Genomic DNA, 258703 nt, shown 5'->3' on the forward strand with positions numbered 1-258703 from the left:
AGCCTGAGTGGAAGGCAAGATATTTTTGAAACCCCGGCCTTGATGAGACCGTTATTTCTTTTTTCTTTACCCTGAAGCACTGGGACATCGATGCTGTACAACACCCTGCTAAGACTAATGGCACACTCCAACCCCTGCACTCCACGTGGGAGCTGAACTGTTCGTGGTCCACAGCCAAACTGGGACAAGTGCCTGAAGCTTGGGGTGGTTTTGGTAAAGCATGACCTGCTGTCAGACCCGTCACCTCCCCACATGTCCCCAGAGACCTCAGTATCAGCTCATTTACCTAAGGCACAGAAGACCGCAGGGCATCTGAGCAACACAAACAAGTGTCTGCCACTGAACATAGCTTGCACACCAGCTCCTGAAGAGTTCTCTTCCACGTGCTCCATTCCTCACCACACTGAAAGATCACTTTCCACCCATGGGGAGATACATTTCTTTAGTCAACAGCTCTGGCAGAAAGCTTTTCACTTCAGGGGATCTAAGGAGTTGCAGCTTTCCTGGGCATGCCCTCTGCTAGCAAATGACTGTACATTTACAAAGAGCAGCTTGCAAGACACTCACTGTCAGTGCTGCTCCTAAGGGGGAAGAAGAAGCAGGCCAGTGCCTGCTGCTCGCTACACTACTCAGCAAACACCTGGAAGGCTCAGAAAAGAAACAGGCACACAACACAGGCACTGGTGCTGAAGAGAACAGGTTACAGAACTGTCCTCTAGTATGCTAACCCTAAGCCCCTGTCTCTCAGAAAACACAACAAGAAGGAAGTGTTCCCCAGCCTCTGTCCCTTGGGTCTCCTTCGGGCATCCTTACTCTGAAGCTCAGGCTCACCCCTAGCAATGCAACCATGAAGAGGGGCTGCGCCACAGGAAGGAAAGCTCAGGTGAGCTGGGACAAGGAGGCAACATCCAGCAAGCTCAAACTCACTCTGAAATAACAGCTACAGAACAAAGTGTTGCACTCAGCCTTGCCAGCCAGCATCATTAACACCAGGCAGCATTAAATACTCCTGCCAGCATGCACAGTTTTGATTTCAGTGGCTTTGCTACACTTTAGAGATGAAATAACCTTTTGGTACAAGGATGGGTCAGTCTGACTAACCAATTAGGGGATGAACAAAGAGTGAAATAGGAAGAAAGGAGGAACAAACCATACCAATTATTTTTCCAGCTCATTTCAGATCCTCTCTGTCCCCCACCTGAGTCTCTAGCTTTGTCCCTTGCAGCATTTCTCCCATCACACACCAGTTTTTATCACCTCTGCCATTCCGTTTCTCACGTCCCCCTCATCTAAACGGTAAAAACTTTATCTGTCTCTCCCTGAAATGAAGTTCCAGTGAACTATTTAAGAAGAGATGCAAAGCACATATCTTCTGCTGACAGGTGAAGTCTGAGAAACTGCCTAATCATGGCCCTGACACCCTACATGACAGTCTATTCCAAGCATTAACTGATGCTTCATGGCATTAAAGAGATAGCATAAGATGTTTTTAAAAAAGTTCCTGATGCCATACCTCTTTCCACATCTTTAACTACAACTGCCAAAAACTTCTGCTTACTCATCCACTGCTATTCTGCCACACATTTTCTGAATGAGAAGGCAAATGCTGAACATATTTTAATCTATATAATCATGCACTGACATCAACAGCAGCAACTGCTCTAAAACACTAACATGTTATGTTTTAGAGGGAAAGGAGCTTTTTGTACCGTATTTTCACTGGTGTGCTTCCCAAGGAGGGGCATCAGGAGAGGCAAGTCTGGGTCAGCGCAGGGCCAGGCAGCAGGGCCCAGGCAGGAGGACCTCACAGTGACTCTCAGAAGATGCACGAGCCTGAACCTGAGTAAGAAAAGCTTGCCTAAGTGTAAGGTAATGACATAGCAGTCTATACTTACAGCAGTACAATGGTAACAGGCTAATGTATTTATGGAATAAATATAAGCACTTCAGCTTAGAGTAACAGCAGCAGCAATCCCAGGTTCTTCATGCTGCACTGAGTCAGCCCCAGGCAGCTCTGGGGCTGCTCAGAAGCACATAAGGGAAAGATACACAGTATTTTTCAGTGGCTCCTCCACGTAACCTTGGGTTTCCCAGCTCAATGGCCACCCAGCACTGCTGCAGGGAGCATCAGTGGGGGCAGCTGGGCACAAACCCAGCTTTCTGGGTCCATCAGGGAAGTACATTGGTTGGACAAACCCAGACAGGGAAAAGCTTGGCCATCAGCTTTGCAGCTCATTTCCACCTGGATTATCGATGTAGAGCTATCCTCCACACTCCCCAGACACTTGGGTGTTCGTGGACACCTTGGGTCAGTCCCCCAGGTACCCCCAGGTCTGTGCACACAGCACTGGAGCCCCTGCACAAGCTACCTGCTTTCCCAGTCTGGGTTTACACCCAGGTTCAGAAGTTTGTTCCAGGATTACACCCAAGCTTACAAAGCCATGCCTCATTTCCAGCAGCACAACCCAGAGGACACAGAGCCCTGCCAAATGACAGGCCCTGCACCAGCATCACCCTGATGAGTCAGCACAGACGAGCAGCATTTTTCTTTAGGACAGGTGCAAATGCCTTAAAAACCTTAAAACCTGCAGCTGACTCCCAGACAGCAATGCCCACCAGCACACAGGGCTGCAAGGCCCCCCCCACCCCATGTTGGTGCTGTCACCACCAGCTTCGGGCAGCCCAGGACCCCCGGCACACTCCCCACAGCTCGTGGCAAAAGCACAATGCAATTTGTGCCTAATGACTTCTCCCCTGACAAAAGAATGTTTTGTATGTTTGTCCTCATAACATAACAGCAATTTCTAATCAATCACTAGTCAGTTAGAGCAACTTCTCATTTTAATTAGTTTTGATAATTAGCCTTGAATTTTCTGCGTGCAGTCTCCTCAGCTCTATTTTTCCATTGCTTTATGCTTTGTTTCTACAGGGAAATTCTGATGTTAAATATTTACAAGCAAAACACCCCCAGACAATATTGGTGTCTGCTTCCATAAAACTACATTTTCTAGGGAATACTTAGATTAAAATATATTTTAATCAAAATATCTTGTAAGAAAAAATATTTTTGGAGCAGCTCTTGCTGCTGGTGGTGCCTGTGTCATTGTAAATACATCCATGGAAACTTCTGTGGGTACAGGGTGGCTTTGAGCAAAGCAAGAGCTGATAGGAAAGCCCCCGTCATGCTGGAAGACAGAAAGAAAAAGTCAGAAATAGAAAGTCGAGCAGGTAAAGGAAAAAAATCTCCTTCCCACGGCTGCAAATTGCTGACAGAAGAGCTAATTACTCAGCAGGAGCGATGCAGAGGTGGCAGTGACATTCAGCAGCTGGTTTGCCCCTGCTGACGTTCAGCTGCAGCCCCCAGCCTTGCTGCGAGCTGCTCCTCGGGACAGGGGGCAGAGGGGAGAAGCTCCAAGGGCACACAGCGCAGGGAGGCAGGGGCGAAGGGGCTCTGCTCTCCAGTTAATTATTCTGAGCATGAGGGGCTTGTGATGGGAAAGTCAGCCCAAGGCTGTGGCAGAAGATGCCCCAGCAGGAGGCTGCCCTGACCATGCCCCTGAGAAGCGCTCCCTGTCCCAGTCCCCTTGGGCAGCTCCCGAGCCCTGCACACCCCAGCTCCTCACTCCTAACTCAATGGTGCCACCTAGTGCCACCGGCCCTGGCGCAGGACAGCCCAACATTCCCTAAAGCAATGCTTTACTCACACCCTCTTGGGCAAACTGGCTTCTCTTGGGGCCCAACCTAGGGCTCTTAGCAGACAGCCCTTGATGGGATGGGATCTATCCCACACCAGCACAGGTTGTGCCCAAGCAAGGGATCCATCAGGAGCAAACCCCCTGAGCTCCAGCTTGTTTTGGGTGGCTGTGGAAATGCTCCTGCCCATCATGATTGCAGACTGTAACCTGACTTCCTGCTGCCTGCCTTCAGCCCAGTGCCTGCAGGGTTAGCAGGAAGGATCACCCAGCACCGCACCTCAGCCAAGTTCACCGCACCCTCACAGGACGGCCAGCCCCTACTCACAGCCTCCAGGAGGGCCACGAATGGCCAGGAATCAGATCAGACATAACAGGTTAAAAACCTACCTTAATGGCCTAAAAACCTGCAGAATGTAATTTAGCTGCCAGACCTCCCTGAATCAGAGCCTTAACATCTTTAAGAGGGGCTGCAGGGCTGGATTTTGGGGGCTGGTGCAGGCACACTGGGCCAAAAGGAAATGAGTTTGCAATGACACCAGCGGCAGAGAGGCAAACCTCCGACAGGCCCATCCGTGGGAGGTTTGCATGTGACAAATGGAGTCATCGCTCAGATGACTGCAGCGGAGCCACATGAATAATGACACAGTTGCTCTGGGATTGTAAACAGCATCAATCCTGGGTGAAGGAGCCAAGATCCCAACCACTGGGGTCTGCACAGAGTGCCAGGGCGTGTAAGCAAGCCCCAAAGTTGTGGTGCTTTGCATGAGCAGGACCACGTGCAGAGCCCTATAGCAGTTTAGTGTTCCCGTGTCCATACAGGCAGGGGCACAAGCCCCAAAACCAGGAGGCAGAGTGAAACCCCAGCCCCACCAGGACCACAGCCATGGCTCACCGCTGCTCCCGTAAGGGCAGGATGCAAAAAAGACGAAGCAGCCTGGCTGTCCTGAAAGCTGTCCTGTGTGCCAAAGGCTGCCTCAAGACAAATTACTGCTCTATTCCCAGCTGAGCGGAGATTTTCCACTGGTCCCACTGTGCTACGAGTCACAGCTCGAAGGCCAAGTGCAGAACAAAGGAGTCCAGCTGCCCCGCTGAGCTTTCTGCCTGCCCCACGAGTACAATCCAACCATCACTGCTACCAGCACTCTGCCCCCAGGATGGCACTTCAGCCCACGAAACTGAGGATCATTTTAACAGACAGTTCTTTAAACTGCATACAGCATTCAACTCTTCTATTCTGAATGCAATGAGAATAAATCCCCTAGAAAAATATTAACATGAGAATAAAGCCAAAATGTTCTCAGTATTCCAAAGGGCGATCAGGTAATTTCAACTAAATTAGGGTGAATTGATCTTGACATTAGTTCCTCTACATGGAGGTGGGATCAGATTTTACTGTCAGCATCAGTTAGGCAAACTGGTCACTTCATCGTGTATTTGTATAAGGGCTCCCCTGGGTTTCTGAAGAAATCAACCTGAACAAATGACATGAGAAGGAATCACTTTGTTTCATAGCCTTGAAATACTGAGAAATGAAATTGTCCTTTTGTGAGGGAGTGGAGTTGGGTCTCAAAGATGAGGTGCCCGTCTAGATCAATGTCCTGGCCAACCAGCAGGGCATCATCAGCTCCGATCAATGCCTCACCTGCTGTTTGGATCTGTTAATAATGGGATTTAATCGAGGCTCTGAGAGGCTGTTCAGGGCTGCAGTGCAACTAATCTCAGAAGTGTTTCCTGGAGACAGAGGCCAGAAAGGGGGCTGGATAGCAACTTGATGACCTACTGGGAAGGGAAGTTCCATTTTCAACTTTTTTTTTTTTTTTGTGTGTGTTTTCATACTCTTCCCATTCTTGTCTTTAAGCACCATTCAACAACAGCAAATTCATTTTGTAGCACAGGCTTCAAGGACACAGTTCCCAGCTGGATGGGCACATGGAGGCTATGCAGGGTGTTTGTGCAGGTCTGTGCCTGCACTCACAGTCCCTGACCCTGGCAAGCAGCAGGGCCCTGCCACGACTCCCAGCTCCTGCCCCTTCCTGACCTCCTGTCCCTGCACTAGCACCTGTTCAGGACTAACATCCCTGTAACTTGGTGTCACACCATGGCACTAGGCACAGGATGTTCCCAACATGTTTGAGGCTGGAAAGCAAGGGACAGGCCCATCAGTTGCACCCACAGAAAAATCCTGAGTGCTTCTAGGAACAGATGTCAGAGCAGTGTGCCATAACAGAGCTCAGGGTAGATCACATCATTCCTTGAGTCTTTCAGGTCAGGAACAGAGGACCAGCACATGCCACACGTCAGAACCTCACCACCACACTCATTACCTGAGCTCAATGTTCCCTGCATCCCCAGCCCCTGTAATGATGCAATTAAACCAGCTCCATAATCTCCCTCCACATCCCGGCTTTCTCAGCCAAGCAGATCTGTAAGCAGATGATTTAAGTGAGCTTTGTCTAGCAATCAGAAAAGTATCTTCAGTGCCTAATAAGCAGAGAGTTGTAGTAGAAATTGGCAATTCCTTCAGCAAACCAGCAACTCCCACGCAGAGAGGTCTTGCAGCCAGAGCTCACATGAGCCAAGAAGAACAAGGCTCTCCCCTGCCCTGTGACATGTGTAGGCTGCTGCATTTCCAGTAAGAAATTGCTTGCTGTCCCAGAGTAAGAGTTTTGGCAGGTGTGAGCAGGCTGCAGTTCTGCTCAGAGCTGGCTCCATCCATCGGCACTGCCTGCCCAGGGCACCAGGGGCTGCTTGGAAGCTGAGCAGGAGGGATGGGGACTGCTCCTGTTTCAGGGAGTGGTGGGCAAGCCTCCCAGGGCAGTGACAGGCAGTGGGAGGACAGCAGGGGACACACGGCAGCCTTTAATTCCTGGTGGATCTCTTCAGGGCTTTGGAGGGAAAGAGGAATCTGTCCCTCCTGCCTATTCCCCATCACAGCCCTGTTTGGCTTTCCCTTCCTTGCAGTTTTACTTCTAATAAATAGTGATTTTTTAATATATTTTTTTTTAAGAAAGGAAAACCAAGAATTTGGCCCCTGTTCATCCTAACAAGCACAGACACCTGGCAGGGGCAATGGAAGACTCAAGCACTGAGCCTGAAGAACCCCATCAGTGTCAGGCCCCCTCCTGCTGACCAGCAGCCCCTCAGCACCCCTGAGGGCAGAGCATCCATCCAGGGGCTGTGCTGGAGAAGCACGGAGCAAGGCAGGAGAACAGACAAGAGCCTCTAAGTCAGTGTTACTTTAGAGCCACCACTGAGCAATCCCTAGGCACAGGCACTGCTGGTTTTGCCTGTGCACTCACCAAGACCAGGGGAAGAAGCAGAGTTTCTAGCCTGTATCAAAAAGGAGCTTAGTTTTAGTTCACTTTTCCAGGGTCATTCTTCGGCATCTAATAAAGATAATTTGGCTAGTTTGTGAAGATATTTGAAAGTACCAGGTCTTTGGGGAGGAAGAGAAATGGAAGAACAAAGCCAGTTTTAAACAACAGGGAAGGTAAGAAGCAAACTCGCACATGTTGGCCCCAGCAGCCTTTCAGAATCACAAACTGCACCAAGGTTTTCACATGAGGCCACCAGCAACTGCCCAGCACCACGCTGGGGTCTCAGCCTGGCCCAGAGCACATCCCCATAACTATTCCCCCACCAAAAAGGTGGAAACACTCCACTGCTCACAGACTTTTTGTTAGCTTCAATCCCCTACAACACTCATCAGATCTCACCAGAAGGAAATTGTTTCTAAAATCATGCAGAAACAGTACCTGAGCATGGTGAGCAGGGCAGGTACAGAGACCACAGCCAGGTTCCAGCAAGAGGTGAGGTTACCATATGAGTCCAGGGCAACAAAGCAGCTCCATGGCCAAGCAATGTATGCTTCTGACTGAGCCAGAGACCAGCAATCCTACAAAATAGCTCAGAAAAGGGTAAAAACCCCTGAGCTGACCTTAAATAGAGCTCCTAGTCCACAGCTGGGGGAAGGGGAGGATCCAGGTGAGGACAGATCAGGGTCTTTAGGACCAATTAGTGTGCTCAGGCCCTGACCTACAGCTGCAGAAGAGGCTGCCCTACCCCAGACTGCAGGCGTTAGGTGACCTTTTGAGCTCCCCAGTGGCTGCAGAGCCAGGGAAACATCTCCTGGATAAGGTGCATACAAAAGGCTCTTATCAGCCCTCCAGCAGGAGTGTAAGATTTAAAGGAGTGCATAACAAAAAGCTAGGAGACAAGGAACGTCCATCGAGGCATCCCATCAACACAAGGGTGGCTCCCTTGCCAATATGACTGTTCATTACAGCTCCAAGTGAAGGCCCTGCTGCTGCCAGCCCCAAAACCCACAGGTCTTCAACACCCTGAGACATCAAAAGCCCTGCCCCTGTCTCGAAAAATGACTCAACAACTTAAATAATATTTAGACAGAAAGAAGGCTGCCAATGATCTAACACTTAACTGCGTGGTACAAGAAGCAGCTGGCTGAAGCCTCTGTGTTGATGGCACGTGCTGGCAGTGGCACAGCTACTCCCACATCACGAGAGGTGGACTGCAGCAGTGGGGCCCATGTCAAGGCCGACCTGAGTCTGCAGTGGGTGACAGCTCAGCGGCAAGAGCAGATGGATTAGACCAAGGGACTGGAGAAGTGGAAGAGCTGCAGGCTCCTAGGCAGTGTCCTGTTGTGGCACTCCTCCCCTGAGGTCTGGGCAGCATAACTAACATAAAGCTGTTAGGAATAAACTCTAAAGCCAGGGAACATCTGTGCGGATTGTTGTAGGGAAACTTAGAAACACTACAATTCAACCAGGAAACCAGGGAGGGGGAAAGCATGGGGAGTAGGATACGCTCTCTAAAGCCTCTCTTCCTTACACACGTTTCGCTTTTGGTGGCATTGCAGCACCATCTGTTGGAAATGCATTACAAGTGGCTAGCCTACACTCTGTGCTTTCAGTGATGCTGAGACATACACAAACCGTTTCATGCTTACATGCATGAGTAGGCAGTCTGGGGACAGAAACCCTGATTCCCCAGGTCATGCCGACGGTAACTAACCAAAACCTGGGCTAACCTGCAAGCCGCTGGCCTAGAGGAGGTGAGCTGGTAAATGTGCGTTTCCCATGCAGGCACCCCTCCTGAAGCCCCACCGAATCTGGTGTCAGCCCCCACCTGGGTGGTCCCTCCTGCTGCTGAACCTGGTCGCCGTGTACGTGTGAAGACACCTGGTTGTAACGAAGGCAGTCCTCAGCAGAGAACCGCCACGCCAAGGAGTCTCATGAAGGAAAGTTGGGCAAAGGTCACCATGTCCTGAGCTACAAGCTGCACAGACAGCAAAGCTCATTGGAACCTGCATGGCAGACCATGAAATATTTGCTCTGTGGCCCAAATTTGGCCTGCTGAGACACCTTTGGTTGGTTGCAGTGTGGCCCTTACATCTAGGAAGGTTGACATAGGTGAAAGCACATGAAATATACGTGCAGTGTGGCTGTTCTCAAGGGAGATCTATGATTTATTACCTGCCATACAGTAGGATAGTCCAAGCGTACAAACCTCCTTCCCCTCTCCCCGCCTGCCAGCAGGCACGGTGCTGTTAAACCAGTGAAGCAATAACGATGTCCGAGCAAGAGCGATACCTGGAGAGGAAGGTCTAGCAGCGATGACATCGCAGTATGTCGAGAGGAGTCCACCTTTGGACTGGGCTGACAGTCCACTGCCTGCCCAGACAATTCTGAGCTTCTTTTTCACCGAGAAAAGCCTTTCTCAATACAATGTGTCATCTTCAGGGATATCAGTGCTACGGATCCTACCCTGGGGATGAGCTCCCACAGCCAGAGCATATGCTTCACTGGGCATTTCTGCGTACGTCCTCTGCTGTGCACACACTGAGTCACTAAGCAAGCACTCGTCCTTCCCCTCCTACCACTGCAGCGGCAGAACGGGCCATGCTGTGTGTCCTGCAGCTCAGTGAGAACATTTCTCTTAAAAATGTAACAAAAGCAACAGCTTTCCGAAGATTGCATCTTATTAACTGGGAGGCTTCGTGGCCTCATTCCTCTCCCCTGCTTGCAGATGCATTAACATATGGCTGCCTGTGGCCATTCCAGCACAGGGGCTGCAGCAGGAGGGTTCCTGCTTCGCTTGCTGAAAGTCAGCAGCACCTGGGGTCACTGGACAGGTGAACACCAGAATAGCAGAGCAGCCCGTGAGGAACCTACTGACCCTTCTGCTCCATTCCTGTCACCTGCAGCTCTACTGCTGCAAATATATTCCTTCCCTGTGTTCATTTACTGCCTTCCTCTCCAGTATTACTATTTTATGTAATTGGCTATGTCAAAAGAGCCCTTACATAACCACAGCCACCCTAGGCACATGTCTTGAAACACATGCATGCCTCCCTTCTCTGTCAGTTGCAATATTTTGCACATGGATGGACTCAGCCCTTCTCCAGGAAATACTAAAAATAAAGAAAACACACTGTCAAGTATCAGGGATTCACTGAGCATAGCATAATAGTTTTTCTTGTCTCCCACAGACAGTATCTGGATGTTACAACACAGAGACATAGAGATAACATATGCCAGTAGAAAAATAACTTGCTTTGCCCATAGTCACCTTCTCTGCATTCAAGCAGAGCGAGGTCTCTTAAGGAAAAAGCTTTTTTTTTTTTTTTTTTTTTTTTTTTTACCTTTGTAAGCGCCAAGCCATCCATACAGATCAAGGACCTGTACAGAGGCTAGAAACACTTCGGACAGAGTAATTTTAATCATCTAAGTGATTTCATTGATTTTCCCAGTGTACTCATGCAGCTAAATGAATCTGAACATTTGCATAACTGCTGCCCAAAATTTTACTGGCTAAAAGCATTGGCACAATAACATCCTGTGAGATCAGATCTATCGCTGGCACAGAGAACCAAATTGACTCGTTCAGCACTCTGCTCGCACAGATCATTTGCAAGGGGCAGTGTCACTCACGGACAAAACAAGCTGGAGCCTGTTTGGCAACAGCAAAGTCAAGGAGCACTTTGGCACTGGCTCCAGGGAAAGCGAGATCATGGCCTAGATAACAAAGGTCATGGTTTGTTCCCAAAGCTAAGAGACATTTACTCCACCTAAGCAGTCACTGCAATCTTACTTCACCCTGACAGCAATACTTCATCTTTTTTTTTTTTTTTTTAATTCATCTCCTTAGTCTGCCACTGCTTTGCATGTGTGGTAGGCAGGTGTCTCTTCTCACCCCTAGCATCAGTAACTGCAAAGCTGCTAACTCCAGGTTTACGCTAAAAGGAGTTGGGATCTGACTACATCTGTTATGCTGACTTTGGCTGAGAGCCCTCATGCATGCTTCTGAGTGCTGAAGGCAAGCAGTTGTTTCCTCATTTCTATATTCAGCATTTCATTTTACGAGGCTCATTATCACAGCCCTTTAATGGCCACATACACTGCTAGAGTGTTGGCTGGCCTGAACATCGTCTTAATTTATGAGATGATGTCAAAGTCTTGGAGTTGTGAGGCCCTGCTGACATCAGTCCAGCTAATGATGGTCTTTTTGGATGGAAATTGTTTTAATTTTCTCTCAGGCAATGATCACAGATTGTATTAGGGAAAACGATGGTGACCATGGAGTCACCAGATAGAGGCCAGTCAGTTAGTAATCATTTACTCACAGGAATGACTTTTCCAGCTCAGTTCTGAAGGTCTCTGTGTATTGCCACAACTGAAATAAATCCGCTTTTGCAGGGGCTGGCTCCACAGAGCAGAGAACTGACAAAGAAGTGAGGAGATGGTGGCTTTCTCCTGCCTTGATCTGGGTAGGGCTAGGGGTGGCTAGGCCTGGAGAAGCAGTGCTCCAAGCAGAGATTTTTTTATTTTTATTTTTTGATGAATTTCCTTTTCTTTAAAACTAAAAGGATGTGGTTGGAGTAGAACTTAATGCAAATAATTAATTTAGATGCTGGAAAAGTCACCACATTCAGGAAAACTGCCATGTTTCAGGTAGCACAACTCAGCTAACCGCCGACTGACAGCCCTACCTGAGGCGCAGGGATCCACGTGGCTGGTTGCTGGCTCTGGATGGAGTGCTGCTGTGACAAAAATCCACTTCTTGGCAGTGATAAATGGCTAAGGAAAAGCAGGCCTAACCCTGGCTCCGTCTCTGACAGAAACCACACTGCTCAGTACTCTGACAGAAAGTTTTCTGCCAGCTCTAGTGAAAATTCACTTCCCTTCCCCCTCCCTGCTTTTTTCCTCTAAAGAGCTCACTGCCTCACAAGCATTAATTAATTAAGTTCCTCACACACTTAAAATGCTTGCTGGAGGTAAGTAAGAGATTTAGGGATCGCTTCGCTGGCCACACGGCCTATGGCAGGACGGCTCCTGTCAGGAGCCATGTTCACCCCTAACGCCTGCTCCTGCCGCATGGGCCCAAACGCCTCAGTGGTGCAGTCACCCCAGCAGAAATTACAGGAAAACATGGGTCTGCATCCAGCTGTACCTGCTGGAAGGTATGGGGACAGGAGGTGCAGCTACTGGGGTTTGCATACATCCAGAACCTTCCTCCCAGTGAGGAAAGTGTACAGGCTTTTTCTACTTCAGCTGAGACTGCCAGCATGTATTTCATCCAGACACTTCTGCAAACTATCAGTGGCCTGAGATAAGAAATCTGCTGGAAGCTTTAGAAGCCCATTGCTCAGGATAATATAACCCTGACAGTTACTTTACCTAACAAGTAACACTTGGTGGAGTAAGAGAGACACATTCCGAAGGACTAACAGGCCAAGCACTACTCTAGGCATTTTCTTCTGCTGATAACACTGGGGCAAGATACTACATAAAATACTCTCTTGCATTTTTCCAAAGCATATCATATTCTCGTGCTAGGTCTCAGTTAAAGCAAAACAAATATTGGGCAGGGGGAGGGAAGTACAACAGTGTGTGCACAAAGCAGACCTCAGCAGAAGCCAAACCCTGCTTCTCTCCTGAAAGTGTCCTGAATTCCTGCAGCTCCTCCACGCCTCTGCTCCCAAAAGCACAGGACTGTTACAGAAGACTGCATGTGCTGAAATGCAGTGGTAAGAAGGATCAAGCACAGGAAATACCTAGTCATATTCACAGAAAAATGTATAGATTTGTTCATATGAGAGAAAACAGGGCTCACTTGTTTTCAAGCAGCATACAAGTGAGGCCAGGCAATCTTGCCTCCCAGACATAAGCTTCAAGCTCTGATCTCAGCTCTGTGTCCCTTTTCATGAGGAGTTCCCCATACGGGGCAGCTCCATCAGCACAGCTAAATGGAGACAGCAACACAGCCTTAAGACCTCCCCCAGGACATCTGGTTATACAGCAGCACAATCATGCACTGATGTTCTCCTCATCCTAGAGAGGACTCTTTTCATAGGGGAGGCTATTTAAGAGATGTATCACACCGCAAAAGAAGTTTCCAACCAACCCAATAATTCTTCTAATGTGATCATGCTCTGGTGGAACCTCCTCTACTGAGGCTTATAAAGGCCAGATTAAGCCTCACAAACAGCCCCAGTGGGGAACAGCATTAATCTTGTTTCACTGAGGAGAGGAAGGGAGCAGAGGCACAACGTGCCTTGCACAGAGCCTGCCAAGCAGTGGGAAACAAGGAGGGTTTTTAAGCATCTCCTTGTTTCTCCCTCATCTCTGAACCACCCATCCACATTCTCAGAAGTCATAATTGCAATTCAGGATCAGTATGTCTTTGTGCAAACATGCAGAAAGGCAATTATATGAGACATTACTATAAACATGCTCTAATGTCTCAGTCACACTGGGTGCTCAGCTACAGAAACCAAGGGTAAGTCATCAGAACCATCCAACAGGGCCGTCAGAAGGTCTCGGTGGAAGACAGCCTGCTGATTTCAGGAGAGGTGCTCAGTCCCTCAGGATGAGAAACATCATGTGCTCTTCCTGCTGACAGCAGGATTAGTAGGTAAATTTTAAACAAATAACTTAGTAAACAAACTGCATGGTTTGGTGAAGGCCAAAAGTATCAACTTTGGCCAAAGCTTGAGAAATTGTAGTTCTGAAAAAAATTACTTTAAGATTTTGCTTCCATGCATCCAGCAAGAAAATTTCTCCATTGAATTTCAATGTTCTGCTTTTGAACTGAGGAAAGTTTCAAGTTTTAGGCATTTAAAAAAGCCTGAAAAGGAACTGACTTTCTGGCTTATGTTAAAATGTTTGATTCACACAATTTTTTATATGTATTTCAGTGTGAAAAAGTCTCTTCATGATGAACAGAAAATAACCTTTTAACAAACAAAGTAGCTATCTTTTATTGCCAGTCACCAGCTTCCCTGATTACCCCATAAATCCCACTTGCTTACGCAACACTGCTCTTAAATTTTGCTATGGTATCTTTAAACCTGCACTTGGGCATTTTATTTTAATATCTCCATTTCCCACCTTCCTTTCCTTTCTCATGTAATCAATACCACAAGATCAAAGCATTGTGATTCGTTGTGGAACTGCACTTTTTTTCAAATCAAAAGCTGGCTGTTTTAGAAGTCTTCCTCAGCTATCTTTGTCAGCTTCCCAAATTCTGGGAAAGTAAAGCTAGGTCAAGTCAACAGCACAGCCTGTTACAGCACAAAGCACCCATCTGATGATAAACAAGTTATTTACATGCTTTTGCGCTCTTACAGCATCAGCTCTCCAGCCAAATACAACACTGTAAGGAGTAAAACAAAGCAACATTTCATCCTGCTCACTAAAGACCTTTATCTTCTGATGTTACAATGATAAACAACAGGCGAATGAAAATAACTTTCCCCCCAACATTAACAGAATAGTGGTTAAACCCAGATGCTTTTCTTTTTCTTTTTCTTTTTTTTTTTCCTTCCCATATGGATATACAAATCCACCTGCCAGACTAGGAAAGTACAAATATTATGTCTGTACATAGCTGTGTGCAGCACCTGGACCTGTATTTGCAATACAAGGACATCTGGAAGCCTCTTGCCCAAAATCAGAAATGGGACTCTTCAGTCTACTAAGATGTAAAGTCAGGGTTTGAAAACACTTGAAGTGCCATGACACCCATGGGGCTTGCTAACTAAATGCAATGCTACTTGAATAAATATTTGCAAAATCAAGATATCTTACAGGCACTTAGCTATCCTGATCTACCGGTTTGCGGCAGCCCAACTTCTGCCCTGCTGCAGAGTTCCTGGTCCTGAGTTCCAGCTGCAATCAGTGTGAGTCTGAGGTACAGGGGCCAATAAACGCCTCAAGTCTAAGAATGCTACAGAGACAGCCTGTGTGCACACATCCTAATTAAACCAGAAACCTTCTGCTTGTGCAACACCTACTTGGGTATCATTCTTTAAAGCCAAGAAGTTCATGAAAGTAAACTACTAATATTTCTAAAACTAAATTTATAATTTTCTTCCCGTTCAATTCCTTTTATCCCAAAGATGGAAAGGGCCTTTTATTTCTCCCTTCTGCAATACAAAACCCATACTAGAAACCGGACAAACGTGACCCTTTATGGCAAGGACTCTCAGAAACATCAAATGTTCTCCAAAGCCCCTTTGAACATTGGCCAGATTTGCAGCCCGACCCTGAACCTTAACAAAATAAAATTCCTCTGCACCTAGCATTTAGGAGGAAGACCAGATGGCCAAGGGGAGGGGAGGAAAAGAAAGAGGCCACATTTTCACAGCTGTATTTGACAGGTATCTTTTCTAATAATAATCTGATGAATAACTGCACTGGTCTGGCCGTGCCTCATGGTACTGTGACTCTTCAGAAGAAGAAGCAGGCTGTCTGCAAGCAGCTCCCAGGCACAGGAATGGGATCCCCCAAAATGTTCCCCTGAAGTAATGCAGCAATAGCTCAGCTCACAGCGCAGTGAAACAGCTCAAACCAGGCGTCTCAGCACTGCAGACACAGACCCAGTGCTCCCAGGAGGGAAGGTCCCCAGGCACTGTTTTCAGGATCTGAGCTGGGGACAGGGGAGTGCTGGGTCCCTGGGCAGCTCTTACATCCTGCAAGGAGCCTCTGGGTGTTGGAGTTCAGCGTAGGAGACCACAAAATTCCCACTCGCTCTGCTAAGTCCAGGGCATATATCTAAGGAGGAAAGGCCTCAGGCTCTTTTGTTAACTGACTGCAGCAAACCATGACCTGCCAAATCCAGGGGAGGCAGAGGATGGACCGTGAAGTCCCGCCTGGGATGCAGGGGGGACACTCTTGAGCCACCTCTCATGAGCATGGCTCTGACTCCTATACAGACATCCTGCTACAGGAACATCTCTGGTCCTTAACTACATCTGAGAATGTGACAGCAGTCGCATCCCGCACCAGAAAAGGTAGTGGAAGGACCCAGCTTGTCCAGAGCTTTGAATCAGATACATCTGATTCTCTCCATGGTGTGCTTCCTGAAGAAAACCAAAAAGGTTCTGAACTCCAACATCCAGGTTTTATCTGAAAAAAATCAAGAAACTTAACTTTCTGAACAAACTCAAAGTCAAACTATCAGTGACTGAACACACAGCTCTCTGCAAATCCTATTTCAAGACTTGGCTGCAAGTCAGGGACGTTCTGAGCTGCAGCCAGTTGTGCCTGTCCACGTGGATCCCCAGGGAGCCCTGAGCCCAGCTGCCTTCTCCCCATTTCTCTTTGCAGTTTATCTTTGTGCCCGAGCTGTTCCTGCTGCTGGGCTGTGCTCCTGGTGTTTTCTCCCCTGCTCATCTCTCATATCCTCCCTCTGAATGTGCTCAGTAGCACCCCAGGGAAAGGGCAATGGAGGTAGCACCTGATCCAGTCTCTGCCTTAAGGAACACAAACATAAGAGAGGAGGAAGGTACTGTTTGTTACAAAGGGCATGAAAGATCACTCTTTGAATCAACTGCTGCACTATACTACAGACCAGTCCTACTCGTCCTACTCATGACATGAGATGGAGATGACTTGTAACGAGGGGGTGGAAGCTGTGCTGATTTCTTCCAAGCTGCACAGCTCAGCTTGTGGGACTCCTCCCCAGCCCAGGGCAGAGCTCCTAAGGGCATCTGCAAAGGGACCTTCATACGACCCACAGAGGTGCTGCCCTAACAGAAGAGCTTCTTTCACCTTCCCTAACAACCTCAGTCAAAAATGCTTTGCCTCTACCAGGTCCCAACCACAACTGTGTGCAAAAATCAGCCCCAAGAGGTGAGGAAATGTTTATCATCATAACACAGAAATATGAGAGCCAGGAGGGAGCTCCTTTTTCTGAAGGGAGGGACAGGAGCAGGATCTGCCCTTCTCACTGCAAAGGCCCTCTCACCAGAAAAATCAGAGTCCAGATAAGCTTCAGGTGACAAAATCTATAATGCAGCACAAGGAATTTCTTTTTGACCTTCAGTTCTCCCACTTGTTAAGATACATCATCGTGTTTTCACAGCTTGAGCAGTCTCTGTTTGCTGGATTCGAGACTTGTAATGTTTTTACCCAAATTCCATTTCCTTCCTTCCAAAGCAGTAAGATCTGCTTATGACTCAGCCCTCAATAAAACGCACAGCAAGGACCATTAAAATGAGTGTGCAGTGCAATGATAAAACTCGAAGGATACATTTTGGGGGCTGGAATCTTCCTTGCCCTTTATTTACCCCCAAAACAACATGAATTTGTGTTGTGTCTGGGTACAAAGTAAATCCACCACAAAATGAGTAGTTTTGAGGAAATATTTCTCCAATGGTGAGAGAACATCTCCTTGTGACAAACAGAGTGACAGACGGGGCTGGAGAGGCTGTGCCACAGCCTCTGGAGAGGCAGCCCTCCTCAGCCTCCACAGCACTCACAAAGCACTCCAAACCATCCTCTGCCTGAATAAAGACATCACCAGCTTCAAGGAAATTATTTACCGAGAAGTGTGGGTGGATCACAGACAAGGAAGCCAGAGGGATTTTTCTCATTTTGCATTCATAAATTTGGAAAAAGAGAGCATTTCAGGCAAAGGCTTGTGTTCTCAATGAAAGTGGAAAGGCTGGGGCTGCTCACTGCTGATGGTTGTGAGAGCTGGCTCCAGGGTCTCCTTGGCTGCAAGCCAGAGGTTTCTAAGCCATCTCAACACTGCATGGCCTTGAAGTGTTTTACTCTTTTACAACAGAGCACGAGTAATGGGCAGAGAAGTAACTTAGAGGGGAGGAAAATATCATTATCCTTCCTGTACGGGGGGGGAAACTGAGACAGCATCCTCTTAATCCAGCAGACCAAAGCCTCTCACGAAAAGCATTGGAAATCTGATCCTAAAATCTTTGAAATGACCCTTTTCACTGAATTCAGTGGAATTTCAGACTCTAACCTCTGTAAAATCTTGTAGATTTTTTTTTTAAACTTCCCACTTTCTTTCATAGAAAAGATGTCCAGGCACCCAGTGTTCTCTGACAACAACCAAAGTTTGTAAGTGTCCAAGCACAGGAATGAATTGAAGGAAAATAATGTACCCATTTCACACACACACACACACACACACACAAAAAAAAAAAAAAAAAAAAAAATATATATATATATATATATATATATTCTTTTTTTCAAGTAAGAAATAAATATACGGCCAGTTTGAACATATTCAGCACTACATATTGGCTCCAGACATGGTCAAAAAGTATTTTTAAAGTACAAGAAATCTATTTTTCAGAGATGCACACTAAGAGGCATATGAAAAACATCCTCTTTAAAGTTTCAGTATGACATACAGCAGTGAGCTTGAGGGTTACTTTAGATGTGCTTTCTGGCTGCAATACCCTTGTGTAACACCCAGTGAGCTGAGGATAGTTGCCATGAAACTGCCTGGATGGCACCAGCTTCCCTTTCCTATCAGCAACCCTGCAGAATGCCAGCAATACAGCTCAAGTACATATAAGAAAATATACAGAATTTAAAAAGAGCTACACAGAAGGAAGCTCCATCAGAATAAATGGTAAAGAGGCAGTTTTGCAGTTCAGCACCTGCTGTCCAGCTCAGCAACTCATTTCTGTGTCTTAAACAGAAGAAAAACCCATCTGAAGAGCATCTTCCAGGCAGTACATACCTGCTCTCAGGTCTGGGGAGGAGCAGGGTCCTCCAACAGAGAGAACCGAGCACACCCCGGTCCCATAGTCCAGCCATGAACTCACACATTTCTTGTTTACATAGGTTGAGGTTCTGGCCCAAAGACCGGCAGAAAATGAACCAACAGTGAAAAGAGATGTGAGAGATGGGCTAGGACAGGGCTCAAAGCAATTCTCCTCCTTCTGTGTAAGAGCTACAGAGCAGATCTTCTGTAAAGGTCCTCTGATTCCCATTGAACTCTGCAGGCCAATACTGAGATCTGGCCCTTTCTTCAGGTTCTGTTGCATCCACAGCCTCACACAATGAAAATCCACCACAGGCAGAATGGCTGGTTTTGTTTGATTGATTGATTGTTTTTGCCTTTCCCTTCAGTGTTGGTTATGGCTTATTTTTAAACTACTGGTTGCTATCATTAAGCTTAAAGGGACAAGATTTTTCCCCCACTGTGAAGAGATCTTAGTTTCCTTTGCAATAAAACTCCATGAAACCTGGACTTTGTATAAAACAGGAGGACTTCTGGGTTCTTAATCCAGTTCCATTTACAGAATCACTGCTCTGTTTAGGGTTAGATAAAGCAGGACCATCTTGGTGGTGACATTTCGAAAGGCAAAGCTGCATCTTTGACTCATCAGATGCTGTTCCTGAGCTCGGTGGCCAGTAGGTGACAGTCTTTCCAACAGAAAAAAACCTGGGCAGCTCACAAAGAGGGGCTGTTGTTCCCTGTTCTGTGAGAATGCAAATGTTATTTATTTCTGCTTATACATATAGACAGTCTGCAACAGGGGGCAATATTTTTCAGCTAGCATGCCAATAAAAAGGAAGGTCAGCAAAGCTCTTGAGTGGGGTCAAGAGGGGGACATTAATGGTACTGTAGATGAGGCAATAACACGATTCTTAGCTGCATTCGGAAAAAAAAATACCTTTACATCTCAGTGTAGGTTCAGGGTTAGCATATATAAATTAAAAATAATAATAATCTTAAAAATCATAGAAAACCACCACACTCACTTAAAACATAAGCACATTCAAGCTGGCACAGTCACACCAGCTGATACCTTCAACGTGAGAGAACAGCACGTAGAAAACCTGTACGTGCATTTTAGGTGGCTGCAACATTTTCTTTGCAGCAGCCCTAGGCAGGGATCGTGTCTGGAACACAAACTCCTCCTATGAACACAGTCATGTGTCTACAACACAACTGATTGCAGTGACCAAGACAACCTTTGTAGTAAAAGCTAAGAAAATATTCTCTTGTTCATTTAGCCACCATACACAGTACTTACTGGAATGGCTGCACCTTGTTTAAAATCCAAAAGAATAATAATTTTTAAAAAAATCTTGAATGGATCAGTAAGAACCATGATGAGTGATTTAAGGAAAAAATGAGAATCCATGGGTAGAGCGAGGTTTTCTATTCCACGATCACTTCATTTACTTCCTAACGTAAAGCTGGCACTCTGAGACACCCCACTGCACCCACCAGCATCCACAGCTAATCTCCAAAAAGAAGCTCTATGGCATCAAACAGAAATTAGCAGTTCTGGCAAGGGTCACAAGCTCCCCAACATGCAATTTTAAGGCAATGTTCTCAGGACAGAAACAGAAAAGCACACATCCTTTGTCTGATCAGATCTATTTTAACAGATCTGGGACTTTGCCTGAGCAAAGGTCAAATACAAACTTTTAAAAGCTGAATGGTTTGGCCAGCTTGAGAGGTATCTGTCTAGCTGGAGCCTCAGACAGTGCGTAACTTCACAAGTCCACAAAACAGAGATGTACTTATTAAAATAGCTGTGGCAGCTTTTCCTTGTGAAATGAGGATTTGAAGGTGTACAAAAATAAGAGTTTTAACCACCTATGTCTGGTGCCACATAACACCTTGATCTGAATTGTGCATTAATCAAATTCTGCCAGGTACATTCAGTTTTAACTTGTCCATGTTTCTTTGCAGCATTTATTGAGCACTCATGTAGAAAAGAAATGTGTTGAGAAAACAAACAAGTATCATACTGACTGCATGGTAAGCCTTGCTTGCATTGCTGCTCTCTTGTCCTGGTGTTGAGAGCTGATTGCTAAGTGGTGAACACTCACTGCCTTTCTGTATAGAGCGAGACAAGACAAGCGATGGGTAGGTGCAATGCTATAAAAAGCGTGTTGTTACCTTGGTTTGTCCAACCCAAGTTGAAAAACAGGTGCAATTGGGATCTGAATGTGGATGTGACATCCAACACCATGGCCTTTTGCCCACACTATCCATGCTGAGTGCACCTTTCTTTTGTGCCATGAATACAAGTTGTACTGGATTACATTTATCTTTAATGTTTCAGTAATTCTTTCTCCTCCGTGTGTCCATCTCCTTCCTGTCATCCATCTTTTGCTTCCAGTTGATTTCAAAACTCTTTTCTTCTTTCATTTCCCTTTCTCCTCCCTGAATTTAACAGAGTCCTGTGTCTTGTGACAGCAGACTGTGCCTTGGCAGTGCAAGGAGCAATGTGTGAAACCCTCTGCAGTTATGGAGAAATCATCTTGCATGTTCATCACTGGGGCAGCTGAACATCTAGCAAGCAATACCACAGCCTGGTCACCCCGTGATTAAGCCACGTGGATTGTCTCAGGGTCTTCTTCCAAAGACTGCTTGAAAGGAGGCTGCTTCATAAACTGAACTGTGCTCAGGAGGGCTGGCTTCATCTCATGTGGTGCAGTCCCGTGTCTGCCTGGGGCCTCTCTACATGCTCCCATAATGAAAAGAAAGAAAAAAAAAAAAAAAAAAAGAAAGAAAAAAAGCAATGCAGACTTAACAATCCCCATCATTTCCATGTACCTATTGCTGATCTCGTAATGAAATATTCTGCTTAAATTACACCGGCACAAGCACAGTCCCATGCTGGTAGGAGTCACAAAATCACTCTACCAAGCGTACAGGTTCTGCAGGACTTGCTGTGCAACAGGAAAGCTGCTGGTGAAATACTGTTTGACAGCTTTTCAGGAAGCATGACACCTTCCAGGCTTGCTGAAGGGGAGGAGAGAATAGAGGATGGAAATTGCCTTTATCTCAGGTTGGGAGACAGAAGAAATTCTGAAACAAGGATGACAGGCTGAGGCAATACAGGTTTGGCATTTGTTGATAGGTGAGTGCCATCCTCTCAGGGCTGCTGTAATGCGCTCTCGCTCTCTGCTGTCACGTACTGCTAAAAGCACTGCTGCAGAAGAGAAAAATCTGGGGACATGCAGTGTCATACAGGCTCTCTGTTTACATATTGTCATAAGCTGGAAGTCAAATATTGAAAAAAGGTAAAAATCAGGTAATTATTATGTATGTGTTGTAGAATATAGGAAGAACAAAGTTACTGAAAAGCAGTGTTGTGGTTTGGTTTGTTTTGCTTTGTTTTAAGTTGAGCATAATATCTGCCCAGCGTAAAGAAAAATAAGTATTATGTGGTTTTATCAATCTTTCAGAGACAGACAAAAGCAAATGAATTTACTTCTTTTTAAATCCTCTGCTCTGGGAAGTATTACATGGCACCCCACAGCAGGGTGCACTTCACAGGCAGTCCTAGCAGTGGGGTAGGAGCTGGGAGCACCACTTACAACCAGGGAATTCCTACAGCCCACCTGGCTCACAGTGGCTACTCCACCCTTCTACCTTCTTGTTCTCTTGGGGGAAGGAAACACCGAACTTGCTGATGAGCTGATGGTTGACTGATGAAAATTCTTTTCCCCTTAATTAAAGCATATTTTCAGAACATATTTTTAACGTTAACTACCAGAAGAAAGTAATGCAAAGGGAGCTATGGTTTAGTCCATCTACTCTACAATAGTCCTTGGTAATTCTGTGTTCTATCCTTCACAGATTCATGGCAGCTAATACTAAAAAATATGCCTCACTGGGGGAGAAATCAGGCTTATTTGTTAATGTTCCACCAGTACTTGTTGAGAGGAGCATTATCTTCCCTGCTATGCCAGTAAAATGCAAATGGAGGAGGCCATTTCCTTTACTGGTACCAAGAGTTGTGGTAGGGATGCACAGAGGGAAGGGAACAATGACAAAAATTTGCATTTGCTGAAGGGCTCAGTACATTGCTCCATTGTGAGTGGGCCAAGACCTTTATCACATGAATTCTTGTGATTCATCCTCCCCTCTGGTTTACCTCGCTGTATCCAGCATGGTACAGAGAACTCTGTGTGTTTATCTATATACAAGAAGGTCTTTGCTTGTTACTGTAGTAGGCAGGCTCATGCTCCTGAGCCGGAGTGGGGGTACAGGCAGAGCTGGTGAATCGGTACTTTTTACTCTCCTGCCAGGCTGCCGAGTGACCTTGGGCAGCTCACAGCCACTTCACTTCTCACTGCCTCAGTTTCTGTAAAATTCCTGGTTTACTTTGTATAGCGCGTAGATATCGACTGATGCAAGGGCAGGGTATTATTGCTTACATGTGACTCAAATAACGCCAGTGCCTAAAATCCAGAATCAGCAAGGGAGAAAAGAGCAGAAACATGAAATTGTTCTGTTGCAGCTGTTCTCCTCTTGCTGCCCAGCCTAAACACAGGGAATCGCATTGCAACAGCACCATCTGATTTACTGCACGTCAACTACCCTGAGAAGTTCAGGTAACCCCCCAGGACATAACAAGTGACATCTAAATGAAGCCATGCGTGCTAGCATGAGGCTGGTTAAAGGTTACAGATCTGTGTTGGAGAACACATTTCGGCAGTTTCCCTTTGAAAGGCTCTGGATATGGAAGCCTAGCAAGATGCACAGCGTGCTACCTGCAGTCAGGAAGGACAGGTGTCCATCGCTCCCCGCTGACAACGCCATTGCGCTTGTGTCTGCCCAGTTTCCCATTAGCAGTTTGAAAGCATCAAAAGACTGACGCACAGTACACGGCGGCTGCCAGTCACAGGGGCGTCGCGCGGATGTAGTCTAAAGGCTTAAAAGGCAGACAAGTTTTTGCTGTGCAATGAACATCACCAACTGAAGCTGTCTTTCCGTGCTACAAATAACTCCTTCTGAAATCTGCAGGAAGCCCTGTCCTGTGAATACAGCATCTGCTTTCGGAGGGGTTGCAGCTTTCCCAGAAAGGACTGTGCAGAAGCTGGGAAGGGGGACGTGAGCTGCACATTGCGAGCTGGGAGGCACCGACCAGCTCTGAGCATCGCCTTTGTGGGGCCCCATGTGCTCACAGGGCCTGTTCCTGAATTGTGCTGCATAAGCAACCTGGAAAATGTCGTTTGCTCAATACAATTTCTCTCTTCTGAATGTCTAAGGTAGCAGCAGGTTGGACACGTGCACCGGAGGCAGATGGGGCGAATATTTCCAGCCCATCGCAAACCCCAGCTGCCACGGAGCTGCAAAGCCTCCCTCCCCTGCCAGCCCCAAACCAGCCCGAGGTGTGCACACGCAGCCGGCGTGCCGGGATGGGTGCGCAGCCCGGATTTCTCGCACCCCGTCCGCACAGCACCGGGGCGCGCAGGACCGCACGCTGTGCACGGTGCCCGCTCCCGGCTCCCCGTGCCCTGCGCTCCCTGCACCTCGCAGCAGCAATCCGGCCGGGCTGGGGGCGAGCCGTGCCGTGCCAGTGCCCGTGGAGGTGGATACGTGCCGAGCCCAGCCGAGCCGAGCCGTGCCGGGGCGGGGCGGTGGGAGGGGGCTCGCCGCCGGGTCGTAGCGCAGCGGGGCGGAGGGCGCAGAGCAGGGCGGGCAGCGCACCGCTCCGTGCCGTGCCGTGCCGGGGCCAGGCGCTCCATGAGCAGCCCCGGGGGGGCTCGGTGCTCGCAGGCTCCGGGATGTGACTTGCGGCGGGCAGGCGGACACAGCTGCCCCGCCGGCCTCGGCTGCAGCAGCCAGCGGGTGAGTGGGGTCCCCGGTCCCGGTCCCTATTCCTCAGCCCCCGGTCTCTATTCTCCGGTCCCCATTCCCCAGTTCCTGGCCCCCGGAGGTGCCGGCCCCGAGCTGCGCCCGCGGAATTAGCCCGGTGGCCGGCAGCAGACAGCAGGCTGCAGGGAGTCCGGCAGGGGGATTAGGGTGGATATAGGGCAGCAGAGGGGGGCGGAGGAGGGGGCTGCCCCCGCCTGGAAGGGCTGGCGAGGAGGGGGCTTTGAGCCAGGCTGGGGGAGGGAGGGAGGGAGGGAGGGGGGGAGGGAGAGCCTGGGAAGAGAGAGGGGAGAGCGAAGGGAGCGGGGGACAGAAGGGGAGCAGGCTAGGTGCGGGCGGGGAGGAGGCGGCGGTGCGGGAGGATTAAGGGGGAGCGGGGAAGCGGCCGCAGGCGGGGGCTGCCCGGCCCCGCGCCCCCCGGCACCGGGCGCTGTGCTCCGGGACCGGGACCGGGACCGGGGGGAGAAGCCTTTTGCTGGCCCCTGGCTGCGCCTTTCTGCCCGGTCCCGGCCTCAGCTGGAAGGTGGGAGCCCCAGGTCGGGGTGCAGCGCGCCTCGGGAGGGCTGAGCCCCGCCAGCTGTTTAATTTCCACTTAATAAAAAGCCCTCCCTCTGTATTGCTTCTCCCCGAAGCCAAAGAGCGATAGGATTTAGCACTTATGTGAACCCTTTGTTTACGCCTGACCTAATGTTTATCCCAAGGCTAACAGGATTTCCTGCCCGCTGAACCTCGACACCTCGGTGGGCTCTCGCTGCTGGAGCACGGAGCCTGTGCGGTGCTTTATGTGCCGCTTACCAGCCGGGGCTGTGGGTACTGAGGTGTTGTCTCCCTGCATCAGGGCCATCAGGTGAAGGGAACCCCTCCATCACGAGGCTGTGACATGAAGAGAAACAGTTGGAGAATTAGCAAAGCAAAGGAAAAACATTGATTGGTGTCATTGGTCGATAGTAGCATAATAAGAGCAGACTTCATAGTCATAAGCATTTAGGTACAGAGGACATACAGTGTCTGACTGAAGGAAATGGTGAGCACCTAGAACAGCTGAAAGCTCATTGCATATAACATTCAGCGTTGCAAAGTATTTCTAAATGAAAACACATTTTCCTACGTCTTTTGGAGAGGGGTCATGCTTTCTGTAGCTGTGAGCATTACGTGGGTTATTCCAACGCAGGGTAAATCCAAACCAGGGTTGTGTTTTTGCATACAAAGTGCAATTGCACTATTAATTATTATTCTAGAAATACATCTGCTCAGTAGACTGATCTTGGCTCGACTCTTGCTGCTCTGTTATCAGTCTTGAAGCTCATTCTTCAAATCTGATCAAAAGGAGCTGGCAGAGATCCCGTGTTGTGATTAATTCCTCACTCGCTACCATCTCTCCACAACACTTGGTGGTGGGGGCGGTTTTTTTTGGAAATGCTACAGTGAACCAGTCTTCTGCCTGTGCGTGGCTGAGCAGGTTACTATTTGTGCTACTACTGCTTTTATTTACTGGGCTGTTTTCCTTTTCTGAGATCAGATGCTTCCTCCTGTATCAGTTGATTAACGTTCGGACTGTAAAAAGGGGATCGGACAATGCATCTAACCATAAATAACATAAACCTTTACATGGTTACAGATTTATTCTTGCTATAGATATTCTCTAATGGCACACAGCAGCATGTGTTTGACTAGGTAACAGATTTGCAGTCTTTGGTCAGAAGGCTTCAGCTCTTGAAAGCCTCACTGATTTTTAACCATGACAACTTTCTGATGACAACTGTGAGATTTTTCTCTTTCTGCTCAGTTGCTTGCTTGCAATTGTACTTTGTACCGCTGGGGCAGCTCCATGTCTGCCATTTCTGTACCGGTTCTTGCACTGTCCCCTACGCCCGATAGCGCAGGGGACTTCACTCCGCTGCAAACAGCAGTTTGTGCTTGGTAACTGAGAACAGATCTTAGACTAAAAATTGAGGGCTGGATTTGCAAGCTGTCCTACTGTTTGCTTTCTGCTTTTGCCTGAAATACCTAAAGCTCCTCAATTGGTTTTATGTGCTTCTGATTGCTCTCGGGTCCAGGTATGTTGGCTTAACCAGTTGCACTGCAATCTGATTTTGGAGGGGGATCTGGAGACAAAAAAAATCAATCTGACTTCCTCCTGTATTAACAGTTTCATTCAGCTCTGCCGGAGACACGTTGGTGTCGCTGACTGTGTGTGCTGGAATGTTTCTGTGACATTTCTGCATTACTATCGCTGTAGCTCTCCGGTGGGAGTAGGAGTGAGGTGCCAGTCAAACAGAGCGCTATTGTTACTGCCGAGAGGTTGCATAACTTTGCTGAGAGCTAATCTAGACATAAAGAGGTAAAAATACTAATCTCCTGCAGTCACTGATTTATGTAGCTACTGGGAATAATGAGCAGAGATGAGATTCTGTAGTAAAATCGAGGCGCACAGGCTTCTGCCTCTCCACCCACAACACAGGCTTGAGGAAGGCACTATTTTAACAACAAACCCATACTGATACTTTGCTTTTCCAAAACAACTTTTCTGGAAAAAAAAAAAAGACTTTATAGTTTTCCCTTTTACTTACTGAGTCTGTGGTTTCAGCTAAAGCTAAAACTTCAGTGTTGTAATGCAATTTTTCCTTGTCTATATGCCAGTGTGAGTTCACTGCTGAGGAACAGTGCTACCAAGAGGATTTGGGCTGGTATCATCACAGGGTTTGCATATTAATGTTGTCAGTTCTTACCTAGTCAGGCAGAAGTATGTACTAAACTGATTGCAAACGTGGCTGTATCTATAGCAGTGACAAGGAGAAGATTCCTCATTTGGAGGAAGCCCAGTTTGAAAGCTTTGATGTAGAAAGCATTTACTGTTCAGCATGACTTGCTGACATGTGATGGGAATGTGATTGCACACCAAGAATACCTGTCAGCATTCCTAGAGATTTCTTGTTTTATGCTGTAGCTGCATTGGAGCTTTCTAAGAGAACTACTGTTTATTTCCATCAGCTCTCCCAAAAGTAATTTCACAGATGGAAGAAACTTGGGAAAACTCCTGAGTTGAACATCTCTGAATTTCTGTGTTTTCCCCTTTCCTAAAGAGACTACTCCTTCGTGGAGGGGAAACTACTCCAAATGTATTAACCCTCCTTTCGCAAACACTTCCAAATAGGAAGAGGAAACAAATGATGGGCTGACAATATGACTGCTTACCCATGCAGCACAATCTCCATGGAAACAGACTGTCCTAGAATAGCTCAATCACATGAGGGTTACATGACAAGAATAAAGTAACCAGAAAACTGGAAAATATCTTAGAACTAGAGATACTTGCACTTAATTCATTACCCCCCAGGTCTTTGGAGAGCAGTGAATAAACAAAGCTAGTATTAAAACCAATTTAGTGCATGTATATCATTATTTGTAAGTGGTAGGGTAGTGGAAAATTAACGTGATCCTCATTTAAAGGGCTGTTTATTGTTTCCCATTTGGGAGACATTGAGGATGAGTTTTGAGTAACTTTCCACAGGATCTCCTGCTTCTTGAAATTGGTACCCATGGTTCACAGCATTGCCTTAGATCCTAGTGGATTTCCTCCCTTTGTACCAGCAGGTGACCATTCCCCACTTTTATTTTTAGGATGTTTTGGATATCCTAAAAAGTAAATGCACTAGTTGGAGTAAGAACCACCTATGTGTAGAAGGGATTCCTAAGTTACCTTCGGAATGTTTCCTTCTAGTTAATTCTGTACTCGTAAAGATATTTATTGAGCATGACCATTTTCAATAGGGAAATGAATATATTTCACTGATGATTAATTTTCTTTGTGTAAAGTCAGTGTTTTTACCATGTCATGACAGTTATTGAGAAACCTGTTATACAAATCAGGTACAAATAAGTAAATCTTCTACCATTTCACCATAAAGAAAATTACAGTTAGGTAGGAAAAAATCTTTAGTCATTAGCTGCAAGTCATAGTAGCGTTAGAACATTTTAGCCCTTCCAACAGTGTGAGGATACTGTAATTTCTGTGGGCAGGCACAGCTCATTCATTACTTGTCTCTTGTTTGTCCGATGCCCTATCACCTTATTTGTCACAGCTTCTACTTCAGAGATGAAATTTTGTAATAAGCTTTTTTGTCTGTTGCATAAATGAAGACCATAAAGTCATTACACATTTATATTAGCACATTTGCTGTCTTGGTTCCTCTAATAGGAAAGTGTAATTTCCATCATTCGTCTCCTGGCAGTAGCCTAAAATGGGCACTGTTCATTATTCAGCGAAAGGGGATGAACATTAGCTTAAAGATTGCGATTCTCAAGATTTAACTTTGCCTGTTACAGGATTATAACACACTGGAAGAAAACCCATAGTGCTCATCTGTAATAGATGCTGCACTGTTTCATGAAGTGTGTGTAAATAGTTTTGGCACTGGTTAGGACTGATTATGTCCAATGTAACAACATTGCACTGTGACTTTAAAACATTTTCAACTCATTAAACTTCTTGATGTTTTCATTAAACACATTTCTGATTTATAAAACATCGTTATACGAGTAATCATTTAGGGCTTTGTGTAAGTTGTAAAAAAGTTACTGATAGCATCTCAGTTTCTTGCTCTATATCTTAAGCATGTCATGTGAGTTACATGAGTAACTCAGTGCCTGCTTCCATGGTGTTTTTCTTCCATAAAGTCTCCACACACCATATAATGAAATTCTTATTCTGAGCATTTTCACCTAGGCATGCAGTTCACATCACTGAATGTAATCCTACTGAAATCTGTAGCACTAATTAAGCAAGTGAAGGTTAACAGGATGAGGTTTCATATCTGGTACACGTAGTGTTTACACTCTCTGGGATAGATTATTCATTTAAATGTTACATTTTTAACAATCTTCTCCTTTGCCCCGCTTTGCTAAGTAAAAGCAAATGGCGTAACATGCATCTTTTAAAATCACCTAATCTGTGTTCTGCCTAAAACTAGGAATTTGTCTTGACTTGCTGGAATTTGTCCAGATTTTTGGTCCTGGTGATTGAGCATGGTATGTTGTGTTCCTGGGGAGTTTACAATTGTTCACTCTGTAGGCTGAGGAAAGTGAAGCTCTGTTTTTTGTTGTTTGTTTCATTGAATGGCTTTAGATTTGCTAAGAAGCACAAAGAGACATTCATTTTTGATGAGTTGATTGATGACGCTGCATGTGTGCACCATTGTTGCAGAATATGAGATTTCTCTAGCCAACCATTCCCATTTGCAAATGCAATCTAATACCTGGGCTTTGGAAGAGGATGAAAGGAATGAATATCATAACTGCCTATTGACTGAGGATGAAAACAAGATTTTCCTTTAAAAAAAAAAAATAAAGCACAATGTTTATTTTCCTCAGACAGCTTTGTCTCTCTCTCTTTTTTTTTTTTTTTTTTAAAGGGGAGGAAGGGGGCTAACTCTATCATTATTCCAGTAAAGGAGCAAGCCTCTGAAATAGTCTAATTCTGATGCAACTTACACTTGTATCAGATTCAGTGCAATTCACACATTCTTTAAGAAGCCAAATTTGAACAGTAAAACACCACAGTTAATGTATGATTTCACAACATGATAAATTGTTTCTTATGGTTGCGTTTTAGAATATTTGCAGGGGTGGTGATGGGAAACATTTTCAATCTATGCAAATGCAGAAACGAATCAGTTTGCACTCAGCGTACAACAGGCAAAAGTAACTTTCTGGGAGGGCAGCACAAGGGGATGGGGTAGGCTAATTCAGCTGAAAATTCAGTGCAAAAAACAAGTGTAAATGTGAGCTATTGAAACAGGCTGTACTTCCAATTGCTGTGAAATGCTCCGAAGTAACATGTAGCTAAACAAACAAATGTTTTATTGTCTCAGACAGAAAAATGAAAACCTACCCAGCCATTGGTTTCTTCCTCCTCTTCGTGATCAGCTATGGCTCTTCTGAAAACTCCAGCACGCCGAGAGGGTGCGGACTGGACCTCCTCCCGCAGTACGTGTACCTGTGCGACCTGGATGCCATTTGGGGAATAGTTGTGGAGGCAGTTGCGGGAGCAGGTGTGCTGACAACATTGCTGCTGATGCTGATTTTGCTGGTGAGGCTGCCCTTCATCAAGGAGAAAGAGAAGAAGAGCCCCCTGGGAATGCACTTCCTCTTTCTTTTTGGGACTCTTGGACTGTTTGGGCTGACATTTGCTTTCATCATCCAAGAAGATGAAATGGTGTGCTCTACCCGAAGGTTTCTATGGGGAGTTATCTTTGCTTTGTGCTTCTCGTGCCTGCTAGCTCAAGCCTGGAGACTTCGTAGACTAGTTCGACATGGGAAAAGTCCATCTGGCTGGCATCTAGCTGGTGTGGCGATCTGCCTGATGCTTGTTCAGGTCATTATTGCAACCGAGTGGTTAATACTAACAGTTGTCAGAGATAACAAGTTGGCCTGCAGCTATGAACCGATGGATTTTGCTATGGCTTTGATTTACGTTATGTTCCTGATGGTATTTACCATGGGTTTTTCTCTTTTCACTCTCTGTGGAAAGTTTAAGAAATGGAAGAAAAATGGAGTATGTCTCATTATAACACTTTTCTTTTCCATTCTGATTTGGGTAGCCTGGATGACTATGTACCTCTTTGGTAATGCTGAACTAAAGAGAAGAGACAAATGGAGTGATCCCACTCTTGCTATTGCACTGGTGTCCAGTGGTTGGGTGTTTGTTATTTTTCATGCTATCCCTGAGGTCCACTGTACCATCCTTCCATCACAGCAGGAAAACACTCCCAATTATTTTGATACTTCACAGCCAAGGATGCGTGAAACTGCTTTTGAGGAAGATATACAGCTTCCTCGGAGCTACATGGAAAATAAAGCCTTTTCAATGGATGAACATAATGCAGGTAAGAATTTACTATTTTTATGTAGTAGCAAAGAAAATAATCTGTATGAGATGTTTTTCAGGTATTCAGAACAGGGCTCATTACATTTTTATTTTTTTTATATTGCTTATAGCTCACTTTTAAAATTTTTTGTTAAAAATCAATTATGAAAGTAGTAGAGGAAAAACAATACAGAAAATATGTCTTTTGGTTAGAATGACTCTTGTTTTTTTCATTGAAAAAAATGAACAACACCAAAAGCGGAAGGAAAACACTGGAAAAATAACTTCTATTTTCAAATAACGTAAATAATATATATATTTTTGTCATTACTAACAACATTTTATATGAAGTGTTTTTTTAAAACCCAAGAAAAAATCAAGTAAGTTCTCCATGTTACAAAGTGTTCAGCCTCTTCAGCAACAAAATAATTATTACTAATCATACTACCTGTAGCATAATAATCATGCCACCAGTAATATCATAGGACTTTGCTATTTTACAACGCTGGAGGAAAAAAAAAAATGCAAGGTGGTATACAGGCAAGTTCAAAGACAGTTTTTTGTCCTGAAGACTTTAACATATGAACAGAATACACAGAGACAGGTTTCAAGGTAATGGCTGCTTTCCTTGTCATAGCTGTTTGGTGACACAGAACAATGTGTTGTTCTGACACACAATGAAAATTTGCAATGAAAATGAGTGATTACCAAAAGGGCCAGAGCCCAACTGGTTGTTTAAGAGATCCAAACCATTGCTGAAAGTTTAACACAGATCAGAAAATATACAGGGATGCTTATGTGACTAGCCTGATGGTATTGTGTAGGGTAGGTTGTGTTCTGGTGAACTCCCACAATTGGACAAAGGATTTTGGTATTACACAAACTGCTTTTTATTCACTGTAATTGAGACGAGAACTTTGGCATCCCAGCCAATGACTATCCAGGCACTTTACCTTTGTTTTCATCTTTACGTATCGTTGTTTTCCTCTGGTTTTGATGTTTCCTCTGGATGTACACCAGACATGTAGGAAAAGGGCACTCATGTTTGTGACAGTGTTGGGTAAGGAAAATATTTTCCCTCCAAGTGCTTTAGCAGGAACTTTAAAGGTTTCCTCCTTGTATGAAAGCTTTGAACAGAAAGGAGTGAAGATCTGTGAGTATGTAACACAGGTAGTGATAAAACAAACAAAAATCACGTGGATGGAAGAATGCTTATTTATTACTAATGCTACAAAGAAGTAGAGGCAACTTTGCCATAGACTGTAAATGCATTCATCTTTCTTTTTTTACTGCCCTCCAACTCCCATTAAATTAATTTCATAGTAAGGTAACTGCAATGACTTCAGTGGAGTTATTTCTGACTAAGGCAGATATAAGAAGAAAATTGGATCTTTCAGCCTGTATTATTCTCATTCATGCATACATTTAAAAAAAAAAAAAAAAAAAAACACAGAAGCTCCTTTTTTATCTAGTCATTAGTGATCAATTTTTTTAGTGAAATGGATTAATGTATGATAGCTATAAAAGAATTATAGTATCTATTATAGTGTAATTTATGATGTTATGTTTTAATCTAAATACAAAATAGATTTCCTTATCTGATACCCTTATTAATATTTATCATAATAAATGCATGTCAATCCTATTCCCATGGCATGTGGAAGAAGGATGTGTTTTTAATAAATCAAAACAGAATAATTATTCCTTTGTAGTTGTTCTCTAGTGTATATATAGAATTACAACAGGGTTTGGAGACAAAACGTACTCATGGTGGAGAGTAAAAGTAAATACAAGTAAAAATATTCAAGTCACATATTAAGGCTGCAAGTGTTAATTTAAGTCATATCACTGCACTGACGGCTGTCAGTGGCTAAGCACTCAGAATCCATTAGCAATTGGCTCTTTGCAGGTATACAGAGAATAATCTTTTCTGCTATTCATTTAATTAACCTCAATTCAAGAATTTGTCTTTAAGAGTTCAGGAATTAAAGGAGGGATACTTTCTTCAATAATAATAATAATGATGTTTAAGAATAACAATGATACGTAAATTTTGGAAGATGTGATTTATGGTTGGACTTGGTGATCCTGAAGCTCTTTTCCAACCTAGGTGATTCTGTGATTCTCTGACTAGAAACCATCTCGTGGTTTGCTGACTGTAATATTTGTTTAAATAAGTGGTTAGCATTAAATGGAAAACATGTTTGGTTAAACGTATTTTCCATTAATTCATTCTGTATAAAGCAAATTTGCTTTCCTTTTTTTTTTTTTTTTTTTTTTTAAAAAAGACTTTAATAATCATTCTAAAAATCTGAATAACCTTTAAACTATAGGTTCAAATAAGCATATGGTCTCATTTTTTCCTTTTTCTCATCACAACATAGCTCCAAGTTATACATACCAAGAGGTGTTCTATTCCAGGAATACCATTAAGTATTAATAAAGCAAAACAGTTTTAAATTCAGTTATTTAAACAACATACTAATCTGTAATTTTAATATTCATGTGATAGATATGTTGAAATATCTACTTAGAAGAATTATTCTCATTTCCATGTCTTCTAAAAAATACTAGTTAAGTATTTAGAATCCCTGGAAAAGGGCAACTTAAATGAATTCTCAGTGCTGTCTCAAAGTGCATTGCTCAGTAACAGGGCAACTTCTGCAAAGCAAATAGGGTTTGTCTTATACATGAAAAACCTGGATAAGAAATGTGGAGTGCTACAACTGTTGAGAAACCCAAGCCCAATAAGCTCTATTACTCACTGAATTTCATTTAATAACTTTTAGTACTAAAAGTCATCCTCTGAGCCAGTGCCTAAAAACAAAGCTAACTAAATTTAAAATGTGTGTTAAAAGGAGACTATGACATGACATTTACTCAAACCTTCTTGGCAACTTTCTCTCTGATTCTCATGTTGGAAATATTTTAGACTAACGGCAGTAATAAGGAAGGAAAACTCAGCAATCTGAAATTGAATTTAGTGTCTTTTAAAATAGTTTTGAAATCACCATGTAAATTATATACTAAAATGTGTAAATATTTTAACGATAGGATGCATTATAGAGAGATCTTTCTTTGTGTGTACTATCAAATATCAGAGCAATCAGTTGTGTAACACACAATAAGAAGCATAACTACAAAGAAGGAATACTACTGAGCCTGAGGTAGTTAAACATAAAATAAAAGATACATAATTCTAGTGTAGAGGCTTTCATCTTTTGTCCTCCCAGTGTTCTGCAAAATATGTTAATATAGCGTGATATATATATATAACTTTAAAATATAGAGCAGATAAGGTTCCATATATATGTAAACAGCTGAGCATTTGTAGGGCTGGATTTCTAAATATCTGTGCTAAATGAACACTGTTCTTGATCTCTGTGTCCAACGCCCAAAGAGAAGAGCAGCAGTGGATGGAGGAATGTGTATGTCTGTAGGATCCATTTAAATCTTGTTGCACACAGTGCAATGATATTAAATCCTGACTCCATTGAAGTTTATGCTGAAATTCCTCTAAACTTCAGTTCATCCTCAATTTCAGCTAGAGAGCTGAGTATTGTAATTTCAATTAAATCTCAGAGAATTTCTTGCCCCAGGTGCCAGATCCAGGCATGTTTCTATTTACCAGCTGACAGATGAGTATTGCCCGCTGTAACCGCTCAAGCAGCGTGTATAAATGAGCTCTGTTCCCTGGCCACATCTGAATTCAGTGAAGCCATTATTTACCCCTGAAGTAAAATAGAGTATGTGTGCGCCAATCCCCGGACTGGTTTAGAGGGAAAGAAGCACATCCCTAACTACGCATCACTCATTCAGAATATACATCTTGAATCCAAACTTGTGCTGCAATTAATGGAGACACTAATGTAGGTCTGCTATAAACATTCAGAAGGACAGTCAGCATCTCTTTTGCCTCAGTTAATTGCCATGTTTAAGCTGTTTGAAAGCAATATTTACTTCATATTTCTAGTTTCGCAGAGTAAATATAATCTGAAACATCTGGAAAATCCTTATGTGCTCGTCATGCTGAAGTAATGCTCGTGGGGACTGTGAGCATGCTTGCTGGCTCAAGCAATGTTTTGGATCTCTGTCCTCTGAGTTTGATAGAAAGCAAAGAGTAATATCATTTTACTTAACCCCACAGTATCCAGACTGATAGAGGAAGCATTTTGCAGAAAGCATTGTGCAAGATGCATCACAGGTTCTCTGACTGGAGACATTAAACACCTGGTGAAATGAGACTAAGCAAAGTTTGAGAAACTTTTCCCATTCCACAGCAAACAGTTAATTTTATGTAAAACTGATTTATTTCCTGCAATCCCTCCCCAATTCTGTACAAAAACCTGCTGTTCAAAAGCAATGTGAAAACTGGTATGGCAGCATAAAAGTTAAAATAAATGGCACAGTTCCCAGTAACTAAATTGGAGGATTAAACTTTTATGATTTCAAAGGAGATGCGCAGCACTGACCGGGTTCTAAGAACAATCTCTCTTTTCTAAACACAGCGCTAAGGACGGCAGGATTTCGAAACGGCAGTTTGGGAAGCCGACCTAGTGCTCCCTTTAGAAGCAATGTTTATCAGCCAACTGAGATGGCAGTTGTGCTAAATGGTGGGACTGTAAGTATCAAAATGTGATGATTTAAGAAATCTTTGCTTTGTACCAATACATATACAACTGCTACTAATTGAAAAGCCTTCTGCATTTAGCTTATTCATAGCAGGGTGACAGCTATACATGAAAATTCAGGGAGCAAGTATGCATGTAATGCTCCCCTTCCTCTCTAGAAAAGTTGTAAGTACAGAGTATTTTGCATTTCTTTACTTAGCCATTCACATTTTGGACTGTAGCTTGGGTGAACCAAGTTCTTCTCTAAACAACCCCTTTGAACCACACTTGTGTTAAGTTTGTTAACTAGCAAGTGACACAATTTCCCACCTGATTTTTTTTTTCTAGATTTTGTGAGTCACACAAGTGTTTCAAGCCAGTACTTTACTCTAAATAACAGTAAATGTTGCAGATAACGGTGGTCTCTCACCTATCTTCCGCTTTCTTGTAAAACGTCCATAATTCTTTGTAAGTTACATATGTATGGATCTCTGTCAAAGATTCATAAAAGAGGAGTATAGAATATTTTAATGATAACAACGTAGATTTTTCTCTTAGGCAATAGTTTGGCATGCTGTTATTCGATAGACCTGTTTTTTGCAGCCTTGCAGTTGTAAGAATGGCTCAGCGATCTGATGCCAAACAGGCTTTCTAAATGTTTTTCGCATGATGTTTAAGTTGCAGCTAAGAAACTGCATATAGTAGGCATAATGTTAAGAAAGTAATTTTCATCTTCATGTTTTTTCATGCATACCAACATGCTTGTTAAAAATTTACCCATGAGCCAGTTTATACTCATGTGAGTTGGGTTTTTTTCTTTTGAATCATGAGCTGATTCCATAACTCAGCCTCAACATTTAAAGCCAAAGAATGCAATCTGATTGCAGGTCTCTTCTTTTGTTTGTAAGTAAGAACAGTTTTGTTTGGGTTTAGTAAGCAAGAGAGACTAGGTATGAGGATTCTGCAGTGTGGGTAATACAGTGGGAAACATACTGACTTGAATAAAATGAGGCTTGTGCTTTGCTGTCAGTAATGAATAGCTTCCTTTCGATACTTGGATTCATCTGTTCCAGTATTTTCTGATACTAGACTATGCAGCTCAGGAAAAAGGCAGTTTAAGGACGATAAGATGCTAGAGAATTTGTTTTGTTCTGAGGTGGATACAAAGCTTACTGGAGAGCATTAGATAGTAAAATGAGAGAGAAATGAATTTATAGTCATGGCTTTTACAGAGGTAAATGCACTGTATGGATTGAACATGAGTTTCATTGCATCATTTTGCTCTGGAAATACTGGCTCTAAAGCTGATGTGTACATGTAGCATGGTAACACTGATGTCTGAACACACTAGATCTCTCAGTTATGGGTTTATTATCCTTATTTGCAGATACCAACTGCTCCGCCAAGTTACACTGGACGACACCTCTGGTGAAAGGCTGTAGGCTGTAGAGAGTAAGAATCCTTGTTGCAGATTTTGTTCCTTGGCAGTGTGTCTTTGAGGGAGGAATCCATAGCAGTACCAGAACAAAGCAACAGAACATCCAGGAGCTTGTGAAATCCTACAGAGGATTTTGTGTAAATGTGAACACCACTGAACTGATAAACTAATTGCAAAAACAAAATTGTAAGCCTGAAGCTGAATATGATTTAAAATAGTAGTAGGCACACTTCAAAATGAAAGGAGGGATATTGCATTCTGAAATGTAAGATATTCTCTTGTCTGTAACTAGTGTGTGAGGCAAGCCTGATTTTAGTTGCCAGCTGCTTGCAAAATATCCTCCTTTCACCTAAACTTAATTCACGTTGCCACAAAAGATTGCCACTACAGTGTGAAAACATACAGGATTTCTTTCCATTTTGCTCCTTTTACCTTCATTTCCAATGCCATGAAAAGTCCTTGTTTGCTTCATTATCTAGCTGTACTGTAACATCACGTAGCATCATGTGCAGTCAAGCATTGTCATTCCGTGGCAACTCAATTACCATTACACTGTAGGTTGATATTCTTCTCTTTAAAAAGCCTGTGTATGAAGGCAGTTCTGGAGAGACAAAAGGTCTGTGCACGGTTTATGGGAGTTATGGAGCTTCTTGAGGCAGAGAAGAAGTGTAGGTCCAGCATAGTCAGCTTTCTCCAGAAGCCTGGAATCGGATTCCCTCTTATTCCTCAACCCCAGGTGCGAGCAGAGCCGCGCACATTGTCACTTCTCCTACAGAAGAAGCCATGAAAGGAAACTTTGGAGGGATATGCTTTGCAAAGACTTAGCTGGGGAGAGAACGTGATGCGGGTTTGCCAGAAGTACGTTCGTTGTGATGGTGGATGATGGGCGACCCACCGCACAACACAAGCCGGTCTGGGCTGGTAGGCTGATCCCGTCGAGCAGGAATTCGGTGGCAGCTGAAAAGTACTGATCACCTGTCAGGAGAAACTCAGCAGCATATAGGGTCAAGGCCTCTGTTTCTAATCCTTGTTCATATGAGTAGTCCCATTGACTGCAGTTGTTTGTGCATTTAAATGTGGTTGTGCGTTTTAGTGCCTAGCGGGTAGAATCTCCTTTCTGGAGGTGGTTTGTTGTTGTTTTTGTTTTTTAAGGTAGTTTCTTCCCTCGTCCTCCCCCCCACCTCCACTTCTTTGAGTTGATATAAAGCAGACTTTCTCAAAGCTTTTTATCTTTGTTTTCTCCAGGTTATTTGAAAGGTTCCCATTGCCCATTGTTTGTGCCATGGTTTTCATTATGTTTAAGCAATCATTCCTTTATTTAACATTTAATACATATCAGACATTGAAAACATCATTGTATCTTCACTGTTTGGCCGATGTTAATCTTAGCTTTCCTCGATACTAAAAGCAAATTGTTTTTACTTGAGGGCATAGGAAACATATAACAAATAAACTTTGCATATGCTATAATAAAAATATATATTTTCAAACTAAAAAATATAATGTACAAATAACCGAATAGCTTAGTAGCTTCACAGAAAGAAGTTACTTGCTGTATACTGCAAAAGAAATGAGTGTTTTATTTTTCAAGAGTCTTCCTGATTCTCCATGTACCTCCATTTCTACTGAATTAGGAACCTAGTCCTGCAGAATTGTACTCCCACGAGCAGTCTGGGTCTACATACAGGTACAGAGGCTGCAAGACCAGTCCCTAAGTGTTGCACACTGATATATATGTGTATATATATATGAAAAAATATATATTGCCATTCTTGCCATGATCATCTTATAGGATTTTATTTCACAGCCCTTCTCTTCCAGACGCAATGGTTTTCTGTCATGCATGAATAAAGGAGTGTGTTAGCTCCATGTCAGATATTCCCCCCTGCCCTTCCCTCCTTGAGGCAAAGGAAGCATCTGCTTGTTGTAGGGATTGCTTATTTTATTTTGTAAGTAACTAGGTGGCCTAGGTAACCAAGTAGGGTAGGGGTGGATATTGCATGCTATCCAGTGACTTAGAAATACGTTTTGCTTGTTAAAAGCAAAGCTTTGATCAAATAAAGTAACATTTATGATAGCAATAGTTACCCAGAAGTTGCATAATTTGGAAGAATATAAAACCCCTTATCATCACTTGCCTGAAGAGTTTTGTTTTAAAAAATCAGAAAACTACCGTAAAAACATATAAGATGACCATGGCATAAATGGTAGGCCAGCTTCCTTTTAAAAGTTTTATCATGCTACAGCCGAGATTTATGAACTACAATACATATTTTACAGACCTTGGACAAAAACAGTATGAGATATAGTCCTCTTAAGAAATAGTGTTGTTTTTTTTCTTTTTCTGGGTGTGACTGAATTGATAAATAGAGTTCCCAATCCTGCTCATAACGAAGCTGATTGGAATTTAAGGCCTTATACAAAAATACGGCCAGATTCTACAATCTGCTACTCACATGACTACTGTCCTTGGTTGGTCGTGTGAACTATTCACACCATTGCAAAGTAGCAGGATTGGGCTTAATTTGTGGTGAAGGTGTGGCAATAGATTAGGAGGGTCTTTACTTTCCAACTTCATACAATTAGTAATAAGCAATTTTTTTGTAAGTCACTAGTTTGTTATGTAAAATGCCCCAAATAAAAATGTAATTGAAGAAAGGCACCTTTATGTTAACTTATATTTCTGTTACAGTAAACACATTGTTTACTTTTGCCTTTTATGAGTTATCTAGAATGTAGAGCATCTGTGAACAACATAAGTGTAAGCACAAGCCTTTCACTGTTCAGTTAATTTTAATTAGCTTTTACACTATAAAAGCTACTATGTTGTCCCTTGATGGTATGTACTCGTGGTGTTTCCATACAGAAATTGTAAAGCATCTGAAAAAATTGTTACCAAAACTAGATTTATAATAACTGGCTTCTGATCAATGGGTAGAAAAGCATCCAAAGCCATACTTCACAGGTCCTGTCCTGCTTTCAGAGGAGCTGAGGGTGTTTGACACTTGCCAGAAAATATGTAGTATCTTCAGAATAGCACTCTCAGTACATGCACTTGTTTCTACAAACAAGGTACATGAAGTATAGAACTAGATGTTTCTGTTTTTGGTATAAACACAGGCATCTTGGTTGGCTTTGGAGCTTGATGCCTTGGGCCTAACCAAAGGCAATGCAAAAGGGAGCACTGTAGCTTTTATAATAAAACAATTGAACTATTCTACCAACTTACAGGATTACAAAGCAGGTGCTTTTTATTAATTGATGAGAGCTAAAGCTCATTTTTGATAGATAATATATTTATTAAATGTATTAATGTGTGTTTTATAACGTACCTTTTTTTCCGCTGATTGTTGCATACTGGTATCTCTTATTAAGTACATCTTTAAAGGATTTTCAAGACAATCAATGTGTACCATGATGACTGTACATAACTATACAAAACTACAAAGGTTGTAAAGCATGGGCAAATGTTTTATTTTCAAAATGCTGTTCTTAACGAGAATAAAGGCTTTACTATTTACTTACAACACTTGTGCTAGCTTGATGTTAAAATCCACCTATATTTTTTCTGCAGTATGAGCAAAGTTGAAATGAAGGAAACTGTCTCCTAAAGGCTAGGGCAAGATTCCTCCACCTTTGGTCACGTTCCCACGCTTGCCCCTAGCTCTAGCACCTCTCAAACCCTCTGTGAGCCAGGCAAGGAGCTGCACAGACAAGCTCCTAACACTACAACTAATTTTGATTCTTCCACTTGGCTCAGCAGTTCCTTGAACTGGCTCAAGCACTTGTGAAAGGAGGGGGGGGGGAGCAAGACCACACAGCTGTGGCTGAACAACACAGAATTGTGGTAACCTTGATGTTTTATCAGAGTTTTTCAAAAGCGGTTTTGTTTTCCTGATCTGGTAAAACACCAGCATCATGAAGCAGGGGAAAAAAAAAAAAAAGAGAGGTGGGTACTGGTATAATGATGCAGATGAAGTCTGCCGAAGTGATGGAATAAATTCACGTTGAACCACAGCAACACTACCTGGTATCCACATTTTATTACTCTTTTCTTGAAATCACCTAGGCCGTTGTTGGACTTGTATGGAGTTAGTAGGAGAAGTACAAGTATCTTCTCTAACTGAAATTTTTAAGGCCAAAGTAGGGTTTTACTTGACAAGGCTGAATTAAAAAATAATGAGGGGACCTTAGCAGGGGGCCCAATCCACTTTTTATTCTGCTTGTGCCTTATGTAAGTAAGTACACATGCAAGATCACCGAAAATGCTGTCCCTGTGATCTTCATTTTACACTTTCTCAGCACATGTGCTAAGTGATAACAAAAGGCCCTCCGAATTTTCCCCTCAGAAATGCAGAGCAACCCTAGCTTTCCTTGCCTTCACTTGGAATTGCAGAAACACAGTGTTTCTGAAAATGTGACTGTTCAGAGCAGAGCCTGAATTTACACAAATTGTTGCAGCTCTGCAGAAGTCAGTAAAACAGCTCCAGTTTATGCTAACTAGAGACCCATTTATTTCATCCAGAGTTTTATGTCTATCAGAAAAGATTTTATGTGAGCATTCAGAAACATAAATAAATACGGACACAAAATTTGGCTAAATGTGCACAATTCCATCTGTTTCAACAAAATTTTGCTCATATTAAAACAGAATTTCATCTTGGCATGCTGGGCCCTTACGTAATCTCCCTTTGATTTACAACAACTCACATGTCAAAGTAAAACTGTAATGCTAATGTGTTTCTAAATCAGTACCACGCAATTTAATCCATGTTTTGTGATACTGGTGAGAAAACGAAAATTAAAATGGTGAATGCTTTTGTGTATGTTCTAAGTCTTACAATTTGCTTCCCACTGCAACCATACAAAATAAAACATTAAATACTTAGCTTTCTAAAACATCCACAGAAATGAAAAAGTACGCATCCATACTTCCCCAGCAAATACTCTGCTGTTCAATACAAGGGAGAAAATTCCCCCCACCCAACCCAAAAGACGTATTTTCTACACATGGCATTTTTTCTTTTAAGACAACTTCAGCCCTCGGATACTGGTACACAGTTCTCAGTGCCAGCTGTGGGAGTTGGGTGTGTGTAGCTGAGGGCAGAGTTGTTTGCTAGGGAGAAATCACTGGATTGTTAAAAAATAAAAATGAGAGCAGCTCTTTGAGTTGCTTGCTTTGAAGAATTTTCACTTGAAGTCAGTGATGAGTAATATGGTTCACCTAGTATGTAGATATATTTTTGCCATTAAGGACAACAAGCAAGGTCAATAAAGAATAGTTTTTCTATGTCTCAGTGGAAAGAAGAATGTTATCCATGTGATTGCAAAGGGTCTGCCAAATGGGAAAAATCAGTCAAACAAAGAGCACAGGGTTGCTTGCTGGAGTAAACAATTCTAAATGAACAAAAGCTCTACATAAAAGTAAAATGTCCCACCCCCCTAGTGAAAGCTGTTTTCAAAGCTCTGTATTCTTTCAGAGTGCTGTAATACAGATTAACCTAATGTTTTTCTTCTGCTGATACAACAGTCTGGTTCCTCAGTCTACTTCTATGATAGAGCCATATCATATTCTGTTCTTAGTAGTTTAATATTTTACAAACCACTTTTTAACTTTTAAATAGAAAAAAAAAATTCAGAAGATACAGCTATAGTGTACACATTTCGTATCAAGCAAATTTTGGGGGAATGTCTATAAACATTATGTTAAACGGAAAGAAGGCCAAATAAGCCAAAAAAAATCCCTTTTTTACATAAAGTTTCAGGAGAACTTAGTTATTTTTCTGAGGTATGCAACTGTAAAGAGCAAACAAAGCCCTCTTGGTACATATGCAGAATACTGGGTTGCAGCAGGGAAACGTGCTAATTTGAGGTGCTCAGAGTGCTACCAACCTGGAAGGTCTCTGCTAGTAGAAAACATACTGGAAAGGGGATGTATGATGAGGAGGAAGCACAGACAACGCCTTAGAAACCCCAAATATGACCACGGTGGCAGGATATCTAATTACCTAACCTTCCTTGGTGGTGAGGAGACCTTTGCCAGTATTTCATAAAAATGCAACAAGTTCAGACACCCCCGGGCTCACACATGCTGTTCCATATTAGAATGAGCAGGTGTTTTAGGCAGCTTCTAGCTTTAGTCAGGGGCATCCATGTCTCATCATAACCTGTGTTACTTAAGCATAACAATTCAGAATCACATCACACTAAACAGGAAGCACAGGTTGTCAGCATGAATCTGGATTGCAGACAGTTATTTAAATAGCTTTCGACATATACTTGCTTCCTATGCAGACAGAAAAGATGTCCTCAGGATTCAGATAGGCTGGAAGGACAGAGAAAAAGGCTGCCTGGCTAAGTCCTTTCACTAGAAATTTACATTGGAAAAATGTATTTTTCAGGTTGTGACACCTCACACTGAACTACCTTGCTCTGATATTTTTAAAGGCCTACACAAGACCTTTAGTTGGCAGATCAGCAGAGCTCCTGCAGAGTTTAGAACAATTTACATTAGCTGATAATCCAACACATTTTTTCAGACAACACATATCTGGAGGCAGTGAATATTGTAAATGCCGATATGAACAACTAGCTTACCACCGTGCTACTCATACGCTGAATTTTAACCACTTAAGCCTTGGGAGTCCTGCCATTTGTTCAGCAGGAGCAAGAGAAAGACCCATCTCTGTTTTCAATTACCTTGAAAGAATATTAAAGTTGAGTAGCACAGTTCCCGTTCTACCTCCTTAGTCACTGTGCAGTTCTGCTAGCAGATTACTGCCACTGCAGTGGCGTGGTTCTACTGCAATGGGGACAGCCTCTCTTTAGATTTCCTGCAGGTTGGGGAAAGGTGTGTGGACATAGCTGGGCAGAACAAACTGCCTGAGGATGCCACTTATTCAGGACAATGCCAAGAAAACCATTCTCACAGGAGGCTGGATTCAGCTCGCAGAAGTACACACACCTTATCTCCGAAGTTGTTTGTGTAACGGAATGCATGAAAAAGATCTACAGAGAATGCCTGAGCATTCATTATGCATTCATAGGAGGTGTAAGGTAAGACTTAAATAGAAGTATGACACAAGAATGGGAGGCATTATTACAAGATTTCATATCGTTTTGAAACATCAACTCCTTTTTCAAGACCTAAGACTGAAACCCTTAGGTGCTATGACAGTAATTTAAAAAAAAAAAAAAAAAAAAAAAAAAAGGAAAGAAAAGAAAAGAAAAAAAAAAAGAAAAGAAAAGCACAAGCAAGAAAAAGGAGAGAACTTTTCAGGTGAATTTCTACAATCACTATTCAGGATGTGACACAAACAGTATAAATGTGCACCTACATAGGGCAAACAATCTCTCCCACATCATCTAATGCATTTATAACAGTCTCATTGTTTCTTGAAGATTTACTCATGGTGCGCACTTTTGCAATTGACAAATAGTATTGGGCATCTCTTTTATCTCCAATGTTATGGTTTCTATCCGCACAGGTCATAAGGTTTCTACTGTCAGGACAGTTGAAGTTGTTGGCAGTACACAGCTGTCACATTACTGATTTTAACAATTCTTATTTTAAAATGCAGCGTTAATGTGATTAAACCCCACTTCAGTCACATGCATATTCTAAATCACACAACACTTCCACCCATCACTACAATAAGAAGCACTAATGAAGACTACTTAATTTCCTTGGAAGCGAGGTGAGGATCTCTCCAAGCAGAACAGTTAGCTGTTACATTTTTGACTTGCTGTTCCTACTGTAATAAAGTCATCTGTTTGTTTGTTTGCCACATTCCTTGGAAATGCAGCTCATTTAATACAGTTTATGGTATACGTGTTGCAATGATGAGGCACAGATGACGGCTAAAAGAAGCACTGGCATTGAATGTATTTGGATTTACTGTTTGAGGCAACTCCTCGGAATAGGATTTTCAAAAATCTGCAAAACTCCTATTAGACATTTGAGGATTGCCTGCTTAAGTCTTTGTCCTTTTTATCTATGCATTAAGTTCAAACATCTTTACCATCCATTTTTGATAACAGAGGCAATTTTCCCTCATCTTAATGCACAAAACCAGAATCAGGACTGATGTTCTGGTTTAAGACTTGGCTGTTTCAGCCTAACAGTAAAGAAACTCTGACCTACTTTATACACTACTGTGTAATACAACTGGTTTGTGACAGTAGCTTAGGAAAGGTTTATACACCCACACTCCTGATTTTGTTTAAATCGTAAGAACTATGAGAATTACATTTAGTAATTTAAACAAGTGAAAACAGAAATGAAAAATACCACAGACTCAGACTGTAAGAAGATGAAAATCCATAAAAGAAAATCTATTGGAATAACTTATTAGCAAGGGCTTAGAGTAAAATATATATATAGAAAGGAGTTTCACCCCAGCCTCCCAATGAAATGCCAAAGAAGCCTGAACATGAAATCGGAGCTGTCAGCAATCTCTCTGAAATAAGACCTGACTTTTAAAGAGACAGCTCTTTATAAAGTGTGTATAATTTTAGCCTCTTACTACTGGAAGTTAATATGCAGGCAATTATTAGTGAAACCTTCCACTTCAGGAAACCTTCAGTGACTAATAATGGCAAAGTGCTATGTTGTAAAAAAGATATATTTTAAAAAATAAAATACACTGAAACCTATGCCCACAGACGTACCTGTTACTCATGAACCTTAAACAGAACCACCAGATCACTCATCAGATGATGCTTTTGTAAAAAGGACACAGAAAAGTGATAGGACAAACCTAATTCTCCAAAGCAACAACACAGTTCGTAAAATAATTAATCTTCCCATAACGACATTTGCTGCAAACCCACAGATGAGGCAGCACCAAGTCTGAAATGAAAGCAGCAGAGGGCAGGTGATGCCAGAACAGCCCACCAAGCTCTTAGCTTGCTTTCTGGTGACAGGTCTGCCCAAGATTTTTCCAAAATACCAGGCACATGCAGTCATCCTGGCTGCGTTTAATTCCTTTAGAGAACAAACAATGTCAGGGAATTTGTTTATTCACTTAGGATCAAATTAGGGAAGTGTAAGCTGACAAACAGGAGACCCCCGAACACCAACAACCAGCAATGGAGATGAGAAAAAAGGCTGAAAGATGTCTAGCAGTATTTGTGTATGTAATGCTACAAAGAGAGGCTGGGAGAGCTGGGGATGTTCTGCCTGAAGAAGAGAAGGGCTCTGAGTGAACTTACTGCAACCTTTCAGTACTCAAAATGCGCTTATAAAGAAGATGGAGAGCAACATTTTACATGGGCAGTGATAGATCAAGAGGAAGGGTTTTTAAACTAAAAGAGGAGAGATTCACATTCAAGGTTAGGAAGAAATTCTTCCCTCAGAGGGTGGTGAAGCACTGGCACAGGCTGCCCAGAGCAGCTGTGGGTGCCCCATCCCTGGAGGTGTTCAAGGCCAGGCTGGAAGGGATTTGGGCGACCTGGTCTGCTGGCTGGCAGGGGGGTGGAACTGGATGTGCTTTAGGGTCCCTTCCAACCCAACCATTCTGTGGTTCTGTGAATACACAATGCTTTCCTAATATTTGGACAGGACAGTTCAGAATTCATTATTCAAAATCTTTAAATTTGTTAAATATCTGGATGGCATTTTTACAGTTCAAGGTGTACGAAGAGGAAAGCACTGACACCCATTACACTGACTGAGATGGACACCTGAGTTTAGGAGAGAACAAACTACAAAAGACTAGATATACTGGGGACTGTATGCTAATGACAGCCCAACTCTCCTCCAAAACACTCAGTGACCTGAGATTCATTAAAAGAAAGTCCCAGAAACACAACAGGTTAAGTAAGAAGATGCAGCACTCAAAGAAAAGCCCAGAAGGAAGGCACCCAGCACATCTTCAGCAGGAACCGATCAATGTGGGTTTTGCAAGTAAATAGCTGAGATTGAAAAAGAGTCATGAAAATGGAAAGAAGCTGACAAGAAGCAGATAGAAATAATCTCAGAGTGCCAGGCCCCCAGCAACAAGCATTTGGGGAATTACAGGCAGAAGCCAGTTGGGGCAGAAAACTAGAATGCCAGATTTTCTGGGCAGCTTCACAAATGCTTTACTTACACCCATGAATCTCTCTTCTCTCTGAGGCATTTCCTACATGGAAAACGTGGTAAGTTCTGTAAAGTCACTGTCCGAGGCATTTCCTATATATGGTAGGTTCTGTAAAGTCACTAAATGTAAACTCTCACAGACTAAACCAAGTGATCAGGTTAAATTTTAAAAAGTTACATTGAAAAAGACGTGAGTGAGTAATACAAAGGGAAGTTTGGGGCAAGCAGCTTGAATGTTCTGCAATCCATCATCTGCTTCTTCACTGATCTGTGAGTTGTATTTTAAGACTCTACTTGGTTTGTGGTCCTTCTTCCCCTGTCTCCCTATTTTTTTTCTCAATCAAAAGAGTCTCAAGTCTAGCTTTGCTGCAGGAATATTTGGAGGTTTTACTTGTTACGCAGTGACAGCCTTTTCTTCAGTCTTTTAATACATCTCATAGTTGGAAACAGAAATGTGCATACCTGAATGCAACCCCCCCCCTGAGTTTTCAGTAAAAATATAGCATTTTTTCACTACTATCTTGAAAAACATTAAAAAAAAAAAAACAAAAAAACGCAAACTGCAAACCCCATTAAGAATTTCTCCTCTCCTTTAAAACAGAAAAACAATCAAATGAAATATATTTCTATAATCACAGAACAAATACCAAATTGCAACAGTCTTTTTTCCATTACAAATTATTATTAAAAACTGCAGTGATGGGTAAAAGCACAATTATGCCACTGGAGGATTAGTTCAGACTTGTGCTGGCTGATAACTGCTGTGCCTGTGTAAGCTCAGTTCAGAAGATCACATATTTTATAGCTTATCTAAATTGCCATCTTCAATTTTTTTCCTTTCCAAACCTTCCCACTGTAGTTTCAGAAATTACATGTTCCTGTAATCTTTATAACTTTTCAGAGATGTCTGAGTCTGGGGTGTGGACCAATAAAGCAGAATCTACATCATGAGTCTTATGACTTTTATCACTACATTCTCAGCTGTTAGTGCCAAGATTAAACTTTCAGAAACATCTCAAGCATCTTGAATTAGGCTTGATGAAAAACACCACATACTCACTGCTTTGTTCCTGGATTTTCTTTCATTTTTTAAAAAGAAGCTGTAATGTATTTTGTGCCACTGAAAGCTTAAACGTTTACTTTTATTTCAAAAGCAGTAACATACATGAATCCATTTAAAATCGTTTTGAATATAGCACCTTAAAAGTGTAAAAACCATGGAATATGGGCAGGTCCCCACTTACAAGAGCTCCATTATGAGATAAATTAAAGAATTACAGCTACAGTTAAAGGAGGGCAGATGAAATTAGAAAAAAATAATCCCTTTGTTTAATATCACCTGAAAGCATGACTAAATTTCAACCACCTTTGATCAAAGCAGAAAAAAAATATGAAACAAGGAGACTGTCAAATAAAAATGATGAATTCCTTACATTTTATGGAGCTGAATTTTCATAAACCATGGAGGTACGGTTTTTAAGAGATTCATTAGCTACTCAGACTGCCTCTTAAACTAATCCAACATTACCACCTACATTACATTTAAAATATATTTTTAAACCCTAGCATAAGATGCTCTATTTGCATATGACCTCTTTTCAGTATTTTTGGGGGGAAACTACTGTCTGGAAACATGCATGCAACTGTAACTTCTTCAATGGCCTCTTAAATAAGTATCTATTAGAACACATTACTATACTCACAGATTAGTTTACAAAATGAATTCCAAGAAGTTTCATTTTGTAAACTTTTTTTTTTTTTTCTGGGCACCAATTTTAATATTTTTCCCTTCCTCAATTCATTCTGTTGTGCTATGACATCATTATGTAGTGCAATACGATTATGATACAGCCATCCTTCAGAAGTATGCAAACTAGACTCCTCCATTTGACTTGACTTGGTAAGCCTATTCAATTTTCAAATCCTACTTCATAATTCAGGCGGAGACACATTACAGCTGTAGGAGTGACTGCATTTCCTTGCTTCTTGACAGTGTGCATCTGTTCCTGCTCCAGCACAAGATGTGTTCCTAAAATATGCAGCCTCTTCTCCCCTTTATCTGCAGCCTCATTCATGTTTTCAAGGATTTTCCAATGACAGAACACCTACATTTTGAGTTCTTCAGCACGTTGCTGGGTGCATCTTCCCAAGGGAAAAGTCTTTGTTTGCAAGCTCTCAGTATAGGTAAGTAATAGCTTCTACTGCTAAAGGAGAAATACAGCTTGGAAATCAAATGGTGCATAAAGGAATATTCCCTCCTGTATCTGGAAATCAACTCTCCCCACCTGCTGTGAAGATTATTTTGTTTCTCAGTTTGGTTTAAGTAGATTTTCCACACACTGTGTACATTCACTGCACCTTGCAAAGCCAAGGCTACGGTTGACCTCTAAGAACTGGTAGCTAATAGGGTTGCAATTTTTTTTTTTTAACATAAAACCAGGAATGTTTATTTCTTCTACTATTCTTCCTAAGAACGATGCTTTTTAAACATAAAAATTTACTAATTTTACCCAGATACAAAGAAGAAAGGAAAACACTTAGGAAAAAAACAGCAGAAAGTACTAGACAGTGTGTGTAAAGAACTAATTTTTTCAACAGCACACCAGCAGAGAGAAGCAACTGTTGTAGCAGTCTGTCTTTCACCTAAGCAATGCATTAAGATTTAGGTATTTTCAAAAACAAAAGCCAAGTATTTTCAACTTCCTTTCATTGTACAACACATACATTTTCATTTCCAGCAGTGTCTCATCAGTACTGCATCTGCAGAAGGTACTGCTCAGCATCACAATGGCACAGGTTTCATCCACTGCATGGAGGCACAGATCTGATCAATCAGGCCATTAACCAAAGACCTATTTCATTTTAAAAGCACTAAAGCAAAACCGCATCTGAAGTTATGTGGGATACCAGATAGAAAGCAAGAAAACGCATCAAATTATGTCTAGTTTGAAATGGGTGCTTTAGGCTGCAGGTATTGACAAAATTAATATGGGCAGCCCTAAAGAAAAGCAAGTTGGGAAAAGAAGCTCTCCTAAACAAGGTAGATCTAATGGTAGATCAGCAGCCTAATGAAACCAAAAGCAGCCCTTCCTATGGTGTTTGCTACTGTCACATCCTGCCGAGTATGATCCCATACAACAGGCAGGTAAATGAAGCAGCTATTTGAATACATTTACATTAAAGTAATTTCAGCAAACTGGAATAATGAAAACAGAAAGGCCATCATCTTCAGAAAAAAAAAAAAGAAAAAGAAAAAAAAAAACAAGCTCATTTACTATTCACTCATATCCTTTGGAAGTTTTTGTTTGTTTGTTTGTTTTTTTATTAGCAGTATTTTATAGTGGAGTGAAAATTAAAAAAAAAACTTTTGTAAAACATTTTGGAACAAATTTATCCCATCAGTTGTGCTAAAACAGTGGGGCTATACAGAGGAGGTTTCTCTTACTTCCTACAAGCCTAAATCTGTAAGCCACTCAACTGAGCCTTGAGTGTTATGCTTCCCTCTATATTTTCAGTCTGGAAGTAGAAACTGTTAAGAGTAAGTACTTTCACACCTTAAATATAGACCTTTTTTTGGAATGGAATTTTACAGCAGTGGAGGAGTGGAGCAATCAAAGCGCCAGCTAAGTATGTTACATCTTTCTGATCTCAGGTAAAGGCTGAAAGAAACATACATTTTCCTTCCACTCAAAAAGAAATTTAGTAGCTCTATGCACTAAGAGTTCCACAGTCCTGCAGGATGCTATTCATTTCCCCACTTCCTTTTCTATAGTAATTTTCATGCAAAGTCTTCGCATGTTATACCCCCAAGCAACTCTCAAAATTATCAATAACTAGTGTTGAAGGAAAGAAGAATAAAGAGTAGCAAAGTAAAAAAGAAAAAAAAAAAAAAAAGAAAAAAAGAGTCAGAGAGATGCTTTTAAATGTGCTTTGAAGTGTGGGGAGAATCAGTGGTTTATATGAGGTTACATTACATCCTGACCTACCGAACCAAGCAGACATACCACGTAGGGTATGGTTTCATATGACACAGTAGGCACAGGACAGATTAGCTGATCTAAAAGCCAGCTGCCATCACACGTGGGCAGTTTTCCTTGCCTCTATTACTGCTGCACCATTTCCCTTCCACTGGAGCTAAGGGCTGTGTCATTACAGGGCCAGTCAGCTGAGTGGGCTGATCCAGCAGAACACTAACCCAGAGGGCTGCAGCACAGAGCTGGGAGCAGCGCTGGGGCAGGTCAGCCAGCTGAAAACGACTCACCATGAACAGCCACGACTGGGAGAGCTGGGAAAAGGAAAGGACGGCAGAAACCGTGGTGAAGGAAGCACAGGACTACCTTCTTAATGGGCATGTTGTTGGTCACCTTAGCTGCCCACTAAAAATCACACTTTGGGTCCCTACTTAAAAAACAAACAAGGAAACAACACTCAAAAAGTGTTTTGTTCTGGGTTACATTCTAACAAAAACTAAAATGTCACTATTTGTTTCAATGATGATGACTACACTTACTGAAAATGAGAAAATAAATTAAGAATGTCTTCGGGCTTTTTTTTATTACAATATAATGCCTTTGGACTTAGTTATTATGATATATCTACATTTCTAACTTCCTTTTGATATCCTTTCTAAGTAACACACTGGTCTATAACACACAAACATACTTTTATAAAATTGTAAGCATTTGGACAAAACATACCCGTGAAATAAGTATATGTAGCATTGTGCCGAAAGCCACAACACAGCAGAACCTGACTGTTAGCTTGCATTTTGGCTGATATTTCACAGAAGGTATGCTGATCTTTCTAGTAGTGTCAATAGAATCGCATTACTCCTTGAGTCAGCGTTTTCTAAAAGCTATTTGGCAGCTCACCATTCATCCCCTACAGTTAGATTCAACACTATTTACAGCATCTACTAAACAGAGTTAGAGTCATATACAAATTTAAGAGAGACTTCATTGTTATTCTTAATGTAGTTAACTTTGTAATACACTGATATATATTTAGTTTCTAAAAGTTCTCCTTTTTCTTTTGATCGTGAATCCCATTGCTCTGTTTGTGACATCTGAGTTTTTTTGTAACAACAAGCGCTTTGTCCAGTTTAATGCAAAGAGCTCAGTGGTTTAATTGAAGGGGAGATTTCACAGTAACTCAGTTCGACCAAAAGCCTAGAAAGACGAGCTTAAAAGGTAGTTGTGTTATGCTATTCATTACTGTATGACTGCTCAGAACCCACTTCAGTGCGAAGCCAGCTGGGTTAGATTGAATCACTGATGAAGGCTGCTTAACCCAAACTTGTTGATTTTACAGTGAAACAGGGTTTAACAATGTTAATAAACAGCAGAATAATAATAGCAGAAATAAGAGCAGCTGGAGCACTAACAAAATTAATTAAGGCATTACAGCTGAGATTGATAATGAAAACCCCTGGACAGTAACTTCTTTAAGTAGTACAGCTGTTTCCAGATAGCCATCTGTCTGCGCCCCTCGGCTATTTTATGTATGGATACTCTTAAATTAACTTAGCAGGGCTCAGTTAAATCATTACAGAAACAATTTCATAATATTGCAAGCTAATGTGATATAAACAACAAGAATTAGCACTGGTTTAAGAAAAAAATTGAAAAGAAGCAATTTTACAACATACTTTGAAGTGGTGGAACAGCTGTGTCCTATAGTCCTAAAATAATTAATCTGATGACAGGAAAGCTCTGTGAGGGTGATTAAAAGGAAATTTGTTTTTCCTTCTGAAATAATTAGTAAAGAAGGCAAAGGAAATCTTACCACTGCATTACTCTCCAAAACAACTTAAGTACAGTTTATAGAAAAATTCACTTTCTTCAGGGACAATTCTTTGAATGAATCCAGCTGCCAAATGGCACAGGCCACTTCCCCTCTCCCCACTTTTCTTACTACCAACATTTTGAAGATGGCTTCGTCTTATCTTCTGAAAACATACTCTGAATTTCAAAAAAAAAGATCTACTTGTATCCCCTTTTTTTTTAATAATATCTACTGTTTTTTTTTTAAACCTAAACTCTTAATAAACCACAAGAAATAGGCTATGAAATCCCATTAAGACTTGAAGAAAATGTTGGTCACTACCAAAATTTTCTTTACATATAGTTACATCTGCTAGAAGACAAGCACTTATGTTGGATGGATTTTATTTTTAATTATTTCTGTACACTGGTACTAATTACTGTTATCTTTCATCTTCCAGCTCTAAGTTACTAAAACTAAGAATTTTCCACGCAAACAACCCACATATATGTGCACACATACAGATGCATGTTTTTCCTATTGTTATGTACTCTTTTACTCCTCAGAATGAATTATTTTCAGCTATAAAATATCCCTTGAGCAATTGCATGGGTTGGTAAATGAAACCTGACATTTGTGGATTACAATTGCAATATAATATGAATAAATGTTTGGAAAATCTATACAGTTCTCATAACAAATTGCTATCACAAAAAAAAATCGTGACACTTCCCGTTTTCAGTATTTGTACTAAAATAAATACTGCACTGAAGAAAATTCTTAATGTTCTGAACATTTCACAGTGAAGTGAAGCATTGACCAAAAAGTCCTGCATATAGCAAAGTGCAGACACAGAAAAGTGTGCCAGCTCATAACACTTTGCATTATATAATGCTGAAATAGCAAGACAACCAAGGACGCCATGATAAATAAAGGAAGGTTTTGAACATGATGTCTTTTGAAAAATAACTTCTATGACAGCTTTAACTTTTCCTTTTCACAGATTTCATTGTGTGCAAATATTCCTAGCTGATACTTAACTGACTTTATTATTTAAAAAATTCTACGGTGAGGCTTCTGTAGACCATATTCAAACATAAGCCTTCACAGCTGAAATACAACAGGCAGGAACAGCTTTGATTGTGGTCCTTGCTGTTGGCATAGATGTGCAGAACCATAAGGGTGTTGTCATTCATTACTGTCTTTGTTAGTTCTGGGCTGCCTCTCAGCGTATCTAAATACCCCCTCAGAGGAATCTACTCCTATTTGTACTGGCACCAGAACTGTTATCAGTGCAGGCCAGTCCTTATGCTAACAACAGTGAATACTGAGAAGGAGCACTGTAAGAATGTCATGCATTTTGAAGTGTATGCAGAACACCAACTAGTTCTGCCATCAGTGCTGGACAACTAGGTTTCTCCATTGGATACTGTCTAGTGAACTTAAGTTTTAATACATACACTATAAATCTTCCAAGATCACAATGAAAGCAGATTTCACTGGACATATTCCATTAAACAGCACCATACAGCTGAAGCTAGCCTGCAGGAGTCTCCATCCAGCTCACATTTTCCCTGGAGATCACAAAGAATGGCTGTTTGGGCAGGAAAACACTTCCAACAGGAAGCTGCTTTCCTCGCACTTGCAAACATGCAAACCACAGAACTATCCAGTGGCTGCTGCTGCTGTCACCATCTGTCAGTACAGGAAAAGCACAACTGGAGTCAGACCTCCCTCTGTGTAAGAGTTTTGTCTAACATAGGTGAGCCAGGAGCAGTTGCTGAGGTTGTCCAGGCCCTGGGCATGGTGGCCGCAGTACTACGTCCACCTTGCGTGACTCTTGCAGCTGCCAACATTAAATCACCTGGCGGTACCAGCCTGTGCATGTGACTGGCAGGTTAAGCATTGCAGATGACAAGAGGAGGAGGCACAAAGAGGTAGCTTCTTAACATCTTACCTTGTACGACAGGATGACAGTTGCCACTGATTCATTTCGTATTATGTGATAAAATTTATTATTATGCAATTATGTAGATTACTTCAGAAATCCAGAGCAACAAGTTAAAACAGTCACTTCCAGTACTGCCTGGAGTTTGCAAGTGGGTTTAAATACTCTTCCACTTCACACAATAGAGGAGAAATTGTGGTACAACAGCACCATGTATTAAGACATCTATTTGAAAGATTTATACTATAACTACTGCACCTCGTGTCCCTTAGAAACATCCAGTAGGAATACCTACTCACCCAGTTGTGATTGCAGAAATAATTGGTGTTTTACAGACCTCAGACTGCTTAACAGCAAACTCAACACTGAGTAACTGCAACACTGCCCTGACTGGATCTCTTCATAACTAGTGCTATCCAACAGCTATACAAGTATAACTAGGAAACAATTGGAAAGAAGTTTAAGGAATCAAAGGCTTGTCGACAAGGAAGCTTGAAAACATAGAGACCTTACCCATTTACAATTTTGTGTTTGCTGGTATTATGAAAATGTAGCCCATCTGGAAGTGCCAGGATTTCACACACAAAAAAAATCTAGCATTAGTTTAAAATGTTGTTATTAGCCCCAAGCACCCATTACATTTATTTTATGTGAAGGAAAAAAAGACATCAAAATATGGAAAGCTGAAAACAAGACGCTACTTTGTAATTCCTGTTGTTACAACGATTGTTATTAGTGACATATTTTCCCCTTCACCTTTAGGCAAACTTTTCTACATAAGATTACAAGCACAAAGGGAAATGTTTGGAACTTTCATGTCATCCTTTTAAGCCTGATCTACTTGTGACTGGATAGATAGACTGGATGCACAATAAAAAGTGAAAGAATAATTGCAGTGCATTAGGTTAATGACCTGACTGCTGTTAATTCCTTTGGCATTTACTGAGCATGGACTATTTTATAATTAAACTGCTTGGTAGAAAAGTTTCATTGTATCATTTATTAAAAAGCAGGACGATTTTGAAATTAGCAGTAGCCACAAAAGGTTTGACGACTAAAGTTACTGAAGAACTGCAAGACCCTAATTATATTTATATTTAGGTCAGAGGTTGGACTCGATGATCTTGAGGTCTCTTCCAACCTAGAAATTCTGTGATCTGTGATATACAACAAGCCCTAATTGCTCCAGCAGTGATATTAATAAGTACTCTTTGTGTACGGACATCCTTACTGTAGTTTCTAAAACAAAGCATACAGTGAGAATGTCAAGCACTCAATTCCAGAATACCCTATTTTGTATCTGTGCATGAATACAATAACTTCACATAATTTAGAAGAAGAATTAGCTTGCATACAAAATAGTGAAAGAAACAACATTTGAATGAAGCCGCAGTTGGAAAAATTCCATGTCTCAGCTTGGACTTTAAATGTCTAGAAATTGGGCATGTTGCTCAAGAAGTCTAACCAAGAAAGCAGTGACAAGGCCTGGAGACGCAGTGAAGAGAAACAGCTCCAAACGCTGACCTACAAATATGCAGTGCTTCAGTAAAAATGCCTAGGTCATTTGACAACACTGAGACCAAAGGCAACCCGTTACAATGAAGCTGCCCAATTCCAGATTGCGCATCAGCGATTTTCTGCCTCTTGAAATCCAGTTGATTTTTCTGGATAATTGGTATCTGACTGACCAGCTCTCAGTATTTTTAAAAACTTTCACAGAAAACTGATTCTAAACTCCCTTACCCTACAAGAATTCAGACGTAAATCTCTCTTTTCCCAGTGAAGTCCCACAAACTCAGAATTAGGCCATTGACCCTTTTGTGGTCTGACCTGAGGAGGTCTAATACTTGCCACTGACTGTTAGCTCCTACCAATCATCTGGAGGCTGGCATTTCTTCAGCTGTGAACAGTAACCAGCTATGAGAATACCACCTCAAATTCTGCTCCATTTAACCAAGCTGTGGGCTTCTGAAAGGGATTATCCCTCTCTCCCCCAGCTCACTTCCTCTGTTGTGGTACATACAGGGGTCACATGAAAACGATGTCGTAGGAAACTAACACTAAAACCTCTCACTGATCCAAAGCCATAGTGCACTTAAACAACGGCTGAAATTGATGCAATAGATACAGGGTGGGACAGCCCTTCTGGCAGGTCAGAATGAAGGACCACACAATGGTGACTGGTAAAACAGAATTTTCCCTCTCAAGAGCTCACGAGCCATATAGCTGAACGACCTCTTCTACTGACTCGTAATTCACATCCCTACGTGTAGTATCACATATGAGTCCAGCCACAGAGGCTGAAAAAACGTAGACTGGTTGAGGAGCTAGCAAATCCTCCTGCGTTGTTATTAGACAAAGAGAGCAGGCACAGAAAAATCATTATTATACCACTGTGCCTGAATAAGTAAAGAATAACTCCAGCCCTGTCAGTAAGGCCTCGTCCACAATCACAGCAAAAAGGAAACATGGTGCAGTGCTGGTTCTTAAAGCAACCTGGCCTCATATCCCTCAGCAAATACTCTAAGAACAGTACAGGCCAACTTCTGGAAGTTGTAGAGCTTAGGGATATGGTTTAGTGGGGACTGTTAGTGTTAGGTCAGAGGTTGGACTCGATGATCTTGAGGTCTCTTCCAACCTAGAAATTCTGTGATTCTGTTATAAATAACTAGAGGAAAATGGCAGTAGAACATTTACCAGATTGAAATACTGCAGTTCAGAAAAACTACAACACAACCTGTCTGATAAAAAACAGTACTCGAATGTTGCATAGCTGGTAGAATTTTAATCCTGCCTAGGAAATACTGTGCCACCACATTACCATAGTCCTGTGAAGTTACTGAGCTTTGGCCCAGTATCATACTTTCCATTGGCACTTTCCGTTAGACAAGCAACTAACTTACATAGTAACTGTAAAGACATACCAGGCATTTCCGCCAGACATTGCCTTCTTTTGTCACTCATGATCAGTGTTCCACCGTGTGTCTTATTTCTTAATACAACTTGAAGTATAACAATTAAACACTTAATGTAAAAAAAAAAAAATCATTACAGTAATTTAATCCACTTACCTTTGTCTTCCTGCTCAGTCCAGAATTCTTCCACTCTTTCAGAAATGTGTTCTTCCTCTCTGAACTGCTTTTGCCACTGACGTAGCTCTTGTATTTCCTTATCACAGCGGACCTGGAAAAGGAAAACAGAATATGCAACTAAAATTATGTACATTTGTGTTACCCAGGATGACAAGAGGTATGACAAGAGGTATTTTTTCTGTGGCTGGGCAAATATGTGACATACGTCCTTTTTGCAGCGCTTGATATAAAAGTGTGATCCCAGAGGTTTACAGTTTTCAGCTTAAACAAAAATAAAAGCCACATAATTGACAAACTCCTTTGAAAACATAAATATGCCAATTAGGGGATCATTTTGATTACCAAGGACTCCTGAGAATGTGATTGCAGTGAGACACTCATTCTTTGAGTTAATTAAAATTTAAAGCATTATAGTGAAGGGTATTAGTGCCTTTAGAAAACCACAACACTATAAAACCAGCCCATTGACCAACATAATAGAACAGAAGAGGCACATGAAGGGTCATACAGCAGGAAATTTATTCCAGCAAATTGATTCACACCTGCTACCAGCTGCAAATAGGCTTACTGACAATCTCAGCCACAGAATTTTCACAAACAGGAGAGCCATTAATCTGTTATTTAAAGTAATTGGAATGCATTACATGGTATCCATTCTTTGGCAATCACCCCTATGAAGAGCCTAATCCTGCTTCCATATAAAATGACAATAGTCACAAGCCTTGTCCCCATTTAAGTTGAATTCCTCTTTTATTGCTTTTGTACTGGTATGGATTCTACTAACATAAGAAAGAACTTATCTTTTACCAGTCTACTTAAACTTGCTCTAAGCAAGACTGGATTAAATAGCAGTATGTTGCCTGTCATATACCTTGGCATTCACACAATTACTATCTCCAGCGTTCGAGCAAAAATCCAGAAGAGAAACCATCCCTTGGACAACAGCAGGAAGGGGACATGCTAGTATTTGCTTAAACAATGGGAAGCGTTTATTCTCTTAGAGTCACATTCAAATTATAATAACATTATTTAAAATGGAGTTTCTGTGTGTCTTTTTTTTCTTCTAATTGTTACATAGATGAAATGCCATTACGTTTTAGGACTTAACATCCTAGTTATTCAGGCCGAAATTGAGTAACATGGTCGAAACAAGCAGCAATAAGATTGGTTTCTCCTAACATGTTTCTACTTTCATGAAGCTGATTACTTAAATTTTCTAGTGACTTTCTTATATTTATTTTATTCTTACACGATATGGTAATGAGTTTGCTGTGTGATTTGAACACTATTACTCCACTCCATTACATCCCAGTTTTCCCATGCTTTCCTGAAATGCACACAGTGCAAAAGAGGATGCAGTTTTCCACTTGTTAAAAACATTAATCAAAACAATATAAATTATTTAGCAAAAGTATTCTTTCCACACAGAATTTCTCCTTTGTGGTGCAACCATGAAAGCAACAGACAGCAAATGTACTCCAAGAGCAGTTTTCAATCCACTTTTAAGAAGATAACTTGCCATATTTCAGATATATATTTCAGTGCATTGACAGAGCAGAAATACAATGCAAGGTTATAGGATCAATACAGACAGGGAAGACTTTTACTTAGTGACTTGACATCAGATACCTCTCAGGCCTCTTAAAATATCCCATTATACTAATACAGGTATGTATTATCTTCTATAAAAGATATATTTAGTTCTTTCAAGGTTAATATAAAATTTCAAAAATTAATAACAACATTAGTTTAATGTTACTAGCTAAAAAAATCAAATTATTTTTTAATTAAAACCATCAAATAATGTTTCAAAAAAAACCCAATATATTAATATCTTAAAATACTGCAAGGTCCAGTATCAAAACCAAGTAGTGAACACGAACTCCCAGATTTTTAGAAATGTGTAAGAAAAAGGAGTGCAAATCTGTCACTTTCAGTAAAACAGGTGATAGGAACTTAACAGAATCCTATCCACACGTTCCAAATATTCTTAACAAACTCTAATTTAGCACAGCTCTGATAATTTAGCAGAAAGTAGCCTCTATTTTGTAAATCAGAGTACAATTCTGGCACAATTAAAAAGCCATGACTCATTGACCAAATCTCAGGTAAGTAATCTAAGGTTCAAATCTTGTCCAAACAACTGATGACTCTCCTGCAGATCAACAAAGCATGAAGCACTGAAGGAGTCTAACAAAGAACTGAGAGAAATAATGTGTCTCTTTAAAAACCCAAGTCACCCGACTGAATCTACATTTGCTGTTAAGAATGGCAAATATTTGCGTGACCTTCTGGGTTTGAGCCTTTGCTAGTCACCACACCTTGCTGGAAAGGAAAATAAATTATGACAGCAAAAGCACGAGAACACTTTGTAAGATATAAAGATAAACCTACTTCATTTTGGATTTAATTTTTGCTCAAACAATATTTATACACAAAAGAGCACTGAATATTTTCGTAATGCTGTCCAGTCTAAGCTACATAATATTACGAGATTTACATAGTCAAAATACACTGTGTTCAATGCTAGGCAAGAATATGTCACAACATATTCTTGTATATAAGAAAGGATAGTACTATGGAAGGATAACATTAAAGCTTTGGACAGAATCATTAGAGAAAATTCTATTAATGAAAAATTCCTTCTGCCTAGAATAGTTACGCAAATTGTAAATATTAAAAAGACCCCAGAGAATAAATGGCACTAAGCACAGATCCAGCAGTAGAAGAGTGAAGAAATACATTTTCTTGAACTGGAAAAGTGCCTGGAAAATTGATATCTACCAATCAAGGGTTTTCATCAGATATTGGAGTACTGCCTTGGCCCATGACAGATGAATGGAACATCAATAAAAGAGGATGTGAGAAGTAAAGAGAAAAATCTGATGAAAGAGCTGTCAAAAGCCTTATTCCAGCTGTTCTTTCTTGCCTCAAAGAGACCTCTCAAGATGACATCTTCCCTTCTGATCTCCTCAGAGTACTATGCCAGACTGTTCTTGTGTCTCATATATACACATGCAACAAATGACATTATCATTACTCCTTTGGACTACAGTGGCTACCCAATATTATGTTATTTAGTCCTGGAACTTCAAGACAGTTTCTGCCAGGGATGGGAAACAGATAATTTTAATTAAAGTTTCTTTGGAGCAAGCCTTCATATTTGTAAATCAAGCACAAGATTTCCACGGTCACAATGGATGTGGCAACAGCAAATTGCCGTTTTGCTCAAAACCCCCTACACCTTTCTTTATGACAAGTTCGACACCCAGAAACCTTTCCCATTAGGGTCACACAACAGCTACTGTCACTTCTTGGTAGCTTTCTTCTGCTTATGTCCTATATAAAATTCTGCAATCTAATTAGTTTTCTCCTTTTTACCAGAAAATGGTTATAAAAGTAATTGGATTGCTGTTTGTGTTTCAGAGTGCAGCCTAATGCTTCTGTAGCTAACACTGCTTTTTATTATGGGATTTAATTCTTGATTAAACTTGAAATAAGTACTCATAAATGTCTTTGTATGAAAGATTCTAGCAAAGGCTTTGTGGATGACAGCCATTAATTATTATTACCACAACAAGTATTTTTCTGAAACCTGCTTCAGATAAGGAGGTATGTACGCTTTTAATTAACTTTTTATTATCAGAAAGTGCTCGATATCCTATACCTATGGGGTTTTTTTTCTTCACATAGAAAAATCCTTACTGCCTGACACCTTGTTTTTGCTGAATCTCATGTGGTTTTGATACTGTCGCATGCAGACAGCTACATGTGGCAGAAACAAGTGAAATATCCATGCAAAGATGCAATGCTCAGTCAGTTGTATGACTAAATAAAGTCTACTGCCTAGATCAGTACGGCTAAAAAGGTATCTCAAAAATGGAGATTCCATACAAGATGTGTCAGTGAAAAATTATCAGCTGTGGTTTCTCACACTTTATATGACACCATTTAAGAATAAAATAAAATAAAATAAAATAAAATTACAAGGTTCATGTCTGGGATACTTCTTTTAAAAGCATATCATCTGAAATATTTTCTAATTTTTCAGAATCTACTTTATCATTACTGTGATAAATTCTCATTTAAATCAAAGATAACGTCACCCTGTGTAATAACTTGTTACTAATGATTTTGACTTTATATTCTGATTTTAATGGTAAGTTTTAAAAGCCCAAGTCCTTTCAGTTATAAGAAGCTAAAATATGTAACAGCTAATTTTATAGTCTGAGTTATTTTCTCTGTCTTCTGCTTTTTAAAGCTATAGTTACCCTCTCATTTCTAGGAACTGGTTTAAAATTTTCACCATAGTATTTATCATTCTAAATTTAACACAGTGAGAAGGGACAGTGCCCTTTGGAACCTTCGGTTGAAGCATGAGGTATCTGAGCAACCTTGCACTGCTCAGCTCTAATGGAACTGTTACTGGATGTTTGCCTTTGCAATAATCCACTGTGAGGATGCCTGCAGTGATATTGTCAATGCTAATTAATGGTAGTGTCATCATCTCTGTTCGGAAAAAACAAAAAAATCACGGAAAACGAAAAACAGCAAGTGTCATAAAAATCTATCAGTCAAGAAGATCATTTCAGGATTATTTCATCATCTTTGTCTGCCTGGCACATTAGAGTAGCAACTCTTATGTATTCATGCTTGTTAAAATAGTAAAGAACTTAACAGAGAATGTTTTGTTCTGATTGTGATTTAAAGAACACCTGATGTAGAGACAGAGATGCCTTACTGTCCAACAAAATGAAACTAATGCTATAGCTGGAGGCTTTTTACAACCTTAAATTTTGAAAAAGGCAGTCAAAGACGCTTCTTTTGTCACATGGATTTTAAGTCCATTTTTTTGCAAAGCATGAAGGTGTTAGAGCCTTTCAAAGAAAGGCTTCCAGAATCTTTTCAGCATTTTCAAAATCATTTATATCCTACCCTAGACTTAGCACTGCTGTCGCACTCCAAAATAGTAGTATGAGCCAATCTTCTTCATAATTAATTTATGTTCCTCTCTTTTCCCCCTTAAATTGGAGACTGCATTAGTGCTATATTATTACTATGGCTTGCCATACCTGCTTACCATTTTGTTTTTCCTTTCCTTGAATAACAGCCTTCATTCCTTTCCTGTATCTCCCGTCTTGTTCTTTGTCTCAATTTTATCTTTGTTTCTATATGCTTCTATTTCTGTACAGATCTCACCAGTCCTCTTTGTGTACCTCTACACTCACTTAAATATCCCTGAATGAAGCCAAGTAACACTTTAGCAACTAGCCAAAGATCAACTCATAAAAAAAATAATATTCCAACCTTCAGTGGATTTTATGAGGAAAACAGGGCGATTACATCAGCATAAATGCCTGTGAAGAAATTGTAGTCACCAGGCATAAGGCATAGCAACATCCAAAGCCAATGAACCATGAGGGTCTCAACAGCTATTTATAGTATCCCCTACTTAAAATTTATGTAAGGATTTTCCCTACGGCCTTCACAGTCCTACAAATTCAACATCAAGCAAAGTAATTATAGATTACTCTTACCCGATAACCTCTCCAGAACGACTGAATTATTATGCATGCTTCTTCTTCTGATAGGTGGAAAGACAGAGGCATTGGTCGCCTAGGACTAAAAAAGTAAAAAATACATTTAAAAAAAATCAGATTTTGTAAAAGACAGCCCTTACAAGTAAATGACTTTCTTCTTTAGCAATATATTTTACAAAAAAAGAGAAAGGTTGTTCACGTGCTTGAAAGTTAAAATATCTTATTACTCTGAGATACTGAGATAAAAGGTGCAAAGAATACCTCCTTTAAAAATGTATCTTTTGTACATTACAATCACTTCTTCCTTAAAACAGTAATATACAAATAGCATATCAAATGCAGTAATCTTTCTTGCTCTTCTACATGGATTTTAAATTCCTACCACTATGGTAGAGTTTGGGCTGGTGGTGGGAAGGGAGTGAGAGACAGAGACATGCCATTTGTAAAGCAGAGAAGGTTCTAATGTGCATGCAACAATGAACAATTTTATCACATAAATGTTTATAACTTAATGTTTAAAGTCGTACAACTTAAATACTTTTTAGTACATTCAGCTACCTTATAATTTCAGTTAAAAGTGAAATGTACTGAAAAATGAAAAAAAAAGATAGTTGTGTAGGCATAAACATGCATCCATGCTCAGAAACATCTAAAGGAGCTCTTAAAAGGCTGAAATTTTACTTTTGATAATGTATACACATCGCTTGGTGATAAAAGAAAGGAACAGATATGTAAAGTTAACAATTTTCAGCCACAATATATAGTAATTGAGAGCATTTCTGGTGATTCTGTTGCAGCTATTTTTAATGAGAAACTATAATTACATTTCAGCCATCACTAACAAAAATTCAAATCACAGTATCAAGCCGTGCTTTGCAAAAAAACATTTTCTATGGATGTTAATTTATTTCTCACATACATTGATCAAAACACATCTATCTGGAAGAGGAAATTACATTAATTTATATGGATTTCTTTTATAATGAATATAATATATAGTCTTTAAAGCCAATAGAGAAATATAGAGCAGTAATGTTACTATTTATGAAAACACCATTTATAAGCAGTAGGCTTGGCACAATGTTAGAATGGTGCCACACTCCCGGCATGGGACACGGACTGATCACAGCTTTGACTTGGAAGACCACAACATGAGTTTGGACTCAACAATCACTTGGATTTAACTACCAAATATGTTTTTATCAGTATTAGTCTTAAAGTATGCCTACTTGAACAAAACTAGTGACATATGCAAACTCTGCAGGAATATTTATAATATTTATATAATAAAGACACATATCCTACAAAGACCATAGATAAACAAGCTATTCATCCAGTTCTGCACTTACTGGCTAAAGCATTACTTTTCTGTTTCTTTAGGAAATATAAGTATATTCCAGCTCAGGCTAGGAGGCTTGACAGCTTACATTTTCCTTTCACTTAATTTAATTTCTATTAGTCTCTGCCCTAGTAAGCTTCCTATGCTCTCCAAGGCCTTTCTCTTAGGGCTTGTCTTCACTGAAGGAACACTTCAACTTTGAGCACAATCTTAACTGTTATCTAGCACTCTACTGACTACACCGTTTGAGTCAGTACACTCAGCTAAATTGGTCTCATCGTCATGTCAGCTGGGTTTTGGCCTACATTTATTTCAATGTGAAAGAAAAACTCAGTCTGTTTGGAAGAGTGGAAATAAGGCGAAAATAAAAAGAGGTCCTTCCATTAAGCTAAACAGTTTTAGTTCTGTGAACATTAATTAGCATTTCTACCGCTCAAGGGAATTTATAAGTGCTAGATAAGCAAGGCTTCCTGAGCTAACTCCTTCTATCATCAGACTTAAAAATATGAAGTTGGACTGTGCTGGTTTGGCTGATAGGCTTTCATTCACTGTTCTATTTTTGATCTTTTTGAAAACCAAATCTTAGAGTGTAAAAATCACAGGAAGACCTACATATTTTACAGCAGTTATTTCAAAGACACTGAACTTTCCTAAGAAGGAATACATCTGCAAGGCCAACTCTAGCATTGCATTGTTTTCATTTATAAATTATAAAAGTATGTAGTTTAGAATCCCACACTAAATTTGAGAAACCAATATAAAATCAAGCATAAAAAATGGGACTTAATTTTCAGTATGACATTCACTGGCAAATATCAATCATTTCAGCAGGGCAGCTTTAGGGAACAAAAGTAATGTCAGGTCCATTTTTATCTAAGAGAATATATGCAATTGGCTTCAGGTCAAATAAAAATAGAATCTGAGCAGAGGTAATCACCCATCAGCAGTGAACAAGGAAAAGAGGAAATATGTCATTTGTGGCAGAAGACAGCTGTATGACTCCAAGAAGATTAAAACTGACAGTGAAATGCACCGTAGCTACATTCTGCTTATTCGATCTTTGATTATGCACACTCTTAAATGTCCACATACTAAACATTTTAATATCTATTTTGATATCTATCATATATTGAATAAAGTAAGTTGCACCTGTAAAAAAGTATCAATAAAATGTTTTTTCTGAAGTATATATTTTGCCAAACTTGAATAAAGCAGGCACTGACCAGAGGACAGTTAAATGCCAATAAACGTGTTTCTTGCTTTCTGAGCAATCAAGATTTTACAGATCCTGATTATGTGCGATACTTACTAATTACAGTACATTATGCAGGTGGAATTTAGCACCCAGAAGAAATAAAAAAGGCTTTCATTAAATAGATGTATGAGGTACTGAAAGACGTTCTTACTGAAGGCACGAAGTATCCATAAAAATTATCTTATCCTGGGCAGACTACAGTCAAAAAAAAACAACCATGAAGATGGACTAACCATACTAGTTCCTTTCCTGTTAAAACATGGTAACAAGAAACAAGTATACTGGCTCTGTGGCATAACTGACAGACAATTGCTATTAGAGCAACACTAGAGTTATAAAGTCCCTTGGTTTGCTCAGCCCAGAGCAGGCCAAGGGTAGGCCTCATGGCGGCCTGCAGCTCCCTCACGAGGGGAGCTGAGGGGAGCTGAGGGGCAGGCGCTGAGCTCTGCTCTCTGGGGACAGCGACAGGACCCGAGGGAACAGCACAGAGCTGGGACAGGGGAGGGTCAGGCTGGGGGTTAGGGAAAGGTTCTGCACCCAGTGAATGATCAGGCACTAGGACAGCTGCCCAGGGCAGTGGTCATGGCACCAAGCCTGACAGAGGTCAAGGAGCATTTGGACAACGCACTCAGACATAGGGTCTGATTTTGAGGTGGCCCTGTGTGGAGACAGGAGTTGGACTTGTGGGTCCCTTCCAACTCATGAAATTCTATGATTCTATGTGTGTCTCATCTCCTCCTGGAGAGAATCTGGGTTTCTCAATGAACTTGCAAGGAGGGGGAAGAACCTCCATTTTCTTGTCAGCAAAACAGACAAGGAACCTGCACCTTTTTGTCAGCAAACAGGAGCAGGCTCACAGTCACACTGATGGACTCTGTATACAGTCAGTATGGTTGTGCAGCTAAGTCCAAAAACCTCAGTTGTCACTAATCTCCCATCTGTCCTACAGATAGGTCTAACTCCTTCCTTGAAAAGGAAATAAAAATAATAATAATAATAATCAAGGAAAAAATCACCATGTGTAATTCAGGATTTTGTAATTGCTCTTTTTTTTTTTTTTTCTTTTTCCCCAATCCATTTCCTAACAGTAACAGAAAACCTCCAAATCAAACCACCAGTCTTGCAGCAAGGTGCCTGCAAGACCACTGTGCTAGCTACAGAGCGCCAGTACCTGTGACAGGATGGAGTGCAGGTGACAGTGAAGTACCCAGGTGCAGTCAATAAATGATGAGGGTTTTCTCTCTTTTCAGAAAGCTAGTCTCTTGAAATAATGAAGTAACCCTTCATAACAAGCATCAGGCCCTCTGGAGGCCTGGAAGTTTCAAGATGACAGCCCAAACCACTCCACCTTTAATTTGACTGTGATGGTTATTGTTCTTGAATATTTATATCATGTATGAACACATGCAGTGACAGAGTCACTACAGAATTCATAATCCAAAAGACAAAAGAACAGACCAAAGAATAGGAAGAAATACAAGACAGTCAAATAAATGAACATGGTGATCTGCTTAACTTTTAAAAAAGGATTCTGATAAAGTATTAGGTTTGGAAAGTACTTTTGATTGTTGGCCTAAACAATCAAAAGATTTTCTCTGTAAATTTGTCAAAGTAGATTTCTTTTAAATTTCCAGTATTTCTTATTCCCACTCAGAGAATCTAGAAATATTATAGTCAAAAAAAAAAAATCTATAAATGTTTTTTTTTTAAAAAAAAAGGTCTATAGAATCTCTTCTTATACATACTATTAAGTATGTAATATCTACCCAAAAAGCAGGAAGACTACTGCTGACAGAAAGTGAGACTGAAATACTGATTTATCTGACCTGGTATTTAAAAGCAATTAGATATATTAACCACATATTACAGTATCACTGCATGAACCTCACAAGTTTCCAGGGAAAGATTCCTACAGACACTTGATAAAAATACTCCTGGAACATTTCCACAGGCCAAATTGAGTGTGAACTGAGACCTCTCTTAACATTATTAGTATTAACGCAACCATTTGACAGTCAGAAAGAAAACACTAACCACTGGTTTTCTTTTGCAGTAATCTAAACACACTATAATTAGAGAAAACATTTGAAGAAAAAAAATCCTCATTAAGAAAACATTTTTGTGCATTATATGAAGGGCATATTTCTGAAGGACTGTGAATGTGGGCATAACCCAATTTAACTTTCTGAAGAAAGGAAGTGCAAATGAGCAGACGTTTTGAAGTGTGACTCCTGCTAACTGTCTGAACTCTTCTCTATCACCTTCTCCAAGTAACAGTTCCTTGATGCTGTCAATAGCTAAATGAAGAATAAAAAAATAAAAACACAAAATATTTTGACCCCTTTTGCCTGCTTCTATTCTCTGAATCTTCCACAGCTTTGCTGGCTCATGCTTTTTTACTTTGAAAACCCTCAAACATAAAGGCAATAGATTGTGAAGAAACAAACATTTCACTTTTAAATCATCTGTTTAATTGCTATCACCAAAAGAAAAAATATGCAAACTTCAGCCTTGATTAATCTTATGGTTTTTGATAAAAGGATGAATAAATCTAATGTAAAATACATTAGTGTCAGCTAGATATATTCAACCCCTTCCACACCTCCATATTCACAGTGCTGGAAAACCCAAGAGTTTAGTCCTGCTTTCCTTTCACCACAAAACATTTAGGAAAAAATATCTACTCCATGCAGTTTCATTCAGGTTATTACCTACTTCTACATAAAGACTTTAGAATGGGGACAATTTTGTGCATCCATTATCATTCGTAACTGTAGTAGCAAAAAAAAATAAATAAATCTAGATAAGTTATTGGCATTTAGAAATAAACTGTTACTGTCCCCAAAATATTGCAGTATAATAAAACTATAAAAATACATTCAGAAATATTATCAAAGTGGTCATAATGATAATATGTATGCATCTGTTAACACAAACTACTGATATAGTTATCTACCTATTTATAATGAAGGAAAGATGTAGTAAAAAGAAAATATGGTATGGAACTAACATGAGACATTTGGTAAGTAAGGACGCAGGGTCATATAACAGAGAATGAGGTAGAACAGGTGAATGGTAACAAGAATACAAGAGAACAACAAAAGAAGAAGAAGAAGAGAAAGCACAGCAAGAAGCCAAAATAATAACACAAGAAGTATCTTTTGTCTTAGTTTCTGTCTGAAAACTATAGTGGCTTTCTTCCCCCTTAATATGCTCTCTACATGTGCAGAACTTATCCATTTTAATGATAAAACTCAGCTCTCCCTTTGTTGCCTCAATTCTCTCCTTTGTGGGACAAATATTTATGCTTTCTTTAAGAGTGCAGCACTGGACTGAAGGAAACCAAACATAGACCCATTCCAAAGTCCACTGATGTCAGTGGAGAATTTTCCATTTATGTTTGTATACTTTAAATCAGACCTCATATCCTATAAACATGAACAATGAACAGTAGCATCAATAGTCTCTAATTAGTGCTCTAACAGCAACATTAGGAAGACATCACAAACCACTAATACAGTTTCAATTTTCTCATTGCCATTTTGACAATCTTTACGTAAATTAAGGCAAGTTATGGTGCTGCATCAGGATTTGTAGCCATAAAACCTCAGCCTCATAAAACACCATTATGCAATATAAATATTTTATATATAAACTTTGTGACAGAAGTTCTGACAATGCAATTTTCCAAAACACTGTTTTTAAATCAAAAATTTTCTCCTTCATTAATTTGACATTCCAGTAACGTGGAAGAATTCAATTCTTTGCTTAGATCCACAACGAATAAAATCCATACAGACATATCTGTTGGATTTTTCTATTATAATAAGTAAAGATGCTGCTCATTACACTAAAAAGGTAAAGATCAAATTATTAAGAGAAAAATAAAGAGAAAACATCATGCAAATGAAATCTATACTAAAAAAGGCTAACTTAGACATAGACCAGTGAAATACAAGTGTGCAGAAAGCAAAGCCTGTAGAAAATGGGCATGTTATGGAAAGAAAGAAATCAGTCACCCATGCAAAATTACCCCTATTGGCCATCTGAGAACTGACAATGAAGTCAACTGTAAAGGCAGCTGAGACCAGCACGCTTTGTCTAATTAGAATACTGGGAATGGATGAAGGGGAGAAAAAAAAAATCAATGCGTATAAATTCATATGCAGATATTTGGCAAAAAGCCACTACTTCATATTTAGTAACCATTTATAAATAAGTAAATAAATATAATCTGGCCACTTTATTAAAGCAATGATAAATTTATTTGCTCTATATCTGCACATTTGTTTCAGTATACACAGATATTAAACCAGGAAATGTGACCTTCTGAACTGAGTATCAGGTAAATATCTTTATACAGAAAATGAGGAAATGCAGATAAATCAGCTTTTGCAAACAAATGTTTATTTATAAAAGGCTTCTTCAGTTCCTATAATCCCTGTAATATAAGCAAAGACTAATCTGCAACAGCCAGAAAAATACACAGTTATTACTAACCCAGATCCATACACCATTTTCCTTCACTGAACGTAAGTTAGAAGATGAACTTGAATGATACTGTCATATTATTAAATCCATGTGACAGCAGACATTTATAATGCCAGTATTTTTCAGAGCAGTGGAACATTTTTATTTAAAATTGTTTTCTACCTATTTCTTCCATTAAATAGACTCAAGAGGGTTGGCTAATGATACTCCTGTGATGCTCAAAATCTCAGCCTATCTATGGTAGAAAAGCAAAGATGAAGTAGGATCAGGGCATAAACACAGGTCAAGCTCTTTCCTTCTCCCTGGTTCAGTATATACAGTCTGGTTACTTGTGATTGAGCTTCACTGCTATTCAACCAGAAACACCACTGGCAAATACTGACAAAAGGCAACTGTGTTCCTCATTAGCATGTTTAAAGAAGGAGTGCAAAAACATCCAAGACTTTAATTAGATTTATTTATTTGACTATATCATTGGTCTTGAATGTAGGACAGGGACATCAGTATGTATGCTAGTAAGTTTCCAAAAACTTTTGTTAGTTGCCTGTTAAAACTACAGCTTTCTGTCTTCTAAAAGGTACAGCTTTAGACAACACAAATTGTGTTGTCTTAAAGTATCTTTAAGACAATACAAATGCTTTGTGCTCTTCTGGAATTGAAACGTAGATTACCAGTCAGCGTTGAAGCTGCTCCCTCTCCTGCTTTTGAAATCTGCTTCAGTAATCAAGGATTCCCACGGGATATAACATTTTGTCAGTGCTGTTGGTACTATACAGGGCACAGCGGAAGACAAGGTAACTATACTAAGGCTTTTATCTAATGATGTCATAGCAATTATTGTAAATACTAAAGCTGGAAACAAATTTGAAGTAATTTTACCAACTTCTTCACCTACAGCAACCAGCTTTTGAAGCTACAATGTTTGCATTCAAAATTCTGGAAGCTGATGCAGTGTTTGGCTCTCCTTTTAAAGAAAAAGTAGGCTGCAAGATCTCATTTAGAAACACATCATATGGGGAGTGAGGCTCTTAAGACTGTGGCTTTGACTATTCTTAAAAAAATTAACATCAAAGAAAAAACTGGAGGCACTGGAAGAGAGCCAAAAAAAGTCATACTCAAGTGTGGAATATATTAAAAAAGCTGGATCTCTGCAGAAGAAATATTTAACCTTCTTTTTTTTTGTTTTATTTTTTATATCTTTTTAAGCATGAAGACAGCTTCACAATCATAAACCCTATTTTAATACGGTTTAGAAATGTGTTCCTCTTTAATAGACCTTCCATTATGCTTTTCAAATTTAGACATGTAACTAAAAAATCAACAGAAGAGTTTACTCCTTAAACCTGTAGCAACACCTTTTTCTTCTGTTTCTTTAATATACCATCTAAAAGGTTGGAATAAGGAAGTTTCCCATGAAAACCTGACCAACAATTTTTAGCATATTCTGTTACATATATTCTGATCCTATTAAAACATAAAACCTGTACTACAGTTAAAAATGGAAGTGACAATAAAATGTACAGATTCAATTACATTTTAAATGTCATATCCAGGACATAATAATAAATTCTCATTCCCATTTAATATTGCAATCTTTCAGTTTGCTCTAATAATGATTACTTTATAAGCAATACTTGTTGAGAAATCTGTAATTTTAATGTGTTCACAAAAAGTTGATTTTTAATAAATTATTTTTAAAGGCCTAATTGTTTAGAGGATTTCAGATCAAGTGTGTATCAATTTAAATAGGACTCTGACTCTTCAGTGTCCTTGTGGATCCGTCACTACGTTATTCAGGAGCCCAAGTCCGAACAGAAGCTATGAGTCATTCAGGCTGTGATTCCACAGTGTATTTCTCTTGTTGGCAAAGCTGACTTAAGCAGTTCCTGCCACCACCTCTATATCTTACCAGCTCATTTGTTCTCTTCACCTTGCCCCAAGCCCTTCATTTTAATCTTTCATTTGTGCCAATGCAAAGGCCTGCCTGGCTCCCAGGTGAACCAGACTGGAGAAACAATCTACAATTTAAATAGCTATACAAACCCCTTATATTTTGGCAGAGGCATTTCTAGCTCAGGGGAAGTCCCTGATCAGAATAACCAAGCATCTTCCCCAACAGGGTGATATTAGGCTGGCTAGAAGCATGCTGAAGAACAGGAGAGAGCAGGGAACAACTTAGGTCACCTTTACTTCCAAGAGGAAATGTTTGTAAAACTGATCTTTGTTATCTTAGGTACAGATGTCCACCCTCACAATTCGATGGTATCAGAATTGCCTTACTGTCCAATGGCTCCTCAGTATGCATAAGAATTGAGTAGGACAACCCTACTGCATTAAACAGGAATTTTGTTGGCAAGGCCAAGTGATTTAGAGAATGAAACTATTACAAGAGTCCCATCAATGGTAGGTTTGAACAACACTGGCTGGGCAGTACGATGTAGCAGCAGGTACCTGAACGTAACAGAGTTGAGATGAACTGGGTCATCACAGAAAGAAGCTCAGAAGCTTCCTACACAGCTTTAACTACATGACTACCTCTAAGACAGCCAAAGTAACTGTGTCTTAATCACCAATTTGTCTCCAAAGACCAGTAAATGCCAATGAGCTTTACTCTGACTCAAAGCTTAAAGCTTCTCCAAAGGATTTTACTCTAAATTTCACATGACAGAAGTTCAAGAAAGCTCAATTTCCACGTAAGTAGCATAACAAAACAAACATGCCTGCAAAGATGCTCATCTCTAAGTTTTAACCAACCACCAATCTAGTCTCCAATTAAGTTTTCTAACAGAAAAGTTCTTCCAAATCTAACCTTCATTTTTTTTTTTTTATTCTCTCACTGTAGCATATTACTTCTCTTTTCTCATACAACAGCTAGATTGAAAACAAACTGTAACCTCAAGGACAGTAACATTTTCTCAAAACTGATGTGTCGCTTGGTTCTACAGTAATAATGAGGAACCTAAGACTGAGACTGCCAAAAGAAATGTTCATTTCTCAAATGCAAAGTCATAAATATCAGCATAAATGCATTCTAATGCCAAGGATTATTACAGGTATTTTCAAAACTGCTACTTACAGCTAGGGAAAGAATTTCTAGACTACGTATCCTCAAATATTTCCACAGCAACACTGAAAACATTGCTTTGTTCCTTAAGAGAAATATATTCATAATACTACCAGGCTATTCAAATGTCCCACACTCTGCAACAATTAAAATGTTTAAGAATTCTAAACCAATTTATCTGAGAACAATGCCGGTACAAAATACCTTGCAACTAATGCATGGCAAAGTTAGAAAGCATCACATAGTTCTCTGCTGCACACAAGAATGGGCATTCAGAGGGGAAAATTATAATGCATTGAAGCTCTATTACTTTTTTGTAATAACTGAAGGAAAAGAATAAAAAGATAAAAGGTTACTCTGAATACTGCAATAACTTACTGGTTCTTTAGCCAGTTGTTAACAAAAGGAATGGAAAAGAATTCTGTGAATGACTCATCTTTCCTCTTTGGGTTGTGGCTGATAATGAAAAAAAAAAAATAGAAAACAACTTAGTTTAAATTGCAGCTATTCAATTTGTAAATTAATGTATTTGAATCACTGGGCATAATTAATAGTAAAAGCCATGATCAACTTACTTGTATAACCACTCTGTTAGGAAATCACAGGCAATAAATTTTGTCCTTTTTCTCTAAAGACAGAAGATAGTTTCAAATTATTTATTATCTTTGGATTGGTCACATGTTTTTACTAGTGGAGAGGAACAGAAGCTAAATTGACTGCTTTTATTAAATAAAATATACAGTACATTACTCTGTCTACTTTAATATTGCTACTGCCAACAGCCAGTGGCTCAGCCAAAATTTTAGACCTTTTGTGGAATGCTTTCAAGCCAAGTTAAAAAATGAGTGAGAAAATTTTACATATACTATCTTGATATTTGCTGCAGTATAGCTATAACAAATATCTCTGAAGGGCAATCTTTCTTAGTGGCAATCTCATTGCAAAGAAATTAACAGAACTCATATATGAAAATCTGTTGTAAATTACTTGCCATTCTGTTCAAAGCTCTGTTATCATACTTAAAATACTTCATAAGATTCCAAGGCTTAGAAAGAACACCGATGAATATTGTTTCCTCTTGCATGGAACCAGCTTGAACGCATTGTGCATACTTAGACACCCCCCCAGCGTATTATATGGCTGCTCTGACAAAATCATCCACTGGGTAGTCCGGAAAAGAAGGCACAAATCAAGCACATGCAACAACAATCACAGACACTGTACACATTGCAATCAGGCAAAAAAAATTCAAAGTCTGGAGTCTTGGAGCAAAATGATAGTGCCCTTTGTTCCCACTTCGGAGATATCTTCACCACTAAGGGGAATTTGGCAAAATGCTTTGCAGTTAGGTATCCTTAGCGAGTCACGCAGCCAGGCCCTATTTATCTGGACTGCACTACATGCTATAAAATACTTCTTGAGTTCAAAATTCAAAGCATGAGTTTTGATCAATACAGAATTGATTATAGCCTTTCTTTTCTTAGAGGTTTCCTCTCTGCATTACATCCTTGCAGATTAAGTGTACAAATGACTACAGGTGCTTATTCAGCATTTCAGAAACCAGAGTAGCCACGATACAGAAAACACAACCTAGACTGCTGGTCAGAATAACAGAATTTATCTAGTTTCTTCCAGACCACTCTTACACAAGATGTGTTATGGACATACACAACCTGACAGTGAATACTTAGCCCCTGCTGAAGAGAGGCATTGAGTGCTTTATCAAAATAAAGCCGTTTAGCAAAGAGAAAGGTTATCCCTACCCAGAAGGTAACCCTTACCCTGTCAGATGGGGGACTCAACTGCAATTATTACTTTTTAGGAAAACAATTCAACCTGGTCAAATGCATTTGTGATACTGCTAGATAGCATGAAAGAGGTTGGAGCTTTGAATAAATGTAAGAAATGATGGAAATACTACCACTTGCTAAGAAAAGTAGAATAACTACGTAATCAGAGATTTAATGCATGAAGGATGACTTGACTCTATGTATTACCTTCATCATACATGTCACTCCCTGTGCTGCATGAGTATGAAGTAAAAAAATCTGGGAGATGTAAACAGAGGCAGAAAAGAAGTGCTCTATATAGCTTCATGGTTTGGGATACTAGCACATGGCATAAATTGATGGTCACTGTTAAATTCCAGCCACAGGTGAGTGGATGCGAAACATTACACAAGGTGCTGACTGCATGGTGAAGGACATGGGGTAGTCACGTAACTAGGGGATGACAATAGCGAGGAATACAGTTAGACTGTTTGGCAGCCCTAGATAATTCCCCAGAATGCATCTACTTTCCAAGGTGAATCTTATCATAGGTAGACATACACTTGGGCATCCACAGAAAAGAAAGAAAACTGCTTTGAACATGACAACACAGCTATCAGTCCTGCACCCCATGTGTCTTTATGATCTCTTTCATGACAAAAAAAAAAACCTTCAGGGTTCATACAGAGCTCCATTACAGTGCTTGGCTGTGTAGAAACACACATCTCCCTAATGAATTTTCACACTTGTCAGGATAATACCAGGCACTGTTCCTAGAAGCCAAGCACCTAAGCTTTAAGAGACCAACACCTTCACTGGAAAGATTTCTACAGCTTATTTTAGATGATAAATTTACATTTTTTACTTGAACAGAAGCTGAAAACAACAGTGTCTGATCATTCTCATACAGCTATTCTCAATTACAGTACTAAACTGGGTCCAATTACTCAGTGAATTCTTTCAGAGAATAAACTCTATACTTTGACAACAAAATTCAATTTAATCTAGCAGTTTTAATTTAATCTGTTTTAAGCAAATTGTTTTTCCTTTGCAATAAATTTGCAGCAATCAGAGCAGTGTTGTCAAAACAGTTATCAAAGGAAACAAATTCATTTTATTCTTGTCAGATTCAGTGAGCTTATCAGGGAAGAATTCAATCTGAACATTTTTTCTTTTGTTATTTTTTTGCCAGGAAACAGTTCACTTTGTCAGTCAATTAAATCTTTAGTTGCACAGCAGTGAACATTTATAGAAGGAAAAAATGATATAAATTGACCTGTCTTTGACACATTCCTCCTATGCTACGTGAATCAGGATAAACACAGGAAATATCTGCACAATGTGCATTGTTAACCTGCAGATGTCTTTGTGAACTAATTATAATTAGAATTCATTTTTCATTTTTCAGCTTAAGTATGACTTGTTTTGTAATAATCATACAGAAACATTGGTGATCAAGGATCAGGAGATTGAAAAGTTATCAAAAGATCTTCCATTTACTATCCCTGATCTAACATACTATAAAATAAAACATATTCCATATGATAGGTTAAAGGTTGGACTAGATGATCTTATAGGTCTTTTCCAACCTAAATGATTCTATGATTACAGAGTCTGCTACAGCAACCTCTTTCTGCAATTGCCAACCAGAATGAAACATCAAAGTTATGATAATAAAAATGTTAAACATCGATCAGTTTTAATTTTGAAAAATGAATGCATTACTTAAGCCTCATGAGAGCAGAGATTTAAGAAAATAGTCTTTCCCCCAGAGACATTTGACAGCAGATAGGATAAAGCAAAGGAGAAATTATGGTAGGAAAAAAAAAAACAAAAAACAAAAACCACACAATTCAGCATGGGAATACACTGGACAACCTAATAGGTCTCTTTCACTCCTAACTTAAAAATGAAGCTTCTGCTGACCGTTCTCATATTGACGTTAGTTTGAAGTCTGCAAATATATCTGGAAGCTGATAGTTTTTCTAGATTTTTGCACGACATGGTAAGAAAAAAAAAAAAAAAAGCCTATTTTAAATTAAATGTTTAAGTTGCTAGGTCACTTTCCAAATAAGATCTTGAAAGATTTCTTTCCTACACAAATGACTATTTTCAGCATAACCCTTTCCTTTTCCTTTCCCGACTTTCTCTTCTGATTCTGTAATTCTTCTTTCCCAGGCATGGGTATCTCTGTTCTGATCTCTTCCTTGAATTCCTCAGCTGGTCCCCTGATGCAATCTGCCTTACCCCAGTTTCAATTTCTAAACAGCTCTGCTACTTCGTTTCTCATTCCCTTCTCATTCTTCTTCATTCCCTTCAAAACATGAAGGCCTTTAGTTCCTCTCATAAAAAACATTCTTCATTCTCCCTCAGAATTCTCTCTCTTCCTCCAGCCCTGTGCCACACTGACCGCAGTCATTTCTACTGTCCCTCCCTTTCTTCCACTGTTCCTTCCATTTATCTTCCACTGGTTTATTCTATTGGAGCTGCCCTTTGTAAAGGGTCTTTAATGACTTTTGTCTAGCCAAAATTCAAATACAGTATTCTGATCTCATCCTTTATGATATCAGTTACCTTAATGACAATTCATCATTTACCTCTGCTGTTGTCTCATTAATTCCATGATTCTTTCTACTCTTTGCTCTCTTCCTATTTTCATAGATATTTTCTGCTGTGTTTATCACAAGAACCCCTCTCCCTGTCCTTAACTTTCTCCAGGGTGTCTAATGGCTCTGCTGTTGATCCTAAAATTCTGTTCCATTTTAATGCAAGGTATGGCATGGTCTTTTCTTCAAATTCATATAGAACAACACACTTATTATGAAATAACAGTATACTTAGAAATTACCCATTTAAGTCAGATAAGGAAAAAGAGTGTCTAAGTACAAATACCTGGACAGTAATGGAAAAGAACACAAATATTGAGTTATATGGTAAGCATCAAGAGCTATTGTTTTACTAGTTATTGTTCAAAAGGAGGAGGAAATGATGTCATGGCTGAAAATGATCATCGGACATAAACTTGCTTTCCTAAACTTCCTTCACCGAGAGCAGGACATTTCTCCAAATTAAAACAAAAATCAGTCAGTGTCTTTTTGATAAACTGTGCTATTTTTTATGAAGCATCTAGATATCAGAAACTTCACATTTGCTTTTTATTCTTAGTTTACTATAAAGCAACACAGAAATGTACAAAAATCTATTTTGAGAACAGATACTTTCTAACCTATAGACCACTGAACCTCTGCAAAATATCTCTGATTAAAAACAGACAAAGTACAGACAAATTTGTGCTGAGTTTGAAAACTGAAGTATTTCTAAGAATTCTCAAACTTTGTATTAAGTGTATTAAGTTTATTACTTTCCAAAATTCATAAGATCTCTTTAGGACAGTATTTTAAGCCAGCTTTAAGACTTCCCTTTTTGTTAAAGGAGATCTGCTTCCTTAAAAAAAAATAATAAAATAAAATCAATATAAATTTCATTAAAAGTGTAATGAATAATATATATGTTCAATCAAATCTGTTCTAGGCCAGATAACATAAGTGTGATGGCAGGAATAATGTACAGAGATGTCATGTCATAATGGCATGTAGGTGAACCGCTTCCCTATTTCACCTGTACTATCACAAATTATAAATAGATATACAATCATCTATAAACCAATCAGTTATAGACACAAATCTTGTGAAGGCTAAGCAAAAATGGAAATAACATACTTTTATTAAAAATATAGAATTGGATTTGAAATGCAAGTTTGAGGTGTTCATTCAAGCACGGTTAAGTGAATTTTGGTAAGTGAACTTGTGACTTTTTTGCTGTGCCAAGCACATGTAAGTCAGTGTCAAACTGTACATATGTAATTTTTACAAGTAATTTTTCCATGATGTCTATTGCCATATATATATAAGCCTGTAACAGGAATATGCCAGTGGTTGGAGCGGAGGTAGACTGAGACCTAAGATGATTAGTAACCCACACAAAATCATCCTCACATAGCTTTCATTTTGATCTATAACCCAAACAGCACAGACTGTTTTCCTCAGATATGCATCATGTACAAAAAGGAAGATACTTTCATTGTCAATTATGTTAATTGCTCTTTATATTATGAAGCAAGTAAGAAGAGATTCAGTTGCAGGCATAAAAACATAGAGGAGCAAAGCCTTACAATTAAAAGTGTTCATGACAAACAGAAAGTAGGAAACAAATAGAAAAAAAAAAAATACTTCCAGTTAGAGAAAATAGTTGAAATGATGCAAACCCCACAACTACCAGTTCCTAATCTATCACTGAGTTAAGCTATGCTGATACAGTGAGCTTTATCTTGTATCAGTTCTCATGTATTTTTACACATTCCCAACATATAATTAAGAATGTCTCTAGATATGTTTACACACACACACAAACAAATTTGTAAATACATACAGAAGATTACGATTTTTTTGTAAGTACAATTCGTATAAGCTCATTAATGATGCTCTGCTTTCCACTTATATAGAATTTATATAGAATTATAAAGCTAAAATAGAAAATACACCTATCCTAGGATGTTAGACCAGAAAAAATAACAGAGTTCATTTCATTACTCAGTTAAGTAAAATTCAAGTTCTTTACATCACTCTCATATGAGTGACATGTACAAGTCTGAAAGGAAGCCTGTTTGTCTGGATTATCACACTACTTATGCTAGATGTAACTGAATATTTAAGGAGAATTAGATGCATAATGACCAAGTGTGGTGAGTATGCAATGTGTTCTAAATTACCAGACAAAAGAACATTCCAGGCTAGCAAGATCCGAAACAACTCTTGATATGTTATTTCATATTATTGTCATCGGTTTTCTTGTAAAAGACTAAATAAAGAAATACAGACTGTGAAATAAAAGGCTGTGACTTCCTGACATTGATCTGAACTGAAAACTAAGAACTAACCTCAAAACACTTTTCCTTCTTTGCTTGATGTAGAAGTTCAGCCAGTCCGGGTAAGAGCACTGGAAAGATGTAATACTCTAAGTATTCTCGAGGAGAACCTGAGCAAAACAGCACAGCTTTCACTTACAGGGAAGCACTCGGATATCACAAAAAGACAAACATCAGATAGCATAAATCAAGTATCAGTCATTTTATCAATACCATTGCAGCTTGAACTAAGCACAGATTCTTTCAGTTTAGATACAGCCACAGATCTGTCTTCCCTTTCCTTCAGCCAAAAACACATAAACTTGAGCAAATTTCAAACCAAAGGTACATTAACACTTCAAACTACAGCATGCCTCAGAGATGTCAGACTAGTTTTAAATGAGTAAACTCAGATGTCAGAAGCAGCTTAGCATAGAAAATGAGGAGCAATGCAGACTAATTTACCCCGACAGGAAGAAAAGTAAATGAGCCTATGCTAAACTCAGTGCCATTACAGCTACATGTAAACCTCTCTGGGTGTCTCTACTCATGCCCTTTGCAATCTGCAGTAATACAGTTGGTTGTAAAATTCACTTTCTAGACAGAGGGAAAAAAGGTTGTATTTTAGTGGTGCTGTGACTTCTTTCTCATAACTGCTTCCTACCCAGATCCTTCAGAAATTTGAACATTTCTCCATATACCCAATTTTGCCACAGTGAAAGGTCTGTCTAGGTTGGCATCTCTCATATGACTGCACTGCTCTTACACCGAGGTCTACTTGCCATGTTTCCTAAGTGCTCATGCACATTGGCATCACTGAGTTCCATGCAAAAGAAGGCAGCTACAGCTGGCATCACAAAAACAACCAAAACAAAACAAAACAAAAATCAGCAGTGCTATTGTACATGTGCGACATGCAGGCTAATAGTTAAACACTTCCCAAGAGACTCAGGCTATGTTTCTCTCTCAGCTTTTCCCCACATTCCCATCTTCCCTAACAAGACCTTTCACTATCAACTTATAAACTGGTTTAAATCTGTCCCTTAAAATGAAAATACCACAGGTGAGGAACTGAAGTTTACTGGGCCTGAGGGAACAGAGAGCATGACCCTGTAGAAAGCAGTATGAGCCATCCTCTCAGAAACAAAATAGAACCTGCTAGGATCTCAGAGAGGCAGAGTTGGCTTACTGGCCTAAGCATTGTCCTCAATTTATAGCCAGACCGCCTGCCATTCAGTAAGTACTCAGGTTTTAGTGTGTGCAGTAAAGATTAAGTCATGCAAGTTTCCTCTTCTGGCAATACACGAAACATTGAATTTCTTTCTCTACTTCATATTTTTAATTGGTTCATATACTGCGAGAAAATGTTCACAATTGGAAGGACACTACATATACAAAACCTGAGGGTAACACTGCTTCTGCATAGCAACAGGAATTCCTAATGGGCAAGAATGAATGGAAGAGATGAAACAGAATGAGAAAGTAATGGAAAAAGGTGAAGGAAAAAAAAAGACAAATGTAGGGCTAAAATGCATAATAAAAGTAACATCACTACTTCATAATTTGATAAAAATATATATAGAAATTGTTAAAAATGGAAGAACGAAACTTTAGAGTTGTTTCCACTCAAATCAGTTATGTCTGGTTTGTAATCAATTGGGCAAAGATATTTTGAAAGCAGTTTTCAGATTTAATTACCTGTTTAGTCTATTGATGCTAGTTTTTCATTATTAATTTAGAGGCAGAAACGTTTGTCTTTCACTCATTTAAGTGGCCAAATAAAAAGTCAGTTTATCAGAAGAGAGTAGAACTACCTTAACAGCTAGACACTGTTACAGATTTCAAATGTGCACCATCTCATTTGGGTTTTTCTCCACTGACAAAGAGCTCAAGCCGGCTCCCTGCATACAGCCCAGTGCAATTCCATTTCAGAAAAGGTTTTATAGCTGTTAACACTTTCAGCACAACAAATGACAAATCCTTGTCAAATGCAAGAAAAATATTCACAGCAGAGTTCAAGATGATGCACTCCTACTTACACATTTTTGGATCAGGCGGTTCTGGAAGGGGGGCTGCCTCGGGACTGGGAAGCAACTGTTGGACAACAGTATCAGCTGCAGGGGCTGAGTAAAATTGTCCCATACATAATAGCTGCAGCATTCCTGCTTCCAAAGACACCTGTTCAAGAAAAATGCAAGATAAATGTAACCTATAAAAATACCACAATCAAACTGTAAAAAACAGAACCAATTCAACAGGAAGAACTATATAAGGTCATTCAGTTAAAAAAAAAAATAATTCTAATTTCTAAACCAAATATTAAGTTATTTCAGTATTTTCTGCATACTTAAAAAAAATCACTTTTTTTGTAGTTTCCATTTCAATAAAAAACATCCAAACCTAACAGAAGGTACATGAATGTTTTTAAAAGAAGTTGTTGAGGTATCACAGTTTAAAAAATAATTTATCCATTGTATAAAATAGTAATTTTTTGAAAATTAAAATTGGCAATGTTTTCTGAATAACTATTTTTCCATTCAGATGCTTAAATATTTGTTTCTATATTGTTCAGAAGTCATGACATGCACCTTTTAAAGAAAATAAACTTTCTTTTTAAACAAAGCACAAGCAGACAAATTCAGAGCAGATGCAAATCCAAATCTTAAGTTTCCCCATGCAGAACCAATTATAGACACCATGAGAAAAGATAGTTCACCATTTTACTTCTGTTTTTAGGAACACACGGACTGTTACAGTGAGCCAGAAGAGTACTCTTATAGACAGTGAACTATAACTGTCACAGAAATTCAGATACCTCCTATTATACTCAAGAATGCACTAGCATTCATTTGATATGAAAACGTGTTGTGAAAACTATGTCATCGGGCCACCAAGCTTATTATACTCTGCATGTCAATGACTGCCATATTACATACATTACCATATACAAAGTTCATAAAATGATCTTTTTGGAAATTAAAAAAGTACACATAAACATAAAAAGATATACTACTACATTTTGACATTAAATGTGCAAATACATCAATAAATTATGCCCAGACTAATACATGTCCCAAACAGAGTTCACCATTCCAATTTAATAATGTCCTGTGATGAAGTTCGTTTCACTTAGGGAAAGAGGATACATTATATAAAGGTCTAAACCTACCAAGTGTCAGACAAGTTTAACTACAAGGTCTTGATTTTTAAAATAACAAAATAAACTAAATGCAGTGTAATAAGATAAAGCATCTAAAAGATAGCTAGTTTAAATGATATGTGATGCTCAAAATAATTAATTTTCCTGCTCATAGAAATGCTGGGGACAAAGAGATAAATGGGTTTGTCCTTCTTAAATTACATACTGCTTTTGTCTGCCAACCAAGTTTTCCTAGACTGATTTTACTTGGTCAAAATTAGACCTCGACCAAGTGTGATCAAGTTTAATTCTGCTGGGTACAGTGTCCACATCTAAGTGCCCTATTATGTATGTGAAAGTGGGGCATTAACTCCTTCGCTGTGCTTACTCCTCTTTTGCATATCTCACAACTCAGTCTGCTTGCGACACCACCAGAAAGAGATCCTTGCATACTTCTGACTCCTGCCTGCAAAGCAGACAGTCGTAGCACGAAGACAGTGAGCCGTACAAACCAAACACAGCTGGTAATCTAATTTTAGGGCAGCAGTACCCAAGCTGCTTTAAATAAAAGCAATGATTTGGAATATTGCATTTGTTAATTCACAAAAGTTGTTTACAAAATGTAGTTTTGTTTTCATTTTATGAATAAGACTACTCTGCGGGTACCTAATTTTCCCATTTAGTTATTTAAAATAGGAGGCCCTATGAACATTTTTAATAGAACTATACTCACAGATTGTCGTTTTGATTCAGGAGTATCTGGACACAGAGGCTGTTCTGCTTCATACTCTGAGTAAAAAGAAGCACAGCATTTATCCAAGAGACTTTAAAAACACTTATTTTTATTCTAAATAAGTATTACTTTCTAGAGATATTTATGCTAGTTTGAAACAATAAACATCACTATTTTTTTAATAGGGAATCTAAAGTGTTTAAACAAGGGAGAACTTTAAAGCCTCTTGCCTTGGCTTTAATTCAAGTTCAAGGTTCTAAGTGATAAAATAACCCTCTATTGGAAAAAATAATTTTGACCAAAATAATAATTTAGGATATTTTAATGAAAGTAAAATGCATATGCTTTCATGGCATTAATCATCGGTTTTACTAGTATATAGTACTGCTTTTCATCTATAAGCAATTAAATGCCCAGGACATTGCTAAGTTCTATTCTCTCCACTTGCAAAAAACAATGCAAAAGCAGTACATGATCCACTTACGTTAGAGTGAATCAGGGTAAGAAAAAGAACAGAGAAGGCCAATGGACCTGATATGTGTCGTGGTTTAACCCGGCTGGCACTCTTCTCATCCTAAGCCAAAACACAGCATTCCACCAGCTACTAGGAAGAAAATTAATTCTGTTCTAACTGAAACCAGGACAATATGAAAAGAAAAAAAAAATAATAATAATTAAAAAAAAAAGCCACCACATACAGATTACACAAAAACAGAAGACAGAAGACTCTTACAGGCAAAGCAGCAGGTTTACCACTCCACCATTTTAATTATGAGATTTACTGGCATCATCACTTCTGTAGGTAGTGCAGATGCCTCAGCGGAGTCACATTAGAAAAGAGATTTTATTACTACATAACAAATGGCCATTTTTACGTGAAATACCTACTCTAAGGCTTTGCAAAGCACTAAGGAAGAAAACATCATTTGGACACCACAGAACAACAGAGGTGAAGTCTCAGCTCCTCAACATTTTCAGTCACCTCAGGTTTGGGAAAAAGACCGAGACTATTATTAGAATCAGGTTGTAATAATGTGAGTTTTGCCTTTGCTGAATACCAATGATAATAGCAATAATCCTGTCGCCTCTCTTGCTTTCCCAAGGCAGTAATCTAACTCCCTTGCCACCACAAAGCACAGCACTGGATTCATTTGTGGAGCAGATTACTGCCTCGCCAAACAGAGGCAATGTTGTTATTGCTTCCTCAGGCCTGCACTAATACTTCTGGCCCTACAGGCAGCACAGGACAGAAGCAGGCACCAAGATTACATTTCTGAAAGATGCTGGCCATCAAAATAACGTTAATGATCCTGAGTAAAAACACATTTGAACTTGCTCTCAGCTGCCAGAAAGGGCTTTGTGGGGCAGGAGAAAATTTAGCAAAAAAGGCTTTTTTTTAGGTTGTACAGAATTTAGCAGCAGGGCTTCCTGAGGCCAGAGGCTGCCTGCCCGGGACAGGCTCTGCTGCCCTGCGCCTCAGCAGAGCTCGGGGCCGGCCTCAGGGAGCCTGTCCCTGTCCCCGCCACCACGGAGCGGCCGCGGGGCTGCGGAGCTGAACCGAACCGAGCCGCTGCCGGTGTGGCCGCCCAGCAGGACACCGTAACACAGCGGGCAGGCCCGGCTGCGAGGCGCGGCCGCGGCGCCCACCTGCGCACAGCTGCTGCCACAGGCTGAGCGGCCGCCCGCCCGCCGCCATGCCGCCCCGCGTCGCTACGGCAACCGCGCCGCCATTACCCGCGGCTGGAGGCGGCCCCGGGCCCTGCTCCCGTTCCCCTTCCGGGGCGGCGGGCGAGGCACATGGGCCGCGGCAGGTAAGCAGCGGCCTCCGCACTGAGGGTTCCCGTGTGCCTGCGGGGCGTGCGAGGGGCTCGGAAGGGGGGCGGCGGGGTGAAATCGCCTGTAACCAGGAGCTGGAGGCGGGTTAGCCGCCCCCCGCGCTGGGAAGCACGCGGTGTCGGGGCGGTGGGTCAATTAAAATGGGGTTGGGGGGGGGGGGGGGCAGCACTCGGGTGCGGTGCGCCCCTAAGGACCGGGGCCTTAAAAAAGCTCGACAAGGGGCACCTCAGGAAATCTTGTGGATTAATAATTGGTTAAAAGATGGGAGCCGAACAGGCACAAATAGGGTTTTCAGCAATGGGAGGGAACGTTGCACATGGGTCCCAAAGGCGTCTCTGCTCTAACCTGTTCGTAGGTGTGAGTGTCCCGAGAAAGGAAGCGGGTAGCAAGGCCATGGAGCTGCAGGCAGGAGCAAGTTCAAGGTGATGGCTGCAGTGCTTTGAAACAATTCTGTGGTAGTAAGTGGTAGATGAGGTGATGAGAAGTTCAACACGTGTAAATGAAAGGTTATACTTGTGTGGAAATCCACCTTCACTATACTTACTGATTGATTTTATATGCATGTATGTATCTTGTTAGGAAGGACTTCTGGAGGGTAGATATTTCTGTGAAAATATGCTCAGCAGCTGTCAAAAAGACAAATAAAAAGTTAACAAAACTAACTAGGACATAACTAAGACAAAAAGACACCCCTTCACCACTCCAGTAACTATAGTTTCAGTGCTGCTGACAGTTCTGGTTCCTGCCATTGCAGAAAGCAGATTGTCCTTGACACTTTTTTTCCAGTTTTGCAGTCAAGAGATACCGAATGCTTTCAGAATAAAGGAAGACCAAATAGGCTAGGATTTGCATCATTGTGTTGAAGCTGTACACTAACATCTTTATTTAATTTTTTAGAATGACAGTAAAGAGAAAGAAAAAACAAATTCATGAGGAACCTGAACAGAAAAATAAAAGAGTGAAACGTAGTGGGAGCCAGACTATCATTAACATTGAGAAAGGCGTTCCAAGTGCCATTAAAGCAGGGGATGATGACCGGTTTGAGACAAAAACAAAGGCCAGGAAAAAGGAAAGTTTAAAAGAAGATGAATGTTTAGATCAATTAAATCTGAAGAAGAAAAACAAAAAAAAGAAAGTTGGCTCCGAATTACCAAAAGAAACATGTTCAGAAAGCTTTGTGAATGTAGAAGGCCATCTGGATGTAGAACAACAAGAGGAATCGGAGGAACAAATTAAGATTTTCAAAAAGAAAAGAAAAAAAGATCGACGCCGTGCCTCCTTCTTACTAGAGAGTAATCACAGCAGTGATGAGCTTTCAAATCATACAGATGGTACTCAGGGAAATGAACTTTTTTTCAAAAAAAGCAGAAAGAATGTCACTTTGAATTTGAAACTGGGTAGTGAAGTAACTAAGAAAAAAAAGAAGAAAGATGTTTCCTCTTCTGCATTAGAGGACATTCAGGACAATGCATATAAGCATTCTAAAAAAGACTGTAAAAAAACAAACGCATGCGTTTCAGAAGAAAAAGCTGGTATTGATGAAAGTCATGGAACAGATATTACTCAGAGTGATGAGGAAGGTTGTATGAGAAGAAAAAAGAGGAAGAAGAAGAAAAAGAAGCCTGACTCCTTTTTACCTGTAGCAGGTAATCAGGATATCTGTGGAGTTCATGATAGAACCATTGCATTAAGTGACTTCAGAAAAAGACAAAGAAAGGAAATTACATTCACGGATAAAGAGGAAGAAGAAACTACTGAGAACTCTGAAATTATCAGAAAGACCAAGAAGAAGAAGAAAAACAAGAAAAGCAAAGATGTTTTCTCCTTAATGTGTGAAGATAAGCAAGAAGTTGAGTCTGAGCAGAAAGAACTGTCTGGAAAAAAATACTGGAAGAATAACAAAGATAATAGTGAAGTAACCAAGAAGAAGAAGAAAAAGAAGATTCAAAAGGACAAGGAAACTACTTACTCAAAAGTTTCTTTAAGCAATGACAATGCATCTAACAGCCAAAAAATAACACTATTAGAAAGCAACAAAAAGAACAAAGAGAGCGAAATGAAGCTAGCTGAATGTGCCACAGGGGACATTGTAGATATAGTATTATGCAATTCCAATCACATGCCCTGTGACAAAAAAGGGGGAAAAAAAGTACCACGGGACTCTGCAGAAGAAACAGGTTCAAAAGCAAATATAAAACAGAAAAAAATCAGAGGAGAAGACATGGGAAAAGAGGCATCGGTAAGTTGTAAAGAAGGTATCTGCACCCTCCTGCTAAGGAATTGAAAGCATCTTACATCATCAGTTCCCTATTTTGCATGCTGTTCTGCCTGTGACACTAAGGTCAATGTGGGCCTCCTCTGGGTTTTTAGGAACAGCACACAGCATCAGATCATCTATTGATTATAGCACATAATATTTGTGAAACAGGAAAGTTATTTTTTATGCCCAGTGCTGTAGTAGTTTAGTGTTTCGATTGTGAAAATACAAAACACATAAATCGCTTAACAGCAAATAGTGGAACAGAAAGAATGCTGGTATATAATTATAAATGTCCTTGTGTCTTTCATTAGCTCTTTAAAAAGTGGTAACAATCATATAAAACAGAATACCAGAGCAGGTATGTAACAGTGGTGGCATGAATACCTTGAACTCCTAGACAGACTCTTTTCCTTGAGACTTTGCTGCTGTTGCTACTGGAACTGTATAGTGTTAGAAACCAAGGGGGGAATTTTAGCCAAAACGTGTTACCTAACTTGGATGAAACTTAAGAGAAAATCTTAAATATAGAGTAGACCCAGAGCATTGATGTCTAAATTGTGATAAAAAGTACTAGGGAACAAACTAAACAAAAACTAGAACACATTCTTAATTTGGAGGGGAAAGAAACAACTATGCAAAACTAGAAATAAATAGATTTTAAGAGCTGTGTGAATTTAACTCAAGGTAAATAGAACCATATCCAGGCTGTTAAAGGAAATCTCATCCAAGAATCCTTGAGTACTGCTATTTCTGTGGTGAAGTAAACATGGAGAGGAACTGATGAATGGGGAGAACAGATCTGTTTGATGTATTTAAAAGATGAAAGATATGAAATACAGGGGTTTCTTCAAAGTTTTCCAAAATTTAGACCATCGAGATGTCTAGACTAGCAGATGCTGTTTTTTTTTTTTTTTTTTTTTTTTTTTTGACTTTAGGTTTCTCCTTTTGAGCTTTCAAAAGTCAGGGTGGTTTTATCGCTGGGATATATCCTTTAATTAAATTTACATTGTCTTTTTGAGATGGTTGGACACTACTTGGATTCTTGCAGCTGCTCACGTGTGTGGAGGCAAGATAAGTCTTAAAATAAGTGACCTTCCTGATGGTGCTATCTAATTATGGAAAATGTAACAAATGCCCTGCAAACTACTGAGGAGAAAGGGGGTAGGGTGATGCATACGTTATTCCTCTTCCCCATATTCAGCTTGGTACATAATAAAAGCTACTTTAGAGAAATTCTCAAGATTTCAAACTCTAGGTAATTTAATTTGTTCTAGAGAAATCTAGTTCCTGCCAGGCCAAAAGACACCACTGCAATAAATGGCTGATCGTGTCAGTCTTGCATTTAATTGTGCCGCAGTCCTGAACCATTTTCTAGGGTACACTGCATCACACACACTGCTGCATACCTTGAAAAATCCTCTGTTGGGCTTCTGAAGCAAGCAGAGTAGCAAGTTTATGAAGAGTGTGTGGAATGCTACCCGCTTCATGTCAGAGATTCATGTTTTCCCCATTGGATACCATTACGGGCAACTCAAAGTAAGGAGGCTGAAATAATCCAGAGAGAGAAAGACAGACAATACAAAACACGTCAGTTAATACAAAACATACACAACATTAACTCTAAGATTGCTGTATGCTAACATACAGAAGTTTTTGAAAAAAGTGAATGTGAATTGATTGCACCTACAGTGAACTCGTCACGTGCTGTCATCACTTCTCAGGCTGCTGTGTGCTAAACCTTGATAGTATGGAGCAGGTGGCGTTCAGTCCCTTTGTTAAAATATGAAAACGGAGCTGACAGCTTCTGAAAATGTTTTGCCAATAATTATTTGTCACTGTTAGTGCTCCCTCATTTTGTAGATGTAACTGCATTGCCTGTAGAACAACACGGGCAGCTTGTACAAGCACACTGGGCTACCAGCCTAGAGTGTGTGTGGGAGGAGAACATATGCCAGCCGTGGGCATCCAAGGCTCAGTCCTCTTTCACTTGAATGAATACTGCCACTGATGTCTGTGGGAACAGCCTGCGGTCTTGAACTTCTCAGTTTTTCTGTAGACATTAGAAGGAAATAACTGTGAGAGTGAGCAAACACTGGTCCGTTTGGTTGGCAGGCGCGGTGCTTGGGTGGTCATTCTGGCAAGGACTTTACCACTGTGCTTGCACAGGATCTTCTCCCGTTTAAGAAAGCACTCCTAGCTTCACAGCAAAGGTGCTACCATGACGTCTGGCATGCCTTGTGTTTAAGAGACTTCATGCTGTTAGGGAGTCCAAGGAGAGTCAAATGACAAATACAACAAATGCATATCCAATGTTAAAGGGTCCAGTTTACTTTGATTTTTTTTTGGCTGCAGATAGCATAACCCTTCCGTGTGTGAATATGCTCCCCTTCCAGGAAGCTTGAGGAAGAAGAGACCTGCAAACCCCCTGACAGGGGTTTATATTTGCCATTCAGTGACCTTCAGTAGGTCAAAAACATGCTGTGAATTAGCAAGGAAGGGGGCAAACCAATCCTTCTTGCTTGTCTGCCACTTACCATTCCAGCTTAAAAAAAAAAAAAAAAATCCAGTGCAGCTGTTTGCAGAATCTTATGACAGTTTTCCTGCTTGTTTTAAGAGATCTGAAAAGACAGTACCAGGCCATCTAGAAGTTTTTTTTTTTTTTTCTTTTTTTCAGTTAAGAGAGCAAGCTCTCCTCATTGCAGACAGTATTTTCCTTTCTGTAAATGGATATACTTGTGAGTGTGTGTGAAATCAGTGTGTAAAAGGTAGCTTGGAAAATGAGGTAAATCATTCATGGCTTTAAATAAAACTGTAAACCCTCAAAAACCTAACAGCAGGTTCTGCTGACAGAAGTATGTTACAAATCTTTTCCTTGTCTTAATGTTCCCTGGCTATTTCATGCTTGGATTATTGTGTTAGCTGTATCAATAGATCTTCCCTTTGGCCGCTTTTTTCAGCCTGGTCTAAAGCTTATGGCTCTAATTTACCGCTATCCTGGACTTAAAACTTACCTATTACACTGGGTGCCCAACAATCTTATCCTTAATACAAATTTGGAAAAGAAAGACCAAGGGCAGTGATCTTAAAACTCCAGTCGTTAGGAGCACAAGCTGCTGTACAGCTGCGCTATGGCGAAGAGTTACCAGTAACCGCTTGTGGATTTACCTCCTGCCATCCTGCCCATCCATTCCTGCTGTAGTTGTTCAGTCTTTAACATCAGGTTCCTGTTCCTCGCTCTCAAATGTAGAACTATCGTGCTATTTGCTCCCATTGCCAGGGAAAGCTTATGTACGTGTCATGCCTCTCCCCATACTCTCCAGACTGAAAGCTCCTTGAGGGCCATCACCTATTCTGCATTTGTATAAGACAAGCACAAACCAGCTGCCTCTCGAGTGGTTTTGTTTATTTTGAGCAGTGGCTAGTGGGATCGACATGATCCAAGCTTGTCACGTGCATTTAGAGGGGCCATTATCTTACCACTGGTTGATTTTTTTTTCCCACTCCTTTCTGTCCCCTATTTCAATTTCAGCTCCTACAAAAGTCTTTAATTTGAAATGACCCTGTCTGTAAATGTTACTATATGCACCAGTAATGTCGGCAGGTCCATTTTTATGTGTGAATTTAAAAAGTCCCCTACCCTTTTTGCTTAAAAAAAAAAAATCTGTTGTGAAAGTTTTCTCTGAGAGAAAATCCCTCTCAAAGAAATGCACAGGTTCAGTTGGCATTTCCAGTTCAGGTCTGACTATTTCTTCTGGCCCCCCAAGTAATACTACTGCACTCCTTACTATTTTTACCGTTTATTCTTGTATAAATTTCTAATTCTAAAAAAATTCAATTTTATAGGAACATAGTGATGATGTAACTATTGTGCAGGAAAAAAAAGGAAACTGTGATGAAGTTAATATAGACAAGGTATGTATGCACTGTATTAATTACGTGTGATTTAAAGCAAATAAGTATTTAAGGTCTACCTAGAATTTGTAACAAAAATACTGCTTCGTTACTGGTCTATGCCAGTATGTCTCTAAGTAGAGCTCTACTTAAAATGTGCTTTACCTCTTATGGGTTAAATCCAAAATGTACAGCTCCAGTCAATGTCAGAAGCTTCTGAGTAGTTCATTTGGTTAAATACAGGTTTCTCTGCCTCTCATCACTGTTGTCAGTTTCAGTGTAGCTGTTACCTGCAGTTAGAAGGAAGACTAAACGTACCTGATACTACAAAATGTCTATTTAAAATACCACAAGAAAAAGCATAGTTCTTAAGCTGTGTGTGAAAGGGGATCACATGCAACTTTTTAATTATCCTTGCAAAATACTGAAGATAAGTAACCATATCATTCTTCCCTCATCTTTTTACTTTGAATTAAATTGTCATTAAACACACTGAAGGCAGTGACTTTCATTGATTTTTCTGCATGCTAGGCGAGGCGGCAAGCTCTACAAGAAGAAATTGATAGAGAATCTGGAAAAACTGAAGTTTATGGTTCCAAAATTCAAACGGTATGTATGATTTTAGACCTTGATCTGATGGAAACAGCATCCCAGAGCAAGTTCCTGAAAAAAACACTGAAAATTGCACAGTTTTCTGTATGCAGCTCATGCACGTGGCTTTGCACCACAGTTTGATTGTAAATTTCAGGTCATGCTATAGAACGAATTACATGCTTGAATGTAAGGTCATGCTATGGAACGAATACTAAGGCAATCTGGGAGCTGACCAGTGAAACTCCAGTGTGAGTTGGAATTGTTCAGAGATCTCATTCCCATCATCAGTCCTCAAAAGCAGCATTTTCCCTGGTTCCTCTGGAGAACTAGCCATGGTGAATTGCTACAAAAATGGTTTCTGCTTACTGTGAAATATAAATGATTCTAGGCCATGGACATAGCAATTCAGATAAAATTCAGTGACAGCTATCTGGGAGAATTTACAGACACAGAAATGAGGATGTACATGGAAAGGTGAAAGAGATGATAACTGACACTGCGTCTGTGATACCTACAGGCAGCACTTTCCTAACTTCTGCATCTTTCTTCCACCACTTTGAAAGATGATTCTTTATTCTTTGTTTTTGCATCCTACACTGCCTGCCTCCTGGCAGGTTTGCCATACAATAATGTAGCTGTTCCAACAATATTCAGCAGAAGTAATAAGATTCAGGAGGAGAGAAAGCTTTGCTAATAAATAAGGATTCTTAGTTGTCTGTAAAACTGTTCTTCAGGAGTGCCAGTTTGCCTAAAAAGTAAGACCTCAACAGAATCGCAGAAATAACTCATGTACATTCTTATGCAGTGGGAGGCAGAATGCCGTGAGCTGTGCAATTGCAACTATCTAATAGTCTGAAATCACTGAGGAAAAATTACTTTTTTTGGCAAGGGATCCCCTTTCTTTGGGCTAATATATCATTGTTTATTAGTACATAGAAGAATACAAGCTATGAAAACTAAATCATGAGCTTCACACATAGTGAGCCTGAAATGCTGCAGCAAAAGTTCTGTGTAGTGTTTGCTCTCAGTTCACTTAAAAAAAATTACAGGGTTTGACAAGTCGTAATGATTTCTGCATCTGTGCAGGTATCTGTCTACCATTCCAAAGAGAGGACTATCATGTGTGTGCTTCCATGACACAGACCTGGGCTTATATGGCAACTTTTTTTTTCTTTTATCAAAAGTATTATGGACAACTTTCTTTTATGAGAAGTATTCTGACCTGTGATATTGAAAGATACTCCAGCCCTATATTTCTATAACTTATAAAACCTGCCACAGCTTGCCTGCAATGTTGTATAGCATACTGTGTGTTGTGCTGGTTGTCCAGTGGAGAATGACTGTTTCATGCAAACTACAACTGTTCAGTTGGAAGAATTTCAGGCTCACAAACACACCACTAGATTCATTTTTTCCTTTGATGTAGCCAGATCAGTCTGCTTAATTAATGATCAAGCATTCTTCCATTTAATATCACCCCCAATTTTAAAGAAAAAAGGGAGTAGCAGTTCTTGCCAAAAGTAGTTACAAATGACTGCATAGCTCCTAGCTATAGCTCAGAAGTCAAATAAGATCCTTTGGTAATGAAGCATGGTCTTAAGTAAGCCAAAAGTTCATAAGCTTTCTAAATTGTACCCTGTATCTTGGGTTATACACAAACAAGTGGTTGAATTCTGATTTTACTTGGATGTTACATATAGTCTCAGAAAGGAGCCATTATCTGCAGGCAAGAAAAGAATCCTGGAGTGAAATAGGTAAAGAATACAGTGAGAGGCAGAGTTATGGAAAGAACAAACTGCAATTGAGGTGAGGTTTTAAGAGTATTATGTTTAGTCCTGTTGGTTAAGGGTATGCCTTCAGTTTTTGCACCCTTGCAGTATAATTGCTAACTAGGGGGATGAGAATGCAATTGTTCCTTAATGCATATGAGCCAGATGGAATACCATCTCTTAAATTAATGCAACAAAATAGTGCAGAAGCAACAGCTACTTACGTAGGAAAATGAAAAGTTAACCGTGAAAGTGAGAAAAAAGTAAAACTTACAATTGTCTTAAAGTAAGAGAAATGGTGGGACAAGGTCTGGCACTCCGAGTTAGGGGAACGTTACCCAGAGAGCAGAAAAGTCAGGTTTTCTAAAGACAGAGGGAAAAGAGATTCTGAAAGTGCATCAAACTCTGTCTCTAGGTTAAATGAGCTAATGAAGATGCAGCCATGCATGGTTATGTCATTCTTTAATTACACCCTTCAAGACGTGAATGACTGCTAGCATTGTTAGCCCTGTCAGGTTCTGGTGGCTGGTTGTGTTCTCACAGTGCACAGCTGGAAATTGTCTTCCTTACTCAAGGTGGTATTTTAGTGTTCATCTTGTTTTGTTTCACAGGATACAAAGATTGGCCAGTGGAGTACAGCTGCTTTTCAAAGTTCTGAGAGAGGAATGAAATTCCTTCGACTGATGGGTGGTTTTAAAAAGGGCTCTGCACCTACCCAAGATCTCTCAGCAACTACAAACAAACCAAACATGGCTCTGAACAAGGAAGGGGAGGAAAAATTACAGCAGGCTCTGAAGATGGAATTTGATAAAGCAATGGACTTGAAACAACATAGAAGGATCGGTCTTGGATTTCAGCCTGCTGCCACCAAAAAAGTGTACATAGACAAATATACATCTAGATCTATAAAATTTGAAGATTAGAACTCTGAAGCAATAAAAAGAATGAAAATTAAATGGGTAAATTTCACTTCCCACAATTTTTTTTACTTGAAATAAAATTTGACATGTTCAACAAATTTGATGAGGCCTTTTTAGTACAAGTCTACAGCTGACTGTTCCAGATTATGTGGAGCTGGGTACTCACTTGAACTCAACAGTAAGTTTTTGAAACCTTTACAATATTTTCTTCAGTCAAGAGCCAGCCTCCCTCAAAGACTGAAGATATGTGGACAATGCCTACAAAAACTTTTTTTTTTTTAAATGCTGATTTCATGGGCTTATTTTTAGCTGCATCTTTGTGATTCAGAAGGATTTTAGCATTCTGTAAAATCTTCACATTCTTACACTCAATGAGTGGTTCAAAGCGATGGTTTCTTACTTTGAAGAAACACTCCTCGTATGCCTACAAATTTGACCAGGGGAAACTTAACTCTGAAAGCGATTTCTTAAATATTAGTATCTTCAATATAATAACAAATACTGTTGAACATCCTATTTGTTTTAACTGTGCAGTTTGATTTTCAAGAAGCAGCTGTTATTTGTAAATAGAGCTAAATGCTTTGTGGATAGCAGCACCAAATACATGGATCTAGACTTTCTAAATTATAGAAAGCAAGGTAATTTTAATAACGTGCTTATTGGTTGCAGTATATGTCAGTTTGAATGAAATTTCTAATATTCAGTCTTCCAGACAACCTGCACTCTGACTTTAAGAGTACAAAGTATGAGAGTACATTTGTATATGTTGTATTCAGAATTTGATGGTCCAAAGCAGTCTCAGTGTCTTGCAGGAAGTTACAGAGATAGTGGAAAACTGTCATATTTTGTCACTGTCTGTGCCATCCATTACAGGAGCTACTGTTCCCTAAGTTTTGGTGTAGTTCTAGTTGTTGAGCAGGAACAGGTGACCGTCTCTTGTGTCTATTCCTGCTGTAGTAACAGTGGCCTCCTTGCAGGGGATCCCCCCTATGCCCTAGCTCAGGTTATTGTCTCTAGTTACCCAGCTCACTGTTTTCCTGCAGTTACCTATTCTTTTTCATAAGATCATGCCTATTAATCTGCTAATTTTCTTGTTCTAAAGCAACCTTACCTTCCACAATAGCCTTTTCAATTGGACTCTCTACCTGAAAGCAGCTGACTCCTGGGAGAAAATACACTTGCAAAATAGCATTTGTTCCAGTGCATTTTGGGCAACTCCTAAGGGGAAATTAAAAATCACACAGAGGCTCCAGCATAAACAGTTGCCATGAATTCTTTCCCGTACCTGGGAAGGAGATGCTGAACTACTGCCTACAACAGGCTTTGCTTCGAGGAAACCATCACCTTTAAAGTGTTATTTAAAACCACCACTCCGACAGCATGAGCCTGATTTGCACTGGTGCTTCTCAAAGCTGGGTGACTGGCATCAGCCAGCCTTTCTAGTCTTCAGCTCCTGCTTTGCCTCAAGTAGTGGAGGCTGTATTTTCTGATTTAAGACAAATGCTGAATTCAGGCCCTCAACTGCTTGCCTAGCAAAGAAGTAGTTATAAAGGAACAGGTAGGAAAATTTCAAGGAATGACTTCCTTTGGGAAGAGTGAGACGGGAAAGCACGTACGGATTTCTGTTGCAGAGCCAGTCTTGGATATGTAGTGACTGGTCTTCTTGCATTGCCACCAGTGAAGATGCTGAAGGTGGTGGTAGTCCTGGACTTGCCTTTGGATGAGGACTTCTTTCCCCTCTCTGGGATCATATCACATATAAGTCTGTTGCTCAGCTTCCTGGCACCTTGCTCTTGATAACATTATGCACGTGAAAACATCATAGTTTGAAAAACAAGACAGGTATCTGGGGAAAAATAACTGTTCAAGCAGTCAAACTTGCTCTAGCCTGCATATTTGATATATACAGAATAAAATTCAGGTCTATAGTGAGTGAAGTGCTTTAACTAAAATTAGTTTTGCTCTCACATGGAAGTAAGCCAAAAGCAGTTGATTAGAATGGTGGTGCTAGCTTCTAAGCTAGATGTTTTGAGTTTTCTCCAGATAACTAGAGCCTTCTGGATGTCATTGAGCTATTTTTGCACCAATAAAAACATCAGTAAAACATTTGAAAGCATTTCTCATGGCAGTCTTACATCAATAAATAAAGTTATACTGTGCTCAAAAGACAACAGGCAGAAATTGGTGTCTGTATGGTGAAAAGGAACAGCTGGGCCATTCGTAAGCCTGCCATAAGAGTTTCCATTCTACAGAATTTCCACACTGGGTTTGTAGCAGGACATTTGCCCCTGGAAGGCGGTTTCTGCCATACAACTGCTTCTAGTGTGACCCACCTGGCTGTTTAGACAATTCATGGTTCAATACCACTTACCTAGTTTGTGGGTAGAGTTTCCAGGTCCAACAGGAAGAGTTGGCCATGTGCTGTTGAAGGTTGTTTTGTACAGCTGCAGCAAGAAGGAAAGCTAAATTAAACTGAGGCATGATAATACATGCAGTACTGCCGTATCATTGTGTGTGTCCACTGTACAGAATTATCTAAGGAAAGCCAGTGTAATTAAGATGAACACTACAAGTCGGAAAGGTTCTCTATTGAGTGGATACTACTTCAGAATTATCTTGTATTTCTGCAATTTTACTCTGCATATGTGTAGATACACATGCATATATATAGTTTGTACAAGACTATGTTACCAAAGGGTCCTAGTTTAATTCCTTACAACCTGAACACAAAATGCATATTTTATATGTACCTTGTTTCAGTAGCCACTGAAGAGATGAAAACTACACAAGAACAATGCAGTTATTTTGGGTGCTATTTATTAATAGCCTGCTAACTCCTTGAATATATGGTTCTGGCAAAATTGATTATATGTTTAACCTTAACAAAATAAAACATTTTTGTGCAAATATACATCTCAATATATATGACTTAGCTCATTAAAATACTTACCACTAAGCAGAAGTAGCAATAGATGCAAGATCAACACGATTCCTTACCATGGGACAGAAGTGGCAAGAGTGAAATTTATTAGGAATAAAAGCAGTACATACAGATAAATTACAGAATGGTAAGGTGATAAATTTGTATACACAAAGGAACTCCCCCAGAACAAATAGGTGAGCTGCAAATTGTTTTATTCCGTGATACAGTGTACTGGAGAACATGGAGTACTTTGCATACATTTCCATTTTCCTTTGCAAACAACATTTAAAGATTCCCGCCATTTTACAAAACACCACTGAACTAAAAATGAAAGCATAAACATGTCTGTGAAAATGTATGGTAGAAATTAGAACACTAACATCTCAGCCATTTTTCTCTTTTACTGGAACTGACCAAACAAATGTTGGCAGCATCCCAAAGCAGAAAGATGACTTGGTAGGATTACTATATTGAAATACTGCTTTCTACACAGGAGAAAGACTGTTCTGCAAGCAGGATGAAGTTTGGAGGCTGTGAATTGATCCGTGCAGATTATCTTCTTCCTTTGTCACTAAAATGACAACAGATTAGATTTGGAGAGGCTTTTGCAACCACAGAGGTTCAAAGTACCCTTTACTGAAACTAAATCGGATTTAAAATGAGTATATAATGGCAGATCTGGAAACAAATTCAGACTAAATTATTGCACTCAGAACAGTTTTACCTGTGTCCAAGTAAATCTGTCACACTGAGTAGAATTAAAATACACCAAATTCCAGTCAAAAACCAGAAGAATCAGTGATTTATAGCCTTGGCTCCATGCTCACTTTACATATGACTCCTTGGAAAAGAGGCATTCATCAGGTTCTGGACTGCAGAGGAAGCCGAAGAGCCAAGTCTGCAAAGTGACTCATCTCAGGTTGTTTGCTTCGTCTCCTGATGTATTCTAGCGTCTTTACCTGGGTGTGAAAAGAAAGGCATTTTGAGATTGTGTGTGTCTTTTCTTATTTCAGAGCCCATCATGTATGCTACGTGAAGACATTTTAATAGACACTCCTGTGATTCTCCCTAAATTTCACTGGATATGCAACTGCTGCCATTTCTGACTCCAGAACTCCTTATCATATATATCTTCCTTAAGAAAGGCTCTAAAATGCCTACTTTTCAGGTTTATACCATGCAGTTCCTCCACTATATAAAAATGTTCTGTTTTGTTTGAAATTTAAGTTTTCTGTACTGAAAAGTGCAGCACCCAATAATTCCAGGCTCTTTAACACGTGAAATAGTTTTTAAAATGCAAGAAAGATAGTAGACTACTCCAAATAAGATAAGTTGCTTATTCATTAAGAAGCATGAAAAAAACATATTGTTTTTTAACCTAATTTACGCATGTTAAAAAATAAAACAAAAATGACAGTGAGTTGTAAAGAGTTTGTTCAGATTTATATCAGGATTTATACTATATTTTATTCAGATCAAGAAAGTAGCGCAACCTTTTCCCAAATAAGGAGTTGGAAAAGAATCTCTGCAGTATTCCTTACCATAGTCTTGGTGTCAGCAAAGCCATGTTTCTGAGCAAGATTCCAGAGATTCACTGAAAGCTGGTTTAGCTTGTTGTTTCGTAGATCTCCATGAGCTAAAATAGTGTTAAATAAATAAAGTGCCAACTGGCTCTGTCGCTTCAGGGTCTATAATAATAATTAAAAAAATCCTGTATTATTATACAGTCATCCCAGCAAAATTTCTTCAAGTTCACTTACAAGTACAAGGGGCAGACACCTGTTCTGTAATACACAGCAACAACTACAGGCACAGAAATACGGGCAGTTTGTACATCCCATTCAAAATACAACAAGAACCAATAATCACAAACCAACCTAAGTTAACTGCAAAATTATCCAAGACTCCTATATCTCACGCCACTTCAGCACAGCATAGCATGTAGCTCTGACATTTTAAATTCAGGACTTCACACAGTTGCGTAGAAATCGCCCTCCCACCAACCAACTTTGATCAGCATGACTTCACATTTTTTCCCTTAATTTTTGTTCTTTATTTTTTAGAGAGACCATGATACATCTAAGACTAGACATACACAATTTCAAATTTTTTCAACAATTCCTTCTATTATTATTATTTTTTTTAATAAAGACATTTTCCACCTCCTTTCTTCTACTGAAACTTCGATGATACCAATGTACTTACACCACATTTGCATTTACTATCCTTAAAATTGCTGAGGAAGGACCTTGATGAGGACTCGTGCTCTACCCTGGAGGAGAGCCATGCCTTTCAGCCTCTGCAGGGGAGTTGTCAGGCACAGACAATTCTGCACTAAACTTAAAGGTGCTCCCACCCCAAATTGGAGCGAGTGGAAAATAGAAGTAATAAAAATCCTATTGCAGATTTTGCCCATTCCTATGAAATGTTTTAAAAGGCTAGAAAGACAAATGATTGTTGGATGTATCTGAGATGTAGTGTGTATTTATACTGCTTTGCTGCAGCTGTCCTTTGGTTTTGGCTCAAGAAAGACCACTGTGAAAAGCAAAGCTCCATCTTACACAGAAACCACAGCAGAAGGGTAGCAGCTAGATCTGTCAGCTCATCACCTTGATTAATGAATTTAATACTTCACTTTGGCCCTTGCAGTTAAATGTACATTAGGGGTAGTGAATATACAGTGCTCAGATACAAAGCTACAGAGAGAACGAGGCATGGATTGGGAGAGAGGAGTGATAGCTGCAACTCGTGCTCTCCTGACACTGTACCAAGGCACTCACACAGCCTCTGCCCTTTCCCTAAGGAACCGAAAGTAAATTAATTTCACTTCTCACTGCCAGCAGAAGAGAGGTCAGATGCTATTAATCAAAGAAATGGCACGCACTGAGCTATCAGTCCCCCAGATAAATATGAAAAAGGAGAACGCTGTGCCATTAAAGAACTGTCTAACAAGAAAAGAGGACGCAGGATGCTCCAAACAAGAAGCAGAAGGCTGATACAGTACGTGAGCCACACGGCAGTACGTGCTGAGCAAATCTGACACAGCAGAAACCACACGTGCACACACACACATGCAATGCCCAGAGCTGCTCAAGGCCCCAGGAGAAGTTCTCTAAGCGCTAAATTAATTACATGGAACTACCAAGACAACAGGTCTTCCTTTAACAGTTACCTACTTTGGCAATTTCTATCCCAGTAGCTCCTAATCTGGTTTACAGACTAAAACTACCACCATTAGTAGGGAGTGTTGAACTGCACTCCTTACCAGCCAGAGAAACACAATCAGTCTCATCCAGCAGTAACACAAAGAGCAGAAATGCCACTTGGGAAGTCAGTAAGAGTAGCAGCAGTTGTCAATGCTTAAATATTACTACAGTATTTCTCTTTTAGGACTAACATCTTTGGGGGAAAAGCAGATACTGCACACCGCCTGCTAGTCCAGTGTTTGCCACATTATTCACAAGGCAGCCTCCCTCCTTCCACATTCACCATATATGCTGAATTAGCAAAATGAGGTGTTACCTCTATATTTTTTCCCATTGACGCCTGTGCATCTTCTGCTGAAAGTCACCTTCAGAGAGGTTCCTGGGAAGCAGTGGGCTGTGTCCTCATAAGAAGTGGGACACTTACTTTATTGGGGAGGTTGCAAAAGCAGCTCTACTCAAGGAGCCCGACTCTCAGCTACTGAGGTTTTCTAGGCAGTACGAATGCAAACATACCACCCGTTCTTTAAAGTGAGGATGACATTTTGACAAATTTGAAACGTGTACTTCTAAAAGATCTAGGAACACAAAAAAGCTGGAAGAGCAAGACGCACACTAACTCATCGTACTGGGGGCAGGTACAAGTCACTGACAGGATCCTGGCATCCTGTCACCAGTCACACAACGCAAGGCAAAGGGAGAGGGAGGCAGTGCAGGTATGCACTAAATCCCCTGTGTCTGCAAACTAACAAGAGTCAGACAAGGCTTCAGGTGACGATGAGCAGCAATGTTTGTGCAGCACAGCACCGACCTCCAGCCCAGCACGCTGCTGAGTCCACTGGCCTCACAGAGACTGAATTGCGGGTGGCACTCCAGCTCAGGAGGAATTTACAGGCAGCAAGGAGAAAGGAACAGCTCAGCTATTTGGCAACAACGCACGCCATGGGACTAACAATTCCCACACCAAAAAGAACTGCCAGCCTTTAGGCACTGTGTTTTCCATAACTCACGGGATAACGCTGATGACTATGAAACAAAATAATACATCATCCCATAACGTGATCCCCCATATCCCAGCCCGTCCAAAGTGCAAAGTCTAAATTTCATACAGCTTATCAGATAAAAATGGAATCTTTCATAAAACAGACAACGTAACTGTTTTTCATGGCATGCTGGCTAGTGCTACAAACACACATTCCTGTCTTTCAGAGAATTGTGCCAGACACCTCCAACATAAGGATACCATGAGCTTTCTGTTGGAAAAGCCTTTGGGCATTTGGATTTGTTGCTTCCTCGGAAGGTAAATCTAGTCTACTGCTGCTCCCATGGACAGCTTTAAAACAACTGGCTCAGAGAATTGGTACCAGTCCATCTGTGGCAGCACAGCGCTCAGCATGGGCTGCAAAGCTGCTTCAGGGTACTAAATATATCGGTCTAGGCTGAGTCTCCATGCTGATACGGCATCTGTTTGCTAGGATTACCAGGGCTATCTAGCCAGAAATTAATTCCAGCACCACTGTGAAGCTGGTGGTTATATCCTTGTGATCCACATCTAGATATGCCTGAATAAAGCCTTGACAGGCAGCCTTGCCCTTCCTTACAAGCTCTGATGGGAAGCCCTCTGGGACCTCGTAACATCTGTTAGTTCACTGGAAAGAGCAGGAGCTGCATCAGGGAGGTCAGGTTGCCTTACACAACTGCCCTAACATGGGATAAATGACGCCCCTAGCACAAACAGCAGCTCATGCAACGAGTTCATGTATAACAAAAGGGAATAATGACTTGGGCAGAGAAAGCAGCAACAACCAACACTGCTCCTGGGAACTCACAGACCATCCAAGAGGATGTGTGGCCCCTATTTCACCACTTTTCCAGCACACTAGGATGATCATAAGAAAAAGTGCCTTGTTTTGGATACGATCCTTAAAAGAGAAGTCCAAAAGCACCCCCTGGAATACTCAACTGGAGTACAAGTGGCAGTCCCTGCAGGCTCAGGGGGCAGTAATTCACCTTGTAGCGAAGGCAAGCTAAAATGTTTTATTCCCAGCTCTTAGACTGCCACCATGGTTGGTTCATCGCTATTTCAAAGTCATTAATTGATTTTTAAATCTTTCACTGTTCACGGTGCTGCTCACATCAGCTACATTTCTCTCTCTAAATGTAACCTAAAAAAAGTTGTGCTCCGTGTGGAACTTGAGGCTTGCGGAGGACTAGGCCATGCTTTCCAAAAAACTATACTCAGTAATCCTGCTTTGGGCCTTAGCAAAATCACGATTTATTTTGGTTTCCACCATTTATCTTACAAGCATGCAGAGGCAATGTTCCCAATCAATCTATTCCTAGTCTTTACATTCCACCAGTATGTGGACAAGGCTGTATTAAAAACAAGTGGAGTGGCTGTGTGCTAGCTAGCTACAGTTCCTCGTGGCAATGCACCCATCCTTCTTGTTGAGCCAGCTGCAAATGAGCTGCAAACATGCCAAAACAGGCACCTCCACCAGCTGCAATGTCTTTTGGAAACTGCAACAGGTAAATTCTCTTGCTTCCCTCTTCCCAAAAGAGGAACAAAATGTTTAACCACCTTTAGAGAATCCTGGCTGAGGACACACAATCCTTCAGGAAGAGCAAGCTCTTTTCAATTTAAGGCACACCCACACACAAAGGAAAACTCTGTCCAACTCTGCTTGTTGTTCAGTGCTCAAACACATGTGAAATCAACTGAAGTTTTATAAGGTTCATATTATAAACCTAAGTTAGCTGTGTTGGAAGGAGAAGCCTCCAAAGGATACCCAGGAATTGCTTTCTCTTGCTCCATCTCTATACTTGCTATAAAAGGTCCAGTATCTATCACATGGCACATGGGCAGACCGCCATCCTAACACGGCGCTGGCACAGCAACAACCACCTGCTCTTAATGTTTTGGATCAAAAATGGCATTTGAAGAAAACATGCTCCATCTGGACATTTATCACTGAGCAGCGAGAGGCCAGGTATTTACATTTCTAAGAAACTGGAGCTTAAGATTAACCTTCCACCCACCCACATAAGGTAGTGAGAAGAATCACTGATACATACTCTTGTCACCAGGAGCAGCTTGAACTTTACAGAACTGTCCAGAAGTGAAACTTTAGTTCAAGCACTGCAGTGTAGATGAAGGATACTTTAATAATGCAAAAAGATCACACTGTGTTAACATCAGATGCATTGTTCTCCTCCAAATTGCCATTTGGTGAAAGCATTTTATTGTGAGAAAAATTTATTTTCCTTTATGGCTTTTAAAGGAAACGAACCAATAAAAACCCAATGAAATCAGAGGCTTCTTCATTTAAATGAGCAGCCAAGCAGATGAACAATAAAAGGTCACTAACACCAAAGCAGTCCAAATGCCACAGTGATTTTATGATAGGTGCTGCTTTAGCACAAAGGGAGGTCTCTTTGACAATATTCTCGTCACCTCTATTTCTTCAGCAACAACAGCTTCCTCGGGGAATTATTCATTCTTACATGGCATTTTTTTACTGAAATCTCTCAAGGACTTTTACACAACAAAACAAAATAAATGCTCCCCCTTGGTAAATAGGGATGGACATAGGAGTAAATCCAAGACCACAGCGACAAAGGTAGGGAAGGATCTATATCCATGCTGCTTAGCTTTAAATCCAGTTTTCTATGCAACAAATGCATCCATGAAATAATACGGAATCTCATCGCTCAAAGTACTAAGCTTAAAAGATGAAAAAAGCCTTTCAGAAACCACAGATTTGAAGCCTTGCAAACATTTTCATCTACATACTCCATGTAGGAATCAGAAGCAAAACAATACCTAATATACAACCCAGAGTCCTAAGCAATGTGTCTTTTTTGCTGTTATTGTTCTGGGGAAAAAAATGCCACTCACTGTGGTCATACATACAGTGATGTAAAGGCATTACAGCAAAGGTTTTCTTTATCTTACATCTCTACGGTCTTTTAAGAAAAGACAAGTATGACAGTAACAGCAGTGAAAAGGCTCAACTTAGTATAGTGGTCTCCAAACATGCATTGCATCATACATTCTGTAGAGGTAAACACTACAGGCTACTGTGCGAACAGGGTACTTTAAAAGTGCCATCAAATTATTATCTCCGACCTTCCCATTTCAGCCTACGAGCTGCTAGATTGCAATCAATACAGAGTACTTTGGAAGGAGCGATTAGGAAGCTGTGGAGTGGCTCAATCTCAGAAACACGTATGCTAACAGAACAGTAACTTCTCATGATTTCAGTAACACTGAAAAACAACAGTTATCTGCCTTTCACACCCAGTCAGTTAAGCTATATTTGATCCTTCAGGCCCTCTGAACTCCAGTAAAGAAATCCAATCAACTACCAAAAGACTTTTCGTTCTCTTAAATTGAATAAATATGACCTTGTACTAACAACAGGGTAAAAAATAAACACATTTTCCCTCCCTCTGCACTTCTCATCCTAGTGTCTGGGATCCAAAGCTTTTCCAAATTAAAGGAGGTTTCCATTGTATTTGACCCAGTAACAGACTAACAATGAATTCTCATTTTGTTCGTTACAGAATTGGACATTTTCAGAAACTGTTAGCTGTCAAGAAAATATGGTTTATTTACGCAGAGAGAAAGGTGACAGCCAGGAGGAAACAAGCAGGATGGACAAGGAGCAGATCTTATACAGCAATCAAAGGAATGGCTGTGGCACTCAACTCCAATTCTCTAGCTTAGGCCAATGATTGCAACATGGAGCTCAGCTCATTATATGCAGAAAGACCCTCATAATGAAAAAAAAAAAAAAAAAGTTATGCCACATTGAGCATCATTTTTCCATAACCCACACTAACTGCCTTGAGTCCTAGTATAATTTAAAACAAACTAACCTCATTATGCTGCTCAGCAGACACCATTCTGTGCAGAATTGCATTCTTTGGCACACTGCCACAATCAGTAGGACAGAACCTCTGACATTTGTCACCTCTATCAGACTATCCAGGTACAGCATATGGTTAAGCAGTTAACTTTAGTCTGTATCTTAAAACATGTTATAAACGCTACATGATCTCTTTTGCATCATTAGATTTTTCTACCCTAAGTCTGCCTACATGATCAATTCCCTTTTTTAAATAAGTAAAACTAATTCCCTCTCATTGTAAAGTTCCCAGAACTTTCTAAAAGACCAATCCTGGTCAAAAAGGTGGTCTGTTTATTCAATTTTAAAGTAATTTTAGTTGTACATTAAATCCTGTTAAACTAAGGACATACCTCTTCCTTTCCAAGGGTTTTGAGATGATCCAGGATCTGTGCTATCACTGTTTCACACAGTTTATTAATTTCAGCCAAGAACTTGGAGTCTCCACCATACAGCGTATCATTGGAATCAACTGCAGAGACAAACTGAAGCTTAAGTCTGGCTAAAGAGCTATGCATTTGTTTGCTACTGAAAACACCAGCAATTTATAGAAGACCAGATTTGGAAGTTATAAAATGACCCTCCTCTGTGAAATGCAAACGAAACTAATCTTATTTAAGTGACTGCCACTTGGTTCCCTACTTGATTTTAGGGAAATTCTTTTCAGCATAACGCTGAAAAGAATCTCCTAGCTAAAAGCCAGTCCTATATTCCTGGATGCTGCCAGGTCCAAAAATGACTACTAGACCCAAATGCAAAGCAACAACTAGAATCAATTTTCACATTTTCCTTGCTTTCCTTAGTCTAGAAGAGTTTAGGCATCATCTTCAATGGCAGCAGGACTTGGCCAAACAGTTAATGTTTTACCGAATACAAACAACAAGATACTCAAATCATATTCTGAGAACTACCATTGTTAATAAATGCAAATGAAACACCAGTGGTATATACAAATCTTGATACTTTAGACTGAAAGAAAACACTTCATACATACAAAGTCTTAATATCTACTTGAAATGCTTATGTTTCTAAGTATTTGCATCACCATCACCATAAACAAAGTAAACCACTTTTCACAAATTCACTTCAATAATAGAATAGACATCTGCTTGGCAGCCACCTCCCATGGTTATTTTAAATCCATTTCCATAGGAGAATAATCCATTGTATAACATTTACTACCGCTGATCTTCATTAGCAAGGTACAGCAATAATGCAAATTGCATGGTGGAACACACAATCCAGGATCACCCTCATGTATTACCTTTATCTACATGGTAGATATATGTTTCTTGAGTCATTGCAGACAGCAGATGCAAAACATTAGTATAAATCCTGACTTTGTCATCGCTGTTATCCTCCCAAGTATAATCCTGGATCACATTTAGTAATCCTCGCACAAGAAATAACACTCCTTGTTCTGGGTGGTCCTATAGAAAAGAAAAAAAAAAAATCAAAAAACAGAACCCCAATGAACCCCAAAACAAAATGAGGATTATTAGGGGCCATTTGGTATTTTAAAGTCACAAGATTAGCTCTAAAAGAGCAAAAACTACAATACAATCAAAGGTGACAACTCCTTTTCTGAAGTGTGCTTCCAGTAATTTCTTTTATAAAAAAATACGTTCCAGTTTCATTCTAAAATGACCATTTGATCTATAATAATAAACCTGATCTAGACAGCCTCCACAGACAAACTTTGAAATGCTTTGTTTTCTATCCATGGGGGAGTAGTGCAGAATTATCAGCTTTTTAACAGCTTGGCCTGTAAAATTACACACTCGCAGTAGATTTTTTTAATTCAAATAATGTCAGTAAGTTACAGAAGCACATATATTACTCATATAATTATGAGTTTTAGAAGAACACCTACACTGGGAAGTCAAAGTCACAGACAATCAACAATCTTGGAATCAAAGGAATATAATTATAAAGACATCTGCTTTATATAAACCATGATTTTTTTTTTTGCAAGCAGTTTTTGATACTTGCACCCAGCTTATTTCCAGCTCACAGCTGGTGTAATGACACAAACGTTTCTAAGACAAGTCTCAGTTCACTAGGGATATTTTCTTGTGATTGTCTACCCTGCAAAGTAAACAGGAGAAATTATGGAAACTGATTTCTGAAGCCTGGTATCTCACTGCAAGTTTTTCATTACTGAATCTGAGAGGTTGGATCTCCCTCCTCCAGCTATCTGTTACTAGTCTGAGTCATTTCTCAGAGGAGCATCCAGTTCTGACACAAGTTTCCTTCAACATCTTACTTCTCTAGTCAGTGGACTACACTGACACATTGCGGTGGCAATGAGCCTTTCCCCTTTAACAACACAGCACCTCCACGTTGCTGAAAATTCCCCTTTCCACTGGAAAAAGGAGAATAAGCTTCTCTAATTATGAGGATTCAGACAGTAACACTATGCTGCTTCACTGAACATGTAGTCAAAGAAAAGGGAGAATAAAAGAGGAAACTGTGAGGAGGAAAGGCCTACTTGCTTTGATGGGAAAAAAAACAAACAAACAAACTTCAAACTTTAAAACAAACAAAAAAGCCACAAGAAAAAAAAATAAAATAAAATGCCATGATACTAAACCAATCCTTGCAGGGAAAACAGAATCTTCTCAGAGAGGGCTAGAGTTGTTAACAGAAGGAGGTAAAATCTTCAAGTGTTTGGTTTCTATTGCAATGAAATCTTGTGAGACAGAGGCCTCTCCTCCTTCTCTAAGGTCAACAAAATACCTTGGTTATGTAAGTTTTATCTCAGATCTTTCAGGTTAGTTTACAATTCTTCCTCATCTTTTAACCAACAATGCTGCATTTTCTGGACTTGTGGTGAGGCATTTTTTGATGACACATGGAAAGGAAAATCTGGAAGACTAGATTCAATAAAGATTAGCTGCTAATACACCCATGGCTTCAGCGCACAGCGCTCTTTGGCCAAAATTGTGAGGCAGCACACTCCAGATAATGCTCAAGGAACTTGACATTTTTGTCTCATTGTACAATAAAGAGAGAACTTCAAATTAAACCAGAATCTACAGTAAACTTTTAAACAGGAAAGTCGACTAGGCTGTGTGCTATTTATATACAGCACACACACACAAATACACACACACACACACAAAGTGACTTACCGGAACAACCAATAATGTGGAAAAAAAGTTACAAAGGAATTCCAAGAGGAAGGCGTCAGAAGGTCGCATCTTTCCATCGATACTGATCATTTTTGGCACTTCAGGAACAAGGCTCACTGCAGCTTTGAAAAAAGCATCAGCTACAAAATAAAAATATAGTTGCTCTATTATCACTCCAACTGCTATTGCACTCAAGCCTATGATCTGATGGTTGCTTACAGTTTGTTTCAAATAGACTACAGAAAATGACCATATGCTTAACTGTAAAGAAACTCAAGACTCAGCAGTCAAAATCTGTAGTAATTCAAGCAATGCTGTTTTTCCAACAGAAGTTCCTACATCACTGGAGATTTCTGAATTTAACACTCTTCTACTTTGCTTAACAGCTGGACATTGTTGTTTCAAGTATATGGCATATATGGAATAAAAACAATAAAAAAATAAAAACAAAATAAAATCACACAATTCAAAATAAACTTATCTAAAGAAATGCTTGTGCCAGAAAAATGGGGAACCAGAAGGGCGGTGGGGTTGTACATATTAGATCATGCTAACTTGTTCACTAATCCATTCACAAAGGCTGTTAAAATTCTAAGGAAATACAGTCAACTTAATCCTACAGGAAAAAAAAAAAAAAAAAAAAAAAAGCTGATAGCATTAATCATAAACTGAGTAGATGTTCTAAGTTAATATTTTCAAACTAAAACAATAAGATTTTTCCTCTTACCGTAGAAGAGCAGCTATATATGCTAAGAGTTCATAAAAAAAAAAATCTGACAGCAGCATTCTTTTGCAATTTCTTGGCTACATTTCAAAACATCCAAGTCCCATTCAAGTTATTTAGTCATATTCCCTTTCCAGATGTTTAGTTATATAATTGGAAGCATACGTCAGAGTTAATGCTGTATTCATCTTTATTTTACAGGAACACAGACCAAAGCCATGAAACCAAATTTTAGCAAAGATAATTCTTGGCAAAAGACAAGAGGTGTTAGGCAGGGATAGAGAAAACCACTAACAAGCATGCATGGTCATTTTCAGGAGCAGAGCTTGCTCTGGAAAAATTCATTTGAACACATGATACTCCAAGCAAATTTGCTAAATATAGTACCATCTGATAGCTAATTTAAGCTTATGAGGAATACCAGTGAAACATGTGCTTTGGAAAAACTAATTCTTCTGACTCTTATTTCGCTTCATCATGTGAGTGTTTGAGAACTTCTGAACTTCTCAGTGCCTGCATACAGACTCCTTCACTCAAACCTCATATTTTCTTTTATCTTGCACATTTAATTTGAGGTGAAGGAATGTTTTTTATTTATTTCAAAGAACATATTAGTTTACACAGGCAACCCAAAGGAAGGTAAGTGATCTGTCCTTTCCTTTATTAGAGGAAGGGAAGCAGCAGCAGATGTTCGTTCTAGCTCAAGTAAATGAATTGCTATCATTTCCACAGTTGTCTCTGCAGAAAAAAAAAAAAAAGAAAAAAAAAAAAGTACGTGCCCACATCACCATATAATCAGAACATATGACCAGACAAATGAGAAAGCATGTCTCAGAAAATAGTCTGCATGCCAAAGCATGCATGTCTGTGCAGGGAACTTGCCTTCTGAGTTGTTTTGTAAGAGGACAGGAATGATCTGTGCAGCAGTCTCCACAGCGAAACAGAAGAGCTGCAGAGTACCTCACACCTGCTCTCCCAACCACCAGAGTCCTAGCGGTTCTCCTCAAAACTTACCTCAGCCCCAAACTAAAACCTCTTGTCTTTGCTATGAACAACCACAATTTGACCTGATTTACTCCTCTTGGCCTCCTGACATTCCTGAGAATAAGAACTGCCTCCTCCCTGGTTGAGATGAGCTACCTCATTAGATCTGCTCGTGACGGCAGCACTCCCAGCCCCACTTCAGTGGCTTGCCGGGGATGAGGAGAGACCTGTACACACCGCAGACAGCTCAGCAGTCCCTGTCGTTGCAACAAGATCCTCAGTGCTTCCATTATCTTCTTCCCTACCCACAGCAGTCACAGGGCTGCTGCATCCCTGCTGTCTCCATTTGACTGCCTTCCTCTCAAACTCACCACTGCTGCTTGGTTGCATCCACAGAGCCCCCTGCAAGTACTCAAATATTGTCATGCCTCAGCACAAAGGCAACACTGCAGGGCTCTGGCTCCCTTGCTTTGGATTCTCCTTCTTTGCCTCGCCCTCTATGACCCCAATGTAGCAAGGTAAGCCAAAAAAGCAATACAACATAAAAGCAGTTAGTTGCATTTTCTATCAATGACGACATTTTACTTAGGCACATCCAGAAGTTCTGGCTAAGGGGCATACGTTCATTCTGTTGAGAGTACTGCCAGCCTTTGCTAACCACAAAATTGCCCTTGTGCCGGAACACCTAAAGCATACACAACCAAGGTACGTGCGCTTCATAAGAAGCAAAGAGAAAGTGAATTCATGTTAATGCAAAGGTTTTATTAAAGATTTTGCAGAAAAGTAACTGTCTGCCAAACACTACCTCCCTATTGTTTTGTGGAAAAGTGACAGAGCATGTATCACATGCTCCAAGTTTGGAGTAAAAGTTCATTTAGTAAGTTGTCATGGAAGCACTGGCTATTTTCTTAATAAGTATGAAAAAACATCAGTATTTAATTCTGAATTACATCAGTTATGAGGTTATGCAACAGTGCTTTCTCTGCATCTTTTAAAAGTCAATTTATAGAGCTATTACTGTAGACATACTTCAAGATAAAACCACGCACCAGCTTTTCCTGGTTTCCAAAAGGTGCAAGAAGCAATCTTAAAAGCACCAAAAAAGCCACAGCGATGTTTTGTTCTTGATTAAAAACAAAACAAGAAAAAGATGAAAAAAGCTTCTTCCAATGAGGGATGCTGTATTCTTACCTGCCAAAAGTAGGATCCTGCTTCTAAAGTGAACCACTGCTAGGTTGGTTAAGGGGAGAGCAGCCTGTTCATTACAACAAATCATCATGATAAAGTCTTCCCAGACTGCTGTTAATATCTTGTGCAGTGCACCGAACATGACAAACTTCACGCTTCGCTAAATTTATCCTTTCAGTGCAGCTCCTTCATTTGGGTTGACCATAATCCTATACATCTTTCCCCCGAGCTTACATGCTGACCTTCAGGCTAGGGAAACTTACAGTCACACCCAAGACAGCACTTACAGTAATATTCTGCTACAGAAAAAAACAAGTGGGAATGCTGTTAATGCTTTGCTCTATCAGTATTCATTATGGTACCTACATGCATGTTTGTTTAATTATACGCAACCACAAAAATACACTCACTTCCATATATTTCTATGTATCAATCTTTGCATACAAAAAAATTAGCTTATTGTATTTTCTGCATCTAAGAAAGACAATTAAATGGTACTAATTGAAGACTGCAGGCAGAAAGAAAAAAAAAAAAAACACCAAAAAAATGGTAGAAACAAAGCCATTAGAGATGGGAAAACAATTAAGCTCCTGAAGTATGCCCTCAGTGAGTAAAAGTGAGTAGGTCTGACATACCTACACAAACTATTTTTAGTCCCAGATACAGTTACAAAAGGCTAAGTCCATCCAAAGGACAAAAGCAGGGACCATACAACATCTTCGGCATCCCCTATCACCTTCATGTCCTACAATACTGTTAAGCCAACCCTAATACTTCTATTGGATGTGGAAGCAAAACTTTAGATGTTAGAACTTCAATGAAGCCTTGTACTGTAGTGCAAAAATGAATGGCAAGCAAGCAGGGTTTTTCACTGCTGTTGTTTTTAAATAAATTAGCACATCACTGGTTTGATGACAAAGCACTGCAAACATTTGGAACTCTCTTAACATTGCTGAGGTCACTCTGATAGATTTCTCACTTTATTGAAATGTGTTCTGCCCTTGAGCTATTGAGTTACTGAACATTTCCAGTACTGAAACCCTCTAAACATCACTCCCAATCCAGAAACTACAAAGAATTATTTGAAGTAACAAAGATGAAATAAGAAAATGAATGCACTGCTGTTTGGTGAACTGGAATGTACCACGTTAATCCATACTATGAATTAACCACACACAGAGATGTAATTATGTGGATGAAGCTTGCTACTGCCAGTTTGAGGAAAAGCTTGATTATAAAACTGATTTTCGCAAGGCCTTAGTACTTCCCGACAAAGGCACACAGAGGCCTAATGTTATACAGGGACATCATACAGTCAGACCAAAAACACTGTAAAAATGTTTTATTTTTAAGCTGTAATCAGTAAGCACATAAACAAAGGACATAAAAAATACAACCACAAATTTCAGCCTGCCTCTCTAAATTCCATGTAATCTCTAAAGACTGTACAGTAAAATATCATCAGTCTTTATAGAGAACACCACTAGTTTAAAAAACAAACAAACAACAAAACCACCACCACCAAAACCAAACAAACAATCAAAAGCCCCACCATGATACAACATTGAAGAGTCATGGTTTTTGCAGAGAGAAATCATTCCTCAAACCCCTGAAGTTGTCCAAAGAACCTGGAAGTCTGTGTTAAGCGATCCAGCCAATGCAAATAATTGGATGTTTACAAAGCTTTTAAAAAGAAAAATAAGAAAAAATCCTACCCTAAGGTGACAAAGGATAAGAAGGAAGTCCTCTTAAGGATTCATAACTTCATAAAGGATGGGGTGCAGGGGGAAAAGAGCAGGAATAAGAGTTTTCTAAGTGGAGTGAAATGACTATTGAATTCCTTAAGCTTCTGCAGAAAGATACATCCTTCCGATGAGCTGGGAAGAGCAGTGGATAGGGAGGTGACAACGTTTGCAGAGTACTCCGGAACATGACTGCAAGGAGTTGCAGATGGAGCTCATGATTCTGAGCAATAATGCAGCAGATGAAATCTAATATTAGCAAGGCATGTGGGGAAAGAAACAGCACTTGCTATTACTATAGAAAGATAAGCTCTAAATAAGCTATTTACACTCATGAAAGATTTTGGAGTCATTATGGTTGGTTTCCTGAAAAACACACCCTGAACAGCTGTCAAAAAGGCAAGCAATTATAAGAATCATTAGGCCAGTCATGGAAAACTAAAGTGTCGTTATATCATTTATATAGCTGATGTGCTTTTCTACCTACAATACAGTCCTGACCTTCCCATTTCCAAAAGGATAAAGAGAAGATTAAAAAGGTGCTACGGCATGGATCTCTTTCCTCATTAGAAAAGACTACAAGGACAAAAATTCTTCAGGAACCTATCAACTTCAGCTTCTCATAGGTAATGAAGAAAATGAACTGAGAATGATTGATGTCCTCAAAATATCACTAGTAGATCAGCTGCACTCACATTTCAAGAAAATCCCCCCAAAATCCCTGTGAAGTACATTTCCAAGTAGCACGTGACTGTGGAACTCAATCCCACATGAAGTTACAAAGGCCAAAAAGTAAAAACTGGTTACAAATTGAAATTCATAAGGATTGATCCATCTGTTTTAATAAATACCATGGTCCCCAGACACCCTGCACTGAAGGCTGTATTTAGACCAGCTGCAGCTGAAGGCTAGGACACATCATGCTGCACAACCACCCCATGCAGCGACAAAGGCTCAGGGAAGAGTGGCTGGAAGCTGCCTGGCAGAAAAGGACCTGGGGGTGCTGCTTGGCAGCCGGCTGACCACGAGCCAGCAGTGTGCCCAGGTGGCCAAGGAGGCCAAGGGCATCCTGGCCTGCATCAGAAGTAGTCCAACCAACAGGGCTAGGGAAGTGATGGTCCCCCTCGTACACAGTGCTGGTGAGAGCACACCTTGAATATTTTGTTCAGTTTGGGGCTGCTCACTACAAGAAAGACATCGTGTTGCTGGAATGTGTTCCAGGGGATGGAGGGGAGACCTCATCGCACTCTACAACTGCCTGAAAGGAGATTGCCTTGAGATGAGCATCAGTCTCTTTTCTCAGGTGACAGGTGAGAGGACACGAGGAACTGTGCCAGGGGAAATTTAGCCTGGATATCAGGAAGGATTTCCTAATGGAAAGAGTGGTCAGGCACTGGAGCAGGTTGCCCAGGGAAGTGGTGGAGTCGCCATCCCCTGCAGGTGTTTAAGAGATGTGCGACGTGGCACTTCGGGACATGATTTAGAGGATTTGAGTAGTAGGTGATGGTTGCGCTTGATGATCTTAAGGGTCTTTCCCAACCTAAATGGTTTTACAGTTCTATACAACTATTGTTTTTCCTTCATGTTCCTGGGAAGTCCTCAAATCTAACTGTAACTCGAAAAAACTCTTTAGGTTCTTCTTTCTTTAAACTCTTTATGTCAAATCCTCTCTATTTATATTCTTCACATCTATAAAGATTTTAGATTAGGTAGGAAATTTTACTAATAAAATTCTTCTCTAATATTACCGAGAAAGTATGCTAAAATATGATATGGGTACGATTTTAAAATACTCACTACTAATTCCATAATACTCTTTCTCCAAAGTGTGGCTGAAGCCTGGCATGTTTAGAGAATATTCATGGAAAAGTAACATTTTCTGAAGTAGAAAACAAATTAATTTTGCAATCCACTAGTGAAAATGTGTTCTGGTTCCATTTAAAAAACAGCCCAATTAATATTTAGACGTATGTTAAGCACTGTATGCTTCAGAATTAAAATCTGCATTTGTTAAAGCAAATATATGCATCAGTTGATTCTGGGGACAGACTCTCCATTTTTATCAAATTTTTGTTTGACAACATTATGTTTTAAATAAGTCACACAGAATCAATTTAATTACTTTAATTCTGAAGCGAGGCAAGGATTTCACAGGCCTTTAAGATGAAAACACCACTCAACATGCATTACCAGAAAGTTGCGTCATTTCTACCCACCTGCTGAATGCTGTGACCAATAATTAAAATCATGCTGTCTGTTCTTTGACAGCCAAAAGCAGCATTTCCACAGGGAGGAAATATGTGCAATTAAAATAATACCTATGTCTCAAAATCCAGAAGAGTGACACAATGAAGCATGCATTTAATCTCAATTTAGTCCAAGCACTCCCTGTGACAGAAAGCATGACTGATGAGAATTTATTATTCTATGCTGGCAGCGTGCCTCTACAAAGCACAGTTCTGTGACTCAGTTAAATAAAAAATAAAAAAAATAAAAAAGAGAAAGCGCACACAATTGCTGTAAAATCTAGTGTCCTTCTTCCCGGGGTGGGCTCTTAATAGGCTCTCCAGAGATGCAAGTAACGGATCCAGGAAAAAAAAAAAATCCCCTAAAACTTTCTGTAATTATAGATTCATTTTTTTTAAAGCACTCCTTGTGAGTTGGAGACAAAAGAGATGGTATTCATATTTAATACATTTTGAACAGCATACCTGGACAGACATCCACCTGGGTGAAGACTCACTGTACTAGACAGCCCTCCAAAAAAAGCTTAGTACAATCAAAGAACATATTAGAAAGCTAATTCTGTTTCCCTACTCCTGCTCTGCAGTTCTTTCCAGCATTTGTTCCAGGTTATCACTGCAGGGAAGAACAAGTAAGTAAGTGACAGAGCCACTTGGAAGGCTCGGTAAAGATGTAAAGACTTTTTTTTTGAAGAGAAGGAACAATCAGAAGTTCCAGAAGAAAAAAAAATAATCCAATGCTGGACCTCAGAAGCAGACACAGGATCTTTTGTAACAATTCATCTCAATATTTTTACCTATGAGTCAAGTTAAAATAACCAAATTTTAAGCCCACATTGTCTACAGGATTCTTTGACATTTTCATATATGCTTGATGTGCAGAAATATTACATACTTGATCTGTGTTCAGGGAAATTCCTTGTATTTGTGCAGTTAACTAAGGAAGTCATTTTCTGAATATTTCTTTCCAGCAGTAACGTCAATTTCAGACTGTGTCCTTCCTCTCTGCAGATGTGGTATTACAACACTGTATTGGAGAATTGATCCAAAATAAAAATAAGGCTGTTTTTCTTTGATAGATTAGTTTTAATTTCAGTCCTCTCCCCACTGGTTTTATAGGACACACTAGGTTTAAAATCAATTTGTAAGCACTTTTTGAGCCTACATCTCCAAATCATGCAATGAGTTTTGTCATTTTAGATTCTTCATTGTCCTCTGCCAAAACTCTGAATGCTAACAGGTGCGTACTAGGTCAGTTTATTAATATTGGCCTTTTCATGCACCTACAAATTCATGTTTCTGACCCAGTTTCACCTGTATTAAAGCAGATCTATTCCAAGAAAAGTGACAGTTACAGTTCTAATACTTATCTACCCCAAGAGGTAACTTTACTCCCTTTTCAAGTTAGATACATTAACAATTTAGAGAAAACATCCTATTATCTACAGAAGTCTACCCTGTAAAATTCATTTTTATTACATATTTAAGTGAAAACTCAACCAACTGAAATAACTACACTCCCAGAAGGATTTTAAAACTAAAAAAAAAAAAAAAAAAAAAAAAAAAAAAAAAAAAAAAAAAAATCCAAGAATTCTAATTGCTAAACACAACAGCTGGAATTTTTAAAGAGAAACTACATGTACATATGCATGCCGCGCTACTGACTGAGCCATCAGATCAGGTACATTTTCTTCCAGTTTTATTTCTCTTCCCAATTTTAAACTGATTAAGCTAGTTCCGATCAGGAATGAAATAAAGGTTACACATAAGACAAGATTTCACTTCCTATCCTAATGCTCTCATTAACTGCACCCTCTTAAAACTTCATGCCGCATTGGTTTTAATAGATCAGCATCTATTTGGCATCAGTTAGCTGACTGGATTTGAATTTGCTGTTATGAATTAATCATTACTTCTTACACACATGAAACACATTCAGTTGAGATGCAGATTAAACTGTGTTAAAAGTAATTTTCAAGAACACTTTAGCTAACCAAAATAGACCAGAACATGCAATGATAGCTCAGAAAAATGTCCGAAGCCTGGTACCACTGTTGTCTGTTTAACAAATGCTAAATTACTCATGCAAATGACATGTCTCTGAACACAAATTATGCCCCAAATAAATTTTCTAAGGAAGCAAAAAAGTGTTCAACAATAAAACCTTGCTAAATGAACCAAGTTATTGAACATCCACCAGTTTAGAACGTGCTTCATTTCCACAAAAACTGAGCTTGGCTAAATGTTTCTCTCTCTAGCTTGTGAGTCTAAAATTCAGAATACAGTCATTAATAAATATGTATTTTAGAGACTGACTTTGCATACACCTGCTACCTTAAGAGATTTCAGAATGAGGATGCCTATTCATTGTTTAGTGAGTGCACTGCATTCACAAGTCAGACAACAGCTGTGCACATTCATAACCTCTCACACTGAAAAAAAAAAAAAAAAGAAAAAAAAAAAAAAGACAGTTGTTGGGGCCCAGCAGTCTCAGTTAGGCAAGACTTGGATCACAAAAATAGCAGAAAAGGAGTTCAGAAATTGAAAAATTGTTAATCAGAGTTGGTCTCAGCAGGAGCAAAGCACAGTCTTCAAAGACTGAATACTATGGAAAAACTGCTTTGGATTTGTTTCCAACAATAGATGCACTGCAACACAGCACCACCAACAAAAACTGATACAATGGAGAAGGTAAAGCTGGTCAATTAAACTAAACACTATAGGAAGAAAAGAGTCCAGTTTTGGTAAGTTCGGTTACGTACAATGAAACTGCATAATACTAATTTCACAACAACCAACTTTGCAGATCTTTTATTTGCACAACATACTTGGACACAACAGAAAGCTTTACTCTAAATCTCTCGCCTTTGCTGTACGGGCAGCACTGCATTCAAAACAAAGAAGTACAACAGCCGTCCTGTACTAAAAAGTCGTAATCAGCATCCTAAGTCAGCTTGTTTGTGCAGCTGGAATTTACTGGTAAATGCAGAGCTTGGAAAACATCAAACTGAAAAGGAAACCCAAGTAAGCGAATGAAAAGATATATTCACCTTTCATTCATACAACATTGCAGAAGTCAGGCTGGGTAATGAATCCCTGCTCTGTCTCTACGTAAACAGGAATTTAGTCCCTACAGTACGTTCCCTACAGCAGTATTAAAAGGCTATCTCAGACATTTCCACTGGGGGACCTGTATCAAATTCCAATGCATCTCCTTACTTGAAAATCTATCCTTTTCAATATTCTGCGTGCATCTAATTTCTGGCAAGTTAAACCCACTTGAAGCATTCTCGCTTTACTTCCCATAGACAAGGCCTTTCCAAAGGTCTAACCTATGACTTTTGTGGCAGAGCACAAAAAAATGCAGCTACAATTTCAACTTTACTACGTTCATATACCTTCCTCTGGCAAACATAGGAATCTTTTGTGACTTGAAGCAACAAAGCTTAGCTAACAAGACTTAAATACACTCAGCCTATGCTTCTTTTCATCAAAAGAATGCCCAGTTGACCTCTGCTTCAGTAACCATAAATATTCAGACGTGGCAGAGCAGCACAATATTATCTGGCCCACCATACCCCAGTGAGGCAAGGCAAGCACAAACTCACAGCCAGGTGAGCCATCAAGCATACAAAAGGGACAGCCTGATAGGAAAAATGCAAACTCCAAATATCAAAATTGCCTGTGCACAATGTCAAATCCAGGTGGCTCAGAATCAGATCAACTGTTACTTGTAAAACATATACAGATATTTATTTGCACACACAGAGTTCACTCTGAATTTTGAATATTCATTGCAGGAGCCCTAGCAACAACAACAAAACACAGTAGCAGTAAGAGTAGAATGAAACAAGTGCAGAACACACAAGGACAGTAAAGATGTAGTGGTCATAGGTTAAAATCATCACAGCAAAGATGTTTTTAATTGTCTCATAAAGAAGCATAGAGCTAAAACACAGAATTAATAGCCACAACAAAGGATGTTGCAAAGTAATCCTGTGTGTTATTTTCACCATTACATTGAAAAAAAAATATAAAAAAGCATTTACCATTGGAAAGGACACATTTCAAGTTGATGTTAGAATTGCAAAACAAAGTAGAAAGACAACATTTTGAAAAGGAAAATAGAGATACTGGAAACAGTTAAAGGTAGGAGAAGACTTTCAGAATAGGTAACTGTCTCTCATTTGCAATATGAACAGGAACAAGATCATATTGAAACAGTGATACATACGTAGTGCTCATACTGTTGTCAGAGTAGCTTAGTTTTTTCCCCAAATCACCTTTTGTCAGAATTTCAAATTACTTAGGACTGAACAAACAGGATGGCCAAAAACCGTACTCAGGCCCTGTTTCAGCCAATAATTCAGATCAAATAAAGAAAATACCTTTTTCATTCTTCACATTATCTGGTATTACTTCTTCATTTCCCTCTGATACAGGGCATATCTTTAGCTGAGTGTTTATCACTTCTGTGCTTTGATAGCAAGTTTTAGTATCATTAACCTAAGTTTTAAATCTTTTCAATCTCTTTCCATGATTTTATCAGCCTGTGCACTACTACACAGATTAACTAGTTTCTTCTTTGACAGTTTGGTTAAAGCACATTATTTGCTATTAGAGTGCTTGGACAATTATGCAGGAGAAAAAAAATATGTTTCCATAATTTTAAAATTATTTAATTTTGGACAACCTGCCTCACATCCACAACTATGTTAAATAGTGTCAGCTGTCTTATTTACTCAACCCAATTAGTGTTGAAATTGAAGAGTTGCTTTAATATTATAAGTTTTCACTTTAACAGTGCTTAAAAAAAGGGCTGTATTTTAATTACATAATAAATATACTTATATGACTTATGTTTTCAACCAAGTTACTATTCACAGCTAGAAATACTTCTGAAATCGAAAACCTTTAAGTAAATTAACTCGTCTTACCTTGTGAAAGGCACTGATTTGCCAGAGCAACCTGTCCAGAGTGTAGATACAGATTAAGGCGTGTGAAGATACTGCTCAGAGATGGAATTGTAATAAAGCAAAAGGCAACACAAGCCTAAAGCAAATAAAGTAATAAAAAATGAACAAAATTCCTTACTTGGAGTTACAGCAGTCATTACTGATTATATACCTGATTAGGAAACAAAATCTGTAAATGAGTTTATGGAAAGACTTTCCCTAAACAGCTAGTATTATGTTAAGTCCAAAATCAGCAACTTCAATTTTCTCTTTACTACTTCAATAATTATACTTACTATTAATGTTATTACTAATAGATTAGGTCCAAATTTAATCTGTGACTCTAGCTCTAACAGTCCCTCTGAAGTAACCAGCATGTAGCTCATGACCAAAACCTAACTAGCAAAGCAGTTAGGTCTGGTCCTCAGCGACAAGTTGTGTATCAAACAGGTCACAGCACTGGCACTGTGTACATTTGGGAGGAAGGAGATCTAGCACAACATGCTGCTGATGTAAACCTATTGGAGCAGCCCAAACATATAGATGGAATAAGGGGCTCCCAGGCATACAGAACCTGGCCAATGTCACCTTAGCTATTTTCTGTCCAGAACATCATATGCAAGTGCTGTCAATGAAAATCCATTCATTAACCATAGCATATGCAAACTCCTTCACAGTACGTGAAGATGAAATTCATCTTAGTTGACATGTTTCAGGCAAGAAGATGTGAATCCAAAGAACTTGAATAGCCTGTGTGCGTTTCAAAGCTCATATGACAGTAACTGCAGAGACTTAGAAGCATGAAAATCAAAAGGAGCACTTATCATAGAATGACTTAGTTTAGAAGGGACCTTATCTGCTTAGAAGGCAGGCTCAAAGTTTATTGGACTCAGACCTACCCTGACAAATGCAGCAGTCTTTCTGGAATGATTTCCTTTCATCACCTTTCTTGTTTCCATTGCTAGTTGGTTCACAGACTACACACGCACACATACAAAAAAAAAAAAAAAAAGAAACAAAAACAACAAAAGCAGAACATTAAGAAAAATGCACAGATTTATTAGGTCAGTTGCAAATAAACTGCACATTTTACTGCGTGCATTTAGAGAACAGAAACTGTCAAAAGGAACCCATATATGGTGTTCCCACTGTATTATTTAGTTTTTACTTCCTCTTCACTTTGAGAATTCCAGTGACTGTTCCTTAAAGCAAATGTGATTCTGAAGGTTTGTCAAGGTAGAGTTGTTGATTTATTCAAGCATTTAGATCATCCCTTGTTTCCCAGCTAAAGTGCTCTCTCATCATCGCCTTCCTAATATAGAAATCACCATTTCTAGCAAACTCATTTAGTAAAAAACAAAAACAAAACAGGATTTAAAAGGATATACGATTTATCATATCATACAAAGGAATCAGATGCAGCAAGTGCTCACCTGTCATGTGACTCGATACAGAAAAGCAATTAAGCTTCCCAATCACAGCAGGATTCTGACTATGTCTGCAGACCAGAGACAGTCTAATCTCTCCTAGATGGAGGATTATAGAAGAGAGAACCCAAATTCCGAATACATAAAAGTACTATTTATTTTATTGGCCATGAAATCTCTCCCAAGATAGCTAATTTTCTTTGTTGCAATGATACCATGCATCTGAATTTCAGAGTCAAGCAAGAACTTCAGAGAATTTGGGGTGATAAAAATGAGAGACAAGATCAAAGCCTACTTTTAAAACACCTGATATAAAGACTTCAAACACTGCACAATAATCTGGGCAGGGAATGAGAGAACTGCAAATATAACCCTAAGTATTAAGATAATGTAGATAAACTATAGCTTACATGAATCAACTGGACTAGAACAGGCTCCAGATTGCAAAACATTGATCTGGCTTCAACATAGAAACTCAGCTGTTGTTCAAAGTCACGGCCAAATGAAACCTATAGAAGAAACAAAAATACATTTTACCATTGTACAAGCATTTAACTGCTTTCCAATACTTAAACCTGAAGGTTTTGCTGATTTTTTTTTTGTTCACATTCCACATGGTCTACTTAATAAAACAAATACTTATCAAAAATCAAAATTTATCTCCTAGATTTGTGAAAAGTAGTTTCAAAATTAGCAGAATTCATGATACTATGGAACTAGGAACATAGGGTTAGTATAGACTATACAAAAAAACAAAACAAAACAAAAAAACAGAAATAAATCAGTGAATCTGTATTCAGATGTCTAATTCCCAGTCATTACAGGGCCTCAAAAAAAAAAAAAAAAGATCATTTTTGTAACTAGGCATACCAGTAAGAAAAGAGTTTTTTTCCTCAAGTTTATTTAATAAATGTTTATATCGTATGGCAAAAGCCTGTAGCCTTGCACGCTGCCAGGAAAGAAAAGTCAAAAACAGCCTTTGTGTGAGAACGCCCTACTTCCAACCCTTCAGATTTCAAAACTGAGCACTGTCAGCTAGAGTGTCTCAGCTGTCAATCAAAAGCCTAGCAAGAGAAACAGTCTCCAGGCAGTCTACATTTATGGATTCAAATGGATCACTTTTTTTCTAATAAGAGTAATGGTTGCATTATTCCTCATTTCTCAAGTCGCATGTGAAAGAATTTTCCTTTTAATTCTGTAAAAACTTGTGTTTCGTCCATCCAGTGAAAGATCAAAGGATCTGCACCAGATTGTGTTGTGTTACAGACAATCTTGTGTTACAGACCTAACTGCCTTGCCTTTCTTATATTTGTGCAACTGCTGATTCTCTAGCCCTAGTCTTAAGAAAACTTCTCTAGAAATATAACATTTTTCACTAAAAAGCCTGGCTGTAAGAATGACTTACAACTACTTTTCTCTCCATATCTTAACATAGGCTTGTTTAAAAATTGTACCATTTTGCTGCTCTGGGATTCTTGTCCCTCCACTCTTCCCCCCAGACTGTAAAGCCACATCAAATATTATTCAATGTGTGAACTCCTCTTAAAGAAAATTGTACATTATATTGCATATAACCCTTAATAAAGAAAAAAAAAATATATTAAAAACATTCTATTATATAGCTAAATATGAAAACTGAAGAGAAAGCAACCATCTAGAGATAAATTCATAGAATTACAACAAAGAATAAAGGGGACAAGTAGAGACAAAGCCTGTCAGCTATTACTGTACAAAAGAAAAGCAAGATTGAAAAGACATGGTTATAGAATGAGAAGAGCCACAACAAAAGCTTACAAACATCTCCCTAGAACAACCTGACATCTCAAACACAAGGCACAGGAACAAAAGATTTTACAGGGATTAGTAGGAGGGAAGGGTTAAAAATTAATTTCAAGTCAACTGGAGTTTTAGCGGGACTACTGATTTAATGATAGAAATTATCTCATTTGTAAATGAGATAAATGGTCTCATTGAGGGATGGGTAGTGGGATTTCACAAAAGCATGATCTCTCTGAGGCTGTAATATAAAGACTAATTACTGCTTAGCTTTTAAATACTTAGTGTGTTTTACATGAGATTAAAAAAATAGCAGAAAAATTAAATATACACATACAGTTTAAACTAGCATACTGCACCATGCCAGCTTCGCCACTGTATATTTCTTTCAACACTCACATACTTATGTCACTAAAATGCGCTGGTTGGGGTTTTCAACAGTCTTTGGCAAGTCACGTACCATCTCTAATTTAGTTACATAGGCACCTGTTTCTCATGGGGAACTCATGAAAATCCAAGTGGTAAGGTACTCGCCAACAGTTGCATACAATTGTTACTCACCATTTTTATGAATCCATTTATCAAAGATGCTAACATTCTTTTCTCATCCTCAAGTGTCAGTGCACTATAACAGATAATGTATATGTCAGATTTCTGAATATTTCTTAACTATTTATCTGTAAATGTTCAAATGATACATGCTAATTTATGCAATTTTATGTCTCTATAAATTATTTATTGAATACTAAGACCACTAGTCTCATAATTTTAGTTATAGAATGAGAATAATTTTAATATACATATCTTCAAGTCAGCCATGCACCAAACTAAATTCTTAAATTTAAGAATTGTAAAAATTGCTAAGTCTTTAGATTTTACAGAAGCTTAGATTCAGCATGAACAGAAGCTAGCTAAGCTAGAGTTCTTAATTGCAGCAAGCAAGAAAGTGGCTTCATTCTTGTGTTACAACATGAGAACTTGAGTAGGAACTGATTATAAAATCCTAAAGAAATTAGTAAAGCCATTTTTAGGAGAAAAATCATCCTGTTAATGGGGAACAGCTTTTAATATGCACGTTAAATAGTATATAATAATCAATGTGTTTATTTTAGAAAAAATATATATATTTTTTAATATGTAACCGGGTTAGTCATTTAAGAATTCTCTTTAACATCACCTTGTTACTAAAATATCAAAAAGGCAGCACTGTTAGAACTTCTTAAACTGATACATAAAAACAAGATTCATTTTACAATTATCAGTGATACCTATTCTGTACGAAGTCTAAATCTTATTTGAAACAAATTTACATCACATGAAAATGCAGTAAGTCAAATTTGTTTCACTGAAGATGGATAAGTAAAAAGATAAATAACAATTAACTAATACAATTTAATCTTTCTACTATTATGTAGTTGGCTCCAGATTTGAACTTTAGTGTAGCAATTACCATTTTCCTAGCTTAGACACCAGATGGGAAGAGGACAATAGTTTTATTATACAAATTCAGTAAAGGAAGAAAGAAAATCTCAGCATGATTAGCTCATTAGGGCACTGCCAATCAAGAGAGTCAACTGATGGGCTCTGAGAGGCTCAGAAGAGTTGTAATGGGATCTCCAGGTCAATTATAGGTTTCCAATTCAATTTTGAATCATACCACTGCCAGTCTAAAGGCTGTCACCCTCCAACAGCTGTTATTGGGTTAATGAGCCCTACACAATGGGCTGGGAATTTCCTGAACCAGCATGCAAGAATAGATGCAGGGGTTACTTTAACGTAGTAAGAATTATGATGATTTGCCAATAAAAGATGAAAGACAGAACCCAGCAAATTATGTACATCATCTTGTCTCAGCTAAAAGAGCTGCTGGTTTAAGGAATTGTAAGGAGCTCCAAAACCCAGCAAAATTGTTTTGGCAAAATGTCAGAGGAAGTACCAAATATGGCTTGCCATATACTGCCTAATTTTTTTAATAAGTTGTTTTAGCTTCAATACATTCTTCTATTTAAAAGGTTGAAGAGGCTTTTACTGCAACATACAGAAATGCAGTGTTCTAACACAAAATAAAGCACTCAAACAGGTATAAATTGAAATTGCATGCCAAACCTGACTTTGTAATTGACAATAAATCTTGCACTCATGGCATATCAAGGCTGAGAAAGTTACAAGTTCCTTTGAAGTGCCTGCCATACTAAGAGGCTCTGGGTTCAAACCAGAAAGTGTGCGTGCGGGGTAGTTCTTGCTCTTAAGATATAAAGATTTCACACTGGTAATTGTGACTCTTTTTTCAGTCAGATGCAGATTTCTGTGTGATTTTTGCAAAACATTTTTTTTTTTGTTAGTTGTTTTAACAACCTACTAACCACATTTGTTTTCCACATTACACAGAAGTTTTTGAAATTTGATTCACAAGTATCTGGCTCATATTCTAAGACACTCTACTTGAAACTATTACAAAAATGGAACAAAATTGAACTATTGTCACAGTCCAAAGTTTGGCGTACAAACCCCCTTTTTTTCTATTTATAGCTTTTAAATAAATATTAGCTGAAATTACAGGTAGACTGTCAAGTCACAATTGCTGAGAACCTGGCATATCACAAGGCATCTGGCACAGAAAAAAAAAATGGCGCTGACCTTTACACACCTGCCATTCAAACATGGGGTTTGCAACACGGCACAAAGTAGATCCCTAACCTCAGCACTCAAAATTAAGGGGAAAAGGGAAGAGGAGAATTCAGGGGAAAAAACTATTCAAAAGCTTCTCCCTTGTTTTAGGTTCCTTTACTGATGTTTCTAGAAGTCTTTCAGCTGTACTTTTAAAGATTTCACACCCATTGGTAATGGCTGAAAGCAGGGCATAAATGTATAAATTAAATATGGCAATCTGTGCTTTAATAGGTACATATTCATTAAAGCTCATAAAGTCTCTTATTCGCTATAACTCAAAGATGACACCAGTTTCATTCCCAGAAATATATTTTTTAAATGTAGTTTTTAGTGTCTTTGCTTTACTAACAACCTCTACAAAACTGCTGCTACTTCCCTTTTAAAATTCTGTTTCAGTATTCCATATAAGCACTAATTTCGGAACAAATACTATGTGCTACCACTTCACCACACAGCTCTTCCCTCACTACTAATTGGATTAATGTCTTAATCCACCATGAAACAAACAGTCTCAGAAGTGTGAAACTGTACACCAAGCAGCCAAACTTTGCATAAATGATAGTTATTAATATGAGTAAAGTTAATCTTACTTCACAGAGTCATGCATTGTCTTGCAGATATGCAGAAGAGCATTGAGTATAACAGGATCCTTTGTAGATTCCTGCTGATGCCTGTAAAATGTTTTAGAAAAAGTGATGAAAAATCCCGCACTGTCAAAATGAAAAACAATGAATAGCACACCCACTGAACGAGTAATTCCTACCAGCAATGCTGTAAGACACTAACAATCTACAGAAGTTTTATATTCCTTTTTTTCTAGCCTTCAGGAATTCAAAGATCACATGGTTAACAAACATAGAGTTCCAATTAAAACCAGTCAAGAAATTTTACCTTAATACATGGAGGTTTACTGCCAAGCCATGGAATCTAACTTGTTAAGGGACACAACAAGCTAGACGTGATAAGTTGAATCAATCTAAGAATGTCAAAACAAAACATTCCTAGATCTACCAAAAAATATAGTTTCTCAGCTATTGATGAACAGACAGGATGGATAAGTGTCATGCTTAAGTCCAGAGGTACAAGTGCACTACTAAGATGAGAAGACTCAGTGGGGGATCTCATCAAAATATATGCATACAACCACCAAACCCAAAAGCATAGCTAAACATTTAGACAAACGGAGTAGATGCATAACATGGCAGTCAAGTGCCTGTGCTCGCTTATTTGGTACCTTGGTGGTAGAAAGTAACACCTAAGTATAAGTACTTGTTTTCCATACACAAAAAAGGCTCTTTGGATACCTAGTATTAAAAGCTTTTCAACTTAGGTGCTTGAAGAGGAACATCAAAAATGTGTAAAACTCAGGAGGAGGTTTCCCTCTTTTTGACTAGAACCGTTTATCGCAAATTTAAACTTCTACCACATGGAAGACAGGACTGAAGGAATCAATGACCAGTGTGTCTGTTCATATACTGAGCATTTAACCCCCTAAAGAACCTGCACAGCATTTGACATTCTCTGTGCCTTTTCTGCTATTTAAAGCAATTTTTGATTGTACTTCTCACAGTTGAATGCTGCAGGTTTTTGCTAAAAGGCTATTTCCTTATAAAGTTTCTGCTAACGAAAACTTGATCATCTACTGAGACTGTGTTACACCAGTTCTATGTAGGGCAGAAAATGATTGTCTTCATATTTCCCAAACTTACAAATGATGGAAAAAAAAACAAACAAAAACACACAACACAGAAAAAAAGAATACTTGGAATGTACAAAGATGCTTTTTTTTTTTTTTTTTTTTTAAAAAAAGTAGAACTCAATTCAGTGTGAGAGATTGGATCACTGTAATTCAGCATCCGCCTGCAATTTTGTTATTTAAAAACAAAAAGGTGATAAAGAATATTTTTTTTTCAAAATTAATTGAAGAAGACCGCTTGACTTTTACAATATTTGAAGATGAAGTCTCATCTTTGAAATTCATTTTCAACTGGGGAAATAACCATTTTTTCTATATAATGGAGCTTGTAACAACAGTCTGTCTCTCCTCTCCTCTTCTTCTGTTACTCCAAGGTAATAATTCTGCACTGTGATATCAGATGAAATACAAAAACGTTTCATGGACTACCTAAAGTGATAAATTGATAAAGGCTCAGGGGACAACTGATCTGTTAGTCAATAGTAAGTCAGCATCGATGCATTACTTCAATTTCAGCTTTCATTGTGAACAGTTAAGGAGTCAATCAATAGATCAACAAAACAGACACCTGTGGGTTTTTTGTTTGTTTGTTTTGTTTTTCCTTCTCCACAGACTGGAACATCCTCAACAAGCTATGTGGACTAAACTAAACACTGGCTCAGTCCATCTTCCCAAACAATCTTTCAATCCATTGCCCAGATTCTCCAGAGTGCATTTAATCTGAATAATCTCCACTTACTTAATAAAAGATTCCATAATGCACTTGCAAACCTCCACTCTCACATTCTCCTTCTGGAACATATCCAGAAATGGCAAGAATTTCTCCTGGAAGTACAAATACATAAACAAGTAAAATTAGTTATTTTTACAAACACATTAAAAGAATAAATATTTTGGATAAGTTTTATAATCATGGCTGTTTTATTGAAAATAATTTTAATCTTTTTTTTTTTTTTTTTTTTAAGACAGTAACTTATCTTGAAGAACCATCTTTCCATTCCATGAAAGAGGAAACAAATGGCAAAGCACTGATGGCTGAAAGGTTTTACCAGTTTACTGATTGGAGCAATCCAAAACAAAATACAAAACCATTTGAACCAAATGTTGTAAATTATTAAAAAGCAGTCATACACTTGAAACAGCTTAACATCACTTGAAATTCAGACATCTATGGAAAAAAATGTTAGTTATTAAAACAGGTCACATGTTTTCCATTGTGGATGTATCCACGGCAACTTATGAAGGTCCAGGACATTTGCATTTTCTTTAAAGACATGGGCTGAGGTTGTTCAGACACTGAGATATTTAGTTTGGATATTGTCTCAAAAATATAGCGAAGGTAAGTTTTTCAGAATTATCTAAGTAACTTGTGAACAAGACTTGACTCCAAAGCCACAGTCAGTCTTCAGTTTTATTCTTCAGCTGGTTTCAGCAATTTGATACCTGCTGTCTTCTTTCCTTTCCCTACCTCTTATGCATTCTCTTACCTAATTTTCAGTTTGTTTCAATAACAAACTTAAACCCCATAATAGAACATAGAAACAGTTATCAGCAATTACACAAACACATACACAAATAAATGGTATTTTATTTCCCACTGATTGTCTCTTATGCTGTAACAACAAAGTGTAGAAAATTGGAAAAGTGAAATGAGAATAATGAACATTGAGGTATTAAGCAGCATAGAGCTTCCAAGATGTTTCTGCACTTATCTACTTGATAAAAAGTCCTCTTGCTGTGCTAATTTGAAAACAACTTAGATATGCAACTCAGGTTAGCTGTCTTGCAAAAACAGTGGAAAATAGTTCCTCCTAAAATTTTATTAAGCATAGCATTACTTACCACTGAAAAAAGCAGAGAGAAATCATAGATATAGGTAATAACTTTCTGAATAATTGACTGCAGCTAAAAAGAAAAAGAAGGAAAAAAAAGGAAAATGATTGTAATACAAGTTACATTAAAACTATCTAAACCAGAGCATATTCTTCTCTGATAACTTATAGAAAACAGGTTTGGAAGACACTTCAAGTGTTCGTTGATGCCACTTCTTTTCCCCTAAGCAGGATCAACTACAGCTATGCTATTCCTAGCAGATGTTTTTCCAGCATACTCTTCAGAACTCATAAGAAGTGAGAGGATGACCAGCCTACCCAGGCTTTATTTTTTCTTTACTTTCTATAGTTAGGAAGATTTTTCTGTTTTATAATCTGCATCCTCTCCAGTTCGACTGACTAAAACAAGAAGTACAGTTTGTTAAATTTACTTTTGTAAGCAGTTTTTCTACTCTCCAAGTAACCACAAAACATTTCTAGAACCTCTACAACTAATTGGTATCTCACCTGACATACAGTCTCAAGAACTGGACACTAAAATCCACTGAAGTAGACATAGATTTATCATTATTTATGTTTTACTTCTGTTCTCACAGCCTGCCATGATTGCTGATTTTCTTCAGTAGAATAATATTGTTGACTTGAGAATTAGATATTGCTACTTCTAAATACATAAATCATTGTTTTAACCTTTTTTCCTGGACTGAGAGAGAAAAAGAGTAACAAACCACAACATCATATTGTTCAAAAAAGCTTCCCAAATCATAGACAGCCTTTAAAAATAATTATACTATTTTAAGAGACATCAGAAATGTTTAAGAATTAGTTTGATCTAAGAAAATGCACAGATTTTACAGATTTGGAAAAATAGGTTCTTTACCTGTGGGTAAGCATCTTCAAACGCTCTATCAGGAGTCATGTGTTTGATAATATCAGCCAAAACTGTATTGACTTCTCGCTTCTGTACAGCGAAAAATAGGAGTTACAAAATACGGTAACAAAATCAGCACGTAAATCATCAGATAATTTATTCCCACTTGCCAAAGCATCAGCTTCCTACACAACTCCAGTTAAGCAAGGAATTTTAGCTATAGTTCCAGTAAATCGTTACTTAAACTAGTCCAATAACAGGTAAGAAATACCATGCAGGGTTTGAGGGCAAGAAAGACTGCTTCAAAGACACATCCTTCGTCCCTATTCATCTTTCATTAAAGGAAATGCATTTTTTGTACACTAAAGAAGTCCTAGAGACATCTTAAATACTCATAGCTTTTCCAGTTTTAATACCGTTACTAATACAGGCACTTCGTCTGCATCAGAAAACCTTCAGAGGAAGCAAAGTAATTATCACTTACCTTAAAATGTCTGCATGTATACTCCACCCACACTTCAGCACAGTTGATATAATCCTAGAAATACACATCTCTAATGACTACCAATATTTACAGGAAAGAAATACATGTGCAAAAATTATACTTAAAGTAATTACTCCTGAAGTATGATTCATGCAGACCTAAGATTTAGCACTAATGACAAACTTCCACAACTGCACTGCTTGTTTGTAAGCAGAGGTCAGAAAAGCAGGGATTATATAAACATATTACCAGGTATCATTTTTTTTTTTTTTTTGGCAATTTTACATATCTAGAAAACGTAAATCATGCCATGCAAAATATACAGCTTGCTGAACAATGGCTACAATTTTACCCTGAACAAAGGATCAGTAGTGAAACAACTGTCAATAACTCACCTGTGGGTTCTTCAGCTTTGTTATAACCTTCCAGGCTTCATTTAATATTTGAAGGCGATCATTTTCAGGAGGATCAGCCAATGCCAAGTTTAATCCCAAAGAGCGAAAGAGGAGGTGCTGAAATATAATAAGTAATTTTAAATTTAAAGCAGAAAATGCATGTTCGTTCAACACTCCTCTAGTAGGCAGAGTATGCAGAAAGATTGTTTGAATCCCCTTTATTTAAATAACATGCAATTTATGTAGGCAACTAGTATAAATAGTGTACAGATAAGAAAGTAAAAGAAAAGATAGAAGTAGATCATAACTCAGCCAGACAAAAAATAAGTGTTATAAATTACCCGAGAAAAGTTACCTTTGGGAATCCAGATTCATCACATTCTTTAATCATGCCAATGAAGTCCATAGACCTTGCAGCAATAAACTCTGCTCTGAAGGCTGACATTACTGAATTCAACAGCAGAGCACTACAATGAACATAAGACAAATCAATACAGTTCAACAGCAATGAGAAGTTCTTGAAACCCATTCTCCTTTTTGACTACAGTACTTGGGCAGTACAGTATTCTTGGGCAGGGCAAAACTCTAATTTAAACTTTTTCTCACTGAATTAAAAAAAAAGTATGCATTATAAAAGTGAGTTTTCTAGTGGCAGCACTGTTAGGATTAAAAAAAAATCCAAACAGCAATTATACAGTAGTTGGCAGTGATATATTTAGATATTTAAAACAAACTGTTTAGACTCATGTTTGTATTACTATTGATCCAAACTTAAATGGAAGATTCAACTCATTACTGTAAAACCCACTTTACTGATACTACTGTGCAAATATAAGAAACACAATCTGCTATCATTCAAAAAGGCAATTCCTTTGGGCAAACTCAGACACAAGTTAGCACAGAAGCTGTCTCACAATCCAAGCAACGCTGTGTCCTTCACTATTCTGAAGCAGACGCTCTGAATTTGAGGCAGTTTACCTTGAGGGAAATTGTACAGAGCACTTAAAATAGCCCAGAAACCCTTCTGTTTTTGACTGAGCATTAGCGGTCCCATTGCAATCTGACTAGAATTTGCATTTTTTTTTCATTAGACAAGTACTTTGAGTTCACCAGGTATATGCTTTGCAATATAGACAAGCAGGCTGTCACTTTTCACTTAGATGGCTGCAACATGGTTCTCGGAACATACTGAGATTATTTAAAGATTTATGAACTGATGTGACTTGCTTTGTGGTATTTTGACAGCCGTAAGAAGACACAAAACCACAGAACTCCATTTTAAAGAAAACTATCACACTTTATAGACCATCTCAACTGGATTATTCAATTTTCCAATAAGAGACATCCCAAAAACATTTAATTGGAAAAAAAAAAAAAAAACACCTCATTATACTCATCATTCTGTGCTTCCTTCAAAGAGCAAATGATCACAAAGATGAGACACCTGGCCCATCTTTGGAACAGGATGCTAACAATTGATTTAAAGATGTGTTCCACAAAACAAATCAACACCTATACCAAATAATTAATACAGCAGAATATGTGGATGATTTTTGTGTGGATGTTACACACAAAATAAACTCAAACTCACACGCTCCCACAAAGTAGTCTTTCCTTCATTTTTAAAATCACACTTTTACCCCAGTCCTTAGTTCAGTCACAGAATGCTAATGCTGGCAATTCCCCCTCTTTCAGTGATTAACATAATTTAGTTCCTCAGCCACTGCACAACTAGACTGTACAAAGCATACCCAAAAAAAAAAAAAAAAAAGTAACTGAAAACTTTCATAGAACTCTGCCTACCTACTAAGTAAAATGAACAGAGATTAGCTCATGAGCAGGCCAAATCACATTCACATAACTCAGAAAGCACATCCAAAACTCTCAATCTTCCTGAATTATTCACTTAATGTGATTAGCCTGCACACAGACTTCAAGGAGACATTTGGGTACTAATTTTAGTTTCGAAAAAAGCAGTCATCTAAATATTCTTCCAAAGGTGCCAGCTGCTTTACAACTTCCCCTCCAAAATGAATGTATGGGCTAACTGTAACCAGGGGAGACAAGGGGGAAGGAAAGGAAGAAAATCAGAGAAAAATGAAGCATAACCAGGAATCAGAGACACGGCTGATATAGAACACATTATGCATCCTAAACTTTGGCTTAGGAGACAGCAACCGAGTTAAATTAATTTAACTTTTGCTCTACAAGTAATCTGCCATCCTTTAGAATTCATCTCTGGAAAATAGACATTCATAATTATGATTTAGTAAGCTATAGGAAGAACAAAAGCTACACTGTGCATCCAAGATATGTTTTCAAAATGGAGAGAGTTTTATTACAGAGACTCATGGGCACTCATTACAGACTCACATCTTCTGCATTACATGATACTTACTTGTTCCCCAGTTTTTTGCATCTCTCCATCATCTCAGTAAGCAGAACCTGTAAGAATTACTTACTAAAATTAGTAAGATTTCATAAATAAATTCAGCTTTAATCACTGTAGTAAAATCTACTAAAAGCTGTTTTAATTACCAACCCAACTCATTCCAATAATCCTGTCTTATCCTGTATTTACAGCACAAGAAAACAACAGTGTACTACAACATAAAACACATCTACTGGAATGAGTACAGTGACATTTTAATCAAAACCACTATTTTATGGAAGTCAAATTTGCAACCCTTCAGCTGTGCTATTTCTCAAAATGATTTCTATTTGCCACCAAGGTCAATTACCTCTGGCAAAAGAGGTGACTATTACAAACTCTCTACCGTGGAATGCAGAACAGACTGACTTAAGACTAAAATAGCCTCTTGACTATGTTAAACAATTACGAAGCTACAGTTTACTCAAATCATTTTTATATCTGCATGACAGAAGAAACTAATGAATTCAGGAAATAAAAATTAAACTACCTAAAGGACAGCAAGAAACAAACAGACATACTGCCTATGAATTTAAAGTGGTCTAGTTTGGGCTTTGGGGAAAAAAAAACATTCTTCCTGTACAAAAGAGAAAAGCAAGCAGTAAGATCCAGCCCCTTTATACTAACTTGTACACTCGCATAAGTACTGACAGATTTTTTATTTTTCATTTTAAAAAGAAGGGTTAGAGAAAGGATAGAAAGAGATTTCAATATTTGATACCACTGAGATACGTAAGTTTTTCTTCCTCAGCTGCTTAAGCATTGTATGATAAGGGTTGTTTTATATATATATATATATATATATATATATATATATATATATATTTTGTAATTCTAAAAAAATCTATATTATCATTCCAAAAGCAAAAACTCAAATCTGAATATTGTAGCAGTAAAAAATTGAGCAGTCAAATTGAAATTACTGTTGGTATTTTAAGTTGAGTCACTTACGATTCAACACATTTTGCCACAGAATTCTGCAATTTATAATAAAAGGCACTTATGTTGCCTAAACTTCAGTTTCATATTAAATACTTATACTTCTGCATTGGACACCTTCTCCAAGAATTTGTAGCACAAAATACATGGTGTTTACATCAGATGCTTTCAGTGTCCTTAAGTTTTACGCATTGCTTCACTTCTTGCACTATGCAGTTAAACAGCGGGGAAAAACGTAGGATGAGTTTATCAACTCTTTAATAAAACTAGTTCTCTACTGTAACACTGCCATTAGTACCAAGCATTAGCACACTTACTTACCTCAGGAGCACGGTATGCAATACACTGTAAAATCCAGTCTATAGCAGGAGAGTATAGAGTCAAATACAAAGGAATTTCCACACACTGCACTATCAGCTGATTCTGAACTGTGTCCCCATGAATCTGTTGAAATAAAACAAACAAACAACAACAACAAACACATTGCAGTGAAGTTGGTACTTAATCAGAATTATGACAAATTTTGCTTACGAATTGAAACAATGTTCTTGTTTGTCATGAGATTGGATACTTGGAATATTTTCCTAATCAAGGTTTAGACTGGATATTAGGAAGAATTTTTTTCACAGATAATGGTGGTCAAGTATTGGAACAGGCTGCCCTGGGAAGTGGTGGAGTTGCCAGCCCTGGAGGTATTTAAGTGCCACATTCACATGTCTCTAAGGGACATGGCTTAACAATGGGACTTGGTAGTTCACATTGATGGTTAGACTTGATGATCTTGAAAGCCTTTTCCAACCTAAATGATTCTTTGATTCGATGATAAAGATGCATAGACAATCTGAGGCATTCCTTGCTAGCTGGGGAAAAATATCTAGCTCATAGCATACATTATTAAAGCACAGAAACGGAGCACCCGAAACTTAACCAGCATGAATGTAACGCTTCCTGTGCTACAGCTGGGCATAGGAATATCCCTAAATCTAAATTTAAGAACTTGATTTTTTTGAAAAGTATTTATATGGTAGTTTGGTTAAGAAGTATCTTTATGTGATTCAGAAAACAAAAACCAATTGCTTACTTGTTTAAACGTTAGAAGAAAGTCAAAGAAATTTTTGTTAAGGCTTTCTTTGAGCTGAGGTGCCACTTCCATCCCAACCTGTATTAAAAGAGGAAGATTTTATTTGCATCTATCACCTGTGCTCCTCCTCCAACTGTAAGACAAAATATATTTTCCAGAGGAATATACCAAAAATACAAACATATTGAATATTGAATCACATGCTTTTGATTATCTCCATGCTTGCTATTATAGTCTAGTCCACTGGCAACTACTCTGAGGTAATTACAGCTGAATTTAAACAAAGTTCTCATAACATCAACTCCATGTGTCTATAAGCAGTGAGGAAATACTAGTACTTGCATTGCAACAGCCTATATTCATTGTATTGCTTCATTCTTTCCACAGAATCAAAGATCTCAAATGAAAATATTAGTACAGATATAGAAATAGTACTGATAAATAATAAAGGTTGTTGTTATACACAAATACAAGGCCTGTGTAGTAAAGCTGGAACTGCAAATGGAACAAATCCATACAAAACTCTTCTCAAAGAATGAAGACATGGCATAATACAAGAAGTTAATTACAGTTCCGCCTTAAATAAATAAATAAATCTCAACAGATTAAGGATCCTCTTTTCAATCAGACTCAGACATCTGAGTTTTTGGGATCCCTGAACGTTTGCAATTCCAGCTCACTTCATCACGAAGCCCAGGTTACTGGCACAAACCCAAGACAGTCACCTATCACTTTGCTTTATGTATCGTTTCCTTTCAAACTATGCGGCTAAAGAGAAACATGTCACCTCACTGCACTCAGAACTGGTTCTCTGGTTTCACGCAAGCATTTATTGCCATATTTTACAATGCTGTGGCTTTAGACATCACTTACGTCTGTACTACAGTTTTCCTATTTAAGGATTTATATTTTTGAAAATCTATTTTCACTGGAGAAAATCAGTGAAAATCCCCATCTTCAGTAGGAAGTATTAATATAATGTGTGTACCTGGAATACAAAAGATTAAAAGCCTTTCAAATTGAAAAACTTCCTATTAAGTTTTCTTATTTTAAAGAAAAGCCAGTATTTAAACAGCTGGTATTTTATTGCAAGAAAGTTTTCACTATTTATTTTGTATGCTCATCTTTATGAACAAAAAGGAGCATGCTAAGCTCTTCCACACTAACAATATATTAATAGTAAGTGCAATTATGTAGCCCTAACTCTTCTATGCATCTCTTTTACCTGTATCAGGAGTAATAAAAGCTAGACTATGCTTATAAACTGTTTCATAAAAACTTTTGGGAACTTTGCGCTATGTAGCAGCAATGATTAGGCTATGAGGAAAAAAAAAAAAAAACAGGCATTATTGTATTTCAAAATCAAATGAATTAAGCAGCTCGTGTCTTAGAATAAAGCAGAAGATAGAAGTTGCTTGCCAATGCAGGAATTCATATGTGCACCCCTGAAGAGTATTCCAAAAGCATACTGGACAGTTTATTCAGATATACCAAATATATCAACACTGGACAGATTTGTTGCAACTTTTAATGGCAGCTGAATTTGTGCAAGTATTGCCAATTAACAGCCCTTATATTTTCCAGTTACAGTTAAGATCATCGCCACTACTTCAAAAATGTATTTCACAAATACTTTTCCACTACTGATGACTCTTTGAATCATTTTAGGATCTCTTCTTGGGTAAGTATGTCTTGGCTTTTGCCCTACCTGAAGATAAAAAAAAAGGCATAAGCAGCATGTAAAATTACCTTTTACATATTATAAATACTTAAAGAAAGATTCCCCCATTATTAAAGCAAAGAGAATATATATTTTTTTGTTTGTCTGAAGGAAGAGACAGGGTTCTGACTACTTCAGATAAAAATGGTAGTTCCTTCTTTTTTCCCCCATTAGCAGCAGGGCTAGCTGTACTAAGTCTTGGATACAGATCTGAAGTGCTAAATGGTAGCCTACCCTGCAAAGGTATGCTCTTGCATAGACTGCGACCAGTGGATCTCCAATTCCTCTAATCATAGACGTTAATCGTGGAAGACACTCAGAAATCCCCCTGTTAAGATTTTCAGAAATGAAAACAGATTTAACATCCGGTAACTAAACTATACCACAGACAGATGACCTGAATAGCTACTCAGTAGACTGACAATTGAGCATGAACACCTACCAAAGGTGAAGCATATTAGCACAAAATTTTATTTCGGAAATAAAATTTAAGGTGAATACTAACAGATATCCTATATTTGAACTACAGTATTTGCCATTAGGAGCTGCCCAGATAGCCAGCTTGTATGCTTGGATTGCAAAAAGTGCAAGTGAGAAATGCCTCTTCTAGTTCGGAGAGACAGCAGAGCTCTGGAAGGGCTGTAAACTCAATGTGAAAAAAGCAACCATTTAAAGGACTGGCAGAAGTTCTTGTACATCCCATTTTTCCACAGGTTCTTTTTGACAGAGCTGTACTAGTACCTGGAGATGAGGCCCATCAATTCCAGTACAAGAACTGCCTTTCAGTGATAATGAAGTTGTCACTGTAGCAGCAATTTGGCTTACAACACTCGTTTCAAAATTTAACTAAAAAGGACAATTACATGCAAAGGAACATTTTCAGCTCAGCAGTTGACACTGTTTGGCAACACAGAAGCTTATATCAAGACTTTCAATAGACAATGGTTCATTGCTCCTAAATTGTTCTTCCAACTCTGTCTCTACTAATATGACACATCAATATTTTCCCTTCAGTTTTCTCTTCCTTCTTTTTGCCTCACTTATCTCAACAATCTTGCTTTCCTCTCCACCATCTGAAGCCACTGGTTTCTAATTTGCAAATACCTGGATGTCACAATCATACACGTATCCCAAACCCAGAAGCACTGTTGCATTCCAATTTGTACCACAGTCCATGTACCACATTCCATATTGCATGGAATTATCACCACAGACTCAAAACCCCTCAGTACTGCTTCTTCTCAGACCTATTAACACCTTATCAATGATGGAATTTGCATGCTTAACTTCTGAAATTAGCTTATATGTCTGCCCCTTCACTTCCTTCCCACAATTAACATTTACTCTTACGTTTTGGATAGGAACTTATTGCACTTCAGTATTGCTGCTTCCACATAACTAAAATGAAGCCAAGTTAAGGACCAAAGCTAACAAACATGCTATTTAAAAACACAACACCAAAATTATAAACTGAATACATACTGAACAAACTCCTTCAAGACTTTCTGTAATTAACCTCACTACACTGTTATTCTTTACAATTTGTGTAAAAGATTTTCATTTATTCCCAGCTTTCACACATCCACTCTACCACCGCCATGCTGTTCAGAGCCAGTAACTCAGCATTCAGTTGCCTACTAAACATGATTCAAAGTTAAATGGAAAACATGCAGCCCCAAACAAACAAAACCAAGTTAGTACAAACAACAGATTACTGTGAGTTTTGCTACAGTAAACACATTCATTTTTGGAAAGGTCTATGAAAAACCTGTCTCACTGACAAGGATACAATCTGGGAATGAGTTCTCTGATGGAAGCAATTTTGAAAAACCAGTTTAAGCATGTTTCTTTGGCAGTATCGTTAACGCTCTCTGGAGAAAAATTATCTGGGGAAAAAAAAAAACAAAACAGAAATAGGTACATTCCTTCTGGAAACAAGTTGCTTTTCAGTCTAGATTTAAAATTGTACTCTCTTTCCTTTCAGCAAGAAATTAGGCACACCAAAATAAACTAAGTAATATGCTTGATTCAGCTTTCTCTTGCAGCAATAAGAACTGAGTATACGGGCAGCTAGAAAAAACAACTTGCATTAAGTAACATATCAGAAACTGAAGTCAAGCACCCAAAGCTAATCCTGGATCTGCTGCTTGAGAAATCTAACCCCTGCCTCCCCATAAAAGCAGAAATTATAAAATAACACATAGGTAATCTATACCAAATGCACACATATACAGATGGTAGATGAGGTTTAAGCACTCTAATTATTTACTTGAGAAGTCTGATGTATTTTTTAAAGAATATTACTTGAAACCATATTGGAAGGGGTGGGCAATATTAAGCACCGAGAGAACACTTGCTGTTTTCACTAAGCACCTAGCACTGCAGTGCAGTCTCCTCATGAGCTCCGGGACTAATTACATCAGCTGCCAGCAGGAAAAAGCTGCCATCCCAGGGAGGAACAGATGGGTTATGGGGACAGCACTCTGGTCAGGTGGGCATGCAGTTGCATGGCAAACTGCCTCCTCTTTCTCTAGGATGCCTGAAACAGAAGGCAAAACAGGCTTCTGGTAACCCACATGGGTCTGAAGCAGGATGGTTGGGAAGGCTGAGTCCCTCTTCTCTCAGTGCTAAAGCTACACAAACAGCTTCTGCTGTGAGTATCTGCTTACAAACTCCTTCTGAAGCAGATTTAGAAACCAGTGGTGTCCCATCCCTGCTCTTGGAAGGTAAGAACACCCTGTTCCACACAGAAGTGTTCCACTTCCGAGACTATAGAGAAGCTGCATTACTGATGCAGACTGAATATAGGAAGTCGCTCTTTCTCAGCTAGGACCAAAGGAGTTCTTGACCAATGTGGAGCTTGAGCCTAAAAGCCCCTGGGGTTCTGGCGTTCACACAGATGCGCACGGCAAGCACAGCAGAGATCTTCCTTCTCCCTCTCACTGCTATAGCTGCTCCAGAAGCTCCCACCAGCAATGCCCTGGGCAGCTCTACAGCTGCAGCATGAGCTCAACTCTCCAGAGCCGTGCTCAGTAATTAGGTTGTGGTACAAGAACTGTCTGCCCTCATTAATGTTTGTCAGATCCACAACAGCTAAATTGAAGGATTTTCTGCAAGTTTATTTCAAACATCAATATTGGTTGCTTTCAGGCTCTGGCTCAAATTCTATGGATTTAACTGCAACCTAATGTTACTGCTGTAGTGCCAAGTACAGAATAAAAAATCTGTGTTTCAGGATGAGGCACTTAATACACTTCACAATACAAGGACATGCCCATATTTCAATAGAATGTTTAGAAGACTTCCTAAAGAGGTTTCTCCTTGTACACTTGTACTGTAACTGTCAAATTACACTTGTATATTATTTTGGAACTTCAACAGAAAACATGAAAAAGGCCCAAGCTCAAAAGATCACACTTGCTTAGTAAAGTGATCACCAGCTCGGTGAATGCCTGCTCCCTCCCTCTTCCCAAATTCTTCCTCAAATCAGTTCAGACATGATTTATTCCAGCAGCACACATTATAAATAAAGTTACCTGACAAAGAGACACGATTGTCCATGCACATTGACAGAATTCTTTCATACACTAGTTTACCTGTTTCAAGAAAGAAAAAAATATAAGCCATTTTTAAACAGCAAAAACACTAAATGATGATTCTTTCTTCAGCATGCATTGAAATCATCAGGAAAACAAAAACAAAAACAAAAACCTTTTTAGAATGTTAACATCATGCTGCCCTCTAGTGAAGCTGAAATCTTAATAGTCTGAGTTCAGCTCTTTGCACACACAAAAAATGTTATCTGGCTCCATAAAGTGCAGAGTAGCACACAGGTCAGGTTTCTCCCAGGCCTGGGAAGGACAGCTGGTGTCCTGTCTTTGCAGGGTTTGGATATTATGTTATCTTCAGCAACTTTGCTGAAAGTAGGAAAGAACAAAGAGGAAGCAAGCCCTGAAAAAACAATTGGTTCTATGTCATAGCATATCCTGCTAAACATTAATACCCTTCAACTTTGAATACCACCATAAATTTTTTCCGTAACACAGCAGAAAAACAAGGAAGTCAGACAGAGCTGAATGACAATTTCACCTAAAAGATCATTAAATAGATTAAATAATTTGGTAACTACATTTAGATCACTTCATAATCCCCACTAAGCTAAAGAAAACTTCCAGACAAATACACAGAATGAAATATTGAGAGTCAAGAGGTTGTCAAAAGTAAAGTATTTTCATAATAACTATAGCATTTTAGACATTGAAATTCAGAGATCATGTGTGTTTTTTTTTTCCTACAGTTTTGTTCTAGATGTTCACTAACACACAAAACACAGAACTGCTACAAAAAGTATTTTGATTTTTAAAGATTTCACTTATAAGTTTCTGAACAATTGTATAGCACATTCGTATCACTGGTTCCCAAGCATATATGTTGGAAAATATTCACTATAAAACAGCTATTTCAGCACTTTTACTACATCAAAAACAAAAAAAGAACACAGAAGCATAGGAGATCACTGGAAAAGCAAAGGTATTTTGTATTTTTTATTCAATGGTTTCTAGAATTACGAAAACATTATTTCATATTATTAACAATTGTGTAATAAGTCTTGTAAATTAGATACTCACCAAAAGTATCAAGGATATCTGTAATTAAAACAAATTTACTTGGATAAAACTGGATTACAGTTGTATCTGAAAGAAGCTTAGAACACTGCAAGGGGAAAAAAAAAATAAATTTAGAGGACAATTCAAGTTTGTGCTTTCACTCCTCACAGACTGGACCAAATTAATACCTACAGACGGAAAGAACCAACATGAAGAATTATCCAGCAAAAAGCACAAAAATCTCTAGCATAATGAATCATGCTACTCTGTATTTTTCAGGTTATTCTTCATTTCCAGCAGAGTGTCACAGACCTGCTTTTCCTTTATACAGGGTAATCCATACTGCAGAATTTCAGCTGACCCTGCAGACCCATGCATTCATTCAGACAAGACAAATTCTCTTCCAGAAGCAGCATAAAAAGGCACTTCTCTAAAACAACTTTTTAAAGGGTATTATTCAGTTTCCTATCCTTGACCTAAGCATCCATACGAAAGACAAAATTTGATATAGAATAAACTAAGAAAAATTTTTAAAAGTTTAGCTAATGAGCTTTTTAAACACATCTTTACAGCTCCCATAACGATTTTTAACATTTTGGAAACAAGCCACTTGGTCCATAGTCAGCTCTAGGGAGGAATTTAATCAATCACCACACCCGGGCACACAACGTGACTGAGGCACTTGGCCTACGATGACAGCTGGTGCAAAGTCACATCTGAAATGGATCAGCCAATTTAGTTCTAGCACTGCTGTATGTAAGTCCTGGTAGGAACAAGTCAATTTACCACATGAACTTAAAACACACAGTGACAAATTAAGATATTTATAAGATATTTATTCAAGCTATACCTTGTTTTCCAAGGTTATGCAAAAACTGCAGACTAAACTGCAGTCACAAACTTTGGCTGAAGTTTGTTCACAAGAATCAGCTTCTGCCTGCAGAAGCAAACAACTGGGAGAGAGCGCTTCACCTCATCCCTGCGTGAGCCCAAAGTGTCTTCTCTGGTCTCTAGTTAAGACTGCCAAGTACAGCATTCCCTGACATCTCTGCCCCTGCTTTAATGGGTAAGTAAATAAAGTGCAAGTTTTCACTGCATTCCAAAAATCCAGGAAGCAATCTGATATCCCACAACTGCTTTCTTAAAACAAGTAAATCATAACATTTGAGCTTATTTCAAAGACAGGCACCCTTAGTCTCTTTGCTTTAATATCAGGGAGTAACTCAGGAGCGCACCACAAAGACAGGTGAGTGCATTTGCATCTTGCACACAGAGCAAAATCATTCCTGCTGTGTGGTCAGTGAGGCACCCTGACAGAAAGGCAATTCAGCCGCTGGTTAGTGCCTCCTTATCCCACAAACACATACCACTGTTTTTAGAGCTCACACACATAATCAACTTATTTCAGCTTACTCTGAGTAAGTAGCTTAGCTTATTCTGTCTTGACAAGTAAAGCATCTTGTATAAAGGCACTTAGGAATTCACATGTAGCTACTGTGCTATAAATTCAGATCCTGCCTTAATAACCAGAACTCCTTCTGCACTCAAGCTCTTTAAAACTCTCACAGAGAGGATGAAGGTTCTGTCCCCATAGCCAAATAACTCGTGTAATTCAATGATTAGTTCTGAAATCAAGATAGTCCTGGCATTCAAATTAAATTACTTTTTCCAGCTCAGTATGCATTTCTGAAAATAATCAAAATATAAAAAGGCTAAACTTACTCCTCCTATTGCAGACTGATGAGTATGTGACATTAACAGTGATAGACTACGTGTATAATCACAACCTGACGTCAAGGGAACTACTGAGCTTTCTATGAGGATGCTGGATTTTTTAAATTACGCAGCTTACGAAGAAGCAGCAGCAACAAGAAAAATTGTCAGGTTTCTACTCTATCCTGCTTTATAAGTATAGAATTAACTATCAGTTATATAGAGACTCCTTTATGAAGGATTTTTGTGTTCATGCTAATTACCCAAACACCTATTTCATTCTCACCAGTCTTTCAATTAACGATGAGCATCTGCAGTACAAAATTCAAACACAGAGTGAACAATACACAGAAAGAAGTACCTGCAATTTTGATACAACTTTCCTAAAATGAAGTACTGAACCCCATCCTAGAAACAATGTTATTTCAAAAACATTAATCACATCGTTTTTAATATTATTTTACAAAGTATGAACGTGCAGATTATCAGTGCATGCTGTATACATGCATATGTATTAGTGCACCATAAATACAGTGCCTCTGTGTCTCTTTTTTCCTCCTCCAAAGACTGCTAACATCTTTCATTATCTTTCATTAAAGTATTCACACACTTCACAATGACATGATTCTTTTTCAGAATAATTTGCTGACTTCATCATATTACAATAGAACATTAGACACTTTAGGTTACGTATCATTTCCTGACTTCCCTTTATTTACACGTCATTTCTTTTATTGTCTTTACCACAATTTAAGATGAAGTTGCTGCTAACAGTTTTCACAAGAGTATCCAGCATGAAAAAAAAACTCCTGATTTTATATAACCCTTCTTGATGACTATTAGCATTACATCAGTTTTACAGCTTTTAAGGATGTCATTATCTCCTCTGTCCTCTGGTGCACTCTGCCTGTGGCATCTTTTAAAGGCCAAGCCAAACAAGAGAACATTTAATTGTCCCATTCCTCCCTGCGCCCCCCTCACAGTCCATGACCTCAGATGAGACAGAGGAAGAGGAAGACTGTGGAGAAGATTAAACAAACAAACAAACAAGGAGTTTTCTGCACGTTGCTAGGGTCCTATATGAGATCTGAATGGGGAACACTGACGATTCCAAAAGACATTATCATCCTAGGGTAGGGAAGAAGAGAAAAGGAAAGGAAATTCCAAGTCCTAGAGAAGCTGGTATCAACAACATGTTATTTATTATAATTCTCTTTAATCGGGTAAAAATTGCACATCTGTCTTTTGGCCACTCTTTTTAATGGAAATTCTGCCCCACATACCCTAATCAAAATCCTCAGAACTGCCACATGATGTCCTTAACAATTATGTCCACAGAGCACTAAGAGATAATAATGAGCAGGCAGGTGGCAAGCTGCAATTACTACAAAAACGTAACACTGACCTGAATGACTATTTTCAGAGCTTTTACTTTCTGATCAGAGGACCAAGCATCCTTTAAAGACTGGTTGAGTTCTTCGATTCGGTTCATGTAATCCTGCTGAGTCAAGTTCAACAGCTCTTTTTGTGACCCCTTGCAAGAAAACACAAGTCTAATTAATAAGAGAGGAAAGGAGGGGGAGAAGGAAGAAGAAGAAGAAAGGAGAGATTCATTATTATAGAGTCAAATCACTGTGGAAAAAAAAACAACTTATTAGAGAATTCCCTCACTTTCCCTTCTTAACTTTGTAATGGTCTTCAGTAAATGTACCAGTGATACTAAAAAAAAAAAAAAAAAAAAAATACTGTTAGGACAAATTCTGATTAATTTATTATCAAGCTGTATTTCAAAACAGGCTTCATAATATCTGAATATCTAGAAACAACCATAAGTAGAAACAATCATAGATGAAGAGAGAAAATGCAAATGCGGTTACAGTTTCACACAAGGCTACACCTTACCTTACAGTAAGGGATTCTGTATTTTTCTACTCCAAGAAGCCAATCCTGTATTTGTGAAACTTAACTATTAGAACTGTGCCTGCTCAGGCAAAAGGCAAGCTGAAGTTAGTTAAGAAGTTTCAAAACATTATCCAAAGCAACTGTAGCAGTAGCCTACAGATTCAGGTTTTAGGAAAATAAGTTACACAACACTTCGGCCTTATTCAGAAAAATACTGCAGTTTGAGAACAATTTGAATACTCAGTGTTTCAACTAAATAAGTAAACACAACATAATTATGTTCAGGTAGACAACATGCAACTTCTGCAACCTAGAAACATACAAAATTATCCAATGTTCAGAATGTTAGGCTTCATGAAGTTTTACAGCAGCTGCAGACCATAAACAGTACAAATGTTAATTGACATTGGCAGATAAGGTGAATTTTTGGATCACAAATTCTAGTGATACAAGATAGAGTGATTTGGCCTAAATTCTACAAAGATCGAAGTTACTGTGGAGAATAGATTTATCTAAATAATGCATAAGCATATGCAGATTCAGGACCTTCTTAAAAAGTTTCACAGAAGATTTTTATTTCACCAGCTTATTTCACTTTTCAAACAGCAACGTAATTGGACCAAAACCTTTCTTACCTCTTCCAGATCATCCAGCTCTTCTAACCTAGTTCTCACTTTTTCAGAAACTGCTGAGCCAGTAGCGGTAGCTTTTCCTGTAAGGGGACTATATTTTAGTTTCACTTGAACTTCAGAAGGGAAACAAACCTGAAGGAGATTGACAAACTCACACTTCCATGTGACAGGAGCCAGGTAGTTGAATTCATTTGGTAGCTATTCTTTGAAGACAAACATTTAATCCTACCTACATTTGCTTTGAACATGGAATGACAAGTAATCAAAACTACATATAATTACAGCTTGAGGTTTTCTTGTAAGTTTTGTTGGTATGGAGAAAACGACTGGATAGAGCCATAGGATAATTTAGGTCAGAAAAGCTCTCTGGAGGTCTGTGGCCAACTTTAAGTTATAGCAGGTTATCCAGTCAAATTAATGATATGTAAGGATAGTGACTTCATAACCTCTCTCGACATCCTGTTTCAGCTCTTGACCATTCTCGATCCAAAGAAGTATTTCATTTTATTCAGAAACTTAAATGCTGCACATTTACTCATACATAAATATTCTGATTTAATATGCAATCAGCTATGACTACATAACTCAGAATTGCTTCACTAGAAAATATAATGAAAAATTTAAGATCTGGTTATTTTTCAAACGCTCAGCATATAGTTGAAATCATTTCACTTTCATGTAAAAGAATAACTGAGAAGTTCCCACGGGATTTGTTTGCCTTCCCTTCCAGCAAGCAGAAGAGTTGATAAATATGATCCTCAAAAAATCATCAGTACTCACTTGAAATGGAAAAAAAGTTTTAAACTACAGTGAAAGGCAGTGAATTCTATTTCCTTCCACAACACATAATCAGGAATTCATTAGCCTACAGGAACTCAAGACAAGGTGGTTTGTTGGTTTATTTTCAGTAATTGTTTTAAGTAAAAATCCAGATGACTTACTCACAAAAAAGCATAGATCCAAGCATATACTGAAGGGTGCGTAGGCGTGCATGTGTGGAAACCACATTTCAACTACTCCTGGTTACTAATCTGTCACTTGTATCCTACTTCAAGCAAAAACTCTTACTGTTGGATATAAAGAAACTGTTTACCTTTTTCGGATCCCATGTACAGGTTCTGTGAATAAACAGAAAACACAGACTTTTAGAAAACATGTTCTTGCTAGCATTCCAAGAATGCACAGGGTAATAACATTGCTAATGAAGCCTCTAATAATTTAGAAAGGGACATAAGACAAGTTATTTCTATTGTTATGAAAAGACAAAGTGATAGCTCCTAAGTATCAACAGACCTTTGGTCTGAACAACAAATTAGAAGTGGAAGTTTGTGGAACAGCCTTCTACAACATTAAAACCGAAATTTTGGAGAAAATTTACTCAGGACAAAAATCACAGAACAGCAGCATCCAAGATCCATTATAGGTCTAGTATAAATAAATAAAATTGGAGAAGCTGCCACTTACAATAGAGAGCTTCTCAGTTGTTGTGTACCTAGCAAGGATTTCACCACGTTTGCTTGACCATGGTTCAAAGTCACTTCCTACTGCTGAGCTGTCATCTTTATCTCGTTTCTTTCGTGTATTATCCTATGAGGAGAGAACGAGTGCAAATGTTAAATACAAATCTAGAAAAAAAGACTGATAAAGTTCAGCTTGATATTTTGAGTGCTTACTGACTGTTCCATGAGTTACTACATTAAAAAAAAAAACTATTTAAATAAATATACATCAACATAAAACAGGTAAATGGAAATACTTCCTTCTATTAATAGCATATATTTTCTATTTACATTAAACATCTAATTGGTGAGACAAATATACTTTATCCAGAGCTGGCTTTGTCATTTTGCTCTATGAAGTTGAGATAACTCTGACATTTTTAGTTATTACCATGGTAGCAGTAGTAATCACAGGATCTGCAGCTGCTGCAAATAACGACAAGGGATCGGTACCATCCAAAACACTGCTCAGTGGATCCATCATCGAACTTGAAGAAGAAGAGGAAGTAGATGAAGTACTTCCTTTCCGACTCATTTTCTTGGTCTTGGATTCAGTAACCTGGAAGAAAAGTTCAAAACCATTTAACAAAAAGTCATTGTCTTCCCTTTCTTCCCTTCAATAAAAGATCAAAATACGGACTACACACACTGGACTGTTGCAACAAAGCAAGGACCCAACTACAAGAAAGTCTTTGGAATCAGCATTGGCATTTAAATTGAAGCACATCTTCTTCCCCCTGAGTCTGGGAGCATTCCCATCACTTTTTTTTTTTTTTTTCCTTCTTCTCAGTCCTGGGTGTACAGAACTCTAAGAACATCCATTCTAAATTTCTTTCTAGTACCTCTTCACTATTTGTTTTCTTCGCTCTCTTGTAACCTCTTTCTTGCTATTCATTTCCTCTGCCAGTCTGATCTTTACTTTTCCTTCGCAATACACAAGCCTTGAACATCAAATCCACTTTTAAGGACTTCATCTTATCCTCCCTGCTGACCTTCGCGAGTAGAAGCTGCTGTCCATTTATCATTCATTAGCGTATGACTATCATCTCTCTGAAGCTTTTTTTTTGTACATCCGCATTTTTAAAAGCCTCTCGTACATTAAAGTAGTGATAAATGTTTTAAAGCATACAGCTGACTGGAAGTTAACCCAAAACAAATCTTACATCAAGCAATTATGCAGGTTATTTGTAATGCAACAATTTGATTTCAAACTTATCCATTATTCAGCATTTAATGCAACCAAGAAAACCCACAAGCTGGGATGCTATGTCAGTTGGGGACCATTTTTGATGCGTAACAGGACCAGCAAATTTCTGTAAAGGACAAACAACAGAATAAACCTTCATACCTTTAGAACAAAAGGCCACTAACACAGAAGGCAGCTAGTACCACCACCAGTTTCAAAGCCTTTCAATTTTGAAGGATCAGAAGTAAGGGCGGAACATAATCAGTTTTGATTTGAGCATTTTCCAAATGCTCAAAAAGAAACTCACTGTAATGGGTTTTAATGGATGGTAGTCACCAAAATCCAAGGGTACGGATTCCAGTTTGCACACATCAGATTCTGAAACATAGTTCCGTGATCTTGCATGCCTTAAAAAACAAGATTAAAGGATAAGTATATATGCATATAAATAATGACATACTTATGAACAGAGAAACAGCTCTTATGTCTACACAGATGCAGGCATATTTACAAAAAAACACATATTGGAAAATAATTCAACTGACAGACTAAAATTTCTCTCTTTACTTACAGTTACATAAACTAAAAGTGAATAAATTTTACTTGCAACCATTCAATTGTATTCTCTCAGCTGTATTCTCTTCTGTTCCAAACAACACAAAAAGGGCAATTTAACCAAGCATATGACTGTGTGACAGGCTGATGGAGATTATTAAACACAGCTTTTAAACTGAGCTGTCAGAGTGAAGGAAAAAGATAAGTGTGAAAACACAAGGGAAGAAATCTGAGTGACTGTGCACAGATATAATGAGGGCCTGCACAGATTAATTTGTGTAGCTGCAAAGCTCTTTCATGGGAAATCTATTTCCATCTGTTCACTGTACTCATAATGAAAGTCAAAACAGTAAAATGATGAGGAAAAAACCTATCAGTACTTGTATGCTTGCACTGTGGACAAGCCCTTGTATAAAAAGCCTTGCCTCTCCTACAAAATTAAGTATGTCATTAAGTGAAATAAATTACAAAACCATAGGCACTTCAATTTTTATTTCTAATCTGAAATTAAGAGAGAACCATCTCCATCTCTAATTTTAAAATGACTTGATTCCAGAAATCAACGTAAATAAAAGTATTGGAGTAAAATAATGTTACCACTAGGAACTAAGAGTAATACATTTTATTAACCACAATTTAAGCACACTGCTCTTTTTTACAATAGACCATCCATCCTATTTTTAATTGCTTAAATAATTTTATATTTTAAAAGGCTTTTAAAAACACTTGATAATGTAGGAAGGAAGAAAAGGGGGAACTACAACTTCCCTGACTAACACTGGTGACAACTTTAAAAGAGAACGAAGAGTTACACATGCTTTCTAATATCTCTTACAACACATCAGTATGTGAAATGAATTCATTTCATGTATGCAATAGTAGTACTGTTAAAACAGGGAACTGAAAACGCAAGGTCACAAAAATACAGAGGACACCTGCCTTCCCCAAACAAATAACATCACAGCTACCACGTGGTACCTTCCATCAGCAATAGGTAAGAACTAAAGCAGAACGAGATCCAGGGAGTAACAACTAAAACCTAAAAAAATATATTTAAAATAATTTTCTCTGCATTCAACCTGCCACAATTTCTTGATTTCTTTAAAAAAATTTTTTGTTCTTTCCTGGTTCCTTCAGGATCTTGAGAAAGTTTATAGCATGCACTAAGGCCTTATGTAAGTAAAGCATCCACAAGTGAAAACAGTGGATTTGTAAAGGTGTCTTGAATCAGGCTCCTAACAGAAACAAAACATTCCCCCCACGTAATACACATCCTTCCCACAAAAGCTAATGTATACGGCTATTCCTACTCAGACACAAAGTCATTAGGAAGAATTTCAGCTGTGTGAAGGATCCAGCTCTAATATAAATATTATATACCATACACGCCTCCCTAAAAAAGAGAAGAAAAAAAAAAAAAAAAAGTTGAATTTAAAATTCCTATTCAAAGAACGTTTAAGAAGGAGTAAAACTCCCTCCTCAGCTCTCATGCCCTTGGTTCCTGTGGAACTGCAAGAACACAGATGTCCAGGTAAAGCTTACTCTTCCCTAGAGTTCTAAGTCAAAGCAGGACAAAAAAGAAACTAAAAAAAGATGTCAACTGCATGCATCATTCTTTACACAGGAATAGTCTCTGTAATTTACTATTGTCCCACGCTTCAATTATTCTCCTTGTTCACTTACTTCATGGGTTAATTAGCATTTGGGTGAACAATCTTTCCGACAGACTCTGGCTTCCTAATTACAGCATTGCTATTGCTCTCTTACCGTTCTGTCAGTATTTCCATACCCTCCTTTACTTATATTTCCACACCAACAGTAAAGAGAGACGCTGCTCACAGCTCCCCCGTGGCACACCATTCCCAGGCCAAAATAGCTTTATTCTAACCACACTGTAAGGCATCACTGGGCATGCATACGCATCAAATACACATGTGGGAATGAAGAAGAGCTGTTTACCCCATAAATAAGTCTTTAGAAAGTGCATTTACAATGTGATCAAGTGATCAACACAGCTTGTAATGGAACTAATACGAGTAAGGAGTTCAAGCTCGCTTTGCCATGATGTTCTGCCTCTCCTCTAGGGAAAGCAGATTAAGCTTTCCTTTCTCGGCCACAGCAGCACAGCCAGCTTCCAGGAGAAAACAAGATTCAGGCCAAGTCAGGGTTCCACCTGCAGTGCATGCAGCAGGATACGCCCCTGCCTGCAGGTACTTTCTCCACAGCAGTTTTCAAGCTTTTTTCACACAGGAGGATTACTGTGGTTGCCATCAACCTTGAACGCCTGCCAGACGTCCAACCTCCTCCCGGCAAGCGGTCCTTTCTCCTGGGACTGCTATTACCCTACCCCACAGGCTACTGGAGCTGTTTCAGCTCCCAGCCCCCCAGAAAGCTGGGAGTTGCAGCCGTGCCTGTTCCTTGCAATTTCTGCAGGGTCACTAGGGCACGCTAAGGGCACGCCAGCAATTCCAGCAGCCACCAGATGGCTTACAACTGTTTTATACCCTCAGATTTTCTTAGCTGTGTAAATACACGTTTTAAATTCACTGCAGTACAAAATGCTTTAGTTTAGAAAGCACGGCTCTGACATTGATATAAAATTTCAACTGGTTTCCATCAACAAACTTTTACAGCTACAAATTATTTCCACTTTATATTAAACGTTTGCTCATGTTAATAACAAAGAAGATGCAGCTTCCCCGGCGGGATGCTGCGCTCCTGTGGAAACATTTCGTGTTGCTGCCTGGGCTCTGCTTCCTCAGCGCGTGCCCACAACCACAGCGCCCAGTCCCAGTTAGCTCGTATGAGGTAATTAATGGAAACTAAAGCCCTTGGTAGCAAAATTAAATTCTCTCCACAGCAATCTTCACCTCACGGTACCCACCAAGGAGGCTCCGATGGGGATCAACAGCGACATCCCCTGGGCACGGCGGGACCGAACCTCCGTTACCTCCCCTGCCCCTTCCTCTTAGAGGGGCATCATAAAATGCAGCAGGATCACACCAGGCCAAAAAACGAACTGCTCTAAACTATTTTTCTTGTTTACTTCGGGAAAACAAACAAACGAAGAGCCCGTAAAGGCTCTCAGCAGCCCGCTCCCTCAGCCACCACCCCCCTCAGCCGCCTCCCCCCCGTCTTCCCCGGCAGCCTGAGGGGGGACCGCGGCGCCACGACCCCGAGGGACGCTCCAGGATCCCCCGCCGCCCCCTCAGCCCCCTCAGGCCCAGCGGCCCCGAGCCCCCCCGGGGTTCGCTTCCCGAAGGCTTCTCCCCCCGCCGTGCCCCCCGCGCTCCCCTCACGGAGCCGCAGAGCCCGGCAAGCCCCTCAGGAACCTCGGCTCCGGGCCCTGCCCGCCCCCGGCCCCCTCCCACCGGCTCACCAGGGGAAGGCGGCCATCTTGCCCCCCCGTCACGTGGTGCGGCGGCCGGGCTGAGCCTTCCGCCGCCATTTCCCGCCCCGCCCCATCCCGCGGCCCCGTCCTAGTTAACGCGGCGATTTTCGTGCAATTAGGGGGAAAACAAACAAATAGCACAATCTTTTGAAAGATTGCAGGTTTATTGTGCAACATGTTTAAGTAAAAAGCAAGACCGGTGAAAATGAAAGTACAAAAATAAATACACTTCTGTAATGATATTACAGTTGCACACAAAATAAAAAGTCAGATAAATTAAGTATGTATAAATAAAAAACACAGATCAAGTACAAAAAACAAACTCTGGCACTTGTCAAGAGAAAGGCCGCATGAAAGTTCATTAAAAACAAACGAAGTTGTGCTACAAGGTCTTATTACACACATTGGAAACATGCTTAAAGTAAAAGAGGCTCAGGTGTGAAACCTGACCTGAAGGTAAGCATTCATTTTTACTCACACACTAAACCTATCTTTATGTCAACATATTGACTATGCTAATAATAAATACAGTATATAAAACATCCTTTAAAAGCATCAGTCCTTAGCTCTGATATATCAACAGCAAGCTTTGCCACCTGCGGCACAGGTTACACTTGTCTTTTTTTTTTTCCCTTTGAGATGTTTTCCACTCCTATTTCTGCAGTTTCCAAACAAAGGAAATCAAATTAGCATTTTGATGACTACTCAGTAAGCAGGAAGCTTGTCTCAGGCATTTTTTGGATTACATCTGAACTTTTAAAGAGCCATAGAATTTATATGAAGGAGGCAGGTTCTCCACTGGCATAAACTGTTACATTTGCACCATTAGGGAAGGCACCCGGAAGCTTTCAAATAAAAGTTACAGCACAGAGCCACTGTGCAGTGACATCTTCAAAGTATTTAGGAAGTATTTTGCTTTTTCTACATAAGCAATCTGGTATCACCTGGTACAAAACATTTGTTTTTAAACAATGTAACTAGCTGCAGAGGACACACTTACTGATAGAGGTCACAACTAGTGCCACAAGCAAGCCAACTTGTTCGTTGCTGAAGATAACTCTCTTCATCTTACTATTAATCCTCCTTTTTAAAGTTACTGTTTAACCCAACAAAATTTATCAGTCTTTTTTTCTCCTTTATCAGTGTCCACATGTTACAAAGCCTCCAAGGTTGCACTGTACTGATACTAGGAAGAAAACAAAATATAACCCATTTCACATTTAAGTAATCAGTTCCCTAGTTCTACAGTAAAAGAGCAAAGAAGTAAGCACTGCAAAGACTTAAGTAGCCAAGTTTTTCCTCTGGTTTCTAATGTTAAAATCCCATCACCAGTTCATTAAGAGAAAGAACTTAGAGACTTCCACTCCCCTCATGTTGAAGAATAATATCCATCAGTATGGCAACCAAGACAAAATATGAACATGATATTTCAGTATTAGATTTTCTTAAATGAGAGACTGTTTTCCTTGGGTTTTGGTAGAGGTTTTTACCCCTCTGAAACCAGGAAACATGATTTCAGTACAAGGGCTGTTAGATCATGGTACAAGAGAAACTGCTCAGAAAAACTGCAGTCGTCAAAAAGAAAACATAAGTCATATGAATCATTATTATAGACAATCGTGTGCAAGTCTGAAACGATAAAACAATTAAAATCTTGCCTTCTCATGTTTTTGTTGAACATATACTTCTCTTAATCTCAGCTAAAATTATTTCTGTAACAAAGTGCCACAGACAGGAAGGAAAAAAAAAATCATAGGACTTCCAGTACAATGGTTTGATCTACCATGTGTATAAAGGGGCAGTTTCGGTACAGTCATTGCAAGTACATCTGTCTGTCCAGTAGTTAATCTGGATCCATACCTGTGAAACTCAGCAGACATGAAGTTAGGTAATTGCATTTACACAAATCCATTCAGAAAGGCTGCTGACAAATTCACTGACCAAAGTGCTCAGTTTTGTTTAAGATTTTTTTTTCTTATTTAACTGATTTAACTTTATGGTATGAAACTAAAAATATATATGCATATTTATGGTGCCAACCATACACAGAACTTGCAATTTTAAGTCATACAAAAATTGTATGAGAGATACAAGAATTACATAGTGTTAAGTCATGAATTAACTTAATGTTGCTCTATGGTCTTCTTTAACATTATGAATCTTATGTGTACACAGTAGTATGAAGATCTAATAAGTTTAACATGCAATTTTCCACGGTATTAGAGCTTTGCAGCCCTTTATTACTTAAATATGATTGTATGAATATGTCATCATCTGGAAAAAAACAAAGCAGGTTTATCATTTCTGAATATACATAAACATTTAGGGCATAAAATACTTGAATCAGTGCTGAGAATGTCATCATTAAAAAATAGCCTGTTTATCCCAGCGAGTGCTGTCGTCTTAAATTGTCACAACATTTGGCTTCTTTCTTTGGGTTCTTCCTGCATATGCTCCTAAAAACAAAGTAGAAATATTACCATTTCACAGTTGGTACTACTGCTTTTGAAACAAGATTATCTAACAAATATAGCTGAAAAGACAAAATTTTAAAGTATTATTATACGTTCAGTGCCTACTTTGAAAATGAATTTTCATAATGTTACACTTGAAATGCCTTACAAACATGTAAGTAAAACAGGTTACTAAAACTACTAGAAGGCTTGAAAGTAACAACACATTCTAGTTTTTCCTTCCCCAGTAATTGTTCCATTGTCTTTTCTGCTAATATAAAAGATGTACAACTATAATTTGCAAATTTTTAAAAAGTCTGTTTGTAACATTATCACGACAGATTAAATATGATTAACTATTCCATGTACTACTTTTAAACAGATTATCAATTAAGAAAATACTATACAAAGTCAAATATTTAAGACAACTTTTCTGTTCCCACCTCCCACATTAATAAACAAAGAGGTAGTGACAGAGCAAGAATAATGCAAAGCATAGGCAGTTAACATTTTAAGTTGACCTTAGTATTTCTAATTATCTTCGTTATGGTTTCTTGGAATGTGGGCCTAAACTCTCTTCCTCAGACATTCACACAAAAACACATCTCCCTTCTGTTGCACTTGTTCTGAATGCACAGCAACTCCCAGAGATGAGTAATTTTCAGGTTCAGGAGAAAAGTGTGCATGAGCCAGAGGGAAGCAAGTATAAGGCATAGGCAAAAAGCAAAGTTTCACTGATAGTTTCTTCTCCTCACAGATAAGCTCCTTTCCCATCTTGTGATCCAACTTTCTGTGACAGCAGCTGCAAATGGGAAGAGCTTCTTGCTAAATCTGAGAAAGAGAGCTCCAAAACTGAGAAAGGGACACAAAGAAGTAGCAGCCAAAACCAAGATGCACCCGTGCTGCCACAACAATAGCCTTGTCTTTTTGCAACATCCCACACATGCGTTACACAGAGGAAAGGACCAAATCTTGCACTCACCACACCTTCACTCGCCAAAACCTCTTTGGTAAAATATTATAGGAATTGTTGATTTAAATTACTTTGCATGACTTGAATTAAATACTTTGCATCTGCCACACTCCTAATGCAGTTATTAGCTATCAGATAACTATAACTCAGCAGCAACTTTACTGTTAAGCATAAAGAGACTTCAATAACTTATTTAAAAAAAAATAATATTCGCACCAGAGAATACTCAAATCTTAATACAAATGAACTGTCTTTTCAGGAGAACAGTTGTAGGTTTCCATATGTTGACAAACACAACCAGGATTAAAAGAGCAGTATGAATAACTTCATCAGGCAAAAAGCCCTTATAATAAAAAGAAAGCTGCTTAGGATTAAAAAGTAAAATAAAAATCTCTCCACGTGTAACAAATTTCTAAATATATACATATTTAGAAAGCCATATTACACTATGCATAGCACAATTATCTTCCAGTGATAAGGGTTTAGCACTGCAGGCTGCTAAAAAGAAGCACAATTCAGCATTCATTAGGTTCAGGCAGTTATTGAGAGTGTCCAGCAATGTGAGCAAACATTTACATGAAAGCAGTGAAAGTTGTATCACATGGTGCAGAGCAGTGAAAATGGAAGACAGCCATGGAAAAGAAACAGTTACCAGGCAATTAAACAAATGTGACAAATAGGTGCCAGTCTTTTTTTTTTTTTTTTTTTTTTTTTAGGATTTTCAGTTACTCTGTCAGAGTCAGAGTGGTTACTTACAGGTGCCCAAGAGCTTCATTCAGCACGGTGCAAAGCAGCTTTGGAAATGCCCCCAGAGACCTCACCACAGCAGGATCCCTGACATCTGAACACTGTTCCCCACTACGCAAAAAGACATTCTTGCTGGCCCAGCACTCACCTGTGCTGTATTCTTCAGCTCACCTGTGATCCCATATGACAAACAACCAGGCTGACAAGCACAATGCTTTAGTAGTGATTGAAAACTACCCTCATAATTCTCCTTGTGTGCACTCCAAGTTATATAAAAATCTCACAAACAGAAAATAAGCACATAGTTTTGAATCAGCCCACTTTTATTAATGTTTCACTATTAGGAAATAAGTGGACATATTTCAAGTTAGTTTTCTCCCCCCTGCCTAATCTCCCCCTGTAAATTCCCTGCCTAGCACATCTTGCAAGCTGCTGACTGAGCTTCTTTGCCCCATTAAAACAAAAACAAACAAAAGGATGACTTCATAGGTTAGGTTCTCTCTTTAGTACAGACCTTTGGATTCAAGGAGTACACAACAAAAACTAAATTTAAGACCACCTATTAAAGAAAAATACCTTTGTGCTAGAAAAAGACAGCAATCAGAGTGGTATTGGAACTACAAAGCACTTTGTTGACAGAAGTTAAAAGAACAGTCAAAAGAAGGGGAAAAAAAAAGTAGTTTGATGGCTCCATCACCGTCTTCTTCTGAAGTTCTCTCTCACACCTACTCTGAATGCTTAAGTGACATCTGGGATATCTGTATTCTACTAATCCTTCTTCCCTTTTGCCCCTCTAACAAGCTGCAAATTAGGGATTTAACTGCGAGTTAGGGATGAATGAGGACAATAAACAAAATAGAAATATTATGGGTTAAGAGTTTGCAGACTTAGCATAGTTACAGATATAAGTATGTCATTTCTTTTCAAAATGACTTGAGATTATAGTTTCTCTATGGTCTCTCTCAGACAAAACTTGTTGCCTTACTACAGTTGACTTTCAAGAATCTGTCTTGAAAAGAAACTTACTTCACTAAAACCAAATATATTCAACATACTGCCAAATCTTTCACTATTCAAATTAATGCCTATATACAGAAAACCACATTAAATATATTCAACTTAAGGTATTCTTCATTATGCAAAGTTATGCAGATTTCTTTCATGCCAAACATTCCCCATCTAGTAATTTCAGAATGCCTTTCTACTACATGTGTAGTATAAGTAGTCTAACTTATTTAATACCAGTACTTCCACGTGGTCTGTTAAATACCACAGGAAATTATGTGATGTCTAAAACACTGAATTGAGGTTATATTGTGTATGCTGTCTAGTTCCAGTTACAACTGGTTAAATCATCTACTTTGTGTTCTAAGGTCACAACAGGAGGCATTACACAGCTTTCCAGATAGTCAACACGTAGCAATAAAGAACGGCAATGAGAAATTTAGAGATATATTCCAAAGGATTCCTTCCATTGCCTGGTACTAACTGTCAGAACTTAGATAATTGCAATTAAGACGGACCTGGGGACTCAGCAGAGCAACACACAGTGCCAATGCTGGAGAGTGACAGTGAATGTTTTAACTGGATGTCAGACTGAAATGTAAAAAATGCAATAGATCATCACACCCCTGTGGTGGTTTTACTTGGGTGGGCAGCCAAGCTCCACCACAACCGCTCTCTCACTCTCCCTCTCCTCAAAGAGGAAGGGGGAGAAAATACAGCACAGAGAGCTCAAGGTTTGTGATGAGAAAGGTTTAATTAAAGGGAAAGGGAATGGGGAGAAAAAGAAACAAAAGAAACAGTAAGTCCGTGTGGAAGCACAGAGAAAAGGAAAAAAATTACTCTCTACTTCCCATCAACGAGCGATGTTTGGCCACATCCTGGGAAGCAGGGCCTCAAAATGCATAGCGGTTGTTCAGGAGGAACAGCCCCTTCCCCCATGAGAGCCCCCCTTTTATTGCTGAGTGTGACATCAGGTGTTATGGAATATCCCTTTGGTTGGGTTAGGTCAGCTGACCTGGTGATGTCCCCTCCCCATCACTTGCCCACCCCCAGCCTGCTGGCTCTTGGGGGCTTGGAACGAGTCCTGATGCTGTGGCAGCACTACACAGCAATAGACACAACACTGGAGCGATACCAGTGCTGTTCCAGCAGAGCACAGTACTGTGTGGGCTGCTGCATGGAAAGGTGACTCCAGCCTAGACAGACCCAGCACAACCTCAAACATCAATTATATGAGACTGGGGAAGCATCCAGATCCCTAATCAATGCTAAGCTTGATACTGACACCATCCTTTCATCACTACTCTTTACAACTGCTGTAATTTTGTAACTGAAAGGGTTATTGATCGTTTCATCAAACTTGCAAATAGTAACTGCCATATGGTTACCTTTGCTTGCTACAGTTATATTGCTTGCTTAATATTCTTCTTTCTATTTCAGAGAGATTATTTACAATCTTTGCTAATTTTGAGTGCAACTGTGTAACTGCCTTGCTGCACAGTAGTGGTGACAACACTGCCAGGAGAATTGGTAACTGAAAAATAAAACAAACCAACCTTGGTTGGGATCTCATCATTTGCTCCTCCCCCCATCCCCTTTATTTCCTTTCAAAATGAAATGTAGATGTATGTACTAAAGATGTATATGCATGGTTTCTTATTAGTGTATGTCTTTCTACACACAATTATCTAGGCTTCACAAAGTACAAGGACAATCATTTCTGAGAAAACAGATCATTTGAACAGCGCACACTCTGCACTAAAGTACAGAGGTACTCCCTATAGCATTGCTCCAGGTCAGCAGTAAGTGCAGAATCTTCCTTCTAGGAAAGATTTGATACTTAATACACAATGTTATTTCAGAACACCATGAGAAGGAGCTGAAATTCTGCCACATTATAGTTTGACTTCTTGAGCCCAGAAGTTCCTAATTGTTTTATACTTGAGTTGTGGAACTCTCCTTTGAGAGCAAAGTGTAATAAAGATCTTAAACTGCTTTTAAAACTCCAAATCAACTCATCTGTTGATAAATAAATGCTTGTCACTTAAGAAATTTGAAATCAGATTAAAAAATGGAAATTGCAAAAGATATTTCATAGTTTTATTCTCTTCATGCCTGAACAGGCTGAAAACAGAGATGTCTGGCACTATTATCAAACCTTCTTATTAAAAAGGTAACCAACCAGTTATCTCTGTATGCAAGCTCAGGAATACTCCACTTCTGGAGTATTATTTTTGCCTCATTAAGACTCACACATTCTGTAAGATGCTACAGTAGAAACTTAAGTCTCAGCCTATGGAGACTAAATGCCCACTGGCAAGTCTTCTGAAACTGTCCTGTCTTCGAAACAAAGCCTATTGGAAGGACAAGTTACACAGGTACAGAACTGCAATGACACAATCGATCCAACTCTAGTTTGACTATTAGCCTCTCAAACAGTTACAGTGAATATATTTGGAAAAATTACTTATGGTTGGGCATCTGGCAAATGAAATCAAATGAGCTATGTTGTACATTCTATACCCCACATTTACAGAACTTTACAGTGGATGGTTAAGTTACCAGTGCATGTCTGAAGAGACAGGTTAGATTTAAGACACAGCAAAGCAGGTGCACAAGAACAGGAAAACAATATATCCCCCATCTATTTTTTCTCGATACTAGTAACTTATTTACTATACGATCCAAGCACCAATTTTCTACACACCTGGAACAGCCTTGTTAGACACTCTGCTCTCTGAGGCCTTCTTTCTATTTTGCTCAACCCCCTTCATTGAGGTCTTAGGGGTTCTAATTAAATATAAAAGAGTTAATAAGTCACTTGCATCAATGTTGAAAGATCGTATCCAAAAATATAAAGACACTATCAAACTATTTGGCATTAAATCATTTTTACGCCATCGCATATAGGCTCCTCCAGATGATCCTGGAGGTCTTTTCCAACCTTAATGATTCTATGCGCACAACACCTATTGACATTATTAAGGCTTAAGAAGATACATTACGTAAGAGAACATCTCTCCAGAGAATTTTAAAACTCTGTACAAGAAAGTGATTCAGTTCAGATACTGTGGCATTACAGTCTACATTTAAAAATACATATATTTCATTAAGTGGAAGCAAAGCTTCATGGAATGAATGTTACAAATAGAAATGTCAAAACACGGTGTAAATGGAGACAATACACAAGAGGATGATAACACTAAGTATTTTCTTGCAGTACAAGGTAAAATAAAGCTTCAACACTCTCAAAGTACTGTGAGAATTATTTTGCCTTTGAACAACAGTTGCACCATTAAGTCTAAATATTACTTGGAAATTACTGTGTTCTTGCACTTTGCATTTACTTTTAACGTTAGGCCAAGAACATGCTGTGTCCTTACCCTTGTCTGCAAAGCAATCTGTGAACTGGGGCATTCTGTCCTTGATTTGGTTGAAGTACTCTGTTAAAACACAAACTTCTATTAGTGCTTTTTTTCCCCTCTTAAAAAAATATAAAATAAAATCTCACAAGGTATACTGAATTATGCATCATCTTTCACGCAGCAAGTTTCAGAATGGCTAGCAGGCTCTGACATGTGGGCAAAAGTGGCAAGAATTAAAATTCCATAGTAAAAATACTACTTTCACTAGCTATTTAAAGCAAAGGCACACACACAAAAGTAAAGCTTAAGAGATACTAATAGGGTATCTGAGAGAAACCTTGAACCTGAACATAAAGAGTTAAAACCGTAAACAAATAATTTCTGAACCGACTTTGAGGAAAATTAAAAAAATGTATTTTCTAACTTCAGAAGTAATAACCCCTTTTCTCAGACCACACTAAATCTGATTTCATTAATGCCATAATAATGGCTAAAATCAAGCTGATTGATGACAAACAAGCAACAAAGATCAAAGAATCTAACATTATAAGACAGTTCTTTAGAAGCATTATAATAAGAGTAATCACTCACCGGCTTTCAGGACTTTTTTGTTTTATGATTATTTTTTTACTTGGCATTCCCATCTCTGAAGCCCTAGAGAAACAACAGTTTTGAAGCATATTTAAGTCACAAAATCATCATGTAAGTCTTAAACATAAATAGCAAGAGAAAACCAGCAACAGAATCTACATCTACATGTAATACTGCCAGAATAGTTCTACAGATAACCACTTTTTATGCATGAGTGAGCGTAACACTTCTATTCTGTCCACTGCTTTACAGTAGACAGATGTCTGCCACCACCCCAAAAATACTCCTTGCCAGAGATAGTCTACCAAGTATCTCTCTTGCTAGGTACTTTGGAAAGTTTGATAAAATAACCTACAGAAGTCAACCATAAATTGAGTGCACAGAGGTTTTTTTGATCACCACTGAAATACGCTGTAAATGTACAACCTGGAACAACCGTTTTGCCCATAGGGGCAAGAAGTCTCTCAAAATTAAGATGGAACTGCTACAAGTGGTAATACACCACATGCCTGAAGCTTTTTTATTCATTCTTCTTAGAAGGGATGTTGGTTTCCAAATAATCTGTTTTTCAAAAAAACTTATTTTCACTATTTCCTACTCTTCCTACCCATCCTCTTGCACCCTCCACCCACCAAAGGGAGATCTGCACATACTTCATGTACTTTTTCCTATCCAGAGATTTCTGCGTAGCTGTTGAAAGCGTTGCTCTCTCTCTTGGACTCTTTACTTTATCCTATAAAGGCAAAAACAACCAACAGCAACACTCAATAATGTTTTAGTTGAGCTTAACCTCATCTGACCTGACCCTACTTTACAAACAAATAAAAATATTGCTATATTTTAAATTTTTCTCTTTTCAGTACAAAGTTCACGTTCAGGCTAAATTCAAGATTTTTATCTTCTTTAAAATCAAAGAATCTTCCTTATACTACCAGATCAAGAAGGCTTGTGTGGCATAACAAATTCTTAAAGTCCGAAACCTCATTGTCACTTTCATCATGTTTTTCACTGTTTATTATGTCTATGCACTAAAAGTTTCAAGACAGGTATCTCCTACTGCAGTGATTTTTCTTATTATTTTTAACTTTTAATAATTACACGAGCACAATTTAACAATTAAGATTGTAAACTTTTTACTTTGTCAGGAAGAGTCTCTTAAAAGCAAAAAAAAGTCTCTTAAAAGCAAAACATATTTAAACTCTAAAAAAAAGAAAAAGCATTTTGCATTGTTGTGACTATAACCCACCATTTGCCTGAGCATTTTCTCTTTACGAACTTCACGATCATGACGCAGAATACTCATTCTTTCAGATGCCTCCATTGTAAAAAATATGTCATGGATGTCATACAGAGCAGCTCGCAGCTAGAAAGAATAGTTAAAAATTTTATAAAATAGTTAACTTTCCTGTGGAAATGATCACCAAACTCCGTTTAGACAAAACGCTTTAAAAGGTAATTTAGAAATCCCTCTTAATGTGTCAGCAGAAAAATCTAATCTTTTCTTCACAGAGTTTAAACTTTTTCTTTTGAATAAAGCCACTGTGAAAGTTTCATGTATTTATACTACCACACATGAACAACCAACTTCTTTTTACAAAAGCAGAATAGCTAGGAAAGAAAAAGGAAGTTTAAATTATGTCACCTGAGCCATTACTCTTTCATGAAGGGATGCATCTTGTGCTGAAACACTTCCTCTTTTTAATGGGGCTTCAGACTGAAAATTCCTTATGAACTCCATAGTGTCCTGGGGGAGAGGGGGAAATGAGATTAAGCACCAAGCGTAATCCTTCACAACCAAGGAATCATCACAAACTTTTTGCGTAGTGCAGGTTGTCTTTTACTTGGACCTTATGACAGTAAGCAATGCAGCACTTAAATGTGTTCAAATGGCAGATACTACTAAATTCTTCTGAAAGCAGGAAATGCATTACTTCAACTGTCAATTGACAACAGGAGAGAAAGAAAGATAAAAAGAACATACTCAACAGGAGGAGAAACCACATAATTAAAAGTGTGGATCTTACTTTTACAGTTTGTTTAAGATGTTTCAGTTTTTCTGTCTGCAGGAGTCTACGAGTAAGAAATCCCTTTGCCACAGCAGTTATCTTACTGAACTTCATTTGTATCTCTGGACTGAAAACCTTAAAAGAAAAGTAGCATTTTCTAAACATTGAATAAACAAAGCAGAAGTTAATAATTATTTCTCAAATAACATCAGTTACTTAAGTTTTGAAGTAAGAAACAAGCTGTTGATAAGGGTAAAAAGTTTTGGCTAGTGGCTAGGCCAGAAGTACCCACTACAGTATTAATTTAGCAGAAGCAATATACTGTCATATGATTATTTTGCATATAGTAATAGCAAGAAAAACATGCTATACAGTTGTCCCATGTAATTTAAGTCAATAGAGGAAGGGATACCAAACTTTTCAGTGAAATTTATTACTATACAGCTATTACAGAATTGCCAGCATCTTACAAAAACTAAAGGACTTTTAAATTTATAAATAAATTTTTTCCTTACCTGAGCCCACCTAGTTTTGATCCTGTTACTTGGCCTAGATACTGAGGTTTTTATAACTCCACTACCCGATGGTCCCCAGAGGTAGAATGAAGTTTCACTTGTTGAAGTGAAGGTGTTAGGTGTTGTAGTATGGGCAAAACCTGCATGCAAAGCAGAGTGTACAGTTTAACACACAGATTTCTTTCCATAAAGTAATGACTATGCATACAAATACACACAGAGCTCTATATACAAGATCAGATGCAATTACTGTACTTAAGAACAAAACATAAGACAGCACTCCATAAAAATAACTAATTAGGAAAAAAAAAAATCAATCACACACAAACTTTTAATTCAGGCTGCAGTCAGGAAGTCTTTTTGGAAAGAACAGAGAGGCTCCCAGTGCTGTTAGCTATTCTTATTCACATTGTGGACTATAATACTTCCATATTGGAAGAAAAAATATCTGTATGCTACAGCACGAAAAAAAAGATCACTCACATAATATTAAAGTTGCTACACAAAATCTTATCCATAAAACATCTCAAAAAAAGCAGTTTTGAAGAGTTTCATGTTGCTAACATGGCATCTAAAGATGAATAATAAATAATCATAATCATGTAGTTCAGAAATTTTACTCTCAAAGTTCCTTCGCTCTTCTCCTGTTAAAACATCAGTTTTCCATCTGTTTGAGAAGTGCACCTTAAAACAGTCCAGAAGCAGAACTCAGCTCAGAGGTAGCAACTTTGTTTACAAGGTCAATTACAGGCAAGAAGCAATCTGAAAATTTGATTCATTTCAGAGCAAAATTAGATAAACCAATGGAAAAAAAAAAGAACAAACATTTCATAACACACTGGAACAGGCAAGACGTGCCATTGACTACTGCTGTACATCCTTACAGACGTGACCCCCCGGTAGAGCCCTTCTAATCCTCCCACACAAGAGCACTAGACCACAGCTACGTGCATCAGGATGAACGTTCTGTGACACGATGCAAATTCATGTCCTCATCCTTGACCGGATCAATTTACTTTTAACTTGCCTTACTCAAATATTTCCCTTAACAACTCTATGCAGATGCAACACATGGAACAGTACAAGAATGGCTGAAACTGCCACCCAGAAAAACTTGCAAAATAAAATTTGTTTTACATATGCTGTCAGCAGTTGAAGGCAGCAGCTGACAAAAGGTGTGAACAGAAGCCCTGTTTCTATTAGTACATTGGGCAGTCAGTTCAGTCAAGCACCCCAGAGCAAAACATCTCACAATATTTAATTATATTCTAAGTTTTACCAATGCTGGTTGAGTTTGTGTTATGGACTGTCTCCAGCTGAGACTGCACACTTTCCAGTAAGCCACTTTCGCTTTTTCTCCACTCCAACTCCATCCTACTGTTAATGTTCACTTTGGAAATTTCTATTTCTGTTGTAGCAACCTTCTTTCCCTTCAGTTTCCTCTCCTGTTCTTCCAGTTCCTATGAATTAAAGAATCAACTGTAAGACTGGTTTTCTAAGACTGCAAAGCAACAGAATATACACTTTAAAACCAATTGCTTCCTGACAAACTTCAACACACATGACTTCAGCTTGGAATTTTTCGTCTTTTTTTGCTTTACCTTCTGCAGTTTCTCCTGTTCTCTCTCTTGTTCAGCTATCAGAATCGACAGTTGTTGTGCATGCTGTTCTTCAAGCCTCTTCCTCATTTCTTCAAAGGCCAACATTTTAGTTTTTAAAATCTCTTCTAAGAAGATATAAACAATACAAAGAATCAAGCATCAAACATTTTATATGCGATCCTTGCCACAGGTATACAAGCTTTAACAGGAGTAATTTGCACCATCGGTAAAAAACATGGCATCATTCACATCGAGTAGCCACTATGTATTGCAAGAACCTTGATATGAAGCTGCCACTATGTATTACACAGAACTTTATCAGTTAATGCAGTCCTTCAAAATATTTGCATGTTCATATTTGCAGGATAAGCACGTGGCACCAACTGAGCCTACATTAAAACACAGATGCAAAAAATCTAGTTCTGAGAAGAGTATACCTACATTCACTTGAGTTAAAATACTTAAGCCATTTTGGCTTGATGTGGTAGAGACACACACAAATGTAACAGTCTTGAACTGGAAGAAAATACCTATACAATAATTTGCAACCTACCTTTCAAAAGGTATTTTCTTTTAATTTACACAGAGTATTTCAGTAGGCTTATTTAAGTCTAATAGAATATTATTTTCTTATTAAAACTAAGTTCAAAATTCTACATTCAGATGAGAACTTAGTATTTTTTGTGGTTAAACGACACCCTTGAGAATAAATACAGAATTCACCAAACTAAGAAACAATGTTTTAGTCAGCCCTTCCTCATAAATTATTTAATCAAGTTTTTGTTACCAACAGATGTTATAAGACTTTTGACTCCAATCGACTCCTAAATCAGCAATGACTCCATTCTGTAGCAGTTAAGAAAGGCTCAAGTAGCAATTTAAATTTCATAATTCATTATTAATTAAAAACCAGAGAAATAATGAGATTAAAAGCCAGAGAAATAATGAAATTACTGAAAAAAGGTAACTGACATAATCAAACTGTTTCTTTTGGTATATATACATACTTCGAACCACCAACAACTACATTATAACATTATCATTGGTTTTTCCTAAAAAATTATAAACTGAGAACTAAGTTGAAGGAAAAACCATCAACTAATGAATCTTTTACCTTTTACTATACTTGAATCAGGGGCTGCGTTCTTGGTAATGTAAACTGATCCCACAGAATATTTCTGTTCTTGCAACCACTGCTTCTCTTGTTCTTCCATTCCAACTGTTACACCACAGGAACTGTTTTCTTTTTGGCAACTGTCACTGTCCAAATCAAGTCTACGTTTTACCTTTTCAAAGGTATTTTCCAGAAACTGCTCATTTGCCGGGGGAACACTAGGAGTATCCATCTGCTGATGCATATTCTTGCCTTGTGTTAGCAGCGGGGATGGGTTTTCTACATCGTAAGATTTATTGAGTTCTACTGGAGAATTACATTTAGTATTTTCGAGCAAACTAGATGGCTTGGTTTCATGCACTGCTAGGAGCTTCTGCGTTACTGTAGACTGACTGATAGCAAATGGCTCATTCAGTTTTGGAGCTGCAGTAGTAGCAGCAGTCTCTGCTTTATATGGTCCCCTGCTGTCCATGGCCACCTGTCCTTCCACTGTAGCAGACAACGGCCCCTTGCTTTCCAAGGGCCCAAAGGAATGTCGATTTAGTTTGCCAACCACCAGCCCATCACAGGGAGCTGCAGAATTCCTGATGACACCAGGAACTCTGCTAGGGCAAAGCATAGAGAAGTCCACCATAAACTTTGGCACTGATTCAGACACATTATTTTTATCAGCAATATCTTGCATGATTAAATCCATCGCTCTCCCCTTGCCTTTAGGGCTCAATTCATAAGCATTCACAGGATTATTGATAACAATGTGTCCCATCGATAGAGGCCTTGGGCGCCTTCGGTGCATTTTAGGACTCATGCTTGGCTCTGGGCTTGGCAATTTGGTATATGATCCCATGAGGCTCCTGACAATGCTACTGTCACGATCAACCGCAGAAGTATTTTTTAATTCTTCATCTGAATCTGAATCCACCAGCGGGGGTGTTCCAACTCTCATAGGAATGTCCACTTTAGAAAAACTGGATAAAGTTGACATACTTGTGTTACTGGTATGAGCAGAGGTACCTTGGAGAAGGGTATTTGATTTATTAAGACTAGGCTTATCAAGCGGCACAGCAGTGGAATTTCTGCCTGTAAGCTTTGCTCGCTCTTTCACAGAATCAGGTGTTTTAACCGCATCATTTTCTTTGTCTGAATGACTTTCACTCATACTCCTCTTTGAATTACTTTTGGAGCTACGCCTTGTTTGCTCTTTCTCTACGTACTCCCTGGATTTTTTCAGCAGGTTCTGAAGGCTCATTGCGTACGGATCTTGGACTTCCTTGTCAGATGATGGCACTGCTGCTACCTCCTGCTTTTGCAAAGCGTGTGACACAAGCTTACTCTGCGTGCTATCAGGAGATGCAGCCCTTGGACAAGGTATGTGTTTGGAGAAGCAACTCTCGCTTTGCTTTGAAAAAACATTCTCTTCTGCTGCTTGAAGTACTTCTGTCACATTGGATATCACTTGCTCCACTGTATCTGATGACATGAGTTCTGGAGTCTTTTCAAGCTCTGTGGGACCATGCTGTTTAGGAGAACATGGTAAATTGTCATCAGATGGAGCTGTGAGGTCAGTCAAAGCTTTTGAGTCTGAAGCAGGGCACGTATTCACACCCTCCCATGTGTTCACATCACTTGCAATAGATCCCTTCCTGATCTGCAAATAAAAATTGAAAAATATCACATATTTTGGATGAAATCTCTGATTTTTCAAATTAATGCAAACTTCATCTGCACTTAAAAGAGAATGCTGAGACCTTAAAACCTATAAAAATTTTCAGTTTGAGTACTGCAAATTTCCTTCAAATTACTCACAATATGGAGCTCCATGCAATGAGAAAAAGGTTACTGGAATTAAAATATAAATGTGGATAGTGGTCCACTCAGAATTTTTAGTGATACAAAATATCTGCATGTAAAGATGCTTTTTTCTTCACACAGTAATTTGGATACATTCAAATAATTTTTTGGCTTCAAATTGTATTGCAAGATTCCTGTTAAAATATGAAATCATGTCCATATTAAATAAGAAATGCAATTGAAAGAATTCAACATCAAATAGATTAACCTACAGACAACTAAGAACAAATCAAAATAATTCCTAAAGATAATAGAACTATAAAATATTTTTTTCATTTCTTTACTAATCCAGAGACTTGAAATATAATTTTTTAAGTACTTGTAAAAACAACTTTAGTTACATTTCATGCATTATGTAGCTTCTCTTTTATGTAAGTGAAAATTACATGGTACTTCTAGCCAGCATTTGGTTAAAAGGATTTCCACACTAAAATACAGGTTATCCTACATGTTGCAATTCAATTATCAAGGGGACATCCTTGGGGAAAAAAAAAAAAAAAAAGAGTTTTGTACTGAATGCAAGTTCCTGGTCTGCTCTTCAAATCCCAAGTCAGGTGACTGTTGCCATGCATGCTCCAGTAAACACTACAAGCTTGGTAACTCAGAGGTTTGCCACCTTAGTAACTCAACACACTCAGCATTAACTGTACCCATTCAAACAAAAAGTTAATTTAAAGGCTGTATTACAGCTATGTAACAAAGACAAATAATACTGCTTGATTGTATTTAATATTCTTTTCAGTTAAAACCCTACTGAATTCATCACCGAAGAACCAAAGAAAAAAAATAGTTGCAGTAAAATTACAAAGCACCCAACTGAATTACAAGTTGTTTCAAAGGTAATTTTACTTCTGTAATCATGAAGTTGTATACATATACACATACACATTTTTCTGATTAAACCACAGGTTTGCAAATAAAGCACGCCAGTTGCTGTAACAACAGTAGTTTCATTTGTTTGCTTTTATAATCTAGTTGCTTGAGCGTTATGAAAGCAACAGTCAGTCAGTTAGTGTGGTCTGCCTTTTGCATACACCAAAACAAGCAGTGAAGAGCAAATCCCATACATTACAATGAATGTAGAGACTACTGCTAAATAATCAATCATTTGGTCACACAGCACAAATACTAGCAAATGCTGGTTCTTGAGAGTTAACTGCTATTAATTTCACAAGTGAATACCTAAATCCCAGCCCTTTCTCAAAGCATATGTAAGGAGATGTTTCCTCTAAAGCTATAAAAAGGATTTGAACACTACCTGAACATTTTCTAGAATCTCCTGAACACGATTCAGTAAAGCTCTTTTCTTGGAGTTCTGTCTCCAGGTCTCTAGATCCAGTGCTTTCTGTTTATACTGTTCTATTTCCTTTTTCTTTTCAAAGTTCAGCTGCAAAACAGAGTGTAAGAAACACGGTTTATACCACTAAATGCAAGTTACAATACAGAATTAAAGAAATAAATTAAAACCACAGAAACTAAGAACAGAAGAAAAAAAATCAACACCAAAGCTGAGATTTTGCACACACTTTAAATGCCAATTTCTTTTTAACCAATTACACTTTTTTATGCAGTTGCACTAAATGCCTTTTTTGGCATACATGCTAATGAATATGAATTCAAAAGATAGTTTATATTTTTTTTTATGAGCATTACATGCTGTAATGCCAACTTCAAATGACACAGGACTCAGATTGCAAGACAGGTCTTTCCCAGTTTTCCATGGAGATGGGGGCTTTTGGCAGCCCTGTGACCAACCTTCCTACCTGCACTCAATTTATTAAGCTCTGTGAAGGACTAGCTTGCACTTGCCCTCTGAACCAGTGGTGAATTTCACAATTAGACAGACAAACAGAAATGTAAGCTAACAAGTTTTTGGATCCTTTCAAAAACCTGTATCAGAAAATCTTCTAAGTTACTACTTTAGAATATGTAGTTTGGATAAAAGTCAAAACTAAATTTACAAAATTTCCAAAAAGTGGTTTCATAAAGTTCTCCAAAATTAAGCAGTGTCTAGCCAAATTATACATTTCTTCTATGAAAATTCAAAAATGCACCCATTTATAAATGAAAAATATTACAATATACTCTTCTAGTCTCCAATGTATATCTGCATCACAACTTTTGGAGATCATTGTCAGACATACTCTCCATTCATAATTCCCATCACTGCAACACAAACTACCAACAGCTTTCTGCTTGGATCTGTTTAAATTTAGAATAGCTTTAACGTATCTGATGACCCTGTAAAATATATAGGAGGAAGGTACAAATACATGAGAAAAAGAAGTATAATTAAAAAGCTTTTTAACAACCTCAGTATTTCCTATTCCCACTCTCACATTATTATTTTTGGACAGTTTTAAACAAACAGATTATTTGACATTTGGAATGTCAATATAATATTAGAGTTAAGCCCAGCACTAACATTTATCTATTTAACACTACAAATATTTTCACTCTCCATGTGACAATAATAAATGAAGAATCAAGAAATGACAGCAGTCATTGAAACGAACAAACAGAAAAAACAAAACAAAACAAAACAAAAAACACCAACCAACTGAAAAAAAACTTACCCCTTTACCTTGGAAAATTAAAGCTAGGAAAATTAAAGCTAGGAATGCCTAGACTACACTAAGCAGCGGTCAGGTAGTACCTTAAAACAGAACTGTACCTTCAGAAGCATCACTACACACATATCAAAGCACAGGTTACACATCAGGGAAGGAAAGAAAAAGAAAGAGAAGCCTTACCAGGGGCGAAAGCACAGGAACTCCATGGAACTGAATGAAGGAGATATTTTTGTGCTGAACAATGAAAGAGGTTTCTGTCTTTATCGCCTCTCCCTGGATTCTGGTAAGATGCTTCTTACAGAATACTTCATAGTCCTCCATTTTCATTTAACTAAACAGCAGAGAGCAATAAAATTAAGCTACTGTACTTCCAAGGCCATGAAAGGAAAACAACAACACAACGAATTTCAGTTTTTATGTCTGTATCACTGTATCTGGGAAACAAATGATATGTTAGAAATGTCACTCAATCTTTTTCCTGCCATTAAGAAAAGCAGCAAAGCTAATTTGCTTTTAAGATCTGCATATATGAGTGAAAAACCATGTTCAATCGCAGACCCGTTGATGAGACAAGCACTGAGGTAACCCAGACACACACAGTTACATGTGTTAAAGGTAACCTTAAACATTTCCATCAAAGACTAAACCTTTAAGGCCTCCCATTACGACCAGTTACTTCTCATCGGCCGCTTAAAAGAGAAAATGCAGCTAAATTAAAATAATACTAATGTTAAGTCCATATTAAGGCCAGAGCAGCCTCGATATTCGGAGGGCTGACAGGAGGGTAGCTCACCTCACCACCCCACCCCCCTTCCCGTCTCCCTGCAGCAACACAGACCAGCCCTGCCACCGAGAACACAAACCGCCCACCACAGCCCAGCTTCCTCAGGAGGCGCTGCCGGCGCTTCGTCCCCCTCGGCCCGTTTCTGCCTCCCCCCCTCCCTCCCCGAGCCCCCTCCGGTCCCGGTCCCGGTCCCGCCGCCGCGGCCTGCCCGGTACCGTGCCTCAGCCGCTGCCCCTCCCGGCCGCCGCCCGTCCCGGCACTACAACTCCCGGCGTGCTCCGCGCCCGCCGCCTGCCCTCGGGGCGGGAGGGGAGCGAGGGCCCGGCGGCTGCCGGGCGGGGACGGGGACGCGTAGGGAGGGTGGGTGATGATAGGGAGAGCAGGGGGCGGATCGCACCGCGCCCCGGGGCGCTGCATCCCCGCAGCCCTCGGGCACGGCAGCCGCTTGGGGTGGGGGAAGCGCCTGGATCCCAGCAAGCACCCCGAGATGGGAAGGCTGACGTTCTGGCTTCCAGAAACAGCTCCTTTTGTGTTTTTATCTTCATCTTGAATCTTAAAAATGCCATCGTTTATCAAAGTATTTTCAGATATGTAAGATTTTCAGTTACTTGTTGTGTGTCGTCTGTATGTACACGTCCGATTTTCCTTTGTGTACGGCTGGCACAAGCACAAAGCCACAGACAAAAAGAGCAGCTGAGATGCTCAGAACCAGCTGGGACGCCGTGTGACAGGCGTTGGTGTTTGTTGATCAGAATCCAGTTCAGAAGCTTCCCTGGTACCTGTGCCACCTCTGGTCGGAAAGTGTTCTTCGCTACAGAGCGAGTTTCTCACATCCTACCCCAAATCCTTATTTATGTAAAGACAGGCTGCTGTCTGCTCTACTTTTCTTATCCCAGCCCAGACAAGCCCGTTTCTTTACCCTTCACCCCTTTTCTTTACCCTTCACCCCATTCTGTATCTCATTGCTCCGATACTTTCTGATGATTTTGGCTTTTGTCCTCTCACAGGACTGGGGCTCGCTCTGGGTGGGAGCAGGCAGCCAGCTGGGAACATAGTAACTGGAACATAATTAAGATTATGAACGTTACACTCCCAATTAGCTGACAGGACAAAACCAAACACACAAACCTCCAGCAACCCCCTGCGGAGCAGCACCCCTCCCTCAGCCGCCCCCATTTATTTTTTTATTTGCTAATAAAATAAATATTATCCCGAGCCTAATTTTTTAATAAAATAAAATAAAATAAATAAACATTAGCCCGAGCCACGCCTGCCCCGCCCCGCATCTCCCGCAGCGCCCCCTGCCCGCCACCGCCGGGCCTCGCAGCCCGGCCCCGCGCCGCCTCCTCACGGCGCCGCCGCCGCCATCGCCCCGGCGCTGAGGTGAGGCGGCGGGGCTCGGGGCCGCTCTCGTCCCGTTGCCGCCGCCATGTTGTGCCGCGGGGACGGGCTGCTGGGCTCCCTCACGGCGCTGCTGGTGGCGCTGCTGGCGCTGAGCCGCAGCCCGGCGCTGTCGTGCGTGCTGCCGGCCGGCCTCTACCTCCTGCTGCACCTCTGCAGCCTGGAGCCCGCCGCCCCGCAGAGCGCCCAGCGCGTCCTCAAGCCCCGCGGCGCCGCCGCCCGCATCGCCCACCGCGGCGGGGCGCACGACGCGCCCGAGAACACGCTGGCGGCCATCCGACAGGTCAGCGCCGCCGCTCCCAGCCCTGCCCGGGGGCCTCGGGGGTCCCGGGGTGCGTTTGGCCCCGGACGGGTCGGGAGCGAAGCGGTCGGGGCGCAGCGGGGCTGTGGGGAGCGCGGAGCTGCCCCGTGGGGTGGGTGGGAGGCTGGAGTCGGGGGCAGGAGCGCAGCCCCTGGGTTGGGGTAAGGTGTCACCGGGTGTGCTGTCCCGAGTCGTAATGAAATAAAATAATGGTCCTTAGGAACAGGACGCGTTTGCTGCCCTGCTTTGTAGAAGGTAACACAACTTCTGGAGTCGGGAGTTACTGGGCCAGAAGGAGAGAGCAGGATTTTTTTCTGCATTTTATCCTGAAACAGTCCCCATCCTGACACTATCACTTGGTGTGTAACAGAGATTACATCCATTCAGCTGATCAACGAATGCTTCTCACAAGAACTTGGGTAAAACCTACCTTGTTTTGCAGATCAGGCTTACTGATCATTAGTAGTTTATTACTTTTTAACAAATGAATTGTACCTGTGCCTGTGTTAATTCTATAAAGCTATCTGTTCTGTTGTGTAAGTGGTTTCCTCTTTCTTTTTAAGGCAGCTGAGAATGGAGCAACAGGTGTTGAGCTGGATCTTGAATTTACCGCCGATGGTGTTCCCATTCTAATGCATGATGAAACAGTCGAAAGAACAACTGATGGGTCTGGCAGACTGCGTGACTTGACTTTCGATGAAATTAGGAGGCTTAATCCATCTGCAAAACACAGGCTATGGTAAAGGAAATATTGCTATTCTGAAACTATTGTTTCAATGGTAAAAATACTTGATATACAAAATGATTGCTTTGATCAATTAGCAGTTAAAATTTGTGTAAACTTAAAACTTTTAGGAATCCCTAGGAAACCGTTCCGTGTAGTTGGGGATGTATGTGTGTGCGTGCATGTCCATGGGTATCTTGACAGCATTCCAGTGAGGAGCTCTCTGTTCCTACAGGAACAAATTTCAGAGTGAAAAGGTACCAACTCTGAGAGAAGCTGTTGTGGAGTCTATGCATCACAACCTTACAATCTACTTTGATGTCAAAGGCCATGCAAATCAGGTACTGCTTACTGTACTATATATACTGTAATAAGATACCTTCTTTCACCCTTACTTTTGGTTTTCACCCTTTTCTGTTGGTCTCAAGCTGATACCTGTGGTACAGTCCTCTCTAACATGAGTGAAGCCAGGTCTGCTACTTAAGTAATGCAAAATGGGCCTGTCAAAACCAAAAACAGTGTGTTCCCTCACCCTGTTCCTTTGAACCAGGAAGTGGCAACTTAAAATTAGAATGTGACTCGTGAGTATCAAGTTTAGCTCAGGTCACCACCACACAACAAAGCAAAGTAAATTCCCCGCCTGTGCTGGGGGGACCTAGTGTCTCATCTGCAGCTTCCAACTGGGGATCTCAATTGTCTGTAATTTGCATTACTGAGAGAGATACAGGTGATGAATCACTACCATTTTATGCAAGTTGAACTAGATGATCTTTGAAGGCCCCTTCCAACTGAATGTTTTATTCTAAGTTAAAATTATTTTTTATTCTAGCATAGCAAAATATGGAAATAAATTCATTTTTGCCCTTGAACAAAACCTTAGACAGTACTTCAGAATGTTTTCTGTAATGTATGTAAGGGTATTGCAAACACTAGAATGAGTAGCATTCTTAATCAGAATCATAAAAAGGGCTTCTGTTGAAACAACAAAACCGGCGTTTGTGAGATAATGCTATGAGCAAGATACTGTTATTCTTCCCTCTTTCCATGTCAATCTTGCTGCACAAAACAGGAAAGTATTTTAAAGGGGGTTATTCTAAAATTACTTCGTTGTGTAAAGTAAATATATGAGTCTGTGTAAATATAACATCTGTGTGTATCTTTAATTGGCAGGCAGTTGATGCCCTAAAACAACTCTACCTGGAATTTCCTCGTTTGTATAACAGCAGCATAGTCTGTTCTTTCATGCCAGATGTTGTTTATAAGGTGATGTTTATTTTGGATTTTTTTTAATTCTATCTGGGAATTTCAGTAAGATATGCGACTTCCAGAGTGCCTTTGAGTTGTTAAAACTGTGGAGACATTAAAACCACATGAAGCATAAATCATAAATCCTGCATGAATCTTATTAGATTAGATTAGATTGCTCTATGCTCATTAGATGTACATTTTACGAATCTATAGCGATTCCTTCCATTCTGAAAGTGTGTCGCTCTTACAGTTGGCACATGACCAGTTATCTATGTGCAAGATAACTGACAAATAAATACCATATTTTGGTGTAAATGTAGACTTTTCTTAAAACTGTTTCCTAATTCTTGTTGCAAAGGCTATTTATCATTTATTTTGTTGCATTGCCTGATCGTTTTGCTCCAGCACGTTTTAAATTTTTTATTTCTTACATAAGAGCAGTTGCTTATTAATTCCATTTTTAAGAAAACAGTACAGGATCATATACAGCTTTCTAAAAGTGTTATGAAAGGATCTGGGGGGAAAGGGGAGAAGGATTGTGGCAGACCTGTAAATTTAAGCTAGCAGTTTGTATCCAGCCTCTTCCAATTTATATTTAAAGCAACTTGGTTTTTGTTTGAATTAGTCTTTTCACCTTGATCTTCCAGATGAGACAAGCTGATAGAAATGTGGTAACAGCCCTGACACACCGGCCTTGGCACCTGAGTCATCTTGGAAATGGGACGCCTCGTTTCGATTCCTTCTGGAAACATTATTTATATATGATGATGGATGTCATTCTAGATTGGAGCCTACACAGTTTCTTATGGAGATTATGTGGGGTTTCAGCCTTCCTCATACAGAAAAATTTTGTTTCTCAGTGAGTGTTAAAGCTTGCTAATATATTAGGAGGCACTATCGTTCACTAGAATAGTATGTTAATCAGTATGTTCTATTTAGTATTGTGTAAGGTTCTATAGATGGTTTCCTTATTACATGCTATTTTATTCTTTAAGCCTCTATCTTTTATTTTTACTTTATGTTAGATGCTAAGTGTAATCTCAAAGGAAAAGAATACTGTTGCTTTTGCTTGTTTACAGTAGCGACACATGCCAAAAAATGACATGTTGCAAAAGATAACGCAACCGTCGTTCCTGATGGGTTACCACTGTAAGACTTGAAACTCAATTTTAACCGTAGTGCTGTCTGTCTTGACTCTGATAGTGTCTGTCTTCCTCTTACAGTGTCTTTGTTCCTTTCAGAGATTATGTGAGGCACTGGTCTTCAAAAGGAATTCAAGTGGTTGCCTGGACAGTGAACACATTTGCAGAAAAAATATATTATGAAAATGTCCTTGAATCCAGCTACATCACAGACAGCTTGGTAGAAGACTGTGATCCTCATTACTAGGCCTGTAATTACTTATTCACCACCTTAAAGAAGCTCTCTTACTCAGGCAGGTCTGATTTCACCATCAAGACAGTATTCACTAATGCAGATGGGACTACTAATGATAGTTCTGGGAAGAGGAGGAACAGTATTTTACTTCTGCTATGTGATCAGGTCTTGAATGCAGGAAAACCTTCTGGTGCAACACTGAGCAAAGCTGACGTACCGCCATTGGTAGTCTGGGGAAATCACATTGTAATGTGAAAGGGTGATTTTTGATAAGATAACTGGGCAATCTTTATATGTGCAGATTGCTTTATTATTCCTTTGCATTGTTTAAATCTTGGTTATAAAGTCATATCAGCCTTTTTGATGGCATAATGTAAAATTGCACTTTGATTCTAGTACTTGAAACAGTTTGTTCTATAACTGTGTAATAATTTGAGGTTTATTTACGGTATCTTAAAAGCATCTACACTATTGTTCTGAAAACAATGGTGAAAATGGTGCCAAAATAGAGGGCGAGTGTATTTCCCTCCACTGCATGGAAAAATGGCTGTATTGCATCTTAACAGGGAAAGAAAAGCCAACAATCCATGTTCTTTGTGAAGACTATGAGAATTAATGATTAAAACTTGATTATCTTCTTATGTTCCAGTCTTTTTAAAAGCACCAAGGGAGGCTAGATTACTTCTATTAATACTGCACATCAATGTATTTATTTTTAAAATCAAGGTACATACCGAGTGCTGCTAGTGGTAGAATAAATAGAGCTGTCTTTTTTTCTTTGCTAATCGTTTGCATGATTGAAGGACATTCACAAGGATACATAAGAATCTGTAATCCAGATTTAACTTGAAATAAAAAAAGATTCTGCAGTCACAATAAACAAGTATCTGATAGCTTAAGGGTACAGTATACTTACCAGCTGTGCACTAGTAGATTGATGTAGTATGTCAAAATGAGTGCAGGTTGCTTGAGATTTTTTCTAAGTAAAACTCTTAGGTGTTATCATCACAGCTGCCGTTAACATGCCATAAACAATTTTGGCTCCGCTCTGGAAGGAGCTGGTAGTTAGAGAAGACTGTGGATGATTAGCAAAGGGCATAAAACTCACGTGGAGCCAGCCCCAACATAAATGAGACCACCTTTTCTTAATAGCCATTATATGGAAAATAGCAATTACCAAGTTTAGTACTTTAATGTCATATTAATTTCAACAGAAATGAGTGATTGAAACATAATGGATTGGTTACCTGCTACAAGTTATTCAGATGTAATCTCACAAGCTATATTAGACTGCACATAGAACAGTGTGCATGTTTGACTAGACTGTGTAATCATATCTTAGTAAGGTAGACCCTTGAGCTATATAGGTGTTGTTGGTGCGCTAAATCACCAGTGGAAAGAACAATTGTCCTAATTAAGGTAAGTCCAAACTTCTGAATTAGTGGCAGATGAACTGCATCTTCCTCTTCACATATTAAGAGAATACTTGAATTTGGCGTGGATGTTGCAAACTTCCTGGCATGTGCCACACTTCAGGAAATCTTATCTTTCCAGTCTGCTTACAAAGGTTTTGTTGTTGGTTTTGTGTGTTCTCTTTTTTTTTTTTTTTTTTTTTTTTTTTTTTTACTTCTAAGAATTGGATATTTGCTACAGCACATACTCTCTCCTGAAAGACAGCAGCAGAAGTAATTATAATCTAACACATTGATGAGACGATGAAATAACGTTCTGGAAGTAGATAGCCTTGTACGCTACCGCAACTATGAGGGCTGCCTAAGGTGGTGTCAAATGGACACTAACACTATTACATTATTATTTTTCAAGCAAACTTGCTACTCAGGCAGCTAAGTATAAGGCTATTTAGTCAGTGAATGCTATCTTGTGCAAGGGGTGATGAATTTTTATTTTATTTTTTGCTTTTATCTTAAGTTATATATAAGCACAAAGAAACATAGGAGTAAGGAGGCGTGCTGGATTCCTTGAGGTGGTTTTTCTTGTTATGATTACAAGAACCTTTTCATGTCACTTTTCTACCAAGTACTGCAAAGTCAACAGTCTCAGCCTTCTGGTGCATGTTCTGTATCTGTGTCTGTTACTTATACCTTCAGCCAGTTTCTGTCCAGCCCTGAGTTCTAACCTCTGTCTTTACAGCTGTGTTCTACAGTTGTTCTCAAATCTCTGATAAGAAGAGTTGGCTTAACAGCAAATGATCCTTTCTACAAAGGTCTGTTCTTTTTGTTGCTGCTCGGGTTGCTGGTAGTGCTGAATCTCACTGTCCTCAGTGCCAACACTGGACCATATTGAAATATTCACAGCCAGACTTCAGGGCTACGCATGCAGAAACTAATAATAAAATTGAATCTCTGGTCTTGCATGTAAATTTTGTCCTTTTTTCTATATCTTTTGTATCTCTGGGTTGTCTTTAATGTAAATTATGAGCGTGAGAAACAGGTGTATCTCTTTCCTTGGCATTTCTATGTCCAAAGCAGCTAGGGAGGAATAAACCAGGCAAAACAAAACAAAACAAAACAAAAGCTAAAATTTATCATCATAGCAAAGTTGGGGCTATGAGTAAAAAGCAGTTGCACTGAATGTCTCAAAGTCACATGATAAAAAAAAAAAAAGTCCCTGTTGTGTTACTTCCAATCCCTTCTGTTCAATACTGGAACAGGTGTCATAAACTTTTTTGTTCACAACTTTGTTTTACACAGGTGAGATGTTTGGTAAGAAACCATTCTTAAAAAATTGAATGCATCAAGCTGGTTTTGAGTGACTGAAATAAACCCTGTAAAAATGGCTCTGAAGAGTGAAGATGGAATAAAAGCTTTACAGTCATTCATACGCGTTAGTCTGCAGCCATTACAACATCTTTGTCATTCAAAACAACTGCACTTCAGTTTTCTTTTTATTTGACTGATACTCCACCTTTGGTTTAGATCAGATAAAAGTTTTTTGAACAATCTAACACATAAAAATAGTTTTAGACCAAAGCTTTTACTTAAAATTAGGCACAAATTTTCTTATATTTAGTCAACAACAAATGACTAGCTGTGGGGTGACCCTTACTGAAACAAGATAAAGACTTCCTCCAGGCCTGGCCACGTTATCACCACAATTTCACTACAAAACCAAACCAAACATGCAGTGCATTCCCTGTCTTTCTTACAACAAACTGCATTTTGCAGTCTCCTATTTTTCTTCCATTTGGGGAAGAAAAAGTGTTTGTTTCAGTCATTAATGTGAATCAGTATTGTTTTCTGCAGAGCATCAATGACAACATTCACCACTGACTCTGCCTGCTCACAGCTGGAAATCTACGTCGTCTTAATCTTCCCATTGTGCTGCTTGTCTGGCACGTAGAGCAAGTGCCACTGCTTCAGACACCCCTGGGCTGCTGCTGGGCTGGGATGTCTCCAAATCTGTTTTTCACAAGAGAAATAACATTAACTGTGTTGATGTGGGTACAATAGCCATCCTGCATTAGAAAGCCCCATGCTTTTTAAGTTTCATCTGTCAAACATTTGTGTTTGTACGAAGCAGGAATAGTTCAAGCTACCAGGCAGGCTTCTGTGTTTTATTCTGGACATAAAATGTGCTAAGGACTCTATGTTGTTAATAACCACTTCAGAAGTGGTTAAGTACTCATTTAATATGATGCAATACTCTTTCCTACAGCTGCTCCCATAAGACAAAATAAGAATCTCATTTACCCAAAAAAATTCAACTCAAGTATACTGAACCTCGAGATCAGTCTTCAGAAGTCACCACCCAACATTGCAGCAAGCTACCAATAAGCTACCAACAGCAAGTGCTGGCCCCAGAAACAGTCTTTTTGTTTTCTCTTTATACAGGGTGCTAAAAGTCTGTGTCTATTACCTCAAACTGTTGTATGCTGTGTCTATACTAAATCAAACATTTTTACTGAGCTGAGCTGGTGAGAGTTGCTTTCTCAGTGCTTAGCATTTGTTGCTTACCAGGTGGGAAGCCAGTCCCCTTCAAGATCCCAGCAGAATAGGGATACTGAAAACAAAATTGACAAGTAGATTTAAGTCAGAGTTTTCCCTCCTGTGCTTGTTATCTTGTATTTAATTATGCATTTCCTGTAAGTAAACCATTCTCTCTCCAGATCTCAAGCAGGATTATGAACATGAATATGCCAACACTTACTCTGGTTATATGTTTTCATCTCTTCAAATCAATCTTTTAAAATGATTTCTACATGTACAGGACTGTCTGTCCTCTTTGTCCCACATATGCCCATTGTCTATATAGGGACATGCTCGATGTTCTATATAGGGAAAACAAGCAGAGACGTCCGTCTTTGACTATCTCACCTCGTTGTAGGATGCGTTTTGATTTCTGTCAAATGTCCTGCCTAGGTAGCTTGGCTCTTGCTGGGAACGTTGCATGGATGGGTGGTATGAAGATCTTCTCTGAAAGACATAATATTTGACATTAGCAGTAATATATTATGGCTTCCAGTCCTGGTCTTATGGTCAGTACCCACGCCCACATCTATTACCCATGGTTTTGGGAGATGTTTAGAAGCCAAAAGGCAACCTGGCTTGTACCAGGACCTGCCTGAGTGCTGAGGCACTGCCCTTTGTACAGACCAGGACTCCATCTCATAGTGACACAGGGATACAACCTTAGTGCTTTGCAAACTGCACGGTACTTTTTGCTAGATTATCACCTAGTCAGATAACACCACAACCCCAATTTTATAAATAGGAGAGGTTGGGGAAGGATCTGAAATAAAAAGGACCTAGGTGTTCATGGTTTGCCACCCACACAGAAATGAAATTTCAGTTTTTCCTTTTCGGACTCTTGTTTTTAGCCACTATTTCTGGTAACACCTCTCTTTCTCGGACTGGCTTCTTTGACACCTTAAGACTTATGCAGGTGATTTAGCTGTTATTAGAATACTTTATATTTCTTTATTCACAAATAACTAGATGGAACAGAAGCAGATACAGTTGTGCACAATAGAGGAAATACAAAGCTGGGACGTAGTACTGGATGCTGTGCAAAGTAGCCCGGTCTCTCTATGCTGTCTGAATTTGGATACGTGGAGCTTCCTGCCTTGAAGAGACTACTTTTGTCCTGGTATTTCTGATTGTTTTGCAGTTATGTTAGCTTGTTTTCTTTCTCTTCTAGGCAAAGGAAAGCCTGGGGAGGCAGGATAACTGTGAGGACAAAGGTGCTTGTAACTTAGTGCCAATTATATGTGAGATTGTGGCAGGTGAGTACACGCCAGGGAAGAGTGTGGAGCAGAGAGTGACATCCAGACCTACTTACTAGGAACTAACCTGAATGAACAGGTGGAGAAGAAAAAAAAAATGGCCCTATCTTATTTCAGATCTCTAAAATGGCAATGAGAAGTGGCAGGGAGCAAAGCAGCAACTGCAGATGACAACCTATTCTCCATGGGACAGGTACTTATTTGGGCCTAGCAAACCTTTTTGTTGCCCAAGTATGTAGGTCAAAGAGTTTTCACTCAGCCTAAATGAAAACACTGCACAGCACCTACATGTACACTAATTTGATGGTTCAGCAAGCACCACTGACTTGAAAAATAAATTTAATTTAAAGATGTTAGATGTCTATTGATGTTGTGTGGGATTTAAAATCGGGTTAGATCAGGGCACTCAGTTCAACACATCAGCAAAGATGGGTGAGGAGGACACAAAACATAAACCCATAAGGAAATCTAGAGTCAGGGGAGGAATGCAGCCTTCTTCATATTCTAGGCAAGGTTTAAGTGTGGCTGAACCCTTTTCTGACCATCACTACACCTAGATTAGAAATGTTTTCTTGCAGTTTAATAATCATAAATAATATTTAGTGAGGGGAAGGACCTTCTACATCCTCCCAAGTTAAATTCCTCTCTGGAGCAAGTAGGGAATATCCCAGATAGCCTTTTGCTGGCTGGAGCTAAATAGCAAGCAAGCAATTTAGGTGAAGTTTTAAACACAGACATAGCTGAAAATGGCATCCTAATTGAAAGACTAGAGAAATTCCATTGAATCATAAGGAACATGTAATTGAAACAGGAATATCTGAACTACGAAACTGACCTGCTGGTCTCGTCCTCTTGGCACAGATGGATTTTGTTTTGCCCTCTGTTGTAAATGGAGTTTTCGAAGTAAAAACACTTTATCTTTTCCTACCTGTGGTCAAGAAATTATTTATCATTAGCTGGAATGGAATAATCATAAGGGAGGCTCAAGGTCTGTGAGTAACCATTGACCAGAATAATCATTAAGATTCCTATTTAATCAATCTATGAAGAGAGCTGCAGCAGCACAGCTTAGAAGTAAAAATTTTTTTGCAGCAACTCTATTTGTAAGTTTCCCTGCAACTGACAAGCAGAAGGGCTACCACCCTCATCTGCATTGCTATAGGAGGAGCAGATTACAATTGAACAATACAAGTGTGAGAAAATCAACAAGGAAGCCAAACTTTAAACAAGATAAAGGTGAAAGATGAACTTACGTTAACAATTTGCTTACATAAGAGCTTGACCATGGTCTTTCTTCCTTCTATTATTTGCCAGTAAAGATAAGTAATAATTCTAAAAATAAATAAATAAAGTCCAACAGATGAACACTCATACGCATGTGTATTTCCTTCTAGTCACTGCTTAAACAGAAAGTTATCTTTTTCATTTTGTTCACTAAAAATTTAATAATATACACATGTATATGTCTGTATGCATATAATTGCATATCAAATGGCAAACATGAAATTGCTTTCTCCTGGAAAAGGCCCAAAGGTTTACAGACTTATTCAAGATGAGAGGTACAATTAACATAAGTAAACAATACAAGTTGCATTTAAGATAACAAACATGAACCCAATGTTCTTACCCAATTTTGTGTCATTTGCTCAGACACATTCATGGACATTAAATCACAACACTGAACACTTATTGTTTCCAGGCCAGTTCTGGTTCCACTTGAATGGCTGGGTGCTTTTTTAATGTGAACAGGTTTGGGCTCTTACGTGTGCACAGGCTATGATGGAAATAGCAAGCAGCACAGCTACAATTTCAAACCCTACCAGTGGGCAAATACCTTAAAGATGCACATGCAGGTTTTGCCAATATAATTCTTTTCAGTCAGGAAGACACTATGTGAATTTACCTGAGATTAGCTGGATGTAGACTGCAATGTACTTATTAGCATGCCCCCAAATACTGTGCTCACTTTAACATGCCACCTGTGTACCACCATGGCCTTCACCACAGTGCCCCCATGGTCAGAAAAGACAAAGAAAGCACCTTCTGAACCCCCACTTTTTATGTTGCCCAAAGTTCTAGTAGAGATCAAGCCTGTACTACCTGTGTTTGTGAATGATTTCTCTTTTCCTACTGATTTATACACTAATGAAAAAGGTAATTTCACCTGCCAACTGTACGCAGCATGTTCCTGTTTGCTGATGGTCCTAAAGCTAAATAAACTGATGGTATTAAGATCTGGAAGCCTAGGCATCACTAAACTAAAAGCATTCAATTGAAAGCAGCATATTCTATAGTTAGAATGAAGCTGGTTTGCAAAGAGCTTTGGCATCCTAACATAAAAGGAATAGATTTTATAACTTATTTATGTACTTCAAAGACATGATATTCCAATTTATTAATAATTTCTGATGCTCTAGAATGTACTTTGTAACTCAGTTATGGAGAATGGCTATGACATAGCCAGGTTTTTCCACTTCAGGTTCTTTTCAAGTGCTTTTCATCAGCAGATACTTACAGGAAAATGATGGAGAGGATGAAGAAGAAAAGTTCACTAGTAATTAAGTTGTTGTAGATCCACACTACCCATTTTGAGCCAGTGTAATTTTCCAGTATTTTTATCCACTCAGAGACTGCTGCAAACATAGAAGACAAACCTCTGAAAGGACCACATTCTTCTGAAGGTTTTAACCTGAAAGTGTGAGAAAACAGCTATTTAAAGCTTCATTTACTAACATGTGATTTAGTTAAACACTTTGTTGATGAAGATTCTCATTAGTTTGCTATAGCTCTCTGTTCTCTTTGGACCCTCAGGGAACTTCCATCATTTATGTCTGATTTTTTACTTGGGTCAACTCCTGCACCTTAAAACGCCACCCCAATGTCCCCCTGAGACTACTGCAGCCAGAGATCTAAGACACCCTGCCACAGTGGATCTGCACCAACCTGTGAACATAATCTTGACCTAAATGTAACAAGTCAATCAGTGTAGCACAGGCTACAGCAATTTGAAAATCTGAATTTCCAAAGTTGCGTAACAGATGTGTAAAGGAACCATCATCCCACCTTGCCTTCCAGGACGAGTCACTGCAAACTTTCAGTAACAACAAGCTGTGGTGAAGTAAGGTAGTCTCCTTAGCAAAAATGAACATTTTCAGATAGACAGGAAGAGGAAAATATTGTTTGCTTTGAAATTGAACTAATCTAGACAGTCATGGCCTATAACATTTAATAGGCCTGGTATGGCCTATAACATTTAATCCGAGGAACAGGCTGGGTCACAGAAATTTTTCAGGAGAAGGAAAGGATGAATCAAAGGATTTTCTCTGACATTTAAATAGAATACTAAAACTTGAAGGCAACAAATTTTCCCCTCCCACTTTCTTATGGGACAAGTTCTGCATTAACCATTTTTTTTTGCAAACTTTCCGAGTGTGTTTTCAGAACACAAAACATCTCATGAACATTTGAATCCTTCCTTTAGCAATTAATACAAATTTGTCTACAGAACAACACAGATTCTTCTGCTTGGTATCAGGTCACAGCATAACATATTGGAACTGAATCTCAGTGCTCTTCCTTACCTCCAGACAGTAACTGCAATGACAGCCAGGACTCCAGTGAGAGAAGGGAAAAACAGCAGCAACATGAAGAATGTTGTCATTTGAGCTGCTCTCCAGACTTGGCGAGGGGGTTGGCAATTCTTCATTAGGCTGACCTTTTAAGAGATGAAAATATACTCTTTTTTTTATTTTTGTTACTTATCACTCTAACTGGATTTAAGTCAATACTACTGAAATTGTTGGAAGCAATTGCTAGAATAGCATCTATCAAAAGTATCCAAGGACTTCTAGAACTTGATAGATACAATGTAGTTTTAGAAAAAGGGTATAGTCTTTCAAATACTAAGAGGACTCCGTTGGGTAGTTTGGTTTTGCAGCACACACGAAAAATGTTCATGATGACCAAAGTGCTGGAGCACCTGTCCTTATGAAGGACTGGGGATGTTCAGCTAGAAGAAGAGAAGGCTCTAGATAGACCTCATTGTGGCCTTTCAGTACATAAAGGGGGCTTATAACAAAAATGGAGAACAACTTTTTACATAGGCAGACAGCGATAGGACAAGGGGGAATGGTTTTAAATTAAAAGAGGGGACATTCGGATTTGAGGTTAGGAAATTCTTCACTCAGAGGGCAGTGAGGCACAGGCTGCCCAGAGAAGCTGTGGATGCCCCATCCCTAGAGGTGTTCAAGGTCAGGCTGGATGGATTTGTGCAACCTGGTCTAGTGGGTCGCAGGGGGATGGAACTTCATGGGCTTTAACATCCCTTCCAACCCAAGTGGTTCTGTGATATGATTCAGGGAAGTTTGAATTTGTGCTTGTAGCTTTGTTCTTCTGCATTCAATGCTACAAACTGTTCAGTCACCTAATAACCAATCTGTCGTCTAATCACACTGCTGAAACAAAGAACACTGAAAAGAAGAATTTCCACCATGATATTTAGCTGATTCGCCCCACTTAGACCTAGATAACTTGGGGGTAGGAAACAGGTGGCTGGGGAAGAGAAAGAGAATCCAAAATCACAGCAATAGGATGAGTATCTATATTGCCACATGCACTTAGTTAATGTATAGTTCATGTGCATTATGCATACGAAATGCACATACCATTAGTTCCCTATGCTTTAATTTTAGTCCTTTATTCTCTCCCCCTTCTAATTCCTATGCTTTCACACTTCTGCCCTCTCAAGTTTTACAGGTTTGCAATTCAAACGTGTGCATACAAATGTTGTTTCTTTAACCAACCAACCAACAAAAACAAAACAATAACAAAGCAACAACAAAACCAACCAAACTGCTCCCCTGGGCACAAAACCAGAGCGTCTAGCCAAACCCAGCACTTTAACCCAATAAATCCTGCCCATATTTCAAGCAGTGTAAATGGCATGGTACTGTATGATGAATACATGTAAAGCTTGTTACCTTTTTCACGTAAAATACTATAAAAAATGATATCATCTGGATACCAGGCAGCAGAGGTGAGAAGAGAATACCAATCCTAACAGAAAAGATTTATAAGAAAAAATTACATCTTCACTATTCACTACACAGTGCTCAGTGCACCAAAAATAGAAAATATCACACTATATTAATATACAGTTAGAGTTTGGCTATCGGCAAATGTATAATTATATTAACAGTGATCCTGTAACAGTAAGTTAGCCTTTAGAAACATGCAACTTTAAATATACATATCTGTGTACATATCTGCAAAACTCATAACTGGAGTACTGTACTCATTCTCAGAAATAAGGAGGAAATAAGGCAGTTTTTCCGGTATTTAACACTGAGATTAATTCAACAGGAACACTATTCCAGTGGGGATTAAAACAAAACTTTTGGATATTCCTTTTACAGTTTTCTCCCAGACCAGGGGGCCACAATCTAAATTACTGTAATTATGCGGGTAATAATTTCAGTCACAGAACTGACGAGTCACGATCCTTACAAAGGTACTTGATATATATCATCTCTCTTGGACACTTGTCCTACACTTTCTTTCATGATGCGAAGCACCCGTAAGTGTCTGAATCGGGATGTTCCATGGTATTCCTACATGCAAATGAAGTTTTAGCTGTAAATTTACCACTTACCAGGTCAAAGTCTGTGCATAGATCAAGTCTAAAACATTTCGTGCAATATCAAATTCTGGCATTCCCAGGCTTACAAAGATTGTAGTTCCAATAATTCTGGGGAGAAAAAAAAAAAAAAAAGAAAAAAGAAAAAAAAATCATTTGTTAAATGGTATAAACCTCTGCAAATAGGTCAGTGACAGGTTATTCTGGGGTTCCATTAACCACGTGTCCCACAAAGCAGCCACAGCTTGTTGATTAGACAGCACATCAAAATGAAACAGAAGAATCTGGCAAAAGCAAATTCCCATAACACACAACAGGAGTAAGAAAGACTTAGGACATTTTTAATGCAAGTCAAAAAAAAGACCAAAAAAAAAAAAAAAAAAGGATTAAAGGATTTATAACTATATCAGAAAAGTATGCTTATGCTTATGATTTAACAATTGAAATGACAATTAACCTCATGACAAAAACCTAACAGCTTTCCAGTTCCCAACTCCTGAAAATTCTTAGCTTTAATCAAAAAAATGAATCCTCTAAACTGACATTTGCAACATATCCTAAACATATTCTACTTTAAACTAAACGAGGTGGCAGGTAGCTGAGACACACAGGTAAGCAATTACCCCAAGGGTTCTGCTTGAGGACTTATAACCTAATTTTATCACTTATTCTTTGCCTGAGATGGGAAGATTCAGTTTCTGCTTTTTGTAGCAAGAACAGGGAGGATTTTGGTTACTGCCCCATCTTGCCTTGAGTAAAGGTCTGGGTACCACCTCATCAGCTGCATCATCAACATTTGAGGGCTGTGTTTCAGTTACTCTGAAGACATACAAGTAATTAAATGTACTTGTACTTTTAACCTTTTATGACTGTAAGTCTGGTGCTTTTACACAGCTCAGTGGAGAACTTCCATAATGGCTGATGACACAGTTTTAGTACTGTGACTTTTTGTAGGGAGGTGGTTTCATGTCTAAAGAGAACGATAACACAGGAGGATTAAAGTACACTGACAAGAGCTGTGAAGGGAAAGTCATCAAGGGCTTCTCAACATTGCTTTGTGTTGATTTGACACAAAAGTCAAAGTCCTAACTTGTAAACCAATCTTGTTCTCATCACATGTGAAGGGCAAACAATCATAAAGATCTCCTACAGAAGTATAGCCAGGATCCCTAAATGTTCTATAGAGGTGGCAAGCACTTAGTACTATACTACTGTAGTCATAAATAATGTTTAGCAGTAGGAAGGGACACGCAACACATTACTGAATTAAATGAATTTTTGTTTACACACTAAGCTGAGCTTACTTTCAGTTAAAAACACTCTCTCACACACCACACTACAGACCTCTACAGTAGGGAGACATATTACATCCCTAATAAGACTGATTAAAATGAGATTTTAAACTTGCATGCACTCTGTAGAGTGACATAACAAAAAGAAAAAACATTTACAGAGGGACATACCAAGAAAAGCCAGCAGTGCACCTGTGCGCATGCAGAAAAGCAGGGTTTTCTGCTTGAGACACCTGGTCATTTGGCATCCCATGAAGGAGACCTAATGGAGTACAGTGCGACTCCTCTCTGCCTGCATTTGCATCTCCAAAGGGAACAAGGACACACTGGGAGAGTAGAACAGTACACACTGTGACCTCTCCTAAGAGGGAGCTGGAATATACCCAAGGCATGTACCCAGAGACCATGCTGGGTAGAGAGAACTGAGGAAGCTTCATTTTTTTCCTAGGTCTGCTCCTGTTGGACCTCTCCTTTTCTCACATTGGAGGGGAAAAATCCAACCAACCAACCAAAAGGACTATGTCTTTGGCTAATTAATAAAAACAAGATTAGGAACATAGTGCTCACCTTCGTAAAAATTCTCCAAAGAAAGAGCCAAGCAAACAAAATATGAAGTCAACCAGAATAAGACGATAGATATCTTGGCCAATCAGTGTTTCCCAGCACTTTAAGAGGTGGAAAAAATAAAAATAAATAAATAAATTTTAAAAACATACATGTATCTGAAAGAAATAATTATGTGATTTTAACTTTCCAAAATGCAAATGCTTGGACATCTGAAATCTGGGCTATGGATCAAAGACTTGCTGGCACCCTAACTAATCGCAGTTGACCTCTCACTGAAGAATGTTGCAAACCAGCTGAGACTCAAATCGGGTGACTCATTCTCCTATATAAGTTCATTTCTCTGGAGATTCTAATAAAGAAATGCTGGGGTGGGAAATTCAGCTGTCCAAAGGACTCCATGTACTTCTCATATGAAGCAGGCCTATTACCACCATGGTTCTTAAAGAGTTATCATAAGTCAAAGACGCATACTTTTGAAACTTACTTGGGACTTCGATGCCGCCACAATGTCAAGCCAGTAGTAGCACAGTATTCCAATAATTGATATTTTCAGGATGATATTTCTACAAAGAAAAAGTAACAGTAAGTGCACTGACTAGTCTGTAAGCTGACGGGGAGAAACAATGGCAGGATGGCCATCGGTCATGTTGCTACCTTCTTACACACCAACAATAGCACTGCACAGTGCCAGGACTAACAGGAGCTCCGGTGCCACGTTATTCTATTGTCCTGGCAGAAGTGAAGCCAGGTGTGACGACCTTGATACAGGCCTAAACATGCTGCTGGTTGGGTGTGTGGGCTTCACAGGAGAGGAAGGCCTGAGGGGCACTGGTGGTAATGTAATGTTAATTCCAGGCATCTATAGCAAAGTTAGACCTCCTCACTCCTCTCTCCACTTCCCTTCCTTTCCCCAGGAGGCTCACAGCCCAGTAGCTATCTATGGGAGCTACAAACAAAGCCAAGCCCAGTGTCACAGTGTTCCTAACTCGGAAGGATACCCTGTCCTCATGCAGAGACGTAACACTCCAGAAGACTCACAGAAAGCAAACAGAATAGGGAGGGAAGAGCATGCAGAAGCCTTTGGAGAAGATGAATTCACATGTTCCATACCTCACTACTGCCCACCAAACCATCTACACATAGCTTGCTGAAAAAAAAAGATGAGTCAGCCAACTTCAGGCAAAAAGCACTAAGAGGAGGGAGCAACAAATACCTGGCAATAGTGACATATGTCCTGTTTCTGGGATTCTGAAATTTCTCCAGCTGTCCAAGCCATGAGTAGAAGAATGGGATGAGCACATTGAGGAGAGATGCAACAATTGGTAGCACCAACATGGCAGCTTGGCTCTCCAGGTCATTTTTATGCCCTTCCATAAACAGCTTTGAGAGAAGAAAAACAAAAAGAACCAACCCCGAAATTAGAACCTTAGCTGAAATGCTTCCTCAAGTTGTGCCCACACACCTGACACACATATCTGAATGTTCTCCGATTAGAGGCCACCGTGTTTTACTGGCCCATATCCAGCACCACAATGGCCCCCCCCCCTTCCACTGTGTTACATGGGACCACAGGTGGGAGCCCCAGCTTAAAAGCTGTTCCAGGGCAAAGGAGAGGCAGTCCTTTCTGAGGCTTCTTCTTGCACTTTCTTTCAAGGCCACCAGCTGCGCTCTAAACCAGCCGTGGTATGCAACTTCTGGGATGAAGTGGGAGATTTGCTCAGACTCCTCAGGTCCTACAGTCCTGCCATAGTCCCAGCGGTGTGAGTCTTTGCAAACCAGCTCTTTAGGTACAGAAGAACGTGTGTGTGTATTGGCAGTAACATCCACGCTTTCCTACATTCCCTAGTAGCAAACAGACCACAGCTTGCATTCTGTGTATGACATCCATGTGGAAAAATAACGTCTCTAAAAACAGGTTGCAAAGTCTGTCCTTACCTCTAGATTATTAATGGCGAGGAAGTAAACACTGGCACAAGCAGCCACTGCTGTTCCCAGGGAAGCAGCCCAGGCACCAAGATGAATAAGAATGTGAACAAGTGTCTCTGTTACAGAATAATTTAGAACTTCCTTGTTTACATCAGTGAGGCTTTCCTGCAAGGAAACAAATTGTAATGAAGAATTGCTTAATCAGCAGCATGAAGGAAAACCTGTTTCAAGTGACTACTTGAGAGACTGAATAAAAGATTTTTTTTATCTAGAAGATCAGCAAAGTAATATCCTGGGAAAATTAAATGGCCAACTTTGTGTTCCTGTCCTAAAAGTTGTTTCTCTGTTATGCTAATTTAATGTTTAATATGATAAGTCTGCTTTTTGTTGACAAAATATTTAAACTGCGAAAAGGAAAAGAAAAAAAAAAAAGTAATATTCTAGCATATGTTTAATAGTCATAGAGATTCGTTCAGTAGAACAAAAGCATTCATTCAGTAGAATAAAACGACATAAATATTTATATGTAGCTTAAAGAGAAAAGAAAAACAAGTAGCTATGACAACTCCAGAAGTTCAAATCAAATGAAACTTAACAGCCAGGAAGACTTAAGTTTATTAGAAACATGACTAGCACGCCTGAGTCACTGGTCTGGAGACTTATTTGTGCATACATTCTGGCAGAGTGATCCAAGCATGCTAGTTATGCTTCTTTGCACCTTTTTGCATCTCCTGTATTTTGTACCTTTATTTGTGTGCTGAGATTCTTTTGTTTCAGCTTCACTGCTTTTTCATTAGTTATATTGAAGTCCCAAGTGCAGAGAAGCTTGCTAGCATTTCCAGAGTATATCTGAGGGTTAATGAAGTTCCTGCAGAAGGATTTTGCCATGCTGCAACAAAAAATTAAATTTGTGAGATGCATAATGGGGAAATAGGTCAGGTTTTCACAGCAGTGGAAGACGGGAAGGGGGAGAGGAGAGGAGTCAGCTTTTCCATCCCTTCCCTTGGCTAATGGACTTATGTCAGAGCATCTCACATAAGAAGACATGGAAAATAAATCTTAATGTAAGAGTGAACTCTCACACTTCTTTCTCCCAGTTGTTGCTGACAATCATTACTTCATGGATATTAGAAGGCCATGTCAATACTATATGATATCAGCAGCAACAGATTACAAAAGGGAGATCATGCTGTCAGTTGCTTTGAGCTGGGATTCACCTGCATGGCCCTCACTATTCTGCAGTCGCTCTTCATTCACCTAATGAAATTTTGATGTGTGAGACTGTCTTTTGAGCAGAATCTTCTGCTTAAACTTGAGACCTGGAAATAAGGACTTACAGAAACACACTCAGGCAATTATCACTGTCTGACATTTACATATTTTTTGGCTAATATAAATGAAATAAGAATATATAATTAGTTTACCTGATCAACAAGATAAGCAAGCAGATGACAAAATACATTCCAACAGTAAAAATATAGGCCAGCTGCATGTTATAAGATGCACCATTCTCCGTTTTACTGATTGCAGCATTGGTGTAAAAGCCATAGTAGAGTACTGTTTTTTGAAAATAACCCTGTAAATATATGGACATCATTCAGAATATTTTCTAGTACCTGTATATAGTGAGCAGTACCATCACCTGAAGCACAATTCAGATGTGGGAGCTGTCCCATTCCCTACTGTAAAATCAGGTGTGATTAAATTTGTGAAAACTGGACCCTGTTTTCATTCTGTCAGCTATAAACTTCCATATGTTGGAGAACTCTAAGAGGTATATAAATGACTTGTATCATTTGGGATGATTTTGAGCATTCAATATGCTTGCAGGATTTACCCTTCTCTGAAAATTCCTGAAGAGGGAAAGTGTTAATCGCTTATTTCTTCAGAGCAATGTTCTGAACTGACAAATTGTAACAACTGCAAGGGAACCAAGGAGGAAGCACGTGACATTCAATACGTGAGTTACTACATCACCGGTGACCTCCTGCAATGACGACTGTACTTTGCAAAATTAAACAACATTACTATAAAATAGAGCCAAATACTTTAAAACCCAATTCTAGAAAGAAAGGGTGAACACCTTTCCTTTTGAAAAAGAGCATTAGCAAGAGCAGAATCGTGTTTATTAACCAGAGAAATCCTTCAACAACAATAAAATTGACACAATTTTTACAACTGTCAGAGACAGAAAAAAAGAGTAAGTCTTCTCAGATCAAGTAGTTGATGAATACTACTAAACTTAGAGCAATGCAAAATTTTTGTTTATAAATATCCTGGAATTTTATTCCCTGAATATAAAGATCTCCACATAGTGAAAGATCCTCCTGTCTACAGGGCACACTACAGTTGGTGGGTTGCCACACAAAATCTGTGCACTCCTTGGAAGAATAAAGCTTTAGAAATAAGCAAAACTCACAGGAATATATACTGAAATCTTTACTGTATTTTTAGAGGAAAATTAACATGGGAAAAATGTTCTGCTAAAGACTATTGTATCCACCTCCAGAAGGCCTGACTTCCACTCCTTTCTAGAAGAACAATGAAAAAATCTTGATATATTGCTGAACACAGCAATCATTTGCAGTAAGACACATTCATTAGAATGAGTTCCACCCTGGGTTAATGTTTGTTGTAGTTTTTGTTGTTTTGTTTTGTTTTTCAAATACACACTATCATTTCTAGTCATATAAACATCTAACTCAATCTCTTAAGAAGAAATATTTGCTTTTTTACTTTGTCATGATTTTTAAAGTAGATCTGTTGCAGAGAGTACTAACACAAATCCATTGTTACATACTTACAGCTCCAGTGAGCAGCTCCAGACCCGTGAATGAAAGGTTATTTGGTTCTGCTGCAATAAACTGAGGGACTGTGATGAAACTGAAGTTTATGAGGAATGAGAAGATGTTGAAACTTAGCAGCCACTTCAAGAAAATAAAATACGAAAGAACACTTGTTCCAAACTCGCCACCAATGATCTTCAGAGTCTTGTGCCATAACCACAGTTGGTGAAAACGTTCTGACAAGCTGTTTCTAAATCGTCGAAATGACTGAAGTACAAAAGATATGAGAGGGATGGACCTCAGCAAGCAGTCTTACACAGGGCTCAAATTCACATAATGCAGACTCACATTTTTACAGCTCCGTTTTGATGATAAGTACATATTTCTCCCATTACATACACTGTAAGATGCTGAACTGGTGTTCCTAACGGCTACCAGAATGCAAGTCATTACTAATGAACACTGCAGCAATGAATTGGTTCTTTGGAAAGTAAGAAAGCAAGCTGCCAAATACCTCTGGAGACAATAATAACACTGCAGCTGTAGTGGTTTACTTGATTGTGATAAACGGAAGTGTCTGACACTTACCACTTCTGTTCTGCGTAGACACTTTGTACAGCAGTCAAATTGAGTACCACGTCTCCCTGATTTTTCTGTTATTTCTCTAAGAACATTATTCCTGAGGAAGAGCAGGGCAGAGGGTGACAGGCATTATAGTACAGGTTGTAATTAAAACAAGAAGCCAAAGAAGCTGCTGCAAACACATGCTCATGAATGTGGAGTCAGTTCTAATGGTTGTTTTTGCATTAGCTGATACCACAGCTCTTGTCCATTACAAGCTGAGTTATGACAGCATATCCTAGACCCTCCACTAACTCACTGATGGAAATATATATATATAATATTCACAGATATTAAATAACTATATGTAACTAGACATGATGGCTGAGATCATGTGGTCTGTTCTTAATTTGCAATGACCAACATCCAAGTTCCCTTTGAATAATAATCACAAGTTTTCCTGCATGCTGAAAGACATTGCCTTGCTGTTTCATTTCATGTTACGTAAAAGATTCTTCTCACTCACAGAAAGGACACTGAAACATCTTTAAATTATTTTTTCTTGCAAGATGTTAACTTTTAAAAAGTGAACAAAAAAGTATTTTCAGTTCTTTCATACTCAAAGTAACAAACTCAAGTTGAGCAGATGGCAACATATGCTTGATAACTAGATGTCAACATTATGCTGCTTGTAAAGCTAAACAGATAAACTTCTATTTTTACCTGATTTCTCTCTTTTTTTTCATGGTCTCTGGCATTTTCTGTATTGCTTTAATCCTTTCACGGGTGGACATACTTGCAAGATTTTCAACTAACTTTTCTTCTGCACAAAAAACATGAAAAATCCAAGTTTTGGGATGATAAAACAGTAGTTCTTATGAAAAAAATATGAAATTGATACAATAATATTCCCCACTTTCACTGCCACTAACATGTGGCAGGTTCTGAGACTTAATGATACTGCTCAGAATATCCTTACCAGTACCCTAATAGAGATGTATGGAAATAGCACAATACTGAATGTTAAAAAAATAAGTGTCACTTGTCTACTGTTTGTTTAATGTTAATGCAAGGAGCTGTAATATAAAGGAAGATACAATACTAACAGACTGTAAGGTTCTGGTCTATTGCTGATCATCATTTAATAGTTACATTTCTAAGATACTACTTAATGATTTGAAAGCTAGACTTTTGTGTTATTTATTCTGTAATCTTAGTTGAAGTTAGTTGATATGAAATAGATAGTAAGATATTACTCCTCTGAATAAAGTTAGCTAAGTAACATGAACTGTATAATAAGTCAGGATGCTCCTAGGCAAAATTGTCTTCGGACAATTTCACTTTCACAGAAAGAACTTAAAAATATACCCTTCAATCTCTCTGCCTACATGCAAGTGTATGCCCTCCCTCTCACGTGTTCCCTGGTCACGCCCAATGATTGCATGCAAGTTTTCAGATACACACTGGAAAAATGGTATTGGGCCCAGTCTTCAGCTGTCATGGAAAACTGTCTCATCTAACCCATTCATAAATGTCCACATTGATTATTGGAGGTTTTCTTCCTAGAAGACACCTCCTTTCTTTCAAAATCCTTCTACTGACTGAGAGATTGTTTCAGAATCACATTCAATCATGCTGAATATATGTATCAGCTTCCATTTTTCTGGGGCCAAATTGCAGCTGTTTTCAAGGTATTCCATATGTCAAGCTTCTTTCATCCAATTATTCAAACTTTATTCCTTAAATGCATCTATCTTCCAGCTATGATGCCAATGAGTTTAGCCACAGCTTTCCTTACTTTAGCTCCCAAGTAAGCTAATGGCCAATCTGCTCAATGTTACACCTCCCCCCCTTTTGAGCTCAACCCTCTAGTTTGGAAGGCCCCAACTGACTGAAGTGTCTGCTAGTTGATGCACATGTTGCAGGCCCCCAGCCACATTTACTACTTAGGTCTAAAGCTGTCCTGATGTTACTGTCATTTTTACTTTAAGCCAACTTCCTTTATAGCTACTAAAACGAAGCAGAAAAAGAAAAGCAACTGTATCTCCTTGTAGAGGTACTTCTTGAACTTTCAGTACCTACACATTTAACCTCTAGTTGATTATGTTAGAAATGCACACTCTCCTTCCTACCAGGTATTAAAAGCTATGGAAAAAGCTATGTTTGGAAATGTCCTCTCTCTATGGTCACTTACAGAGCAAGACAATAAAATACCAATAAAATTTGTTACACCTTAATATAAACAGGATTTTGCCAAATCAGATCTTAAATTAAAGACTATGTTCCTATGATGAAAAGAGGAAAAAATCAAAGAATTTCTTACTATGAGAGTACAGAAAAATGTTTCTTTCAATGCATCTAGGTTATAATTGCAGAAAAGAACTCTTAGTTACATTCAAGAAGCAGCAAGCAGGAACCAAACTGACTGTAACAGTAAGATTACAGGATATGGGAAGAACAGTTCCTACCCAGAAAATTAACAATAAACTGCTATGCTAGGCTAAGGGGGAACTCAGACTGTACTATTTCAATCCATCTATATCTTAATGAACATAAATCTCCAATTACTGCTATAGTCCAGATTTTATTTTTAGACAACAGAGAGAAAAATTCACTAAAAACAGTCTCAAAAAATGCATCCTATCCTCCCTTTATTTCTTCCTCCAATGAACCTTTTCAGATAACTGTATAAGTTGGGGTTTGTTTTATTTTTTATGTTGACCCACTTACCGTGAGTTTGAGTTAAAATAGGTAGGTATTACAGCTTTCATTCCTCAAGGAACAAAGATCATCACTTTCAGAAAGATATTGAAAAATTCAGCTACAGTGATGTAGGACAGTAAAATAGAATTAGTGTGTTCTGATTCCTTTCATTAAGTGAAAATCTGCATACCTGAACAAGAAGGCTTTTTTAATTTTCATTATTTCATGGAAGGTGAGACTAACGTTCGGTATTCTGATTCATCACAATCCTTGTATCTTACCTTCTGATGCACTGGAAAAACTGGGAGCAGAGGGGCCATCCAACAGATGGAAGGGAGAAGGTGGGCTGTATGCCCATTCTGGCTCAGGCTCAAAGGAACGATTATCTGTTGAAGGGAATCAGAATTATACAGAAAGTCATGTGCTGCTATGGATTATTTACACACACAGAATATCAGGTCTTTTGACCAAATACAGTTCTACTACAAATACAGCAATATATCCTATTTAAAAAAAATTCTCCCTCTTTACTATGTATATCCTACTGTTCAATGAATCACACACTCCATAAAAGTCAGTATTTACCAATAATCTGTTACTACAATAGTTATTTGTTAATATATCATCAGAACTCCTTTCTAGGAAAACAAAACAAAACAAAACACCACACCGCCACCAAGTACAAATATATGCAGACAGTTGAGCCTTCTGGAGCTACAGGATATAGGACTCGCTCCGGATAGAGTGAGCCATAATTTGTTTCAATGTTTATGTCGATTGTTGATAGGAGAAATTACATACCATGGAATTTTCCATATGGACTTCTCGTTTGGACATCAGCTAGTGAAAAACTTTCTCTGTATTCAGAGCCATGTCTCATGGAGGCCATTGGTATGGCTGGAGAGTAATTCTCTCTTCTTCCATTGGGCTCTCTGTTGTTACCATATGGTGAAGAATCACAGAGGTTTTGGTGAGGTAACAGATTCCTTTGAGACCTCCTGCTGTGTGAGCAATAAAAAGGAAAAACTTGAGTGCCATAAAATCTTTCAATAGATATCCTTAAAAAATTGTTACCTATTATCATCAAATCTGAGTACTAACACAGATACGAAGAGGTATTTTGTATTTAGAACTTCAGCATCATAACTCGGGTTTGGTCGTCAACTGAATTAGAAAGACTAAAACTTTCTCCACTTGAATTTAGCATGGAGTTTGCCTAAACATGAGTAAGTGCTTGGAAAACAAGGACATGCAAGATTATAACATGCTGTGAAAATTACTAAACTAAAAAATATCCATGATATCTATGCCATAAGTCCTAAAAAAAAAACAACTGATAAATTATGAACACGTAAAAAGCAAGCAAGCCATTTCTCTTAAATGCCACCTTCCTGATGACAGCTTTAAAAGTTTGTGCCTGAGAATGAGAGCAAAAAGGAGGGATTAAAAGAATTCCACAAATCAAAACTCAGGAAAAAAAGTTTCCCCTGCACTTAAAAAATTGCTTTTTTTATGGCACAGTCACAACAGCAGAATTAAATGAACTCACTTTGTATCAATTTCCAGTGTCTCTGAGAAGTGGTAGTCTGGATTTTCAAAAGCTTCATTGTAATAATAAGACATGATGAGTCTGTGGTTTGAGGGAAGAAATCTTCCTTACTTTTGTCTCTGCTGCTTCAGTAATATGTTCATGACAAGACAAATATCAGACCTAATTACAAAACAGATGCATATACATATGAAATGGAAAAAAAGGAAGTTCATTTTAGCACAATAGTTAATTATGTCATTCTTCTAACAAGTAACATGAAACAATATAAATGGGAAATGGTTTTAATTTTGTTCTCTGATTTTATTCTACTTACTGTTGAGAAATTATGGTCCATGAGAAGTTGCAGGTAAAATGAGAAGTATTTTTCTATAGCTATCTCTACAAAAAAATAAAGAGCTTGAGCATGTTTCCCCAGCACTGACAGACAAGTAAGAACATGTTGAAATATTAAGAAGAAAAATTCTCTTTCTTCTTCATACAGGAAAAGACAAACACACGGTTTTTCTCTGATCACTGTGTTTCCAAAAAACAAAGAGCAGGTGAAGTCTGCCCACTTCCATACTAGCAACAGCACCTCTAAGCCTTAGTTGTGAACACACAACACGTTGGATCGATGCTGTGTACATAGCTGACATTATTTAGAGAACCATTTTTAATGAGAGCTCTTCCAATGACCTAATGTATTGATCTTGTAAATAGTTTCATTCTTAGCTTTATTTCTTACAATGTTCCACATTAGCACTAAACAAACCAGACTTGTTCAGAGTTTAACTTTATTTACAAGAATGGGAGTATGCAGTTAAGTTGGCAAAAGGAGAACCTCATATTCAAATTAAAGACAGAATCCATATTAAACAAGCAATTATTGAAATTATTCAGAAGTCATACTCAAAAAATGAAAAAGAAGCAATTTTTAGCATTTGCTCTTAAAGGCGTCATGCCAAGTTTGATAGCTGGGAAGATATCCAACAACAGAGAAGAAAAATAAAACAAAACAAAACAAAAAGACATGTCTGGCAAAATCTATCAGATTCCCTGCTTTACTTTCAGCTCCACTCCTAGAAATGTAGAGCTGAATCTCATTTAACATTACCCTCTCAACCAGCTTTTCTGTCTTCAGTGGTTCTCACTTCTAATTTCTACCACCGTAAAGAAAGTATCACATGAAGAAAAGTATCTTCCAAATGGATAATTGAAGTGTCTTGTTAAGGCTTTTGAAGGCTTGTCAAAACCCTAGCTCTTTAATTACTATCGTATCATTTACACACCTAAGGATTTTGGCAGATACTCTAAAATCATGCTGTGTAACATACATTTGTAAAACATTGTCCAGGTTTTGCACAATGACTTACAGAGATTTGCCTGTAAACATAGATAACTGATTCTTACATGTTAATTAGAAAATTGTCTATGCTTTCATTATATCATGATGCAGCATGTTTTAATGATGCCCACATCTTCAGCAAATATTCAGTTAAAAAAAAAAAAAGTACAGCAGGCAATTGGTATGTGCCATATCACCCTTGGCTTCTGTAAATAATGGACTTTGATCCCTGCCAACAAGAAACTGTAAACACAGCCTTCCCCTGGTGAAACTTGTATTTTTCAGGCAAAAACCTACTGAGACAGGGTGAGATTCACATGTAATCAAACAAGCAATAAGCAGAGTTTCCTCCCTCTATCCCCAAGGAAAACCAAGAATCACTCCAGGAAACAAATGTAAGGGTCTTACATGAAAAGTCATAGCAAGTTTTAATCTCCTGAGAGCTAAGCTTTCTTTGACAGAAAACTACTTAGCCCCTGATGAGCTTTTGAGAACTAGCTTACAATATATATGGAGTTTTATACAAACTATTCAGGAATTAGCATGTTCTGTCCTTACACTTCATCAAAAAGCATAGAAGTACAATTTTTGAAAAAGATCATGATCGTTTTCTGCAAGAATTTGCCTGGAAAATCAAATTTCCCTCTCTAAGAGCATTTAACATTTCAAACTGTAATGGAAAGCTATCTAAGAAAAGATGCCTTTCTCAGAGGAAGAAAATTCTCAGACAACTGTCTTTGAAGAGTGCCCCAAAATACGCTGGTTTCCCAGGAGGCCAAACTCTCAGATTCAGCCATCCAGAAAGCTGTGAAGCCTGCCAGCAAGGCAACTGGAGAGTTGAGCACAGATCTAACCAGCCCGTCAACTTGCCTGGTCTTTGCTCAAACTGTAGAGATCAAACACTCTGACAGATAAACATAGGTTCTGTAGAACCAGCACTACCCAGAAGCGCTCTGTTCTGGCAGTAAGCATCACCCAGCTACACCAACCAGCCCACTAAAATGCACCCAACCGGAGGAAACAGATCAGCATGACTAAAAAATACATCCATTACTTCTTTCTCTTACTTCATTTGAAGAACTCTAGACCTTAGGCTTGCAAAAACACCCAAATAAACCCGAGAGACAGTCCATGGGCTCCATCATTATTCACTTTGTTTCCTTTGAGTTTAAAGATGCACTTTATGCCAAAATTTCTGCAAAAATCCACAGAGACATTTACAGTCTAAGAAGGAATCCAGCACGTGAAACAGCACACGTCTTTCTCTGCACTCCTGAAGCTTAGAGGATTTTAAATAAATTCCCCATGTAGGCTGAGACATATTCAAATTTTTGCAGTTTGCTCCTGCAAAAACTAGAGATTTTTCTCTTGCTAGTTGAGAATATTAGATCCTAAACCTTGAATGGCATTTAGAGTAAGCAAGAACACGCACAACCCATTTTTTTGTCTGAGGCTGTACTTACCCAAAGATTATTGTGATATCTGGTGCACACAGTGCTGCAGAAGGGGATGGAGGTGTGTCTGTGCATGCGTGCTAAAGGTGTACAAGTGGCATGCCAGGGTTACACAGGTAGCACAGATAGGGTGTACACACAGCACACCAATCCACCCTCTTCCTCCATCCCATGCCCAAAGACCATGAGAAACTTTTCCTATCAAATCAAGTACATACATTATTGGTTTGGTTTGCAGTTTCATGCACTGGCAGTTTATAAATTTCTGATGAGGTATAATTTGTTGGAAAGAACCAGAAGCATGTAATACTGAAACTAAAACATTTCCTTCTTCTCTTTGACCTATGACCAGATCCAGTAAATCATAGTTCCAGGAACAGCTACGAAGTTTAGACTTAGCTTCCCATTGAAAATTTTATTTTCCAGAAGGAAAAAATAAATAACATAGGTGGATAACAAAGGTTATTTATCAAGGAAAGAAAGCAGGAGTTTGACAAACCCTTTGCAGGGTGGCATCTGTTTTTTTGGATGACATTTTGTATTTTGGCAAACAATGAGGCAAATCTTATGCTCTCCCTCTGAAGAAGAGAAGGGTTTAAGGTCAGTGGGCTTAAGAATCATACATGTAGATACGTAAGTAAGGTACAGGATAGGTAGAGAAAGGGTGCTTTCCGCTTAAATCACTCAACACACTCTGTAATGATAAAGAACAGGAAACTCCAAGCAGTGCAAATTTGCGCTTCTGGATCGATTCCCAGAAAAAAAATAACTGCTTTCACGTCACAAACCAACAGCCATGACAAAATATTCCAGGTTACTGTCACCTATTCCTGTTTGGGTAATTCACTGCTATAGGCACTGATCCTCTTTTAGAATATTAATTAAGCAAACATGACTGTCTTGCTAATTACACTTTGCCCTGGTATCATGTTTTAGGAAAGCCATCTACACCTTCAAGTCATTTACCTGTAATCTCTCAGTAACAAGGATTACGTAAAGTAAATTCTACTTGTGCAAATCTTGTAGACAAATGCAAATGGTAAACTGCGGAACTACATCATAGTTTACCTAACAATGATGAATGAAGCGGATAGAAATCATGGAAAAAATGATTCATATGGTGGAATGTGTTCCTTTAGCATAAAGATCTTTTAATTTTGTAGGCTAGGACTGAACAGTATTTCACCAAGATATATGTTATTTTCATTCATGACCCCCTCTCCTGTTTAACACATTCCACACAGCTTCAAACTGAATATCAGATTGATTTCTGGAAGCAAAAAGTAAGTTTGAAAGTCAGACTGGAGTTAAAACTAGATTACATGTTGCATCAGTAGCAAAGGTCTGGCACTAACCGCTATTCTTCCACCATCTCTACCCCAACAGTTTCAACACAGCTGCAACAAACTAGGAAGTCTCTCAGAAATCTAAAGAGCCTGTGAGCTAAACAAGCACTCCGTTTGAGAAAAACGGATCTTAAATTGACCTATTAGCAATGAAACAAGTGTGAATTATACAGGGAAGTGAAGGTTAGCTTTTATGCATATTTCCAAAGTACCTGGTCTGCACTGACAAGTGCCACCTCTTACTGGCTGTCTATTGTGTTTTTATTGTTGTCACAACAGACGATAACAGAGATTTATTACAGTAGACCTTCGACCGAAGTCTACCGAATTAGTTTCAGTAATGCAAACCATGCCTCAGCTACAAAAGATCTTCCCAGTGAAAGAGATGTGGTAGCAGCAAAGATTCATTTGTTTACCACTGCAGAGTAAAATTGCAGGTAAGAAAAATGGGAAGGCAAAGGTGACAGCATCACTGTTACTGTCACAATACTGTCGCCTCTCCCAACGCCTTGTTGAACCTCAAGCTTACAAAGGAAGGTATTTCCCAGTCCTATAGGTCACTGCTCCCTACCAGAATACAGGTCCCATTCTCTCTGTGCCCCCCCCCCATCTATTCTTGATGAGAGAGAGCAGGGTGCAGAGTGGCTGGGCAAGCTGTCAGGAGCAGGGAGAACAGTGTCTGTCTGACATGGGGGCATCCTACTGCTGGACTATCTCCGCTGTCAGCTGGCTGCTCCCAACGTTTCCAGAAACAGCTTCAGCCCAATAAACTCGGCTTCTTATCTGCTCTATATCCATTTTTTTACCTGCTCACTGGTTTGCCTTGTCCTTTCCATTTAGTAGACTTCTTGTAATTTCCTCCTACCCCCAAAATATAGTGACACTACAACATTTTCATCCTGTTAATTTTGTTTGCAAGTTAAATCCCTTCTATTATGTGTGGTTGCTTAGATAAGGCTTTTAGAGAAGGACTGACAGCTACTTAACCTTTGCAGGTCTCAAGCAGGATTCTACAGCTCCACCTGAGTTTAAGTGCCTTTATAATAAACATGCCCCTGAAACATTAAAAAAAATTATTACAGCATATAGTTTAATTTCTGTGTCCAGTTAAGTGTCTTGAGAACTTGGCACACACTTCAAAATTTTTGCTTAATGGAAATGGATTAAAACTTGGATACTTCATAGTACTCTCCCTCATCTAGCACAAAAATACCTGCTCCTCCGCCTAAACGGGCTCACAGAATCACAACTGTTGTGGACTGATATAAATACAATGAGGATTTTGTATTATTTTATTGTATTATCTAACCCACTTCCCAGAGATCCTTTTGACATGAAATCTCTTGTGCTTTGATGCTTTGTTGCTTTTATTTTCTTACCTCAAGTAGTCAACTTAATCCATTGGGAAAACTTAAGCATTGGGTGAAGAGGAGAAATCGGGGATATACCTAACTGCTAAAATTAAAATAGGGAACTAAAGAGTAAAAACAGTATACCTGTCAGAGAGAGGAAAGATTAGCAAGAATAAGAAACTGTGAACAGAATTCTGCATTATTTTTGTGACCCTTGAAAAACTTTACCTAGCTCATTGTCTGATCATTATTATGAAAAAAAAAAAAAAAAAGGCTAAGGCAAGCATCACTTCATACCTGTGCAAGTCAGTCTTGTGACTAAATTTCCTAACTACAAACTATCGCCTTCTTTGCATATGAGGACTAAATCTTGCTTTGCAAAACAAGTTTGTTAAGTCTGTCTACTAACCAACACTACCAGCTACTCAGATCTGAAGGAAATGTTTAGTTACAAAAAATAAAAATAAATAAAAATAAAAATAAAAATAAAAATAAAAATAAAAATAAAAATAAAAATAAAAATAAAAATAAAAATAAGTACTTTTCAAGAGCACTTGTTTGGAATTGACTTTACTGCTTTCCATGGAAAGACAGCCTATCACACCTGATCTATTAGAGTATTAGAGGCAGGAGATACAGATTACAACAACAGTTCCAATGTTTTGCTTTGTTTATTCTGTATGTGCAATGGACACCTATTCAGTTTAAATGCAACCTTCAAATTATACTTTAATGAGCAGTATCAGTTACAGGAGTCTCATTCACAAGTTCAATTGGAAAACCCCACAGAAACTACACATACAGTCATTTTATGTCAAAACAGTGCTTTGAAGACACACAAGTTTGTTGATCTGAAAAAAAAGCTATTGTTCTGTTTGTAATTTTTAGCTTAACTTCCTGTTAGGATATTGTCATCTCATCCTATTTGCACAGCTAGCACTTATGATGACCCTGAGGGAAAACAAAAGCTATTCATCACATTCTAGCAAGTCAACTAGGAAGCTAGAAAATGTCTGGGAAGAACCAGTGAGCAGAGCAGACAGTCAGTACCGTCACAGCTTTCTCCTAGCTCTTCAAAATCCTTACAAGCAGTTTTCAAATTGCTGGACAATTAATTTTATATAAACTATTTTATTTTATTTTATTTAGACAAAGGAAAGGTAAATTACAACACAGTGTAACACGTCAGTACATTAGGGCTCTACTCCTCAGTGAATGTACAGAAGCTATGGACTATACAAGTCACAGAGTCTTTCATAAATTTATGAACAGGGACATCTTGACAAAGTGCTAGTGCCTGTTATGTCAGCCCATAGAGCAACACCACAACACCTCACCACTTTCATGGCAAGAAAAAAAGACCTTCCAGCATATGCATGTCCCACAAGTTTACTCTAGAAAAAAAATAAATAATAAAAGAGGTGAGAATATGAGGGAGAGAAAAGAATAAAGGAAAATAATTGATTGCTTTGCGCTAGCCCAAAACAGGACGCAATTTCCATTACATTGCTTAGTATGGGAAGTTTGCTGCTTTGTCCTGTGTCAGGCTGTTTTACGTGGGCAGGGACTGACACAGCACCCACATCTGAGCCACCATTCTCAAGCACAGCTTCAGTTTTACACTGGTGTATAGCACTACTACATGGAAAAGGATATGGCCGCTGAGTCCCATGAGTTGCAGACAAGACTGCAGTGACACAAGGTCAGTGGAAGCAGAAGTTAGCACAGCCTCAACCCAGTACCACTGACTTGTTGCAGTTTGCTTAACAAAGGCTGTTTCAAAGGGACAGAGGTTTAGCAGTGAATTTTGGATGTAAAGACTGGGCTTTGAATGTAATCTTCTGCATGGAAGAGTTTAAACCTTTGTAGGTTTGGGATAAAGAGAAAAAAAAAAAAAAAAAAAGTAATTCTGTGATTGAAGGAAGAGAGAGCAATGTTTAAGTAGTAAGCCTGTGTGTTTTGAGGGTGTTACAAAATGCTAGACCACAAAGAGCATGATTCTTAAATGGGAGATTTCCCTGCCAGACGTCGCACTGCAAGCTGGTGATCGCAGCACGGCTGGTGTGACCCCTCTCAGTCCAGAGCGTGGCACACCCCATCACACTGAACACATCAGGGAAGGCTGAAAATTGCTGTGGCAATCCTCCCCTGTGGGGTTGATCCTTCCAGCTAAAGCCAGCAGAAGCTCTTTAGTGACAAACGGGGAGCTGAAGCTGCGAGGTGCCACATAACTGGGCTGCTACCAAGGAGAGGACACCACTCCAGGTGGTCACTCACCACCCACCTTGCAGAAGCCGGGCACATCCCCCAGCACACATGCAACCCAGCCTTAAGACTTGTATCCGTCTACATTATCAGCGAGCTTAGGAAACTACAGCCAGCTGTCTGGCTGTTCAGGCGACTCCTCCAGCCCAAAGTGCAGAGAGAAACCACCACCCAGCCCCACCATCGGAGAACAGCTACAAGGCCCTGAGGGTCCCCCAGGAGCTCCCCAGGCTGCCCCCACCGAAACCCCAGCGCAGCCCCCACCAAAACCCCAGCACAGCCCCCACCCCTCACCTGCTGCCGGCCACCCCACATCCCGCAGCAGGCACCTGGGTCCCTCACCCTGCCGGCTCCTCCCGCAGCCCTGGACCGCGCCAGTGAAGTCCTGCTCCTGAGGCTTACGGAGAGGGAAGGAGCAAAACGATCGTTTGTTTTTTTTGCTTTACCTGGTGCAGAACACGTCACTTTATTTCCAGCTGATCTCTCAGGCACCCGCCTCCCCTCCAGGAGTTAAGGCATGCCTTGCTGTTGGCTCAGATCGCAATAGTAAAGGGACACAAAGTACAAAGAGACAGAAAGTAATTAGTTTCAGACACGTGGTGTGTTAACATTGATTATTGGATTAATCATTTGTATAGCAGAGAAAAAGAAAAATCTTGACCTTGCATCTTGTATTGCAGGAAGGCTCATTTAGTGGTAAAAAAAAAAAAAAAGTGAGTTCACACTAAAGCTGGCAGTACTTAGCAGCTTCTGGGTGGGGGATTTCATACCAGCCCCAGCCCAGGTTGCTGAACTCTGTAGGGAACATACAGAATTTCTTCACCTTTAGCATGATATGTACCTCTCTGGTTTTATGTGTTTGTTTGTTTTGTTTTATTTCATTCAACTAAAGACACCCTTACCAGCCACTGGGGAATCAGTAACAAACCAATTTGCTCTGTGTTCAGAAGCTGTGCTGTTTTAACGCCTGAGGACCACTTTTACCAAATGGATGGTGCTTTTCCAGCTCCTAAACTGGGTAAAACATGTCTATCCTGTACCAGGTGCATTCAACATAGAGTTAGGTGAGGTTTCCTGGTCCTACTTTATGTTTTGCCCAAAGCAACATTCCTGACGTGACTGCAGAGGACTTGTCTGTAGATCTCCTGCACTGATCCAGGAGCTGCCTGCATGTGGCAGAGACCGCAGAGAAAACACAGGGTAGTTGAACAGAAGAAGCCCCAGAATTGAACAATCACTAAGAACTTTTGTGAACCTTTAGTAGCCATTTTAAACTGTGGCATTATGAAGAGGAAATTGAAAGAAAAAACGTCCTGGAAATGTGCTGTTTCTAAATGAGACAGCCGGATCTCCAGCATTGTGGGAAATAGTATATGGCACTGGCTTTTGTGCCCAACACAGACTAAAAACTGCTACTTGTGTGAACAGAATACACTGGACAAATAATGCAAGAAAAGAAGCTGCTGCAATCGCTGTGCGACTGGCAGACTCCAGCTCTATCACCTGCTCACCTCAGTGTGCTACTCTTCCTGTTCTCACACCTAAGATTGCTGTGATCCTCGAAATTAACTGAAACATTGCCAAGTGCCTAAAAAACTTTCTCTAGTGAAAGAGAGAATAGACCATGTTCTCACATAATTCCTGGGAAAGTTAATCTTGTTTCAATTTGTACAATCTGTATTTAAATTTGTTCTTACAGGGTCATTAACCCAATGTTTTTCTACCCCCACGGCATTTCAGAAAAGTAATCTTATTAATCAGCAAGTATATTACCTTTCTGCTTTTTATTCTTAGGGGTAAGAAAAGGAACAAAACCAAAAAGCAATATTGACAATATTAGTTATATTGTAGACTGATATACCAGCATGAAAACATGAATATCTACAAAATGTTTTTCTGAAAAGTAGTTCAGTGCAATAAGGAAGTCCCCGTGCTTTAATTACATCTCAGTATTCTCTGTATCTTTATTCCTCTGCAAGTAATACATCAACTTATTAATCATAAACATGTACACCTAAATTACTTTGAGTACATTTAGATGTCAGCTTACAGTTTTATCATTAACATTTTATGGTTTTATTATGAAAAGTGATGTAGCCATATCGAGTCTTCTTGCTGATAAATCAATTTGAAGATCACATACCTGACATGATGACACACAGGTGAGAGAAGTTAAAAAAAAAATCTCCTTATTTATGTCTGATTCATCATCCTGAAACTTAATGACAATTCTTTTTAACAGCTACTGCAGGAAGTGGATGAGAAATACTCAGAAAAATCTTGTCTGTTTAACTATCAGTAAAACATAGTAAGAAATGCCAGAAATGCTTTGACTTTTTCTCATGTAGTATGTGGAAATTACTGTAGGTTTCATTTTACTTAACACTTTTCCTCACGTACTTGGTATTTTCACACCGAAGGTAAGAATTCCTCCAAACAAGGCAGGGAGTTCAGGCTTATGGTCTGACAGGACTTGACCAAATATCAATTTGCAAGGAGTTTTTAGTGCACCTGGCACTGTCAGGTACCAGTAAGGGACGACACGTAAACAAAACCCACCTCCGAGCCAATGCACCTCAGCCTTCCCCTCACTCGCTGGGTGTTTGGGCCTCATTTCGCTACAAAAAAAAAAAAAAAAAAAGAAAAAGTTTTTCTTAGTGTCTATATGCCATGTTTCTTCATGTGGTTTTTAACTAAGCCTTGGGTATGAGGAATGAACAGACTTTAATGCCCCAAAGTCTGAAATCCTTCTTTTCAACGCCCGAAGTGATGCCGAGGAGGGAGGGACCCGGACACCTCAGCCACGGTGCCGAGCCCCCTCACCTCAGCCGCTCCTCACACCGCGGGGCTCCGCCGGGCGGGGACGTGAGGAGAAGCCCCCCCGCCGCCACCACCCCCTTCCCTCAGCCGGGGACAGCCGCTCCCTTGGGGACGGGGACGGGGACGGGGATAGGGACGTGAAAGACCCCAACCTCGGCCCCCCGACCCCCTCAGCCCAGCCTGAGGGCGCCCCCTTCGGGTGAGGCGCCCCACGGAGGCGGCCCGGAGCGGGAGCCTCGCCCCCGCCCCGCCAGCGGCCCCGGCCCCGCGGCAGCCTTCGCCTCACGACTCCGCAGCGCCCGGAAACGGCAGCGCCGGGCTGGGGCGGCCCCGGGAAGGCGATGAGCGGCTTCGGGGTCGCCGGGGAGCTGCCGGCATGGGGGGCGGACGGCCGCAGCGGTGAGAGAGCGGGGACGGGACGGGACGGGACGGGACGGGTGAGGGCTGCGTGAGGACGGAGCGGCGGCGGGCGCCCGCGGGGAGGGAGCGGGGAGCTGAGGGAACGGGGTGAGGGAGCAGCGCTGCCCCCGTCCCCCCTCAGCGCCCCGGGGTGCCGGCGGCTGTAACGGGGCTGCCCTCCTCGCCGGCCGGGTGCCATGTTTTGCGCGAGCTCTGCTCCTCACCGCCGTGCTTCCTCCGTCCCGCAGAGATGTTTTTCCCCGAGGAGGCGCACGCCGCGGCACCTGCGGATTTCCTGCAGGAGCTGCCCAGCTACCGCTCCGTGCTGAGGCGCCGGGCCGGCCCCGGGGGCGGCCACGACCCGCAGGGCTCGCTGGGGGCCCGAGCTGGAGAGGCCCGGGGGCCGCAGCCCGAGGGAGCCGAGCTGGACGCTCGCCCCCTGAGGGAGCACGCCTTGAGCATCGCGGAGAAGAGGAGGTTACGGTGAGTCTTCACGCGTTTTTTGACTTTTAAAAAAGGTACACGCTGTTACACGTACGTGTATTACGATGGGAGGCAGAAATAGAATGGGGTTTAGTCGGCCCTGTGGGGCGCGGCTTTGAAAAGAAGCCCCCCAGGCTCTTCCCTCACAAAACAGGGCTCCCTGGCACATCCTCACCTGCGGAGGTGGGACTGGGGGCTCTTGGCTGGCATTAAGGAGCATTTGACCAGCTGAGCTGGAAGAAAAGAGAACTGCGAATTACCTGCTGCAGACAAACATGTTCCTGGCTTCTGAAACGATTCACTTCCTTCTGTTGTCTTGGGGTTTTGCCCTTTTAAAGATCATCTGTCATTAGAGTTAGTCCCTTCTCTCTCTGCTGTGCCTGCTGCTGTTCCTCATTCCCGTTGGCAGTTTTCTCAAATACACCATGCTTTCCCTAATGTGTTGCATTCTGCCTGGAAAGAGCTTTTTGAGACTTTTTTTTTTTTTTTTCTCTCACCCTTTCTTAAATTGTTGGTTTTTTTTTTTTTGTTGTTTTTTTTTTGTTTTTTTTTTGTTTTTTTTTTGCCATGAGCAGTTCCTTGTCCTCTGGTGGTAACCCTCAGCTGGGGCTTGTGTGCTTTGCCCCGCCTGTGTCTCTTGCTTGTAACCTGTCTGTTGTCTCCTGTCCTGCTGCTAGCCTGAAAGCTTTTCTGGGAAAAGAGTCCATTACTTGGTTTTACAACATTATTGTCTAGGCACATTTGGACCTTTAGATCAGGTGCTTGGTAGTTGCGGTGATGAGCTAGGGGAGAGGTGAAAGTACAAACAGATGCGCCACAGAAAACTATTGCTTGCAAGAGCAGCTGGAAATGGGAAGGACCAGGTAGGGGTGGCTGAACCTGGGTAACAACTCTTGCAGCCTGCCTCTGGAGTCAAGCTTAATGCTGCAGATGGTACGCAAGGAGCTACAGAAGATCTAGATCATGGTAAAGGAACGTTCTCCATACACGGAATTTTATTTGAAGTTGAGTGTATAAAGCTTGATTCCTCAGTTAAAAAGGAATTGCAGTTCTGTGGCCATGGTGCTTGTTAGGGATGGAGTTGGGATGTCCTGAGCTTGTTGACAAGTTTCTAATGCCATGGGATTCTGGTGGGGCTCCTTGGCTCCTCCACAGATCAGTAATTGTGTGTGTATTGTAAGCAGCTGCCAACACAAAATGCTTGATATAATAAATGCTGAATACTCAGTGTCTGGAATGAATATGCAGCCCACGCCTACATTTAAAATGCAAAGCAAACACAAGCCAGATCGTTCTGTGAAGTGTTTAAAACATTGCATGCTGTAGCCTGTAGTTTCCATACAATGAAACCTTTTGTGAGTATTTACACTTAAAAATGAGATCATCTTCTGCTTTTTGATAGCCGCAAGCAGGGTTTAATCAGGTTTCCTATCCAAATCCTTATTTCATGTTCAGCTGAGTGGAATGAAATTAATATCACCTTAAGTTATGGAAACCACGTCAACATAGAGCACATGTGGCAATAGCTGTGGTCCTGACACAGTACACTGTTCAGTGAGTCATTTATGCATATAAATAGGGTTTTGTACAAACTATTAAAAAATCAGAGCCTTTGTCTTCTGCTCTAGTGCTCCTTCCTCATGGGTACTTAACTGCTGCCCTTCTTCAGGGGTGTCAGGCTTTGGAACAGCATTTGCTGCAAACACATCAGTTTTCAAGCTATGTTTCTGGGGGGGGCTGTTTGTTTTTAAGGTTTCTTAAAACAAAATGCAAACGGTGAGCAACTCAGAATTCTCCTTGACACTGTTGCTGGCCACGTAGCAGTTTTTAAAATGAAAATGTATATGCAGATTGTATAAAAATCTACAAGGAATTATTGAAAAATCACCAAAAATTGCAGACAATTTGTGGTCATCTTTGACATTTGTTTGCAGATTATTCTTAGAATGGTTTACACCCATACATATTTGACAAAGAAACAATTTTTCAAAGTCATTGAGTTAGCAGTTTACAGTGAATTTTAGGAAAACCGAATCAGTAAAAGTTAATAATTTTTAAAATGCTTGTTTTATGTTATGCACTGAATTTAATATTGAAACCTATTCATAGCTTTGGATAAGGTAGTTGTTTTTTTTTACCCTACAACATGTTTTGACCTTCATTCTGATTTTGAAATCTCTTGATTTCTTGATTTTCTAACAAAAATGTTATTTTTCTATTTTGAACAGCTGCATTTATAATGTTGTAAGAGGGAAGGTAAATAGTTTATAGAGATAAAAATTTTAAAACAGGATGTCTTTACTAACATGCTTTTGAAGAATTTTCTCTTCCTTTTTCAGCCATTTGTGAATATGAGATTGTTGACACTGACTTCTCAAAGATCCTGCCAGGAAGTACAGCTACGTGTTTTTTCTGTGTTGTCCTATTATCAAGTTGATTATTTTTTTTCTAGGAGAGGCAAGTGTTTTCTACGAGAGGACTTGCTGTATTTGAATTAACCTGATAAGACAGTTAAGAAGAGGAACAAATGGGGGCAACTAGCATACGTTACTCCAGCTGCTAGCACTGTGATACCCCTCTGAAGGCTCCAAGCAGGCTCCACTGCACTAGGTCCTGTTACATGCAATGAAAAAGTATTTCTTGTGCTCAGTAATTGTATTTCGTCTTTCTTAGGGATTATCAGCAGGCCAATATAAAATATTTATCTGGATGGAATCAGTGGAAAAGAACGAGTAGTAAATCATGGAGCAAAGTTCTCAAGGATATCAAGGAATCGTTATCTTACTTGCAGCTTTGGCGGCATGATATTCACAGCATAGAAGGTATTCACCTTCTTTTGGTTTCTCCTCTTTCAACTTGCTCTTTTATTAGTGGTTTTACATGTCAGATGTACTTGTATGGGTTAAACAGTTACCCTCATTACTGGTGATGAGAAAGTGTTAACTGTATAAAACAGGATAGATAGAAATATAATGGTGAAAGTGATTAAAAAGTCACATTGCCTTTTCCATTTCTAAAAGCCCACAGTGCTTAAAACTGGCTTTAGTAATGTTTCTTTACTACTGCTATATTATTATTGTTAGTGTAACTGAAATTCTAATTTGTTTGTACTTTTCAGTGATCTTTATCATCTTAATTAGTAATACACATGCTTCTTTTATTCCCAGGGAAATTTGGTACTGGCATCCAGTCCTACTTCTCCTTCCTTCGTTTTCTGGTCCTGCTGAATTTTTTAATTTTTATCCTGATGTTTGGTTTTGTTACCTTTCCCACTGTCATCTCTAAATATGGAATTTTCAACAGTAGCTTTGCTAAAATTTCTCCAAAGAACACAGGTAAACATCTTCTCTGTGTACTGCTGTTGTTTGTAAGATTTCCCTATGCCTTTAGTTTTTCCCTCACCCACCAGGACAGAGAAATACTGTGTTGTTTTTGTTTGTTTGTTTCCTGTAAGAACATGTCATACTTGAATTAACTTGGTCTGGCAGTTTAGTGGGCATTACTATTAGAGTGACTTTTCCTGCCTTTCTTTTAACAGACTCTCTCTGCACAGTTTATACACCTAGTGGTAATAAGGGACTTGTTTACTTCTATACTTACCTCAAAGATTTGCTCACTGGAACTGTAAGTAATTTCATTTTTTTTTTCCCTTAAGTTTCACATAACATGTAAAACACAAAAATATTTTACTTAAGGAATTGTGCTTTGATAATTTTCAAAAATGTTAAGGCATAGGCTCACTGGGTAAAATTAGCATTTATCCCTTACCTGTGAGAAGGGCATTTTTAAACAGATTTTTACTGAGTGTCAAGCTTCATTGCACACTGCAGCCTGTGCCTCTCTTCCCCAGCTGTTAAATGGTACATGATCTAGAGCATGCCTCCTCTTGTGCTTTCTGTAGCTTATTAGTGTCCCTGTCACAGTGCTGTTTGATTGGAGAGGGGAGGGATTTTAAGTATGGAGCGTCCACATGACAGTTAGAAGCATGTCAGTATTTAGAAGCTACAGACTGTTGTAGCTTGCTTGTGGCCCCAACAGAAATTTTAAATTTACAAAACACTTGGTTCAAACCAGGTAGGATTGAGCCTAGCAGTCGTTGCTACTGTTACAAATTCTTTTTTAACAGTGTTCTTCGCATTTTCTCACAGGGATTCCTGGAAACAACAAGTTTGTTTTATGGCTATTACGCAATAGATGCTGCAGTGCTCCGTAACGTGAGATACAACTTTCCACTAGCATACCTGCTGACTACATTTGCCTACCTTGCGCTAAGTCTTGTCTGGATAATAAAAAGGTAAAGATGTGGGTATACTTCATTTACTGCTATGTGTTGCACAATTTATGTTGCGTTCTCACTTGTAGGGAACACTGAATTACAGAATAGTTCTATATGGAAATGGAGAATCTTTTGAGGTTGCAACACCACAGTGGCCTTTGCCTGTTTTTTGGGGAGCTGAAATGGGGAGTAAGGGAGAACACAACTCCAACAATATTTTATATATGTAAAAATAGAAAGAATGAACGTGGCTAAACGGCACAGTGAATTAACCTGTGTTGGTCTCAGTTGTCTTGGGTTGCTCCAGAACCACGCACTGAAATTTTCTCAAACTCAATGATACAATACAGATATTCCTGGTTGCTCTTAGGGAATTATTTAGGCTTTCAGCTAGGTTGCTTGAGCTGTAGGGTTTTTGTGTTTTGGGTTATTTTTGTTCCCTGTGGCTCCAGGGAAGTGGTGGAGTCACCATCCCTGGAAGTCTTCAAAAGACGTTTAGATGTAGAGCTTAGGGATATGGTTTAGTGGGGACTGTTAGCGTTAGGTCAGAGGTTGGACTCAATGATCTTGAGGTCTCTTCCAACCTAGAAATTCTGTGATTCTGTAAAATATGTCCTGAATGAAGTAAAGTTGTGCTTTTCCTTAGGTCTGCGTCAGGATTTAAGCGGAGTTTGGTGCATGATGAAGATCAGTTCCAGAGCTACTGTAATAAAGTCTTTGCAGGCTGGGACTTCTGCATTACAGATCTGAATGCAGCACGGCTAAAACATCGCAGCTTGCAGTACGAGCTCCAAGTGAGTATCTAGTGTATTTTTCTACAATTACCGTTTAATATAACTTGGATGACTAAAAAGAGATGTGTGTAATTGTGCAGGTAATGGAATAAGGATAAGAAGGATTGAAGTAGTTTACACTGGGAACCAGGGAACCACATCCTCTTGCATGCTTTCTAGGTAGCTAGAACTGTGGTATAACGTGACAGGAGTTGGTACTGATGTTGAAGGCCCTTCCTCGATTCACTGGGGACTGAAGCCAAACCTGTTTGCTGTTTATCTGCCTCTTCCTCACACTCCAACCACGCTTCCTGTGTTAGTTTCTACGTAATGAAACAGGAAAAGCTATTCTAGTTGTGGGCAAAAAAAAAACCCTTTACTGTTGGGAGTCAGTTTGAATATGCTGGATTGTAAGTCTGCAACGTGTTAGGTAGTTGTTAGGAGAGGAATAACATTCAGAAGGGATACTTCACAAATTCAGTGCATGGTTGTCATAAGAAGATGCTAAAATTTTTTCACTAGCTGTCTTTGACATATGTGCACATTCAAAATACTGAGGGAGCTAATAAATTTACCAAGTATCTTTAGAGAGCTCTGAAAGGCTTTTTGGGTGAAGCCAGTTACCTTTTTTTTTTCTTTCCTATCTGTACACTGGAAGTGGAGTGAAACAGTGACCTCTAAAAAAATATTTCCGCCTCAAGCCACAAAGCTGTAATTATCGATTTCATAAATTACAGTGAGTTGCTTTCTGCTCCAGTAAAGTTCAGTTGCCATCTTCAGGGTTTTGTTTTTGTTTTTTAAATCTTACAGCCAGAGCCACATAGGCTCTTACTGCATTTTTGCCTCAAAAACTCATATCTTAAAAAAACAACCAACCACCACCAACAAAAACAACAAAAAAAAATTGTCCCTTTTGTTTGAAGGAAATGTTTGAAGTTCTGTTTCTTTGTTAAGTTTTTGTTTTCTTTGAAATACTATTTGAAGGAAATGAGTCCTCAGAAAATACCTGGATAATTTGGCTTTGTCCAGGTTATGTTGCCTTCACAGTCAGTACTCTATTTTCACATGAGTTAAGATGAAATATACAAAGTTTACATGACTAGTTTCTCCAGGCTGAGCTTGTTTTTCTCTGTGTCAGCTTCCACTTGACCTTCACAGAGCAGAAAAAGTTTGAGTCATAACTTACCTTATGGAGATGAGCAGGCCGGCCTGTTTCAGAGTTTAGTACCAAGCTATCTGAGACCAGTCTCTCACAATAGACAAGCTGTCTTTCTCAAGAAGATGTTACTAATACAGTAGATGTAATAGGTTACAAGTTGCTTGTCTTTGGCTACTGGGCCCCCAGACTGAGGAGACAAACCATGCTGGGCTCCCACAGGGAGTTCCCATTCCTGCGTGGACATGTTTGTGGCAATGAATAGGCACTCTCAGTTCAGTCCATTTGGGCAGGCTGTAGAGTGACCCTCCTAGAACAGGCTATAGATTTGCATATCACAGAGCCTGAACATCCCAGAGGTAGAATATACGGTGTCAAAAGTTATATCCTGCATCAAAAAATGAAACTTTATTTTTCTTTTGTTTGTAGACAGACTTGGAGGAAGAAAGAATTAAACGAAAAATAGCTGACAGGACAATGAAAGAAAAGCTACGCATCTACTCTCTGAGAATATTTCTAAATATAATTGTTCTTGCAGTTTTATTGGGATGTTTTTACTCTATTTATAAAGCAACTGCCTTCTCTCAAGAAAAGTCCAATGTAAGTATCAGACGTGACCTTAGGACAGATTCAATTAAGTGTGGTGATTAGAGCAAGAGGAAGTGTTGTGAAAGCCAAGTATCTTAATATAGCACCTTTCACGTAATGGATCTGAAAACACTTGCTTTCTAAAAGGCCTATACTTACTAGTAGCAGAGAGTGAGAAGGATCAAGAAGCATGTGCAAGAAAAAGCACAATGATGTCTTCCTCTGATGCAAAGGCTTCTGTCTCGAGTGCCTTGGAGCAGCTGAAAAAAAAAGCAGCCCTCGCTTTCCTTGCCATGTAACTGTTCTCACATCTGTGATCTGCTATACAACCACTAGTGTGTCTGGGCAATGAGCTGACTCAGGGAACTGAGTCAAAACAAACTTCATTATGGTCAGTTTCTTGATCTGGTTCACTGTTCAGCTGCAAAAACAAACAGTAAGGGAAGGGGAGAGCAAAGATTATGATCTGTATTGTGGCTTGAGTTACAGCTGTGTGGTGAGACAGGAAGTCTTGGAGCAGGGAGTGCTTTGCAGAAGAAAAGGTTCTTGCATCAGTAGTGTAAAGAATACAGTTGTTAGCATGTTCACCCCTGGCAGGACAAACAGATGGGAAGAGTGATTCAGAAGCAGAACAGCATGAGCAAGCAGCAGTTTAACAGTTTCACAACAGTAATTGAGCTCTCTGTAGGACTCCAGGGTTAAAGGATCCTAATAGAAATGGAGCTTTATGAATAAGAGTTGATATCTTGACTTTGCCTAAATTATTAGGTAGAGGAGCTTGTTAAAATAATGGGAAAGTCGGGGAGCTGCTTGGCACCTGTAAGAATACCTTGAAAAGTGTTGGCATTTTGGCATAGGTCTAAAAGCTGTTAGATTTAGTGCTAGGCTAGGTAATATGGCCACATGCAAGTCTTGGTGAAAACAGTCTCTTCCAACAGAAGCTTTGGGGAAGCACTAAAATATTCATAGCAGAAGGAAGGGAGAAGAAAGCAAGGGTGTGTAGCAGCAAACTGCAGAAACGGCAGTGGTCAGGCTTGTTCTAAATATAGGAAGAAGCTGAAGACAAAACAGGTGCTGCCTGAGTTCTGGGTAGGTATCTGAAAGGAGCAAAATGTCAGAAATGTATGTGTGCATGTAGTCTCATGTTTCTCTCATCTCTTGTACAGAACGGCAGCAATACGGACTTCCAGACTAATCTCTTAGTTCAGTATTTGCCTTCAATGGTGATCACGTTGGCCAACTTTGTTGCTCCTCAGATCTTTTCAATTCTGATCAGATTTGAAGATTACTCACCAGCCTTTGAAATCAAGCTGACACTGTTGAGGTAAAGATGGTTTTATTGTAGCCTAGGATGTTTGAACAAGTTGTTCTTGAGAGGTTAGAGATATTGTAAACATTCCAGTATCAAGACACAGAGAGGTTGGACTCCCTGCAGTGGAGGGCCTGGGCACTGTAAGCCAGGCAGGCATTGTTTGACTTAAGTTTCATTGGAAGCTTTCATTTAAAATCTGGAAACAGTCTCCTGTTTGGTGACAGTACAGTGCAGCCATTTAGTGTCCAAGTTTCTCTCTGTTCCATTTAGCTGTGTGATCTGGACATCTTCAACAGTCTGAAAGTTTGTAGGGAAATTACTAGAAAGTGCTGCCTGCAGAGCTGTCAATTCATACTGCTTTATGTGCAGCAGCTCCCTGGATGAGCAGTTGTGTGTGCACAGCAACCAGCTTTACTCGTGCTACAGTGCTATACAGCAGCTCAAGGCAGAAGTTAAAAGTCTGGGGATAAAAGATACCTTAAAGTGACAGCATGAAGAACTGGAATTTGGCAGCTTAAGGTAGTAAGATCCAGACTGAAGCATCTGAACTCTGGTCAAGCCCCTGTGCTTTTTATTTCTGATGTGGCTTATTGTCTCTGAAGGCCCGAAGCCACTGAAGAGGAAAATGCTGCACACAGAGTTGTCATCTGGCCTCTCAAACTGTTCTTGAGAGAATAGCAGCCCACTGTGGGTTGAAGGACTGAACTTAAAGGACTGATCTAAAAACAATACTGTGAAAAGAAACTAAGGGACTGTAGCCTGAAGGTGAAAAGTGATTTAACCTATTACTAAAGAAAGCAAGCTTTATCTGCTTGGTTATTTCATTAAAGCTCTCGCATTCTGGCCTCTGTGCAGCTTCGTTGGGCTCCTATGCAAACTGAGTCAGGTGCCAGAATGGCTGTGCTTTGGCACTTTTAAAATTGGGTTTTTCTTTTCTTCCAGGTGTGTCTTTGTGCGGTTGGCCAACATTGGTGTTCTCTTGTTCTCACTGTGGAGTCAGATCCATTGTGACGATGACAACTGTAAGGCCTGTGGATACAATTACAAACTTTATCCTGTAAGCAGATTTATCTTTATTTGCAAGTTCAGATGATTAAAAACAAAGATTCTTTTTCCATGAGACTTGCTTGTTTAGAGCTATTCAGATTTGGACTTGAGGTTGTCATTCATGTTGTACTTAGTGCTGCTGCTTACTGCTTAATGCACACCAGTACAACTCTCATACAACTTCCATTTATCTAAAACCCCAATGATCTTGTTCCAGTGACAGGTTATTTAGCTCAGACTTTGTGACTGACATGAAGTTTATTTGAGGTAGCTGTGTTTTGGAGATGGTTGTGTTACTGTCTTTTTGCTTCAATAAGACAAATTGTATTCAAAAACAGACAAAAAGCGTAGCTTGGAAGCTCTGAAAACACTTGAACGCTCTAGAAATGTGATTAATACAACTTGAACTATATTAGTGTTAACTGATTGAAAAGTTTGCTGCTGTAGTGACTGACAGATTTTATTCCCCACTTGTTATTAGACTTAAAATCCTGTTTTTTCCTGACTTGCTTTTATAGTGCTGGGAGTCTGCAGTTGGGCAAGAAATGTATAAGCTGTTAATATTTGATTTCATGATAATTCTTGCTGTGACCCTTTTTATGGACTTCCCTAGGATGTAAGTATTTCTGCCTTTTGAGCGTGCTTTTGCAAAAATGATTTATGAAATGTTTCTTTTTTCAATTATTAATTTCCTATATTTCTAACTCAATTACGAAATTTAAAATAAAACATATTTCTGGCGATTTGAGTACTTGTTTGCTATTCAGATCGATGTAGTTTTTGATATTTTAATCTTCTTTAGACATTTTTATTTTGTGTGGTCTAATGCTTTAATGCTAAATTTCTGTATTCCAGATATTTCAGATGTGTTAGAATTCAGCTGAACTCTAGAACTAATTATGTTTTTTTGTTTGTTTGTTTTTAGGTTGTTAGTTACTCATTGCTCTTGGAAGCTAGTTCAGTGGTGTGGTTTGCAGGAATTTGGGATTTCTGACAATGTCCTGGAAATCATTTATGGACAGACTATCTGCTGGATTGGAACCTTCTTTTCACCACTTCTTCCTGCAATAGCAACTATAAAATACTTCATCATCTTTTACGTTAAAAAGGTAATGAAGGTGTGGTAAATAAAATTGAGCAGCACATCTGTGTTTTTTTGTTTTGTTTGTTTGGTTTTCAATACAGATATTTAATTGATTTAAGACAAACAAAACCTTAAAGACAAAACAAAAAAACGAGGATGCAGTATATTGGAAATGAGGTAATAGAATTCCATTTTCTGTGTGTTTTTTTGCTTTTAAGACAAGGTAGAATTTTCCTTTGAGATCAAGCAAAACAGCACCTTAATGTTGCGCATCATCAATATAATTCATTATGTTATTTTAAAAGAATATCTTTTTATAATAGAAGATAATATATAACAAATCATTGCAAAAAAAAAAAAAGTGTTTACCATTAACAGAGCTTTGAACTAGGACAAGATTTTGCCAAGCTGCTACATATTTGGAAGCAAAATGGGAAATGGAAGATGTATTACATATGAGATGTGATTTCAGTGTATCAGAAGCTTTGCTCTATGATTAGACATCTCCTGTGCAACAATTTCATATCGATCTCTTTAATTTTGACAAGAGGGGATGTATTCAATGAAGCTTCAGCAGATGAAAACTAAAGGATGCACCATAGATCATACACCATATGTCTCGTGTCATTTGGTTCTGTGCAAGTGTGTGAATCTCTCTCTGGATCAAACCCTTCCACAAAACAGGAGATGATGATTTATAGAAGAATATAAATCATTTTTGTCTTATCCCTTCTCAGTCCATCAAAGGAATGATGGTTACTTCAAATACACTACCAGCTAGCAAGATGGGAAAATAAAGTTGGTGGGGGAGGTGTATTTGCGCGTATGTAGACAGATGTACCTGGTAACAGTCTTGCTCCCTTTTCCTCTCCAGATCAGCTTGATACACACACGTAAGCCTCCAGGTAGGCCTATCAGAGCATCGAGTTCCAATTTTTTCTTCTTGGTGGTGCTGTTGATTGGGCTCGTCTTGGCTTTTATCCCTTTGGGAATCAGCATAGCACAGTAAGTGGCAATTTAACTTCTATGAAGTTGGTATTTGCCTTAAGGTTGAAATTTCCCTAGAAAGCAGACACCACATACACTTGTAATAATAAATTAGAATAAAATACACTTGCATATAATGAAGTCAAATTATTATGTAGTCCATATAAACATGGGTTTAAGATGAAGTACGCTTTTACCCCATCGGCAACAAGGTGATGGGCTTGTGTTGGATTATTTTGTCTTTACGTTTTGGTGTAGCATCTCCTTTCTGTTCTTCTTTTCTTTGACAGTATCCCCTCCTCTAAGGCATGTGGGCCATTCAGGAATTTTAACACTTCATGGGCAGTTGTTCCACATACAATACTTGGGTTTCCGACAGGTCTACAGATGGTCCTTAATGGCATAGCATCAGAAGCCTTTGCAGTACCCTTTTTTATGGTTGTCTGGTGAGTAGTGAGAAGACCTTATGTAGTCATGCAGCTGCATGGTTCATTTCCTTCCTTACTGAACTGGTCCCAAACAATTATTGTCCATCTGCAGTTAAAGGTATCAGAGACTCTATGAAGCCTCGGCTCTTTTGTCTTTGCCATTTATTCATGTTTGTCAGGTACTTTGTTCAGTTGGGTTTTGAATGTTGCTAAAAGTGGAGACTCTACAAACTCTCTGAGCAGCCTTTTCCAGTGTTTGGTTGCTCTTGCAGCAATATGGTTTTTCTTTTTTCTTGTGTTTAAATGGATTTTTTTTTTCATTTCAGTTTAATCTGACTGTTTTCAGGCATTTTCTTCAACTTCTATACTTGAGAAACCATGAAATTTATCTCAGACTCCATCCAGCCTTTTCTTCTGAATGTGTTCTCCTGAATTGAACCTGTTGCTGTGTACCGAGGAAGAATCAAGTCCTCTTTTTTGTGTGTGTTTGGGCATGTCTGAACACAACCTGTAAAATCTGATAGAGGCCCTGCCTCTACATCTCCTAGAGCTCTGTCCTAGCCTGCAGACAACACAAATATCTCACAGGTCATTTTGAGCAAAGCTATGCCCTACCTAGCCCAGCTCTGTGCTGATTTTTATTTATTTTTATTTCCCCGGTATTTTTCTCATACGGACAAAACTGTATTTCCTCTGATCCTTAACAGCCTTTGTCTGATCAATTCTGTTTTGTATGATGCTAAGGTATAATGTTGGTTTGTTGTTCGCAGCCTTATTATGTTCTATTTTATTGCCTTGGCTGGAGCCCATAAAAGAGTGGTTGAGCAGCTGAGGGAACAACTGGTTATGGTAAGATTTGACCCACTATCTTTTCTGTGCCCCTGAAATTTTCCTTGTTGTATCAGTAATCAGGCATGCAGAGGAACAACAGTTTTCAAAGTCTTCTGGATATCTGGTTTTGGACAGGCAGTGAAGAATGTTTTACAGGTTACAAGGGAAAAATAACTGAAGTACAGAAGCATTTTTCAGTCTGGTTGGTTTGCTTAGCTATTAGCTGCAACTGTAGCCTCTAAGAAGTGCTGGTGCTGTTCTTTATCCGTTGTCTTGCTTAAATCTACCCATATGCATGTATTTTCCTGCCAAATTAGAACCTCAACCTTGTGGCTCCTGTCTGTTCCACCATCTTATACGACCTCTGTCACTGTTTCCTTCTCTACTGTCATGGACAGGCACCTAATTCACTACCCTTCTCTCCAGGCCTATATTTCTATTAAGTCACATCTGGTCTTATTCCTGACTGTGGGTCCCAGCACTACCTGCAATAGATACTCAAGGTGGAGCAAATCACCACTAACTAGTCTTTTGGAGAATGTCACTAGTGCAGATATGCTTGTTTGCAATCATCAAAATCTGCTGCCATCTACCAGTTTGATATTGTCTGCAAACTGCTCTAGTCCAAATCTCACCTTTTTACTATTTCTCACCTTTTTACTCACTTTTTTCTCACTTTCTTAAGAAAGAATCTGGGTTTTGTGAAGTGCTTATTTTAGATATGACACTTAACAATCTGTCCTTAGAAAAACAGTGTGCTGGGAAGAGATTTTTGAAGCTTATAATGCATTTAGGAGCAAAAGCCTTGCTGCTCTTGCTTTTTATTTCTGTTTGCTCACTGTTGTTAGGCTTCTTGAAGGACATTTTTAAAGGTTTTGGGTCTGTCAGATGTTTCTGCTAGGCCCAAAGCAGAACTTTGAATGTGAGGTAAATGAATTCAAAACCATTGTAAACTTAAAATTGTTTAGGCAGTTGAGGGGATGTTGTTAACTGATAATTAGAGTACCATTTAGTGAGAGCACCAATTTATTCCTAATAAAGAAATAAGCTGTGTATAGGTAACTTGTACTTCTTTTTATCTAGAGTGTACTTTGTATTCTGTCTTTCCAGGAAAGTCGTGACAAGTTGTTCCTAATCAGAAAAATAACAGAAGCTCAGAAGTGTACTTGAAAACCACAAAAAAGCCAGAAGAACTTGACTTCCTGACACTCCTGGAATCGCTAGGTAATAAGAGAACATTAGCGTAATGTGAAAACTGCGAAGCTGACTGGAACTGTGGCACTGCATTCTCTGTCAGGAATACTTAACGTTCTTCATGTTGATTATGCTAGTAGGCCTTACAGTTTCCAAGACTGGAATGTTGTTTATTTGTACTGTGTTAGACCTGTCCAAAAATTGTACAGTAGGACACTTACTGGTGCTGCAATTTCAAGATTGGTAGGGTTTATGATACACCTGTTTTTTTCAGGTGTTTTGAGTAAAATGTAATCAGAACTGAAAGTTTTTTTTAAAAAAGTGTACACTGTTTTTATGAATTATACTTTTAAGAACTGAATTATACTTTAAGAACTGGTGAGGGGAGAGGTGTGATTTTACGTGTTTCCTGCTCACCATATAAAACCAAAGCAAAGCAACTTAATGTCAGCATTTTGAAATAGTCCATAGGAGAAGAAAACATGTAATGGGTTTGAAATCAGCTTTGTAAATTTTTCAAGAGACTTTGATATTTATTTTGCTCTGAGACAGTAAGGCCAGTTGAACACTAGATAAAATGCTTTAGAGAAAACCAGCAGAGGAGAGTTCTGCCTAAACACTGTGAATAGGGAGAAACCAGCAGCTGTCAGGTCACCACGGGGTGTCCCTGCTGCAGTCTCATGGGCACGGAGTAGCCTCTAACACATGTAAGGCTTTATTACTTGCCTTCATTCATGTACAGATGTCTTGAAGCCTGCTCTTTTTGTTCTAAACTGTGAATATTTGAGAGTTATGCTATTTGTAGTTAAAAATACAGCATTCCGAAACTTATATGCCAGTACCCTTTAAATTCTTAGTTAATTGAGGTGACGGAGCTGTGTGACTCAGAAAAATGTTTCTAGGTAGCCTACTATTATTTAAAGATTGTTCCTCTCAAGAACTTGTGCAAAGAATGTGTACATAACTTGAAATTTCTGTCAGGACACTGGTAATTTACATGAGATACCATGTTCTTTTTATGGACTGTTTTGTGATGTTCTCTCTCTTCATTTCTGGGAAATTAACGTGTAATAAATGTCTTCTTTTTAAACCTAGTGGCTGACTTATTTTTAAGAAAAGTTCCGTTGACGCCGTGGGGCTTTACAGATTTATTTTTTCCCCCGTGTAGCGCTGGCTGTGGTGAGGCGGGGCGGCCCGGGCCCCTCAGCCGCTTCCCGCCCAGGCGCGGCGCGCGGCCGGCCCCTCAGCAGCCCCCGCCCCCTTAGCACCGCCCCCCCATCCCCGTTTCCACGGCAACCAGCGGACGCCGCTTCTGACTGACAGCCCCCCTGTCCAATACGGAGGCGCCGAGCGGCCAATGGGAGAGCGGGACGGGGCGGCGGGAGGCTGGCCCGCGGAGATGACGTCAGCGCTCCGCGACGCGGAGCGGCGGGGTCAGCAAAATGGCGGCGGCCGCGGCCCTGGCTCCGGCGCTGCGGCGCTCGCTGGGGCGGCCCCGGGGAGGGCTCGGGGGGGTGCCGCGGCCTTGGCCCGCCTCGGGGGGAGCCCCCAGGCTCCGCAGCACCGCGGCGAGCCTGGACGGCATCAACAGGGCCGTGGTGGACCGCATCATCCGGGTGGACCACGCCGGGGAGTACGGCGCCAACCGCATCTACGCCGGGCAGATGGCGGTGCTGGGCCGGTCGACCGCGGGGCCCGTCATACAGGTGCGGCCCTGCGGGCAGCCCCCGCCCCGCCACGCAGCCGCACGGGGAAGGTCACGGCTCCCCGAGCTGTGTGCCTTGTAGTCGGCGGTTAGGATTATAAGGAGCGGGGGGCTGATCGGGGGGGAATTGCTGCGTGTTGTCCTGGTGCTCTGGGGAAAGCACTTGGAGCATAAAAAGAACTCTTGTGTTCCCTAGCTGTAGCTATCTTATCTTAGAGTCATAGAATGGCTCTGGTTGAAGGGACGCACGGGTCGTTTCATGCCACCCCCCTGCCGCAGGCAGGGACGCCGCCCGCTGGATCGGGTTGCTCAGGGCCTCATTTGACTTGCTCTTGAATGCCTTCAGGGATGGGGCAGCCTGTGCCAGTGCCTCACCACGCTCTGAGTGAAGAATTTACTTTTAATCTCTAATCTGAATCTCCACTCTTTTAGTTTAAAAACGTTCCCCCTTGTCTTGTCATTATCCGATTGAGCGAAGAGTTACTTGCCATGTTTTTTGTGAAGCCCCCTTTAAGCACTGAAAGGTTGCAGTGAGGCCCCCCCCCACCGCAGGCTGAACAGCCCCAGCTCTCTTAGCCTTTCTTTATAGGACAGTTTCTCCAGCCCTCTGATCATCTTTGCGTCCCTCCTCTGGACCTGCTTTAGCAGCTTTGCATCCTTCTTGCGCTGGAGGCTCCAGACCTGGACGCAGTGCTGCAAGTGGGGCTTCGCAAGGGCAGAGCAGAGGGGGACAATCCCCTCCCTCGGCCTGCTGGCCACTACTTTTGTTGCAGCCCAGGATGCAGTTGGCCTTCTAGGCTGCAAGCATACACAGTCAGCTCTTCACTTCCCCTTCTTGCACATTTCCTTTTTGTGATGTTAATAATGTTGCCTTTACAGTCATTGTGTGTGATCTCAGCTGTTTAGTTTACTCTTTCATTTATTAGCTTTATTGGAAATGTTTAACTTTTTCTTTTGGTCTTACGCTTTGCTGTCATTTTTCTTTTTTGCAGCAAATGTGGAATCAAGAAAAAGACCACTTGAAAAAGTTTAACGAGTTAATGATTGCCTACAGGGTTCGACCTACTGTTTTGCTGCCTTTTTGGAATGTAGCAGGTTTTGTTTTAGGTGAGTTTGTCACGTTGTTGCTGGTTTTGCTTTATGAAATTTTTAAGTACTTAAATTTTTTACATTGTTTCAGATTTCATTGCATATGTTTGGTACCCCAATCGCAGGGGCTGGAAGTGCTTTACTTGGAAAGAAGGGCGCGATGGCTTGCACGGTGGCAGTGGAAGAGAGCATATCGGATCACTATAACAACCAGATCAGAACTCTTATGGAAGAAGATCCAGAAAAGTACAAGGAGCTGTTGCAGGTATTTAACCATGACTTGAAAACTAGCATAACAAATTCATTGAACTACATAATGCGACTTGATTCAGAAAACAATATGCTGATTGAATTTGCAGCATATCTCTCTTTGTTCTATCATTTGGAATTCCAAAGTCAATAGGAACATTAGGATAAAAGGATGGCTGTTCCTTCAATAACACTAAATTGATCGAGGAACAAGATTAAAATGTAAGATTAGCTTCAGCATGCTTTCATTAATTCATCACTCTCCATTTGATTGGGAGAATTGTACTTAAATCTTGATTATTTTTAAATGAAAGGAAGGGTTTAGAGGAAAACAAAAAGAAAAAATATGTCTGTATAGTAACATTTTGCTTATACTGCATATGACTGTATCTAGTTTTGAACATTTCAGAGCATGAACGGGGCTAATGTTTGTTAGCGCTGCAAGAGAACTAGTTCCCAAGTACTTCCAGCATCAAACTGGGACACACTCCTGTAGGGTGCTTATGAGGGGCTTTCAAGTGCTGCATGTTCACCTCATTTGTGCTCTGGGTGGTGGGAGCTTGCTCTAGGGCCTGTGTGCACATTTCCAGCTCTCTGCTGACCGTTACTGTGTTCAGCTGTGCTTAGTTTAATGTCTAGCCAAGACTGCATCCTTCCAAATTGTTGTCTCGATACCAAAATAGTATCATAAGTAATCAAATTGTGCTGATCTATGTGAGGAAAATATTGCCCATGAAAATAAGGGCTAAGAAGTGAGTGTGAAATACAGAGGAAACGTTGAGCAGCAAGGTTATTCAGAGTGTCAGTATGAGGAAGACCAGTAATAAAGGTAAAACCAATGCAAACCACTTGGGTTGGGACAGCACCTGAGTGTAAATTCTGAGCGTATCATTAAGCAGTCCTAATTATCTGTAGGTATCTCAAGAGGAAATTCTTTAAACCTTTACGTACTAGTTGAAAAAATTGAGGAGAAAAGTAGTGTTCTTTAGAGTATACTAAAGTGGACAAAAGCCCTGTGGAGTTACAGGAAGACACTGTTACTGATTGTCTGGCAAGACAAGGACTTCAATTTTTTTTAATTAAATTGTCAGTAACTGTTGTATGTGTGAAATTAGTGTTACAAGTCACTATGACTACAGGTTTTCTTAAAACATTGAAAAAGACAGTAGTATACTAAACCATAGCTTAATTTTCTAAAGACTTCTTGAACACTTGAATAGATTTTAAGGGGGATGCAAATAATCCCCTTCTTGGCCAATTGGAGGTTCAGGATTTTGAGAAGCTTTTGAGAGACATGAGCCTCAGATGCCAGTCCTGGTGTATACAACGGTCAACGAGATGTAGTTCTGTATTCTAGCTGCCTTGATTTTTCTGCAAAGTACATTTGCTAATTAACTGCTATTTTTAAAGATAATAAAGCAATTTCGGGATGATGAACGGGAGCACCATGACATCGGGCTGGAGCATGATGCTGAGGGAGTAAGTACGATGTTAACTAATGCGTGCTGTTAGCAAAGATCTAGGTGTGACACTCTTGTCTTCCTTATTCAGTGACTGTGACACAGCTTTTTCTTTGAGAAATAGAAAATAAGGAGCTTGATATTCATAGAATCATAGAGTCTATGATTCTATGATATTCTTTCCTGAAGATAAAGACAAGAAAATGCTGACATAGCACGGCATCTTAGAGCTTTCATATTTCTGGAACGGTTTGAATCTGTTGGAACTCATGTCAAGTGTTAGTGATTGTGTTTTATTAAGAGTTGTCCTCTGGACAGTAAAGATCTTCTTTAAGTTTGAATTAAATATTTTTTAAAATATGGCTAATAAATGCTATTAATACAGTTGGAAAATTGAGGCATCATCTTGATAGATAAACACAACCATGATAGAAGGGGTGTAATACTGAAGTATTTCTGTTTACTGAAGAATACTGTGCTCCCCTGAATATCAGAGGAGGAATGTGTAGCTTCCTCACTTGTTTTTCCTCTTAGCTTATATTTGTAGTGAAATGGAACCTTTATTTAGAATTAATTTTTATTTGGTTTTCTCTAGGGTAGATTAGGTTAAAATACAGGTGAATTTTTTAAAATGTTTACTATTCCTTATGATAGATGTAGTTCAAAGACAACACCACTCTACTAGGATCATTTAGTCTTTTATTCTTTGTTTTACAGGCACCAGCTTATTCTGTTCTGAAGACAGTAATACAGCTTGGATGCAAAACTGCGATATTTTTATCAGAAAGAATATAGTGATATTTTCCATAATGTTTGTGGCAATAAACTGTGAAGCCAAAGATTATGAAAACTGTGGAAGACTAAAATCTATTTTATTCAGGCTTTTAAAATGTTCTTCATTAAACACCTGATTCTGCCATTGCGTTGAGTACTTGTTCAAAAGGTATCTACACTAAAGTCAGTTGAGCTAAATGTGAATGATGATAGAATTGGGTCTATGTGACTTTAACCTCCTTATTCAGAAACTGTTCACAAGGTGGCAGTAAAATATGTTGTATATACATGATTTATATATATGTGTGTATAAAGAGAGTTTGGATATATAGAACATACATATGCACGTATGAAAGTGGTAACTATCTTCTCTGTTGCCTTCAAATTTATATGTTCTTGAAATAAGCTGGAGCTCATGAGCTCATTTTAAAATGGTTAATACTGAATAAGTAGCATATTCTTGAGTTCTATTTTCAGGGTAAGTACATGAAGTCCTAGTAAGTATTTCTTTTCAGTTTCTCTTGAATAAAGATTGTTATTGTAAGACTCTCATTTGAAGACTTATTTGTGGAGGTTTTGTTGTTTTGTTTTCTATTGGCTCAATTCTGAATTATTTTTAACTGAAGTTTTTCTTCCCTTGAATTTGTCCTGAGTGCATGCACTATTTGGGTATATACAGCAGGAGAGAGCAACTTGGAGCACCTGTGGAATTGCACTTAATTTTCTCTTACAGTTTTCACATTTATCTTTGCCTCTAGTCTAGTCTTCAGTGGTTCTTGAATAGAAAGCTGTTGCTTTCTCAACTTTCAAACAATTTCCACGTGCTTCTTGCTGACATCCTGCCATGGACTGATGGGAATGCACAGGACACACTTCTGCATATCTGCTCTGCTAAACTCTAATGAGATGATGAAAGTACGATGGAATTAGTATGCCTTAAACTGGTAGAGATGAAAAGGACCTCTTGCAAGATTGCATGCCTTGGTTGTTAGGTCTTAACAATGTGCTAGCCAGGCGTAACTGGACAGGTCAGCTCTGGATATGGGATGTAATGGATGTAAACCTAGCCAAGAAGGAAGGAACTAGAAACCAAGAAATAAAATGGTAGCAGTGTTGCCCATTACCATAATAAGGAACGGGGCCACCATGCTATGGCAAATCTGCACAATTTTATTGAAGCCAACTAAGTTCTTTTATTGAGTTGCTGTGCGATGGTTCTGGTCTTGTGTTGCTGACCAATTCTATGTACTGATGTTGTAGTTGCTTTGAGACCAGGGGAGGAGAAGCAATGCTGAGGTGTGTACAGGAACCCAGAACATCCTGCATCAGTGTGCTTGGTAAGGTTTCAGGCAGTATGTAATCCAGGTACATCTGAGTTTGCCTTTTTGAGTAGTTCTGTTAGTGTTTGCAGGTACTGATCAGTGTGTAATTTGTCATGAAAGACTTCTTCAAGAGGATTGTTTTCCCTTTTTTGTAAAGGAGCTTAGACTGAAAGAAAAATCTTAATATAGGAACTCCTGTATGATTTATTCTGACTGACGCTTTATACATTCTTTGAGAATATTTTTTATCAAACCATTGCGAGGCTGGCCTGGTTATACTCAAACTGCAGATGTTATTTACATTGTCTAAACAAAGTAGTATTTGGTTCTCTATCAATGACTTGTTTGCACATCCACTGGAATAACGTAAGGAACTCAAAGCTAAATCACTGTTTTCTCAGGGACTACATAATAGAGCAGGGTAGCTTTAATGGATTCTCATTCTTCTTGCCTGAGCCTCAGACAGTTGTGAGTAGTAGGCATGTAAATATGAGTTTATTAAAGGTAGGGCCCGTTACACTTAAGACGTCTTCCTGACTTGACCAGTTCTTTGAACAGAAGTTAAATCTCTTGAACTTCTTACCTTAATTTCCCTGAAACATTGATCTGGTTGGGTGTGGGAAAATTCCTAAATTGTTTGAAGAAGTGAGGAGTTGGCATGAATGAATAGTTAACTAAAGTGGCTGAAGCGGTAGCAAGTAGTGTTGAAAGAATGTGCAGCGCAGTCATGTAAGCCATGAACTTTAATAACTGAGTAAAAAATAATAATAAAAAAATAATAATAATAAAAAAAGGCTTGATGAATACTCTATTGTAAAGACTTTAATAACAGGGCGGCATGGGGCAGCACTGTCCGTGATTAAATCAAGGAGGGAGAACAGTGTTTTGAATCAAAGCTGGGAGTCACACACCCACACATACAGTGGGCCTGTGGTATAAACTGGGAGCCCTGAGCCAGGCAGTGGCCTGCTTTCTCAGCTGCTGCCTCAGGATTGAATACCAGTCGAGGCATGTGTGGTGCTTTCCTAGATCGACAGCACTCTGCCAAAACCATTCTTAATGGTGCTGGTCAGAGAGATCCTCTGAGGATGTCTGTGGTGCTGTTGGGGAATTTGCTGCTGGCACAGAAGGGTCTATGTGATGCTTTTCCCAAGCGTGGTTGGCCTCTGGGACCATCACACACTGCTCATTTGGAGCAACACCGTTTGAGAGACAAATCCCATTTTTAGTGAGTTTTGTTTGGCTGAAGAGTGGAAACATCAGTAAATCACTGTATGAAGTCATTGTGTTTGGCCATATCTGCAGTAACTGTGAAAGCGTTCACAGCAAGTTCTTTGTCCTCAACAGCTGAAAACATCATGGACATTTGAGGAGGCTGTCAGACAGTAATGCTGTCTCTAGCTGCGAGCATGAGGGAGGAATTGGGAGAACAACTCGGCTTTATGTTCTGGATCAGGATTTGTTCCTTCTTTTTACTGGAGCAGCATATTTGCACTCATCCGTTAGTGGGGGTGAGCTGTTCTGCCAATTTCATGGCTGTGCATTTCTGTTTGCTGCCAGTTACTCTTTACTTCTGTTAGTCGACATAGAAAATGGAGTTGCTTTCTGGTTTTGTGGTGCAAAATGGACATTTTTTGTTTCAAAACTTATTTCAAGTTTTGAAAGACTACAAAAGGTGATAAAAGGCAGCAAAAAGACACGTGGTGGTCAAGCGTGATACAGAGCTTCTGCAAGGCTGTGCTTTTTTTTTTTTTTTTGTATGTTGTCTTCAGCCAGAACGAAAGCTGGCTGATGTCAGCCATCCTGGCAGAGGTTAATGGCAGGCAGAAGTCAAAGCATGTCACTTGTACGAGTCTGTGACTCCCAATGAACTCTGCTCTGGCTCGGGTCGTGCTGCCAGAGGAAAAGGAACCTGGCTCAGATGGGGAGTCTGTGAAATGCTGCCTTTTCAAATCAGGGAGCGGATGAGATGGCGGGGTCTTCGCAGCCCCTTTGGGTTGGGGGGAGCCTGAAGATAAACATGATTTGTGTCTCGTAGTATGCAGTGAGATAAAATGCTTCCCCTCAGAGTAACAATGGCTTCTTGCCACTCCGCAGTAACACAGGACTTGACCATTGTTTCCTCCTCCTTCGGTGAGGCGAGGGTCTGTGGCCTGTGCCTTGAGCTGAGCCCTCTCACACTGCTTCTTGCCTCAATCGGTGCTGGGACGGGGGTGGCCCTTGTTCCCTGAAGCTGCTCCTGATCAAGGATGCAGGCAATGCCTTCTCTGGCAGGCTGGAGAGACAGCCAGCTGGTGTGGGTCTTGTGCCAAGCTTTCGGGGCTTTTCCTGATGTTTTGAGAGCTCTGCACCATCCGCAGGCACAGCTGCTGGCTCTGGGAAGGGAAAGCCAAGCAAAGGGAAGTGGGCAGACAGCTGCAGCTCTGTCATGCAAGCAAAGGATGGCTCTGCACGTTCCAAACAGCTCTGAAGATCTGCATCCTTTCAACTCCAGAGAGCTGCCAGGATGGCAAAGCTGTGTGACGCCACAGGGGCTTGGAGCTGGCTATAGGCAGGACGTGTTTTGGTCTCTTGCTGCCGCAGCTTGGCTGAGCAAAAGCCAAATCCATGTGTCTGTGATTAATGTAACGATGCTGACATAAGCTGAACGGACGTTGTGCCGTGAGTTATGTAAAATGGGGCTCATCAGATTGTTTGGCAGAGCGCTAGATCACTGTCTGAGATGATAAATATTACTGATACAAGATGAATGCCAGGTATAACAGGCTTGAGCTTTGTCTGGACTAAATCTGCGTGGCTTACTTGAGTGTAATAGAGCGAGGCTTGTTGTAGGTAGGCTGAGGATGTGCCTACAATTTATGCTAGTGATGACGTGAATTGTACCTCTTTGATTTTCCCTAGCATTTAGAGGCTTACTTAATCTGTGTGGTCCTTTCTGTCTGCATGGTTTCTTGACTTCAGGGAAGATATCATTTCAGACAGGTGCCAGTCACTCTTTGTCAACAGCTTCAAATTTGTGGCATGTCACTTGTGTTGAGTTCTGCAGGTATTTTCAGCTTAAGGACTTCAAAGGAGGAAGTCTAAAATATTGGCCAGGTTAAAGGAGGAACATGTGATGATAGGAGGGCTTTTAAAAGGACCATTCATTTTACCACTTCTTAATTCTGTTTCCCTGGAGTGACTGAGATGAAAAAACCTGAATAGATTTAAGGGAATGACAGCAACTCTGCAGTTGAAATCCCACTTAGAGTGGCAAAACTTAACTTGCATTAGAGAAAGCTTGTTCGCGCTTACACCTGGAGCTGGGGGTGTGAGTTAGTGCTGAGTAACTGAATTAACAGTTAATTGGAACAGCGGTAACAGGTCTCTAATACAACTTGACTGCATTAGAAGGAAAATTCTGCTCTCCATCGTTAAGTGCTTTCAATAAATGCAGCTTCCTGTTACCTTCACATATTTTTGGGAAGTGTCACCTTATGGTACTGTTTTACAGAGCAGGACCCAAATCTAAGCAGTGATTATCTGGGATCTAAACAGATTCACAGTCTGAGTCTAAGTACCCTTCGGAAAGCTGGAGGCTACTGTTAGATCTCACCTTCCTTCTGCATGTCCCCCCTGAGCCTTACACTAAGGAGCTGAGTGGGTACCAGGGCAGCAGCAGGGCACACATCTCTTCTGTGTGGCTGCATCATTCCTGCTGCTTTTCCACTGCAGTTACGGCTTTCACAGCAAAAGGTAGGAGCCAGTGGGACTGTGTCCTGAGGAAGGAGGGCACTGAGCAGTATGCTCCCCTTGTAGTGGGGCTCCTGAGCTGGCACAGAGGAATGCAAAAGCAAGAGACAGATCCAGTGACCAACTTGGCTGTCTCCCATGCTGTTTGTTTTAGACTCCAGGCTTCAAATGAATGCCTGAAGCTGTTGTTTTTCCCTGCTGTTATTTTCTACCCAACTGTTTGCGTGTCAGTGATTTGTTCTTTCATGTTGCCTGCGCCTAGGATGTGTGGATTTATTGATGTGATGGTACAGATGGGCACGTGTACACCGAGGTAGCAATGAAAGTAAGCCAAACACATGCACTCTGTGTTTCTGCTGTGTAAAATACATTTTGTGGACTGCAGAATAAGAAAAGACTACTGGCACTAGAAGCACTTTTCTTTATGGCTGCTGGCCAGCCACCTGCCAGCAGCTGCTCGGTCCAGAGCGGAGGCAGCAGGGGTGAGGGGTGATAGCTTTCTGCAGCCTGTTCTGAAGGCACCCTCTGCCAGCTGCATTTCAGCAAGCTGTCATGGATTTCCCAAGTCGGTGGTTTGAGGACTGCTGGATAGTCAGGGACTGCTTACTGTGTATGTAAATGGCTAAAACGTTTCAAGGAGTGAGAAGCCTTTGCTTATAGGAGCAGACAGACAGTGCCAAGGCAAACAACCTGATCATATTCATCTTTGTTGTATCTGGGCTAAAGTAGATTTCTCATCTTGCTGATTGATCATTCCCTCTCTCCCTCTCTGCCAGCAGGGAAGGGCCGTGCTCCAGAGGTGGCACCTTGCTGCTCAGAAGGGAAGACACAAGTGCTTTGCTTTGCTGGGGCTGGTGTCCCACTGCCAAAACCACAGCAGGGCTCTTGCCCTGAGGATTTTGCAACTTGCCTGCGGTCACCGAGCAGGTGAGGGGCAGAAATTCCTGGAAATCATGCTTTGAGAGGAGTTGGGCCTCCTGGGTGTCTGCACCACCTGTGCCCCATTCCTGGTATCTCACAGAAAAATCCAGACTTCACAGCTTTTATGCATTTTTCACCCAGCAAAAGAATAGCAGAGGGACTTCAAGTCCCTGGTGAGGTTGTTCTGTGAGCAGAGCTTAGTGGCTCTCTTCCAGTCCTGACCAGAAGGCTGACTGCTAACGATGGCTAAGGTGCTGCCTCTGCCTCTCATCCTGTCAGCCCTCTTGGGTCTGACTTTGGCAGAAAAAATGCAGCATGCCTGCAAATTTTTAGGGTGGCTGAAATGTGTTTTATATTTAAAAAAAAAAAAAAAAAAAAAAAAAGTAATGTGTCCGCTCTTCAATTCCTCCCACTCAAATACCACAGCAATACTTGCTAATGAGAAATAATTACATCTCAATTTTAAGTGACACGAGTACTGTTGTTTACATACAATGTGAGAATCTAGTAAGACATCAGGCATATGTTTAGGGGGATAATGCATGAGAAATGAGTTCTCTTGTCAGAGAGCTGAGCCTTGCAAAGGAAAATGACAGCTACGTGTGTTTACAGACAAACTCTAGATCTGGTTATATTATCGTTTGTCATAAACGCAGACACATGCGGTACAAGCACTAATACAGCGTGAGCTGGAACATACGCTCCCCTCCTGCAGATGTGGCGTGAATCCTAATGCTCAGGGGATGTTTTGGGTTTGTGACCAGCAAGAGGATTTGTACCAGTAAGCAGACACAAGCAACCTCAAGCCTTCCCGTGGGTTGTAGCACAGCCCATGGAAAAATCCCAAATGGAGCAGGCGAAGTACAGCCTGGCTTTCAGCTTGCGTTGCTGGCAGTTAATAACTGGTTCAGCAGCTAGCTGGATCTGCCTGATGCATTGCTTGGCTGTGGTGTGGCAAAGGTGCTGGGATATAAATGCTTGCTTGAAGTTGGGGCTTGGAAGTGACCTAATGATTCGACATTTCTTTCCTATCAACTCATTATTCCCTGTAGATTTGGTATTTTAGATGGAGGTGGTGAAATAAATTTCACATTTGCAGTGGTGAAAGCCCTGTGTCGTGTTTACAGAGGGCTTCCTAATGACAAGAAAGTCTGTGGTTATACTTCACCTTTTTACTTTCCCTGCTGCTGTCAAAATACGTGTGATATAGCCTTTGTATTCGGCAGATGCATTATAATATACCACTCACGTCATCTTGTACAGAGGACTTACTCCAGGCTGAGCTGCAATGAGTTAAGAATAGTCAGCAGAACAAATACGCTCGTCTTTGATCCACTGAGGGATGGAAAATTAAAAACAAACCAACCAACAAATGAAAAGACGCACCAAACCATTTTGCTTGTGAAGACTCTTACTGTCACAGCTGAGAGAAACCAACAGAACAAATTACGAGCGTGAGCTGCGTGTGTGAGGTATGGAAACACAGCATAAAGCCAAGAGGAGAGGTTTGAGGAGGACGATTTCTAATGGATAGCTGTTCACACTGTAAAACCACCGCAAACATTGGCATGTCTGGCAGTTGTGCCCCACTCTATTCTTACTCCAGGCTCGCCCTGCTCACCTAGGACATTGGGTTTTGTTTATTTGTTTGTTTATAGTTCATCTCCTCTTCGGTCAATGATAATGCTTTCCTGTGAGCTCTACTGGAGGATGCTTTTCCATCATAGTGAAAGGATATAGGAAAGAAATATTTATTTTTACCCACTCACTACATGCAAGGAAGGAATACTATTTATGCTTCCCTAAAGATGTTATGGGGTGTAAATTTTATTAGTGTGAGTTTATAGCAAATAAAATAACTTGGTGATGATTTTTCCATTGAGCGACTAAATACAAAATAGATAGAACTAAAAGCAGGTTATATTTGTTTCTATTTTTTTCCCCTGTATTCTTTAATCAATGATCTGGTTGATTGGTTGGATGGGGGGATGCTTCATCTTCGTACAAACACCTTCATTTGATTAATTTTATATTGTTATTTATTTAGTCATCTAATCAGGCAGCTAAGTCAGTGCTGTAGCATGTGTGTGGCTGCACACACAGCAGGAACTGAACCACAAATGACAGTGAGAGGACAGTGGAGGCAAATGGTGTCCAAAAAAACCCATTGTTTCGGAATTGCTCATTCAAGGTATTTGGTGAACATTTCAAGTAAGATTAATTTCCAAAAGTTCATGAATGATTCACTAAAACAAGGGAAATTAATTCAATGAGGCACTCATTCAGCAGGAATAATTCATTGTGCTTTAATGTGTTTAGGAGTGATATTTAAAATGTATTTCCTAGGCTTATAACCAATAAACCTGACCTAGAAGCAGGATCTGTTATTTCAGAGCCAAAAGCTGGTGCTGAAACTGTCGGAACTGAAATTTCTCAGTGAGTTTAGAGGCAACCGTTGGTATTTCGCGTTTCTTGAACAACCCAAGCCTCCCCACAGAGATGAATTGTTAAAGCTCACATCCGATCAGCTCCCAGAACAGCTGTAAGCACAGTGGAGGAAAAGGTATGGAAATTTCAAGTGTGTCTCTTTTGGTATCAAAGTGCTCTCAAAGGGAGCTTGGGATTTGTCCAGCCCGAGGCATCTGTCCCCAAGCCTTTGTCACCTGGCGCGCTGTGACAGCAGCCAGAGCGGAGCTGTGGGAGGTGAATAATGTGTATGGGGACAGCGTCATGTCATTTTAAGAGCTACAATCTGTGCAAAAGTACTAGTTCTGGGTGGGTGACCATTCCTCTTTATTTTTCAATTCAGGCCTTTTGTTCTCAGGCCACCACAGACATCCCTAGTTTCTGCTGCCATGATGACCATCAAGCCGTTGCAAGGGTGGCCGGTGAGGTCTGCTCTGCACCACTGCATCCGCCGTCCCTAGCGCGTGGTGTTATGAAGGTGCCTGACTGTTTCCCTTGAACACTTTCAGCATGGTCTTTATTGCCCTATGCTTTCTCCAGATGTTTATGTGTTTATGTCCCCCTTTAGTTATGAATATGTCCTTTCCCAATTCAGAGGGGACCTAGTTATGAAGGTCCCAGGGGTGCTGGTGCCCCAGCTGCTAGGGGAAGTGATGTTTTCATGGGCAGAGTGAGGCCAGCACTGGTGAGAAGCCATCTGTGGGGACCTCACGTCAGTGGGGGTGGATACTGATGGTACCAAGCAAAATATCTCAGCATCCTCCTTACTCTTCTGGAAGGTGCCCTGCTGCCCAACCTGCAGAACCTCCTGCTGTTTTCTTGAAGTGCTGTGAGTTCTCATCCTCCACTTGCAGCTATCACTTGAGAGATCAGCAAGGGAACAGGGGGACAGAGCATATTCGTAGAGGGAAAGCAGGAAACAGACCATGGCTGGGGGCCAGCTTGTTGTAGAGGCTGCTCAGGCTTGGTCTCGATCCCACCTAAATGAGCCTGTGCTGAGCCTGTTGCTTTGGTGGCCTGGCTTTGCGTTTGCACCTGTGTGAGATGAGCAGGATGGCTTGCATTTTGCAGTTCCAGAGAGCAAAGTGATGCTTTCTGTATGGCAAATGGAAAAAACTGATTTAAATTCAATTAGGTAGGATGTGAAAGATGATTCTACCTCTGTTCAAGTGGTTGGCACTGTACTAATAAGGAAACCTATGACACTAGATGTAAAAATAGCTGTCACTTAATGAGCTCATCTAACTGGCCTTAAACAAAGATGGGGATATGCTGCACTTTCTGTATCACTAATGAGCTAATTGTGTTGCTTTGCATCGATCTGGGGAGCATTTAATCTTACTTAAAGGGATGCTGCCTGAGAAATCAGTGCAGAGGGATGCTGGAAGAGACCAGGCTTGGCTTTGCTGATGGGGTTTTGGTGAATCCTCCCTGGGCACAAGTCTAAGCCCCAGGGTTGTGTTTTGGGGCCTTTGTGTGGTTGTGTGGCCACAGTGCCACACCAAACACTGAACACTTGGTAAAGCTTTGGGGCCCCCATTGCAGAGATCCCATTTGGAGGATGGGAAGGGATGGCAAAGGTGGAGGGATAGCATCATAAGGACGTGCATCACCTATGCTGTCAGCCCCTTCGGAATGAAGGAGTGAGAAACAGTGTTGGCTCAGGCTGCTCTATCATTTTGGGGTTGCTTTTCCTTCTTTTGCTGCTTTCCTTTAAAGCTGTTAGCATTGTGCTCTCAGTCCTCAACAGGATAGGAGGTCTAGGACCAGGCTTCTCGAGCTACCTCCACCCTCCAGCCCCACAGAATGAGAGCTGGGGGGCAGAGGGCCTGCCTTTTCTACCCTAATTGAAGCCTGTTGACAAGTAGGTTTCCCTGTGCAGATCCTTCTTCACTCATGTTTCCTGCAGTGCTGTTTGTCCGTCTTTTCCCTGGGCGAGTGATCTGGTCCAGGCTCATTAGTGTTGGCTGAGCCAGGATTGTCCCGTTATAGGAGGATGCAAGCTGATAAGAGCGCATGACCCAATGTGCCTCTGATTCTCCATGCTGGATTGCATCGCTTCATGGTCACAGCACCACCACAGGTTATTTGTCAGGCACAAAGTCCTTTTCTAATTTCAAACTTAGGGGTGTAAAAGCCTAAAACTAAAAGACACCAGGAAGGCTGATAGCTGAGGCTGAGGCTGCTGCCCTGTAATGAGCATCGCCAACGGGAGGCAGCAGCTCCTGCTCTTCAAAAGCCGTCAGTGACACGGACACATCCTCAGCGCCGCTGAAAACAGCAGGGAGCCTTAGTACGAGCCTGAGGTCTTGTTTCTAACTCCCTCACACTGTTATTTTTTTATTTTTCAGAGCAGAAGTGATTTTGGTTTTCTGTTTGTTTGTTTGGTGGTCAAGGTAATCAGTACCACTGAGGAGCTGTTTTTGCGGTGCAACATGAGGCTTTCTGCCAGGATAAATGGAAAAATGCTTGTGGATGGGATCTATGCAGGTGGTGGTGAAAGCAAGGGAAGCTTCAACATACTCTGTGAAAAGTTGTGTTTTAAATGTGGGAAAGAATAAGTGATGCTCTAAGCACCCAATGAAGCTATGAACTTGTGGAAGTCTCCCAAGTGGAGCGGGCCAGGCAGGGCCGACCTCCTGTGCGGCCTGGGGTCCTCCACAGGAGCTTTCTTGTACAAAAATGTGAACAGTAATGGTTTGGACTTCTGCTCTTTTCCCTAATCTCAACCAAATTGCTTGTGGAGTTAGTCAGAGTGAGAGTGCAGGACAAGCATAGTTTTCTTGGAAAGCAAAGGGGAAAATGTGCTCTAGTAATTTGAGCAATAAATAGGAGGTTGAAACCGGTGTTCAATTCTCATTCCTAGGCTCCCTCTTTGCTAACAAACAAACATTAACAATCTAGACCAGTTTAAAATGTTCCAATCTTGCTAAATTGATTTTTAAATTGATCAAATGGTAAAATAACCCCAAACTGGTGCAACAAAACTGTTATAATCCTCATTTAAATTACTCTGCTTTAATCAGCAAATTAGAAATCAGCTATGCGATCACTTTTCATTAGTTCAGCAAGTTATGGTGCGTCTCAGGCAGAAGCAAACACAAGTTTAAGTGGCTTACTGTTAATTAAGCTAAACCATCGCTGTTGGTGATTAAATTTACATCTGAACACACATATACTGAGGCTGTCTCCACAGCAGCATCAGCCTCAGCCTCCTGGAGGATGTCACTGCATGCTCCCATCCCATGCTCACGGCTTGGTGGGCAGAATTTGGTGTGTAAGTGTACATTAATGTAGATATGGGTTTTTTTCTTTGTCTGTTTTTGTTCCTGTTTCATTACATTGCTGGAAACATATAGGCATGGCTTCCTGAACAGCAGCGTAAGGGGAAAGCATAAATGCTCTGCTTGCATGATCCAAAAAAGAGCCCTTGAAGGCTTTCATACAGCGTGTGCCAACCTGGAGGTGAGCCCGCTGATGCTCGTGCTGCTCACCAGCACAGAGCCAGGGTATTTCTGGCTCTAAGGACTGCCTTGGACAAGAGAGTGTTGTATGAATTACTCAGGAAGCTGTCCTTCTGCAGCAAGGAAATCCTGTATTGGGCTATACATGGTTCATAGAAGCTGTGTCTGCTCGCAGACCTCCTGATTCAGTGTTATACCCTGCTGATAGCTGGCGAGGGAGCAGACTGGCAGAGGGGGCAGGAACATCCCACTTACAAAATAGGAAATATTTTAAGAGAGGACATGAGAGGACAAACTCCTGGATGTCCATGGGCATGCTCTGGAGGCCTGGGTTGCTGAGTCTGACTGCTCTTCCAGACACTTTTTTTTTTTTTGTCTGTGTGATTTATTGTACTTTTCTGCTTTAGCCTGTTTAATAGTGTGCGGTATGAAGCAGCAGGTATAAACCACTCGCAACTGTAGCTCCCTGCTGCAGGAAGGGGTGCCCACATATTGCCTCCTGCACCTGCCACAGGCTACGTGCAGCTTGGGCTCCCCGGTGCAGGCACTGACGTGGGACACCCAGCAGGGTTCTAAGGCTTGCACCTCAGGTACATCATGAAAGCACCAAATGTCATCACCTGCATGTGCCTTCTGCCTCTCTGCTGCTTTCTTCTGCCTGCCCAGACGGCGAGCTCTCTGGTGCAGGCTGCTTTTCCCACGTCTCAGACAGTGTCTGGCATGCTGTAGCACTGACATATCAGTTACACAGATGTATGAAATACTGCTCTCGGTGGAACACTTAATGGATGCTATATACCCAACACTCCTTTTTGCCTCCACGAATCTCCCGCAGGGATGTCATGCAAATGGTATATACTGGGCTGTCTATTTTTAGCTCGGTGTTGTACATGATTAAGTATAACATTATTCCTTATTTAGCAAACAGGATATCCTGCATAGGGGGCATTCTGAAGCAAGTGTTTAGATAACATTTATTTAAACAATGGGTGATTTAAACAATGGTAGTAAAAATCAATGTTGTGGATTCTCTGTGATTTTGAGGCTATGGTTATTGGTGTATGACGTTATTTTTCTGGAGTATGCAATTGCTATTAAAAACCTCATCAACTTCTTTGTTGTTGTTTTATACAGGAACAATAAGATCGCTGCTTAAGTGAAAAACAAGGAGCATTAGCATTGTAACTTGCCAGCAGTGGAGTTTATAGATAATTTAACCCAAACAAATGAGCTGCTATTTCTCCAGGAGAGGCTGAAAACACATCGGAGAGCTGCTCCAGAAGTAAATGCATTGCCTGTGGTCCAGCTCCCAGACACGGAGGGACGAGTCACATCCCTGCTGCTTGTCCTCAAGTTCAATGTAACCTTGATAGTCCAAGTGACAAGAGGAGCAAAGCACTCCAGACAAGATAAAATGGTTTGTTTCTTTTCCTCTCTGATGGGCTGTAAAACGTGAACTACAGATCAACGGTGATAACGTGGATGAGCTGTTTCCATTGCAAAGCAAATACAGCCCCTGCAGCGTAATTTCAGTAGGATGGCAATGATGTGTAATGAGCAGCAGTGCTTGCTGCTATTTGATAACTGAAAGTAGTTTTGTGTTTACAACCCCTTTATTTCTGGTACAGCAGCCATCAGATGCTATTAGCTTGTGGGAGCAGGTAGATGGAGTGACTCTTAAACTGGCAATTTCCAAGTAAGCTCTTGACAGCAAAATTGGGCAGTTGCTCACCCCTGTGAAGTCTCCTACCTCTGCTGTATTCAGCTTTTTGCCTAAAGCTTTTTACCTGTGCTCAGGGCACACGGAAGCAGCCAGGGTCCTGCAAAATAGACTGTTGGCCATCCCTCATCAGCCCCTGGCTCTCCAGCTCTTTTCTTGCTGCTGGCTGAGGAGGTACTGGCTGGTAACTTTAATGATGGCGGTGAAAACCAGTGTTGCCAACTCTGGTCCCAATTTTGAAGTTGTGGATACTGGAGTACAAGCGGCTGTTTTGTGGCTCAGGCGAGGCTGCCCCAGCACTGCTGGCACCTGCACAAGCATGCACAGAGCCCGTGCTTGCACTCATCTGGAGCAGCTGATGCACGCTTGCTGCCATATGGCCCCAGGCTCGTGTCCCACGGGGGCAGGCAACATCTGGATTTCCTCCAGCCAGCAGAACCTGCAGAGATAAATTCATGTAGAACTGGGGGGGAGGCTGCAACCTTTCCCCCGTATACTGTTCCTGTAGTGCTAGCAGCCGTGCTGCGAAGCTCGAGGGCAGCCGGTGGGCAGCGGGTGCCTGGCACGGCTACGCAGGCTCCTGCAGGTGTGGCTGGCTGGCTGCTGAGCGGAGAGGGGCAGCTCCTCAAGTCAGCCTTGCATGAAGACAGTGCAGGCTGGGTCAAAAATCAGTGTGCCTGTGGCAAAGACCTGAAGGCATATGAAACACTTTGGGTTTGAGTGTGTAAAGAAGCATAGGCTAGTGAAAGTGGGAGCTATGGGCCAATGGGTTTGGACCAATGGTGTTTTGTAATAGGGCTTCTTAAAGGATAAGCTTTGTACCAGCACAGCTGTGCTTTTTAACCACTTCTGCTGCTTGTTGGTGCAGAACAGAGTGCTTGCAGTGATGGCTCATAGGCAGTGAGTAGCATGATAAATGCTTTGGTCCTCTTATCCTGCCTTACAAAGGAATACAGGAAAACGTGAAACAAGGAGTGTGTGGGGAGAAAAGTGCTTTTCACTTCCTGTTCATTTTCAAAAATCCGACCACTGGAAGAACACTTCTGAGGAGCAAGGCTGTGACTTCAGCTGTCAGCAATGTCCTCATGGAGCATGGAATTACTCTGCTGGTTGAGATGTCATAGCATAGCCTATGGTTCCCTACCTTTTCATCTGCTTTATTTAAAAAAAAAAAAAAAAAAAAAAATATTGATTATAACTCCAAGGGTCAGTGTTGGAGCAGTAGCTCCCTGCAGTTCTCAGATGTAATCTCGAGTCTCACTCTGGTTTGGCTGCCTGGGAATGAATTCAGGCTGCTTGGCCTTGGTTACCCAGTTTGACATCTCAGCGTGTAGCATATTGGCTACTGAGCGTGAGCTTCTTTCTGCAAAGTACGGTTATGTACTTGAAGTAATGTTTTGTTTCATATAAAGACAAATTACAAAAACAAACGTTTATGCAGCCTTTCTCTTGCACTTATTTCCCTGACTCATTCCTTCTTTTAACTCCTTTCTCAGATTGTTACAGTGTTTTCAGTTCACTGGGTTCAATCTCTTGCATTCACACACTGTTGCTGTGCCTTAGTGGGGCCTCCCCCAGCCCCTTGTGCAGATGCAGCTGTGTTGCAGAAATGCAGTTCTAACTTGATTACCTGAAATGAAACCACAACCCATGTTTATATGGATGCTTCTTGAAGTTCAGCGAGCAGCTTCAAAACTCAGTAAACATTTACTAAACAAAGAGCAGCCAGGGATGATGGCCCTGTCTGCACTGACATCTGAGACAGAGCTAACACTGCCAGCAAAAAACGTGTTTAAAAATGATCTTGAATTATCTGTGCAGAAAGCAGGGGAGGAATTCTAGAGAAAACAACAGCAGTACAAGATCTGGCCTTATGGTTGAGAAACAGTGACAGGAAAATGTTATGTAAAGGAGTCATGTCCTGAACTGTCAGACCAGCTGGGTGACTGGATTTGTGTGTTACTGCATGGCAGGAGTTTCCCTGGCTGCAAATGTGAGATGCTGCCTGCAGATATCCAGGCGATCGCAAACTCTAAAGTCTTTGAAGAGCAGGAACTCAATATGCTCATTTCTTGGTTTTAAGCATCGTCACCACAGGACTTTTGAAGCAAAAGCTAGTCAGGACACAGAGACGCATCCAGAAATACAGCTTGGCTGTAGTGGGTTTGGTATGGCCCATGAGGGAGACATCATGTGAGATATGAGGAAAAGCAGGTCTGAAGAGATCATCAGGACCTGGCAGCGCCCTGAGGGAGAGGGTTGGGTGAGGAGGTCTCAGTGACAGATGAGTCCCGGAGGCCTCATGGGACTGCTCAAACCTCCTCTCAGTGAGTCTGGAGCACTGATGTGGGCTGCGGACAGAAATGTGGAGGAATCTGATTTGCCTTTTCATAACCATAACTAAAATAAAAAAATGCAAATTACGAGCACGTGGACTGACGCCCTTATGTTTTTAAATGTAGTAGGCTGCCATATGTATATTTTGTTTCATGCCTGACACTTTATCTTGCTTATGGCTTCTATGCTGAGTATTGAAGGTCAGAACCATAATCTGGTAACATAGAGCTGTGTACATCTCCTAGGTTAACTAACGATGCTGCCAGTATTTCCCCCCTTGTCTCCTCTAGGACATACACTATTCCTCCCAGATTTTGGCCCACAGCTGCTCTCTGCAGTCCTGGCTGACCTGCATGGCTTGTCCACTGAAGAGCAGTAATTCCTCAGCTCTTCAGTTTCCCGTGGCTCGGGTATTTGAGAAATTGAAGGGAACCACAGACAAAGAAGTGATTTATCCTGCTCCTCTGAGAGGCAACAAACTAGCAACACTGGTAGTTTCTATCGTTGGGGGTTTTACAAGTCCTATTATTCATATTTATTGCAGTAACCCTGCTTCCAGGATGTTCTGCTTTCCGAGAGAAGTACCTGTGTGAGCGGTTGCAGCAGTCGGGTTTGTACATCTCTCCTGTGGAGCAGGATGCTCACGCACCTGAATCTGCTTCACACCCTCTCCTCATGCAATAGACCTCAAAGGCTTGCCAAGGGAGGGCTCAAACAAAGAAACTTTGTCAGACTGTAATTTTTGGCTGTGGTTGCTGATGTAAAGACCTTGTGACAGCCCAGCCATGCAGTCTGAAGCAAGTGTGCTTCCTTACATCTTCTGCAAACTAGTTCCCAATCCCTGGCCTGCACTGTCCTCCTAAAAGCAAACCGTGCTACAAAAGCTTTATGTGAGTGCTCCCACACCTGGCTCCACTTGCTCGGTCCCAGAACAGGGCCCAAGAGTTGCTGTTCTTGAGGGAACCTCGAGCTCAACAGGCTCGGCTCATGACTCTCCAGCTCTTGGCAACAAAAGGCAGGGTTAACTATGTGCAACATCTCCCTCGGTCAGCACTATTTGGTGCAATCTCCAGGTCACATTGCCACTTGCTCCCCACAGACCACAGCTTGCGAGGGAAAGGCGATGACCCTGTCAGCAGTGCTGGAGGCTTTGCGAGCGTGAAGATGTTTCTGTGCCTGTCTTCCAACCTGTCTGGCTCTGCCGCTCGTGGGCTTGGGATGACTCCCGCTGTAGCCCTGGGTGTGTATTTCTGATGAATCTCAAATTCTCCCATCTGGTTTGTGCAGACAGCCACCGTTACTGGCAGCAGGGCTGACATCATGGCAGCTGTCATACAGCAGGCAAGGAAACGGGCCCTGTGCAACACATGAATAACTTCTCCCGGGGTTATTTCTTCTTCCCTTTTAGTTTGTCAGCTGATGAGTGATTTGGGCGAAAGGGATGGGAGGAGGAACGAACAAAACAAAACAAAAGAGGCTTTTTTCATGATTTGAATGAAGAGGCTGCAAGCAGCTATTGGTACAGCAGCAGACCACAATGCAAGCAGCTATTGGTACAGCAGCCCATCGGCACCCCGATGTATTGATGGCAACAACTTTGCTGTTCTGTAGGCACTGATGCCCACAGAGCTGTGACCAACAATGACTCCCCTGCCATGGGGCTGACCTTTATCGCTTTTATTTGTGGAAATGGACAATGCTGAGCTCGTGATGCTGTTCCACTGCCCTGGCCCCATTGCTCCCTACCCCCTTGAGGGGGAGCTGCAGAATCACGCAGTTTTACACCAAATGCGTGCCCCAAAACATTCTTCGGCCGTGATGGGAGCACGGTGAGATGGGTCTGAGGCTGCCTGCCCGAACCCTCAGGGGCAGGGGGCTGCTCCGGGGGCATGTTGGGGTGAGGACATCCTCTGGCTGCGGTGCGGGGCTGTGAGGAACCGGGGTGGGCGGTGAGGAACCGGGACAAGCCCTGAGGATCGGGCCGGTCCCTGAGGAGCCGGGCCAGGCCCTGAGGAGCGGGGCCCGCCGGAGGCCCGGGCAGGAGCGGGCGGTGCCGCTCCCCGCCCCGCGGGCGGCTCGGTGCCGGCCGGCCCCCGGGCTGACAACGCCCCCGGCCCTCTCTCGGCGGCCGGGCCCGTGGCATTTCCTCTGAGCTCACTCGGCGGCTGACGCGGCGCCGCTTCCCTCGGAAGAGGAAGCCTCGCAGCGAGCGGCGGCGGCAGGCAGGGGGGCGTGCGGCGGTGGGGAGCGGGGCGGCGGCGGCGCTGGGGGCGGCCGAAGGGGACGACGGCGGCGGCGGGGCCGGGCGCTCCCCGCCCGCGGGGCCGGGCGGCGGCCGGCATGGCCCGAGCCCCCGCCGCGCCCCGGCCGTGTCCGACAGCCTGGACGCGCGGGTGCTGTGGCCGCTGGCCACCTGCCTGTGCACCGCGCTGCTCTGCCTCTGCCAGGCCCCGCGGGGCCGAGCGGCGGCGGGCGAGGAGGAGGAGGAGGAGGAAGGCGCGGCGGAGGCGGGCTCCGTGCCGCTGCTGAAGGGCTCGGCGCTGCTGCTGCTGCTGGCGGTGCTGCTGGGCAGCCTGCTGGCCCGCTGCTGCGGCTCGGCGGGGGGCGCTCCGCGGCACGGCGCGGGGTCGGGCTGGGGGGCGGCCGCGGCTCGGCGGGGAGCCCTGGAGGGCTTCCACGCCCGGCAGCTGCGGCTCTCGCCCCACGTCCTGGGGCACAGCAAGGCGCACGTCGGCCGGGTGGTGGCCGAGCTGGTGCGCGCTGCCAAGGCGCAGGGGCTGCAGCCCGGCCCGCTGGCCCTCAGCCTGCGCGGGGACTTCGTGCGCATCGGCAGCGCCTACGAGCAGCACAAGGTGCGAAGCCCAGACTGCTTCGACGTCCTGGTGCCGCTGCGCCTGCCGCCGCGCCTGGAGCCCGAGCCTCGGCGGGACCTGGGGCCGGGATCGGGACCGGGATCGGGACCGGGATTGGGACCGGGAGCCGCCTTCGTGTGCGGGCTGCGGGCCCCTGCTGGGTCCGGTTGGCCGCGCCGCTACCGGCCCTTCACCGAGGCCTTCTGCGTGGAGCCGCAGGGCCGCTGCCTCCTCTCGTCGGCCCTGGTGCTGCGCTGGTTCCAGGGCCACCTGCAGCGCTGCCTGGGCGCCGTGCGGTACCGGCTGCAGGAGCGCTGCCGCATCAGCCTCTCGGCCTGCCCAGGGCGCCCGCCGACGCTTCACATCTTGCCCTGCTCCGACTACGTGTGCTGCCACATCTCCATGGCCGTGCGTCTCATCCCCGCCATCCCCCTGGGCGATGCGCTCTACCTCACGGCCCTGCCGCCTGAGGGTCCACAGGCAGCCCTGGCGCAGGAGGTCCTGTGGGGCCTGAACGCCTCGCGGCAGGAGCAGCGGCTGCTGAGCTGGCTGAAGGAGCAAGCCCCGGCCTCCTCCTGCCACCTCAAGTGCCTGCAGATCCTCAAGGGCCTGCGGGATCTCCGCAGGCAGAGCCTGGAGGAGCCTTTCTGCTCGCAGTGGGGCCGGGTGCTCTCCTCCTACGTGCTGAAGACAGCCCTCTTCTCCCTGCTGCTGCAGGGGCCCCTGGAGGCTTGGGACGAGCGGTTCCTGGTGGAGCGGCTGGAGGACCTGGTGATGTACCTCAGGGACTGCCTGCGCAAGCAGGTGCTGATGCATTTATTCCTGGGCAACACCAGCCTCCCTGAGGCCGTGGCACTGCCCAGGTTCCTCAAGGAAGCTGCCCCTGTGAACTTGCTGGCTGCCTTCGACGGGCCCACGCTGGACATGGCCGCCTTCCAGCTGCTCTACACCTGGAGCCAGGCCCCGCACCTCATCAGGGTGTACAGCAGACCCCGGTACCTGCGGCCGATGCCTGCCCCGTGCCGGCACGTCACCGAGGCCCGGCAAGAGCTGCATGGAGAGTGACTGGCATCACCCACGTGCCCAGCCTGCCTGTCTGCCCAGAGCCCGCGTCTCCCCGAGAAAGGTGGCACCCGCTGAACTGTTCTGCGGTTTTGTCCCTGACCTGAGAAAACCAGGAAACCAAAGGCGAAGACTTAAGGAAATTGTGATTGCTTCAGTGTTTTAATCTCATCCTTGTTGGTTTGTGGAGAATTGTGAAATTTCTGGGGAAATGCCTTAGTGAGGAAGTGTTAAAGTTCAGTCAGCTCCAAGCAACGATTCTAGAAATCTGTCTTAACTTGTTGTTTTAGTGGCAAAATTGACCTTTTTCTGAGATTCGCTTTTTATCATACAAAATCCATTTGGGATTTAAAAATCCCATGAGTGCAAACAAAACCTCCTAATGTACCGAGATGCTCTTAAAATGAGATGAGCATTAGAGCATGGGTGCTGATCTCAGTTTGAAATGTTCAATGACATGATTTAAATTTCCTGTGTAATCTAATACATCGTGCTGAATGGTAATATAATATGCATGCTAATGTGGCATCGAGGGAAGAAGTTAAACCTCTCTGATGTATGAAGAATCTAGTTGTGCCTTTCTGTGTTAAATGAAGGTTTTACTGAAGGATTGAAATATGGATAAAAAGAAACAAAAAGCACTTTATTTTCACAAAGGCCTTCGTTCTACCAGAATTGGCTGCTCTAAATACTTGCTATGGAGGAGGCATTAGTATTTTCATAAAGGGATGCTGTTTGAATCATCCCCGAGAAAACCTTCTTTTGACAGAAATATGTGGGAGTCCGTTCATGGGTTCTTGGTTTTGAACCGTTTTTTTGTTTGTTTGTTTTTGAGTAACTTTTTCTCAGAATTTTTTTTAACACAAGGACCAACAACAAAACAAAGATATTTTATATTTGTTTTGGAACAAAGCTTCAACCAGTCCAAATCTCAGTGCTGTAAGCTGACTGCTGTGCCCTTGTGCTCTCCAGTAAGAGTGTGGTGGGATTTTTGGATTAATGCCTAGCCGGTTCTTTGACTGTGGCAGTGTTTTGACCAAATAACCTGATGGGATTTTCTAGTGCTGTGCTATAGCAAATCATTATCTTGTTGTGGGGAGGAGGAAGTAAAATATTTCAGGGTACTTGAAAATTCTGTAGTACAGTGGTACTACATTTCATGTAGTCACTGTACATTTCATGGTACAGTGGGACAGTCTTAGGCTATGGATTATGGTGTCTTCTAAATGTAAGCATCAGTGAGATAATTTCCACTTCTAGTGGAAAGACTGTTTGAGAATACCTCACAAAGCATCTTACCGGGCTGAACAGGCACCATTTAACTGTTTGTTAAACTACTCCTGTTGGCCTTGGTGATGAAGTCCAGCTTGATGGAGTGCTTGGGCTTGTGGGCCTCTGCCTGGTTACATCCCGGTCTCTGGAATAACCTGGTGAGGTGTAACGCAGCTCTGCGAGTGTCCTCTGTTCCCGGTACAGGAGCCTGATGTATCCTAGGGTGTCAGCAAATGCAGAATAGCAAATCTTTGCTTTAAGTTAAAACATTGGGTCACCTGCTCAAGTGTTTGATGTATTGAAAGCCAAAACGTGTTACTGAGTTGCTGATGCTCAGGATGTTAACGTTTGCCTGATTACCCACTCTACTGTGTCCTAGGTGAGCAATCTGAAAGGAATTATAAATTACTAAATGTAACTCCTGGGAAGCTTCAGGATAACTTGAAATTACTAATACACTCCTCCTCTCCCTGATGTACATAGAGATACTGGTGTGCTTTATTCACAGTTCTATGCAACAAAGCACAAAACAAACATTTTTTAAATCTATGAAGCTTTATAAAAATCTATTTTTCTAAATGGAAACACTCCCCAGGCAGATGTTTGCCTACTTCTGTCTGTGTATTTTTTTAACTGCTCTTGCTGTCTTATTTTCAGGTAATTATAGTGTAGGTCACACCCGCAAGTTGGGTTATTTTTATATATGAAGCGCTGGGCTTCTTTCTACAAATACAAATAGTGTATTTAAAGGTAGTATTGATCAAATGTTCTTTGCACATGGTATTTAAGGCTAAGTGAGCTACCTTGGTCAGTGGTGTGTTTTTTTTTTTTTTTTTGTTTCGTTGTGTTTTTTTTTGTTTTTTTGTTTTTTTTCTTTTTTTTCTAGCAGACCAAGATGTGTACTGTTTCTGCAGATTTGTGTTATTTGGTGACTGAAATGAGATGCAGGTCTGCCTGAAGGACTAGATGGCCAGTCCAGGGTACTGTGGCTGCCTGAACTCATGACAAAAACACTCCAGCTGTTAATTCTTGCATCATAACCGTTTCAGTCAGCTATTGGTTTGTTCATATCGCTGTGCATCCCTCTCTCTGAAAAGTGATCTTTTCTGTGAAAAGGGATGCATGTTTGGTGTGGATTCTGTACTGGTGGGAGTCTGTAGTAGACCTGGTAAGAACTTTGTCATTAAAGTGTAATAAAAGGAAGAGATGGTTGCATCAGGCAATTCATGGCAAGGAGAGATGGAGAAAATAAATAGAAAATGAAAGTTGGGCTGAGGGGTGAGTGAGACTGATGGTAAGCTCTCAGTGAAGACACACTACAAATAAGCCAAAGGACATGGGGTTAAGGTTGGAGATCTATTGAGAGTTTGGCAGACTTGGGGTGGAGGGAAAGGAGATTTAACTGGGTGTTATTTTGACAGTATTTCCAAACCAGTTGAATCCATCTGGGCAAGCTTTCTTGAGGTGACCATATGCATGCTGTTAGGTGAGGGCTGAGGGAGACCTCTAGACTAACTTGCAGTTCTGTTGTGCAACTGAGACATGAAGTGTATTTTCTTCATCCACTGCAAAGCGTATGTTCATGAGTCTGATTGACAAAAGGAGCGGAAGGGAAGTTGGGTTCTGTTATGCTGTTCATCTTATTCCACAAGAAACGTGACAGTGGTAGGAACTGTGCTGTCCTGGTGCCATTACGGAGCCTTATCTGCAAGGGGTGTGCAGAGAACTTGACCTGGCGATACTGTACTAAATACACCAGGGTTCTGGATATGTGCCCTGTGTTAAGGTCGTAGCTGTTTCCATGTAGTACTACAGGTTCAGCATGGTGGCCTCTGTACGTGGAAACTGAAACACAAATGCAGAAGAAAGAGCATGTTATTTAGCACTAATGTGGGTTCTTGGTTCTCTTTATCTGCAAGCTAATGTTACAGAGACTTTGTGCAAATGAAGTTGGTTTTATTGAACATTGGTTGGGATGGGGAGTCACGCCTGTGAAAGAGTAAATTTATTTGCCAAAATGCAATGGCAATGCCAAAATGCATACACGTGACTTCTTGTTGTATTGAAAAATAATATGTATTTCTCAAAGACATCATTATTTCTTATCTGACTAAGTGTCTCAAAAACATTCCTCCTTTTTCGAATTTGAATTTCTACAGAGTAATGTAAATTTCAAATGTCTGTCTGCAATGGATGTTTTTGGTACAACTATTTTTGCTGGTTAATAATTAGACCAAAGATTAAACTAAAGTGTTCAGCTGCTATTGCTGTTTTTTTGTTTTGTTTTGTTTTCAAAAAGTGTTTATAGGCTCAAAATGTCAGCCCCTTTTTAATGAAACATTTAAAAATTCATTTCCTATTTAATATCAAAATACATTTGCACTTTTATTGTTTCCATAAAGTTGGTGTTCTTGTTTTAATATTTCACTGTAGTAATAAACAGCTGTTTTAAAGCACCTGTGCCTCAAGATTGAAATTCCTTGTTGGTTTGTTTATTTTTTTGTCTTAGTAAAAGCTACCTACAGCCGTAAAACTGTGACTGCAGGTTTATATGCTCTTTAGGAGGAGACGACTAAAGTGGCAAAACCATGGGAAACCAGGAAGTCCACGCCTTGGGAGTTGTGCAGAGAGATACGGGAGGAAAGCCAGGAGAGAGACTGGAGCACGGCTGGCGCAGGTGGTTGTGTTGCTGAATTCTGAAATGGAGCACGCTGAGGTTTGTGCTGCAGTGCTCTGAGGTTATGAAGGTATCGGTTCTTGTTTCCCCACCTTCTGTTTCGGGTCACTGCACAAAATCTGCTTTTCCTCATTCTTAATGACGAGCTAGGACTTCATTTCACGGTATCTCTGTGAGCTTTTCTGTATGGCATGTACAAACACGCCTCCGTTCCAAATCACGTAGGTTGTGCTTTATTAAATATGGAAAAACTCCTGCTGAAGCCAGCAGGAGTTGAATGGATGGACAAGCAAGTTACCTGTCCTTTACTACTCTTTGGTAAGATGCCAAAATTATACACTTGTGGCTTGTGCTGATTTTCCCTATTAAAGAATTGAATAACAGCAAGATTTCTACATTTTTGATGATTAAATCAAAGCTATGTTGCAAATAACTATCTCCAGATCTTTGTGTGCCTGCCTCTTACATTGCTGACAGTAGCTTCTCTAAGAGGGGCACCACGCATTTTATAGGACTCTGAGAAAGTCCAGCTGGTTAATGGACTTCTCACTTGCAAACATTTAAGGAATATCAGTTTTTTAGTGTCAACACTCAGTCGCCCAAGTCAGAACAGAGGAAGTGTATTTAGATCTTTACCTCTTTAATAAAATTATCTCACATTAATGGCTTCCTTTAAAAGCAGTAACAATCCTCTGGTCTCCATTAATTCATTTCTCTGAAGTATTTCTCCATTTGAATCCTGAGGTTCTATTCAGCAGAAAATCATCAGAGAAACATAGGGATTTTCTTTCATGATAAATCTGTTGTTAACCAAAAATTAACTGGCCTAAGGACTTGCATGCTTGGTGTTTAAAGAAAAGCCTGTTTGCATCCAACTCATTGGATAAATTGTTTAAAATCCTTCCACCCTTGTGCAAATACCTCCCTTGTAATGCAGCCAAGGTCAGTAGTGAATTGCTGATTAAGTACTGCTAATGCGAGTTAAAGCTGCCTGGAGGGGAAAGGACTCTTATGTGTGCATCCAGTTTTCATAAGGCTTTTTTCATCCCATTTTTCAAAGAGTTCAGGCAGGAGAAACATGCTTTTCCAGGCTGTTTTATTTCCTGTGTCACCTCTTTAAATGTCTGCCTGTTGAGTCTTCCTGAGGTAAGTGAAGTTCTGACTGACGATAATTAACTTGAGGAGCTGGCAGCAGAGCAGCCAGCCCCATTTTTGTTGTGCTGATAGTTCTGGGAAGCTGCCATCAACATAAGGGCAGGGAACCTGCACCCCTCTAGGCTTGTGGATTCAGCTTCTGTGCTTGCTGATGCTCTCCTTGAGGGGTCTGAGTAGCTCACAACCCCAAAACCAGCAGGACGTGGAGGGCTGGCACAGAGCTTCCTCTACATTGTGTTGCCATCTTGGATTTCTCAACCTGGAGGTATGCCTAATTAAAAGACTACCTATGCTCTTGTGTGTGCCTACAGTGTCCTATTTTAAATCCATACCCAAGAATTGGCATATTTGCAACTGCTTTTCAAGAGACTCAAAGCGTTGTACTATGAAATCAGCAATAGAGCTGTAGATAACATATGCTCAGTATCTGCACGACAGTCTGTTAGTGTTCAAATAATGATTTACATGCAAAACTCTTAAAGGTTGTTACAAACGCATATGCATCAAATGTCACTGCGTACCAGTTTTCTGCATTAAGGAAGCCTTTTTTTCCCTTTAAAGGATAGCAGTACTGATTCAGAGGTTTGGAAAATTTCTGCGTACTCAAGTTACAGGTCTGCATTTCTTGAAACCCTTGGGATTTATTTTTTTTTTTCCCTAAAACCAGGACCAAAGCTGCATTCAGAATAAGCAGTTCTCTGGCTTGGACTGGGTTTAATAATGGCTTGCTGCTGTTTTCATGATACTCGTGGTCCTCTATAGATGTCTATCCCTGACACAAAGTGTTTCCTCAATAATCTGGGCAGGAAAATATGATGGGAGGTAAGGAATCAGGATGACAGAAGTGACAAGGATTATGCTGTGAAGGTTACTAGCTATCAAATTAAGGAAGAAAAATTCCTCTTGTGATAAGATTCCTAGAGGAGAAAATGGCAGAGTTCTGCGACAAGTCTCTGTACTGATACAAACCCGCTGGCTGAAGACACAGAGGAAGAACAGCAAAACGTGACAGGATGGACTATTTTTCCACTTCTATTTTAGTCCACTGCTTTCCAGTTTCAAGTCGGGGAGAATAGAAACTTTGAGCTGAAATCACCAGCACCCCAGCCTGCTTACCAAACGTGCTGCAGGGCGAGGGAGAAGGCAACTCCCAGCTCTGGGTTCCCATGTTTTACTCTGCAGAACGAAGCCACTGAAACACAGTACTCCTGTCGAGGGAGGGAGTCCTCGGGAACTGTTTGCTAATCTACCTCCTCTCTATCCCACGTTATCATCTGGGATAACATTTTTTTAGAACACGAGCACCTGTTGAAATTTAGGCTTTTCAGGTATTTTTGTACATGCTGAAAACTGCTCTGGAGTTTGCTCATTCCTGCCGGCACGGCATAGGTAACTGCTCCGCTTCCTGTGCAAGTGGAGCGCTGGAGCAGCAGCTACGGAGGAAATGAGTCATTCCTCTATTTCTGTTGCAAAGGACTTCTCTGCGCTGTACAATACATTTAGGAATATATTCTTAAGGCTTCTTGGAAGTTCACCCCCTAGCACCACATTCATGGGTTTAAGCACCAGTGTATTAACAGGCATGATACAGACTTCCACTGGGTATTAAATAGGTTGTGTAGGGTTGGCTTCTCCAGGGAGGTGCTTCCCAGGGTGTTCCTTGTGCTGTTCATGCAGCTCAGTGCCAGGTCCATCCGCTGGCAGATGGGCTGCTGCCGA

The 258703-nt window shown here is 40.1% G+C and overlaps 10 protein-coding genes across 19 annotated transcripts; 6 read left to right on the plus strand and 4 right to left on the minus strand.

Moving 5' to 3' along the window:
* The first annotated feature begins 24447 nt into the window (after window positions 1-24447).
* GPRC5B (G protein-coupled receptor class C group 5 member B) lies at window positions 24448-41042 on the plus strand. 3 transcript variants are annotated; one of them, XM_032197482.1, is made up of 4 exons: window positions 24448-24578; window positions 30473-31486; window positions 35976-36088; window positions 37465-41042. In XM_032197482.1, the coding sequence occupies exons 2-4, from the start codon at window positions 30481-30483 to the stop codon at window positions 37507-37509; spliced, it is 1164 nt and encodes a 387-aa protein (XP_032053373.1). In that variant the 5' UTR covers window positions 24448-24578; window positions 30473-30480; the 3' UTR covers window positions 37510-41042. The 3 variants fall into 3 exon arrangements, with proteins under 3 accessions (XP_032053373.1, XP_032053376.1, XP_032053374.1); XM_032197485.1 differs by having other exon boundaries at window positions 30477-31486; XM_032197483.1 differs by lacking the exon at window positions 24448-24578 and adding an exon at window positions 26563-26659.
* Window positions 41043-63973: 22931 nt separating this feature from the next.
* IQCK (IQ motif containing K) lies at window positions 63974-86328 on the minus strand. Its single transcript, XM_032197759.1, has 5 exons — window positions 86280-86328; window positions 84633-84688; window positions 82800-82938; window positions 80794-80891; window positions 63974-64021 (listed from the first exon to the last, which is right to left on the minus strand). Exons 1-5 carry the CDS (start codon window positions 86326-86328, stop codon window positions 64016-64018), a joined length of 348 nt encoding a protein of 115 aa, XP_032053650.1. The 3' UTR covers window positions 63974-64015.
* An 80-nt stretch (window positions 86329-86408) lies between these two features.
* On the plus strand, window positions 86409-98809 carry KNOP1 (lysine rich nucleolar protein 1). Of its 2 annotated transcripts, none has more exons than XM_032197290.1 (5): window positions 86409-86443; window positions 87366-88707; window positions 92572-92640; window positions 93151-93228; window positions 95594-98809. In XM_032197290.1, the coding sequence occupies exons 1-5, from the start codon at window positions 86430-86432 to the stop codon at window positions 95903-95905; spliced, it is 1815 nt and encodes a 604-aa protein (XP_032053181.1). In that variant the 5' UTR covers window positions 86409-86429; the 3' UTR covers window positions 95906-98809. The 2 variants fall into 2 exon arrangements, with proteins under 2 accessions (XP_032053181.1, XP_032053180.1); XM_032197289.1 differs by lacking the exon at window positions 86409-86443 and adding an exon at window positions 86704-86890.
* Window positions 98810-99020: 211 nt separating this feature from the next.
* VPS35L (VPS35 endosomal protein sorting factor like) lies at window positions 99021-154730 on the minus strand. Of its 3 annotated transcripts, none has more exons than XM_032197286.1 (31): window positions 154704-154730; window positions 151077-151176; window positions 149975-150142; window positions 149549-149671; window positions 149178-149202; window positions 148088-148164; window positions 146956-147084; window positions 143859-143943; window positions 142767-142826; window positions 141020-141116; window positions 140581-140628; window positions 139465-139558; window positions 137511-137588; window positions 136751-136873; window positions 135458-135504; window positions 133415-133526; window positions 133060-133176; window positions 132665-132718; window positions 132190-132270; window positions 131320-131382; window positions 130217-130302; window positions 128372-128452; window positions 125673-125736; window positions 123746-123844; window positions 122808-122885; window positions 121891-122005; window positions 110073-110212; window positions 108203-108368; window positions 107292-107410; window positions 100367-100513; window positions 99021-99784 (listed from the first exon to the last, which is right to left on the minus strand). In XM_032197286.1, the coding sequence occupies exons 1-31, from the start codon at window positions 154718-154720 to the stop codon at window positions 99686-99688; spliced, it is 2892 nt and encodes a 963-aa protein (XP_032053177.1). In that variant the 5' UTR covers window positions 154721-154730; the 3' UTR covers window positions 99021-99685. The 3 variants fall into 3 exon arrangements, with proteins under 3 accessions (XP_032053177.1, XP_032053178.1, XP_032053179.1); XM_032197287.1 differs by lacking the exon at window positions 154704-154730 and adding an exon at window positions 154209-154236; XM_032197288.1 differs by lacking the exons at window positions 151077-151176; window positions 154704-154730 and adding an exon at window positions 150932-151007.
* A 259-nt stretch (window positions 154731-154989) lies between these two features.
* On the minus strand, window positions 154990-174566 carry CCP110 (centriolar coiled-coil protein 110). 3 transcript variants are annotated; one of them, XM_032197435.1, is made up of 15 exons: window positions 174514-174566; window positions 173690-173840; window positions 172195-172323; window positions 169086-170733; window positions 167972-168096; window positions 167650-167830; window positions 166371-166510; window positions 165874-165990; window positions 165492-165593; window positions 165096-165212; window positions 164503-164582; window positions 163850-163912; window positions 163277-163336; window positions 162601-162683; window positions 154990-157171 (listed from the first exon to the last, which is right to left on the minus strand). In XM_032197435.1, the coding sequence occupies exons 2-15, from the start codon at window positions 173834-173836 to the stop codon at window positions 157119-157121; spliced, it is 3045 nt and encodes a 1014-aa protein (XP_032053326.1). In that variant the 5' UTR covers window positions 173837-173840; window positions 174514-174566; the 3' UTR covers window positions 154990-157118. The 3 variants fall into 3 exon arrangements, with proteins under 3 accessions (XP_032053326.1, XP_032053325.1, XP_032053327.1); XM_032197434.1 differs by having other exon boundaries at window positions 174509-174547; XM_032197436.1 differs by lacking the exon at window positions 174514-174566 and adding an exon at window positions 174380-174424.
* Window positions 174567-175659: 1093 nt separating this feature from the next.
* On the plus strand, window positions 175660-180929 carry GDE1 (glycerophosphodiester phosphodiesterase 1). Of its 3 annotated transcripts, none has more exons than XM_032197337.1 (6): window positions 175660-175676; window positions 176559-176734; window positions 176955-177060; window positions 177890-177982; window positions 178615-178826; window positions 179209-180929. In XM_032197337.1, exons 2-6 carry the CDS (start codon window positions 176628-176630, stop codon window positions 179354-179356), a joined length of 666 nt encoding a protein of 221 aa, XP_032053228.1. In that variant the 5' UTR covers window positions 175660-175676; window positions 176559-176627; the 3' UTR covers window positions 179357-180929. The 3 variants fall into 3 exon arrangements, with proteins under 3 accessions (XP_032053228.1, XP_032053226.1, XP_032053227.1); XM_032197335.1 differs by lacking the exon at window positions 175660-175676 and adding an exon at window positions 175723-175977; XM_032197336.1 differs by lacking the exon at window positions 175660-175676 and adding an exon at window positions 175953-175977 and having other exon boundaries at window positions 176563-176734.
* Window positions 180930-181977: 1048 nt separating this feature from the next.
* TMC5 (transmembrane channel like 5) lies at window positions 181978-212883 on the minus strand. Its single transcript, XM_032197333.1, has 24 exons — window positions 212793-212883; window positions 211909-211967; window positions 209796-209874; window positions 201606-201767; window positions 200858-201057; window positions 200338-200442; window positions 198077-198176; window positions 197381-197471; window positions 196811-197059; window positions 195431-195582; window positions 194751-194895; window positions 194016-194171; window positions 193294-193460; window positions 192565-192643; window positions 192081-192178; window positions 190237-190332; window positions 189566-189641; window positions 188168-188301; window positions 187102-187275; window positions 185840-185918; window positions 185422-185514; window positions 183679-183777; window positions 183319-183364; window positions 181978-182763 (listed from the first exon to the last, which is right to left on the minus strand). Exons 4-24 carry the CDS (start codon window positions 201677-201679, stop codon window positions 182669-182671), a joined length of 2508 nt encoding a protein of 835 aa, XP_032053224.1. The 5' UTR covers window positions 201680-201767; window positions 209796-209874; window positions 211909-211967; window positions 212793-212883; the 3' UTR covers window positions 181978-182668.
* On the plus strand, window positions 212439-227821 carry TMC7 (transmembrane channel like 7). The gene is made up of 16 exons (XM_032197334.1): window positions 212439-212568; window positions 212817-213051; window positions 215725-215873; window positions 216219-216386; window positions 216590-216675; window positions 217200-217345; window positions 217974-218121; window positions 219686-219856; window positions 221011-221168; window positions 222099-222213; window positions 222722-222819; window positions 223129-223312; window positions 224162-224292; window positions 224565-224720; window positions 225473-225551; window positions 226644-227821. Exons 1-16 carry the CDS (start codon window positions 212511-212513, stop codon window positions 226701-226703), a joined length of 2142 nt encoding a protein of 713 aa, XP_032053225.1. The 5' UTR covers window positions 212439-212510; the 3' UTR covers window positions 226704-227821.
* Window positions 227822-228169: 348 nt separating this feature from the next.
* On the plus strand, window positions 228170-232556 carry COQ7 (coenzyme Q7, hydroxylase). The gene is made up of 5 exons (XM_032197948.1): window positions 228170-228433; window positions 229425-229539; window positions 229647-229786; window positions 231181-231249; window positions 231948-232556. Exons 1-5 carry the CDS (start codon window positions 228170-228172, stop codon window positions 232023-232025), a joined length of 666 nt encoding a protein of 221 aa, XP_032053839.1. The 3' UTR covers window positions 232026-232556.
* A 17099-nt stretch (window positions 232557-249655) lies between these two features.
* On the plus strand, window positions 249656-252738 carry ITPRIPL2 (ITPRIP like 2). The gene is made up of 2 exons (XM_032197760.1): window positions 249656-249795; window positions 250347-252738. Exons 1-2 carry the CDS (start codon window positions 249656-249658, stop codon window positions 251881-251883), a joined length of 1677 nt encoding a protein of 558 aa, XP_032053651.1. The 3' UTR covers window positions 251884-252738.
* Window positions 252739-258703: the final 5965 nt, after the last annotated feature.

The sequence above is a fragment of the Aythya fuligula genome, chromosome 15, assembly GCF_009819795.1.
Source record: "Aythya fuligula isolate bAytFul2 chromosome 15, bAytFul2.pri, whole genome shotgun sequence".
Classification (NCBI taxonomy): Eukaryota; Metazoa; Chordata; class Aves; order Anseriformes; family Anatidae; genus Aythya; species Aythya fuligula.

Excerpts from the sequence above, each read along its gene's own strand:
- GPRC5B (XM_032197482.1), top strand. The coding sequence starts at position 30,481 with ATGAAAACCTACCCAGCCATTGGTTTCTTCCTCCTCTTCGTGATCAGC. Across the intron at positions 31,487-35,975 it reads AATGGATGAACATAATGCAG|CGCTAAGGACGGCAGGATTT; the intron begins GTAAGAATTTAC and ends TTCTAAACACAG. Across the intron at positions 36,089-37,464 it reads TTGTGCTAAATGGTGGGACT|ATACCAACTGCTCCGCCAAG; the intron begins GTAAGTATCAAA and ends CCTTATTTGCAG.
- IQCK (XM_032197759.1), bottom strand. The coding sequence starts at position 86,328 with ATGGCGGCGGGCGGGCGGCCGCTCAGCCTGTGGCAGCAGCTGTGCGCA. Across the intron at positions 84,689-86,279 it reads GTGGCAGCAGCTGTGCGCAG|AGTATGAAGCAGAACAGCCT; the intron begins GTGGGCGCCGCG and ends CTTTTTACTCAG. Across the intron at positions 82,939-84,632 it reads CTGAATCAAAACGACAATCT|GTGTCTTTGGAAGCAGGAAT; the intron begins GTGAGTATAGTT and ends TTTCTTGAACAG.
- KNOP1 (XM_032197289.1), top strand. The coding sequence starts at position 86,730 with ATGGGAGCCGAACAGGCACAAATAGGGTTTTCAGCAATGGGAGGGAAC. Across the intron at positions 86,891-87,365 it reads CAGGCAGGAGCAAGTTCAAG|AATGACAGTAAAGAGAAAGA; the intron begins GTGATGGCTGCA and ends TTAATTTTTTAG. Across the intron at positions 93,229-95,593 it reads ATGGTTCCAAAATTCAAACG|GATACAAAGATTGGCCAGTG; the intron begins GTATGTATGATT and ends TTTGTTTCACAG.
- VPS35L (XM_032197286.1), bottom strand. Across the intron at positions 149,203-149,548 it reads CAACTGAGAAGCTCTCTATT|AACCTGTACATGGGATCCGA; the intron begins GTAAGTGGCAGC and ends GTTTATTCACAG. Across the intron at positions 122,006-122,807 it reads AGACTGCTGCATTTGTCAGG|GCTTGTGTTGCCTTTTGCTT; the intron begins GTAGGTCTGAGT and ends TATTTGCTTTAG.
- CCP110 (XM_032197435.1), bottom strand. The coding sequence starts at position 173,836 with ATGAAAATGGAGGACTATGAAGTATTCTGTAAGAAGCATCTTACCAGA. Across the intron at positions 168,097-169,085 it reads TGATTCAAGTATAGTAAAAG|AAGAGATTTTAAAAACTAAA; the intron begins GTAAAAGATTCA and ends ATATCTTCTTAG. Across the intron at positions 162,684-163,276 it reads AGATTGCTTTGCAGACAAGG|AACCCCTAAGACCTCAATGA; the intron begins GTAAGGACACAG and ends ATATTTAATTAG.
- GDE1 (XM_032197335.1), top strand. The coding sequence starts at position 175,723 with ATGTTGTGCCGCGGGGACGGGCTGCTGGGCTCCCTCACGGCGCTGCTG. Across the intron at positions 175,978-176,558 it reads CGCTGGCGGCCATCCGACAG|GCAGCTGAGAATGGAGCAAC; the intron begins GTCAGCGCCGCC and ends TTTCTTTTTAAG. Across the intron at positions 176,735-176,954 it reads TCTGCAAAACACAGGCTATG|GAACAAATTTCAGAGTGAAA; the intron begins GTAAAGGAAATA and ends CTGTTCCTACAG.
- TMC5 (XM_032197333.1), bottom strand. The coding sequence starts at position 201,679 with ATGTCTTATTATTACAATGAAGCTTTTGAAAATCCAGACTACCACTTC. Across the intron at positions 193,461-194,015 it reads TCGCCATTAATAATCTAGAG|CTGTTTATGGAAGGGCATAA; the intron begins GTAAGGACAGAC and ends CTTCTCTCAAAG. Across the intron at positions 192,644-193,293 it reads ACATATGTCACTATTGCCAG|AAATATCATCCTGAAAATAT; the intron begins GTATTTGTTGCT and ends TTTTCTTTGTAG.
- TMC7 (XM_032197334.1), top strand. The coding sequence starts at position 212,511 with ATGAGCGGCTTCGGGGTCGCCGGGGAGCTGCCGGCATGGGGGGCGGAC. Across the intron at positions 221,169-222,098 it reads ATCAAGCTGACACTGTTGAG|GTGTGTCTTTGTGCGGTTGG; the intron begins GTAAAGATGGTT and ends CTTTTCTTCCAG. Across the intron at positions 224,721-225,472 it reads CCCTTTTTTATGGTTGTCTG|CCTTATTATGTTCTATTTTA; the intron begins GTGAGTAGTGAG and ends TGTTGTTCGCAG.
- COQ7 (XM_032197948.1), top strand. The coding sequence starts at position 228,170 with ATGGCGGCGGCCGCGGCCCTGGCTCCGGCGCTGCGGCGCTCGCTGGGG. Across the intron at positions 229,787-231,180 it reads AGTACAAGGAGCTGTTGCAG|ATAATAAAGCAATTTCGGGA; the intron begins GTATTTAACCAT and ends CTATTTTTAAAG. Across the intron at positions 231,250-231,947 it reads TGGAGCATGATGCTGAGGGA|GCACCAGCTTATTCTGTTCT; the intron begins GTAAGTACGATG and ends TTTGTTTTACAG.
- ITPRIPL2 (XM_032197760.1), top strand. The coding sequence starts at position 249,656 with ATGGACAATGCTGAGCTCGTGATGCTGTTCCACTGCCCTGGCCCCATT. Across the intron at positions 249,796-250,346 it reads TCGGCCGTGATGGGAGCACG|CCTGGACGCGCGGGTGCTGT; the intron begins GTGAGATGGGTC and ends CGTGTCCGACAG.